The 204,774-nt window shown below is 53.7% G+C and overlaps 2 protein-coding genes across 7 annotated transcripts; one reads left to right on the top strand and one right to left on the bottom strand.

The window, feature by feature from the left end:
• Window positions 1-3,519: 3,519 nt before the first annotated feature.
• Window positions 3,520-137,035, bottom strand: SBF1 (SET binding factor 1). Of its 6 annotated transcripts, none has more exons than XM_067531405.1 (43): window positions 136,794-137,035; window positions 67,834-67,919; window positions 55,776-55,913; window positions 55,401-55,520; window positions 50,708-50,818; window positions 47,088-47,193; window positions 46,280-46,412; window positions 44,614-44,722; window positions 43,503-43,616; window positions 42,309-42,386; window positions 41,599-41,712; window positions 34,376-34,504; window positions 33,969-34,067; window positions 33,032-33,236; window positions 31,838-31,950; window positions 31,085-31,234; window positions 30,694-30,762; window positions 29,576-29,734; window positions 29,077-29,327; window positions 28,648-28,820; window positions 28,344-28,417; window positions 27,822-28,017; window positions 27,119-27,246; window positions 22,280-22,455; window positions 21,562-21,639; window positions 18,776-18,915; window positions 18,059-18,305; window positions 17,588-17,784; window positions 17,340-17,477; window positions 16,208-16,300; window positions 15,800-15,877; window positions 14,909-15,093; window positions 14,332-14,508; window positions 10,909-11,010; window positions 10,610-10,795; window positions 10,301-10,427; window positions 10,081-10,211; window positions 7,675-7,908; window positions 6,760-6,870; window positions 6,305-6,519; window positions 6,003-6,090; window positions 5,668-5,799; window positions 3,520-5,394 (listed from the first exon to the last, which is right to left on the bottom strand). In XM_067531405.1, exons 1-43 carry the CDS (start codon window positions 136,846-136,848, stop codon window positions 5,296-5,298), a joined length of 5,844 nt encoding a protein of 1,947 aa, XP_067387506.1. In that variant the 5' UTR covers window positions 136,849-137,035; the 3' UTR covers window positions 3,520-5,295. The 6 variants fall into 6 exon arrangements, with proteins under 6 accessions (XP_067387506.1, XP_067387507.1, XP_067387510.1 ...); XM_067531406.1 differs by having other exon boundaries at window positions 18,098-18,305; XM_067531409.1 differs by lacking the exon at window positions 15,800-15,877.
• Window positions 137,036-169,381: 32,346 nt separating this feature from the next.
• Window positions 169,382-178,515, top strand: ADM2 (adrenomedullin 2). The gene is made up of 3 exons (XM_067531401.1): window positions 169,382-169,509; window positions 170,241-170,458; window positions 178,003-178,515. Exons 2-3 carry the CDS (start codon window positions 170,343-170,345, stop codon window positions 178,382-178,384), a joined length of 498 nt encoding a protein of 165 aa, XP_067387502.1. The 5' UTR covers window positions 169,382-169,509; window positions 170,241-170,342; the 3' UTR covers window positions 178,385-178,515.
• The last annotated feature ends 26,259 nt before the right edge of the window (window positions 178,516-204,774 follow it).

Below are 204,774 nucleotides of genomic sequence, written 5' to 3'. Positions count from 1 at the left end.
TCAGTCTCAGTTAACTTGAGTGACCCCTTATACTTCTGTTCACTCGGCTTTTTCCATTTAGGCCTTAAGCTCTCACTTCTTACTACAGTATGAAACATTGCCCCTGCACCGCATAACTTCAGTAGGAAAGGCTGCATCCAGTCCAGCATGAAACTTTGCCCTCCACAACTCAGGGTCATACATCCCAGCCTGGCTCATCTGTCGTCAAATTCTGTGCTTTACACAGGGGGTAAAGTTCCTAGCTGTCGCACTTTGTTCCAAGGTGGTTTTGTGCTGATATTTAATCATTAGCAGAAGGAAGGGGCAGAACCTGTGGTCTCACAAGTGAGCCAAGGAATTGAGCAAATCAAGTTAGAAGACTCAAAAAACTCAATTGCTTTAGCTTGGAAATCGGCAACCTATGGCACGATGATTTTGAGCAGCACTCACGCTGGGCCTCCATCACGGGAGAAAGGGTGGGGCAGGGAAGGAGGAATGAAAACTTGGCACACCGTTAACGAAAGGTTGTCGACCCCTGCTTTATCTTAAAGAGAAGGTTGACGTGATTAGTCTGTAAGTACTGATATAAGGAACAAATATTTGCTAGTGGGCTCTTCGATCTAGCAGAGAAAAGTCTAACGATGCAATAGCTGGAAGCTAAAATGTACATTTGGAATAGTGAGTTAACCAACCACTGGAACAACCTACCAGGGGCCCTGGTGGAGTCTCCATCACTGGCAATTCTAAAATCAGGATTGGATGTTTTTCTGAAAGATCTGTACTAGGAATTCTTTTGGGGATGTTCTCTGGCCTGGGTGATACAGGGGGGCAGACTGATGATCACAAGGGTCCTTCTGACCTCGGAATCTGCAAATTACAGACAGGCCAGGCTCTACTTGATCGATCTTTGCACGTACTCGCATATTGACATCGGTGGGAGTGAGGGGAGCAAAGTCCTAAACTGAAACCGTGGCCCTGAGACCAGACAAAAATAAAATTCAGCTCTCTCGCCTGTATGACACTGGCAAGAAGCTTGGTTGCTGAGTGCCCAGCAGAAAGATGCCAAAGAGATTTAATCTCCAAAATTAGAGGGAGAAAAATAGCAGGGGTCTGGTGGAGGGACCAGCAGAGCTCCCTCAGGCATTGTTCTGATTTCATCTTAATGTATTTCTCAACTTCTGGGAGAGGGGGAAATGCAGGCAGGGGCCTTTCCCGCCTTCAGAAAGCATGCGTCCAATTTTGCATGTGGTTCCTTTACTACCCTGAAGCAAAACCTCACCAAGCTGGACTTGGGCCAAACCAAGTACCTCTGTGGTTGCCCTTTTCTTGTTCAGTTTCCTCCCCACAGGAAAGTGACACAGGCATGAGGTTTACCTGGCATCCAGTTCTCTACTCCTGCTAATGAATTCCTGCCAGCCAATTCAAATAAAACATGGCCGTGGGGCTCTGATTCTGGAGCGAGCACGCTCTGCTGAATGGAAGGAAACCTCCATTACATAGCTCAGACCTCCGGCCCATTTAGGCAGAGCATTACTACTTTGGATTTCAAAATTAATGAGCCCTTAGCAGCCAGTCGTCGAAGTGGAATATTTGCCCATTTGGGGAATATCTCGACCCCATGAATGGAGCATCTCGTACTAGAAACGGTCACTTTCCATTCTGAATATTCCTGTAAAGATGCAAAAATAGGCATCTGAGGCCTGGTCTACACTGCTGGCAGATTTCGGTGGCAGTCGATGGGAGATACGCAAGCCATCTAGAGTGGCTTGCACATCTCCCGTGGACTTCCTAACCTCTACTTACCACAGAGTCCCCACTGCCCTGCGCCGAAGGGAAATGCCCTCCGGTTGACGCAGCATTACTCTGCTTGCGGGGATGGATTAACAGCGTTGATGTCCGGAATCGATTGAGCGAGTCTCCACTGCCGTGGAATCTATCCTGCACCATCAGCGGAGCTTGAGAGCTGCAACCCAGAGCAATTATGTTTCCTGAGTATCTCCCACATTCCTAAGAGCAATGGTATATTATGGTCAGGGTGCCCTTAGACCTCAGCCGCTTCTTCGGGTTGAGAAAGTACCATGAATAAAATCCAATGAATTGCCCTGAAACTCAAGAATCCACCATTATCGCTCTTTGACTAGAAGAACACCCTCTGGTAGTCTTAAAGGGAGGATCGTGATACGATACTGGGTGTATAATCCACAACCCATGTGGATGCAAAGCCCGAGAGAGAAACTCTTCTTTCCCTCAAGAGACGCGTTAGCAGAAGGTATTGTAGCTGAGCTGCGACCATTCTGCATGAATTGCAGAAGAGCCTCTGAGCACCCCACGTAGCAGACGCAATCAGAAGGCGTTAGAGCAGATCTGGAGCAGACACCAAGAGTAGAATCAAAAAGCTGGACCTGGCGGAAAACCTTCCTGGGGAGCGCGCCAACATTTCTGTAAGCAAATAGGGTTTAGTTACCTCCAGAGACCTGGATGGAAGAAACTGAGCAGTCCCGAGTCATTCTGCACTGAAATATTATGACCATGAATCTAACTGGATGATAAAAAGTTCTTGGGACTCCCGAGATGAATCCAGAGGCCATGGTAACCGATCAAGATCTGTGGTGATGCTATGGTCCAGCGCTTGAACATGGCTTACTGGGGTCAAATACCTCAAAATACTTCCTTCAACTGCCTCCTCTTCAGGATGGAGAACAGAAGCGGGGCTTGGGGGACAGACCTGACACTGATGGAGCCAGGAGATGTTTAGATGCCATGGCCAGCTGCAAAGATTGCAGCTTTTGGGTGCTGACAGCGCAGCCCCTTCTCAAGCCCGTGGAGGAGGCAGCACACATACTAGAGAGCCTCTACTGCTGCACATGTCGTCCAAACCGAGCATGTTGCAAGACGCACACAAATCTTGACCTAAGGAATGCAGCAGAACTCCTGGACACACTGCACATTGTGAGGGAATGGATGCGGACTGGAGCTGCACTTCTGGACTGAACTGCATTGGAAGAGCTGGGGAAAATGGGGCTCCATCTGAGGGCCTCATGGCTGGGACGATTTTCTGGTCACTTGCTTTAGGTTCCTCATGGGACCAGTGTGGTTGGGAGGGCGACCTTTGCTGGCAGCTGAGGCAAAACGGAAATGAGTGTGGAGGGAGGAGACAGGGATGCCCCTTTCTACCCTGCCCCCCCCCCGTGCTGTGGCTGGATCCAGCTTAACACATGAACACCCTCAGGGCTGCTCCCTTCTGCAGCCGCACGGCTTGTGAGTCACGCGTGGGGCACAGACCGGTGAAATAGCAGGAGGGCGACGAGCCACGTGCGATCAGAGGCTGGCGAATCCTTGAACTGTGAAAACAAACAGAGCAGGAAAACACCAAGACACGCACAGAGCACCCAGCTCGCCCTCCGCCCTGGGTACGCCAGCGTGTCCAGTAAGATGACTAATGGGGCGGAGAGGGAGGCGCTTGTGGCAGCTCTGGGATGGCCCCTGCGCCCCAAGACGTTTGCAGCCAGTCGAGGAAAATGAGCCCCAAGAGCGGCTGCATCATATTAATTTTTTATTAAATTCAGTTAGTTTCTCTTTATATAACAACATTTCCCGCTAGGCACAATACAATACAAGGACTCTGTATGCTTGACACAATGTACAGAAACTTCAATAATCTACAACTGCTCCGGTACGTTATAAACACCTCCCGCTGCACCAGCCACCGCCATACAGTGAAAGGAAGAGGGACCCTGGGGGTTAAGACTGTACAAAGAGTTCTGCGCTGAAATAAAACATGGTACGCCTTTAAAAACAAGACCCGGAGAGCGGCCAGCCAGGGTGACTGTGTGAGTGGGGGAGGAAAGGGCAGGGCGCAGGCCCAGGCAGTGAGATACCATCTCAGACAGCTCCTGGGCGAGCCCCACGCAGGTAACATTGGGCCTTGGGGCAGGGCCGTGGCTCCGGCCAGGGTCTATGCTTGCCACAGTCCAGACCAGGTGGGGAAGGGCCACGTTTCTGTACCAGAGATTCCAGCACCTGTCTCATGATTCCACCTTGGCACTGACAATAAGTTACAGCAGGAAGCAGGGCAGCGGCGAAGCGCACACGGTCCCTGTGACACAGCTCCATGGGGGGAGGATGGATCCATTACTGGCCAGGGCTCTCAGGAAGGGGCAGAGCAAACCCCCGCCCCTGCAGCGATCCCCAGCTGCAGGCTCCACCTCTCCAGACACATCACTCCCTGGTGCTGCCCTGCACAGGACTGTCCTTGCGACAGCTGGGCCCTGGGATGCTCTGGGGGCCCAGCCAGAAGTGAGCCCCACAGGCCTTCCCCCAGGCCCTGCAGGGGGGCAGGACTCCACTGCCCACCCCCGCAAGGAGCTGATGGCACCTGCGCCCCACAGCCCGGATCGGCACCAGGTTCACAGGGGTGGAGGCGGCTGGACTAAGACAAGCAGCAGGTCCCAGCCCTCAGTCTCCTCCCACCGTGACAGGAGGCCAGGGGCTGACTCTGCAAAGCTCCAACACTGCTACCGAGACCCCTTCTCTGTGTCTCTCCCCTTCCCCCCCCACCAGGACAGGGAGGAGCCCCCTCCTTCACTCCAAGGCCGCTCATGGGGGGACAGCCAGCCCTCTGCAGGGACCCAGCTGCCCCCAGGGTGGGGATGTGGCCCCGTTGTTGGACATGGGGGGGCAGGATGGTCCCAGTGCCTGCTCCCCCCCCGGTTCTCCTGAGGTCTTGCTGGGCACAGGCTGACCCTGTGCCTGGATCCCAGCCTCGCCCCACGTCCCGGAGCTGGCAGCACTGGCTGGCGGCTGGGCTCTTACAGCTGGATGCGGAAGTGGACAGGCAGCGCTCAGGTACGGGGGGTACCCCTGGAAAGCTCCTGCCATGGCTGGCAGGTGGGTGGGGGGAGTGGTCAATGCAGGGCCCCTCCTGCAGCCGTCTCCCCGCAGAGGGCCACCACCACCCTCCTGCCATAGTCCCTAGCGAAGCAGAGCACGGCTCTGGGCCCCCCACAGGGACCCGAGGCGCCCGTGCTGCCTGGGGGGGAGGTGGCTCGGCCAGGCTGCGTGGGGCTGTGAGAACGGAGCCCCACTGCCACGAGCCTGACATTTCAACGCGAATCCTTCCTACCATAGTGTAACAGACTGATCCCGCCCGCGCCTGCAGGGCCCTTGGGCTTTACAGTACCACCTGCCCCCCGCAGCGGGGAGAGGGAGGCCGTCCTCCGTCACAGCCGGCCTCAGCGCAGGTGCCGAGCCCCGGGCATGGCCTCTGCCGCGCGCGCGCCGGGCCCTGCAGACTCCCTGCCTGGAACGGAGCCAGCCTCAGGCGTCCGACAGGCAGCTCTGGATGCGATCGATCCACTGCTGCGCCAGCGGCACGTCCTGGGCACAGAAATTGTAAACTCGTTTCGTCGTCTTCAGCTACAGGGAGAAAAGACCAGAGCTGAGTCAGGGAGTGCGGGGGGGACACAGGTCTGGCTGGGGGGGCGGAGGACAGCCCCCTCCCAGGGACACAACAGCTCCAGGCGGATGTGGCGAGTGCCTGACCCAGTCTGCGGAGACCAGAGGGCAATTTGGGAGGCCCAAGATCCCCAGGCCCCGCTGCCCAATGCCCAGCCCCCGTGGACACCACCACCACCATCCCGGGGCCCCCGGCCAGCCGGCCCCCAGCTTCTCCGGGGTGGGGAGACTCACGTCGAAGAAGGCCTTCTCCTCCACTGCCTTGGGGGCCCCCATGGTGGGGGTGCCAGGGGTGATGGACTCCACCTCCGCCAGGTCAATGACCCCTTTGCACTCCGTGTCCATCCGGTTGTCGTAGTACCGCAGCTGCAAGGAAGGGGAGCTGCACATCAGCGGTGCCCCTGCCCCGATGTCCTGACTCTGTGGGGCAGCCCCGATGCTCCGTGCTCTCTGTTCTAGGCGCCCGTTCCCCTCATCCCCCAGCCCGACCTTTCTCGCTTGCTGTCTGGTCGCCCTACAGCCGAGTGCAGGTCAGTACCAGGCCAGCTGGGCGACGCCCCTTCTCCTACCTGGTGTTTGGTTTTATCCAGCACGAACCAGCGGGGCTTCCAGGGCTTCATGAAGGCTCCTTTCTTGTAGAGCGACCCCTCGTAGGACCTGCGGGCAGCCGGGCGGCGGGTTAGCGTCTCGGGCATGAGACCGTGGTGGGGATGCACCAAAGTGCTCAGTCCCCAGCAGGCAGGGATTGAACCCACTGAGCTGCAGAGGGCTTGGCTCCATGGGGCCCATCCCAAGCAATAGGGCTCACCGCCACGCCCCACAGAACCCCCGCGGCCTGGCTTCTCCCCCCTGCCAGCCAGAACCCCCGCACCTGTTCTCGCTCTCCGACATCTGGAACTGGTTGTAGAGGTTGCTGGTACTCTTGCGGCCCCCCTGCTTCCCGCTGGACGGGGTGGTGGAGCTGCTGGTGTCGCTGTCCAGGCTGAGGTTGAGGGTGGAGCCCCCGCCGCTCTCCTGCAGGTACACGCCCAGCGAGCGCCGGTGGGGCAGCAGGCCGGAGGACATCAGCAGGGAACTGGACGCCGTCTGCGAAGCACAGAGCAGGGAAGTGACAGCGCGGGCCCCACCCACACCCACGGACACCCTCGTCGTCACAGGAGAGAGACAGCCTGGGAAGAGGCACTGTCAGCCCCTCCACGGCCACTCTGGCAGCTGGGGGCAAAGCCGGGAGCCCTGGGCCAAGCGTCACAGCAAGGGCAGCTCAGGCACCACGAGGCGCAGCTCCCAGCGCCCGGCACCTGTCGCACGGCCGGCCCGGAGACCTACCCTGCTGGCCTCCTGCCGGGCCTCTGTGCGCTGGGAGGCTTTGATCTTGTCCCACACGTCCTTCCAGCGCTCCGGCACCTGGTGCAGCTCCATCTCCAGGTTGTGCAGCTCCTGCGGGAGGGGGCCAGAGGTTATTCTGGAGAAGAGGGAAGAACCCCATCACCCCCGTGAGATCGGCCCAGCCCCAGGAATTCAGGAGCTGCCACCACACATGCTGCGCACAGATGGTCCCTGCCAGGAGTGCTCAGAGCCTGGGATGGGGAGGGGGTACGGGCAGTGTCTGAGAGCCAGAGGGCTCTGCAGGGGGAGCAGTGGCTGATCCACCTCCCACGTGGATGCTGCCTGCAGTTCTGGTCACCCCATCTGTGAAGTGTTAGATTTGGAACAGGTGCAGAGAAGAGCAACAAAAGCGAGGAGGATGGAACAGCGTCTGTGTGAGGAGAGAGTAAAGACCGAGGCTGCTCGGCTCAGAAACAGGACGACTACGGGGTCTCTGAAATCATGAGTGGGTGCAGAGACAGCGAGTGGGGATGTGTTATTTACCCCTTCACGTAACACGACCCAGGGGTCAGCCAGTGAGAGGAAGGGGCAGCAAGTTTCAGGCAAGGGTGAGGAAGTATTTCTGCGCATGGCGCGGTCAGCCTGTGGGACGCTGTGAAGGCCAAAAGCATAACTGGGTTTGGGATCAAAAAAGAACTGGCTCCGTTCCTGGAAGGCAGGGCAGGTCCACCAATGGCTATTAGCCACGCTGGTCAGGGACACGACCCCGTGCTCTGGGTGTCCCTAAACCGCCGACTGTCCTGTTCAGTTCATTCCCTCCGGGGCACCCGGTGCCGGCTGCTGTCTGCAGACAGGACCATTGCCCTGACCCAGACCGGCCGCTCTTATGTTCTCATTTGGGGCCGCCGCACTCACCTCCAGCAGCTTGGAGATGGCGTCGGGCTCCACGCGGCTGCGGTTGTCGTAGCACGGCCAGATGATTTTGCGCTTGGTCTGCGGGGCACTGGAGTCCTGCCGATCCGCCTCCTCCACGTGCTCCGGCTGCCCCTGCACCAGCTCCCAGTCGTAGGAGGGGCCCTCGGACAGGGTCTCCTGGGTGTAGTAGTCCCACACCTTCAGGTTGGAGATGTTGCTGTAGGGCCTCAGCACCTAAGGAACAGGTCAGGGACGTGGTCAGGCAAGGCCTGGCCCCTTCCCAAGCTCCCACCTGCCATTTGCTGCAATGGCCATAACAGCTGAGAACTGCGCTGCCCGGCCGGGGAACCAGCAGCAGGAGGCAGATTCCCCAGGGCAGGCGCCTTCGGGAAGCAAGTCGTCCCCATGTGGCTCTGCCAACCCTTGGAGAGCTGGGACGGGCTCCAGGCTGGAGAGCCGACATGTTAGGCTCTAGCACAGGCTGCAGCGTACCCCCCCAGCTCGCATTGCAGTGCACAGGGGAGACGCGGCTCTGAGCCTGGCTGGCCGTCTCTGGGCCCCTCTGCACTTCACCCAGCTGGGACGCGGAGTGCCCAGCGCACGGGTGTAGCGGCAGCCTGGCAGAGCACCCAGGGACTGCACTGACTAACTTCCCGCAGGCCACACCAAGTTAAAACCAGGGTGCACTTTGCGGCTGTATAACTGCAGGGTGGGGGACACGCACAGGGGCTTTCTGGCAGTCAAGCTGGCTTAAGAATCAGGTCCTTAGCAAAGGCAGGGGCTGAGAGGTGAGAAGCGGAGCCCTTCCCTCAGAAAACGCTGCTTAGACAGCATCGAATCCTTTCACTGGGACGAGTCGACTGTCGAGAAACCAAGCCAGCAGACTGGCCAGGCCAGGCTTAAACCCGCAGCTGCCTCCCGGGGCTGGCCGCTCACTGGCAGCTGCGTGGGGAGACGGTTCCCTGATTTTTCAGGAGCAAACTAAAAAATTCCATGTGGGTTGGTCAATTCCAAGCCAGAAGGGACCGTGTGGGTCAGTCTGACCCCATATAAGAGGCCAGAGACCTGCCCCACAACAATCCCTAGAGCAGAGTTTTCGAAAAACATCCATTTTGATGTAAAGACCCTCGGTGATCTGTTCCCACGGCTGATTACTCTCTGTTAAAATCGTTTACACCTTATTTCCAGCCTGAACATGTCTCGCTTCAACTTCCAGCCCCTGGATGGTGTCAGACCTTCGTCTGCACGACTGACGAGCTCGTTATTAAATAAATATTTGCTGGGTTTGGGTCTCCCAAAACGGAATTTTTCAGAACTTTTCCTCCCATGGAAAAAGTTGAGTTTTGATTTTTAGTCCTTAGTCCAGAGATTTCCCTCCCTCCTCCCCCCTCCGCCAATAAAAAAACTTCCCCGGCAAACTTGGTTTTCCGACCAAACCTCACAAGAAGCATGGGCTGCAGTGGTGCTACGGGCCAGCCGGTGGGGCTGCTGAGCCGCCCCGGCAAAGAGCTGCCATGACACACCAAGGCCAGAAACCCTGAGCAGCTCCAATGCTCTCAGCACAGAATCCAACCCCATATCCACAGAGCTCCCCTTCCTGCCCCTTGAGTCGGCTCCGTGCTGCTGGGGACAGCCAGGCCTGCAGGCCCCTCTTGCACCGGGGAACCTGCAGTGTGGCTACCTCACGCTGTTTTTAATCACAGGAATTATATTTGGTGTTCTCCTTAAAGCCCCAGCTCCTGGAGTCTGGTGAACATGGGAGAATCTCAGCTTTATTTTCTCTAGAAGTGCATTGCTAGCCCTCGAGAGGGGGAGATCGGACTGACCACCAGCGGGACCTCCACACCGACAGTGCTAAGCCAGAGAACCAACGTTACTGCTGCCATCTCCATTGCTGAGTGCTCAGGAGTGACCCTACCAACGCCCCCAGCCCCGCGGCAGCCACCCACCGCAGGGCAATCCTGCAATGCCAGCTGGTTAAACCTGCCCAGGTGGCTGCTGCCCACGTCCCCTGGCTGCAGACCCAGGAGGGTTTGATTTTCACTGCACTCTTGGGTGGCCCCTGGAGATTAACAGTCTGCCCCACGGCCACACCCTGAGATCGGAGGCCCTTCAGTGCAGCCCTGCAGCTGGAGCAGGCTGCGCCAGACGCCGGGATCCACAGTCTCGGTGTCACGGAGATCAAGGGCACAGCTATCGCCTCCAGTTCAGGCTGACCAGGAGCCTCCCTCCACACAGCCCCTTGGACAAGCGAGGTTTGGGCCCCTTCACTGCAGAGCACCAAGCTCACGCCCAGCGTCGGGCTGCCTCGGTCCCTCCACGCAGGGAGAGGTCTCCTTGGTTGTGGGAGGAGATAGTTACACTGGCCCTGACGCTCCGGCCGGCCCTGCGGCCCCGCAGACTCACCTCCCCATCCTCGGGGGCGTACATGTAGTTGAAGAAGACGGGGGTTTTCTTGTTCAGCCGCTCGATGTAATCCCAGACGGACTTGTAGGCCTGCTGGCCCTTCCGCTCGCCCTTCTCCTCATACAGGAGGCCTGCGGGGGAAGAGGAACGCAGGCCATTCAGCTCACAGCACACAGGGCAGCCCATCAGCGACAAAGGGCCCGGGGCGCAGAGCCCTTACCCAGCTCGATGCGCTCGTAGTCAGAGTCCAGCAGGAAGGTGCGGAAGCGATTGGAGACGTGGTGATAGCTGAGGAACTTCAGGTAGTACTGGGTGAACTCAAACTCCATGGGGAACTGAAGGTGGATCTGCAGAGAGACGAGCAGACAGCCACATGGACACCAGCCTCCGCCCCGCAGCTCCATGCAAGGGGCCGGCTGCTTCAATCCACGGATTGTACCCACAAGGTGAGCCGGCCGGCCAGACCCGCGGCCCAGGACGCAGGTAACCCCGTGGGGAGAGCCGGCAGCCCAGGCGACTCTGTGCTCACCTGATGCACGCAGTCCAGGAACTGCAGGAAGACAGGAGCGAAGCCGCTGCTCTGGCCGGCGAGGGTCTGGGCTCCGCGGTGGCTGAAGCGGTGCCCGAAGGACAGCCACTCCTTCTCCACCAGGAGCCGGAAGCCCTCCATCGTCCGGTAGTAGGGGTCCGACAGCAGCTGCACCAGACACACCACCTGCAGGGGGAGGCGGCCAGCGTCACTGCCCACCAGGGGCTGGGAGCTCAGGTCAGCGGCTGGGAGAGAGGCCAGCCTGTACCAGCCGGCTGCCGACGGGCTCCGACTCCTACCTGCGTGGTGAGATCCCAGCCATCCTCCAAACTGACCAGCACAGAGGAGCCCGTGTCCAGCAGCTCCACCACCAGCACCGAGATCTGCAGGATCTTGTGAATCTGCAGACACAGCCCAGAGGGTTAACGAGGCATCGCCAGGCGAGAACTCACCCACCGGCTGCGAGGCTGGCCCCGACTGGAGAACAGCCTCTCCCAGGCAACACACCCCACATCCCACCATGCAGCCCTCTACAACCCGCTCCCCTCCCCCACCTGCCGAGGCCCTCAAGGGCAAGATTCAGGCCATTTAGGAGCCCTTGTGGACACCCCCTGGGCCAGGCAGACGAGCGGGCGCTGAGTGGAGCTGGAGCTCCGGAGCGCTGGGGAAGGGGGAACAGCTCCAGACACCTGGGCTCCTGCCCACAGCCCGATACCAATCTTGCTAAGGACTTGGGCTGGCCTCTGGGGAGGCATGGGGCAGGTGGCACTTTTTTCAGGGCCCAGGCGAGTGGGTTACGCGGTCCCCACTGCCTGCGGCTGGAGCGTGCGCCTAGAACCAGGGATAGCGCCTAGCCTCGGTCCAGCCCCCAGCACGCAAAGGGCACCTGGGTCCCCCCCAGAGGCCTGCAAAGCGTTTAGCAGGGGTAGTTTGACCAGATCTGCGACACAGCCCGCTGGGAGCAGCCAATCCCCACAGCCTTGCTCGCGGGAGAGCTCCCAACACCAGGCTCCTTCCGGGCTTGGAGGGAAGGTTTCTGCCAGCCAGGAACCCCAGATGCACCAGCACAGGCTCACTGACTCAAGGGGTCACGATGAGAAGGGACCATTGGATCATCTAATCCGGGCTCCTCTCTAGCTCAGGCCATTAAATCTCCAGTGACCCTGGGCACTGAATCCAAGAACGTGTGTTTGTTAAAGCACCTTCCAGAAAGGCATCAAGAGATGGAGAATCCGGCACTTCCCGCAGTCGCTTGTGCCAGGGGCCAATCACCTGCACTCACTGTTCAAACAGTGCTTGTTTCTACTGGAGTCTGTCTGGCTTCAGCACGCAGCCACTACATGGGCACTGGGGAGGCCACGTTTGGAGTACTGTGTCCAGTTTTGGGCCCCCCACTACAGGAAGGATGTGGACAAACTGGAAAGAGTCCAGCGGAGGGCAACAAAAATGATGAGGGGGCTGGAGCACAAGACTTATGAGGAGAGGCTGAGGGAACTGGGCTTGTTTAGTCTGCAGAAGAGAAGAGTGAGGGGGGGGATTTGATCGCAGCCTTTAACTACCTGAAAGGGGGTTCCAGGGAGGATGGGGCTAGGCTGTTCTCAGTGGTGGCAGGTGACAGAACAAGGAGCAACGGTCTCGAGTTGCAGTAGGGGAGGTCTAGGTTGGACATTAGATAAAACTTTTTCCCTAGGCGGGTGGTGAAGCACTGGAATGGGTTACCTAGGGAGGTGGTGGAATCTTCATCCTTAGAGGTTTTTAAGGCCTGGCTTGACAAAGCCCTGGTTGGGATGGTTTAGTTGGGGTTGGTCCTGCTTTGAGCAGGGGGCAGGACTAGATACCTCCTGGGGTCCCTTCCAACTCTAATTCTACTTGTTCTGCCTTTCCCCGCTCGAGCTGAGACCCCGTTAGAACCTGGCGTCGCCTCCCCAGGAAGATTTGGATACACCGGAATCCTCTTGCCTCCTGTTCTTTGAGAAGCTGGACTGAGCTCCATAAGCCTCTCATGGTCAGGAATTTTCTCCAGCCCTTGAATCATTTTTGGGGCTCTTCTCTGCACCCTTTGCAATTTTCCAGCAACCTTTTCACAACGTGGGCCCCAGAACTGGACCTAGTATCGCAGGAGTGGTCTCACCCACGCCGTGTGCAGAGGTAAAATCACCTCCCTGCTCCGTGTGCACAGCCAGGCTCAGCACTGGCCCTTTTTGCTAGAGCGTCTCTGGGAGTTGATGTTGCATGCCGTATCCCTGCGGCCCCTAGCTCCTTTCCAGACACAGGCCCCGCTCCGTCCATGGGGCCTGCATTCCCTCTTTCTAGATGTCTCTCTCAGCAATTGGCTGTATTAAACCACATTTCGAACGGGCCCAGCTTACCAAACCGCTCACTAAGACTGCTGGTCCTCATTGTAACAGCACTGCACCACTCTGTCCCCCACCAATTCTACTCGTGGTGATTTTGTGTCTACTCCCAGATCATGGGGGAAGGTGTTGAACAGCGTCAGCTCAGGACCGATCCCTGCCAGGCTCATCGCATTCCACCGACAGCTACTGGCTGAGGTCTGTCAGCATTGCCAGGTGTCTCGGGAGCTGGCAATTCAGGCTCTCTCTCTGCCCCCAGGCCCTGACTTCTGTGCAGGTCTGTGCCCAGGGGACAGCTGTCCCCCCAGCCTGGCAGGCAGTGAGGGAAGAAGGGCTGGTGGGGATGGGGGTGCCTGACCAAACATCTGGGCGCTGTCGTGGGATCTCCACTCCCCTCCAGGGGACAGACTGCTCTCTGTAAACACTCCAGGGTAAGTCCCGGGAGCGAGAAGAGCTATTTAAGTTTAAGAACAATGTCGGCAAAGAACAAATGGCTATAGAATGATCAGGGACAAATTCAGGCTGGAAATGAGAAGATAGTTTCTAACCAGCCGAGGAGAGAGGCTCTGAACAGCCCTGGTTCGTTCTGAGACAGCAGGACAAATGTGACTGTGACTGTTCGCTGGGTTGCCATTTCCGACTGACGTCGCAGATCCCCGAAAGCCCAGGCTCCAGGCTGCCGCCGCCGCTGGCAGGGGACGAGAAGGGGTTCCCAACCACGCTTTCTGTGGTGTTTTGTTTTTGAATCTCCTTCCTCTGAAGTGTGGGGAACGGCCACGGCTGGAGATGGGAGGCGTGGCGGGAGGCCAGGGCTGAGGCAGCACCGAGCGCGCTCTCAGGCGCGTGGCTGGTTCTTGCTCACGTGCTCAGAGTAACTGATGGCCAGCGGTGGGCTTGGAAGCAATGTTTTCCTAGGTCAGACTGGCTGCGACTTTAGGGTCTTTCCTCCTGGCCCTGCAGTAGGGGGTGCAGGTCACATCGTCGGGGTGCGTCTCAGGTAACTCCCAGCCATAGCGGGGGCCTCGGATCCTCCTATCCTCTCTGCCCGGGGCACACCATAGTCTGGCCTCATGTCGGTTGCTGGGTTCGCTGTGCGGGGGCTGGTGCCCGGACAGACTGGAGGTCAGATGAGATGATTTGGTCCCTTCTGGCCCTACACCCTACGACTGGCTCAAAAGCCGGCACGACGCGCAGGTCCAGTCCCACAGTGACCGAGCAACCAACTCCACCCTCCCTGCCTTGGGATTCCTGTGACCGCCCAGCAACCCCAGTGCCCATCCGGCTGGAAGGATCCCAGGCGTGGTGGCAGATCCGGCCCTGGCTCTGCACCACAGCCTCCTGCGCCAACCCAAGCCCCGCTGCACTGACCTGGGACAGCCATTCGGACTCCTCCAGGGACCGCAGGTAGGCGAGGTTGGGGTCTGAGAAGGGGCAGCCGGGCACGCAGGCCTTCATCAGCTTCTTGAAGCTGGCCTTGACCTGCCGCACGTCGAACACCTCGATGGGCACCACCTCCCAGTGCTGCAGCGGGTCCGGCTTCACTCCCTGGGCAGCGGGGGAGAGCGGCAGCAGCCCCGGTCAACACATGCTGGGCAGCACCAGGCCCATCCCCGGCTGCCCCCCTCCCGTCACAGAGGGGTCCCCGCGCCACACCTGGGCTCTGCCTAGGAACAGCTGCAGCTGCACCGATCGTTGGGGGGGACGACAGTGTACAGGGAGCCTTGGCTGCCTTGCTGAGCCCAGAGCGGGTCTGTCTCCCCACACCAGTCCCGGTGGCAGCAGGGACGGCTCCCACGAAGCCACAACTCCTCCGTGACAGCCCCCAGCAGCCCTACACGCTGAGCACCTTCCCCATCCCTCTGGGACAGGGGGAGGGAGGCGCCTGCTGCTGACAGCTCCCGGCCCCTGGGCTGCCCCAGCCGCTGCCCGGGCGCTGGGCCGTTACCTTCAGCTGCGACTTGTCCCCGATGATGTAGAGGGAGGCGCGGTGCTGGCGCAGGAAGCTGCTCTCGGAGGGGGCCCCGTTGTGCTGCGTGCTCAGCAGCTCCTTCCCAGCCAGTCGGGACCCGATTTCCATGTTCATGACGTAGTTGCTCATGCGCCCGCTGGCCCGGATGCTGCCCCATTTGCCTGCAAGAGAGGGCAGAGTCACTGTGCCGCCTCCCAGGCCGCGTGGCCTTCGGCCTGCCTGTCGCCTCCTGACTGGGCGTGGACGTCCAGCTCCGGGGGTGAGCAGCTCTCCTCCTGGAGACGCTCTCGGTGAGCCGCTCCGGCCCCCGGCCCAGATCCCCTCCGTGCACTCGGGGGTCAGGTTTGCTTCTCACTCCTCCCACTCAGCAGCATGTGGATCTGGGCCGCTGGGCCCAGCCGGAGCTCGGACACGGAGCCTTTATCCTTCCCGCAGGCCCTGCTGAGATGGCCCCTCTGGGCACACCCCCTGCCCAGCGCCAGCCCGTGGCACTGTGGCTGCTTGGGCCCTTTGTGGCTGCTTCGGGGGATTGTCTCCGTGTCCCCATGAGCTGCACCCCCCTCCCATGGCCAAATAAGCCCTTCCCGGTATCCAGGCACTGGCAGACGTGTGAGGAGCCTGAAGCAAACCTGAGCACCCGCTCCAGGACCAGCCGGGCTCTGCACTTACCTGCTGTGCTGGGAGCTACAGCAAGCCATCCAGGGACAGTCGTTAGCACGCAGCAGCTCGTTAGTTCGCCCTGTGACAGCGGGGGCGTGACTGGGGCAGTGGGTTAGTCTCATGAAGGGGGGCATGGTGTTACGGGGGGCAGTCAGTCATGTGACGGGGTTAGCGCCCGGCGGGGTTAGGTGGACGGTGGTACAGTACCTCGGGGGCTTTCCCGGCCTTTCACCGATGCGACCTTGGGGGTGGACAGGGTGATGACCCTAGCTCTGGGACCTAGCGCTGAGGGGACAGGACAGAAAGGAGTCTCAGCGAGGGCGGCAGATCACACGCTCCCCACGCAGACAGCGCCTGCCCGACCGCGCTCCCTGGGGACGAGCTGTGGGGCTGGGTGGGGTGAGATGGCGCGACCAGCACGATGAATGGTACGAATGAGGTGGCTCCCGCCAGCTGTGCTCTGAGCTAGACATTGGGCTCCCCCGCCCCCAGCCGCCAGGACAGGCCCATCCCCGTGTGCTCGGCAATTCCTGGAGAAACAAAGGTGACGCAGCTACTCTACAGCCGGCGGCCCTGGCCCGGCCCGGCCTCTCTGCGCTCGCTCGGCATCCTCACCTCCTCGGCTAATAGTGCCTGGCCCTTCGTCCTTCCCTCCCATCACCTGCTTCATGAGCGATCCCAGCTTGGGCTGCCTCTTGTCGGAAGAATCTGTAGCACCAACAAAACAGCAGCTTTTGGCCTGGCTGTCCGTCCCCTCCTCCCCCCACCCCGCGTCTGCCCGGCCCCGGCCTGCCCTGCTGGAGGGTGGGGGAGAGAAAGCGCTGCCTGGGGCTGGAATCCACAGCCGGACCCGGGCAGGCCCTCGCAGCAGGGGCCACGCTGCAGCTCTGATCACCTGCTCCTCTGCCAGCCACTCCGCCCCCGTGTGCACCCCCCAGCTCTGCCCCAAAGCAGATACGCCCCCACCCCTGCCGCTAGAGCCTCAACCGCCGCAGGCTCTCCCCACGCTGCTCCCGGCCACTTGCCCAGCAGCTCGCCAGGGCGCGGGGGGGGGGAGCGGCGGCTGGAGGGGGCTCCCCGCTATGCCAGGGAGCCGTCCATCCGGAGAGGTCTGCAGCTGGCTTTCCCCCCCCCAAAGTGTATCCTGGCCAACGGGCCCTCGGCCCTCCCTGCCAGGCATGGGATGGTTCAGACAGACAATGGCTGGGAATGGAGCCTGGTGCAGGATGCGGGGTGCTGGCTCAGCCCTGCTCTCCCCGGGGGCTGGAGGAGGGAGATGGAGGCAGGACAAGGCACAGGGGCACACGACTCACCTGGACGTGCCGCTCCAAGTCCCAGCCGCTGGGTGCCCTCAGCCCTGCCCGTCAGGCCAGGAGATGCTTTGACATCTCCCTGCTCAGATAATCCATCCCTGCTGCTCCGCTCCCCGCCCGCGAGCCCCCAGGACGGGCCTGGCGCAGGGCCTAGAGTCCGACAGCACTTGCCAGGGAGCCCCAGGGCTGGCAGTGCCCGGGCTGCACAGCCCCGTGGGGAAAGGAGGGAGCAGGAGCTGAGCACTGCTACAAGCCCACAGTGGGGCGCTCGGGGCACTGCGGGGCAGGCAGAACCCAACCTCCCTCCGCAACAGCTGGGAGGATCCCAAAGCCGGAGGCCGGCTGAAAGCACCAGCCCAGGGAGGGGGCACGCCCAGCCGGCTCCTTCCTCTCCCTGCTGCTCCACGGCCGAGGTCTGACCCACGCCCCCTCACCTGCGCTGCTCATGTGTGCGGAGGTGAAGCCGCTGAGCGTATTGCGCCCGCTGGCGTCAGCGTAGTGCGGCATGGAGTTGATGACGGCCTGCAGGTACTTCTCCTGCTCCAGGCTGGTGGAGTCCGTCTGCGACGGGCCTGCACGAAAAGCCGAGGGCGTCACCGCCACGCACTGGAGACACACGCAGCCGGGGACCTGCCGGCCCATTGCTGCACGCCGCGCCCCCGACTGGTGGAGAGGGGAGTACCTGCAGAAGGGGCGTTCTGCGACTTGAAGAGGCCCGCGACACCCTTGCTGTGCAGCCCCCCCGATCTCAGCAGCACGGCCTTGGTGCGCGAGTTCCTCCAGCAGACGACAGGGAAGCGGTTCTGACGGTAGCAGCGCGAGATCCTCTGGATGGTGTTGTCCTGGATGCTCTGCGGGACGATCAGCAGCCCCGGGTAACTGCAGGAGAAGGTAGGGGCCGTATGATGCTGGGACACCACGCTTGGGGAATGGCCCGGCTGGGGGGCGGGGACGGCACAGCCAGGCTGCAGCCCAGCACCAGCCGCCGCCCACCTCAGGGACCTTCTTCCTGTGAATGCCCCCTGCATCAGGTACCCACCTGCAGATGCCCCCCTGCCCCACGCCAGGTACCCACCTCCGGCAGATGCCCCCCTGCCCCACGCCAGGTACCCACCTCCGGCAGATGCCCCCCTGCCCCACGCCAGGTACCCACCTCCGGCAGATGCCCCCCTGCCCCACGCCAGGTACCCACCTCCGGCAGATGGCGTACATGCGGTTCACCGTGGAGATGCGGAAGGGCTCGTTCTTGGAGCGGGTGAGGCTGTTACTGAGCGTGCCCAGGCCCATCCTCTGGTAGTCGCGGCAGCAGGCTCGCTCCACGAGGTGGCTCATGGTCATCTTGTCGGAAGGTTTGATGGTGGCGGACGGGGTCAGCGTGCTCCTGTCCATCTCTTCGGACACTGCAGCGGCAGAGGGAAGAGGTGGGGTCAGGCCACTCCAGAGGCCACAGCCCCAGCAGGGGGAGGGAACCTGGAGCCCCGGGTGGGGGCACAGTCTGTCCCAGCCCGGGCCTGGCAGTGACGGAGGGGGAGAGCGCAGAGTCACAGGACACCCAGGAACGGGCCACGGGCTGTGGGACTGGACCCAGGACCTTCTGGATCCAAAACACGAGCCTCCCCTGGTTGGGACCGCCCGGCCGGGTTCTCAGCTCCCAGGCCGCAGCAGCGCCGTGGCTGGGCACCAGAAGGGACAGAGCCAGGCTATGTCCATGCGAGTGACAGCAGCTGATCAAGCCAGGCTGCCCCCCAGCTCCTGGTCGCTCACGGAGTTAAGGAGACAGGCTGAGACCCCCCTGCTCACCCACGAAGTGCTGCCCCCCTCCCAGGCTGCCCACGCAGGAGGCCACCCCTTTGCCGGGGAAGCTCCCAACCTGAGATCTCATCCTCGTTGTCTTCCTGGAAGTGCTGGCTGCCGCGCTGCTCCCAGGTGGGCGGCGTGTACTTCTTGCGGGTCACGTACTGGCGGCCAATGGTCTTCTTGGCATTCTTCACCAGGTTCTTGGAGAGCGTCCTGCAACGAGAGGTGGGGGGCGTGAGGCCCACCTGGTACCGGCCCCAGGCCCGACATGGCCCCAAAGGCCCTGCCCCGGGGGGCTCCAGCAATCTCACCCAGCCCAGCAGCAGAGGGTCCAAGGGAGAGACCCCAACACAGCTAAACCAAGAGCAAAGCAGGGGCAGGAGCGTCAGTTGGTGCCACCCACACACACACGCTAACCCTGCCACTGAGGGGCAGGGGAATCTCTACCCTTCCCAGCTCCACCAGACTGGGGGCCATCAAGAAGAGGCTCCCCCCGGAAGAAAGGCATGTCCTCGGCCTGGCAGGATGGCCAGGTGAGTTATCATGGCCTTGTCAGAAATGGGAGAAAGAGACCAGCTAGCTCCCGCTAGGGACACCCACTCCTAAACTGCCGCTGGATGATGTGGGGAACCCAGAGGAAAAATCATGGAGCAGGGCCTCAAGGAATCCATTTTAAGGCACTTGGAAGAGAGGAAGGTGATCAGGAACAGTCAACATGGATTCACCAAGGGAAAGTCATGCCTGACCAACCTGATTGCCTTCTATGAAGAGGTGACTGGCTCTGGAGATGTGGGGAAGGCGGTGGATGTGATATACCTTGACTTTAGCAAAGCTTCTGATACAGTCTTCCACAGTATTCTTATCAGCAAGTTAAAGAAGTAGGGTTGGATGAATGGACTGTAAAATGGATAGAGAACTGGCTAGATCATCGGGCTCAACGGGTAGTGATCAATGGCTCCATGTCTAGCTGGCAGCCGGTAACAAGTGGAGTTCCCCAGGGGTCACTGCTGGGGCCGGTTTTGTTCAACATCTTTATTAATGATCTGGAGGATGGGGTGGATTACACCCTCAGCAAGTTCACAGATGACACTAAGCTGGGGGGAGTGGTAGATATGCTGGAGGGCAGCGATAGGAGACAGAATGACCTAGACATATTGGAGGATTGGGCCAAAAGAAATCTGATGAGGTTTGACAAGGACAAGTGCAGAGTCCTGCACTTAGGACGGAAGAATCCCATACACAGCTATAGACTGGGGACCGACGAGCTAGGCAGCAGTTCTGCAGAAAAGGACCTGGGGGTAACAGTGGATAAAAAGTTGGATGAGAGTCAGCAGTGTGCCCTGGGTGCCAACAAGGCTAATAGCATATTGGGCTGCATTAGGAGGAGCATTGCCAGCAGATGGAGGGAAGTGATTATTCCCCTCTATTCAGCATTGGTGAGGCCACATTTGGAGTATTGTGTCCAGTTTTGGGCCCCCCACTACAGGAAGGATGTGGACAAGTTGGAGACAGTCCAGCGAAGGGCAACAAAAATGATGAGGGGGCTGGAGCACAAGACTTATGAGGAGAGGCTGAGGGAACTGGGTTTGTTTAGTCTGCAGAAGAGAAGAGTGAGGGGGGATTTGATAGCGGCCTTTAACTACCTGAACGGGGGTTCCAGGGAGGATGGAGCTAGGCTGTTCTCGATGGTGGCAGATGACAGAACAAGGAGCAATGGTCTCAAGTTGCAGTGGGGGAGGTCTAGGTTGGATATTAGGAAAACGTTTTTCCCTAGGCGGGTGGTGAAGCACTGGAATGGGTTACCTAGGGAGGTGGTGAAATCTCCATCCTTAGAGGTTTTTAAGGCCTGGCTTGACAAAGCCCTGGCTGGGATGGTTTAGTTGGGTTGGTCCTGCTTTGAGCAGGGGGCAGGACTGGATACCTCTTGGGGTCCCTTCCAAACTTAATTTTCCAGGATTTTATGATTCCCCAAGGGCCAGACTGGGCAGGGAGTCGGTCAGAGCTGAATGTCACCAGCTGTCCCCCGGCCTCAGAGTCTCATGGAGTCTCAGCTCTGAAAGAAGAGAGTCAATGGGGCAGAGGACTGGCTGGGCTCTAGCTCTCTGGGGTGCTGGTCTGGCCCCCATCACTGTCCAATCTGAGCATCTCACATCGGACTGACTGTCCCCAAGCCCCGTGAGGCAGGGCACTGCTCTGGTTCCCACAAGGCAGAAGAGGAGGCAGAGGGACAGACTCACCCAAGTTCACACAGGACATTTGGGGCGACGCAAGGAACTGGACCCGGGTCTCCCACGTCCTAGGCTAGAGCCCCAGCCCATCCTCCCCCTTAGCACGGCTCTGAGCAGGCCCAGAGCGGCTCTCTGCACCGTAGAGAGGAGGCTGCTAGCTTCCCCCGGGCTAGCGGGACATTGGGAGGGCGCAGGACAGGTTCTGGGAGGGTCTGAGCTGCAGCACAGCTCGGGGAGCAAAAGAAGCAGCTGCAGACACTGAGGGTCCACAGAAAGGCCAGCGCTCCACCTGCCTGCCATGGCCACCAGCTCCGGCTGCCCTGGGGCTCAGAGACAAAGGAACACGCCTGACCTGCAGCACAGGGGATGGGGCAGATGCAGCCCCCCTGGAGGACATATGGGGCGCTCAACGCTTCAGCCAGCCTTATGGCCGCAGTGGGATTTGGGCTCTAACCCAGCCTCTGCTTCAATGGTGGGGAGAGGCACCAAGTTCGCCGAAGCCCTGGGAGAGGGGAGTCCCAAAGCCAGTAGCATGAAGAGTGGGTGAAAGGAGGAAACCTTGGGAGCAGTGAAGGCTACAGTCTGAGCCAGTGCCCCTTGCAAGCCCCTGCCCAGTGTGACGGTGTCTTACGTGGATGAATGGCCAAGGTGCCCGAGGGATATGACACCCACCGCCAGGCCCTGGAACATATCGGTCACCTGCTGGGAGCTGGGTCACAAACACACAGGAAAGGTCACACAGCACCCAGCCCATCAGCAGCTCCAGCACTTGCTAGCCACAGAGCGCGGGTGGCACAATACCGGGCCCTGGCATGCACAAGATCAGCTCATCATCTCCAGCACTGCCCACCCCCCGCAGGGCTGGGATTAGACCAGCAAGGGGGCCCACAGAGCCAACTGTGCGGGTTCACAGCTCTGAGAAGGGATGCCTAGACCCTGCCCGGCCCCCTTCCCTTCTGCTCAGGGCTGGACCCGTTGCCTCGGACAGCCCAGGCCAGGAGTCGAAGCACGTGACTGCAACCTGGTCTACCTCTCGCCCCTGGGCTGGGAAAGCCCGAGACACCCCAGGGAAGCTGTCCTGTAGAGAGACAAGCTCAGCCACCAAGAGAGGCGCTGCTTTGCCCCACAGCAAGCCCTCTGGCTAGTGGCGGAGGAGCAAGGTCAGGCGCTGAAGGGAGCCCGCTCAGCTGCTCTGTGCTGGGAGGGGGCAGAGGAGACACGGAGGGGTTTTACACAGGCAGCCGAAGAATGTCCCATGTCCCACGCTCGCTGGGGGCCCAGTCCCATTACAGCCTGGGGGGGCTCAGGTCCCCACTCCCCTAGTGAGGGGGCAGAGAACTCCCTGATACCTGAGCGAGGGGTTCTTCTCCTTTGCCTTGGGCTGCATAGCCTGCTTGGGTGACTGGCCCACCGTGAAGGCGAAGGTGCCGCGCACGTGCTGTGGGTAGCGCAACTTGTGCAGGTGCTTCCTGAAGACCTCGGCGCTCTCCGAAGCCACCTCCTCGTCGAAGGCGATCCGCAGCAACTGTGGGGACAGCACAGCGGGCTCAGATGGCCACTGGGAGGGGAGGAGGGGGCGGGTCTGTGCCCCACCCACCTCATGGCCAGGAGCCCAGGGGAAGCACATTTTGGTCACCCCCCACAGTAGCGCACAGCCTGGCGCAAAGCTCCGACTCCTGGCCAGCAGCAATGTGTCTGGGCCCAGCCCGCCGGGGCAGCTCTCCAACGCCCCAATGGCTCTGCAGACCCCACTGGATGGGTACTTGGTGCGCCTGTGCCGCCACCCCCACTCAGGGCACCAGCTGCCCAGCGCCATGTCCACACAGCAGTGCAGCCAGGTGGACGCTCTGTCCACAGGAACATGCCTCGCCCTGCCTTAAGCATAGAAACCAGACGTGTGCGTGCAGTCAGTCATTGCAAAGGGTTCCAGCAGCCCCACAGGCTGGGCGGCAGGGGGAACCACAGCATAGCCATGTTCCCTGCCCTGCGCCAAATGGCATCATGGGCTGATCCCCACTGCCAGGGAAAGCTGTTTTTCCACAGGCAGTCAGGGAGCAGACGTCAGCTAGCTCACCTCTGCCGCTCATCCACAGCACGCCCAGCCCTGACCCCAGGAACTCTCAGGAGAGGAGAGCTGCACGGACGCTAGAAACCTGACTACATCAGGTGAGCATCCCCCTGGCCTTGCTCGGGCATTCTGCCTCAAGCCAACCTCCTCCCCAATCCAGGGTCTCGGAGCCCCACGGCCACATGCAGACAGGATGGCTCTCGCACCAACAGCTCTCGTGAAACCCTGCAGGAATGGGAGTCTGGGGAGAAGGCCAACGGTCTGGGGTGATAGCCCAATCTGCCCACCAGCACCAACAGGACCACCCTGTTCCAGCCTCACTCCAGCCACATTGCTTCATTCTCACTCTAGCTATAAGACAAATGTGTTTAGGAATTCGATACACGGGCTCTCCCGTCCAAACCACACCACAGAAGGGCTTACAGACCTGTACAAAACCAACCCCCGCCAGCCACAGAACCAGCCTGTCTGCCAGGCCCTGCCCAACTTTGTCTAACATAATTTGAACCTGCTGATTTAAAAAATGGTTGTTAGAAAGCTGAATTTTGATGTTTAGACCCTCCAATTTGCAAACATGGCAGCCAAAATTCACCAGAAACATTTGATATACCAACACCGTGGGCATGAGCTTGTCAGCAAAATCAAACAACCAGTTTAGCACGATTCCTTTTCAGTCAGTTAAGAACAGAAAAGAGAAGACACCCATTGTACCCAAGTATTCAACTTTTTAAAGCATTAGTTATCCATATATCGTAACATTTGAAGTTTACTTCTGTGTAATGATTAACTACTTTTCCTTTCATACGTGAAATCATTTGCTTATTTTCTTGAAAACATAGTATTATTTTATAGTGTATAATGCTTTGTAGTTAGGAGTACAATTAACATGAAAGTCATGATTTTTTTTTTTTAATATAGACAGCTGCAGAGGTTAGATAAGGTGGTTTACAAGAACATAAGAATGACCATAAGGGTCAGACCAATATCCAGTATCCTGTTTTTTGACAGTGGCCAGTGCCAGAGGCTTCAGAGGGAATGAACAGACCAGAGCAATTATCGAGTGATCCACCCCCCATTATCCAGTCCCAGCTTCTGGCAGTCAGAGGTTTAGGACACCCAGAGCATGGGGCTGCTCCCTGATCATCTTGGCTAATAGCCATAGATGGACCTATCCTCCATGAACTTATCTAGTTCTTTTTTGGAACCCAGTTATACTTTTTTCGCCTTCACAACATCCCCGGGCAAAGAGTTCCACAGGCTGACTGTGTGTTGTGTGAAGAAATACTTCCATTTGTTTTAAACCTGCTGCTTAATAATTTCATTGGGTGACCCCCTGGTTCTTGTGTTATGAGAAGAAGTAAATAACACGTCCCTATTCACTTTCTCCACACCAATCATGATTTCATAGACCTCTGTCGTAAACCATCCCCCCCCAATCATCTTTTTTCCCAGTCTTTTCAGTCTTGCCTCGGATGGAAGCTGTTCCATACCTTTGGTCATTTTTGTTGCCCTTCTTTGCACCTTTTCCAATTCTAATACATCTTTTCTTGAGAAGTACACGCAGCATTCAAGATGTGAGTGTACCATGGATTTCTGTCTTCTTATCTATCCCTTTCTGAATAGTTCCTAACATTCGGTTAGCTTCTTCGACTGCTGCAACACACTGAGCAGATGTTTGCAGAGAACTATCCACGATAATTCCAAGATCTCCTTCTTGAGTGCTCTCAGCTAATTTAGGCCCCATCTTTTGTTATGTATAGTTGGGAATATTTTTTCCAATGTGCATTACTTTGCACTTAACACTGAATTTCATCTCCCATTTCATTTTCCACTCACCCAGTTTTGAGAGATCCCTTCGGAACTCTTCGCCGTCAGTTTTTAACTTAACTATCTTGAGTAATTTTGTATCAGCTGCAAACTTTGCTACCTCACTGTTTACCTATCTTGAACAATATTAACATACAGGTGAGCCGGTCTGGTTTCAAGCTATGAATCTGTCAGTGCTCAATTGATACCTACAACTTTGGCAGGAGCTGGCACTGGATTTACCAGCAACCCCGCCACACAAACAAGGCGGAGCGCCATCTGCATCAAAGTAATGCTCAAGGATTTCTGGGAAGGGAAAGCCATCGATAGCCAAAACATGTGGAGACTTCGCAGACACCTTTGTAAAAACCGTACTTCAGACTGGAGCCGACTTCCACAGAGTAGACGTTGTGCTTGACAGGTACCACAAGGATCTACTGAGTGGTGAAGGCAAAAACGCTCAAGAAGTACAAGACCCATCCAAAGACTGGTGGAAGGCAGATGTCTCTCTTCCAAGTAACTGGCTGAATTTCACTGGGCTTCCAGAAAATAGGGAGGACACTGCAGTATTTTTATCTCAGCAACTGATGATTTTATCATTGCATCGTCATTCTGGCTGGTGGCTTTCAGGATGAAGCTGAACTATGGCGCCTGATGGCCACAGTCAACGCCCATCAGCAGTGTGGTCATCAAGACGACAAATATGATTTTACACTGCATCCACAGCGATGCCAACAGCAGGGACGCTGCTACGCTCGTTCTTTGGCTGCTCACTACAGCGCAATGACATGTAGGCAGCTCTGGAAGAAAGCTGGCACAAAGGAACCCAAGTACTTTCCTAGTCTTGCCATGTGTGAGCAGCTGGAATATGGACCCGCTGTTCTGGAAAAACTGCTCCCATTTCATGCCTTGACTGGTTGTGATGTTACCTCTTCTATTGCTGGACACAGCAAGGACATTGCCTGGAAAGCATTTCAGGGACACTGTCAGCTTCTCACACACCTTGGATGGGGTGAGCTAGACTCAGAGAAGGTGAAAACCGCAGAAGAGTTTATTTCCAAGAAGTAGGGCTTGCCAGAGGTCCCCAGCAGATGCTGTTTTGTTCACACACTTGTAGTCATCAGAAGCTCTACCCCCACCACAACAAGCGATGCTTTTTATTTCCACACACACACACTGCTCATTACTAGGTAGGAGTTTGGAGAAAGGCCCAGGGCCCAAACCCAATAGTTCCTCCTGCAAATACAATGGACTAGCAACAGGATGACAGAGGTCCAGTGCCACAGCTCACGGCATTGCCAGTAGTACCAGCAGGCAATATCTGGTGGCTGCACAACAGAGGGCAGACGTCAGTGAGGCAGTGCAGAACGGCACAGCTTGTTTGTACAGGAGCAGGCAAAGGCAGTGACCCGGAACAAGGCTGACACTCATTTGAGAACACTGTCCTTACGCACTAAGTAGATGTGTCACAGTAACTGACCTAATCTGAAATCGATTCAAACAGAGTTCCTTGACATCAATAACACCTGTGCTTATCTTGTGTGCATTAAAATGTTTACTTAATGTTTAGTCAGGAAAATACTGTCACTGGTTTTAAAAATCACTGTGTGTTGCATTTCTGATCGCTCACTCAGCTCGTACACCAGCTCTTTCATGGCTGCATAATATTACAATATTTCTAGTGCCTCTTATAAATAAGGAACTGAAATTCAATGGCTCTATAAAAAGGCTGTGCATATTACTGGCTCTTTCTGTTACATCCCTACAGGAAGAGTCCCCTGGAGTAGATTAATCCTAAATGAAAAGGAAATAAAGATTTATTCCTCAGTGATTTCCGTGTGTTACTTGCTTCTCTTCCTGCACCGCGTACAGTTTGGTAACCACCATGCCTGGACGCAGCACACCCTCATTCTCCTACAGAGACTTGGCTCCCAACTTTGAATAAATGCCTCCTACAGTTAACTTCTCTGAAAAGCCTCTGGTCTCTGAGAGCCCCTCCCTCCACACCCAGACTGAGCCCTTTGAGGAAGGGATTCTGCCCGCCGGCCCTGCACGCCTGTAGTGGTACAAGTACAATAAGCGACAGAAAAGGAATCCATCGGGTGTATATGTACAGCAGAAGCCTCGCTCCATGGTCCCTGGCTGCAGGGCTGGCTCGTCTCATCCCAGCACCAGGCCTCACCCAGCCCACGGGGGAAGCAGCTTGCCGGGCCCCATCTCCCACCTGGGGCCCAACACAGCAGTTTAGGAGTGCAGGCCAGCTGTCTGCCTGGAGAACACGTCTCCGGCCGGAGTGCTGGAGGGCCCGTCTCACCTGGAATGTGCACGAGCGCAGCTGCAGCCCCTCCTGGATGAACTGATCCACCTGGGCCGGGACGTTGATCTTCTTCTCTTTGGTCAATGAGGCAATGGGGAAGGACCGGATCACCACCTGCTCCCCCACTGGGGCCATGGAGAGGAGGAGGGACACGTTAGCCACACACCGTAAGAACGGCCAGACTGGGTCAGCCCAATGGTCCATCTAACCCCGTAGCCTGGCTTCTGACAATGGCCAGTGCCAGGTGCAGGATAGGGTCTCATCCCGGCTCAAGGCCACAGAAGGGCTGGGACATGCTGCCCTCAGCTGCTCCCCAGTAGCTCTGGGCCTGCACTGGCAGCTCCAGGGAAGAATCAGCCTGTAGCCCAAAGCAGAGAGAGAGCTGGGACAGAAGCTTTGCAGCTATGTAAGGGGACCAGCAAGTAAGACTGGGACCAACGGGGCCCTGCTCGACAAACGCCATCCCACAGACGATGGGCAAACAGCCCCCACCCCTGCACAGGGTAATTCTCTCCTTTACAATATTCAGAGTAAGCGTCCACTCTGGCCCCAGGGCAGGGCCCCAGCCACCTCAGCCGGGAGGGATCCCCCCTACCCCAGCAGATCCTCTGCGCCCATGTCTGCTCAGCCAGGCGGGAGAAGCAGCGTGGGACCAGCCCGCCAGGGGATGCAGACTGCGGCGCCGAGGGAGGGTCCTCACCCAGCGGGTCCGTGGGGGTGCCCTTGAAAACGATGCGGTAAGAGGTGAGGAAGATGGCTCCTTCCGCGGGGAGCAGCGGGGGGCCCCCTATATTCCCTCCGGCAGCTTCTTCCCGTCCGTCAGGTATAAGGTACACACGGAGCCCTTCCATCACGCACTCCTCGCCCACCAGCAGGCTGGGACGCAGCAGCTTGGGCTGCAGGGACAAAGAGGAGGGGGGGCTGAAAGCAAGGGGAGACAGGACACCTCCCCGCACAGATGGCTGAGGGGCGGCTCACAGCCAGGCCCCACAATGCAGCTGCTTCAGCTCTTGCTGGAGATGCACCGGGCCCACACCCTGCCCAAGGCAGGCAGGGTTGTTCCCGACTCCGTGCAGAGCAGCCCAGCCCAGCAAGCTGCTCAGAAGGGAAGCTGGTGCCTGCCGAGGGGTCCCCGTCCCCCATGAGGCGTGGTGCAGGGAGGGGGAGCCTGGGGTCTGACTGGGAGGGAGGGGATGCCCGTGCGCAGCGAGATAGTACAGACCTTCTGGATAGGAGGGAGCCGCTTGCTCTCCCTGTGAACAGCATCCAGCGTCTCTATGTGCATCTGCACGATGTCTGGGGAGGGAAGGGAGACGCAGAGTTATCCCTGTGGGGCAGAAGCGCCCCATCCTGGCCACGCGCCCCAGACAACGGGAGACTAAGAACATGGGCCTGGTGCAGCCTCTCTGCCAGCCGCCAGTCGCCCACTTTCTCCAGGGGGAGCACACCCCACCCCAGCTCTGGAGGGGACCCGGACCCAGCCCCCTCCCCCGTAGGCTACCCCCTGCGCTGGACGAGCCGTTTACCAGGGATCATGGTGTGCAACCCTTTCAGGTGCTCGTTGGTGACGCCGCTCTCTGTGCACACCTTGTCCACGAAGCGGTTGATGAAGCGTACCACGTAGTTGGCCACGTCGGAGCTCTCGGCATCCTCAAAACCGCTTTCCGTGTCGTAGCTATCGGCCACGCTGCCGGCGATGCTAACGGGGGAGACGTGGACAGGTGTGAGCCCCAGACCACGCATCACGCCCCGGCTCTCGGCCACACCCCACACAGCCTTGCTCCCCGGGTACCCAGGCCATGAGTGAGCCCCACGGCCACACACGACAAATGTCGGCTCAACCCACGACCTGGCAGCCCTGCCTCCCCCGGGTCCTGGCAGCCCAGGACCCCGTGCTGCGTTCCAATGCCCAGGTCCCTGCTCCCGCCTCCCATCTCAGCCCAAGGCCCAGCTACCTGTTGGTGACAAAGCTGTTGCTGACGCTCTCCACATCGCCCAGCCCCGAGCTGCGCAGCAGCCGGTTCTTGCTGGTGTCCAGGGGCAGCAGGAGGTAGCTCATGCGGTTGGCGTAGTGGATGGCCTGGCTGAAGACCGTGCTCTCCTCCTTCTGGATCAGCTCCTGCTGCTTCTCCCGGCTCATGGTAGGCCACAGCCTCCGCTGCTCCGACGCAATCTCCAGGGCAGATTTCTCTTCCCCGGGCCTCTCCTGATGGAGCAGAGGGACAGATCAGCCCTTGGCCCAAGCAGAGAACCCGCGTGCCAGTTCCCACCCGCAGCGTCTGCAGCAAAGTGTCAACGCTCACCGGGGACTCCTACCCCTTTCCCCCCTGCCAGTGCACATCTCAGACCACGAGCCTTCAGGCCAGCTCTTGCATCCTCACTAGCCTGCGTGCAGGACTACAAGGGCGGCTGCCCCGGGACAGGCCAGGGCTGCCATTCCTGCCGCCCCATCACCTCCTCCACGTGGTTCTCCTCAGTGCTCTCCAGGTAAAGGGCTCGGATGTGGTTCTGCACGTCGCAGTAGAACATGGCTTCCCAGAACTGGATGTTGGTCCACACCACGTGCTCCTGCACACAGCTGTAGGCGAACTGCGTGATGCCCGGGCTCAGTTTCTGGGGGCGGGGCCAGAAAGAAGAGGGGGTCTCAGTGTGCCCAGCCCTGCCGCGCGCTGTAACTGGGAGAGGCACCGCGCAGAGCCAGCCAGAGGCACTACATACACTGAGGCCCCGCACTGACCCCGCCCTGCGCATGCCCAGTTAACATCCCAGAAAACCGCCTCTGCTCACAGGGAGGCAAGAACTGAGCTCGGCTCCTGCAAGAGTCAGCGCTGCCTGGTCTCAGGGGAGCAATGTCTGACTGCCCTGCAGCTGGGTGCCGCAGCCCTCCCCGGGATTGCGGGCCCAGGGCTGGGGACCGCCTGAGAGAGGCCTGGCCAGTGCGGCCACGGCTCCCAACATGACCCCGAGCAGGAAGCCCCTGCTGCTCCACGGGGTCTGTCTACACTACAATGAAAACCCCCGGCTGGTCCGTGCCTGCTGAGTTGGCCTGCGGGGCTGTTCGCTTACAGTGCAGACTTCTGGGCTCGAACTGCAGGCTGGGCTCTGGGGCCCTCCCACCCCGCTGCTCCTAGAGCCCGGCTCCAGCCCGAGCCTGGACGTCGGCACAGCCGTGAAGCAGCCCGAACCTGAGTCCCGTGAGGCCAGCCGGGGGTTTTTAATGTAAGCGGTGTAGGCAGACCCAGAGCGGCTACCCTGGCGGGGAGAAGCTAGGCCAGCAGGTGCAGCGCTGACACCTCGCCTGCCACCACCGCCCTCCATGGCAGTCAGAGCGCCAGGCCTCTCGGACCCGTGGGAGTCAAAAGGGTTTTGGGCCCAACACGGCTGAGGCAGGAGGCAGCATGGAGCCTCCACGTCTGTCTGAACTATGGCCCCCTCCTGGGGGCTGGGCGACCCTCCCAGTGACCTGCTGCCCAGAACAGCCCCGCACTGGTGCAGCTCTACGGCGCCCTCCGCAGTCGTGCCGGAGTTACAGCCAGGCAGGCAGGAAGCCCTTCTGCAGCCCATATACTTACTCGGCAGAAAGCAGTGAGTAGTGGCAAAAGTGCTGCTGCAATCCCATGCTCATCCATGGCAGTGCAGTCCTGGGGCGGGGAGAGAGGAGAGATTAACACCCAGCTCTGGAGACAGGGGCGTTCGTTGTGAGACCCCGACACTGCCCCCAGACCTCATCCCCCCAGCGCAGAAGAGAGCAAAGCTCTGGAGAGGGTTTAACTGGCGTTCACCCAGGATCTCCGCAGCTACAGACTTCCACCCACACAACTCCGCAAGCACTCTCCAGGACAGAGCCGCGCTGGCGTCTCCAGCATGCCAGAGATCCCCCGGAATAATCCAAGGGTGCGACGGCAGCTGCCTCGGTGAAACTCGTACCCCACGGCAGCCCCAGCCAGCCCCATCACGCCGTACCTGTAAACAGCAGTTCATCATGCGGACAATGAAGTCAAATTGTTGGTGGTCCAATACGGCCCTGTTCTGCTGCACGTGTAGGTTCAGCTCCTGGGTCAGGCAGTGCCTGGCTGCTCGGCCCTTCATAGCCCTGAGCACTGCAGGAAGCAGCTGCAGGAGGAATACAGAGGGTACAGCCATGGGACCAAGCGTCCAGCCCGGGCCCCGGTGAGAATGACAGGCTGGAGGCAGTTTGCAGCAATGGGAGATGGACGGAGGATACCAAAGGCCTGCTGTGAGTCCTTACGCTTTGGAAATCCGCAGACGGCCCACCCCGCCAGGGCGGACAGCGCAGCCCGCTGTGACGCACCCCGCCAGGGCGGACAGCGCAGCCCGCTGTGACGCACCGAGCGCCCCACTCCACAGCAACCCATGCTGCAAACCCCACGCCCTGGAGAGTAGAACGCGCACTGCCCACTGCTGGGCCAGGCTCCCAGGGACCCCAGCCCCTGGCTTAGCCCATTCCACAGGACAGTCCCCAGTGGGGACAGAGACAGATGGTGGCAACAGCATCCCAGATTTGCCAGCCCGCATGGGCTCCGTGGCATGACAAGCAAGAGCCACGCTGAAGAAGAGCATGTGAGGCAGTGGGAACAGCCTATGGAGGACAGGACACAGGCAGGAAGCTTGTGTGTGATGGGACGGCAAAGATGCAGAGCAGACGGCGGCTGGCTGGCTTGGCCCCTCGACAGCCCTTCACACCAGCTCCCTCACCTTTTTGGCTTCTAGCATCTTGTTCTCGAAGACGTAGGAGATGCAGTTCCTGACCACCTCCAGACGGCGGGCGCTGTTGGCCAGGGCACTGCCATTGCGCTCCATGATGGCAGCTGGGGAGAAGAGTGGCCAGTCAGTACCCTGCAGGAGGCGTAGGGGAGGCTGGGCTGGGCTGGGCTGTCCCCCCCTCTGGGAGGCGAGCGGCCTGGCTAGCCCATCTCACTACCCTGCTCTGGGAGGGCAGGGGCTGTGTTCCCCACACCCGCACGGCTCTCCCCTGCTCCCTCTCCAGCGGACAGCACAGGACATGGACTCGGCCGAGCGGTAAAGGGCAAGGGGGATGCAGGAAATGGAACGCTGCTTCTCCGGCGCCGTCCATCTCCGGAGCGCCCAGCGCTTCACCGCCAGCAGTTCAATACCCCCGGAGTGCTGGGCAGTAGCCCAATGTCACAGATGGGCAAACTGAGGCACAAAGAGGTACAGCGGCTTGCCACAGGGCAGGACAAGTCAGTGGCATGTCCAGGAATAGGACCCAGGAGTCCTGCCTCCCCCTCCTCCCCCAACACACTAAGCACATCGTTTCGGTTTTCTGCAGCGGCAAAGTGACCAGTAAGGCGGGACGCAGCGCAAGCCACTCGCCTCCCCAAGCGGTGCTGGCCCCCCACAGATCTAGGCTGGCCCCTTCAGCCATGACCCCTGACCGTGGGTGCCCCGTCTGAGGCACTTCAAGGTGGACTGTCAGAGGGGGCTGCCCCGGGGGCTGCGGGTGCCCTGCCGCTCAGCATCCCCACCTTGGCATGTAAAGGGAGCAAACACTCCCAAGTTTGGGCCTACTCCCCCGCCATCTCTCCTGAAACGCTCCCTGGGGACATGGGCAGCTCTGCCCCATAGTTAATCCCTCCAGTTCTCGGCTAAGCCGTGGCCTGGCCTCTTGCCTGACAATGGGGCCAGGCCCCAACCTCCACCTTCCCCCCCACCCAAGGCTCAAGGCTGCGGGGAATCCCAGCCACATGCAAGAGCCATCACTCCAGCCCTCCCCTAGCTGACAGACCTCTGCAGCCTTCTCTACCCCTGGTCCACAGGCCTACTGCAGGCTTTGAAACCCAGCCAAGCTGCCGCTGGAGAGGCCAGCGGTGTCCACACAGAGCTGTGAGCCTGGCACTGCCGAGGGAAAGCTCCTCCCGGGAGACATACCGATGGGGGGTCCCGATGGCACCATACACTTCTTCTCCGCCTTCACAGCCGGCGGGGCTGTCTGCAGCTTGGCAGTGGCCTGGTCGATGATCCATTGAACCGTCCCCTCGTCCAAGCGGGGAAAAGGCCTGAGGTGCAGGCGCAGGTGGCAGCCTTCGGTGGGTTTCTGCACCTTGTGCATGGTCACCGCAGGGTACGGGTTTTCCTGCGCCAGTGAGGGCTGCCGGTTACTCTCCAGGACAGACCTGTCACGCTGTGTCCGGGGGCAGGGGGTGCCAGGCTCCCAGGGGGCTGAGCGCTGCGCCAAGGCCTTCCCGCACGTTACAAACCCAGCAGCCCTCCAGCCCCAGGGCCCAGCTGCACCATGATCTCCCAGAGCCACAGAGACAGTCCACACCCAAGCGCATGTGGGGCCAGGAGAGCCCAGCTTAGCCTGGCAGAGCCCTCCCACAGAGACCCGCCAGCCACAAGAGCAATGCTGTCGTGCTCTAAAAGCCGTCTGGGCTCGGAGCCCTCGGTCTGAAGGGGGTGTGGGGTGGTTGGCCAGATACTCCAGACTAACTGGGACACGTGGGGGAGGAGCTGCTCGGAACACACCAGCCGCCTACACACGCAGGGCCCCGGGGATCCTCCGAACCAGAGAGAACCGGGCAGGCAATGGGTTGACAATTCAAGCCACCCCGCCACGTTCCAGCTGGGGCCAGCTCCAAGAACGGTCACCTATACCCCTCTAGGTCTCCAGCTGCCGCTGGCAGACGAGGGCTGAGACGTGGGCTGGGACGTACCCCACAGAGAAGAGGCTCCTGCATGGGCATGCAGCACCAGAGATGAAGGGAGAATGGCACCTCCTGCGGCGGGGGCCCCTGACCCTGCTCAGATGGAGGGCGTGCCCTGAGTGCCAGGCTCCCTCCCCCCACCTCGTTCCCGCCACACTTACATTTTTATAGAGCTGCTCGGCCAGCTCCTTGATGTGCCGCAGTGTTTTCTGCTTGCTCCCCTCCTCTGCCCGCATCCTCTTCACTTCATAGGCCACCAGCTGAGGGTGGAGGAGAGGCGTGAGGGGCAGCCTCTTGCACGGGTGCCGTGTTGGCTGTGCTCCTTCGTGCCAGGGCTGCCCCAGGTACCCCTGGGCCACGCAGAGCACTGCAGCCAGCAAGCCAAGGCTGGTTCCCTTGAGTCTCTTGCTCCCACCTCATACCTCGAAGGGGAAAGCAAGAGCCCACCGACATGCTCCGCGGCCCTTGGCTATTTACTGTCAGGGTGCCAGAGATGAAGCCGCCCAGGCCCAAACGGGCAGAGCTGCCAGCCAGGGAAGGGAGGAGCTGCCCCGGCATCACCTCTTACCTCATCGAACAGGTCAATTGCTCGGTATGGGGCGCCCCTCTCTGTCACAAAGCCAGCGAACGCCATGCCCTCCAGGACCTTGGTGAGGAAGTCATCTTCCACCAGCCCCCTCTGACCCAGGAAGGCTGCCTGCAATGAGGAACAGCACACGGACGTTAGCGGACTGAGCGGAGTCCCGGAGCCAGCTGCCACGGGCACTGCGCTATGACCATAAAGATGTGTGCGCTCAGGTCACGAGGGGGAAAGGGCGGGAGCTTGTGAATGCCGTGTAGTGGCCCAGCCCCCAACCTTCCAGCCAGCACCTGTCCCGGGGGCACTAACAGGATGCGGGCACAGCCAGGAGCCCTTCTTTCCCCAAACCCACTTTGTATATTTCAGACCAAGATCCTTGGGCAGAGACCAGCTTTATTTGCCTGAAAGTCCCAGATGGTGCCATATAAACGGATCCCTGAACCCTTCCCCCTCCTCACAACCCGGAGTAGACCAGAATTAGACACATTTACAGACAGCAAAGCAGAGAGAGAGATGTACGGACTAGAACTGTGCCGTGCATGTCAGAGTCAGGGGTAGAGCTCAGGAGTCCCTGGTCCCAAGACCCCCATCAACCCAACCGCACTCCTTAACCCAACAGATCTCCACGGTCTGTACAGCCAGCCGCGTACAGGCACCAGTTCAAATACGGCCACCTTTGGGATGGAACACCAGACAGCCGTGTGGTTTGAATCTGGAGGAACCCATTCATAAATAAGCTGGAAAAGGGGTTAGCAGTGAGGTGGCAAAATCTGCAGATACAAAACTTCTCAAGATAATGAAGTCCAAAGCAGACTGCGAAGAGTTACAAAGGGATCCCACAAAACTGGGTGAATGGGCAACAAAATGGTGATGAAATTCAGTGTGGATAAATGCAAAGTAATGCACATTGGAAAACATAATCCCAACTCTACATACAAATTGATAGGGTCTAAAAATTATCTGTTACCATTCAAGAGAGAGATCTTGGAGTCACTGTGGATAGTTCTCGGAAAACATCCACTCAATGTGCAGCGGCAGTCAAAAAAGCTAAGAATGTTGGGAATCATTAGGAAATGAATAGATAAGACGGCAGAAAATATCATATTGCCTCTTTATAAATCCATGGTACGCCCACATCTTGAATACTGCATGCAGGTCTGGTCACCCCCACTCAAAAAAAGATATATTGGAACTGGAAAAGGTACAGAAAAGGGCAACTAAAATGGTTAGGGGTATGGGACAGCTTCCATGAGGAGAGATTAATAAAAGGGGGACTTTTCAGCTTGCAAAAGAGACAAATAAGGGGGGATATGATAGAGGTCTATAAAATCATGAGTGGTGTGGAAAAAATAAGTGTTATTTACTCCTTATAGAACAAGAACTAGGGGAGGTTAACAAAACGAAATGAATAGGCAGCAGGTTTAAAACAAACAAAAGGAAGTATTTCTTCACACAACGCACAGTCAACTTGTGGAACTCCTTGCCAAGGGATGTTGTGAAGGCCAAAACTATAACGGGGTTCAAAAAAACTAGTTAAGTTCATGGAGGACAGGTCCATCAATGGCTATTAGCCAAGATGGGAAGGGATTGCTGTTTGCCAGAGGCTGGGAATGGCTGACAGGATGCATCACTTGATGATGACCTGTTCTATTCATTCCATCTGAAGCACCTGGCATTGGCCACTGTTGGAAGACAGGATTCTGGGCTAGATGGCCCATTGGCTGACCCCGTATGGCCGTTCTTATGTTATATAGGAACGCTGTATCCAGTGAACTCCAGAGGGAGTTTAGGGGACAGAATGGTATATGCTCAGGACACCAAGGCTTGAGTGGTCACTTTCACATCTCATGCACTAGACAGACTCTCGAACAGCCCCCATCCCTCCCTTGGTATTGCTCTGGGGAAAACACTGAGTTGGGGCTTCCCAGGGAGGTGTTTGCCGAATAATTAATTGGAAATAACTGCGTTCACACAGCCGGCTTTATCCAAATTCCTTAGGAATCAGAGCATTCACATGGCGCTGAGTTTTTTGTTTAGTTTTTTAAATAAGCATGCAACATTTTGGGCAAGTAGCTCATAATGCACTGCCATGCTGCCGGACTCTATGCAGTCTGGGATTTTTCTCACAGAGCACTGTAAAGCCACTAGAATCCTGGAACTTGGGGGCAAAGTAACAAATTCCACGATTCCTCTGTGAGGAGGACTAGGCCACACCCCATCCCAGAAGAGAAGTCCTCCAAGCAGTCTATAGTGGCTGCAGGGGAAGCAGCCAATCAGAGGGGCTGCTGGAGTGGCCAATCAGGGGCCAGGAGGTCTACATAAAAAAGAGAGGCAGAGACAGTCAGTCAGTTGCTGCCTAGAGCTGGAAGAGTGAGAACTGGGTTCCTGGCTGACTGGAAGAGCAGCAGGACCATGGACAGCTCAGTGTGGGCAGGGACTGGGGGAGCTAAGAAGGGGCTCCTGGCCTGCAGCTAGGACTGAGCATGGACTGAGCCCAGAGGGGGCTGCAGGAAGACAGCGTCTCCAGGTAGGAAGCCCAGGAAGTACGGTCCCATACAAGGGCTGGAAGAAGGCAAAGACCGTCTATCTTGGAAAGGATTTGTCCTACAGACAGTGGAAGACTCGGCCAGAGGGCTGTCACTAAAGACCCGTCGAAGAAATAATTGACCAGGGGAGGGGATGAGGCTTGCGAGAGGCGGAGGCCACCCTGTTCCATGAACTGAAAGGTTGCAGGCATGCGTTGAACCCGGAGGGGGGGGCTCACGAGAGGTGGGGGCCACTCCATTGCCACAAACAAACAAACTGCAGGCACATGCACTCAACCAGGGGGGGCGCTCGTGAGAGTTGGTTGCCGACCCCGCTAAAGCATCCCACCACTCATTTTGTCTTTTGTGAGCCAGCGCTGTTTTCAAACTGTTGTCAGCCGGCAGGGAGGGAACACGGCTGCCTGCAGCAATCCTGACAGTCGTTAACACACAGAGATTGCCCACTTGTATCTGCAGTCGCGCAGCTGGATGACTGTAGGAGTTGCCACCGTATTGCCAAGTTAACTTGGGTAGAGAAGGTGTTGGAGGATGGGAGGATGAAATCAAGCAGCTACTTGAGGATGACCGTTCCCTAGATCAGCTTCATTCAGAGCGCCATTTCTGTGCTTCGGAAACTAGCCCCGACTGGTGGGAAGGGGCAGTGATGTGGACCAGCAGTGGCAGCAGGATTTCAGGATGACAAAGGCCACTTTCCTAGAGATCTGTGCACAGCTCACCCTGGAGCCAGCGCACGGCGAACTGGAAAAGCATGTGACCATTTGCCATTTCAAAGTTCATCACCTCCACCTGCACGTCTGTAGCTAACCAGTACGGCGCTGGTAGATCAACTGTTGGGGCGATCGTCATGGATGGGTGCATTGCTGTAAAGAGGGCACTGATGCCTGGGGTCAAGTGCACAGGACAGTTGGGGTTCCCAAATTGTATAGGGGCCACTGGTGGGACCTGTGTGCCTATTCTTTGCCCCCTACATCAGACCTCAGAGTTCATCAACAGAAAGGGTTATTTCTCCAGAGTGATCCAAGGCTTGGCTGATGACAGTGCAAGGTTTACCAGTATTAATACGGGCTGGGCTGGAAAGGTCCATGACGCCAGGATCCTTAGAAACCCAGCCCTGTTTACTCAGCCCTGGAACCTTTGCTCCCAGGACCACTATAGACATTAATTGTGCTGTGACTCCCAACATCGTTCTGGGAAACAGCTGCAGAATGACAATGGAGCATGTGTTTGGAAAGCTAAGAGACTTTCCAGGAGATGAGCAACATCTACCTTCTGTGCTAGCTGCTTGCTGTATTTTGCACACTATCAGAGGGAAAGGAATGCACCACACTGATGGGTGGGAGGCAAAGGTGCAGAGATTTTCAGAAAATTACAAAGCGCCTGAGAGGCTGCTTCTGCAAACTGCAGCAAATCATCGGGAAGCAGGGGTGCCCAGTGCTCCTACTTCAAAGCTAGGAGCTAAGCTGTTGAAATGAATGTTTATAATGCACTGGGTACAGATTGTGTTCGTCCACCAGGATTTTCTGAAATGGAAGTTTATTCTGCTTTTTCATGCTGTGCACAACGGTTTATAAAAGGGCATTTTATTGTGTTGATGGCATATGCGAGATTCCAAACCACTGAACCTTCACCAGAAACAACCTTTACTGAACAGCCAACAGGGCAAACAAACCAGTATCGAACGTAACTGTGCACACTTGAAAGCAGTGGAACATAAATCACAACATAAACAACGCACGCTTTATGGAACGTAAGAGTGCAGAAGTAGCACATGTGTCTAAAGTGCAGAGCGCACACAGTTGTGCTGTTCTGGTCTCAAACACGCCCAGGTGCGGGGTTTCTGCCTGTTGTTCTCGCCTTGGGGTGCAGACTGGCAGGTAGTAGCAGGAGCGAAGGTGGGGTCCCAGCATTCACTGTTCTCTTTGTCTGGGGGTATGGAGGGAATTGCCTGTAGCTGGAGGATGGAGAAGGGTACTGCTGCTCTCAGCATCCGGGGCTCTCCACAGGCTACAGGAAACAGGCGGAACGACTGTACCAAATGTTCTCCAGCACGACTGTCTGCATGTGCATCAACGCAAGCAGCTGCTTCTGCACGTCCCCACCTTTCTCAGTATTGTCCCTTGTCAAGTCTCTGTCCTCTCTCCACAAGGAGACTTCCCTCCATCCTGTGTTCTCATCTCTCTTCTGGGATCAGACCAAGTCCCCAGACATTTCATCTCTCGTCTTCCTTTTCTTGACCCAGAGATTTGCCATGTGTCCTGAAGTCGGTAACGTCCTGCTGGGGGGAAGGGCTAGGTGGCTGCAGTGCATCAGGTGCCGGAGCTGGGACACAAGTCATTGTTGTACTGATTCCAGTCTCCAGAGCAACAGCGCATGCTGCTTTCCTCAATGCTGGACACCGTTTCTACAGCCTTGCAACCTGACCTGGACCCGACTGCAAGAGTCTGGTCAGATCTAAAGACAACCTGACCCCCTCGGTCACGTCAGCTCTGATCCTCTCACTCGGAAGGCAGTGGCAGGAGTGGGGCACACTGCTGTCATCTCACTGACAGATCGGGGCATGAGAAGCCCCTACCAGGCCGAGCCCCAAGGACGAGGCCTTGACAGCTGTGGCACAGAGTTGGGGGGAGAAGTGTCTGGTCTCAATCTGGTTGGTTCTGAAAATAACTCGACATTCTTGGATCGGGTTTGGGTCCAGGTTGGTCTTTAAAATGAGGCCTGAGCAGACCTCTCTACCATTCCTGTAGGACCCTCCCAGTCTGGGGAGAGCTTGGAGATGGCTAAGCGGTTTTCCACCCTACTTCCCCTGTGCGAAGGAACCTGGTACCGATCCTGGTTGGTGGAGGGCTGGGGGCAGCTGAGGACAGGTTATTAGTTGCACGTGCACCTCTGCAGTGTCCTCCTATGGAGGACGTCAACCTGAGGTGCATCATGAAGAGGCAGAGAAGGGTCTTGCTGGGAAAGGCGGAGCAGCAAGGTACGCAGCGATGGAATTCACCAGAAGGGTTCCCCCAGAGCTGCTGCAGAACTGGAAGGGCAGCACGACCAATACACGCGGTCCCACAAAGGCTGCACTGCCTTGCAATGTGTGTGTCAAAACAAAGCACTCTCTTTGCCTTAATGTATCTATTATCAGCCCTGCAGATCAGCACCAGGTGCGCTGCCAAGTAAATGCACTTCTGCAGGAATTGTTCTGAACCGAAGGGGTTAACTGCGCTGAGAGTCTGAGTCAAGGCAACTGAGTGCCTTATCTCTGTGCATCTTTGAATGTCTCACTTCGGGAATATGCCTCTCACTGAAAGCTCAGGGCATTGCTCTTGGGAAACAAAGTACTTTTTACACAGCCTTTTCTCCTCCTGTATCTGCTTTTTCAACAAATGTGCCTCGTTACAATGCGAGTTTTACCTGGCAGCACTGCTAGCCTGAGCCGGGGAGTGGTGGGTCAATCAGGAGGGACGGGAAACGTTGCATGAGGCGGGAAAGTGGCTGGGGTGCCAATGAGGCTGACGGCTGTGGGATATGAATGTTTCAGAAAAACAGAAGCTGCAGAGCTGAAATTCTCTGGTGTCGACAACATTTTGAACACAGCGGCGGGGGAGGGGGATAAAGTGTGTTAAAGTTCCTTACGCAATGTTGTAACATAGCACATGGCAGAGGTCTTTTCCCAGCACTGTCATGGTGGGTGCGCACCTGGGCGTTGGAAGACATCACTTCCTCAGGTCTTGTGCAGGAAAGAGATCCTGGGTTTCCTGGGAAATTTCCTCCGCACTGGAGTCCCGGTAGGAGTATGCACTCACGGGCGTCCATTGGTGCTGTCCACAACATACCGGAATTTGGTGGTGGCCTCCTTGGCAAAAAGGGGACAGGTGCCGGGAGCATTGCTGAAGGTCTCGCAGCTATCCTAGTGTTTTCTGTAACTCTACCGGAGGAGCGCCTGTCCTTGGTTCCAACACTGGACCTCGTCCCAGGAGCGACCCCGCTCCAGGATTTGCTTTGATATAGGCTCATAATCTTGACATTCTGGTAGCTGCTCTTAAGGTAGGACTGAACCGTCTCCTCTTCCCAGATCTCAGGGCAATCCGTGATCTCTGCGTGGGTCCACGCAGGAGAAGGATATGCAACTCCAGGAGTGTGTAACTGCAAATGGAGTGCACATGGCTGCACACCAGCATTTACATGGGGAGGTGACATCCAGTCAAGAACATGACAAGTACCCAGACAAGTAGAGAACGCACAGCCAAAGAGACAGGTCGATCCAGACGTAAAGCAATGCAGCGTGGGATAGCAGTGGGAGGACGGCCAAAGGCAGGAATGCTAATCTGAAATACTGCTGCATCCACATAAACCTTTTTCTGGATTAGCTCATCTCAAACTAAACGTAATCCACTTCCACACTGAATTACCCACGCTGCAAAAGGCCAGATAAATGGAAAAGAATTGCGCCTTATGGACACAAGGCATTTTAATCCGAAACCAAAAGGCAACATGAAATCCATCCCCCCGGCCCCGTAAAGACAAGCCCTCAGCGGTAAGAGTTTCCCAGACCACGTTATTCACACTGCCCCTGCAGTACCTGCTTAAGCCCAGTTATCCTGTGACCTGCTGTGCTACGGTTCCAAGAGTGTGTCTGAAATCCCCGGCAGCCCCCCGCAATACCAGCCGCCTTACCTTGTGGAAGCGGATGACTGGCTCTGGGTGGATGCGGATGATGTGCAGGCACCAGCGGTAGCCCTGCAGCAGCTGTGCAAACAAGCGCAGGAAGACAGCTCGGATCTCCTTGTCCTGCAGCAAGGGAAGGACAGAACGGTCAGGCCCGGAGAGGGCAGCAGAGGTGGCAGCCTAAGAGGATGGAGCCAGAAGCTCGGTAGCGGAGGTGTCTCCTCAGGAAGAGATGGGCTCTGAGCCAGCGGCCAGACCCAGCACCTGCCGGGCAGGAAACACGAAGGGAAGACTGGAGGAAAGCTGGGGGTGGGGTGGAATGGGGAGAAGGAAGGAAGCCGATGCCCTCTACCTCCTCACCGAGCAGAGGCAGAGAGAGGTCCTTACATTGCCTGCAGCGAAACGGGCCCTTCACAGCTCAGCGTGGCTGTAACGTTGCGGTGTCTGCTGCAGAAGCTGCCCCCAATGCCCCAGCTGGGAGCGATCTCCAGCCACTGCTGAGAGCTAGCACCGAGGCCAACAGGAACCCTCCTTTCTAGCCCTTTAAACACCACCTCCAGCCAAGCTATTTGCAATAGCACAGCTGGCTCCTTAACCAGCCCCAGCTTGCCCCTGGCCCTGGAAATGAGCAGCAGCACCTCCCAACCCCAGCAGGGACAGCAGCTCCTCTGCAATGCCCCCGCATGCCCAGGGAATGGGTACTGGGAAGGCCCACTCACCTGCATTTTGAGGGAGGAGGCAGAGATGGTTGACGGGGGGAATGCTATGTCTGCTACCTCCAGCTCAGGGTCCAAGACCTGCACAGAGAAGGGAGAGCATGCTCAGAGGGGGAGCTGGAGGCCCGGCCCTCGCCCCCTGGGAGTTCTACCACCACAGCTGGAAGAGGCCAGGATTTCCTCACTGGGCCACAGAGCAGACTGCACCGGGCCCTGCCCTGCAGTGAGCCCTGGGATGGGGCGCTCTCCAGAACAGCAGCAGGCCCAGAGAGACACGGACCTGCCAGCCTTGGGGACCAGACCTTAAGAGGCCTGCAGCCCACAGCGCCTGTGAGCTGGGGCGAGAATTGCAGGGCAGAATCCCTATGGCCTGTGGGCCAGCTCCCTGCAGCCTCACATGGCACTGCCGGGGGTTATGGGCCCTGCAGAAAACACCTCAGACGTCACTTAGCTTGGGTGAGGAAATGGGAGCTCCCGGAAGCCTCCATGACCCTGCCCACTTCCCTGCTCTGCTTGGGCTCCCAGCCCTCTTCCGTCAGTCGCCTGCCCATGACGGGAAGAGTCTCCGTGTCTGACCGACATCACTGAGCTGCTCTGCTCCCCCGTCGCCAGGTGCACCCAGCCTCAGAGCACCAGCTGCTGACCAGAGGCCTGGCTTCCCAGCGCAGACTCCTCTACCCTGACTGAACTGACAGACCCCAGACAACCAGCCTTTGGTTTCCTCCCTGGTGCACCAGTGCTTGGAAACTGCCAGCTTCCCTGAACCATGTTCTGCAGCCAGCATCGGCGACAGCAGCTAAGGGACATTGTTCTGGACACGCATGCCCAGGGTCAGAGTTTCTCTGGGACCAGCTAGCACCCGTGCAAGGAGCTCCAGGGCTGGAGCTGTTTCCTGCTCAGAGGGCGAGGACCATTCACAAGAGTCCCAGAAACCTGAAGCAATGGCAACGCCTGCCCCCAAGTACCCCCATGTGCCCTGCCGGGAAGAAGGAAACATGATTAGCCACAAGTGATATGGTCACCCGCTGCCGAGACGGGGGCTTTGCTCTCACAGGAAGACCCCCTGTTCAGACTGCTGCTGAGCTTAATCCCACTTCTCACACCTGCCCACAGGATCTTGGCCATATTCACCCCCTATATAAGCAACCTCCTGAGATGGGGACAGGAGCTGAGCCAGGCCTGGGGTCCCACGCTTACCATGGAGAGGGCTTCTCGTGTCTGGTGGAGCAGTGGCTCAGGCAGCAGGGAGATGTGAATGCACTCTGGGATGGTCACTGTCCCACCATCCAGATCTGCTATGATGACGTCCAGCTGAAAGCAGCGAGGCAGGTGTGAGGAGTCAGACAGGCCAGGCTTCCTGGAATGCTCTCCCAGTGCTGAGTGACACAGCACAGGGGCTTTTGTACTTAACAGCCTCCTCCCCCTCCCCCAGAGCACCTCACGATCTCTAGAGATTTTAACATGGTGCCCATCGCCACAGCATCCGAGCAAAATACACACGGGGAGTCATGTCACCCGCTGGGGTGAAGTGCAGCAGCTGTGTAACAGCCTGCAGCAATGCCACACACCAGGGCAGGACAGGAGGCAAACGCCACCATATTCGTCTGAACCTAAGAGCAGGGGAAATCGGGGAGGCAGAACAGAACTGCATCCGTCAGGGCACTGCCAGGACACCAGGTTCACATCTCCACTCTTCGAGGAAGTGCCAGGGGATCTTACCAGGGATCCGGACCTTGGCTTTCCATCTCACATAAAAGACAGCACCTCCCTGGACTGGGCACTGAGACATACCAATAGCACCAAATGACACACCAGTGCCAGTCTCTCAGCACACAAGGACCTGTCTACATACAAAGGTTGGCCAGTTTAGCAGATGTAATTTTAGACCTATTTATTTAAACCAGTTCAAAGGGCACTTTCGTTGCAGTTTAAATCAGGCTTATTTCAGCCTAGCTTAGAACTGACTTAACTAAACCCAGACAAGCCACTGGAACTGCAGTAAGAGCCCCCACAGCCTTCTGAACGGATAGACCTGATCGCGTCTTCAGTCACCCAGAGCAGCTGTCGTGTAGACAGGACCCAAGTCCCAGCGCAGCCCTGCTTGACATGCCTGGATCTCAGCCCAGGCTGGTCTGGCTGAATGAGTACAGCCTATTCCAGCTGGGATGTCCCATTCCTGTGCAGAGGCACGGCCCCACTGGCTCATGAGCCCCTAGCCCTCCCTCAAGAGCTCTGACCCAGAAGGCATGGAGCCGGGGGGAGGGGAAGGTGGAGTCACCGACATGGATGGGATTATGCAGCGCCTCACCAGTTCCTGCGTCTCTGACTGGAAGATGGAGCTGACTCCAATGATGAAGGGCGTAGGGGTGCTGAGCACCTCGAGGAGCTGTGCAGGTAAGATGGGCACGTACGTGAAACTGTAACCAAAGCAGATCGTCACTGCAGCCAATCAGGAGCTACACTCGGCTCAGCGTCTGGCTCCAAGACCCCGCGGCACTCTGGTCAAGCCAGGCTCCAGAGCCGGGACTGGGAGATGATGGCGGCTACGTCACACAAGTCACTTAAAACTGGACTGGTCAAAGTCCTGGGCAGAGACGACCCACACCAGCTGATAGTGGGGGGGCCGAGTGAGGGCAGATGTTACCGAGCATGCTCTGTCCGGATGGGCATGCTCCATACAAGTCAAGCAGCGACTCTGGGGGGCACGGGGCCCCGTGTGGCCTCTGGTTCTGGGGATGATAGCTAGTGTGGGGAACAACCCTGGAAGAAGATGGGACCAACGCTCAGAGCCAGTTCGCAGGCACGTGGCTAGTGGCGTCAGAGCTCTTCTGCCATGCTAGGCACGCTGAACTGTGTGTGCACCTCACAGCTATGGCGGCTTCTAAGTTCGCAAAGAGAGCTGCACTCACAGTACCTGGCTCCAATGTTACAGTCAGTCTCTGCCCAAGTCCAATCCTTCCAGTTTGAGGGATGGGAATGGGGGGTGTAAATGCCAAAGGAATATATTTATATTTCAAATATAAATATAAAAACCCCTTCCCCAGGGGCACTGGCAACCTGGCAGCAACAATGGCACGTCTGTTTTCACTGCCCGAGCTGGGAGGAGTGCAAACAGTGAGCAATGTTGGAGGTGGCTGGGAAGGACAGGACCCACTGTCTGAGCATCTCCCTCCCGGGTGGGCTGAGCAGGGCACCCACTCTCCTTCAGGAGCTTACCGCGAGGCTGGCCGTCTCCCTAACGAGTGCCCTTCTGGGGCGGTGGATGGGTATGCAGCTCTGGGGGCTCCTAAAACCCTGCTGATTTCCCGTACCCCGTTCAATCGGGTTTCAGGCCTGAGGGGCACAGGCACACTGGGGGGGTCGGCAATGCCTGCAGAGTGACTTAGGCATGGAGCGCATCCCAGGGGAACCCCTCTGGGCCCTGTCCTGTAAGTGCTGAGCACTTTCAGCCTCGACGGAGTTTCAGGAGAGCTGATCGCACCTTGCTGACCTGGGCCTGGCTACCTGAGATTTCCCTCTCTTGTCAGGAGGCAGCTGCAATCAGCTCATGCGAACAGCTCCTTGGGGTCGGAGGAAGCAGCTCTGAAACTCGCTCCGTCCGGATATTCTAGAGCTCAGTTTTGCTCAGGGGTGCGGAGCTGGGGTTAGTGACATTATTTTGCTGTTGGGGGAATTTCGTTTTTAGACGCCCGCCAGAGCCATGGACAGGAGCTTACAATGCAGCCAGAGAAAACGGCTCAAGGTATGGGAGTGATTTGATTTCCCCAGGCTATATCCCTGCAGTGCTTGGCCTACGGTAATCGGCCCACACTGAGCCCACGTCCTGGGACTTGGACCTGATTAGTGCATGGCGCCAGACGGAGGCAGGGCAAGCTGCAAAGCCAGGGGCGGGGGCTTTGCACTGGATGTCAAGCCCCTTTTCTGCTTTGCTCCAGCCGCAGTGTCGGACGGGGCGGTACTCAGCATGCCCTCACCTGTACTTGAGGGGGAACATGAGCGCGAGCAGGGCCCGGCAGGCGTCCGTGAGTCTCTGGTAACTGCTGGAGAGAAACAGGATCTTGTGTTCGGTGAGTGCGGCACAGAAGAGACACAGCACGTTGGTGATCCCTGGGGAGAGAAGGGGCAGAGCACACAGCGCTCGCAGGCGGGTTCTTCCCAATCCAACACCAGAGTCCTGTGAAATCCCCACGAGCTCCTGCTCTCACCCCACAGAACAGGCTGCCAAGAGTCTCCTCCACATCCCCACTGGCAAATGTTACCTCTTCCTCTGGCAGGATGGGGATGGGACTTCCTCTTCCGTTCACTGGGCAGCAAGAAACCTACCGCCACCTCGGGAGCAGTCCTAGCACCTGCTAATTCACGGACCGTTTCTGAGCTGAAAGCCAGCCAAACTGCTCCGAAAACCCCAGGGGGACTGCTGGTGCACATCCCTCGGGGTCTTTGGCAACTGATGCAGCAACAGCAATTGCGGCACTAATCCCTGCGCAGAAAGGCCTGCCGCTGCTCAGACCCAGCCCTGCCTTCTCCTGCTGCACCTGCACAGGTGCTCATCCCATGACCACTACCAGGGGATCTGAGTGGAGCCAGACTTTAGGGCCATAACTGGGGCACAGCTGCCTGTGAGGAGGAAGGCAGAGTGAGCTGGAGAGACTCAGTTGGCTGTGGGGCTGAAGGAGATGGAGCACGGCGTGGGGGGACGCACCAGGCATTCCCTGCAGAGGGGACTGCCCACCAGCACTGGCACTGTCCCTAGGAGAAGGTGAGGCCGGGGCGGAGTCTCACCGAGCTGCCGGAAGAGCAGTGCTACGCTGCAACAGCTGACTGGGAGAGAGTCGTTGATGGGCGTCTGGATCACCTGCCTGTCGCCTGCTCCTAGAGAGATCGTCCTCTGCAAGAAACACACACACACACCCCAGTCACTGGGATTCAGTCCGAGTAACAGATGAGCGGAGGCACCACAGGGAGTCACCTCTCACCTGCAGCACATTTCCCCACCTAGCACCTCGGAGCTGAAGCTCTCCCGGTGACAGACAGGACAGGACGCGACTTCAGGGCAGGAGTCCCCGTTTGGAGGCCAAGGGGCATCATCCAGATTGATGCCCTCTGGGGCGTGACTCCTCCCTACAAGGGGAAGGGCACACTGTGGCGTAATGCCTCGCTCAAGGCTGCCCCAGCGAGCGGCCCTGGCCAGCTGTAGAGGGGAACCACCCCAAGACAGCTACAGCAGTATGCAGCACTCAGCCTACTGGATGGAATTGGCTCCCCTGGGACGTCCTGGGCACCCCCAGAAGCAGGTGCAGTGCAGCGGTGAGTGGGGCAGCCAGCAGAGCCCCGACTGGCCCTGCCATCAGAAACACACAAGCAATTACTGCCAGTGCAGTGTCTTACGCAAGGAGGAGAGCACCAGCTGCCCCGGGCTGGTCTGAGCAATGCATGGATCAGCGTAGCCGCCCCCTTTCGCAACCATTTATTTTAAATGTGTATCGAGCTGTCCTCCTGCCCCATTTGCCACATCCCAAAGCCGGGACTCCAGCCCACCTGTGGCCTCCATTCAGAGCCTGGTCTCCTCAACCTGTACCATCACATTCCCCTAAACAAGTGGCTTTCCCATGAGACACCTCTCCATCTCCCTGCTTAGCTTTCTGCAGCAATGCTCACGCACTAGCACCACCACATTTACCTGGCAGACTCCCTCCTAGCCACCTTCCCACCTCAGGTGCCCCTTAAAACCTTCACTAGTGCACATGGCGGATGAAAGGGGGGGCCCCTGGCCTCAGAGGATGCAACAGGGCTTCTCCCAGAAAACACCTGGGATCTTGTGCAGTGAGGCAGTGAGAACACAGCACACCAACTCTGATGTCACCCAGCTGGGTGCCAGGACACGTAACCCCTTCTTCTGTGGCCAACGTGCATGATCACTGGCATCCCTAACACACAGACACTGCCCTGTGCACAACCAGAGATGCAATGCCTGGGACGGGGAGATGCACAGTGCCCAGGTCTCTCCTCCCATTCCCTGGGGGGGGACGCTGATCCAGCAACTGCAGGGGCCAGAGCATGTGCAGCTTTTGAACCCCCAAGGGGGGGGTTACAGAGGAGAGAGACCCGATGAAAGAAAAGGTGTGCATACCACTCCTTCGTCCTCCACGTCAGGCTGAGATAGAGACAGACAGAGATAGCACAGTCAGTTAGAAACACACAATGCTGCAGCACAGCCAGACAACCAGGAAAGACGCACACACATCACACCAAAGCTGACAGTGAACGTGGAGGGAATGTGCAGACAGACACAGCAAAAGCCACATCACAACATTTAGAAAGAGCTCTCCCAGATACAGGAGGGGAAAAAGCAAAGCACAAGAATGGTTGGTGCCACTTTCAAACTGCCCTAACGCCAGCACACCAGGGTCTGAGCGCGCCAGGATACGCCAGCTGCTAAAGCTACAAATGCACAGCCTACTCCCACAATCACCCTAGGCTGCACCAAGACATATCACTCACTGAGCCCAATGCGAGGAAATCCTTCCCCAGCTGCTTACGCAGATCACCCATAAGGGACTAGGCAGAGGCCTGCTACGTCCACAGAACAGCAGGAGGGCTGTCCCTCTTGCCCTGGACTGCCAGGAGCAGTCCTGGGCACCTGGCACACAGACTCCTCCTTGTGTGGCTACCAGACAGAACCTTCCCCCCTTTCTTCTTTTGGGGGCCCCAAGCGCTGCTGGAGTCCCCAGCCTCACCCCTCCATGCCTTGGGCGTGCTCCTTGGCTAACAAGAGGAGGAAGCCCCAAGACCAGGGACTTAGAAACTACAAAGCTGCCACTTCTGCATTGCAGGCATCCTGGGAATGCCTACGGACAGGTAAGGTCACACAGGCTGCACCCCCTTCCTCAAACAGTGCCCAAGATGGGGGCCGGATCTGGTGTTTCTAGACACCAAGGTCCCTTGGCTTGAGTGCCTCTGAGCAGATCAGAGAACCTGTAAGGACCAGGGCGCACTGCAAGTCAGGGATCCCTGTGGCCTCTGGGGGCTCCCTCATTTGCACTGGGGGTGCAGGTCAAGAGGGATCACGGGGAGGAGGCTTAGCCATTTCATGCTGAGGACACCACAGCCCAGAGCCTGTCAGAGTGAAGCGATGTGTCCAGGCTGAGCTGCCAAGAGTCCGCGCAGCGTGAGAGCCAGAGCCAAAGCTCCCCCGAGCCAATGGCTTTTCGAGCTGAGGCGTATCAGCGTCATCGCCAGCAGCACACACGGGAGCGATGTGCCCAGCATCACGTCCCACCACCCTTGACTGGCCTAACCCGACGGATCAGGTGCCTGTTTTGCAGCTGGGGAAACTGGAGGTGGCCTTTCAGTGTGAGAGACAGAGCCAGACTCAAACCCACGACATTCAGGATAGTGGTCAAGCACCTTAAACTACTCAGACACCCCACGTCCTGAGAGCCCGGGCCTTAAACTGCTGCCTCCTAACTCCCTGCCAGGATTTCAGATCCAACGGGGCTATTTCCAGTTCTCCGCTGAGACGCTCCGTAATCAGCCCTTGGGCGCCACTTCTGCTGCTGGCACTGGGCACACTGCAGTCCCGCTGGCTCTCCTGGAGCAGGAGGGCATTGCGAGAACATTTGCACAGGTCAGTGACTGGGCTGAGGAGCAGATATGACAGAGTGGGGCCTTTTTACAGCCCTATTTCTGAGCACAAGCCAGACTGCTCAGCAGAGTGCCCCAGAACAAGCATGAGACCAGATTCCCAAGTGCAATCGTCTGAGGAGGGGGTTCCAGGCCTTCCTTAGAGCCAACGTTAGCCCCACTCAGCCTGTCCAGCGCAGATGGGCGGCCCCAGCTCTTACAGATGGACTGTGGCTGCTAGGCTCTGAAGCAGCTCAGTACGACAGACAGGGCTCAGCGGAGGAAGAGCATCTCTGCTGGCTGCACGCACTCCCAGTCAGCACGGCAACGCTTCTCACAGACAGATCCGGCCGTGTGACAAGGAGGGAGCTGAGACGGGACTCTCCAACCATGGCCAAAGTAATTAGACACCCCAGCTAACCCATTAGCCAAGCTGCCCTAAGTCACTGGCAGGCAGCTCAAGGTGGTTTGCTGCTGTTCCATCTGTAGGTACATGGGAAGCCACTGTCTACACTAGCCACTTGACCACCCGCAGTATCCAGTGAAGCCAACTCCAGCCGCTCCTGAGTGCGCTGACCCCCATCCTACTTCAGAGTTGATCCCAGGAAACCTGCTTCCAGAGATGCTGCCCATGATTCCCATCCCACCCTGAAGCATAGCGGGGATGGAAACCTCCCCCCTCATGCTCCATATATCCAGCCCTGGATGAGCTGCTGCCATTTCACACGCTGGGCGGGGAAGGCAAGTGCAAGAGGGAACAGAAATGAGCAGGTACCAACCTGAGCTCCCCCTGTAATGGGGATGGTGCATGTCAAGAGGTTTCCAATGACGTTCTCCAGGGAAGCACTCAGCCCATCCACGTAGATGGTGTAGATCAAACCCAGGCTGTTCTGGAGGAGCAAACAGAGCAGAGGAAGGTGTCCACAGCAAGCAGCAGACACGCCACTTGAGCGTAGCATGGGAGGCCGCTCATCTGAAACACATGCACTTGCTGGGGCTCCAAGCTGATGACACTGAGCAAATCTTTGCCCCCCCGGGACTTGCGTGTCCAGGCTTGCAGCCTGACTGCTGCAAACACGGCAGAGTGACGTTCACAATCCTGGATTGTGTGTTTATGGCACATTCAGGTCCTTAAAAATCCATGGGACAGTCCCTGGCCATGGGGTGCAAGGTATGGCACAGACGGCAGGACAGACCTGAGCTTGCTGCTATTGGGTTCCTAATGGCACCAAGCTGATCCCACGCACCACCCACACTGCCCTTCAATCTGCAGCTTGGCTTCAGGCAGAGCTGGGGCAGAAGGAAGTCCAACAGTCAGGCAGACGGAGGAAAGTCCTAGCGCCAGGCTTCCAGAGACCCTGCGCCCAGTCTCACAAGTCTGCAGGTTTGCATCAAAAGTGTCATGGAAAGACAGTATCAACCAGTGGTTAGGGCTCTGGGGAGTTCTAACATTCAGGAGATGGTAGCTGTGGCCCAATGCACATCTGTCTTCAGCCAACACCTTTGGTTTAGTGCAAGAGCAGCCTGACCCCAGTCAAGACAGGAGCGAGACCCCAGCCCAGCACTACGTTAACTCACTGGGATGGACAGATCTAGACCCCACACTGGGATAAGACCTCGCAACTAATATCTAACAATGGGAGACTGAGCAAGGGCGGCACGAGGGAGAACAGGCTCCACAGGACACTTACACCATCCTAGGTACATCTGCTTGGTCTTCAGACCCTAACCAAACAGAGAAGCTGATGCAAGCCCCAGTCCCAACGTGGCAGGATTCAGGCGCTCTCGCTGATTATCTGCTCCCAGGAATTAATCAGCCAGAGAGCTCAAGTGACTGAGCAATGAAATGATGTAGCCAAACGAACAGCGTTTGCACGTTTGCTCATATTGCCAACAAAAACAATCCAGGGGCCTGGAGGGAAGCCCTGGCCAGACTGCAAGGCAGTCAGGTGTGCGGAGGCTGAGATATGCTGCAAGCTGCCTCCCTGCAGCTTCCAGGGGGTGGGAGGGAGACCAAGACACACAGCCCCCGGAACTCGCTCCACACACCAGAGAGGCAATGGCCCTGTACTTCAGCAACTGCTCTTCAGTTCCATTTGGGTAGTTACCACCCGAAGATGGGCACCACAGGACCTTTCCTCTGCCACCTGGGGCTGGGAGCTTCCTTTCCACAGCCCTTCCCATTCCCGCTGGGACAGGGGCGAACCTCAAACTCGGGTCTCCAGCCCAAGCTGCCCCCCAATCTCTGCCATATCACAGCAAGAGTAAGCTGGGTCTCCGTTCCATACTTCTACCAGCAGGTCTCGTGCACTGCAAGAGAATGACATTTCATGTCTCCTGAATTTTTTCAGGGCCCTTTGAAATCTTACTATAGGGATTCACCATGCCAAAATCTGATGGATCCCAGGAAACACTGTGCAAACCCTCAGAGTCCCCATCCCCGTGTCTCCACCAGCTGGTTAAAGGATTAAGTCCAGAGTCGCAGCTGGTCAAGTGAGTGGAGCCTACATCCTCAAATAGTTTCTTCTGGGTCCCTTCACACTCCAAGGAGGAGGTCTGACACACAACACCCCTAATAAGTCTGCCACCCAGTGTAAGGGGCCAGGGATTGGAAAAGATGCCGTCAGCAAGTTCCCTGCATAGGGGCATAGAGTCGAGGTACCAGCTCCTGCATGGATCTCTGCCCATCTTTTATGCTGGGTGTGACGCTGGCTGGATTGGAGGGATCATTTAGGATATTATGTAACATCAACGTGTCAAAATGACAATTCATATGAGATATGCCATGTCAGGTACTATTAGAAAGGTTATAATTTGCTAAGTAAGATGATATTGTTTATGTGTATGTGCCATATTTGTATTGAAAGTTATGGATATGTTTGAGGTATCTGTAGTTCAGCTTGTGCTGTGTTTCTGGGTGACACGCCAGTGGCTGCAGCATTAGCCTGCTTAATGGCCCATGAAGGAAACTCACAGGTACAATAGGCCCAGGGAGAGAAGCAAGAGCTACACCTGATGAGTCACGAGGACATGTAAGAAGAACATGCCCTATGCACATGGGACACACTGATCCTGAAGCTTTTCCATGCCATGTGCTAAGGGCTTGTGTTTGAAACAAGTCACATGGCAATCCACTATAAAAGGCAGCTGCACCACATCCATATTGTCTTCAGTCTTCACCTACCTCTGGATCAACGCATCTACAACTGAAGCTCTGAATCAAAGGACTGAGACCCATCCAGGTACTGCATGTACACCAGAGGGACTATACAACCCTGCAAACTCCACAATTCCACTGAAAACCTGATATATACGGACTTTCAAATCATTTGTATGTATCTGATTGCTTTAATCATTTAACATTTCTCCTATAGTTTGTTTCTTTCCTTTTATAAATAAACCTTTAGTTTTAGTTACAAATGGATTGGCTGGCAGGGTGGTATTTTGGGTAAGATCCAAACTTATATTGATCTGGTACTGTGGCTGACCCTTTGGGTATCAGGAGAACCTTTCTGGGAAAGAACAGAGTTTTAAATAACTGGTCTCTTTACTGTACCTAGTGGCTGATTGGGAGCCAGAGACTGAAATGCAGTAAAGGGGGCTGTATACATTTTGTTGCAGCTTCTTGATAACCAGTGTGGGGAACTAGAAGCACTGTTTGTGGCTGGCTGAGGAGTCTGACTTCAGTGTCACCCACCAGTGCTGGGAGAAGCTGCTCTCCTTCTGCAGCCTGCCCTGACCTTGGCATTTTCAGGTGGTCTACCCTAGGGACGGATGGGTCACACTGGGCTCACCATGTTACCGGATTGCCCAGATGTCTTGGTCACAGAAAGGTTACCATTGCATCAGGCCAGATCAGCGTCCCACCCCACAGCCGCCCAAAGAACTCTCCCAGCATGGCAAGCTCTTGTCCCGGGGATCAATATCTGCAGAGGGGCAGAGTCACTGTAGCCTGCCCTGGGGCTGCCTGACTGGCTAATGGTGATCTCAGCCTCCCATCTAGAGGACTCAGGAAAAAAAAAAAAAAAAAAAAAAAAAAAAAAAGAGCCCTGGAGAACTTCACACTTCAGAGAACATCTGCTCTGTAGAAGTCGAAAGACATTGCAGACCCTGTCTCTGCGGCTTCTTGCTCTGATGAGCCAGGGAAGACTGCCTATCACTGACACAGTGTCGCCTGGGACGTCCCGTCAGCCAGAGGGGCCCCGCCTAGCTCTCACCTTGGCAGCTTTTCAGACAGCTCTGCCAGCTAAGCACCCAAGGTGCTTCCCCCTTTGGACACGCAGCAGAGCACACCTTTCTTACTGTCCATAAAACCCCACACTGCTCTGCAGCTCAGGAACCCTGGACATGGCCAACGGAAGGCCTGATCAGTGCCCCAAAACAGGGAAAGCATTTCTTGACAGGTCCAGCACCAAGACAGCAGGTCAAAGGAAGGGCTAATGGGACCAACCCTAGAAATGTTATAACCTCCATAAAAAGCACAGTAGGTCTTACTGCCATTGGGAGGGACAGACCCACTGACCTGGGAAACAACACAGCTCAAACTGCAGCCAGTGTGCTAAGGCCATCACACCAGCATGACCACGGAGTGGCCCCGTTGGATGCAGGTCTCTGATCTGAGGAGACTATAGACCCCAGCATGCAACGCTCTACTTCCATCTAAGCCACATGGCTACACCAAGCACCAGGGCAGGCAGTCTCCACTAGATGCACCTTCCTACTGAAGATGAGAACAGTCAGCTAGTCTCTGCGCCATTCGCCAATATGTCGAGTGGGCATACGTGTGAGCCTATGCACAGCCAGCATGGACACCCACAGTCCCCACTCTAACAGTACAGGGCCAGGCTCCGGGGACTTCAACATGCACTTTGCATTTGGACCAAGAGCAGAAGCAGAGAATGGCAACAAGGGTCAGACAGTCCATCCAGCCTCAAGGATCACGTCTGCCTTGGCAAGCCAAAAGCTGCTGCTGCTTGCATCAGACCCATCCAAGCGGAGTTTTGCAAACAAGCCAGGCTGGAACCTGCACCTTTCCAAGCCTTTTACAACCTCATAACAGCACAAGCTTGAGGAATATCAAGATGGAAGATAAAGGCTCCACCAGGGAATGTTTTGTGCTCTGAATTTTACCCAGAGGCAGGGCAAGGCTGCCAGCTGCCCAGCCCAGCCAGGTCCTCGCCTCGCCACTCCACAGCCAGACAGCTCAGGGAAAGTTATCAGAATAAGCCACCACACCCGGCCCTGAGTAACTGCTGGACATGAGCACAGACAAGGTCAGAGCAGGCACCAGAGCAGCCAGGTACTCGGAGCGCTGCTGCCGGCTCTCTCTCTTACAAGCCCCAATTCTCAGAAGCAGAATAGTTGGCTGACAGTGGTTCCCAGGGCCAAGGATCCAAAGCAAGGGAAAGTCCCTCCCTCCCCAGAGAATCCAGACACCGCCCTCCCCTCCCCAAAGGCAGCACTGCCCCTTACCCGGAAAACCTCAGTATGGTCCAGTCGTGACACTAGCACCAAACTCTTAGGAGCAAAGAGCTGTGCCGGCTGGATGAGGGACGACGCCTCTTCCTCTTCATCCCCATTCCTTGAGTGGCTCTGAGACAGGGGGGAGAGAGACAGATCAGACATACTGCAGGGACTTGAGAGGGAATGCATGCCCCGCACCGCCCGAGGGGAGGCAAGTCCTACAGGTGCTGTGAATACAGGACCCCGCTGCCCCTGCTGTGACAAAGGAGTGCTGGCTACAACTGACTGGGCAACGGGCAGCCAGAATTCTCACAAGGGGCTTTCGCTCTCAGCCGCCTGCCCAGCAACAACCCCGACCTCCACTCTCCTTTCACAGTGCGTTACCTGGGCACTCTCCACAGCCTCCCAGAAGGTGAAGCAGGCGCAGTAATGGCGCTCGGAGTTGATGTCCGTCAGCACGGCAACGAAGAAGGTGGGGGGATTCCGCTCGGTGAAGAGCTGCCAACCGCTCGGCTGACAAAACTGCAAGAGGCGAAGGTGAGAACACAGCTGTCAGATGGAGCCAGTTTGTGCAGTCCACTTGGGTGCAGGTGGATGCAGGCTGACCCATTTCCTCTTCCCCCAGCCCCTCTCTGCCACACACACACACACCCCACTTGCACAGCAGGTGCTGAGAGCTCCCGGGGGCTGTACACGAAAGGCCAAAGCCACAGGGCTGTTGGCTCCTCAGGGCAGGGAGCTGGGTTTCTAACCTATCTAACGTGCCTAGTGCTCAGTGGGATTCAGACAGAGCGTTAGAGTCTTATGTGGTCATGCCCAGCCCACGCACCCACCAGTCCCACATCCATGACAGACCCTTTCTATATACAGAGCACATCGAGCAACATAACCAGCTTCCAACAGACTTGGAGACCACCCTAGAGAAGCCCTCAGTGCAGCTGTCAGAAGGAAGGCAAGAGAAGAGGATGCCCAGGATAGCAGGCTGAGCAGAAGCACCTGTTCCCATTCAGGCAGAGGGGCCTTCCCTCCTGTCTCAGAAGAAAGGCAAGATCTCACCTGGCCAGAGTGGCAGCAGAGAGCTGCACCGTGAGTGCAGATGCTAGGAAGCAGTGGATACCTAGGAGGCGAGGCGGAGTTGCCTTTCCCATGCATACAGGCCTGCTCTTAGCTGAACCTGGCTGTGGCGTCTAGAACTGCCTCTCTCCCATAACTATGAGATCAGCTGGATCCATTTAATCCATGCAGTGGGTGGCTGCGTGTGGCACGGCACGGCACGTGCAGCTGACAGGGGAAGAGACACACCAGGAAGCATCACTGCACTGTAAGTTGCTGGGGGGAGGGGGCCCTGTTACCCATTTAGCATTACACTGTGCAGTCTGTACTATACACGGATAAATAAGGGTAAGATTAGGTCACAGCGGTCACAGATTCTGTGACTTCCAGAGACCTCCGTGATATTTTCCCTTCTGCTGGGGGCAGGGCTGGAGCTGTCAGGGGCCTTGGAGCTCCCAGAGGTGGGCCCCACAGCTCTCAGCATGTGTGAGTGGTGGGGGGACCAGAGCGCCGAGCAGCAACGGGCAGGGGACTCCCTGGCAGCTCTGAGTGGCTGGGGCCGCACAGCCCCAGGCCCGGAGAGACCCTGGAGTTCCAAGCCACTGCAGGTGGCGAAGGCCTTTGCTGCTCCCACGGGGTCTCCCAAAGCTCCAAGCTGCAGCGTGCAGTAAGGGGGCCTGGCAGCTCGGAGCTGGGCCCCCGCAGCGCTGAGTTGCCGTGAGCAGCAGGGGGACCCAGCAGCTTCCCACTGCTCCAAGCAGTGGAGGGAGCTTGGAGCAGCGAGTGGCCTCATGCGCTCGGGGGACCCTGGAGGGAGAAGGGCACCCAGAGCTCCCAGCCACTGCAGGGGCAGGGGGTGCCTGGAACTTCTAGCCGGGCCCTGCATATCCCAGGCTGGGGGGCGCCTGCAGCTCTGAGCTGCCCTGGGGGGCAGGTGACCCAGACAGTGGAGCTCTGAGCCTCGAGGGCAGGCGTGCTCGACAACACCCGCTCTACTCCTCTCCCGCAGCAGGGCTTGGGCTCTCATCCCCCTCAGCCCCATTTTGTCATGGTTATTTTTAGTACAAGTCAGGGACAGGTCACGGTTCCGTGAATTTTGGTACTGCCCGTGACCTGTGCGTGACTTACTAAAAACAACCGGGCAGAACCTTATCCTTACTGATAAATGAGTAGAGGATCCAACAGAGGGACTCCTCCCTCTGCATCAGCACTCAACCGGCGTCCCAGCCTGGCGCTGCTTGAAATGCTGTATTTCAGATCAGGTCCTAAGCGCAAAGATCCCAGGGGGCTTGCCACCAGAGTTACCTCAGGAGTCCCAGCCCAACTCTAAGGGGGGGGGGGGGGGATTTCCAGCCTTCTGGCCAAGAATTCCCCATGCGGTTTTCACTGATGTAGGATTTTTCTTCACTTCCTACCCTAAACAATTGTGAAGTGTTGCCATGTGATGCCTGGAGCTACCACAGCTTCTGGGGACTTTTTAAAAACCATATTCCTCTGAACGGGGAACAGCTCAGAACCATGGACTTCTCCAGCCACCATCACCCCCCTTCCAATATTCTGATATCGAACCAATCGTGAAGCCAAAACAATCAGCAAGCCAGAGGCCGGGGAAAGGAACAGGCAGGCTCTCCGGACAGTGATCTGGATTTCTGTTCCACACCAAAGCCAGCTGACCTGGATCACTAGGGCTAGAGAGATGTGTTCAGCCCTGAAGCACTCTCCAAAGCTAACAGCCCTGTTTATCCACCTCTTCCCCGTAGGCATTTTTAAGGCACCCATCACTGTGGTATCTAAGTGCCGATCGCAATGGGAGTCTAACACATTTCCAGGTGTCCAGATGTTACAGTGATGAGGGCAAGAGGACAGAAATCCTGCAGGTTTCCCCCCCTCCCCGGGGCTGAGGTTGGAATCCCTTGCTTCTGCCAGGCCCCGCATTGCAGTCTGTTGTTTCCTCTATCCCAGCCTCCCTGCCACTGTCCCCAGATCATGCTGCCTCTGACCTGGATGCCCTGCCAGTTGGCAGCAGAGAGCTATGAGCCAGTGGAGTTATCAGGACAGTCATAAGATTCCTTTCCTTGTTGGACTTAGCTCTGAACCCTCCATGGGAGTTTATGGCGGGACTTTCCCCGCTGAGCGGCCTTGCCCAGAATTCTCCCACATGGTTCTGGGATCCTGATCGGTGGCAGCAAACAAGAGCAATGCCAGCCCAGGGGACTGCAGCACGCTCTATGCTCTGCCCAGGTGTCCTGGGGACGACTAGGAAGGCTCTGTGCAGCAGGAGGGGAGGACTCGCATCCTGCAATGGGAGCTGCCCCACCTCAGGAACGCTGAATGGCAGAGCAGTCCTGCAGCAGGTAAGAGGTGGCTGAGCTCGGAGATTCCACCTACTCCATGGAGTGCATTAAGCCCTCCCTCAATTCCCCGCAGCCAGCCTGTGCCGGAGCTGCACTTCAGGGCGAGGACATGGTACCTTCTGCGCAGTGCCTGGAGCACTGCCTGAGCCAGAGATACACATGCTGGCCAGAACTCACGGCCCCTTTGCTTTCCAGGCCCCAATCCCACAATCGCTCTCAGCAGCAGCAACGTGTTCCTCACTGGAGGAGGCTGTCCCCACGGCATAACGCCGCACCTCTCCCTGGGGCTCAATGCGCTCCACAAATACCACCTGAGAACCACGGAAACCCCCGAGAGACCACAACAGACACAGGCAGCTAGATCCCATTTCTCCCGTTATCAAGAGTTCCTCTGTGGGGTCCCAGCAGCTCCCAGCCTGTCAAAGGTGCTGAGATGAGGAGAGTCCCTCCAGCAGACAGCAGCTGATCATGACTCCCCGCCAAAGCGGACAGCTCCACGCTGAGAGGAGCTCCCTTCCCCCCAAAATCTGGAGCTGTGTGTGCTGTCTCAGTGGCCTGAGAAACTGATTCCCCTGAGACTGCCCCCTCTAGTGGGAATTTAAGCAAGGCCGTTACCAGAGACAGGCTCAGCTCAACACCTGCCCTCTGTGCCACGGAGTCTCTGACCGATTTCAGAGGCAAGCAGTACAGCCTGCAATGGCCTGCAGTGTGCAAACATCATTAAAATCCCTCTATATAAATACACCCCAGGTTATTGACATGGGGTTGAAGTCATGCTCAAGACAAGGCAAGGCAGCCAGGTTACAGTAAACCCAATTCCCCCTCCAGGAACTGGAGCCCAGCCGGTGCAATCAAGGGATAGGTGAACCTCAGAGCAGAGTGCCTTCAGACTTCACACCCAATGCACGAGACACACCAACACCACGACAGGCCCACTTCCAACCAGGAGCTCCTCCGGAAAGCCCGGCTCCGGCAGTGCTGGGAGGAGAGGAGCTAGACTCCTGGGAATAGCATGGAGGCAGTAACATCAAGACTCTCGCCTCTGCTAGTGCTCACCAGCTAAGCAGGGTCAGGCCAGGTCAGCACCTGGATGGGACGTGTCCAAAGAACGCTAGCTCTGCATGCTGCAAGTGGTGATTCAGTGGAGGGCCCTACCTACTAGGGGCCTTAAGAGTCAGGACGTCAACCTGAATGGGCACCAGAGTCCAGTGATGTTAGTGGGGCTGTATTTACAGTGAGACACCAAAGGAGGCCTTCACCACGTGGGGTTAGAACAGATCCTGGAAGAGCCAGGCATTAGGCCCAGTGCCCTAGCCAAATTCAAGCCAGGGTGGAATGACATGAATTCCCCGCTGTTCCACTAGATATGGCCTTCTCCGTATCCTGCCCTGAGGTGCTGTGTAAAGTTGCTGTGAGCTGTCAAATGCAGGTTGTCTCCTCCCCAGAGACAACTGAGCAGTGATTTTGTACAGGAATCTCCAGATCAGTTTGTTAGGTGAACTGGCATGGCTCTGCATGAAGAGTCGTTACCTTCCCTCCTTGTAACCCAACTCACAGTGCCAGCAGCCAAGGGAGGGGAAGGGCAAGAGATGAGTGAGCAGAAAATGAGCAAGGTCAGCTCTGGGGAAAGCCAGATAAGAGGAATGGACTTCCCTGTAGATAAGAGTCCTCTACACTGCCCTCATCCCTGGGTCTCCAGGCGCTGCCAAGACCCGAGCTGTGCACAGACTGCACCTCTCTGCAGCAGCCTCTCCTCCCAAAGTCACTTCCAGTACATCTAGGGAAAAAGAATTCTGGTTCCATATCCTGGGGGGCGGGAGGGGAAGGAGATAAGAGTGGGGCTGCATAGCCCATAGGACAAGCCTGCTTGCTTGCATGGATATCTTTTCTTATGAATTTAATTGTTATATTATAACAGATTCATATGTTTATATTAAAAGTATTTTGGCTGTAACGCAAGAAACCTCCAGAAAACATCCTGCATGACGAGCTAAGGTGAGTTAGCATACATATGTTCAGGACCTTCAGCTTAGATAAGTGACGATGGGCTAAAGCAGTGTTTCTCAACCTTTTTGATACCAGGAAGCTGCTTCCTATACTGTGTCAGGGAGATCTCAGGGACCGGTGCTGGTCTATGGACCGGTCACTGAGGAACACTGAGCTAAAGGATAAAGTATATATATGGTTGGAACCTTTACTCTAGGTAAGTCAGGAGGTGTTAAGATGGGAGGGGTCTGCTTCAGTGCATGCCCTCAGTAGACATAACATGCACACACCACAAGAACATGGTTAGGCCAGAAATAACAGAGGTGAGAATGAGAGAACTGTCTGGAAAGGATATGGAGTGTCATTAATACGCACAAACCTGCCAGCTATAGACTAAGTGTACCCTGATATTTTGTGGATGAGGAACGTAAGCATGGACATAGAAGGAGGGCATGCAGTGCTCATAAGAGGGGCCACGCACCATGTTAAGTGGATGGTCTTACACTTAGCATTATCTTAGTCCTAGTGTTATAGTCTTTCTATAGCTTTTAGCTCGAGCATTTCCTAAGCTCTCCACCTCCCACTCGAGAATTGAGTTAGCTGGACATCAGCATACGGGGGGAGGCTGGTCCTTTTCTCTCTTACTACCAGGTTATCAGGGAAGGCTGAGAGTATATTAATCTAAAGCTTGTAGTATACAATACCACATGTCTCTAAAACAATATTTTTGCCTTTGTAATTTTCATTGACTATTATCCATTTAATTATTATTCTATTGTATCTCAATAAAAATCAGAACCATAGAAGATTAGGGCTGGAACGGACCTCATAAGGTCATCTAGTCCAACCCCCTGCTCAAAGCAGGACCAACCCCAACTAAATCATCCCAGCCAGGACTTTGTCAAGCTGGGCCTTAAAAACCTCTAAGGATGGAGATTCCATCACTTCCCTTGGTAACCCATTGCAGTGCTCCACCACCCTCCTAGGGAAAAAGATTTTCCTAATATCCAACCAAGACCTCCCCCACTGCAGCTTGAGACCATTGCTCCTTATTCTGTCATCTGCCACCACTGAGAACAGCCTAGTTCCATCCCCCCCGGTGCCCCCTTCAGGTAGTTAAAGGCTGCTATCAAATCCCCCCTCATTCTTCTTTTCTGCAGACTAAACAAGCCCAGTTCCCTCAGCCTCTCCTAAGTCATGTGCTCCAGCCCCATAATATTTTTGTTGCCCTCTGCTGGACTTTCTCCAATTTGTCCACATCCTTCCTGTAGTGGGGGGCCCAAACCTGGACACAATACTCCAAATGCAGCCTCACCAGTGCCGAATAGAGGGGAATAATCACTTCCCTCCATCTGCTGGCAATGCTCCTACTAATGCACCCCAATATGCCGTTAGTCTTCTTGGCAACCAGGGCACACTGCTGACTCATATCCAGTTTCTTGTCCACTGTAACCCCCAGGTCCTTTTCTGCAGAACTGCTGTTTAGCCTGTCGGTCCCCAGGCTGTGGCAGTGCATGGGATTCTTCCGTCCTAGGTGCAGGACTTTAAGTGCAAGTCTTTAAAGCAATATTTTGGTTCTCAGTGTAAGTGTTCCTATCATACATCTTGAAAGTCTTTGAAAGCTCTGTGTAGCCTGATTCTAGGACAAGAACCTTATTATCTTCTGACAAGATTAACAGGCGAGCCTATTATTCACACAATGAGGTTATAATATTAAGAACCTAAAATCAGGCAACAGCTGCAAAGAGGCTGACTACAAGACCAGGAGGCAGCTTTCAGAGGTGACTTGATTACAATGTAGAAGCACCTTCATGGGGAGAAAATACTGGGTAGAAAGGCTCTCTGATCTAGAGGAGAAAGGCAGAACAAAAACCAATGGCTGGAAACTGAAGCCAGACAAATTCAGATTGGAAATAAGACCCCATTTTTTAACAGTGAGGGTTAACGACTGGAAAAAGCTACCAAGGGAAGTGGTGGATTGTCCATCTCTTGATGTCTTCAGATCCAGACTGGCTGCCTTTCTGGAAGATGCTTTAGGCAAACACAAGTGGTTGTGCTCAGTTGGGGATAACGGTGAAATGTAACAGCCTGTGACACAGGTGGTCAGACTAGATGATCCAAGGGTCCCTGCTGGCCTTAAACTCTACTAATCTATGAATTTATCAATCTCAATCTCACCAAAAATGGTACCGAGTTTGTCTGACAAATCCTGTTTTCTATAAAGCCATGTAGACAGACATTAATTATGCTCCTACCTTTAATTATTTCCTGTGTCAGCATCCCCATGAGTCTGCCCAGGGTTGATGTCACGCAACCCGGTCACCTGTTTACTGGGACACGAGCAAAGGAAGCTCTTCAAAGGCCTGCACTGAAATGCGGTGAAGACTGCTGCGCAGAAATGGCTGCTACACAGGGACAACGGCAGCCTGGAAAGCTCACCTCTAGCAAAACAGCCTACTCCACCCCTTATCAGAGCCAGGCTGCAGTGCCACCGTCCTGCATTAGCCAGCAGCTGCCCGCCCCAGTAAAACAACCAGCTAAGGGCTCTGTGGGCTTGTGCCCACATGTGAGTGCAACTGAGGCTAGCCAGTCTGGATCTGCTAATACACCAAGATTGTCCTCCAGAATGATTGAGCACTAGCAGCAGAGATGAACTAGAGGAAGAAATCTAAAGGCCAGGATTAAAGTCTCCTATGAGGCTGGACTCAGACAAGGAGAAGCTCTCTGGGAGATTGACAATGGAGATTTTACTGCAGCCGGGACACCCCATTATTGTCCCTTCTAAATCCATCAGCACACCTCAAGGTCTCCAGATCCCTGCATCCACTCCGTAAAACTCCCCTTGCCTTTGCCATGATTCAGGAAATGAACAGGCTCTGACACGGGGCCCCTTCTCTGAGTTCTGCTGCGGTTCAGGGAGCAATGGACAGAAAAGAATCCCGTTGGGCCCTTCAAGACTCAAGGAACTAATGATGCCCTGATGCTGCAGACAGGCAATTCACAGGCTCTTGGAAAGCAGATAAGGAGCCTATTCTTCTCCCTCTCTAGCAACGACAGAGAAGCCTAATACTCACATGTGCAGAGCAGCCAAGAGGAAATGATAGGGACGTATTAGAGAAACACACTGGCTAATGACTGTCTCAGTGACATGACATGCTGGGAAAGGTCAAGTTTATGGGGACTTGGAGGTGTTTCAGAGGAGGAGTTGTGGCATGTCTCAGAATATGAAAACAAGGGCTTAGCCCATGCAATGAAGGGCAGTAAATTAAGGAAGAGATAAAAGGGAATAATTAACACATTTTATACTGGGCCTGTGGGGCTCTCCGCTGCAGGAGGGCATCAAGGCAAATATCAGGGCTAGCGTTTTCATAGTTGTATAATATTAGTAGCCTGCATGAGGTAGAAGAGGGGTCAGCAGATATTCCATTTCAGGGCACGAGCCAGTGGGGTCAGGAAGGAATCCACACCCCCACAGGCATATGTGCAGCATTGCGCCACTGCCAGAGCATTAGAGGTTTGCAATCCTCTGAAGCAACAGGCATTGACCACTGCTGGAGACAGGGGTCCAGATGAGCTAGAGCAGTGATTTGCTCTGGGATGGTTAATCCTGGGTTCTTATGATCCATACGGAGGTGGGGATCCCAGCCCTGGGTTTGCCCGCCTCGCGACAGTAAGGGCTGTACACATCACCCAGGAGATGGTTAACAGAGGTGCAGACTGCCCTCCTCAAACACTGCCCAGAATAGCATAGGGTAAGAGCATGCAGGGGGGTGTCAAGCCTCCAATTCCAAAACAGGCTTCCCTCCAGGAGACAAGAGTCCTTCTGGTTGGCAGATGCCCTTAGTCAGGCACTGGATGCTGGCAGTTTCTGCTCCTCCCACCATGCAAAGGGACTGAGCTACTTCACAGAGGAGATGAGAGAGGAAAGAAAACCCTAATGCACTGGATGAAGAGCTATAAAAATCCTTAGGATGAAGCCTTTCTGATTTCAGCCAGGTCCTTCCACTCCGACACTATCTGCCCGTTAGCAATTATACACTCCAGTGACTGAGCCGTTTGTGCGAAGCATTAGTGTCATCATGCTCATTCCACAACAGGGAGAGAATGTGACTTTAAATTCCATGGATTTTTGCCTTGACCTCCAGGAAAGAACAGAGCTTCCATGATGCTTGGGACGGTTCCCAAGTCCGCTACTGATAATACGAAGACAACACGAGAACTAGGGCAGCAAGTTCCTTTAGCACCAAAAAATGCTTCTGCCTTTTCTAGAGAATGAAGGAACACGAGAATCCAAAACACCACATGGAAAATGTGGTCACCAGGAGAATGAAGGGAGAGATCCTGGGTGTGCGGCTGAGCCTGATGTACTCATTACATGTGCTGGTGGGTGCATACCACAGCTGGGAGATAGCATGCGACACCAGACTATGGCTGCGTATTAGAAGCAAGGCAAGAATTATCAGCCAAAGACGGGGGTTCTGAAAGCATGGGCAGCGGTTCCCTGATTTCACACTCACTCTGACAGCACACTGGCTGTCCAACAAGTAACAGATGCATGCCTCCACTGCAGGGAAAAGCACAGGGAGCAATAGCAGAGCCTGGAGATGGAGCTTCACCTTCAGCTCATGGGGAGTCCTGAGTAGTCTGTCTCCCATGCAGCTTTCAGCACCACTGCAGCTGGTCTGACCATGTTTTGTGGGTTCCCTGCCAGCGAAGCATCCCGGGATAAGAAACTGTGGCTGCCCTGGGAAGAGGCCAAGAGACAGAGCTCTGCGGCCTGAGCTCCCAACTGCAGAGGGGGCAGGTGGATATTGGGGTCCATTCAGCACTCTTGAACCTGGGACTATAGTGGGGGGGAAGTAGTCATCAGCTGTGAAAACAGAACCAGAGGGGGAGAAGCCCAGGAGAATCACTAACGTCCCCTTCCTCCAGTTAAGAATCCCAGTCCTACCAGCACTCTTCCTGGTCTGCATTCCTTCTGCAACACGACCCCATCAGTAGGGGCCTCATCTCCCTCATGCAGCTGCTTGAGTCCAGGCCGGGAATGCACAGGAGGAAAGGTCAGTGAGAGCTCCGGGACAAGTGGCTGCAGCTCTGCAGAGGAAATCTACCACGACCTTTCCTCCTGCCAGGGAAACAAGCGCCCAGAAGGCCACATCCTCCCACCACCCGCTGGAAACATCGTTGTGCACAACATGGCTGGACATTAACAACGAACACAAGGCACCTTACAGCAAAGACCCCTCAGCACACCCTCCTAAATCCCAGCTCTGGATCAGCTTTCCCCTTCAGGGCAACGGGCTGCAGAGGCTGAGGGTGGGTGAAGCAAGAGACTTCTTTCAGCAATGCATCTGGAAGGAGCTCTAGAGCACTGGAACAGAGCTGGCTATACCCATGCTCCCATGTTTCTGCATCAGGCACCCTGGGATCCACCAGGTGCTCTCCAGTGAGCACTGAAGAGAGCCCCATAGGTGGGGACCCTGCCAGGAAAGGGGATCTGCTCAGCCATGAAATGCGAGGCTGGGGCAGCAGGGGAGAATGTTAAAGCCAGCCCCTCTCTCACTCATTTACACCCCTTCTACAATATGCACCACCTGCTCCTCTTCGCCAGCCAGGGGAAGGCAAGGAGCTGTGGGCCAGCAGGTGTCACAGAAGAGCAACTCAAGGCTTCTGCAGAGCTCCTAGGCCCTGGCTCAGAGCAGCAGTGACCGTTCTCTTTCCAAACACAGTAAAATAAGTGGCTGCAGGTTGGTTCTGAAAAATCACCATCAGGAGGCATTCTAAATTGAAAGGGAAGCGAGTGACACAAGGCTGGCCAGTGAGCTCCAGCAGTACTTAGGATCCAACACACACTGCAAGTAGGGGAAGGCGATGGGTATTAGGGCAATGTTGGTTTTATGACGTTAGCAAGGCAGCAGCATGTGCCTTTAATGCATCAGGTGTCTACATTCTGTACTCTCTTCTCACTCCGGGCAGCTAAGAACAGGGAGGGGTCGCATGGAGAGACAGCACAGAAGGAAGAGAGACTCAAAGGAGCGCTTAGGGTGAAAGTCATTTGGAAAAACAAATTCCCCTCCCTGTGTTAAAAGGACATCAGATCAGTACGATGGGCTATCCCACCCCGATTTGCTTTGTTCTGCTGGTCACCACAATGGCTAGTGGCATTCGCTGTCCATCGCTCTTTCGGGTTCTCACACCATTCCAAAACGCAAACGCTGCCGGGGAAGGGTTCCAAGCAATTTCGACTTGATTTTTAGAAATTCATGAGAACAGTCGTGTTGTCCTTCAATTAGTTTAATTGGTTTGTACAAAACCTACATTTGGGGCCAAGCTGACCCAGCCATGTTGTCTGAAGGATCTGGTCCAGCAAAAGTCGCCTCCGAGGACTCCACATACTGCAGAACTACATGGCAAGAGACAAACGTGCACCCAGGAGGTTGGGGAAGGAGTCCGAGGCCCAGCAATCCTCGTAACAGAAAAGAGGCAAGCAGGACACACCAGGACTGGGGGCTGAGGTACAAGTTGGTATTACAAAGCTACCTCCCACAGGGGTTGTGAGACTGAGTGAGTGTGATGGGTTTTGACAACGCAAGACACCACAGAGCATGGCTGTTAGAGTCAGAGCTATTTATACAGACACTTCATGCAAATGGCTTGGAAAACAAGGCTGGTGGAGAAGCGTTCCAGCGCCCAGCACAGCTAAAACTGGGGAGGACACACATGGCAAACAGCCACCCTCAACTCAACAGACAGGCGTAGCCCAGGAAGAGTACAAGTTCCAGAATACTGGAGCACTGCATGCTGGGACCTGTGGTCTCCAGAGGCTGCGCTGTGTAAAGAGGAAAGGCTGCAATCCGCTCTGCTCTCCACACTTGGTTTTGGCCCAAAGACTCCCGGCCAAAGTCCTGCTGACATGCAAAGACGACGAATTCCTGCAGCCTGCATCCACAGGGCCACAGCACTCTCTGCTAACCCAGGGCTACAGCCTGCTTTGCATGTGCGCGCACACGATACTTGGGGGTCCCTGTCCCAACAGCCAAAATACTCACCAGTTCAATGCCCTGTGGGAAGGGGTTATCCTCCCAGTCCTTCTCTGGGAAGCGCTGGAGTATCTGCCCCTGGCCATCTCCGCTCCCTGCAAAAATAAATGGAAGGAGCTTGTTAGAGGAATGCAGGCAGCCTGGCTGCTGTGGCCAGCTGCCATTTCAACCGCCTGCCAGAGCCAGACAGCGAGCAACAATGGCAAACTCCAGCACTGCACACAAACAGCGCCCTGCGATAACCCTGTGTATGCACAGCGCAAACATGAACTAACCCTTGCACTCCCCCTGGGAGGAAAGAATTCTCTCTGTGTTACATACGGGCAACCAGATGGAGAGGAAGCTATTTTTTCTCCAGGTTAGACAGCAAATAAGTGGTAGAGCTACCGCAGAAGTCAGAACTTTGACTCCTAAGCCAACAACCCCCCTACACATGCCCCAGCTACATACAGCAAGGGCCTTACCCCAAAACAGAGCAGAGCAGCAATGGAGAGTGAATTCAAACTGAACCAATTAGCACCTTCCCAGAGCTCAAACAGATTAGGCTATAGAGAACCACGTGTCCTGAGCTACCAAACTACTAACAGATTCAGCGCTTCTTAAAGATGAACAAAAATGCAAGAAGGTGTGTAACAGATCACTGGTTAGGTTAATCTCAAATTTCTTTCCGTGTTACTAAAATAATACAGAAACGGAAGGATTTGAACAGTAATTCACTGTTCACCATCTACTTTGTATCTTGCATTTCACTCAGCTTGGACCATAGAAATACACAGGTCAGTTTCACAGTTTGGTTCCTAGGCACCAGGATACAGCTGCAAGGTTCAGGTTGCAAACTCTGCAAGGGAATTTATAAACCTAAATGAGTGACTAACACAGAGCTGTTCAGGTCTGTAGAACTTGCTAGCCTCCCCTTTTAGATGCCAAATCATTCACATAAAATCGCACGTGTATTCCAGCGGAGGAGACTTGCAGAGGGGAGTCAGGACTCCCGGATGGATTTCACTTCTACCATCAATTCAGCATGGTCATGGGCAAGTCTGGGGGTAACAGTGACCTCTCTCACAGGAGCGTTTTGGGGATTAAGGTTTGCACAGCACAATTCCAGTGCTCAATCTGTATAAACTTCAACACTTCAGCATTTAAAAGAGGAATCAAAAAGGTATTAACCAGCTGAGAAATACGTTCAGAGCCCTGTACTTCCACAAAAGATGATACCACCGCGAATCCTGAGACAAAAACCAGGGAGCAGCAGTTCATGGAAACACTAAGACATGTAAATAATGCTTGCTGCATCATGAACCTTTCCTGGGGAAGCACTAGGTGAATTTTAGTTGTTAAAATACCTTCTGGCTCTTCTTTTAGAGCAGGGTTAATCCCTAACCCAGCCCTCAGATACCCAAGTGTCTGTCCTAATCCTTCGTCCTGAATTTCCTTCATGGTCTCCTCTGCCAGCTCCAGGTGTACTACGATCTGTCAAAACAAGGTCTGCTGCCAATGGCCCTCAGCATTTACAGAACACAAATCCAGCTCAGCGGACACCAAGTTCCCCACCTCCTCAATCTCTCCAGCCTCTCTTGCAGACTGCTTTCTAGCCACAGGGGCCAGCTGCCCTTGGCATGCCTCCAGGCCATGTAACAGGAAGAGCCTCACTCCCAAATGCAAGGACCACTGCAGGATTATTTTGGGGAGTTAGACCAATTTATACCACTCCACTTACCACCAGCCACCCACAGCTGTATTTAGAAGCATAAGACAACAGAACACATGCCAATTATAGTCCAAGGACCAAAAAGGAAAGGTCAACGCCAAGTTATGTACAAAATAGTGTCCAGTGTCATGCTAGCATGTGCTCCTTTTCCCTGCCCTCAGACACTACCTCTCTCCACCCACCACTGTCTCAGATGACTCCCTCTCAGACAGCAACACATTTCAAGATGGGCTTGACCCAATAGCTTTGGCCTGACCCAACGGCTTTGACTAGGAGTTTAACACCTGCCCCCTCAGAGTTTAGCCAAAAAGAAACAAAGGCAGATTCAAGCAAAGCACTTGTGTCAAGTTGGGTGTAAATCCCGCTCAAAGCCCCCTGGATTTTGTAGCACTGCGGTGCTGTTTCTATGGCAAACTGGACATTTGACGCTGCTCCAAGTAAATTCAAACAGGGATTATCCAATCAATGCATTTCCATTAATTGCTTCACTTTTCATAGATTCCAATCCTAGAGCAAGAAGGGACCAATGCTGATCATCTAGCCTGATCTCCTGTATAACACAGGCCACAGGACTTCCCCAAATTAATGAACTAGGGCAGATCTTTGACTTACAAATTGCCAGTGAATCCACCACAGTGCTTGGTAAATCGTTCCCCTGGTTATTCGTCCTTGCTGTTAAAAATGTATGCTTTGTTTCCAGTCTGTCTGGTTTCAAAACCCAGCCACTGAATCTTTACAACTTTGTTCACTAGATTGAAGAGCCCTCTGTTATCAGATTTCTCTTCCTCAGGTAGCTATTTATAGACTGATCAAGTCACCCCTTAACTGTTTCTTTGTTAAGATGAGCAGATTGAGTTCCTTGAGTCTATCACTATAAAGTATGTTTTCTAATCCTTTAATCATTCTCATGGCTCTTCCCTGAACCCTCTCCAATTTATCAACATCCTTCTTGAATTGTGGGCATCAGAACTAGACTTAGTATTCCAGTAGCAATTGCACTAGTGCCAAATACAGAGGTAATTTAACACTAAATGGGTTAAAAACTGGCTAAGCGACAGGTCTCAAACTATGATCGTACACCCAGAATCAGCACTGAGCAGACGTGTTTCTAGCGGGGTCCTGAAGGGACCAGCTCCGGGTCCTACACTGTTTAACATTTTTATTAACAACCTAGAAGAAAATAAAATCATTGATAAAGCTTTTAGGTAACCCAAAAATAGGGGAAGTGGTAAATAATGAAGAGGCCAAGTCACTGATACAGCATGATCTGGAGATGTAAAGTCATATCTAAGAACAAAGAATATAGGCCATACTTTAAGGATGGGGAACTCCATCCTGAGAAGCAGTGAGACAAACATTTGGGGGTCATGGTGGATAATCAGACTGTGGGGGGCTCTGGCCAAAAGAACTAATACAGTCCTTGGATGTATAAACGGGGGACTCATGTAGGAGAAGAGCTGTATGCCATGTTAATTTTGTATCATTCTAGGTATTTCTTAAATCAAAATGTCATGCGGTGCCAAATCAAATGCCTTATAGTATATTACAGCAACATTTTTATCAACCAAACAAAAAATCCCGCCACACACCAAGTTGGTCTGAAAAGATAGAAACCCTTGACAAAAATGAGGCGACCCTCTATTTCCCCCAAACCTCACCACAATGTCAACCACTGCATCCAAAAAACAATGGATTACAAAGTACATTAGCAAGACATTTCTACTAAAACGACTGGAAGTGAAAGCTCACCGCGACACTGAAGTTGCCATTACGTTAGTATCTATATGGTGCCTACATCATAGTAGCAAAGGCAGTGGTCCCCTTCCCATTAACAGAATGTGTCGTGTTGCACCCCACCCAGGAGCCATGGCTGGGATCTGAGAGTGAGGGCTGGCAGCCAAGAGAGACAGCTGTGGCCAAGGGCTAGGGCAGGGCTGGAATAAAGCTGGGGACAGAGCAGGGCTGGGTGGCATCCCTCATGGGGGCTGACCCAGAACCTGCTGTGCCCCCCCAAATGTTCCTTCCTAGGTGGGCTCACCCCACAGTTAGGGAACTCCTGATACAAGGGCTGAAATGAAGGGAGTAGCTCATTACTTTGGATTGTTCCAAGGGTTTCTTTTTCAGATTTTATTACAAGAACATGGGATCCACTTACATTTGGCGGACTCAAGCCATAAAGACTAGAAATGTGATGTTTTATTTATTTTTTTTTTTTTTGGCAACGAAAGCTTGGGCTCTGCTATAAAATATTCACACTCATCTGACCCTCCGGCACTCCCTGGAGCAGCTACATAATGGTTCATCTCAGAGACGTATGGAATGTATATTTGCACCTGTAAATGATATGCTACATTTTTTTTTCCTTCCATGGTTTGTTCTAATGATTCTGACTTGAGGGAGAGATTCTCTATCCTGCATCTCATCTGCCAGTAATGATGCCTACTGCAAATTCCATCTTAATACGGACGTGCAGGCCACAGAAATGACATGTTCCAGAATGCAGCCACGCCACGCTGGATCAAGACACAAAGCTTTACACACTGGGACTTGTGACACTCAGATACCATGCTTAGCAAATATAAGGATGGCCCCATTGTACACGTCTATGGACTGCATCTGTCCTGCCCTTTAGCTACTTTTGTCTTTATTAAATCAGCCCTATTGTGTACCCATACTATCTAGAAAGCCCTGTTGCAAGACACTTTCCTGCTCCCCTTAGTTTCTTTTCAGTGGCCTAGCCCTGCCTTCTGCTTCACATTATGCAATGCAATCAACATTTAAAGGTCTCTTTTCCTGTCAAGGGTTCACACTGGCGAGCTCTTTCCTGCTCTTATGAGCTGGGCCAGGACAGCTGGTGTTGCCTCTGCTCTTTCTAACCTGCATGTCTAGGAACACACGTCTGTATGTTTGTGTTAAGGCAGCTGCTCTTGCTTTTTCCTTCCTGTGCTTTCCCAGCACTAGATTGCACAGAAGCCAGGAGGATTTAAGGTAACTCTTGGTTATCGCTGTCTGGATAGTTTAGTATTGGCTGCATTAACAATATGCCATATTTGGAGCTTTATGCTATTTTATCGTAATACTGAAATGTTTAGAAAAGGGTTTAAAAACGGATGCACCCAGCTGACTCAACAACCCCAAGCAAAGTAACTCTGAGCTAGTCAGGTCTGATTTACTACTAGCCATGGGGTTAAAGGATCTTCCCCTAGGAATGGCTGGCTGGCTCTCACGATAGCACAGACATGCAGCATAATGGATTACAAACAAGCAAGGGTCTGCAGCCAACTGGAGAGCTCAGTGGGACGAACTTTCCATGATTTATAAGGCCATGTCAAAATTACCTGGCAAACAGAGAAGAGCCGACTATACCACTGAACACTTTGGAAGGGAGCTAAACCAAAACGTCGACCTCTATCCCTGCATGCCGCCTATCTCCAGACACAAATCTGTTCAGGACACTTCTTGCCTAGACAGACAGACATGCATCATCCCATCCCAAGAGCCCACAATAAAGTGACTCCTCTTCAAAGTCTCTCTCTCAGCCACCGACACATCTGCACCTCCACTTCAGACCAACTCTCTCTTGCCCCACCTGCTACCCTGCTCACCCCCTACGCCCTTCCTCCCGTCCATGGTGGGTTGATCTATCCCTGCTGCACCGACTCGAGATCAGTGTCCCCCGCCTCCCCAATTCTCTAGCCCTTCTTGAAACCCATCTCAAAGCCACTGAGCTGTCAAGCACTTCTCCAGCCCTTCATACTTCTCCCAAGGCTTCCATACCACAGGTTCTCAGACTCACTGTAATATAGCCACCCTGGGAACTGCTGAGCTTCAATCATCTTTGACCATTTTGTGACACAGCTGCAGCTCTGTGCTTTTAAGTTTCAAGTTCTCAAACAGCCGGCCTGGAGACCTCATGGCTAGAGACGTGGATGTTCACTCAAGAGAGATGGGCTCGCATCACAGGTTGGAAAGGGCTGTGATGGACTAGAGTGGCTGCAGTACATTCTGGCCCCTAGGGGAACAGGGCCTTGTTCCACTCTGCCGCAGTCCCTCCAGCCAGCGTAAGAACAGCAACTAACTATCTGCTCCATAGAGAAAGTTGCTGCAACGTTAGGACACAAGAGGGGGTGAAAAGGAGGGAAATGAATTTACACAGGGACCTAAGATACAAGACCTTGTTTGGAGTAGGAGCAGAAAGGAAGTAGGTGTTCTCAAACAGGGAGTTGTGACCCCTGAAGGGGGTCGCGAGGTTATGGGGGGGTTGCGAGGTGTTAGCCCCCATGTATGCCAGTAAGGAGGGCATGGCATGCGGGCATGTCATCATTTTTGTGATGGGGGAGTCACAGCCTGAAATATTTTCAAAAGGGATCCCAGCAAAAAATGTTTGAGAACCCCTGAAACCCTTCTGCAATGGTGTAAGGTGCCTCCTCTTAGCTCTCTGCTCACCAAGCACTTTATTCCTTTAGTAATGTCACCAGGATCTTTCAAATGACAATCTGCACAGTGTGCAAAGTCTGTCCTGGCAATTAGTCTTCCCAGAAGCCACCATATGAGGCAGGAGATGGACTAGTTCCACCTGGGAGAGTAGGTGGCAGCACAGGACGCTTCACACAGGTACCGACAGAGTAAAACTGACAGCTCATTTTAAACTACAAGCCAAGAATTAATTCTATAGATCAAAACAAAGCCGGAGCTCAGTTCCAAGGACATCTCAGTGGAGAGGATTCCAGAAATTGCCCAAGCCTTTAAAACTGCAGCCATTTCTAAAAGTATAAAATCTTAAAACTTCAATAAACAGTTCACACTGCAGGAGAGTAAAATACACCCTTAGAATTGTACGAGGCTATCAGCATTGATGCACGAGCACACAAAGGCCACAGACATCAGCTTGCAATGAGGCCTGTTAGCTGTGAGTTGGAGCACTGCATCCTGGGAACTGTAGTCTTTGAGAGGTGTAGCCTTCAAAAATAAGAGGCGGCAATCTGCTCTCGTATATGCAAGTCAGGCATGGAAGTTAGCCAGTGCTGCCCTTGGATTAGAAAGTTTGGACATCCCTCTTCTATCGGAGAGCTACCATAAAATAGGGTGGGGCAGCTGCATCGAACTGATTCCAGGGGCAGAACAGTCTGTCAGGAAACTAACAACACCACAGCCCTTTGCAATGCTCAGTGCTGCCCCAGAGCAAAGCAGTGCCTCTTAGCACAATATATAGGCAGAAATGCAGCTGTCAAACACCCACCCATATGAACTGGAGCAGTTCCACGGTGCCCTGTAGAAAGTGCTAATTTTTAAAAAGGAACTGTGAGGGGATTCTGACTTCCTATCTAAAACTTGATCTCTGCCCTAAGCAGAGTCCAGCACCTGGCTAACCAGAACTGCTGGAAGGAAAAAATCCCAGTGCATGACACTGCTGTGGCAAACTGCCATGAGACTGGGTCAAGAGCGAGGTGAAGTGCAGTCGATATCCATTAGGTGCTGGCAAGTCCTGTGCTGCTCTCTATAGCTTTCCAGGATGACAGGAAATGTGCTTATGCTGCAGCCAATCAAGGCTGTGCCCAAAGCCATGCTACACCTCAGCACACGGCTGTGCGACTCACATGACCAAATAAAGAGTAGAGACAGGAAGCCCCCCAGTTCCTGCTTGCCTTGGGACATGAAATGTTTGCCAAGGGTGTGGAAAAAACAGCCCAAGGCTACACCCTATATCATAACTTTGACACGCACTATTAGCTCACCACAGGGACAATCACACTATGCACCAGAGGGCTGAATTGAAAGCGGAGCAGAGTGCATACCTCCCCGCAAAACCAGAGGAAAGTCACCAAATCCAAGGCCACTGTGCTCAGCCAGCTAACATCGCTGGCTTGGATTTGAGAAAGGGCCAATTCCTGGAATCAAGGAGGTGCCTGTGATCATTTGGTAGTTTGTCTGTTAAAAGGGTTACACTGAGCAGACTCCATGGGAGATCAGGGCTCTGTTTCCTGGAGATGGAAGGGCCACTTTCAGAAACAGGACATGAACTGAAAAGTGCAGGCTCCCCCAGGGTGCTCCTATAGCTATCAGTGCAACTGCTGCCACTTAAATTTCATTGCCACTAAATCACTGAGTCACCAGAGACTCTTCAAAGGCCATGGATAAGATCTGGGATAGCATGAACAAACTTGAGCACCGTTCCCTCGGTCTTCAGAAGATGTACTTGGCCTCCAGCGCAGCATCCTTCACTGGTCCTCTACATCCTAGCTTCTGCTCCACACAGCACCCGAGGCCCCCAGCAAAGTATTGCATGAGTGCCTGCTCCGCTCCTCAGGGCTGCAGCTATACTGCCCATAAGAACCTGGCAGGGAGGGTACAGCACAGTCCTTCCCCAGCTTCACTGTAACACTGGAGAAGACATCAGCAAGGGGGTTTCAGTGCCACAGCAGCACAAGATGACAAACAGAAGCAGAGGAGAAAACAAGAGCATCTATGGGAGAAAAACAGGACTGTGTGCAGAGCTGCTGAGAGCTGGAAGCAGCTTGCCCTCCACGCCATGACTGGAGACACTAGAGGGGTAGGTCTGCACTGCCATTAGACACTAGTGGCTGGCCCGTGCAAGCTGGCTTGGGCTTGCGGGGTTTGTGCTGCAGGGCTGTTTAACTGCAGTGTATTGTTACGGGTTCTAGGACCGTGCAAGGTGGGAGGAGGGAAGCGGCAGCACCTCACTTCCCACCTATGACTTGATGTCTGGGAACATTCAGCAATTTAGAACGGCTGGATTGATGGAAGAGGGGAATAGCTGGGGCTTCGATTATTTATTTGGCACGCATATATAAAAGTCGTGCCTGCTTGACCATGCTTTCCCCCCAACCCTTTGTATATCATTTTTCTTCGATTAGGAATTCTTCAAGAAAGGGACTGTCTTCCTGTGCGTGTAGTGCCCAGCAATCTGGGGCCCTTCAATTCCCTGGTAATATACATATTACATAACCCATCAGAATCAGAAGTCGGTCCAGTAAAAGATATTACTTCTGCCACCTTGTCCCACCAGAGTCAGTCTTTTCTAGGCGTCACATCTCGGTCTAATTCAATTCTGAAGATGAAATTCCCAGAAAGTCCCATGCCATAATCAAATATGACCCCTCACTTAGCCCTGCAACAAAATAGGTTGGACGTGGTCCAGTGGGGGCTGGCCTCTCGCCTCACACATGCGTATTTCAGACTCAAGTCCACAGATGCAGAACATGCAGCCTTGATATTCGATATCAAGTCTGCAAAAGACACATGGATGATGATGTGCAGTGACATGGGAGATCCTGCCAACCCCACCATCCATGCAGATACTGAACATTAAGGTCAATGTGGAGAAAAGGGAAGCCTTGGGAACATGATCCCACCCGCAACACTTCATTCAGTTCTGGGCACCTCAAACTGAAAGAAATTCAGTGAACTGGACTGGATGGCTGGAGGGTTTGATTTATGAGGAAAGGTTAGAAGGGCTAATGTGGACAGCTTGGGAAAACAATAACAAAGTGTGTGAAGGGTACAATCACCAAGGGAGATGAATTGTTCAGGATAGGGCAAGGAGATACAGCTGGGGCAAATGAACTGTTCATTTCATTCTAATCTGAGTATTAAGAAAACCTCTCAGCAGAAAGTTCAACTAGACTGTGGAATTTTTCGGGGGGAGAGGGCAGGGGCAGGCACTCGGGAACAGGAGGAGATTCCATTATCTGGGTCACTTACACCTAGACTAGACAAACCTTCAACAGTATTGTATGGAACAATCCTGCCCTGGGCCTAAGGGGACATATGGACTAGAAGGGACCAAGTCATGCTTTCCCATCTCCAGTATCTGATGCGGTGCTAATCCTCAGTCTACCGCACCAGGGCAATTCCATTCACAAGTCACAACACATGGAGAAACTAAACTTTATATGAGCCTCTGTCACAAGATTAAAGAGCTGCCTAGTAATGAGATTTTTATAGAGGAGCTAAAATTAAATGTCTGCACAGAACCGGAAGGTGTTCCTCTTCTTAAGAGACCTTTTTATAAGCCTGTGTCTATTTCCAAATCATCCCCTCTTTGGACTCCAGCTCTCACCTCAACACTGTCATTACCTTACACAAACCCACGCCTGCACTTTCAAATTAAGGTCTGGAGATGTCAGGAAGACATGCTAGCTCATTCTAGTCATATGGATATCAGCGCACCAGGCCTCTTGGAGGCTGGCAAGTTAGGATCCCTGCTGTTTTGTGCATTGCCACCCACCCAGATAGAGAAACAGCGCAGGAGTGGCTGCTGAAAGAAACTCAGCTGCTCCTGAGATGTCACGTGAAATAGGAACCTTGGACAGAGTTTGAGCTCCCTGTCACTACATCAGCTGGATCAGTCAATACAGCAAAGCCAGGGAGTCCCCAAATTCAAATTGTTCCAAAGTTATGGGCACCCCAATGGCCCTTAGTTGCTGCCTCCATCTGATGTAGTGGCATCTATTCCTTGCAAGGTTAGGGCAGGCTCCTGGAGCACAGAGTCATAGCCAGAAAAACCCTGCCTGGGCCAGAAGCTGCAATGAGTGATACCAAATTCAGGGCTGGCCATGGAGCCTATGAAAGCTTGCAGAAATTCACAGATTCCAAGGCAAGAAGGGACCACTGTGATATCTAGTCTGACCTCCTGGATAACAGGCCAGGGAACTTCCTCACAAGAATTCCTGTAGTGGATGTTTTACAAAAACATCCAAATTTGATTTAAACGTGGTCAGTGACGGAGTTCACCATAACCCTTGGTAAACTCTTCCAGTGGTTAATTACTCCCACCATTAAAAACGTTCGCCTCATTTCCAGTCTGAATGCTAAGCTGCTTCCCTCCCCACTTCTCCTTTTGGAAAGACTCCAATACATCAAAAAAAGGGGGGGATGGGGGCCTCAGTGCTGTTCCAAATGGGCCAGTGCTTCCTCACAAGAGCTATCCTCCCGTCAGTCCAGAGAGGCAAAGGACTGACCTCCCTCCACCCCCTCTCCAAGCCAGGTACCGTACAAATCACTAGCACCACTCCCTCACCCACTCTCTCTCTCTCTAAGAATGCCTCGAACCCAACATGGACTAATCCTGCACAGACAGGGGGTTGGGGAAAGGACACAACAATCCGACACAGCTTTACTAAGAACCACTGAAAAAAAGCAGGGCCATAGAGTCATGAACAGGACACACGCGTGCTGACATGAAGCCCAACGCCGAGGAGCAGCCCCGTATCTTGACCACTTACCAAGAGGAAAGTTGTATTTATCTTTACAAACAGTAAAGCCCAAGAGGAAGTAATTTAAAAAAAAATATCCGCCTGTTTCCAAGAGAGTTTGTCCCAGAAAGTGCTGCTCCAGGCCTTGGAAGTTACTGGTAAAGGGGGAGATAAGCTTTTTACAGCTGCTGGCACTTGTTCACCCATATCTCTGTTTTAGAAATGCTGTCATTATATAGCAGGAAGTCCTTAACAAATACCTCAAGCTTAGCAGAATAATTAGCGAACCCTTCCTCCAAAGCAGTGAGCACCAACGCTAGTACACTGACGAGCAGCACAGAACAGCCCCGCGCACACCGCGCACCTTTCGGAAGTAGTCCTCCAATGGAAGCTGCCTCAGTAGCCCGTAAGTGCCTGGCTTTTAAGACGTTAACCAAGTGCCAAGGGAGCTCTCTCGGGGCAAGAGGGGAATTCATGCATCTGGAGAGGGGAGCCAGGCAAGCTACCACAGGAGGCATCACCCAGTGCTTATAGGGACATAAGAACTGGCACCAAGTGAACTCTGACCTCCTTTCCTTGGAGAGAAGGGGGAGAAGTCTGAATTAGACTGAATTCCCCCCTGCTCCACCGGTGTACTTCCCCCCAAAAGGCAGAGAACTGACAGCCCTAAGCATGGTGAGGGGTGGACTAGGTGAGTGACGGATTAAGGATTTTCCCATCTCTAGCATGGAGGCTGAGAGAAGGAGCATCCTCTGCTGCAGTGAGGGTGCAGTCACCCTTTAGTTTCTCCAACTTTAGTTTCAGAGGTTTAGGTTTTGCAGAACTTGACATTCTGGAAGGGCACAAGATGTCACTAGGCAATCTTAGCTCTGCATTAATGAAGATTTGTGGCCATAAATTTGGAATTCAAGCGCAGCCCCCAGCAACTACAGGTCCTTGCATGCAATTCTTCATCTTGAGCTCTGCAGCCAGGCCACACTGCAGGCTGTGACTTATAGTCTTCATAGGCCACATCTCCATATTCAGAAAAAGGGAACCCTGAATCACATGCTAAAATGCCTGGACAATGAGCCCCAAGGACCCAAATCGAAAGGCCAGCATAGACTCAAGTGTGAAAAAACCCTGTCTGGCTCACGTAGCCTGATGAGATTGGAGGAGAGAGGTCTTGGAGCTACTTTCCACTTTGATTTGCGGTGAAGAGGTAATGGGTCTTGGTTTGCTGAGCAGAGTGAGAGCAGAATGAAAAGCAAATGCCTCCCAAATCAAACACTTCTTAAACTGGCAAAGGGAACAATAGTTCCCAAGCTGCACAAGAAGAATAACCTGCCCTACATAGGTGACTCTGCTCCTCAGTGCTTCCGGAGACTTCAAAACACCAGCTGCTAAGCCAAATGGAGAGACAGGCAAAGCTGCCAGTTCCAATAGCCCTGCTCAAGGGCAACATTAACCATGGCTTCAGGTCCCCGAGACAGCCACAGGACTGCTGCAGCAATGAGCAGGCATAACATCTGCCTCCTAACTCTACTCCAAACTGATCAATTATACTGCTCGGAGCCTGTGCACAGTGGAAAAATTCTACTCTTAGAAGCCTCCCACCCAAACAGACAGCTCTTGTAGACTAACTCCGGGCCTTCTCTCCCCAAGGGACACCGTGCTGCCCTCGGTTTCCGTTCGCCCACTAAGTTCACAAGCCAAGGGAGGAGACTGGTCTGTCGCTGAATGTCTGGATGAAAGGTTTTGGATTATGCCCCGCTCTGGGAACAGAACTCATGAGCAATCTGAAAGCACTTCATGCTACCAACTGGAGGGATTATTCCTCCCTCTCCCCATCCTACCCATGCCCAAGCCCAGGCCTACTCTTTCCCAGCTCTGTGTAGATGGAAACTCAAGGCAGCAGAATGCTCTTTTATGTGGCCTAGGAGCCCTTAAAATGAATTGCTACTGCTGCATATGGGACCAAGAAAGGATATTGCTGAGAAGCCCCTCCCTGGGGCTCCGTATACTACAGCCACTAGTAACGTGCCAGTCAACCAGGAGGGGGCTAGTCAGTGACTACCACAAACTTCAAGACCTCAGGGCTCAGCAATGGACTCCAGGGTTTGCTCAGGACCAGTCTTTCTTCCCCTCTGCCAGTCAAATCCATCCTTGAGTCTCCCACCCAATCAACCCCAGCCACAACACACTGGGGAGCCCTTTCAAGCAGTACCACAGGAATCTGGACACAAAATACTGTACACAAACCGAAGAGCGCTGCCTACGCAAGGCTCCACAGGCACTGGGGCCTGGGGGAGCTACTAAAAGCATTTGGGGAAGGAAGTTGCTCTATTTTTACCCAGTGTCAATGCCAGCTGTCTACCAGGGGAGCTATTAGCCAGCTCCCAGTGCCATTCTCTGCCAATAATTACAGAGCCAGCCCCGCTGACATTTACCCAAGCACTAAAAACAGCACCTGCTGCACTACCATTCCCTCCTCGCTATGTGAGACACAGGGCAGACAACATGAGCACCAGCTACAGAGGACCCACAGAGGCGGTCTGCAAACCAGCGGTCCATGCTTTCTCACATCACAGCCTATGGACATGCAGGTAAAAGCACGGGGTTTGCCTGGACAGACAAGTGCAGCAAAATAGCTGCTGGCATACTCTGCCAGCTCTTCCTGCCACATCCCTCTAGCACTAACCTTCAGTGCTCTCAAACCTGCTGACAAAAGTCACATTAGACTCAGAAGTAGATTTTCTGTCAAAAATACTTTTGATGGAAAATGCAGTTTCTGCAAAATCAAAAATTTTCCTGTGAAAATTGAAATTTTTCATCAGGAAAATCTATATGAAGTATTTCATTGCAGGCTGGTTCCACATTTGATTGCATCTGCTGTAGCATCTCATGGGAGTTGTAGTTCAGGTGCCTTATCTCCCCCCTCTCTCTTACAGGCAGAGTTCCTTGGTCAGACTACATCCCCTCTCTGACGGAGTCTTGTGGTGCATCATGGGATATATAGTCTGGCCACAGGGCCCAGCCCCTAAGGAAAAACAAGGGCACGAAGCACCTGAACTTCAACTCCCCTGAGGCACTGTTCAATGAAAAATATCTGTTTCAACTTTTCATTCGAATGTGGGACAAAAACGAACACTGAAACGTCAGAATTTCCTGTGGAACACAAAGTCCAGTTTACAATCAGCTCTACTATTCGAGGCCTTCCCAACTCCACATATCACTTGCTTCCCAGTCACTCTCCCACACTGCCCCACTCCCTTACACAGACTCACCACAGCAGCATCTTCTGAAACACCTTCAAAAAGGCAAGCTGCACTCTCCCCATCTGTACTCCCTGGAATGAGATAAACCTTCCCAGGCCAGCAGAGAGGCCCCAAAGATCTTGTTCTGACTCTTCACACCCACACCCCAACAGTGAGTAGGCAGGACATGCAGCAGAACAGCCACACTCGCTTGCAAAGCACAACATGAAACACCTGTAAAGAACGGTTCCAGACAGCGTGAGCACGTCCTGTCCAGGCCAGCACTGAGACAGCACAAAGCCCTAGCATGAGACAACACTTGGAGCAAGGAAGAAGTGAGAACAACATTCATACTGTGCTCGTGTAAGTGCTGCCCCCCCACCCACGCCCCTTGGGAGAGAAATCACCAGCAGCACACCACTGAATGTAAGAGGCTGAGGGGAAACAGCAATGGTAAGTAAGACATGCAGTCAGTACAAGGCTCTGTCAATCAAGATTAGGAAAGGATGGAACATTCTTAGGACCTCATCTGTGCACTGAAATCTTAACCGCAGGCCTGTCTCTATTAGCCTTGTGCCAGCGCCAGGCTTGTCAGAGCAAACGGCCAGGCTCTGGAGTGCTCCACAGCCAAAGCCGTGGCCTGGGTATCACAGGAGCAGGAGTCACCAGATGGTAGTGGACCATACGGCTGCACTTCCCCCAATGCCCTGAAGGATGAAAAGCCCACCAGGTGAAGCAGGCAGCTGCGTATCCTGCTACCATGAGTGAGCGTTTCTCCACTGACTGAAATCTTGAGGCAAGACAATTGTTACAAGCTAGTCTGCTCGCCCACCCGCCAGCAATGTCTCAAACAGAACCAAGCCATCAGGAAAGATTTCTCATCACCACTCAGATGGCCAGTGAGACTGGGACAGGTTTGGGGTTTGCTGGGGAGGAAATGAGTCATCTGTCCGCATCCCAGCACACCAGCAGCTCCGAGCGCTAGATCTGCTAATGACAGAGGAAAGAGAATCCGCTAATCCCACAAGAGCAGCAACGGCAGAGCAAATATTTACAGCTCTCCATTAGTTTGGCTTTTGCTAAACTGGTGCTTCCTGCCAGCACAGAGCAGGGCGAAACTTGATACAGCTGTCAATTAACTTCCACCCAGAGCCCGGCTACGCTCTGCCCAGCTCCATTTGGCATCTTCCACCATCCTTCCAGCGGAGGGAGCTCTGGAGGGCTGACAAAGACAAGCAGCTCCATCAAGATTTCCTGGTCAAATTATCCACGCCATGGTGTCAGACACTATAGCAGCAGTGTGCTGCAACTCAACTCCCGGCACCGCCGTCTCTAGGAGGGGGCAGAACCCAGGAGCTCACCGCAGCCCCCACCCATGGGCCAGTGGGCTTTTGAGTGGTGTTGGTATCTGTCCAGCTACGGGGGCAAGGGGAACTGGGTGTTGTCTCCTTCCTGACTGCACCCACATGAGCCCCCCACCTTCACTCTGCCCTCCCCCACACAGGCCCTTCCCCCCCCCCCCCCCCCCGCCATAGCTTGGGAACAGACTTCCATAAAGGATCTGGGGATGGCTTGGAACTGGCGCTGCCTAGCGGGGAAAGGCCCTGTGTCCCATTCCCTGCCCCCTAAGCCAGCCAGCCCCCCACCATGGGTCCGGATCGGAACCGGTGCCCCCTAGAGAGAAAAGTCCCTGTGCCCCATTCCCTACCTCTCTGAGCCAGCCAGTCCCCCCTACCATGGGTCCGGATCGGAACAGTGTCGACCCGGTGTCCCGTTTCCTCCTCCCCCACCCCCCGAGCCAGCCAGCCCCCCACCCTGGGTCCAGATCAGAACCAGCACCCCTTAGGGATCAGATATAGAGCTTTTTAGACTAATTCCCCTCTCAATTTGCAGAGGCAGGACTCCTCCCTCATCAGTACAGAGAGCCCCCTTCTCAGCCCCCATGCCCTTAAAAGTAGCCGCTTGCTCTTTTTGGTAGGACCTACAAAAACCCAACCGCCCCCACCGCTGACAGCTCTCCCAGATCTGGGCGTTGTCCCCTGGTTCCTATAAACTACAGTATGTGCCTTGCTCAGCAGAGAAAAAAAAATAGAAAACTCCTGCCCCAGCTGAGGAGACACTCCTGTGCCATTTCTGCAGCTTACAGACTCTCACAATTACAGACATCTTGGTGCCATTCTTACTGGAGAAAAGTCAGTAAGAAGTAAACATAGACCCTCTTCTGAGAGAGCCAAGTACACGTGCACAGAACGGAGAGTACAAACACACACAGACAGAGGAAAGTAATTTGAAAGAATTGGCAGTATTTTAGGACCAGGTCTCATTTGACACACACCACTCTCCAGTGCAGGGGCTGGGTGACTCTGTATACTGTGTGCGCGCATGACACTACACAAGACAGAGTTAGAAGACACTCCGGCTGCCAATTCTGTTCTGCAGACCAAGCATGCAGCTGTAATGCTGTTTGAATTAGCTCAGCGCTCCCAGCCCAGTGAAATCTGCCACGTGATGCTGCCTTTGGTTCCCAGCAACTCTGTGCTACCAGAGTCAAGGCTGAGTATGGTACATGCCAGCCTCCTCGCACCATGAAAAGATCCCTAGGAAGATGAACTCTCAGAGCGAGGCAGCAGGGGAGCCGGAGTGTAAAGCTAATGAGAATGAAGGATGCTGAATCTCGGAAAATGAGCTCAGACCACAAGCTCTGCTAAATCATGCTGTGAAAACACAGCAGCATTCCCAAGGGCGATAACTGAGCAAGGGGGTGGGGAAGGGAAGGACAGATGACACTGCTCCCTCAGAACCCAGATTAGGGAAGTCTGCCAGATGAGATGTAAAATTAAATTCCTGACCACTCCTGTTCCTTACAATTCCTTCGGTATTCTGCATAAGAAGATGTTAAACTCCATGTCCTGGGCAGATTCTAACTTGGCTGATTTCCTCCTGCTTCTGTTAACTCCACCTGTAGTTTCCATGGGATACAAGATTCCCCTTTCTGTCTTACATTAGTTTGTAGCTCTCCTCTGTACTGTTAAGCAGCTGCCATGTTCCACAAAAGAGATGGCAGCATTTATTTGTGGCAGATGAAGCAACATACACAGGGCTTAAACATACCAGACCCCCAAGATAGAAATGTGCAGCTCGAAAGCTTGTCTCTTTCATGGAGAGAAGTTGGTCCAATAAAAGATATGACCGCCCCCACCTTGTCTCTCTCAGACAGGTAGGGTGCACTAAAATCATAGATTCATAGAATTAGAGAAACGTGGGGCTGGAAGGGACCTCGAGAAGTCAAGTCCAGCCCCCAGCGCTGTGGCAGGACCAAGTAAACCTAGACTATCCCTGACAGGTGTTTGTCCAACCTGTTCTTGAAAACTTCCAGTGACGGGATTCCACAACCTCCCTGGGAAGCCTGGTCCAGAGCTTAACTACCCTTAGAGTTAGGAAGTTTTTCCCAATATCTAACCTAAACCTCTCTTGCTATAGATTAAACCTATTACTTCTTGTCCTACCATCCGTGGACATGGAGAACAATTGATCCCCATCCTCTTTAGAACAGGTTTCAGACATGTTAAGGGCTGTTATCAGGTCCTCCCGCTCAGTCGTCTTTTCTCAAGACTAAACATGCCCAGTTTTCTTAACCTTTCCTGATAGGTCAAGTTTTCTGAACCTTGGTTGCTGTTCTTTGGACTCTCTCCATATCTTTCCTAAAGTGTGGCTCCCAGAACTGGTCACAGTACTCCAGCTGAGGCCTTACCAGTGCCGAACAGAGTGGGACAATCACCCGCATTTTACATATGACATTACTGTCTATACATCCCAGATTGGTATTAGCCTTTTTTGCAGCTGCATCACATTGTTAACTCATTCAATCTGTGATCTACTATAATCCCTAGACCCTTTTCAGCAGTGCTACCACGTTATTCCATATTTTGTACTTGTGCATTTGATTTTTTTCTTCCAAAGTATAGTACTTTGCATCTGTCTTTATTGAATTTCATCTTCTTGAATTCAGACCAATTCTCCAATTTCTCAAGGCCATTCTGAATTTTAATCCTGACAATTCCTCCCAGATTGGTGTCATCTGCAAAATGTTAAGGATACTCTCCACCCTATTATCCAAGTCATTAATGAAAATATTAAATAGTACAGAAGCCAGAACAGACCCCTGAGGGACTACTGAACCATTGAGAACCACTCTGAGTATGGTCTTTCAAGCAGTTACGCACCCACCTTTTAGTAATTTCATCTAGACCACATTTATCTAGTTTGCTTATGAGACTGCAACGTGGGGACTGTGTCTAAAGCCTTACTAAAAATCAAGATATGAAATTATGGCTTCCCCCTCTCCACTAGACCAGTAATCCTTTCAAAGAACGAAATTAGGTTGGTTTGGCATGATTTATTTTCGACAAATCCATGCTGGCTAGTCCTTATAATCTTCTTGTCCTCCAGGTGCTTGCAAATTGATCGTTTAGTCATTTATGCCAGTATCTTTCCAGATGTCAAAGTTAGGCTAACGGGTCTATAGTTCACTGCGGTCTCTTTGTTCCCCTTTTTAAAGACTGGCACTATGTTTGTCCTTCTCCAGTCTTCTAGGACCTCACCTATCCTCCAGGAGTTCTCAAAGATAATTGTTAATGGTTCCAAGATTGCTTCAGAATGCAAGAGTTCAGGAATTCCGAAATCAGAGTTCTTAAGCAGCCTCCTGGCGAGATTGTTGGTTTGTCTACATGTGACATTACTCACAGCAAGCCAGGGTTGGAATCCACAGTGCACACTAAGTTTGCCACACAGTGACATCCCATGTGGATCCTGCTTCATCAGTGAAAAGGTTCTAGTGCACCGTGACGTACCCTGTTTCAAAGGGCAGTACACGTCACAGAACAGGACGGAACTTTCACTGCACTATAGCAATGGCCACACAGGACACTACTGTTCGGCAAGTTAGAGTGCTGCAGATACACACACTGGCTTGCCACACACTAACCTGCCACGCAGACAAGCCCTAAAGTAGAAGCACTGTCCACCCGTCACTTGTGGATAGTTGGAAGGTCGCCACCAAGTTACTAACCCGAGATCCTGATCGAGATCTGTTTTTTCATATCGATCTCAGCTTTTAAAATGTGATCTATGTGGCGCTGCCAATCTCACTTCCCATGGTTGCTCAAAGGGAAGAGTCAGTTCCTCCTCCTCCTCCATCTCCCCAGCAGTCTGGGTGAGGGAGTGTTGGTTGACTGGCAAAAAGGGAGAAGGAGAGAACAGTAGCTTACATTACTCCTCTTCCCTGCCCCCTTTTGCACAGCCAGCCCCCACCGAAAGCTAAGGACTAATTCCTGAAGGGTACCTTTCTCCAGTTTTGTTTATTCCATTTCGCTAGGCACAGACTCCTGTTTAGCAGAAAGGCTTTCCCTGGATTTCATCCCTCATCTCTTCATTTTAGGGGTGGCTAATGCAGACAAGTGCTTCGAGTGGGGGATCGCAGAATGATGAGCACCCACAGAAATCCACACATTCCATATGGCTGAGAAGTTACAGACCTCTGCACGGACTACAGAACCTGGGAGCAAAGCAGAATGGAACTCGCCCCGCTCCAGCCGATTAAAGATGTTTCCATTTTCCCTACACCAAAAATCCCACATAAGAAAAACCACAAAGATTGTCTGAAGTGAAACACCATGCAATTCATCAAATCACACATTGACCAGAACAAAACAGCAGCAATTATGAACTTCTTGCCTTTCAGCTATTGTTGCATCATCTCCAACTGATCTCTGACATTTTGCAAGTGTGGAAGATGAGCCTAGTGTAGTGGAGCTGCTGGTAGACACTGAATGGGGGAGCATGTTATAGCTGTGCTTTGATACCAATGAAACGCTTCAGTTGTGTTCTGCTTTCTCACTTCAAAAGACAAAATTTCATTCAACGCCACATTTGACTGTGAAGAATCCAATTTTCCGCACTTGGAGACAAGCACAGACCCTCCCCCTTTCTACCTTGCTATGTAATTCCTGACAATTCACTATTTTATTCCATTCTGTCAATGCCTTCCTAACACTTCCTTCAGCTTTCGTCACATTGAATTAAAAATTGACACACAGCTAGTAGTGAGAACAACCACTAAATCACCTGTTTGCTGTACTGATTGGCAGCTTTTGCATTTACGGTAATCAGCACCACCTACTGAATTCAACACACTGAAGCCTGAAAAACAAGAAATTTGCCAGGTTTATAAAGAATGACATCTGATGCCCTGTCCGCCTTCCAGGAGTTTCTAGATCCCAGAAACTGAGGGCTTGTCTACACTTACCTTGGAGATTCGACAGCAGTTGACTGGTGTTACGCAAACTACGCAAAAAAAACTTGCGTAACTCCCGTCGACTTCTGTGCTTCTGTTCTGCGCTCCGTCCTCAATGCACTGCACCAATGGGAACCACGTTCCCATTGACCCAGCACTACGCCACTTGAGGAGGTGGTATTAATACGCCAATTTCTGGATCAACTGAGCGGGTCTTCACTGACTGCTCAGTTGATCCAGATAAGTCGATCTAACGGCAGCAAATTTGCCGCTGTCAGTGTAGACATAGCCTCAGTCTCCCCGAAGACTGTACCTCAACTCACTCCCTGCTTTTCTGTATCAATGACAGGTGCTGCCACGCACTAGTAACTGCCCGTTCTACAAACACTAGTGACTCTACCCATTTCCTTTCCCCTCCAGGCTTCTAGACAGTTCAATAGTTTCCTTATTGTTTTATAATAGGTATATGAAGTACTTGGATAGTCTCGTCACTTTCCTTTTTAAACATTAGAATAAAGGCTTCGTTCACAAATTGAGATCAGAGCCAGTTTCTATCAACATATTTGAAGGATTATCTTTGTGTAAACGCTTCAGAGAGATAAAAGTTCACAAAATTATAAAACTCACAAAAAAATCTCAATTGTTTTTTATCCCTTGGAAAAACCTGGTTTTTTCATAACCCTGATGGGCAATCATCAAGGCTTTGTATTTAGAGAATAAATAAAGTCAGAATGCATGGAAAAATCCCAGCCCAAGTTCAACTAGCTCCATGTCAGCAGGTGGGCAAATCTCAGCATGTTCCCAAGGACAGAGTACAGAAACAGATTGAAAGGGACAAGAAAGGCCAAAAGGCCATAAAACAGACAAAAGAACAAGAAACCAAGCGGAGAAAGGTCAAGGTACTGTTTTAAAGCTCTGATCTAAGCACTGAAGTGCAGGGAGCCCAGCTGCAAATCTGAGCTGGGATGGAAATTGAAAGCACAGGGCTGCAATGCAGAGGGAAGGAACACGTCAGACATGGAACTGGAAGCAATAAGGCCACGTGAGGAAAGCAAGTATTTTGTCCCCCCCTTTCTTTTTTAAAAGCACCTCCTTTCATGTAAGGAGACTAGTGCTTGTTACAAACCCTCCCATGCTTGTTTCATCCCCATTTTGCAGATAAGGAAACTGAGGCTCAGCAGAAAGTGAAACACCCACAGCCACAGTAAGCAGACCCTCAAATCTTCATGCAATGCTCTACCCATGAGACAACACTGCTCCCCGAACGGCACCTGTGCAGTCTTGCTGCTGGAAGCAAAGCACTTCAGAATTTCCATTTACTCGTCCCTAGAATTGCTGGATACTAGCTACGTGGAAGCAAGGGACTTTGGAGGAGCAGAGGACAGCTGAGGTCTCACAGCAGAGAGTGGGACCTGGGTAAAGTCTCATGATGGAGTGGCTAACACCAACATCCCTCCACCATTTCCAGTCCCGCCACCCACACCCCACCAGGCAGTACTCTGTGCAAACATACAAGGACAGAAAGGAAAGGGAGAGAGAAGCCTGCATCTGTGGTTCACAAGCAAGGCAGGAGAAGAACTTCAGAGTCCCTCCCCTTCTGAGCCAGAGCAGAGGAGTGATCTAAGCACTAGCTCAACTTGTCTTCATCCTCCTGGGAACCATTTATGTTACAGGATTGGCCAGGGTCAGTCTCTCTAACGATCACAGATGGAGCTTTTATTCCCGCAGCGAGAGGCAAAGGAATCAGACTGTTTTGTCAGATTGGAGCGTTTGCTGCCCAGAAAAGGTAAATGCTGAGTATGTCAGGAAAGTTTAATTTGGAATATCAAGACTTGCCCTGACATCAGGGATGGGGACCCCAGAAAAATTGCCCTAAAAGAGCTGATGAGCTGCAGGGGGGACAGTGCTGATACTAACCAGGCTGTTTGTTTTAAGCAGCGACCAGGGAGGAAGTCTCGTAAGTATGTTTCCATTAACGCTGTTGGAAGGCATCAACATTAGTGCACTAACCTTAGTAAGTGGCGGCCCTGTCAGAAGGTCTTGGCACACAGCACAAATGAGTGACAAAATCAGTGTCGCCAAGTCTCATGATTTTGTCATGAGTCTTGTGATCATTGTTTTCCTTAAAGTCCCAGCTCCTGGAGTCAAGTGGATGTGTGATGATTTCTGCCTTCATTCTTAAAGAAAAAATAAGTTTCTAGCCCTCGTGGCTGTAGAGAAAGCTTGACAATGTGACCCAGTGCACCCTAAAGGCTCAGAAAGAAGGCAAAAAAAAATGTATTATTTTTACATGCTCTCATGATTTTAAAGCCAATCATGATTTTTGAGCATCCGGGGCTTGCAATACTGCAAACTGCAATGTGTACGGGGCCTTGTCAGACATCACCATCCATCGCTTTTTTTTGGCCCAGTGGCAAGGAAAATAACCTGCAGTCTGGAAAGGAGTCTTGAATACACGGTAGGAGACAGAACTCCAGGCCCCCAGGATTCAGCTCCGTAGGTCAGATGCACAGGTCTATGTCAGGAAGAATCTTTCACACATGCCAATGATTGGGCAGCATCTTATTTACACAGCCAAGAAATCCTTGCAAATAGTTAGGAGACGTGTGGTTGTGAAGTTCCTCCAGGGGCTGCTTTGGCCCTGGCTGCTCTGAGGTTTGAAAGCACGGTTGTACTTCCTTGTTCCAACTAGGCTCTTAATGGAGAGGGCCTACCAGAGCTGCAAGATTCCATGTATACAGGACACTTGCAGAGCAGAGACACCACGCTGCTAGCAGGGATTCATGTCCCAAGGCCTGTGGAGACAGGAAACTCTGCAGACAACATGCTCAGCCCCAAAGTTGGTGAGGAGGCTCAGGAATGATGGACGTCCACTAGCTCTAAGCCTGAGAGAAGTTCCCTGCCCAGCAGCGTCTGTCAGGGTGCAGAGAGGCTCAGAGTGAGACCCAGAGAACACCCCCATCTCAACTGATTGTCAGCTGCTCAAGCTCTGGCAGGCAACAAGAAGATGCTCTGCACAGTAAATCACGGTCACTTTTCAAACTGATCCTATCCCTCCCATCACTACTTTGTCCCCTCTCATGCACACTGAACCTAGCCAGGTGACAGGAACTCCATCTTTCTCACAAACTCAAAGAGTTGAAAACCAGCTGGTATATCTGGCAAATAGAAATGGGAGGAAGCTAAAGCTGAATCACACTGACAAACACCATGTTATCCGCAAAGCAAGATGCCAGAGCTGCTCCAGTTATTATAATACCTAGATCTTAGATAGACCGTTGCATCAGTTTTACTATTCAGAGTGGGGGAACTAGGGAGCCATCCTGACCTACGACACTAATTTACAAGGAGGCAGCAATAACCTGCCTCAAAGCACCTTCTCTGGGCCAGAAGCCAATAAGTACATTTCACCCAAGTACTTTACAGACTAATTGTAATAACTCCCAATGGTGTGGGGGCGAGGTGAGGAGAGCGCACATGCAAGTGCAATGGCAGGAAATGAGACAGAGAAGTTAAACGATTCGTCTGAGGCCACACAGGGAAGCAGTGTCAGAGCCGCAGTCCCACTTCCAGTATGACAGCCTCTCTGCTGTCGGAGGGAGAAAGTCTCAGGACAGGAGAACATCAAGCTGGAGCAGAGAGAAATGATCATCTGGGACCCTCCTTCCAGATGATGTCATGGTATCTTTTTGCACGGAGGATACTTCTCCAGGGAAGGGGACCACTGTAATTAGGAAGCTGTTAATAGTGAAGGGGGATTCAGTCATTAGAAATGTAGATCTTTGGGTTTGTGATGACTGGGAGACCCACATGGTGAACTGCCTGCCGGGTACAAAGGCTGCAGGCCGCTCAAGATATCTAGACAGGCTTATGGGCAGTTGGGGACAGTGGGAAGGAGCTGGTGGTTGTGGTAGCAATAACATAGGGAAGGATAGGTGAGAGGTCCTAGAGGCCAAAATTAGGCTGTTTTCTCTTTGTCTTTTGATGTTTCACAATGGCTCATTTGGTTTCAATCTTTTGTGCAGGACCACTAATTAACTAATCAATGCTTCTTTCCTGTTTGGTGTGTGACACAATTACAGAGATTTACAATGCAAACACTCAGGGTTTGTCTATACTAGAGACTTTTGTCGACCAAAGCCAGCTTTCGCTCCCACTCCTCAGCCAACCCAACTCCCCTGACTTTGTGACATAATAAAACCACCTGACAAGAGGCACAGAGCTTTTTCCTCCACACTTTTAGCAACAAAGCATCATGTAGACCAGCGGTTCTCAACCTTTTTTTTTTTTTTTTTAAAACAGAGTACCACTCGGGTCAGGTACAGTCAGGTCAAGTACCGCTTCACCTGAGTGTACCTGGCCCGAGTAGGACTCGGTAAAATGGCGGGGTTGCGTACAGGGATCGATGCCCTCCGCCGAAGCCCTGCCGCCGTTTCCCAGTTTTCGGCGGCAGAGAGGATGGGACTTTTGGCAGCGGCGCGGTTTCTCTGCGGCGGCAAATGGCTTTCGCAGCAGGGGGGGTTGAATTCGGCAGCAGAGAGCTTTCTCGGCGGCGGCGGGGGGGAGGGATTCGGCGGCGGCAGGGTTTCTCGGCGGCGGCAGGGAGGGGCAGCGGCAGGGTTTCTCGGTGGCAGAAGGGGGGATTCGGCAGCAGAAGGGGGGGATTCGGCGGCGGCGAGCTTTCTCGGCAGCGGCGGCAGCAGGGTTTATCGGCGGCGGCAGGGAGGGGGATTCGGCGGCGGTGGGAGGGGGATTCGGCGGCGAGTTTTCCCTCGCGTACCACCAAGCCGTCTTCCGCGTACCACTGGTGGTACGCATACCACCGGTTGAGAACCCCTGATGTAGACACTGCACTTGGTTATATCCCAGTAAGTGGCCTCCAGCAGGTGTCCCACAATGCCCATCCTGATCACTCTGGCCATCAGTTTGAACTCTGCTGCCCTGCAGCCAACGCCCCTCTCCCTTTAAAGTCACGGGAATTTTTGAAATTCCACTTCCTGCTTGGTCAGCATGGAGCGTTCACATCGCATCCTCCCAGATGACCATGGTAGCTCCATGCACCAAACACTCTCCATTTGGAGCACACTGGAGCCTATGGGATCTGATCAGCATTTGGGAAGAGGAGGCTGTGCAGTCCCAGCTGTGCTTCAGCTGAAGGCACTTTGATACCTACGGTCAGATTTCTCATGGCTATGAACGGAACATGCTGTAGTGCGGTGTGAAAATCAAGGAGCTGCAGCAGGGATACCAAAAGGTCAGGGAGTCAAACCGTCGCTCTGATGCAGAGTCAAAGACCTGCTGCTTCTATAAAGAGCTGGAAGCCATCCTCCATTGCCAAGAGACCCATGGATACCTCTGCAGGCCCGGAGACAGCAGACACCAGATTCAACCCCAACGAAGAAGTCGTGGACAAGGAGGTCAAGTTGGAGGAAAATGCTGAGCATGGGACCGGGTTGTTTGCTGACATGGGGAGCCAGGACCTCTTCTCAATCCCGGAGGGTTGTTTGAGCCAGTCCCAGCCCTCCAGCTCCGGGATGCAGGATGCTGAGGAGGGGAGTCAAGTAAGTGATTTTTTTGAGCTGATGCTGCTCGGTTACATAAGGTGCAGCTGTCGTTTGCTTTGCTGCATTATAGAGCTGGTTGAAGGGATAGAGATAGTGGGCACACAGGAAATTGGAGCCACTGAAAAATGCTACAAAACCCAGTTGGAAACCCATGGAATGACGCGACGGAAATCACTGCATCATGGGACATTGAGCCTGCACCCATGATGCACTGCGATCCTCTCCACCTTCCCACAACTCGTAGCGGCACAAGGGGGCGAGTTGCACAGTGGGATAGCTGCCCACGGTGCCCTGCTCTCACTGTCGATGCCAGAGCACCAACTGTGGCAACACGAGTGCTGTGTGAACAGGCACAAGCGTTGTAATGATAGCGCTTTTTGATCATTGCTGCAACTTGCGTCAACAACACTCTAGTGTAGACAAGGCCTGAACATAACTTTTATACCATGCTAAGATAGATCAATCCATGCAGCATCCTACAAGCATTTCACCAAGTCTAAAAACTAAACACATTCTCAGCAATTTAATCTCTATTTTAACAACGTTCACTCACACGTGAGACACAGTGGTTTCAGCTATGCATTCATCAGTGTTCAGTGAGGCCTAGAGGCGTCGGCACGAGCTGGTACTTGCTCTGCTAGCATCAAAGCCCCATACAGTATGAACGTTAAGTACCTAACAAAATCCAGATACAGCAAATGATCCCAAAGCTGAAGTTTGACAATCTCTAAGGCCCTAAAAGTTTTAAGACCCTAGCAATACCAGTTTACCAGCACACTACTCTAATTTAGACAGTGGCTCAGCAGTGTCAAACAAGGAATAAGGCACAAAGTTTTACAAGTGAGAGTAAATAAACTACTGGAACAACTTCCCAAGGGAGGTGGTGGCTTCTCCATCACTTGAAGTCTTGAAATGGATATGTTCTGGCTCAACCACAAGTCAGGCTTGATGCAGAAGTGACTGGGTGACATTCTATGGCCTACGTTACACAGGTCAGAGTAGTTCACGACAGTTCCTTCTGGCCTTTAAAAAAGGTCATCTGATACCTCTGTAGCGTAGACCAGGCCACAGTAAGTGCTCTATAAGCATCTATCCTAAAATGTAGTTCCCACCAATGTAGCTTGCCCACTACACCGTCTAAGGGCATGTCTACATTATAAATTAGAGCCAATGCAGTAATTACAACATGTCCACACTGCCCTTCTTCTGTTGGTGGTGCGCTTCCTCCCCAGGACTGCTTCCACCGACTTAAGAGGGGCAGTATGGGGAGGCTGAGAGCCCACTCCAGCGGAGAACCGGGAGCCCGGGGTACAGCCCGGCTCTAGCTGAAGCCCCCCACCTGCCCCGGCTTCCTTGTCAATTTCACGGCTCCAGGACAGAGCTGTGAAATTGATAAGAATGACAGCCAAGAGCCCATGTAAGTAACAAGCAGTGACTCCATGGACACTGCTTCGCCCTAACTACATCGACATAAGCACTACGCCGCTCATGGAGGTGGATGGAGTTATTATATCTGTGTAGTAGGGCACTTACACTGGCGGGACCAAGGCTGTAGTATATACACTGACATAATTAGGTCAACATAAGCTGCCTTATGTCAACCTAACTCTGTACTGTAGACCAAGTCTTAACAACTCCACCTCCGTGAAAGGCATAGCGCTTAAGTCTATGTAGTTAAGTCAGGTCAACACCGTATCAGTGCAGACACTGCGTTCCTTATATCGACTGTTGTTGCCTTTCAGAAGCCATCCCAATATGCCCCACACTGGCAGTTAAATCTGTGCAAGCGCTCTTGGTGAGGACGCACAGTGCCGAGACAAGAAGCACAGTGTGGATGTGTAGAACGGATTCAATTACCACAGTGGCTGTACATCGACATAACTTATGTCGGCTTAATTTTGTAGTGTAGACTTGCCCGGTGTCTCTACTAATGGGGCTTTCCTGTGTAGGCCTCTAAGGCATTAAGAACATACCTTCCTAAACTCCCATCCTGGGGGCTCCTCTGCCTCCTCTATCTATGAACGAGCCATGGGCACTGCTGCAACTCACTGAAGGGATGCAGGTTAGCAGAGCACAGAAATGGAAGTCCCATGTCAGAGCTTTATTCCCAGCTCTGCCACTGATTCACTGAACAGCATGGGGCAAGTCACTTCATTTCTTAGTTTCCCTTCTGAAATGAGGATGATACAGACCACTGCCCAGGAGGACTGAGAATCAGTGTTTGTACAAGGCTTAGATGGTGGGGGCTAGAGCAAATGAAAGTACTACTTAGACCAGCTCTTATCCTAGGTGGCTCTAAGCAAGGAACTCCCTCTTATGCAGCAGCCGACCAAGTCAATGTAAGTAGGTGAACTTTCTCCAGGTGGTCACGCTCGAGAGGCCTGGGTTTACTTGCCCACGCAGAAATACCACCCCAGTGAAGCCTTCTGGCAAGTTGTAGCCATCCTTCTATTTGAGCATGCTGCTCCAGCCCTCCCAGCTGAGTGACTTCTCACCCAGTGGTGAGAGACGGCCACAGGGTGCAAAGGATGAGAATGAACTTTTGCCTTGAACTGCCGCTGCGGACCTTTCTGCTGTGCCCTCTACGTGCAACACGGCAGGGCAAGGGCCAGGTCAGAGCAGCAGGCAGCTCTCCACTGTTCATCCCTTTGTAATTAGCAGACCGAGCCCTTGTAAGTGCACAGACTGCCACTCCAGCAACAAGTTACTGAAAAACATCTTAGCGCACCAGCTGGCACAGAACTCCCACCAGGGAGATTAGCAGGATTACATTGTTTCCAGCAGCCTCAGCCACTTCTGGCTATGGATGCCACCAATTTGGCTGATCCAGGCTCCTCCTAAAACCTACTAATATCCAAACCACAGGCAAAAACAGAACACGCACATTACCTAGAGGGTCTCTATGAGCGGTGCGTGTCACTCCAGTCACTGAAACCTAGTGGAAGGACACAGCGCACCACACGGAAAGCTAGACACACAATGCACTCTGCACCACCAACCTGAGCTAAGCACCAAGGCAGTGTACGGCTCTGCAAACTCCACTCAGTTCCGCCTAAGAACCATGCCCAAATTTCTACCCCCACCTAGTATGAAACACCTCATGTTTGGTGCCTGGCTGCCGTAGGAATATGGACTGGATACAGAATCTTAACTATATGCCACTAGAGACCGACCGTCTTTAGCAAGTGATGGCTGTTCAATGACTTCTGTGAAACTAGTTGGTGGGTCTCTTTTCTTAAAGGACAGAAAAGCACATCACAAAACTGTCATCATTAACAGCCTCCTTTCTTGGCAGGCTCACTGTGGGGTAGAAGACAACGACCACTAAGAAAACTTCGTTCTCAGCCCTGGAACAGGTGAGGGCATAGTCACACCACTGGGGCCCAGTTCACAGGAACTGTTTCATCACCCAGGTTATATCTCCATTAGGGTGACCAGATGACAAGTGTGAAAAATTGGGACAGGGACGGGGTGTAATTGGCGCCTATATAAAGACAAAGCCTCAAATATCGTGACTGTCCCTATAAAATCGGGACATCCAGTCACCCTAATCTCCATTTATGTCAATATGGTATCTTTTGCCAATTGGAAAATCCAAACGAAAATGTGAATTGTCACACCTGAGTCCCTTGGGAGATGACAAAGAAGATTTTGTCTTTGTTTGCTGCCTGTGTCTGCCCCAGACACTCTTTGAGAAGCCAGGCCCTGCCCTGTAAGAGTGTACTCCTCAGAGGTGAGGTTATCCTGGAAGCCAAGACAGACCCTTTAGGTTCACATGGCTTGAACAAAAAGCTCTCCCCACTGACAAGCAGAAACCTCTTTGTCTTCTGAAAGGGTCCAAATGAGACTAAGAGGCATACAACAGATTCCGAGAGCAAGGAAATTAAGAATATAACTTAGTGGGGGACAAAGAGGGTTTTACCAGTAAACACTACCTCTTGAGCAGCTGAAATCACATAACTTAAAAATCTAGGGTACAATCACAGGATCAAATCATCATGAAGAGAGCAGTGTGCACACAAATCCATTGGTCAGAACAAGGTAAAATAAATACAGGAAATTTGTATTTGCATCATCCACAGTGCCTTTGTAGATCATTCAAAGCTGCAGTATTTCTTCTCTCACTGAACAGCAACATTAACTTCAGTAGGATAACCTGGTCTTTTCCAAGAGAAATCCCAGCAGCTGACAATGCCAGAAGTTCCTGGCACAGACAACCATAACCCACACACAAAGGCTGGCTGGTGGGGGGCTTGGTTACCATCCAGTTCTATACTTCCAAGTTTTCAGCAGCAGAGCTGACCACGTGACAGAGCTTGTGTGGTGCTGAGGAAGGGATGCCAGCTGCGGACTAGTTACACCTCAGACAAAAGAGTGCTGGGAAAGCTCAGGAAACAGAAGCCTGGGATCCGTTCTAGGGCCAGCTGCAGGAGAAGCCTAGGTCTGTAAGGGGTGGGCATGAATTAATGCAACTCAAATACAAGGGCCAGAAGCTACATTTTCAAGCAGGATACAGATGGGAACTAGTTTCTTGTCAGTTTAAGGACAGAGGAAGGAAAATATTGCTCTAAATGTCTACAAATAGTGAGGGACTGAGAAATCTTTAGATCCTCCAAGCCCCTGCATGAAACTCAACAAAGTCAGAGGAAGAATTCAGATGACAGGCATCCAAAATAAGAAAAGAACAAGTGCTCAGCTTATGTGTTCAAACCATAAAGAGTCTGAACTCTGCTCACAAGCAAAGAGCACTGATTCCAGCCTGCAATTAATACCTGATACCAGTGCTTAATTTGTAACAAAAGAGGTGCTGGGGCTCAAGCAATTTTTTAACTCTCGTAAGTGACATGGTAAGCCCAGAAGTGCTGGGCTATGAACTGCCAAGCTTAGAGGTATCCAGGCTAAGTCTTGGCACAAATTAAGCACTGCTGATAACTACTCAGACTTAAGAGGAAACAGAATTTGCCATGCAAAGTAATACTAGCAGTGAGGTTAGGCCTGAAACCTTCCTCCTACCCACAGCAGATCTCAGACACATCTCAAAGATCCCACACAGCCTTTCACTTCCATCTTTGCTGGGGGACAAAATGTAAGTGCCAATTTGCCACATGATGCATTGTAGACAGTGTGTGCACATGGCTCTGCAATAGTCAAACATGTGCGTCACTTTAGCTGCTAGCAAACAGCGTACATTGTTTCGGGACTCGTTTTATTTTATTTCACATTTCAGATTTAGTTGGGGATGGTCCTGCTTTGAGCAGGGGGTTGACCTGCTCGATGATCTCCTGAGGTCCCTTCCAACCCTAATCTTCTATGATTGCAGCAAAGATTAGTCTGAAATGGAATGCAGGGCTTTCTCAAAAATCTTCATTCTGAGCAAGAACTGCAATTTGCATCTTGAGACTTAAGGTACCATCTACAATCAAGTATTACTAATGTTAGCTCTGAATATGAGCGTCAGAACCTAGACAGGTTATACAGCTGGACAGTAGACACTGCTGAGCTCAAAAGTTCCATTTGGGCACAGATCAATCTGTACGTTTATTTTTTAAACATCCTCACCTTCAAAGCCTATGAGCCCCCTCGCAGCCTACATCTCTGATCTCATCATTCCATCCCACAGATGCCAGTCTTGATGTCTTATTTATTATCTCCCCATGCTCTAGCCTGAGTGTCTATCCATGCCACCCCCTACCATGGAATGACCTCCCACCCCTCTTCACTCCACCCACAATTCAAGTTACTCTTAACGACTGTTTCCACAAAGCCCACAAAAAGTGAACCAAACCAAGAGTTCTCCTTCCTCTCTGGGCTCCCCAGTACACCATCTTCAGAAAGCATTTTTCTTAGCATGTGAACTCTTCAGGACAGGAAGTGACTTCATCCTGCGTCTTGTACAGCACCAAGTACATTGACGTCTTATTACTATTAATAAAGTAGATTCTAGTTAAGGATTTTTAAAATTCCATTTATCGTTCCCAGAGTTTTGCAGGTTGAAGTTACATTTGAAAAGAAAGGTAATCAAACTCTGCACCGGAGACAAGATCATCACAGCCGTGTGAGCTGTGTTCTACATCTCATTTGGAAGATGAAATCAAAGTGACTGATTAAGTGTGATTGTTAAACTCTCATGGCATTTTTCCCCAATAATAGGGTTGTTAGATTAAGCATCCAAGCCAGATTTAACATCCTAGACAAATGTTACCAAGTAAATGCTTCTGCATTTCTAAATTCCCCCTGCAATTTCAATTTGACTCAACATTTTTTAAGTCTTGTCCTAAGCTTGTGTAGTGTTGCAGTGTGTTACACAGCTGTCTTATTCTACTCCAAAGGTGGAGATGGCTGAAATTCAGTTGTGAAAGAAGGGATTCCTCTGTATTTACAGCCCAAAATACTTTTTGTAAGGTTGAACATGAACATACTAAAATTTCTGTAGCTGTGGGAATCCAATTTGAATTTGTTACACTCAAATTACTCCTTTGCTCTGGCTTTCTATAGGTTCACTGATGTAGTACCCCAACATGCTTAGCCTTTACATTTCCCAAATGCTTTAGCACTGTATGTGAAGATGATACACTGACTTCTTACATACAAAAAGAAAAAAGCTTTCCTCCGAACAATTAGCATGTAAAGCTGGCACCTTCTTACTAAGCAAAATTGCACTGTGTGTGTATCAGGGACTGATCTACGTCCTTCACGAAAAAAATTGCTAGTGCTTTTGACCATGCGCCCTACACAAGCAATCCAACTCTGGCAGAGCAAATGGGATTCTTTTCTGACTCATGCATCAATAAAATTCAGTTTCATTTGCAGAGCCACCTGTGCAATCAGTCTTCAAACTGTCCACCACTTGGCCTGTAGAAATTTTACTGCTGATTCATGAGTTAGATAGAAACCAGCTTGGATTTCAAATCCCACATTCAGTTTGTAGGGCTCATGGGAAGGGGAAAAAAAGACAAGCAAATCTGATAAAGAATCAGACCTAATGCAGAGCACTACAGAGCCATTTTCGACAGTGCTTTGTCAGAGCAGACCTGAACTTTAATGGACACTCAGGTAAAGACTCTTTAAAAATAAAAATCTCTTCCCCATCTAGCTAAACACCTCAGATTATTTAGAACTAGAAGAATTTAGAAACGGAATGCACCGTATATTCAAGCTTGAGCTGTTTGCACTTCACTAGGCATACATTGTGTATTTCCATTTGTCTGCTTTACTTCACTAGCACAGTGTTGCAATATCTGGGTTGCATGTAGTCCAGGGAACATCTAAATCCAAACTGAAGTTATTTAAAATGTTTATGGAAGACATTTCCTTTAATAGGTTTTTATAAATAAAGCGGATTTCATGCACAGAGACTAAATTACAAATCCATGTGCCTTCTACTAGTGCTACAATGCTAATTAGTTTCGCCCTTGATCCCTCACATCAGCCAACAGTGGCTTTCAGCCACTACTTCACTGCGGCTACTGTTATTCCTGCTGACAGGTGGAGGTCCTGAAAAGCTTCCAGGAAGCTGTTCTGTACTGATTCCCTCCACTTCCAGCAATGCCTTGCCATCTACAACCCAGTACTATCATAGACACCAACTAGTGCAGACTCAGGATCACCCAGCAATGCCTGAGGGCCAGAGAGTCCAAAGGCTGCTACACCTATTTTGCATAAAATGAAGCAGATGGCAGCCACCATCCCCTTCGGTGCAGATGTTATGCTCTCTGGAGGCTAGAGATCCCAACATGCAATGCTCTATTTTGATCCAAGTGGCCTGCCAGGTTTTTTTTTTTTTTTTTTTTTTTAAACTGACCCATCATCTCTGTATCTGCACAAAGAGTATCTTAGGTGTAAAAGTGCAGCTACAATGAATCACCATCTCAGATCTCAATCAATATTTCTGACTGTTAGTGGCTAGAGCACTGGTACAAAGCTGCAATGTTCTGGCAAGGTAATTCATGTTCCCATGCCTTTTGTAGCCTATGAGAGGCTGGACTAGAAGTCAGGAAATTATGAGTTCTCAACACAACTTTAATGCTGACTTGTTGAGAGGCCTTGGTCAAGGCACTTCAGGCATGTCTTGTTTTCCCCACCCGTGAAGCAGAGAACCATTTACCTGCACTCCCACAGCGGCTGAGGGAGTTCATGTATCTACAGCAACTTGAAGATCTAAAGTACTACTTTATTGCTAAATTCTATTGCACTGTCATATCAAGAGTTAGTCTGAGTCCCATCCCACCAAATAAACCTTTGAGACAAATGAGGCACTTACTAGTGCCCAAGACATTACACAGATTAAAGGAAACAGATTAATCTGTGTATAGGGGAAAATCTCAAACATGGATAACACTTTCCTAAATTTTATCACAGCTAGAGGAATGAACTGAGGAAAGTTTAACTGGCAGAAGCTTGGTTCCAGAGAACCGGGATACAAGCAGCACTGCTGGGTTATTGCCCACGGCAGCACGAGAGGATGCAGCTAGACTGCAGTCGTCCTGCTGCACAGGTGAATGTTGCTTACCCTTTTATATTGTTGAAATCTTATCCTTTTTCCCCCTCTAAACCACCATGTAACTGAGCTCCTCCTCCTGTCAGAGGAGTGGAGAATGCATCATTTGGGACACCAGTGCGCACATAAGGGACATGTAGGGTCATTAGCAGCAAGAAAACGGTTTGGTGCAGGAAACACCAGCAACAGCAACGGAGCAATAAACTTAGAATCCGAGATGTGTTCACAAGCACTGAGCCAATGACTAGGAGCTGTACAGCTCTTCCTCACAAATATTGCTCCCCTAAATCAGATTTCACAAAAGATTTATCCTGGGAGAAAATTTCCCTCTGGTGTGACTTTAGTGAAGTCAATGAGGTTACACCAGGGATGGGTTTGGCCAGCAGTGAGTGAGAAAGGATGTCCAAATGCCTAAACAAAATACTTTTTTCACACGGAAAATATGGTCACCCTCACAAAGTGGCCAAGTCTGAGAGGGCAAATTGCACACCTACTAGACAGGATAGTCCAAGAGATTGTTTCTGGAGCAGAAGCCTAAAACCCTTAGTTTCAGAGAAGCTGGGGACACTGTCATTGTCTCCCAGGGCAGGGGTAATCTCCAAAACAACCCAAACTACTTCCTGTTCGACTTTACCTACCAACTGGTACAGATCCAATTCACAGGTCAACGTTCACAAGCACAACTATAGTATTAGTGAGCAAACCAGACTGGAACAACTGGAAATACACTGCATTTGTCCCTTGCCAGCAGGCTTCGGCCCCATGGGTACACCGCAATCAGCCCACTTACTCAGACCCCTTCTCTCCCCCCAACATTTACAGAGCAGGGCTCGATACCCAGCTGCAGGGGTCAGAAGGCTTCACTAGCCGCCATACTGTCTAGCTCATTCCATTTCACACCATTCTGTGTCACCTAAAATCAACTAAGTGTGTAACACTGGCTACGGACTGGCCCGGCTAGGAAAGTATTTTACACAGATGGCATGGAACTCACTTTGCTTGTGTTGTAAGCTTAGAATGCAAGCGTCTGGGGGCAAGTATCGCATCTTCATTTATGTTTTTTCAGTGTCTAGTGCAGTTTGCTGCTGCTGTTACTATAACTGCAGCACATGTGGGATAGCTGCAGATCCATCTCGCCTCTGTAAGACATATCCACAGCGTGGAACATCAGTCTGCACAACCTTGTTATTTCCCCCACACACACACCCTTCATACCCACAGGGAGGAATCCACATTTTCTGACTAGTATTTCTGGAAAGTGAGCCAAGACAAGTTATCAATCTTTCCACTCACCCCCATCACACAAGCCCCCCACACTCCCAACTCCTCCTTCCTGATGCCAGAGACTAGGCTCGGTGCCAAGGTCAGGAGCTCGACTTTGTTGACGGGAGGTGGTGTAGGTTGGGAGTTCTGATCTTAGTGACTTTCTTGCTTCACTCCCATAGTTACAAGCTAGAATTTGCTTCAGAGGAAGCTATCATACTGCTCTAAGCCACCCCAGCACTTGGAAAATTCCACTAACCCCAAAGCTCTAAGGGGCTGAAATGAAGCAGCAGAGCCAAAGGAAATAACTTGCAAATGATTTTTAAAAACAGAAAAACAAACAGAAGACAATGGTGGAAACATCTCCCTTGGCCCTGCCACTGGGGGGAGGGAGGGAGAAAACAGCATGCCCTCCTGGGGAAAAAAAGCCACCTTACAGCCACACCAATAAGTAATGCAGAGGCTGACAGCACCTGCCCAGGCCAGAAGGAAGGAGATGGGGGTTGGGGAGGAAAGGCCAGGTAATCGCAGGAAGCAGTTCTCACAGTAACATGAAGTTGCAGAGGTCTCCCCATATCTCTGAGCGCACACTTTCCATGGTGGTGTTTGAATTGCTCAGTCATAGAAACCTCGAAGTCTGAGGGACCAGATCTAATTGGGCCTCACTTAGTCCATCCTCCACGGATCACATTCTTCCCCATAGTCTATTCTCAGCTGCTCTGACAAGTATTGGGGCTTCCATCCCTTCAGCTGGGAGATAATTCCATAGTGTCACAGACCTCTCGGAGATCTCCCCAGATGGGTGCATTACTAAAGGGCTCACTGTTAGGAATCTGGCCCGCTGTTTCACTGTAATTGAGCAATGAATGAGAGGGACAAGCAAGCAGCTATGGTCAGCCAAACCTCAGAGGCAGAGCAGCAGGGAATGAAGAACCCATTCCATGCCTATCCCAGTCAAGCACAGGCTCTGGGGTGCAGACTCCCAGAATAAAGAAGCTGTTCTGGGCTCAGGCTGGAGCTGAGCTCTCAGACACTCCCACTTCACAGAGTCCTAGAGCCCAGGCTCCAGCCTGAGCCAGGAAATCTACACAGCAATGAAACAGCCCGAGCCTGAGTTGGGCTGGCATGGGCCAGCCACAGGTTTTCTTTGCTGTGTAGGCATACCCATAGAGACCTACTGAATAGGGTGACAAGCACAGCATGCCCTCCTACCCCTGCAATGCAACCTATGAGCTTGTCTTCCCTGCACCAGTTAGCATGAGTTAGTACACCCGAGTTCATTGATCCCAAGGCCAGCAGGGAGCACTCTAATCATCCTGTCCAACTTCCTCCAGAGAACGTCCCCTAAATAATTCCTACAGCAGATCTCTTACAGAAACACCCAATCTGGATTTAAAAACTATCAGTGATGGAGACTCCACCATGGCCTTTGGTACTTGGTGTGACCTGTCCATGCCTAGGGTAGCCCACCTGAAAATGCCAAGGTGAGAGCAGGTGCAGAAGGAGAGCAGATTCTCCCAAACCTGTGGCTAACACTGCTGTTGGATTCACCAACCAGTCACAAACAGTGCATCTGATCCTCCACACTGGTTATCAAGAAGCTACAACAAGAAATACATAGCCTCCTTTACTGCATTTCAGTCTCTGGCTCCCAATTAGCAACTCCGTCCAGTAGAGAGATAAGTTATTAAAACTCTATTCCCTTTACCAGAAATGTTCTCCTAATCCCCAAAGGGTCAGCCACATCACCAAATCAATATTAGTTTGGATCTTACCCAAAATACCACACTGCCAGTCAGTCCTTTAGTAACTAAAACTAAAGGTTTATTATAAAAGAAAAGAAACACATGAGAAGATATGTTAAATGGTCAAAACAATCAGATACATACAAATGATGTAAAGTCCACAGGTATCAGATTCTCAGTAGAATTGTGGGATTTGCAGGCTTGTACAGTTCCTCTGGCATACATCCAGTACCTTGATGGGTCTCAGTCCTTTGTTTCACAGCTTCAGTTGTAGATGAGTTGATCCAGAGGTAAGAAGCAAGAATGAAGACAAGATGGGGATGGTTCAGCTGCCTTTTATGTCCCGTTGTCATGTGGCTCGTCCCAAACACAGCCACACAGCGCATGGCATGGAAAAGCCTCAGAGTCCTCTGTCCCTGGGCATGTTTTCACATGCCCTGGTAACTCGTAAGGTGTAGCCCCTGGGTTCTTTCACTAGATTCATTGTACCTTTGAGTTCCCTTGAGCCATTAAGCAGGGTTAGTGCTGTTGCCATCCTGCCTGGGGCATAACCCAGAAACACGGCACGAGTTGACATACAAATATGCCATACATATTTAGAACTTAAAATTGATACATACCTATAAACGTGCTTCTCTATTTTAGCAAGTTATAACCTTTCCCATGGTACCTGACATGGCCTATCTTGTACAAACTATTGGAATTTTACAATATTGATATCAATAATATTACAAATGGTCACCCCTAATCCAGACAGCGTCACACTTGGCAGTAACTCTATTGAGCCTAGCTCGAATGACAATGACCACACTGTGAAAGAACACTGGGGCTATGGAGCCACTGGATTAGCAGCTGAAAGAGCTGTAATTCAAACCGCTGCATTAGTAGCTCGAGCATCAGTAGCACACCAACTCTCACCCCCACAGGCCAACTAATTCAAGCCTAAAGCACCACATAACTCAAACTAGAGATCTGTGTGTGGACAGGATTCAGGTTAGGGGCAAACTTGAGCTCCAGCTAACACAGTGAAGACTAGTCTATTCCAAGAATTGGTATCACCTCCCCACCCCATCCCCAAAACACAGCCTATTCCCACTGCTCCTTCCACTTCAAACTTCTGCATTGAGAAAATAACGCTTCCCTGCCTGCAACACTGATGGCATTAATTCCTCTGTGCACCAGTCCAAACATGTCAGTCTTCCACCACTTTTACCCACTTTTGATTAAATCATTCCCAAAGCTAGGCACCCTCCTGCCAACATCAGTGATGTGGGTGCAGAGAAGAAACAAAGCCAAATGCAACCAGACTGGCTCCTACAGCTTTAGTAACAGGAAGACAGGAATGAGGACAAGTTATTTTCCAGCAAACAGAATGTGACTAACCGTGAAACAAATGCTATGAAAACGATAAAGTTATAACTGGCCCTTCAAAAAGAAGGCTCATGGAGAGCCCTGCAAGTGCGGAAGATGGAAACACATAAGCAACTCTGCGGAAATTAGGGAACATGGCATAAGCCAGACACTGGTGGGAAGCAGGGCAACATTCTCATCAATACTGTACATCAGTACTAGACCCAAAAGGCATTACTATTTGTTTAAGCCCTCATCAACCCACCTCCCACACACAGCAGGCTTAGCAGAGAGCTGAAGCCAGCAAGGTTAGCAAGTCCACAGCTGTCTATTTCCATTCCAGAGGGACAAATTCCTGATTCCATGCTGAGATTCAGAGGGCTGGAATGCAGGAAGCAGAAGGCAACACAACTTGCTCCAGAATCACATTGCCTTATCCTTGTCCTCCAGCAGGCAAAAGAGGCACAAGACCTACTTCCTCCCATTCCTTCCAACAACTCTTAATAGCAATTATTTAATTGCTGCCAGAGGAAGCAGTTTCATCCAAGGCAAAAGAGGGAAAACACACTGATGGGGTCCCATAAAGTTGTGTTTTTGGAACACAAAGGATTTTCTCCAGCCACTAAAGCTACGGAAGTTGACCTCTTGGCAGATTTAAGATCAATGATTTGACAAGAATTGCAATGTGCAGAGGGCCAAGAGCCCAGGGAGAGCAGGAAGTGACAGAGAGCACTGAGGGAAGAGCCCCACTTGGCACATGCAGCAGCACAAGTCACGGGAACGTCAGTCACCCATCCTTGGCAGCACTTCTTTTTCAGGAGGGTACAGTACTGGCTGGCACTTCTCTCCCTCTGCTCTGTGCAGCAACAGAAGCAAACCCAAGCTGCAGGATGGGCAAGCAGGAGGCTTCTGTGTATGGCACAGCTGTTCAGCTTATAGGCCCTGCTGCCCCACAAACATTTGCAGAGTCAATGAGGGAAACTCCTGTTAGCTGAGAAATGGGAAGCAGAAGTAGATTATCAAAGAGTAATCTCCTGAACAATAACATTTTCAATGGCCAAAAGGGGAAAGATGCGCATTTCTGTTAGCAAGTGAAGTAAATAACCTTGTCACATGGCCTCACCACACAGGTTACCCACCCTCCCCATCACAAACAAACTGCTGAATGGAGAGCTCAGAGGAAGCAATGCAGCTCCCTCACCTCCACACTATTACAATCCACTCCACCAACTTCCATAGGAGATACAGGAAGCAAGGGATATTCATAAACTACTTTCCAATAGGGAGGTGATTCAGATGGAACAGCCTGGGGTCCTTTCCGCCCCAGCACTGTCCTCTCCAAAATGCTGGCACAATAATCCTGTCCAAAAGGGCCTGGATGCAGCTCCCTCTTGTGTGTGTAAATGTTCTTTCAAGATGGTCATCAACGGTTGCTTGCAGCAGTTCCTCTCTTCCAGGGCTCAACATGGCCATCCCCGACCAGGTAAGGAGCAACGGATCAAGTGAAGGATCTGAGATCCCCCAACACAGCAGCACTTTATCTCACTGCTAAGCCCACAGACAGCCTGGAGATTCTCCAGCACGTAACAACCCATTCCTAAAAACAACAGATGCAGTAATTGTACTTCAACCCCAAACACCCCATGTGAACAGGAGCCATGGTCTGGAAAAATACCATGTAAGGATGGTCACAACCAGTGACAAAACACCAAACAACAAAACCAGGACTACAAATTCCTTATACAGCCAACATCATTACTGTGCCCGGGGAAATTGGGAAGCAGAAAGGCAAGAAAGTTAGATAGAAAAGTTCTCAGGGCCCTTCTGGCCAATCATTTCAGGCCATATAAGATTGTTCTCTATAGTAATTTTCTACCTTTTCCCACTCTGGTTTTAAGTGGCTCAAGCAAGGAGACTTTCGCCACTGCCCCAATCTTACATCTCATTGTCAGAAAACTCACCCTCATATTCAGCCCAGTTCTCCTGTGCTGAATTTCATCCTATAACACTGAAATCCTTCTCAGCCTTGGCATTTACATTCACATGGCTTTGGGCAAGCGCCTTCTCTATGCCTCAGATTACCTATAAACCGAGGCTATGGTACTGACCTACCTCCTTGGACGTTTGAGAGGTTTAATGTTTGAGGACCTCTGATAAAGGGATTGGAGAAATGAAAAGTATGGTTAAATCTCCAGGTCTGCTCTGAGGTGGATTCAGCTATAACCACTGATCATTACACCTGGGTAATCAATCTTCTGTTCCAACAGGAGTCATTTATTGCTTCAGACAAAAAAAGTAAACTAAAAACGCTGGCAGAATTACTGGATCAGGGCAAGAGACTTAAGGGGAATTCACCACAGACTCAAGCTGTTCTCTCATCCCTCTCCACTGACTGAACACAATCCCTTGCAAACCACACTAATCTCACCCCCATCAGGTAGATAAAAATGCTGTGTCTATATAAGGGAAAGACAACTGACATACTGTGCAGTCTCTGAAAACCTCAACTTCCTGCTCTGTCTCCTACCCTCAAGAGTGCTTTTCAGAAGGGGACAATGTAACGATATGAACAGCAGTGAGCTTTGTTAGCAATATGCAGCCATATGCTCAACACAGGATGGGGTGCTCTGAGAGGGTGCAGGCAGCAAAGACTAGGCTCTTCAAAGGCAATATGCAGCCTACCATTTCACATGAAGTGCTAGGCAGAGATGTCTAATTTCCTAAATGCCTCCATTAAGTGATCACCATTTATTTCGCAGTAACCTGAAGCATGCTAAGTGCCCTCATAAAAATGATAGGACAAAATGGTCCCTAACCTGAAGCACTTTCGCTCTAAGTTTTCAGACTTGATACAACAAAAGCAGTAACAAACTAGTAAGAAATAGGTGGTGGAAGAGTTACAGCAGTAAGATTACACTGACACTCAAAAAAGGCTGATGTACAGCATGGTGGAACAAAACTTTACATATGAAGATTAATATATCTCTAAGTAGGAAATGTAAGAGGAAGCAATGATTGCCTGGTTTTTCTGAAATGCAGCACTTCATAACACAGGCTGAACCAGCCTTCCTCTGAGCACCCATCCTGAGGACAGATCCTGTTCAAAAACAGTTTACAATGGACACAGCCCGAGAATCCAGGAACCTTTATTCCTGCAGTAGGCGCACAGCGTGTTCTACTGCAACCAGCAGAGAGGCACACTGGTATGCAAGTCCAAGTGACTTGGCTGGAACCCTATAACCCTTGTTCAGAAAGCTGAACACATCTGAAGTCAGGGGGACATCTACAAGGATGTGCTGAGCTAAAGGAGAGAAGTTCTTTCTGCACTATTAGTGACCATTGCCTGGGAATCAGGGCAGGGGGGTACAGCAAAATTGCTAGGAGGTATCCTATTCAATTTAGTTCTGCCCTCTCCCACAGAGCCCTATAGGATAGTCAAGAGCAACCGTGCTTGAGGGTGTGCACACCCTACTGACAACTCCATTTACACAAAGGAGTCCCAGGTGCTCACAGGGAACACGCATTCCCTTCACAACACTATGGAACAGCCCCCGACTAAACCAGACTTCAAGGACAAGCATTGTTTAATCCTCAGCAAGCACCTGTAACAGGTTCTCACTACACAATGAGAGGCAACATGACTCATCTAAACTAGCAGGGTTTCCATGGTAGCCAGTCAAGAGCCCTTTACTGGCAGATTGGGCAAAGGCTCTGGAGAGGAAGTCTCTTTGCAAAGCCCCCTGGATTTCCAGCACTCTCCTCAGTGTGGAACCCCCTTGCAAAAGTTGGGAGAACATTCCCCATCCCATGCAGTTGTCCCTGTCCTTCCCCTAGGGTAGTTTGTTTCCACACAAATTCAAAACTAACAGCTCCATTTTAGTTATCCTGCACTAGTAATGCCAGCCTAGCTGTGGAAATGGGTTTTGTTAGCTCACAGCTGTTACACAAAACAGTGGATCCAATTTGAGTAGGATCTATTTTTAAGTTTTCAGAGGGAATTTCTAGTAAGGCCCTACCAGACTCTTACAACTCTACAGATCAAATGTTGGGGCCTAGCCCATGTGACAGCGTCCCCTTAAAACTCTTCCCGAAAGGCCACATTCCTGAAGCTAAGGACCACTGCTCTGCTGGTAATTTCCAGCATACAATGGCATAGAGCATATGTTCATGTCCCCTCCCACGCAGCCTGTGCTGTAAATACACATCCATCCAGCACATTTAGTTTCAGCTGGCAAGTGGAACAGCCCAGCCCTGAACTATGCTTCACTGTTAGAAAATACTTAAACCCTATATTTACAGTAACCCCTTAGTTGTCTCTCCATATGAAACAAAAGAAGTGTGAAACCCAACAAATAAGTGTTGTCTTTCGGAGCTTTCCCTCCCCTCCCTAGTCTACAGTCTGCACAGGCAGCCTCCAAACTCCTCAGCAGGTGTTTCTCAGCTGACCACGAACTCCAGCGTGACAAGAGAGGTCGGACACACCAGGTAGGGATCTTCAGCTATTGCTAATGCAACTGACCAGGAAAGGCAACATAGCCAAGAGGATTAAGCTCTCCAATTTTATTCCTGGCCATGCCAACAGAGCTGCAGTCCAGCCTAGAGTAACAATTTAACCTCTGTCTCAGGCTCCCCCTTCTGTGAAATATTTTCCTCCTAAGGGTATTGAGAAGAGCCGTTAATCTGTACAGTACCAAGCATTATGGAATGTGAGTGATGACACTGGATACTCCCTGTACATAGGTGTCACAGCAAGAATTGACAATTCTGTTGGACTAGGGCTACTCCAACATCCTCTGTGTAAAGCCAAAGGCAGCAGTCCCAGCTTCATTTTCCTTCCCATGCTAACAAGGGTATTTCCCATGTCACTAATTCTCATGCCAAGTGAATGCTGATCTGCACTGAGCTTCATAAAGGAATGGGACCCATGCAGCACAACTGACTTTGCAGGACCCAGCACCTGATCAATAACAGAGTGGAACGGAGATCTGCAGCAATCATTAGCAGCCCGTGCGCCTCCAACACTTCCACATTATTGGGGTGGAACAACAGGCAATAAGCACTTTTTGGAAAGAAATCCAGAGTCCATTTCCTGCCCTCAGCCTCTCAGAGTGCCCTGCTCCCTCACCCCGAGGCCTTTCAATTCACCATGTCAACAACCGCCTTCTCTCAACGGAGAATCCACAGCCCATTGTTCATTCAGAGTTCTGTGGTCCAGCTCCCGCTCTCTGAACTGAAAAGGCTGAAAGGCTGCAGGCAAGACAATCAGCTCTACAAGGTGAAGGCTTGCAAGAAGCGAGGATTTTTAACTCTGGTTTAAATGAGCATGCTGAAAACGTTGATTCACATCAGTGATTTTAGTCTTGTTTTGCATTTCTACTTTCGCTATCTTCCTGAAAAAGCTTCATTCTCTCTCTCTCCTCCCATTGGCTGGTATAAACAGTAAAATATGTTCATTGGCAACTAAATAGCCTTTACACTAAATTTGATCTTTCTTTTTGCTAACAAGGAGGATACAGTGTATTATATCATTTACCAACACTTGATTATTTTAGGAAATGGTGGAGGATGCATTTATTTACTAGATGATAGGTATTTTTATTCTGGATTCATGTCAAGAGGCATTTGCATGGAAATTGGAATTCAATAAAAATTCACAAAACAGCAACATTTTACAAAACAAAAATAATTTTTTCATTAGTTAATTGATTAAAAGTTACCTTAATATGTTGGATACAAACAAAAACATTTACCAAAACATGTTTTGCAAATGAAACTGTTTGATTAAGCAAATGAAGTGTTAATTATATAGTAAGTAAAGTGACAAATTGCTTCTGGTCACCACAGGCCAGATTTCCAAAGACATTCGGCTACCAAAAAATGCAGTTAGGTAGCTACCGGGATTTTCAAGTGGCTAGTGATCTTCCTGTCCTCAGGGAGGCTGGGCTTATTTGTGTCTCCTCCCCCACATGGGCCCCTTCTGAGTGTCAAGAAAAGCAGGGCCTCATACTGGTTACGAGCTCACAGATGGGCTCCCCAGAAACTCTATGCCTGGGATCCACGTGGGCCAGGTGGGACTGTTTCCCCAGGAGATCTCACCCTGGGATATGGGCTGGTGTCCTCCCAGGGGAGGGGCAGTTAGAGGTGGCAGCAGTGAGAGGGAGCTGGGCCTGAAGGTGCCTTACTATATTCTCTGGCATAAGCAGTGTCTGTGCTGTGCCCGGTGCCCTCCATCTGCAACCGGGAGGGAACTGGAACGGGAGGAGGCAGATGAGCTCTGCAGTCTGAGGCATGGTTGCTGATGTGGGCCATAGGGATTCCAGCATGATCTTTTCCATCTGGCACACTGCCCTGGCTTCACTCCCCTCATGCAGATGGGAGAGGGAGGCCGCTTGTCCCGGAGCCAGTTCTCTTCCAACCAGCCCTGCCTGCCTCCTTTCCTGCAGAGAGGAAGGGAAGAGATGCAATGCTGCCCAGTCTGCATCTTGCCCAAAATGGGCTTCTCCAATCCAAACCTGGCTCCTTTCCTGCCTATGGAAGGGGGCCTGAGGCAACCCCATTAGACTGGGCTAGGAGGAGAAATTGAATCCTGCCTACACAGCTGGCTGAGCTCCCCAACAAGACACCTCAAAAGGGGGGAGCAGGATACAGACCCTTCCTTTTTCCTCTGGCTTTTCTTGGTCAAGCTTGATCCCCCCTTGGGTGCTGGCTGCAGAGAAAAACCTCAGGAGGGGAAGTGGTGCTGAAGAGACGATCTCCCTGAAAGGCAAGGACCACGGCTGGGAGCCAGACAGACACACCGAGCCAAACTATTAGTCTTAACATATGAGAGAAAGTTTAGAATTTCCCTTAGCAAAGCTCAGCAGCAAGGAGAGCCAGGGGAGTCATGGGGCACTGGAAGGCAAAGAAAACTGCAGGAACTCCAAGACACAGAGCTTCCCCCTGCTGCAGTGACCGTCAAGTCTGGTTCTGCCCCGGTGCTGACACAGGCCAAAGTACCCAGATCTATGGATCTTAGCAGAGAAGTAAGCATAATTCACTTCACTGAACAGTGACATGTACTAATTAGAGAAAGAGATTCTTCTCCAGGAACTGTGGCCTGGAAGATGGTGGTTGCAATGCTAGGCCTCAAGGTGATGGAAAGAGGAGGAAAGAGAAAACAGGTTCCTCGTGGCTTTGCGAATGATAGAGTATCCCACTGGGGAACCACAGACAGATGACAGTATATTGTTTTCTACAGATAATACAGCTATCATGCTGAAGGATCCCCAAATGCTTGAAGAATAGCATCTAGGCCAGGGAGCGCTCACTACTTGAAAACAGTTGCCTCTGAAGTGGGAGAGTGGGAAACAGTGGGAAATAAGATAACACTCCCTAAAATGCTGCCCAGAAACCCACAAGATAACAGAGTCTAATAAAACAATAATGATGGGTGACTTCAATGACCTGCACTTGAGCTGGGCAAATATCACAATGGGACAGAGTTTAAAGAACCCATTTCTTGACACCTGACAGAACTGCTTCCTGAAACAGCTAGTTCTAAAGTATAACAGATCCTATCCTCATCTTAATTCTAAATAACACACAAGTCAGTTCAAGTAGCAAGTGGGGTCACTCCATAAGTGACACAATATAACTGAAATCATAGTGAAAGTACCAAGAACAAGCATGTGGCACCAAATATTACAAAGGGGAATTACACAAAATTAGGAAACTCATCAGAAAGAACCTCAAATCAAAAGTGAGGAAATCAATATCCTTACACTCAGCATAGAAGTTATTTAATACTTGTAACAGAATCACAGAATTCCCCTAAACAGAAAGAAAATCAAGATGGCAAGAAAAAACAGTATGGTTAAAAGGCAAGGTTCTAGAGGTTTTCTGAGCCAAAGTAGTATCCTTCAGAATATGGACAGCTCAACAAGGGCGGTAGCTATATCAGCACAGGAGCAACTAACAAACAAACAAACAAACAAAAATGCACACTTATTAAAATCTCTCCATTCCTCAAAACAACTTTTGTTGCCTGTCTGTAGACCCCTTCTGTTTGTCTTTTTTGAGATGAGGGACCAGAACTGAAGACACTATTCCAGGTGATGTATATAATGAAGTTATAGTCTCCTCTTAATGAGCCACACAGGACAATTCTATGTAATAGAGACATGGATATACAAGGCAGTACCCTCAATGTGTTCATGCTATTTTTGTTAAGACAAAAACGGCTCCCACCAAATCCCTAGGAGCCTTCTCCTGTCCTTGGGAAAGGGCTGCTCTTGGGACTTGATTTTACACTCATTAAGTCAATGGCAAAGCTCCCACTGACTTTAATGGCACAAGATCTGGGCCTAGATGAGGCATTGACTCAGATCACCCCTAAAATACAGCTCTCATGCACGTCTATACATATGTAAGCAGGCAGCACATACTGACAGACAGGGCCTGTCCAAATTACTTGACATGTCTGAACATCTTTCAGGAAAATCTTTTTGACATCGATTCATTTTGTGAACGATCAGCAGCAGCCTGCTGCACTCATGGCAGGAGACTAGTCCCCTGCGCAAGCGCGTGTGTGCACACGCAGAATCCCCAACTGGGACCTGACCTGGAACAAGGGCCTGAGACATTGGGGGGGGAGGTGGGAAGAAGGGAGAGAGATGTGGAGAAAACTGCACAGCACTATGGGAAAATTCCAAGAACAGACTTCCAGGTTCGCTCAGCAACACAAACTTTGTGGCAGTGACCATCTTTCTCTTACATGTGAGGCCTGGAGAGAAGCCTGTACAATGGGACTAGCACTTAACAGCTGGATACAAAAGACCCAGCGTGAGGCAGTTTTATTCAGGTCCAGGATGCACTCCAATAAAAAGTGGTTACCTTACCTGTATTGTAACTGTTGTTCTTCGAGATGAGATACAGACGAGTATTCCATACAGGTGTGTGCATGCCCAGCATACTGGAGCTGGAGAATTTTGCTAGCAGTACCTAGAGGGGTGGCAGTTGCACTTTGTGGCTGTAGGCCTCATCCCCTTTGGTTATGAGAGTGCTACCCCGACCCCCACCTCAGTTTCCTTCACATCGAGCATTAGGAGCATAGACTCCAAAGCAGAAGGGATGCAGGGTGCATTGTGGAATACGTCTACACCACATCTCGAAGAACAGTTACAACACAAAGTAACAGTTTTTAATTCTTTGAGTAGATGCAGCTGTGTATTCCATGTAGGTGACTCACAAGTGGTACACACAGAAGGTGGGACTCGGAGTCTATTTAAACAAGGATTGCAGGACTGCCTTCCCAAAGTTTGCATCTGCTCTGGATGACATGATAATGGTGAAATGGCTCATAAACATATGTTCAGATGACCAAGTGGCAGGCTAGACGTTATGACAGGTACATAAACAGGAAGCAGAGGATAGACAAAAGGGAGTATGGTGTATTGATAATGACAGCTCACCATGACAAACCAGAGGAATTGCCATGTGGAAATAAGCGTCCTGAAGTTCCAGAGCAATAAACCAGTGGTTGTGCTTTAACACGGGGAGGATATAGTGACCATCTGGAACCTCACGTACCTGCTATATTTGTTGAGGTTGCAGACATCAAGCATAGATCTCACTTCCCTGGGATTTGGGCATGAGAAATTACTGGGAAGAAAACTCCCCACCCTGTTGCTGCAGAAGAACCTCCTCTACCACTCCCAAAATCAACAGACTGGACCTGCTCCAGGCACAGTGTCTCGTTAGAGAGGTCCCTGAAGACAGATGGGAAAAGGTGTGGGGAGGAGGGATCAAAAGGACCTGAATGGCATAACCTGATCTGACAGTGCTTAGAACCCAGCTGTCTGTGGTAATCAAGCCCCAAACATTGTAAAAGAGCCAGCCAGTCCCCAAACGTAGAAACCATGACTGGATCACTGCCTCAGAAACAAGTCAAAGTGGGCACTTACTAGATGCCAGATGGGGAGGGAGGGATGATAAATCTATTGGATGAAACCAGAACCAAAAGGCCTTTGATTTTGGAATCTATGACTCTTCCAGGAGTAGTCTTGCTGCCCTGCAGGAAAGAACTGCCCAGTGAGGTTCTGTGAGTGGTGCTGCTGCTGATCGCCATAATGGTGCATCTGTACTGCAGCAGTGTATACCCCTAAAAACACAACTTGGCTCACAAACCTTAGAGTGCATGGTCTCAGCATTCTTGTCCGGGAATAGTACTCACCCATCGAAGGGCAGGTCCTCAATAGTTTGTGGCACATCAGAAGCAATGCTAAATTTTTCAGCCATGATACCCACTTTACTGTCACAGCTGAAGCCATAATTCTGCCCCATGTATGCGTAGTGTCCAACACTCTCTGCAGAAAAATCTTGGCCACCAAACACTCTTCAGCCACAAAAACCCTAAACTCTTCTCTGGAGGCTTGCAGACAAGTTGCCAGAAATGTAGGCATGGCCTTCCAATTAACAAAGTCGTATTTAGATAGCAACGCATGTTGGTTTGCAATACATATTTGCAGGGAAGAGGAGGTATAAAGTCTTCTTCCCATCAAGTGCATCTTCTTGGATTCCTTTTCCTTGGAAGTAGATTATACCTACCCTGCCGAGCCACATCATTCACTGCAATCACAACAAGAGAGTTAGGGACCAGCTGAGACTAGAAATCCACAAAACCCTGCACAGCGACGAAACAGTGCTTCTCCAATCATTTCGCCATTGATGGCACTGAAACCAGAGTGCTTCAGACAGCCTTTGCAAGTTCCAAGAGAGCATAATTAACAGGGAGGGCTATGCTCCAGGGAGCACATGGTTGGAGAATGTCAAGCAACTTGTGTGTATTCTCCCGTAAAAATTTTACCTGGATGCCCAAGGAAGCAGCCATGTGCTGCAAAAGGTCCTGGTACACCTTGAAATCCTCGGGCACCGAGGAAGAAGAGGAACCTGGTACCATTGAATCGTCAGGAGTTGATGAAGAAGCAAGTCAAGTACGCCAGGCATGGAACCTGCTCCTGAACTGTCAGACCCAGACAAGACATGACTGGAGGCCTTGAAGGAGAAGGCTCAACAGCTACCAGATTGTAGTTGATCACCAACAGTAGCCACCAATAGGACCGGTGATTTTGCTCTGGAGCGGGATGAAGAATGTTAACTCTGGGATCAAAGAACATCCCAAGGATTCCAGGAAGGCCACTAGGGGTATGGATAAAGCACTGGTGGCCAGTAGGCACTGGGCCAAGTGCCCTGTCCCAACCACACAGATAGTATCAATCTCAATGCCTATCTGGCTCTGAGAACGGTCCCTGGTGCCAACTGGGTGATGAAGAATGGGAGGAAGACCCTGACCTGGATCCAAGGAGTCTTGGTTTTCTGGTAACAACAGTGGAGCTAGCCCTGAGGAGCAAGCAGACTGCTAGAAAACGTTGGTGCCGAATGCACCAGTGCCAAAGAGGTCCTCAGAGCCAGGACTGCCACCAGCCTCACCTCTATAGTCCATGGTGCAGAAAGTGCAGGCTGCTATGCCAAGAGTGTGTCTCTGCAAAATGACCAAATGGGGCCAACGAGGCAGTGGCCCTGACAAAGTCCCAGACCAGTAGAGAGTCCGGAACAGATAAGCAGAGTAAATCTGCTATCACCTGGTATGCCACCAACATTGAGATGAAGGGAAATTCTCAGAAAACAGAGAGACAACGTGAAGTCATAACCACAGAGAGCTCCGATTCCAGCCACGGGTGGTTAGAAGGAACTGGGGGGACGGCTCTGCCTCACATAACCAGGGGAGAGGCTATTGCCGCAAGCACTGCCTTGACGGGTACTACTAAGCAAAAATCTCCACACACATCTACGTGGAATACACAGCTGCATCTACTCAAAGAACTCTCTTTGCTGGTTCTCTTGTTTGCAGAAGAGACCTTTTTGCCATGGGCATGTCCCAAGGAGGACTAGAACAGGAAGGCAAAGATGTTCTCAAATGCCCCCACTGCCCCTGAAGTGTGCCCCCAAGCAATGGCACAAGCCTACTGCACACTCTCTCTACAATCCTCTGCATTCCAGTTTAACATTCATTCCCTGCCTTCGGGCCAACTGCTCCAACTTGCTGCCATGTTTGTGAACTGAACAAGATGCCAAGATAATGGTATCAGAAGTAAAGAAATGGAAGAATCCTATTGCCATAGTTCCTGTCCAGTCCATCTCCCCTTGGCCAAGACAGACTTCTTTCTTACAGCATGTTTCAAAAGGCTCAAGCAATGGATCTTCCAACTCTTCTATGGAGACTATTCCACAGCCCCATACATCCCCCAGTCAATTCTTCCTCTCATACAGCCTAAGGTTTTCTAATTTGATCCCAACACTCTTTGCTGAACTCTAAATTACACTAAATTCCATTCCCTCAGTGTTTTAACTATTCAGATATTTGCAGATTTATGTCCTCTTCTCCCAAGTCATTGCTTAGCCAAGCTACACACATTTAGTTCTTTTAACCTTCCCTCATAAATCAAGACCTCCAGCTGTCTGATCATTTTGTTGCTACCCTCTGAACTCCATCTGATTGATAAATAATTTTCTGGAAATGAGGGGCTTGGAGCTGAACGCAATGCTCCAGGTGTGGTCACATCACAGCATCAAAAAGAGAGTCTTGCTTCCCTGCTCATGAGTCCTGTGTACACAACCCAAGACTACAATAGCCTCTCTTGTTTGTAATACAAGAAAACTTGACTCTAAATTGCTGCCTATTCACCACCGGTCTCTCTCAGGCTTTGCTGCTTCCCAGGTTTCTCCCTCCCATTGAGTTTTGGATTATTTTCCCCTATGGACTAGCTGCATTTTCCTCCCTGAAACTTTATTTTGTTATGTTCAGCCCATGTTTCAATTCTCTCTAAGTCTCTTGGGATTATTTCTGTACTCGCTGACATTTGCAACTCCTCCCTCTTAATTTAGTATCAAATACAAATTTTTGAATAACCTATTTACCTCCTCTTCCAACTAATTAATCAAGACTATAATTAAAATCTGTTCTAAAACAGATCTCTGCTGAACCCTACTAGACAACTCCTTCCAACACATATGGTTTATCATTACTCATTGTTTACAGTCCTTCAGTTAGTTTTCAATCCACGTTAATGTCACATCCTATCGCGTTAGAACTCTTTTTCCACGTATGACTGTGTGACAGCAAAATCCTTTACTAAATCCAGATGTTCTATCTCCTTTCCCTACATCCAATTTTGTACTACTACTAAAAACCACCAAGTTTCTCTGCCAAGATCTGTTTTTCATCATAACCCTTAAAGCTGCAGGTTGTCCATGGTTCTATTACCCTCTAGATGTTCAGCACCTCTCGCTAGCAGTCATTGTATCATTGCTTTACTGGGAATACAAATTAGACTTATTGCCATAATCACTCCTCTTACCTTTAGCGAAATTCAGAACCACTTTCCTTTCCACAGGTCACAAGCATCTGACTGAATCACAGTCACAATCACTGCGGCCCAAGCAATTCTGTGATCTTGATTGGAGCCCTCTATTCTCATGACCAGCACAATTCCCTCAGGACCCAAATTTTCCTCAGCCAACCAAGTGCATCTAAAAGGTTTATAAAAACAGGAACTGCCACACTGGTTAAGACTAGTTGTCCATCCAATATCTTGTCTGATAATGACCAGAAGCAGAAGCAATTATGAAACTACCTATTAAAGAAAGTTTTTTCCTAACTTCTGTTAGTTAGTGGTTGACTTACAACCTAAACCTGAAGATTTAGATCCCTTATTTTTAAAGAAGTTATCCTGTCGTCACTGTAGATGTTCTAGTTATCCACATAAACATCTAGGGAATGCTATACTAAACTCTTTGACTCAATGATAAACTGTGGGATGCTCCGCCACAGGATACACAGGAATGGATGGAGGAGAAGTTGGCAGAGTGCAGGGGATGCAGGGACACATGGATACATGGGCAGATGTGCCTAGGCGGGGCTAAGGGTCAGTCAGGGTCTGCATGTGGGAGGCTCCCCAACTCCCTAACAATCCCTCCTCCCCCCCACCCCACCCCCAAAAAACCTGTTCCATACTTTTCCACCCACACTCAACAATCCTCCAGGTTCATGCCCAGGCTCCTTCCCAGCAATTACTTTCCTGTCCCTCAGCTCCTCCATCACCACCGACTCCACAAGCCTTTGCACTGCTTCTGAGTGGTGCAGGAAATACGTTTCTGTACTGTAGTTTAAATGAATTATCACTCAAAGTCCTGTATTAATATACCTAATAACAAATCTATTTGTTAAAAGTATTTCCTGAATCTGTTTTGTTGTCTGCATTGTTATAGACATACTTGCTGACAGGTACTGTGAAACAAATTACCTTAAATAATTGAAACTGACATGATTATGTTATGTTATTTTGACAAATAAAATATGCAGAATTTTAAAGTATTGTGTGCAGAATTTTTAATTTTTTGACACAGAATTCTCACAGGAGTAACAGTTCTAATCTTTTCCGATTTGCCTCATATGGCAGTCACTCTAGGCCTCTAATCATTTTCATCACTCTTACTTGAATCTTTTCTATACCAGCCTTTGAGTTCTCTCAGGCTGGATAAGCCCAGAGCTCCCCCCAGAACAGATGCTACTTCCTCTCCATCTAATAATGATCTTAGTGTGTTTCACGAGTGATCATCCGAGAACCCATGAAACCAGTAGCACTCATTTCTAAATAAAGCCCATGACAGCATCCCCTTGCTGCTTCTACCACCACCACCAATACAGAACAGACACAGATCTGAAGTGAGTAATTGTCCTCTCTGCTTCTCTCTAATGCAGAGAACTGAACAAAGCTGTTGTGTCTGGAGAGGAGGGAAAGACAATGCACTCACTTTCTGATCTCCACAACCAGAGCACTGACATGCAGCTGCACAAACCAACCCTCCCTTCTTTTTACTACTTCAGCCTGTCCGAAGCAATCACTTACACCCGCAGCGATGCAGGGCTGATCAGCACTGGGTAGTACCCCAACAGATACGCTGGGCATGTGGAAGCAGCAGGACAAGGCGTGTGCGCATTTATACAGAGGAGGGAGGAAAGGGAAAACCCTTCTTTAGGCAGTTTTATTTTTCCAGTCCTTCTAGGGTAATTTTGTGGTAAGCCCTGCAACTACTGTTCATGAGGAAAGGCCTTTCCATCTATTTCGCTTTCTGGAACACTACAGCTGAAGAGAAGACTGACTGATCAAGAGCAAGATAAGTGCATTACTAAATTTATTAAGGACACAAGCAGTTTCTTCAAAAACTGAGGCTTTGTGTACACTGAGATCAGAACCATGCTACATACAGCCAAGCAGTTAGCTCACTCCTGATACCAGTGTGCACAGGATTTAAGGTCTTGTCTTTACTGCAAAAATGCACTGGTCTTAAAAACTGATCTAGTTAAATTGGTACAAATGTCTAATGTATATGCACTTGAGCTTAAATCAGTTTTGCTGCCTCAATAAGTTATTGACATGCTAAATTAATATAAGAAATGGTTAAACTGGTTTAAGTGAGTCTACATTAGGGGATTGAATTGGTTTAACTAGATCAATTTTTAAACAATGTATAGTTAAACCAAAGCACATTTTAGTATACACAAGGCCCAACTCGTGTTTGATTTCTCAGGAGCTCCCATGTTCTCACTATTCATCAAGGCTGTGTTCCCCTAATTTTCCACTGCTGCTACCTCTGCTTCAGCTCTACCAAAAGTAGTAACAAGCATCAGTACAAACAGGGCACTGGATGCACAGTGTTTTAACCACTGTCATCCGACCTGACTCAGAGCAGATCTGCATTAAAAAGTCAGCCATTTGTGGAGCTGCACTGGTAAGATGTTAAGAAAAAATGTCTAGCCTGGTCCTACAGATCCCCAGACAAAGGAGATTAGCAGAGGAGGAGATGTTGCCCTAAATTTAGGATGTTCTTGCTTATGGGAACCATTTTGTGTAATTGACACGTAGTCATTTACTTTGCTTTTTCAAGATTAAAAATGAAGAAATCTCTTATAAGCAGATTTCAGAACGTAACTGGGATGTAGAGGATCCACTACATTTACAGATGAGAAACAAAAATGTCTTGTCTGCAGTGCTCTCTGTAGCTCCCGTGGGACTTTTTATAGAGTAGCCTGTGTCCTGGCAACTTTCTAAGTTGGTTATCTATGTCCTGCTTCCCTAAATTCCCCTGCTGTTTCAATTGTTACAGCTTCTTCATCACCTGTCTTGAACTACTGTGTAGTGTTGCTTTCTACATGCATATTTATATTGCTCTAATCACTGGGGTATGTAGGCACCAGGAAGCTGCACTGGTCAACACCTGCCTTGCCCCATCCCAGTGGCTAGTGAAGCAATTCTTTATCAAGTTTTTAGAGTCAGGACACAAGGCTCTTTGGGATTGCCTGGGAGTAAAGCACTATATATGTAATTTACTATGGAACTTTTCAGAAACCAAGGGATACATTTAAAGAACCTCAGAGAGTTTAGTACGATAGCTGATACTACATCAAACAAAATAACCTCTTTGAATATTTGGGGATTACAAATGTCATGTATATTACGGGAACAATGTCCCAGAAGTACCTAAAACAGACAAAGGATCAAAGGCTCTTAACCACTTTAAAGAGCAATGGCCACAACACATCCTTGCAAGTTCTCAGTGCACAAAGCCCATTGAGCACCAGCAGCACAATCAGCAAAGTGAGATCCTGAAAAGGAAGCCACTCCTCTCCCTGGGACTGAGGTGTAAAGTGCAAGTTGCGATCTGAGACCGATTGATGGGTTTTAGTTATAAATCCCTTGAATTAGAAGCTGGTAGAGCCTGAGGCAGAATGAGTAGCACCACTATAAAAGCAGCAACCCATTTCACTCTGTTCCCGGAAAGGCACGACTCAGCCAGACTGCACAGCAAACAGGTTTCAGAGATCTACGGCCTCTAGAGCAAAAGAGGAATAGGATGCCCACAGCAGAGGTGAAGTGGCGTGGCTGGGACTCTGCTCAGCTTCCTGCAGCTACCCCAATGTAAAAAGCCAGCTTCCAGCGAGTAAAAGGGATACCCAAGCAGTTTGTTTTCTCTGAACACTAAGAGCTGTATAGATTTTATTAGAAAAATTCATTCAGAAAAAAACATTGTCCAAACCTCAGGCTACGGCTACACTGACGGTGGCAAAGTCATTGCCATCAGATCAATTTCTCTGGATCGACTGAGCGGTCAGTGCAGACCCGCTCAGTTGATCCAGAAATCGACATACTAAGACCACCTTCGAAAGTGGCATAGCGGTTCCCGTCGGCGCAGTGCAGTGAAGACGGCGTGCAGAAGAGGAGCCCAGAAGTTGACGGGACTCGCGCATGTTTTTTGCATAGCTTGCATAACTCCCGTCGACTGCCGCCGAATCCCGGAGGTAAGCATAGACAGGGTCTCAGGTACAGAGCAGCTGCCAAATACGCAGGCTGCTCCCCACAAACTAACGCATGGCTGCTTTGGGGCCATATTGTAAATAAAAACCTGATTTTTATCAGTGCAATACTACTACCCCCTGGCTCTTATTGCTCTGCAACCCCATCTAGTCATAATGGACATGGGATAGGAGTCTGAGCACAAGTTTGGAAGCTAGGGACTTCCAAGTTCTAAATTATTGTAATTTGTTGTAACAAGGTTATTTACAGTGTCCAAAAGAGACAGCCACTAGTGAGAAAGTTCAAGGACATAATCCCTGTGTCAAAGAGCCTCATCTTCTATAGAATGCAAAGAGTTACAATAAGGGAAGATGGGATGGAGCAGCTCAAAGGTTAGAATAACACTTCCACATTGTTACTCTGCTAAGGTACAAGCACGTTTGGTGGCTCTATCCAAGTGTTTTATGGTTAACTAACATGTCACAAATGGAGTTAAATGAGGAGGCTTACTGAACTGAGACTGGAAGGCATGTGAGGCCATTTAAATTTGGACCAAAGTTTAAGTGTGATGAAAAACTTTTACAAAACTAAGATCTTCCATAGTCTAATAAATGCTTTCCTTGAATTTTTAAGCAAATAAATCTCTCCTAGCTGAATTTCAAAATCAAACATTGCTGCACTAAGAACCTGGAAACAGAAAGTGGTTAAGTTCATGGATTTTCATTGTCCAAACAGAGAAATACAAAAGTAAACAAAAAGCATCAGAGAGTTATAAATTATATTTGCAAAATTCTCACTGGCAATAACTTAAGATGTTACTAGCAATACAGGTCAAGAATTTTGTTTACAATGAACATTTTAAGTTGACAGCTCCTCAATGTTCATACAGTGCTCTGAAACCAACCATACATGGAACACAACTGTATAAATACCAGTTATTTGTTCCTAATCGTACTGTTGCGCTGAGAGGAATATTTTGCAACGAACTCCATGGGAAATCCTCCCTCTCATGAAAGGGGAGAAAGGAGTGATCTGGGCCATTAAGCCAGCCAAGCAAAGTTACCTTGTAAACGTGTTAGCCTAGGCTCAAACACTACTCATCTTTACCAGAATGATAAAAAATATATTTTTATTTTCCCTGTCAAAAAACATTGCTTACCCAGGATGAGGGGGTGAAGAGAATTTTCTGGTACGGCATTAAACCCATCAGATACGGGAACTTTGGGATTTCTGATGTATAACTGTTATAAAAGTGGTCTCATTCACCATATCAGGAATACGGATTTTCAAAGAGCAAGGCCTGTTTGTTCTCTGTTTGTACAGCACCTAGCACAGTGGTGTCATAGATGAGGACAGGGGCTCATAGAAACTTCAAGCAGCAAGATAATAGACAAGTGAAATGCTGCCGGATCAGTGGCAGATGCAGACTACAACCTCCTTTACTGAGGTCACATTATCTCTGCAGGTACCTATTATCACACCACCACCCACATATTAAAAGTACCAACTAAATTTCCTCCTCTCACATTTGTCAAAGTAAACATGAATGGTTTAAATTTGCATAAGTGTGTGTAGAACCAGCTGCAGGACAGCTAAATCTCACTGCTAAGTTCAGAGCACTGAGACACTTGTTGTTTCTCATATGTCGTGGCAATGAGTTTCACTGTCTAGACCAGTGGTCTCCAAGCTTTTTACATCATACCCCCCTTACCCCTGCCTTTGCCCCCGCCCCCCGCTGGGGCTGGGAGCAGGGTGCAGATGGGCTGAGGCTGGGCGTGGGGGCCAGCCGCAGCGGCCAGGGGAGCCCCGGTGGCCAGGTTGCTGGGGAGCCCACAGGCTGGGCGCCAGGGCCAGGCCAAGCACCAAGGTCGGTGCCTTGGCTTGGGGGAGGGGAGGGAATTGGGGCCAGGAGCCAAAGAGCCAAGGCCAGGGAAGGGTCGGGGGGGGGTGGGGGGGTGGTGCGACTGGGGGCCCAGGGTCTGTGCACCAGGAACTGAGGCTGGGAGCTGAGGCTAAGGCTACAGCTGGGGGAGTGGGACCGGAGCAGAGCTCCCAGCAGAGTGGGGCTGAGTGGCACTTCCTCCCCACCCCCGGGGGGGCTGGCCCGGGTCCCACTGCGCCCCTCCCAGGTGTTCCTCCATGCCTCCTTAGGTTTAATCTGCCATGCTCATGAGTCTCTCCCCACTAATAAAGTTTATTTCCAGTGGAATGTAAGTCCTTCAAAGTCATGGCCAGAGAGGAAGTGATGAATTTTCAGATATTCAAAGCCCTCCATAGGACTATCAAGTCAGAGACCTTGAACTGGACTCTGTATTCAGTGAAGAGCCAGTGCAGAGTGGAGTACCGGGGCGATGTGTTCATAGCAAGCTGTGGTGCTAAGTGAATAAATAGCTGCCAATTGCACTTGTATGAGGTTTCTTTTGGGATGTGTGGTTTCATCCCTAGATATGAGCTACAATAACCAAGGCTGTTGCTCAAACACATGGGTCATCTTAGCCAGGTCTGTGTTCCACAAAATGAAGCAAACCTTGTGGCCACTCACAGATGAAGTGAATGTTTTTCACAGCCATGGTCATTTGGACATCGAGTGGGAGAGTCCAACAGGACCCCAAGACTGCAAATCAACTTCACATGTAGATGGTCTCAACAGAGGGTGAAACTATGGAGAAGGCAAATCGTAAGTGCTTCCCTCACCCTATCAGATTCAACTCAGTCTTGCCTGGGACCAGCTTTAACCAATTGTTCTTTATCCAGGTGTTGGCTTTGGCCAGGCACAGAGTTCAAAGATGGCGCTGTTTACATCTCACATACAGGAGATGCAGAACCGGGTATTGCTAGCACCTCTACCCTGTTGCCTCATCAGCCCCTCCAGTGGCTTCCCTGAATAAGAGAGAGGACAGGATTGAGCCTTGTTGTGGGGCATCTTCTCTCCCAGCAAAAGCAGATGCTCTGGCATTTGCCCATAGCTCCCCCAGAGCCTCAGAAGGGAAGGAGGGATGCAGAAGTTAAAGATATGCTCCCTCCTAAGCGCTTCAGCCCAACACCAGTCTTTAGTAATGCAGGCTCCTCTAACAGCAACTGGAGAGGACCAAGAAGTTCTCTTATTCTGCTACTGGATGTTAAGGAGTCCAGACCAGACATCAGCATTTGAACAGCCCCTACGTTGAAGGAATTGATTTCAAACATTATGTAAAGTGCCTGGAGTGAAACGACAATTCATGTCCAGCAGGTCAATGCAGTCAGAATTACAGAGAGGAGCCCTGGAGCACACCGCTTAAAGAGTCAGTGCAACTCTTACTTACAGTCCCATGTAGGCCACTGATACAACACTCCTGCCAGCACTGGCTGCCTGGAAAGCTCTTAGACCATTACTGAGAGGTGTTTCAGTGTGTACCAACCACAGATTATCTCAGGTGATAAATTTTTCTCACCAAGCAACTGACCCAAGACTTAAATGCAGATCCCCCACTGAAGCTCTCTGTAAAATCAAATGATCTCAGAGAAAAGGCTTCAGGTCCTGGTCACCTTTGCCTGAGGTCTGACTGGTTCCAGGCTATTTTCCCCCCAGCTGCCAGTTCCTCATTTTATTTTACTCTGAAAAGTCGGCGGTGAACGGATTTCATTGAATCTGAAACGTAGTGAGTTTTAGTGTTCGTGAAAGTGAGGAACAGAGAGCACTGACTGAAGTAGGTATATGGTGTGCAAGCTTCTCTGACGCAGCTCTCGGTCTGATGTGCTGTACCCCTGAGCTTCCAGCCCTAGGCTCCACATACAGCTATATTGATACCTTCAATCCCAGTCCACATACCCTTCGCAGTTCCAGTCCCGAGCTCTCCTTACCAAACCTTGCCATTCCACCTCAATCTTGATCTGCAGCAGCACTTCCTATTCTTTGCGTTCTAGGTTTCCCTCATATACACAACTTTGCTGCTGCCCTGCAATCCCAAACTGCTTCTAATCCTAAATGTTCCCTGCACAAAGACTGCTAATTGTGCTGTGTAGTGGTTTTTGTGAACAGGAACAAGGCAAGACCAAGTATTTCACACCTGAGCAAAAACGGATATGAATCCAGACAATTTAAAGGGCAATCCGCAAAGTTTGTGAAAATATTTTAAGAGTATGGTTAAGGCAAACCAGTAAGAGAATAGATGCTTACATGACATTAAAATTAAAGTTAGAACCACCCCTTTGAAAAGGCTAATCATCTGTCATTCAACTGCCAAGCCCCAGGTTCAGGATTCTGCATCCCCACTGAAACAGCGGATGACCTCACTAACAATTAAACCAAGGGCAGGAAGCTGACAGAAAATGCTGGGTTTAAGGGTTAGTAAGGATACAAGGGTTCATGAGGAAATTGCAAATGGGGTACAGGGCTAGGAGGAGAAGCAGACTTCTCAGTGGTTTATTCAGAAACGTATCTTAGATTGTGAACTCCTTGGGGCAGGCGGCCACGTCTTTCTCGGTGTTTTGTACATTCAAGCACACTGTGCTCTCAGCTAATGTTACACAAGTATTTGGAATCAAGCGGCACCTATTCCTTTAAAGATCTGGCTCTCAGACAGACTGTCAGACACACAGAGCAGCTTTGCAGTTTGCTTTCCTTGAAGCCCTGCAGCTGAAACTTTAAGAGTCCAAGGCTTTGCCAGTGTGGTAATTTGTCAACATCAGCAGAACCACTCGAAGCGCAAACAGTTTAAGAGATTTGAAAACATCCTTTTACTGAGAATGACATGAACAACAATGGCACATACACTCATATGATGAGACCAGTTTCCTTCTGTTGAGATATTCTTGCTCTTAAGAGAGTACTTTTATCTGGAGGCTCTGCAACACACAACCCTCTCCCCAGATAAAACATCTAAAGATTTGCACAGCACACCAATACAGAGATGCGCAGGCATTGGCTCAGCATATAAACAGGCTGTGGCAAGGCCCTGTAATCACAAGGTGCAAGTGATTGGACAGAGATTAGAAGAGAGCGTCATGCAGCTACAGTCTGCAGGGGGATTTCTGATTTGCTGTAAAGCTTCAGTATTCTGCTTCACTGAACACAATCCCCCACCTGACAAAGGAGCAGGAATCCAGTGCCTGGGCACATTAATATTAATAGTGCAAAATGCAGAAGCAAAGATTTCACTGACCAGGAGGAAAAGCAATTAAGTCTTTGCCTGCTGGCCTAGGGCATCATTGCATTGTCTGATTTCAGAGCACCCCGTGTTGGTTTCTGACCACTTCATGGTACAATTCCTCAGTAAGACAACATGTTTCCATGCAAAAGTCATTGCTCATTTTATCTCATGCCCAAAAGATGAGGCCACTGTCACAGCGAAGAGTTCCTGCAAAGATCAGCATGGTTCTGCATCATAAGGGAAAGTGGTAAGTACAGGACCGGGCTCCCCCAGAAAGCTGATGTTGTCCACCAACTATAAACCTAAACAAACATTCTGAATGTGCTAGATTCCACATTCCATCAAGCAGTACCCAACCTCTCTAATGAGCCTAGTGCCGCAGCTGCCCAACCCCATTTCCTGTCTCTCTGAAGTATTCTGAACTACTTTTATCTTTAACTTTCATTTCTGCTCAGATGAAGCTGTAGCGGCAGAGCTGGAGAGAGACAGAGACTTGATGGAGATTTTGCTGAACTACTCCAGCTTCCATCCTTCTAAATATATTTCTCGTGGATTTGGCAAGTTTTCCTTTCTCTGTCCCCTGTCACAGTCCCTTCTTTCCTTGGATGTTAACCCATCAGTTCACTACATTTCTAGACAGACTCCAATGAAAATGGGGTACCAGCAGCATTTGAGAAACCCACCTGGTACCCACAAGTCTCTGGAGAGCTAGAATAGTCAACCTACACCCACAAATTTTCCTTTGGGATATTCTATGGATCGGAAAGGTCAAGAGCAGCAAAATAAGATCTAAGGCTTTAATTTCACAAAGACAAGTATATTTGGAATCCATCCAAAATAACAGAACCCTTTTCCCTCCTCCTGAAAGATCCTCCATCTAGTTTCTCGGCAGCTCTCCTCAAATCCCCAAGGGTCTGCATGCGTCCACAGCAGCCAATGCAGCCTCTCTCCAAGCTGCACCACATACAAACTTTATCTGTAAGCAGGGTGGTGGCTGCATCCTCCATGGTAGCAGCCAGTCACACAGGTTACAGCTGTGTCAGGACTAATCCAACCAGTAAGGCAGTTAGTCACTTTCTGATGATGAAATGAATATTTTCCAAGTTCAGCCACCATCCGAAGTCCTTCAGGGCTGGACAAGAGTGAAAACGGGAGTCCTGACATGGGAAGTAGACATCAATGCCAAACTCACACAAAAATATTAATAGCCTGTTGCCTGGAAGTCAAACACCTTTTGTACCATGAGATGGTTGGTTCCTAAAGGCTTCTCACAGAGGTGGAATATTTTGTCCAAAACAAGGAAATGTCACTTCAGCCCTCCAGATTACTCTGCACACAGCCTGTAAAAAAGCATCTGTAACCACTTGACGACTGATGAGAGGGGAAGCTTTCTGGCCAGTGCTAGACAGCAAGGAGATTAGGGCAAGACTGAATTTTACAAGGAACCAGCCAGTACAGTTTTGTTCATAGTTTTCTGAGGAGGTGGTGCAACTGACCAGATTTTTGTAAGCTTCCCTCTACCTACTGAGTCATCTCTCTCCCTCAGAGTGATCCCCCAGCAATAGAAAACCAAGTCCCTGCCTGTGGCTGTTTCTCATAGCATATGGTATGAACCCCCTTTGGGTCTCACTAGCAGTGCTGTGTTTGAGACTAGAAACGCTGCTGAAGTCTAATGCTAAAAAAGCTTGGAGAGAAGACGACGTGAATAGTTCAAGGTAGAGGTGCCCAAACTTCACTCAGTTGCTGCACTGAGAACTTACCAGAAGCTGGAGGCAAACTATACCTTACTGGCAGCATGAAACTGCAGCCACTCTTATCTTTAATAGATGTGCATCCCTCAAAGAGTACAGTGTCTTGGCACACAGTGTGACCTGTGAAGACGTCAAGTCCCAACACATAATGCCCCGTCTTGAGTTGAGCAGTTTTCATTAGTTGATTAATTTACTGGACAGTGGCAGGAGCAGTAAGGGAGGGGATAAACTACCAAGGCCTCGGGCACTTAATTTAAATGTCATCCCTATATTTCACCATTAGTGCTGTGCCATTAGAGCAAATTTGTGCAAGAAGATCCCTGCACCTCCAAGCCACATGACTACAAACCCTTTCCTTCCCATTGCACTATCCAAAACTACCTACTTCACACCATAGCATTGTCTATAGTTCAGCTTCCCAGAACACAAGCCACATCAAAGGTCACTACAAATCTGCATGACATTTACACACCCTTTTCCCTCCCTTCCCAAACCCAGCTTTCCAAACCACAAGACAAGGAAAATATTATCAAATTGCAGTTTTGTCTGTGCACTTACACGGCCCCCAACACCACAGTATCCTATCACCATAGCAGCTATCACAGAAACATCTCCACTCAGTGTCAGCTTCATATTTATCAGAACCAGCTACAGCACCTCAATTGCCACTGCACAGCTCTACAGCAGTTACAAAGAATTCAGGGGAAACATTTGGAAGCCCAGTGAACAAGTGCCCTGAAGTCAAACATCCAGCAGCTTGTCAATAACAGCAGAATCACATCTTCCATTTCCTTCACTTTTTATTAACCTCCAAAGAGGCAACCTTGTACTGTGATCCTGTTTGATCTGAAGTTAAGCAGGGATGGACTGGCTCGGTGCTAGTGGACGGGAGACTGCCATCCCAGGAACACCAACGTGCTGCCTAAAGTTGTTTTGGGGATCAAGCTGGTGGAGATCTTCCTTCTGTGTCAGTACTGACCTGGAGCCTGGCACTACAGGATGCTGTGCTACTAGATGTGCGTATTTCAATAAGATACAAAAATGACAATTACGTGTAATCATTAAAGATTTCATGGTACCTTTTAGAACAGCCAAGACTGCTATCCACACCAAATTCCAAATCAAGTAGTTATATTCTGCCTCCCTAAATTACCCCCTGCAGTTTCATCTGGAACTGGGATTCTACTTTACTTTTTTCCCCTCTAGACTGCTGTGTAGTGTCACTTTATGTTAGTCAACAGCTGCCACCTTCCTCACCAGAAGTGATTGCATTTCAAGTGACCCCCCCCACCACCACCTGCTGTTTACCTCTGGAACAAAAGGTTCTAAAAACCCAAGATCAATAACCAAGGTTCAAGTATAATCAGTGCAATGAGATTCAACAACATGGAAGATGTTAAGCAGACTTACAGGTTTTTTTACATGAGATGCTGCTGTTGCACCACTGTGTACATCACAGTACCACTGCTCAGAGTCAATTGTGGTGCCCATGCAATGCTGCTTATTACAGGAAAATACACTCTCCAACAGAGGTCAAATGCAATCTTAAGGCTCTTATTCCTTATCTTCGAATTCTAGTCTACAGACCTGGGGGGGGGAGGGGAGATATACACAGGAATTGCCACACTTGATCAGAGCTAAGGTCTGCCTAATGCAGTATCCTGTCTCCAACAGTGACCAGCCCCAGATGCTTCAGAAGGTGTAAGACCCCCATAGTAGGTAGATGTGGGATAACCTAACCCCAGACTGTGTCTCATGCTGCTCTCTACTATTTACAGATTAGATTACTAATTCCTGAATCATGAGGATTAATATCACTTCCAAAATTTTCTTAGCTCTCAGCCTCAACAACTTTCTGTGACAATGAGCTCCACAGTCTAAATCTGCATTGTGTGAAAAAGTATTTCCTTTTATCAGTTCTGAATTTGCCACCTGCCACGATTTCACTGAACATCCCCTTGTTTTTTATAAAACAGGGAGAACAGAAGCTGTTAACCTACCTTCTCAACACCATTCATTATCTGACATACTTTTATCATATCCCCACTTATTCATTTCCTTTCTATGGAAAATAAAGCTCATTCCACCTGGAACAATTAAATTCAGGAGAGCAGGTGAAAGCAGCATGTGAAGACAGCTCCATAAGGCATAACTAGAGATGGTAACATACATAGGTCCAGAACAAACCCACTGCAAAGCAACCCCATGGGAGAAGCACAGAATCCTTGGGAAACATTACATACATTTAGTGGCTCACCTACTAGGAAGTCATTTAGACAAAAATTAAAATAATTTGGCAAGAATTAAATAAAAACAATGCTCCAGTGCCGCTCACTTTTTCACTTGCTGAGATTCAGCCATGGGGAATTTGGACTTTGTAATAACTGTTCCTCAACTCAGTTTGATGGATCCATCTGAAGTCAATCCCACCTTGTTATCTCTCGATGACAAAGCTCATCATCTTGTCCCCACACTTCACATAGCATGCAGTGTTATGACCTGCTTTTTTCTAAACAGTGGCAGCCATAGGAGGGATGGGAGAACTCAGTGAAGTCCCTAACTTAATCCCTTCACACCTGCTCCAATTCCAGAATTTGCGCAGTTTTTCCAGCCATGAGGTTTCTTAACATTTTCTCCACAAGCCCCTTACAAGCACATGTTGATTCCCTTTTGGGAATCTCACAAAACATTTCCCATACATATCTAGGTTCTGGATTTTCCTTCCCATTTTCTATTAGAGAAACGTGCACAAAAATAGAATCTTGGTCCGTTTGCGCTTGTCAGCTCCATCTCTTTAGTTCCACATGAAGGCATCTACCTGTGATCTCATTATCTTTTCTTTAGTGATGTCACAAAAGACTCCGCATAATTAAATCCTATTATCCCTGACACTGCTTGGAAGAGCCAATGCAAGCTTGAAGGCCTGTTAAACTGCAGACTGAGCTAGAAAGGAATACAATGCAGGTTTTCAATGACTGCTTAAACTGTCTCTGTAATTGAACAGAGGCCACTTTCTCCCTGTGGTGGAGCATTTGACATGTGAATGTATTAGGCCTACAATGGTCATGGATTTCAGATTCTCCCTTCCACCCCAGGCCAGACTCTTCCTCTCTGGCTGCTGTTATTTAGCTGGTGACACTGCATTTTCCTACTAGTTGTAGGGGTGAGGAGAGGAATTCTGTCATGAAGCGAATTAGGCAAGATTAACAGCAACTGCTGCAGCCTAAGGGAGAACAGAATGCATCATTACAACCCCTCAGCTGAGGACCTGGGCACTCAGCAGAAGCAGAGTAAATACAGATTCCCACCTGAACTAGTTAACACTGAAAATCCCATCTGTTTTCAAAAAGAGGCTACTGCAGGAATTGTAGGATTGCATCCAAACTAGTCAGCACTAACAGGTCCTCATGAGCACGTATAAAGCTAGTTGCCGCTGATTACCTGCTGGTTTATTCTCCTGCCACCTCCCACCCACACCCAACCCTTGTTTATCTGATGAAAGAGAACCTCGCCCTACCCCCAAACAGCCTACACCTACTTAAAAAAAGAATAGAAGCCAAGATCACAATTTCAGAATGAGTTATAAAACTCATTTTCCAAACATGTAAGCCACAAAACTGGCACCAGTGAGAGCATATCACTGATATCACAATGAGTAACGGAGACATAGCCAATCATCAGGCCTGCAGAGCAGGTAACAATACAGGACTACAATACAATCAAGCATCCAGAGTGATACTAAGAACCAAGTCTACCCATATTTAGAGGCCAGATGATGCAGGCCTTCAAGTCATGGATAAACCCTGCTCAGATGCAAATCTGCATACCACTACTTGAATTGCTATAACCCTTTTGACAGGAGTCCACTTTCTGAACATGCTATCTGTTAGCCAATTTATAATAGTGACATACAAGCCAATTCTTAAGAAGCCCTCTCCCATGGCCAGGGACAGTGCCAAATGAAGCATGTCTTTTGAAAAACTGCTCCTGGTTCCCCTCCTCACAGAAAAAAATGGGCTCAATGAGCTAGTCTGAGAAGTAAATTCAGTGACCAGGTGAAAGGCAAACAAAGCTGTCAATAGCACAAGCTGCCATGACAATTTTCTGCTCTGAACACCAGAAATGGCCAGACAGGGATATACTATGAATCTCAAAGATGAAACTAAATATATTGCCAGATTTATAGATACACTTCACTTCCTCCAGAATGGAGTCATCTGGCCCTGCCTACTGCCCACTTCCCTCCAGTCAAAAAAAAATAAGACGTGCAGTAACTAGACAAAGGAAAAGTCAGAAGAGCAAATAACGAGAAAAACTGGGTGCAGATTAGTACTGGACAAGCAGACATTGAAAGTCAGTTTACACTAAGAGCCACCAAACTCCCATCACACCAAATTTAACGCAATCCATCTCCTGCTGAGATGCCCCAGATATAAATATTCTGTCAGCCTCCAGGAGGATGTTGGCATTTCAGAACGGAAACCAATCCCAAGCACTGTCAGGATTCACTGTACAGCAGCCCTCCTCAGAGTTTATGGTCTCTTGCCAGCCTTCTACCCTAAACAGGGCAAGGGCTCTCCCTTACTCCAGGCAGAATTCACAGGAACTTCCCCATGCACTCAGATGAAAGGCTTTTCCTACAGGGGTCCTGACCAGGCCCCAGAGACACAAGGGCCTGTGCGAAGACCCTTATGTGTATCTGCACAAAGAGAAATCAACGAGTTAACCAGAGTGAAGTCATGCAATTGTGTAAACTGCCACACAGAACATGGCCCCCATGACCTCTCCAGCAACCCTAACCTGTTCCTTTTACTAGCTGATCCAGTCCACCCATAGGGACAAGTGGGGGCAGATGGTAGCAAGGGCATCGCCTCCCTTCCAGCACTCCAGTGGAAGAACCTCCATGCAATGGACCATTTTGATTTCTCCCTCCTTTCTCCCCACCCAACCATCCTTCTCTCTCCAGCCCTCTCGCCCCCAACCCTCTGCTGCAATTTCCCATTCCTCTGCATTTGTTCAAAACTCACTCGGTTCCCTCTGCCCCCGTCTAGCCCTGCGCTGGTTTTACCACCATTGCCGCCTGCTTCCTTGCCTGCAATGCCAAAGCTAGGGCCTGCTCCTTCCCACCAGCCCCCACTCACCCACCAGCTGAGCCTCTTCCCCACCCTCCCCGCCCCCGACAGCCAGGGCCCACGGGCATTCACTGCCCCACTGCAAGGAGCCTGCCCCCGCACCCCACAGCCCTCTCTACCCCAGCCTACCCCACCCCTACCACAGCTCCGGCACCTCCCAGCCCCCCCACCCCTACCCCGACACCCCCAGTTCCTCCCACCCACCCACCCCAGCCTGCCCCACCCCCCAGTTCCCCCGGCCCGCCCACCCCAGCCTGCCCCACCCCCACCCCTGCCCCGACACCCCCCAGTTCCCCCCACCCACCCCAGCCTGCCTCACCCCGGCACCCCCCAGTTCCCCCAGCCTGCCCCCCCCCACCCCCGACACCCCCCAGTTCCCCCTGCCCGCCCACCCCAGCCTGCCCCACCCCAGCACCGGCACCCCCCCAGTTCCCCCAGCCTGCCCCACCCCCACCCCAGCCCCGGAACCCCCCAGTCCCCCCCACCCCAGCCCCGGCACCCCCCAGCGCTGGCAGGGCGCCACCCCCATCCAGCCCGGCCCGGCCCGACCAACACCCCCACACGCACCCCCCCACGGCCGGCCCGGCCCCCGCCCTCACCCAGGCCGGCTCTCCGAGCCCCACCTCACCGGGCCCGCCGGCTCCCGCCGCTGTCACCCCGCGCCCCCCCCCGGCCCGGCCCCGCCCCCACTCACCCCGCTTGTCCAGCTCGTAGCCCACCAGCACGAAGTAATCCGCCAGCCGGGCCATGGCGAGGCCGGGCCGAGCCGAGCCGGGAGCAGCGAGAGAGACGCGGGCGCCGGGGCGGGGCCGAGCGGCTCATGGCCCGGCCACACCGGCCGCCCCCACGTCCGACTCCCGCCGGCGGCGCCGAGCCCCAGCCGCCGCCATCTTCCCTCAGCCAGAGCCGGCCGCGGCCGTCGCGAGGCGGCGCCAGGCGCAGGCGCGCGGCCGGCAGGCCCCGGGCGGGAAGGGGGGCGGGGCTCCGAGGGGACACCATCGCCGTTGGCCGCCGGAGGGCGGGGCCTGCAGGGAGGGGCGGGGCCAGAGGGGGAGCCGCGCGGGCCGCCCACAGGCTGAGGCAGGGGGAGGGGCGCTATTGCCCCACCCCCCCCCATCCCGGCTGTGCTATGGGGAGGGGAGGGGGTGTTACCCCATAGATCACCCCCAGCTTGGCTATGCCACAGGGGGTGTTACCCCATAGATCCCCCTAGCCTGGCTGTGCCATGGGGAGGGGGTGTCACCCCACAGATCCCCCCAGCCTGGCTATGCCATGGGGGGGGGGGTGTCACCCCACAGATCCCCCCCAGCCTGGCTGTGCCATGGGGAAGGGAGGGGGTGTTACCCCATAGATCCCCCCCAGCCTGGCTATGCCACAGGGGGTGTCACCCCACAGATCCCCCCCATCCCGGCTGTGCCATGGGGAGGGGGTGTTACCCCACAGATCCCGCATAGCCCGGCTGATTGTGGCCTAGGATGCCCTCCCCACCCCCACCCCCACACAGCGCTCCACAGCCGAGCAATGCCATGGGGAAGGGGTTATTTCCACCACAGCCAGGCAGACAGTGCTCCGTACCTGCCCTGGTAGAGCCCCACCCCTACAACCAAACTGAGGAGGGGGGTGTCAGCCCCCTAGCCAGGCAGGCTGTGTTCTGGGGAGAGTGTTATTGCTCCTGCCCCAATAGATACCCATCCCGGGAGCTACACTGTGTCCTGCGGAGGGGGGATGTCACCATAGTTCCCCCTTAACTAGCCAGGCAGTGCTCCGGACACAGGGTTGTTACCCGCACCCCCATTCTCCCCACTCCCCAGACTGACTGATTCACCTCCCTAGGGCTGCAGTAGAAATTCTTCCGCTGTGTAAGAGACCATGTGCAAATCCCCATCCCCACGGACTGATTCTCCCAGCCGCAGAAATCTCCAGGGACCGGGGAGGGCAGGAGGAATGAAAATCTTCAAGAGAACGGGAGGGATGAGAGCGGATACTCCTTCCCCAAGGTCTCAGGGGAGCAGCAGCAGGTTCAGAGTGTGCCTCAGAGGAAACATCGCTCCTGGAGAAAGCTCTGCTCTCAAGTTGTATACATGAATCGCTTCACCACTGAAATGCAGCTGTGTCTGGGGTGGAGCGTGACAGCTGTTTAACAGGACACAGCAACGCAGTATAGCGTGTAAAACAGGAAGGGAATCCTCTACCCAAATAAACTGCAAGGAAAGAAGGAAGGTCAGTGCGGCTCCCTAAGAAATCTCAGATTTAATTCTTGGCCTTTCCTCTCGTTTTCTGCTCGCCTGGAGGGGACTAGACCTGCCCCCACTGGCGTGGGTGAGGAGGTGAAAGCCAGGGGAGGCTCAGGAGCAGCCCGCAAAGGAGCCTCTCATCAAGTGGTGGTTGATATGAAGGAACCGTAGCCCCAGCGTTGCGGATTGTGGCTGGGATTCAGCTGCGGCATCCCAAAGCCCTATAGCTCCCTTCATGGGGCATATCCTGCAGGTCTGGAGTGTGCCTGGATTTCACTCAGCGCTTGGTGTGACCTTCCCGCCTCCAGCCCCAGAGAAGCCCAGGAAAAGAGCAGGCATTTCTGTCCTGAAAACCCTGCCTGCCTGCTCTCCCGGGGGCTAGCCTCGCTCCATAGAGAAGAGACAGGACTTGCCCAAGATCACACACAGAAACGCTGGGAGGGCTCCAGGCTCCCACTCCTGTGTTTATCCCGATCAAACCAAATCCCTGCCCCTCATCAAACACAATAGGCTTTTGCCCTCAGCCTCCCGTGGGTACTAGAGGGCTAGGTGGGGAGCAGTCTTCAGCTTTCCGCACATCCTTTTCTCTGGCCTGGGCCCCCCTACAGCTAGGCAGCAGCGTGGGAAAGAGCGGTTCCCCGTGGGAAAGCAGAGAGGCACTGTGCATCCAGTGCATGGTCAGAGGTTTGCCCGCCCGGCTCGCTGTCAGGTTGCTGTTACGCTGACGGTTAAAAGTGGAGAGGGCAGGCGCATGTGCCCTGCCAGGCTCAGCCCCACCCATCCAGTCTGGCAGCTTCTGCTCTGGATTCAGTTGCTGCCCAAGGTCGACAAGCCCAGGGCCACGCCGCCTCCCCAGGAGGCAGCCTGGTTTCTGAGGGGGGGAAGTCATTTCAGTCCCCGGGGCTGGTTCTCCACAGACATCCCCTCTTTGGGGTGGCCCTCTGGGTAGAGAGAGACGCCCCCTTTTCCTCGTGCTCCTTCGGTAGAGAGGCCAGCAGGGCCGGGGTGCCCACAGCCATGCACTTGGTGGCACGGGGTCACGTCCCACTGTCATTCCAGGGCAGTAGGGTCCATAGGGCCCTGCGCTGCCCCCTCCAGAGGGGCTCTCCAGGTGGCCCACGTCCCCAGCAGAGCTTCGAGGGATTGGTTTGTTTCCATTCACAGGCTGCAGGCCGCGCCTCGACGCGCTGATGTCAGCCGGGGTGACTCACAGGAGGAGGCAGGCGGAAGGGACTCGGAAGGACTCAGAGCCCCGATGAGATGGGGACCCAGCCCCAGGAGCTCCTCCTCCTCGTTGTGCTGATGGAGCAGAGCTGGCTATACGCAGCCCATGAGGCTATACGCAGCCCAGGATCAGGGCTCCGCCGCGCTGGGTGTGGTACAAACCCACGGGAAGACAAAGAAGACGCCGGGGACTGACGGGCTGCCTTTGACGGCAGCTGTATACAGACAACGGTGCCTCCTGCCCCCAGCGGTTGCTGCTGCCGGAGAGCTCAGCTTTGGGCCTTCGGGCGTTTGCAGGAGCCCTCAGTTTCCCCAGGGCTGGGAACGGCAGAGGGAGCTGTCACCTCAAGGTTGTGCACCTCAGTACAGCCAAGGCTTAGTCATTCCCCGCTGACATCTCCTCAGTGTGTCCTGGGTGAAATGAGTTAGGAACATTCCAGATCAAACCCAGGTGCTGTCTAGCCCGCTGTCCCATCTCCAGCCGGGGCTTGGATCACGTGCTGCAGAGGAAGGTGCACAAAACCCTGCAGCAGGTAGTTACGTAATAACCTTCCTGTCCCCTGCAGGAACAGCTATGCCCAAGTTTGAGCCCTGAAGCAGGCAGGTTTATAGCCCTTCCAAAACACCTCGAAGGCCTATTGTAATTCTGGCTCTTCTCCGGATGCGTATAGAGTCCCCCCCTTTTCTGAATGGGTGCTTTCCAGTGCGAAGCCTAATGGACCCAGGTCCTGAAAAAACACAATCAAAAGTGCCCCCAATTGTCCCCCTGGCTGGCAGTCCCGGCAGAGAGACCACGGACAGAATGGGGTCACTGGAGACACTGGACTTCCATGCACCCACCCACTACAGACAGGACCGAGGTGCACGTGAGCAAGCTAGATACAAGAGTGCCTAATAAATCCCCAATCACTAATAAATCCCTTGGGTCTGCTCGACGTGGAGCGCTTGTATTGTGTAACAGTGTGAGCGAGGGGTGCGGGTTTTGTTTACTGATATCGTTATTCCAGTACAAGCTCTAGCGTGGATGTGGTTATCTCAGTATCGAGATGCCGTGGGCTGCACAGTTTATTCCCCTGGCCCTACAGGAACACACACCAGTATAAACCACGCTTATACTGACGTAACTGCATCCACACTAGGGGCCGTTGTGCCGCCTTCGCCGGACGAGTCGAGTTAGCGTCCTACAACGTTTTCCTTCCGACCAGGCCTCAGTGGAGCGGCAGGTTTAACCTGTTCTGCCCAGCAGAGGGCAGCGGTGCTCAGGACAGGGACCCCTCTGCCTGGCTCCTCACGTGGCCCCGGTGCCAGAATGACTCTCCTGGACGGACGGACGGACGGACGCTCGTGTGCAGAAACGTTAGCACTAGTGACGGTGTCCTTTGGAGCAGAGCTCTGAGTCAGTGTGGAAAAAGCCGCCCCTCTCGTGCACAGCCTGGGCGCGGGGAGCGTGCTGTCGAAGTGGCCTGGCCTCTCTCCATTCTCACAGCATCGCCTGCTCTGCACGCAGCTCTCTGTTGCTTGCTCTCACGCAAGCCCATCAACCCCAGCGGTGGCACGGCCAGGGTCACCCTGAAAGCTCACCCGGCCATACCATGCTGCTCCCCGGAGCTGCAGGCCACCCCTGGTTTCACCTCAGCCTGAATCCTCGGGGGACTGAGTACAGGAAGGAAAGGCCGGATCCCCCCAGAGGCTTTGTTTTGCCTGCGGAGGGCAGTTCCCCTGCTCAGCTCCCTGCTCTCAAAGCCCCAGGGTGCAATGGCGAAGGGGAGCCCTGCTGAGATGATTCCGATTCTGTTCTCCGTGGGTGCTCAGACCCCGCTGATCGCTAGCATCTGGGCACCGTCCCGTCATGCACGAAGCAGCATGACTAACATCTGTCCTGTGTTTGTTCTCTCATCCTCTCCCCCAGCCCAGGGAAGACGTGTGTGCAGCAGAGGTTTCTGTTCTGGCTTTAAAAAAACTCTACAACAACACACACACAGAACAATGTATTAGAGAAGGAAGGGTATGTCCTGCAGGATGGAGCCATCAATGGCTATTAGCCAAGATGATCAGGGATGCAACCCCATGCCCTGGGTGTCCCTCGCCTCTGATTGCCAGAAGCTGGGCGTGGATGACAGGGGATGCATCACTTGATGATGACCTGTTCCATTCTTTCCCTCTGAAGCACCTGGCATTGGCCACTGTCTGAAGACAGGATACTGGGCTCGATGGACCATCAGTCTGACCCAGTATAGCTGTTCTTAGCAAAGGTCAAAGAAATGCCCCTGCGCTTAGAGCAGACGGTGGTAAGGTGTGGGATGGTCTTTAGTTCCTGGGAAAGTCCATTCCGCAGTCTTGGACTAGCTCCCACTAACCCACACCTGCACTAACAAGCTTTACTCTTATTGTAGAGGCCCGTTGGGCCAGATGAGCAGAGTTGCTCTTCATCCCAGAGCATTAGCCAATCGTTTAGCTATGCTGGACCCAGGCCATTGAGCACCTTGAAGGTAAGGACCGAGACCCTGGCCTTGCTTTGATATTCTCTGGAGAGCCGGTGTAAGAGTTTGGATGTGCTCATGGTAGCCTGCGTGGCTGAGAAGACACGCCGCTGCATTCTGTGCTGGTTGGGGTTTCCCAGGAGCCAAAGGCGTCATCTGCAGGTATGTCACGGTGATGCAGCCCAGCCAAACGTGATGACTAGCCAAAGGCAGGTCATTGTCCACCAGGGTGGGACGGCGTCTCTGAGCCATCCAGAGATGACAGAAAGCATTACTTACAGACGCTGCTATATGAGAGCTCAGCAACAGTGAGAAACCCGGGAGCTTCAGAAACGATGGACTGAATTGACCAATTGTGGCTTTGTGCCTTCAACCAAAGGAGACGGCACCATGGCTGCAAACTTTTCATAGTCCTTCACCCCCAGCATCACCTCTGTCTTGCCCAGGTTCAGCGTTAGCCAGCTGTTCTTCATCCAAGAGCAGATCTCATCCAAGCGCTGGCTGTGGTCCCATGTAGCGAAGGACAGGTAGTGCTGGATGGCATCTGTATTTTGCTGGCACTTGACGCTACATCATCTAATCAGTTCACCTCATGGCTGCATGTAGATGTCGAACATGTCACGGTCAGGCCGTGGGAGGCCAGACCTAGAAGTCAGAGTCTGAGTCCACAGTCCCGAGACAGGAGCCAAGAGTCGGCTGGTTGGGGGTACCAGCAGGTCAGATGCAGGAGACAAACAAGAGATCACAGAGTCAGGCCAGGTCAAGATACCAGGGGGTCAGAGGCAGGAGACAAACTGGAGGTGGGGAAACACAACTCAGACGCCAGGAGTCACACAGGTTCGGGATGCCAGGACGCCAAGCCAGGGCAGCAGGGGCAGAAAGCACAAGGCGCACCGTGGAACCTAGTTATTGGGACAGCTTCCTGTTCCTGCTCCTGGCTCCAGGGCCAGCAGCCGATCAGCTGCTCTGGGACTCTGCCAGTCAGACCTCAGGGCGGAGCCAGACGCTGGGGCTGGGCTCCCTGGGTCCCAGGTAAACTACTGCCAGCAGGCTGCTGGGCGGAGGGTGGGAATGCGGCTGCTCCCAAGCACCCACGTTTGAGACCTCTGGGTCATGACACCATCCTCTTCCCTAGGGCACCCTCCTGGTGACGTGGGTCGAGGTTTCTCAGGGTGGCTGCTATGGAAGGCCCAAGCCAGCGCAGTAGCAGGAACGTTTTCGGCTGGCTTCCAAATGCATTCCTCTGGCCGTAACCTTCCCAGTCAGTCAGGTGCCATAATGTGCCCCGCTTGACCTTAGAGGCAAGCACTTCATGAACAGTTTATGCCTCCGGAGCCTGACCGCGTGGCGGTGATGGGGCACTATGGGGAAATGTGTTCTGGGTGTATGGTTTTAGCACGGAGACACGGAACGTGGGGTGAACAAGGGGTCGAGGGAACGGGAGCTTGAGGGCCACCAGCTTGATTTGTCGCCAAATCTGGCTCGGGCCAAGGAATCGATAATCTAGTTTCTGGGAGGGTCTGTCCGTGCAGAGGTGTTCTGTTGAAAGCCATGTTGAGAGAACAAGGAGCAACGGTCTCAAGTTGCAGTGGGGGAGACCTAGGATGGAATTTAGGAAAAAATCTTTTTCCCTAGGAGAGTGATGAAGCACTGGAATGGGTTACCTGGGTGGGGGTGGTGGAATCTCCATCCTTAGAGGATTTTAAGGCCTGGCTTGACAAAGCCCTGGCTGGGATGGTTTAGTTGGGGTTGGTCCTGCTTTGAGCAGGGGGTTGGACTAGATACCTCCTGAGGTCCCTTCCAACCCTGATCTTCTAGGATTCTATGAATGTAAGTAACAGGGGAACAGACCATAATTAACCAGGTTGGAATTTGGCCAGGACACTGGGTTAACATCTGTGCCCGGGCGGAAGTGCCAGGGAATACTGACTGACCACAACGGGCCAGGAACCTGCAAAACGGCACTTGCAGAAGTACACTTGCTCCTGGTTTAATGCTGAGTGCTGCCTACTGAATCACTGGTGCCTCTAACTCCAGCACTCAGCCCCCTCTTATGTGGGTGCTAATCTGACCCAGCCCTGCTTAGCCTACGAGATCAGACAGGATCCAGCACAGGTCGGGGAGGTGTGGCTGCAGGCCTGCGGGGCGAGTGATTTCCCAATGAGTTGCACACATTTCTTCCCACAGAAGCATTTTATGACCCATTTTTGTCTATAGCAATGAGAAAGCTTTGAGCTGCACCAGTCACCTGAACAATCAACCGATCTCATTAGACTGGGAGCAAATCTTCCGCCGAGGTATGCAGTACCCTTCCCGGCGTGTGTCAGCTGCAAGAAACGGCTGAGGAACAGCAAATCAACCAGACACAGAGGTGAGACCTCCCTGCTCAGCAGGGAACAGCTGAGAGCACATTGCACATGCGTGCGTGCAGCTCAGAGCTACAGAAAGGTCACCTCAGGAAAATGCCTGGTGACTCATCAATTCCTCTGCTGGTGAAGTGCTTCTGTCAGGGCCCTGATTGTTGTTTGGGCTTGGTCCGGTCCTGATAGACATTCGTTTTTGTTTCCTCGGGCTCCACACCTTCACCCCCACGCTGGTCCTGAAGGATTCCTACACTGCTGCCAAGGGAATCCCACCCTTCAAACTTCCACACCAAGATCCCCGGGGACTGGCCACTCCCCAATTCATGGGAAGGTTCCTCTCCTCATCTAATCTCTTCTGCCTGGGTTCTCAGGCCAAGCCCATCACTGGGGCCTCTGAGCACCGCTCAAAATGTAAATTTAAGTGCAGGGCCTGCACAGAGGCCAAGTTGTGCCCTTTCTCTCCCCCTGTCCGTGGGCAGGTGGGATTCGTTACAGCTTCTCTCTCCTCTCCCCTATTTTGGGAGCAGACAGGTTAGTGGGTTCGTGTGAGTGTCAGTGGACAGTGAATGTGGCACTGAGCATGGGTGTACCTCGTTTGGTAGGGCCTGTTGCCCTGATGGTGGCAAAAGGAAGAGGGACAGAGATGACCCGTTGTATGACACAGGGCCAGGGTGGATGGGCAGCTGGGGTACCAGTAAGGGAAGGAAGGGCGGGACAACAAGCAGGAGGAGAGAATGATCACCAAATTCCTCACGCGTGACCAGAGGAAGAGGGACCAGGACTGGCTCTTTGAGCAGCTGCTCACTCAGATGAACTCCTGGCCAGCACCAGCAGTGGCTGACTCTCCTCCATTCTAGCACCTCCTGCAGCCAGCGCAGCCCTGGAAAACTCGGGGGCGAGGAGGCTACGAACGAATTGGACTGGGCAGACGTACCCAGTGCACTCCACCTCCGTGCAATCCCGTCAGCCAGGGGGAAGGAGACCTGGCCAGCCCGTGCCATGCCCAGTGAGACTGCGGAGCTTGCAGTTTAGCTCAGGGCGCTGCTTTGCGCTTTGCAGACTGGCAGCAGCGACGCTTATAACCAAACGTCTGGTGAGTGTAACACGGCTGGTTTTGCGAATGCGTTGATTTAAAGGCCCAAAATGCGGGCGGGCGAATGCTCGGAAAAGAAGGAAGAGTCAGGAAGTTGGAGCCAAAGCTTCTAATAAAGTGGCGGACTCTCTTAAATCACATAAAACCAAGAGCAAGTCAGCACACCCCAAGTGCACTGAGGTGTATAACAACAGTACACAGCATCTTCGTCCCTCCTCACAGACTCATAGTCCCTCATCCAGAGCAAGGCAAGGGGGTGGGTGCGCCAGGCATCCCTTATGTTCCTTCCTCTCCTGGTCTCAGCCCCAGTGACAACAGCTGCACTGTCTGGCTGCCTGTACCAGGCCAATAAACCAGCAGTGTCTTGAGCCTGCTGCTGGCTAAAATCCTCATCACAGCCACAGTATGTCATGCTGGCACCCTGCACAAACACAGACAGCACCGGACGCGTGGGCATCCTAACGGGTCTGGGTTAGTGGGACATGTAGCGTTTCCTGCAATAACAGCGGGCACAGAAACCGTGTGGATCCTGCTGGTCCATACGGGAAGGTGTCAGATCTCCGCAGCACCTGGCCGGCAGCATTCGCCTTCCCATTATGTCCTACGCCGGAGTCCATGAAACTGCTCTGTGGTGCACCAAGGCCTGAAGAACAAGTAACCCCCTTGCAGTTGACATACTCACTTGCTTCTTGTGGAGGGCAAATACGGGCACACGAGGGCCATCGACGGCCCCACCAGTCTCGGAGCCCATTCTCTGCAAGGCAGCTGTGGTTTCTGGCACACCAGTTATGCTCACCGCCTGTGGGTAAGTCACAGTGTCAATTGGCTCATTCATCTCCACCGCCACCGTACCAACAGCTGCTTTGCCAACACTGAGCTGATTGGCCACAGACCTGCAGCCGGCAGGATTAGCCAGTCTCCACGTGGCGTTCCAAACCCGCTTCTGAACTGGTCTGGCCTGTCTCCTGTGGGCGTCCTGATGCTGAAGGGTCAGGACAAGTGCCTCACAGCTTCACAAGGGCCTGCTTCCTCATGGACACGCTTTGGAGCCACTCTGGGTCATCCCAGGTCTGCGTGCCAACGTGATCCACCATCCTGCCTCGGACATGCCGGTCTGTGTCAGAGCAATCTGCAGCGACCACAGCAAGGGACTGGTGTCCCCAGTCTGCCACGAGTGGACTCCCCTTCCCTGGCTCACGAACATCCAGCTAGCAGAATGTCTGTCCCGCTGCAACCACGGTTCCGCCACACGCAGGAACAGCTCGTTCAGCGGTGCTGGATCTCCGGCTGGAGTGGAAAGAAGTGTGGCGTACGCAGAGTGGGAAGAGCCTCAGCTGAGTGTGTTGGCGGGCTAAGGCTATTGCTGCAGGGGGGGCCGGGAAGGGCAGACGAGTTCTGCCAAAAACACCGTGAATCATTTGTGGGAGCTGCTCTGGTTAGCGAGGCACTAAGAACCCTGGGGTTTGCCCCCCGAAAGCCTCACACCACGCCTATGTAACCGCAGTGTCCTCTGCCAGTGTGGATGTAGGTACACAAGTGTGGGCTGGGTGCGGACGCTAGGAGGTCGGCATGCACGTGGGCAGGACACAGGTGCACCCGGCAGTGGATACTTACCCTCCGTCTTCTACATCCTGACCATGTAGCTGGGTATCAGTTTCTCTAAGGCTTGGCCCAGATCATTCTGTCTAGCCTTCTTGTCACGCGAAAGGAAGGGCACAGGTAACTACGTGCAGCAGGCAACGGTCTGAACATGACACAGGCATTATTCTTGCATTGTCAGCATCAATGTCCGTACTGCAGATATGTACGTATAAGTGACTCACAGCATGGCTGGAACCTGTGATTTCCTGGGGGAAAACCCTAGCTGACAGAGACGTGAGGCCTCTGCCCGGTGGCTTAGAGAATCAATGGTGCGGCTGCTGCAGTCTCCAAAAACAATTAACCTTGGGGACCCCCCATCGTGTCTCCGTGTTTGAGATCCACAAACACCTTTGAGTTGGCCAGGCCCCTAGATTTGGTCTTCCGCAAGTTCAAGCATGCCTTAGCCAATAGGTTCCTCTGGATAAGTTCGTCTGGAGAGTTTCTGGGCCTTGTGTGATTCCAAACTCGTAAAGGGGTTTTAACTGCTAATCTGGGTATATCAAGTCTTTCCTGATGAGTTTTGTCCATTTGTAGCCACCCCGTGGTTTGCAGGGTGTCCCCCTGCAGAGCTGCCCAACCCACCTGGGACTTTCCTTTATACACATCAGCGGCAGCAACCCCGTCTCCACCCATTGTGGGTCTAGCAATGTGACGCTAGATCCTCATGTGCACACTTAGATCCCCCTCTATTCTGGAGTTGTGCGGCCCAACTAACTGGCCTGCGTGCTCCTCTCCTGTCCCTGTGTTTCCCTCCCTCCCCCTGATGTTTTTCAAGTAAACAATCTCCAGCCAAGAATCCAGACTGAGAACAGAAGATCCTTTCTGAGGGTTTTTTTTAATAAAAACATGTTTTCTTTGCTGCAACATTGCGCTGTTGGACAATCCGGAGGACACAACCCCGGGAAAGCATGAGAGAGACTCAGGGGCTGGATGACTCAAGCAATGCTCTTGCGTTTGCCTCAATTCCTCATTAATAATGGAACAAGTCAGAGGAGAAAATGTCTGCAAACATCCAGAGGAAAATGGAAACATGAGCCGGGAGGAACGCTGGGGTAGCTCAGCAGAGCAGGCAGCATTTGATAAAGCATCTCACAAAATCTTCCATGAAAATGTAATTCAGTTAAGCTTGGATGTGACATGGCACGGCGCACCGACGGACCAAAAGCTGTAAGCAAAGCGTAATGAGAAATGGCACCTCCTAACTCAGGGAGGGAGGTCTCGATGGATAGCAGCAGAGGGTAACACAGATTGTACAGCACCTAGCGCAGCGGGATCCTGAGTGCTATTACAATTCATTAATACCGAGCTCTCGTATGGAGCTGGGAGAGGGAACAGGAGCCACAGTCATGAGATTTGCGATGGGGCCAAGGCCTTGTCCGCCCTGGTGTAACTGCACTGCTGTAAATCCCTCGAGGAAATGTGCTGCATGGTGAAAACCCTGACTTGCCGCACTGCATCGTGTCACGGGGTAATTTTCACCGACACCCCATATCTGCACTAGGCTTCGTAATGGTGCTGTGCTAACAACCCACAGGGCAGACCAGGCCGTCCCTGGGTGGAGCTGCAACCACTACTCAGGACAGGGAAATAGTATAAAGGGGCTGCGAATGGGTGGGTCCCTCTGTCACGCCCCCTCTAAAACACACACAGCAGGGGGGGTGTTGGCCAGAGTTCTGCTGGCTGGGGTTGGCCATTGGTCTTCACTTCAGTAACAAAGCCCTAAGTCAGGACTGGACTTACCCATGTATCGCATTAGACTGAGCTCCTTCTTCAGCTGGCTGGAGGTCTAGGGCTTCTCCCGTGGTTCCAGATGACCTCTTCTCCCCCTGAGTTGGAGCTAAAGACCCATCTGGTCTGGCTGTTAGGGGGAGTCAGCAGAACGGCTCGGCACCTGCCTTGACACACAGGCACAGGGGCAGACAAAGGGCAGCAACATGAGCAGCAAATAACAAAATGAGATGAGTTTGGAACAACCCAGTTAATCCACTGTCACGCTGGCTGGATTGAGGGGGGGCATTTATTATATTATTTAACGTCAGTGTGTCAAAATCATAGTAATTCACGTGAGATATGCCGTGTCAGGCACTGTTAGAAAGGCTGTAATGTGCTACGTAAGATGATGATGTTTATGTTCATGTGTTATGTGTGTAATGGGAGTTATGGATATGTTTGGTATATCTGTATTTCAAATTGCGCTGTGTCTGGGCGACACCCCAGACAGGATGGCTGCAGCACTAACCTGCTTAATGGCCCATTAAGAAATTTACAGGTACAAGGGGCTGGGGGGGAGAAGCCAGGGATATACTTGGTGAGTCACCAGGACTTACTCATGTGACCCTGGACTCCATTTTGTTCCTGTAAAATTCCACAAGCAGCATGGCCAAGGCCAAAGGACATAAAAGGCAGCTGCACGACATCCATTTTGTCTTCAGTCTTCAGCCTACCTCTGGATCAACTCATCTACAACTGGACTGAAGCTGTGAAACAAAGGACTGAGACCCATCCAGGTACGGGATGTACACCAGAGGGACTGTACAAGCCTGCAACTCCACAATTCTACTAGAAACCTGATATATACGGACTTTCAAATCATTTGTCTGTGTCTGATTGCTTTGATCCTTTAACATTTCTCTTATAGTTTGTTTCTTTCTTTTTACAATAAACCTTTAGTTTTAGTTACTAAAGGATTGGCTGGCAGCGTGGTATTTTGGGTAAGATCCAAACTTATATTGATCTGGTGCTGTGGCTGACCCTTTGGGGTCAGGAGAAACCTTTTTGGTAAAGATCATAGAGTTTTAAATAACTGGTCTCTTTACTGGACCTAGTGGCTGATTGGGAGCCAGAGGCTGAAATGCAGTAAAGGGGGCTGTGTGTGTTTTTATTTTGGCTTCTTGATAACCAGTGTGGGGAATCAGAAGCACTGTTTGTGGCTGGTTGGGAAGCCTGACTTCAGTGTCACCCACCAGTGCTGGGAGAATCTGCTCTCCGTTTGCAGCCTGCCCTGACCTTGGCATTTTCAGGTGGCTTCCCTAGGCATGGACGGGTCACATCCACCTCGGGGAAAAACACCCTGAAAGCCAAATAACTCAGTGGGAGAGGAACCTGGGAAGCAACGCTGGCTGAAAGATACCCAGGGGGAGGCCGGGCAGCAAATCGGACAGGAGTTGGCAGCATACCATTGCAGTGAAAATAGGCCAGAGCAACTTGGGAGAGGACTCCCATCGTGGAGCCGGGAGGGGACGTGTGGTCGGGATCTGACTGCTCCGCCGGGACTGTCCTCACATCCAGAAAGATATTGACAAACTGGAGGGGGCTCGGCGAAGAGCAACAAAAATGATCAGGGGTCTGGCGGAAAGATGAAAAGAACAAAATGTTATTGGGATGGCACCATTCATCCCCCTGGTTCTGTACAGCGGCCTAACGTGCGGATAATAAATCTGCTTAGCCTGACTAACCGATGATTAAGTGGGAGAAGATGTAATAACACCCTGCCGATATTTCAAGGGTTAAAACCTGCAGCAAGGGAAGAACTGTATAGTGTGAGCCACGGGGGAGTGAGCAGAAGCAATAGCAGGAAAATAAAAAGGGGAAAAAGTCTGGTTGAGTATCTGGAATAACCTGACAGTGAGATACATGAGGCCATGGAATCATCTGCCCAGGGGACAGGATGGAAAAAGCTCATGGCCACGTAAGCAGGAATCTTTGTGTGTGTGCACGCGCTGGTTCATTAACCACTGGGACAATCCCGCCTTTACTAACGGAGTGAGCACTGGTATCAAATGCAGTGATGTGCAAATCACCCTGCGACTAGGAATTACAACCGTGCGGATGAACACGCTGCCGACAAAACACCGGTAACCCCTGCTTGCTCGGAGAGGCGCTCTGTGCCCCCAGCCCTGCCCCCCTCTGATGAGCCTACTACAGCCTTCGTTAACCGACATGTGTCTTTAACTCCAGATGTGCTAGGTTTGACCCCTGCTGCCGATGCCCACGGGTGGGTGTCACTCACAGAAGCAGTCCGGACCCTGGCCAGGGAACCAGTCCAGGAGGGGTCCTGCTCTGCAAAGGATTTGTACTGCATCTGTTGGCTTCTCCTAGCTAGCTCCTTGTGTGCCTGCCAAGGCTTTCGGCTGGATGCTGATACCCCGGCGCCCTGAGCCAACTCTCAGCTGCTCAGTGCCCTGCAGTGAACTTCCTTTTTATGATCACCGCTGGAGCGCTGTGCACTCGGATCCGTACAAACACAGGGTGAAAATCATCCCTCTGCGGCGCACCAAGACCAACTTAGCCCACTTAGCCAATAGGTGATCACACAGGCCCCGTTCTGCCCCCGGCACAGGGCTGAGTTTCAGCCATAGCGGGGAGAAGGTCCCTGTCTGCTCCCAGAAGCTTAGTGTTCCCATCAGGCACCGCCCATTGTGACACAAAGCACGGCAGAGGGCAGTGGAGGGGTGAAGTGAAAGGACAGCATTACAGCAGCTCTGCCTAGCGCACGCTTGCAGCGTGTTAGTAGTACTTATTCATATTCCCGTAGCCGCTCGGAGCCCAGGCACGGATCACAGTCCCATTGTGCTAGGTGCTGTACAAACACAGGACAAAAAGACGGTCCAGGAGTGACGTCCTCTGGGATCCTTCAGGTTGAAAGTTGCCCTGCCAGTGAATCGCTCGGGTTTTCCCTCACTGTTCTGCTGTGACTTTTTCACATTTGTCGCCACCGCTCGGTCAGCTGACTGACCCTGCCGTGCAGCTGCTCTCTGTCGTCGTCTTGCTTTGTTCAACCGGCCCTCGCCCTGTGCACGCCAAGGTCCTTGTGCCAGCGGAGTCCAAGCCCTTGGCGATCTCGGCAGCTGGAGAAGCGGGCACAAGCCCGGATTGACGCAGGAGAGTTTCCCGGGATTATTGGCCGGGGCAGCTGTTTGGTCGGTTAACCGCAGGAGGACGACGTCTGAGGTTGCATCTCAGCACAATCCTCTTTCAGTTTTCATCCCATTTTGGCGGAGGGCAGGGCCTGCTGCTGGGGTTCCCCCTGGCCACCTTACAACGCACTCACGCATCCTGTCACGGGGGGTCCAAGGGTGGTTTGCCACCCGTCACACAGTCTGCGCAGTGGTGCAGTAACTCTCCGGCTAAGGCAGGCTTGGGTCCCACCCCTCCGGGGTATTAAAGCCCCAACATAAAGGAATGCGACAAACTCAAAACAGGGCTGCCCCGTGAGTCTTTGGCAGGACCCCGCACATCTGCTCAGAGCGCGTCTTCCGGCAGCCCGTCCTTTTCTCGGGGACCCGTTCATCCCACCCACCAGGAGACTTCTCCAGGCAGCAAGCGGTCTCGGACTCTTGGCTGAGCGCCGGCTTCCCTCACCGAGGGGGAAGCAGGGTTCTGCTTTCCTTCCAAACTGAGCTGGGTCTTCTCCTTTTAACGGCCCACTCCGCACCTGCCATTCGCGGCAGATATAGCGGAGCGTGGCATTGAGTCCACAGGCTCTTGCCAGCTCCTCTCCTTGCCAGAGTGGGGCCCATATACTGTATGGAACCAGGCCCCGGTAAAGTGTATCCTCCCTCCCCCATATGGGAGCCCTGTATGGAAGAGGGAGTTGATGACCCCAAATTCCCATAATCCCCTGAGAAGGAGAGCAGGTATCTACACAGGGAAAATTTCTCCTAAGGTAGTAGGTCTGAAGATGGCCCAGAGGACGCTGGAACGCTGCCCCACCAGCAGAGAGCCAGCTGTGAATATACTCCACCAAAAGGGCTTGCGCGATGTCTCAACAAGCCATACCAGAGCCTGGACAAAGCTCGCTTCAATTCAGTAGGTCCCTGGGGTGCATCGAGTGCTGCAGTCACACCGTCGGCGTTTCCACAGGGGCTGGGTCCTGCGTGGCATATTCAGCAGATCTGCCTGTGAAAGGGGCAGCAAAGGGGATGTGATTCAGTTTCAACCCTGGACGTCCGTAGACGCAGGCCGCTGATTGCACATTCAGGCCGGGCCTGGAGAAAGGGAGAGTCGTTAGTTACTGCGAGGCTAGCGCCACCAACAGACTGCAGAGAACCCCTGGCCCCTTCTGTCAGGGTCCCCTAGATGAGGCCTGAAAGTCCCCCCTAGTGCCTCTCGGGAATGTGTTGACTGTGTAACTCACCTCTTAGGAACAATGTAAATACCTCCTATAGCTATAACCTCCTTTGGCTGCTCGCTCCTGAAGGCACAAGGCGGGACTGTATCCACTATGGGCAAACCTGTTAGTCCTCCTTTATCTACCGGTCTGTCGGCCTTGGTTTTGTTTTAAGGTGCCCATCACCATGGAACGAAACACCTGTCACCGTGGTTGTCTAAGCTCCTATCATCCTGGTATCTAAGCGTCTGTCGCCATGGTTCTTTCTAGGCTTGGGCAAACGGGCAGCTTTGCTCTCGGTTACAGCCATGCAATGCCAGAGGAACGTCGCTGATTTCAGTAGAATTGCTGCAGATTTATTCTGGGGTAACCGAGGGGAGTATCTGGTTCACAGAGTTTAAATTCCAGCCCTGGCATCTAAGAGTCCGGGGAGGCTGCGCTGCTGTGGTATAGACCAGACACACATTAAAGGACGCAGGCTGCACCCTAACAGTGCCTAGGTCCTACAGAGATCTGTGCCTTACAAATACCGTCAGCAGATAGAGAGAGAAGGAAGCTTGGAACAGCTGGAGTTCTTGGGGTGACAGGATAGGGCCTGACACCTCTGTCTGCCAGAACCTCTCTTAAGTACAGTTTCTGCAAGGCAGGGCTCTGATGCGGTCCCGGCCGAAAAGAGGGTGAAATGCACAGGCCTGGTCCAGACTTAAAAATTAGATCAACCCACTGACGTTGCTCAGGGCTGTGAAAACGTCCGTGCCCTGTGCAGGGTGGCGAGGTTGACCTAACTTCTGGTGTAGCCGTGACTAATGGGACAAGAATTCTACCATCTCTCGGAGAGGCGGGTTACCTGCATCAATGGGAAACCCCCTTCCGTCGCCGCGGGGGCCTGTACTGTACGCCTGGGGTCTGTACTGTACATCTGTCCACACACTGGACTGACCTCCTCAGTGATGCATCTGGGCCTGGGGCAGACATGGCACCTGCCGTCTCTCCCAAGATCTCATGCAACCCTGTGTAATTTGTGCCAGGGCTGAGCCCCGCCACCTCTGGGCTGGCCGCGTCAGTTGTGAATGTAAAAAACATTGCTCGCGCCCCGGCCCCTCTTTCATTACAAATTAAGCCCTGCCATGCAATATGGGGCCCTTCTGACGCTGCCACTCAATCCCTTGGGCACCAAGAGTGTCCCATGCTGTCGGTTCCTCAGTTAACTCCCTGGGTAGGAAGGGCTAATGCAGTCACCCTCTCCTCAAGGCTACAGGGGCATTTCTGGCTGCAGGGACAGCAGGCTCAGCTGCTCCGCTTATTCTGTGCATTGCTGAGGGGAATTCCGGGCAGCAGAGCGGCTGTGAGTTTCCTCTGCAGCTGCCTGGTATTTCCATGATTTTCTCCAGCACGGGAATTGCCGTTCCAAGGGAAGAAGAGAGGGTTTGGGTATGCCGGCGTGTGTGCAGACAGAGGGCATGCAGCAGAGGGTCGCAGAGGTCGGAATTCCCCTAGGCATCGCAACAGGGCCTTAGCTCTGAGAAACCCATTCGTGACACATAGAATCATAGAATCATAGAATATTAGAGTTGGAAGGGACCTCAGGAGGTCATCTAGTCCAACCCCCTGCTCAAAGCAGGACTAACCTCTGCTATATCATCCCAACCAGGGCTTTGTCAAGCCGGCTTAAAAACCTCTAAGGATGGAGATTCCACCACCTCCCTAGGTAACCCATTCCAGTGCTTCACCACCCTCCTAGTAAAAAACTTTTTCCTAATGTCCAACCTAGACCTCCCTCCCTGCAACTTGAGACCGTTGCTCCTTGTTCTGTCATCTGCCACCACTGAGAACAGCCTAGCCCCATCCTCCCTAGAACCCCCTTTCAGGTAGTTAAAGGCCGCTATCAAATCCCCCTCACTCTTCTCTTTTGCAGACTAAACAAGCCCAGTTCCCTCAGCCTCTCCTCATAAGTCCTGTGCTCCAGCCCCCTAATCATTTTTGTTGCCCTCCGCTGGACTCTCTCCAACTTGTCCACATCCTTTTTGTATTGGGGGGCCCAAAACTGGACACAATATTCTAAATGCGGCCTCACCAATGCCGAATAGAGGGGAATAATCACTTCCCGTGACCTGCTAGCAATGCCCCTCCTAATGCAGCCCAATATGCCATTGGCCTTCTTGACAACCAGGGCACACTGCTGACTCATATCCAGCTTTTTATCCACTGTTACCCCCAGGTCCTTTTCTGCAGAGCTGCTGCCCAGCTCGTCGGTCCCCAGTCTATAGCTGTGCATGGGATTCTTCCTTCCTAGGTGCAGGACTCTGCACTTGTCCTTGTGAACCTCATTAGATTTCTTTTGGCCCAATCCTCCAGTTTGTTTAGGTCACTCTGTATCCTATCCCTACCTTGCAGGGTATCTACCACTCCCCCCAGCTTAGTGTCGTCCGCAAACTTGCTGAGGGTGCAATCTACCCCATCCTCCAGATCATTAATAAAGATGTTGAACAAAACCGGCCCCAGGACCGACCCCTGGGGAACTCCGCTTGTGACCGGTTGCCAGCTAGACATGGAGCCATCACTACTCGTTGAGCCCTATGCTCTAGCCAGTTCACTATCCATTTTATAGTCCATTCATCCAACCCATACTTCTTTAACTTGCTGATAAGAATACTGTGAGAGACCGTATCAAAAGCTTTGCTAAAGTCAAGGTATATCACATCCACCGCCTTCCCCACATGTCCGCACTCGAAAACCGGCACCGTTCCGCAGCCCTTGAAAGCTGTGCCAGGTCACCCAGCTGGTGCAAGCCAAGGACAGCTGGAACGCGAGTGAGAGAACTGTTCCCCTGGCTGACGTTCACTGCAGACCCCTACCCCTTGCCTTGGGGTGGTGAATCCTCCAGCAGCCTTTGGGGAGGCAGGAATTCACTTTGCAATCACCCCAGTACCTTTACCAGGCACAAAACACACTAACAACCTGCCACCATCACCTGGGTCAGCAAACACACAGCCACCCGGTGCCCTCCAGCCTCCACCCCTCAGTCACTGATACGGGGTGTAACAGGGTCCACTGCCTTCTGAGCACCTTCTCATGGCCAGGGGCCTCCATTGCCTCCATTTCCCGGCCGCAGGGCCCTTAAGAACCCATCACAGTCTTTCCCGGGGTGACTCCAGCTTTGCCTGGGGCTGGTTCAAATGCAACCCCCAAGGTCCCAAAATAACGTCCATCACTACAGCACGAAAGATCAGACTCAGCGCTGGCATCTTAAGACTAGACACCTCCTGGGGTCCCTTCCAACTCTCCTCTTCCAGGATTCTCTGATTCTCCCAGGCAGGGCCTCTGGCCAGACAGACACTCCTGCCCCTGCATCTCTCCTCTGCCACAGCTTCCTCCCTGTTGCCTGTTCCCCTCTGGCTCTTGATGTAAACACCTGCCCTCCAGCAGTCCTCATCAAGGCTGCTCATGACCCACACGTGGGCTGGAGCCGTTCCTTTTTAAAGGTCCCCATCCACCCTGTGCCAACGGGTTTCCTTGCTTGTGGGCAGTGGCTGGGTCTGAGTGTGGTGCAGGCTCATGGAGACTGCACACCCTGGCTGCCCCCTGGGCTTCTCCCGCAGCTCGGAGCTCAGACTTTCAGCCTGCTGCATACGCCCTCTCTGGCTGCCCACCCAGCCCTGTCTCCAGCCCGAGGAGAGCGGCAGCAGGAAGGAGGGGTGAGATTTCCTACCAGCTCTCTGGCTAAGCAGAAGTCTGCGAAGGAGCCATGGGCCTGTTTGCTCACTCCCTGGCAGACTGGACTCCAGGGGGCCTGTCTGGCCTCCAGAGCCCTGCTGCTGATCCGTGGAGTGCGGCCCCATGCCCTCGTCAAGTCGTCGAATGCCAGGATAGCCAGGAATGGGGCGGCCACACCTGGAATGGTGGGTTCTGTCCTGGCCGTCCCCCCCTCTCAAAAAGGACATTGCAGAACCGGCGGGGATTCAGACAGGCAGCGAGTCTGATCGCAGGCCTGGAAATGCTCTCCTGGGAAGAGAGATGGAAAACGATGGGGACTGGTTACCTTAGAGAGGAGCTGGACGAGGGGGACTCGAGAAAAGGACGTAAAACGCTGCATGGGCTAGAGAAGTCTTGTAATCCAAGCACGAGGGGCATTCAATTAAATTAGAAGGTGGCATATTTACATGAGGGGAAAGGAAATTCCTTTTCCACATTAATTAGCCTGTGGAACTCATCACCCCTTTATATCACCGAGGATGAGGACGTAGCAGGATTCTAGAAAGGATTCGACATTTGTGTGGCTCACAAGGATATCCACAGTTCAACTAGTGAGGGTTAAAACAACAAAGAGCTTCGGACAGCATATAAACCCGCCTGCTGCAGACCTTAACACAACTTCCGATGAACGGAATTTGGAAAACACTTCCCCCAGGGGCAGTTGATGCTCTAACGGCCTTCTCCCAGGCTTCCTGCACCAGGCGGAGCTGGTGCCAGCCACCATCAGAGGGAGGATACCGGGCTAGGTGGCCCACGAGCGATCTAGCAATTCTTCCATGCCTCTGTACACAACTGAGCTGGAATGGCAGCGCTGTCAACCTTTCACCGCTGATCATCTCAGCCGAAACATTCAGCTCCCGGGCTTTGTTTCTGCAGCATGGGTGGCTCAGTGCGGCAGGCTGTTTCAGGGGGATGAGGATGTACATCATATAGATGCAACCGAGGGGCTGCCCGGTGGAATACGGAATGATCTCTGCTATCTCGGTGGAATGAGGGGCACTGGATCAATCTGGCTAACTGGGGTTTCAATTAATCCAGAGCATTTTCAGTGCAACTCTCAGACATCCCCGTACCAGCGGGCAGCATGTTTCGGATAACTGAGCCTCGGATCATCATGGGTGGGCCCTGTCTGATTTTTTTCTGGCAAAAAGGGGCTGGGAGTCTGGGCGAGAAAGGAAGGGGAGACCGTTCTAGGCTGGGGACTGGAAGATTTCCAGAGGGGGAAGAAGGGACGATCTCAGCCGGGGGGGGAGGGAAGATGAGCCTTCTCAGGGATGTGAGGAGTCCTGGAAAATATAAGCAGAGCAGGGAGGGTGAAATCAGAAAGACCATTTTGTTTACAGTGACTCAACCTTCAGATCAGTTGTGGAAGAGTTTATCACCAGTCGCTGCACTGGTTGGAGGGATGCTCTTTAACATTCTTCACAGATTTATTTTCCTGGAGAATGTCTAAAGATTTCTCAGAATTGGGACGTTGCCGCAGAACTGGGCATGTGGTCCTCGGCAGATTCCTCCCGGGGCCTCCCGGCCACTTTCCCAACCCCTTACAACACGGCCGCATATTTCTTCACTCCCGCCGGGATGTTCTGAGGCAGGAGCAGGGTTCAGAAAACAACCACGCGCTCCTCTCTCTGACCCTGGCATGGATCAGCAGCAACTCAGCGGCAGTCCATGGCGATACAGCGTTGTAAGGGCAGTGTGAGCGAATCAGCCTGTGTGTGTCTGGGTTCAGGTTGGGCCCAGTGGGAGGTGATGTCTCCCTTGGAACTTTTCCCTGTCTCATATGCAGCCCCTGGACGTCGCGTCTCCCCATCAGGAAAACAGGGAGCCTGGTAGATGCTGTCACGGCCTCCCCAGTGGAGATCTCTTTCCCAGGATCTCCTTTCAGCCGCTAGGACCGCTCGGTAAGCAGCTAGCGTGCTACCCGGCATGGTGCCCCGCCCGCTCCTTACCCACAAGTCTCAGCGGCTGGGTGGAGCCAGTGGACCACCCTGAGAGCTATTGCTGGGTTCCTCCACGATTTGCTTTTGTCCGCACTGATTAGCAAAACGGTTGTCCTGACGCTGCACTCAAGGAAAGCGCCGGACAATGGCTACATGCGTGTTCCGGGTAGACTGTAAGCTTTCTGGGGCAGGGACTTTTTGTTACCAGTCTGTTCGGTGTCTGGCACAAGGGGGCCCCGACCCTCGACTGGAGGGCAAAGCTGTACCACCACGGTGCACGTGGATTCTCCGGCACTGGACGTTTTGAAATCAGGACTGATGTTTTTCGAAAAGCTCGGCTCCAGTTCAAAGCAGGATTGTTCTGTGGGAGTCATCCGGCCTGTATGATACAGGAGGTCAGGTGAGCTGATGGCAGTGGTTCCTTCTGACCTTGGAATCCATCAATCTAATCGATGACAGACAGACAGACAGATGTTCTGTGCTGCCGCCCCTCCCATTCACCCAGGCCAGTGTCTCTCGGCTCGCACTGGTTGTTCCTGTGTTCCTTTCCTTGGTCTCACTCTGGGTAACCTTTTGCTGGGTGCCTTGGCCATCCTCTGTCCTGAAAGTCTCCGTTGCCTCACCGGTGCCGTCCTGTGGGAGATCGGTATAGCCTCGTCCACAGCAAGAAAGCACAAACCGCAATTCAAGGCAGAGCATGAAGTGGAGTGGACGAGACCCGAGTCTCTCACTCAGACATGGTTCAGGGGATGAGCATCCACCCAACAGGGGTCCCTTTACCGGAGAAATGTTTTCATAGCACTTCATAAAATGAAAGAGACATCTATTCATAGATTGTAAGGCCTTAAGGGACTGTGATGATGATCTGGTCTAACCTCTTGTATAACACAGGCCAGAGTCTCACCCACACATTCTTGTACTAAGCCCATATCTTGTGGTTGAGCTATACTATGGGCTTGTTGGTGGGTCTCCTCAAACCGGCCCGGGTGCTGCGGCCCTTCCTCGGGCCCTGAGCCCAGAGGAGGCCACAGCGCCTTCCTGTAGGGAACAAGTCCGCTCTCCTGTAGTCTATCGCCCCGGCCCTGAGGCAGGGTGGGTGGGCAAGCAGTGGTTCTGTTCTGGCAGCAGTGGAGGTTGAGGCTCTCCCAGGGTGGCTAGGAGAAAGGGGGAGAAAAGGGGACACAGGCCCACCCATCTCCACTGCGTCCTAGCCCAGGGCCCTAACAGCGGCAAAGGCATTGCCACTGAGCCGGCGGGACTGCTGCCACAACACGCCGGCAGGGTTGCCCCAACTCAGCCAACATCTATGACTGCCCCTGGGCTACTTCCTCCCCATATCCCTCTGTACCTGCTTCTCCAGGGTCGCTGGAGTCCGCTGTCCTGGGTAGGCCCACCAGTCCCTCCTCGTCCGGTGGCGGCAATGCAGGGAGCTCCTCTTGGAGGGGCAGTTCCTCTAGGTCACTGGGTTCCGGGAAGGGTCCGGCCTCAGGCAGCTCGTCGAGGTCTGGTCCTGACTCTGGGGGGTCGGCGGCTGGCAGCTCCTCCAGGTCCCGTCCGGCCTCAGGGGGTGTTACCCAGCCAGGGTGCGCCAGGGGCTCGGTCCAGTCCCGGGGTTCAGGGGCCTGGGTCCAGCGCCGCGGTTCAGGGATCTCGGCCCAGTCTCTCTGGCCGGGTTGTACGGTCCAGCTACGCGACGGCCCTATCCAGTCCCTAGGCCCGGTTTGGTCCAGGGTAGGTCAGAGTCTCGGCTCCGGCCTAGGTCTTAGCCAGCAGGGCAGCACGTCTGCCTCCGGCGGCGGTCTGCTCCTGACTGGGCTCTGGGGTCTGTCTCTTATACTGCCCATGCCTTGAGAGGCTCCGCCCCTCTTGGGCCGATTGGGCAGCTCCGGCGGCCCTATCACGGCCCGGCTCCTGGGTTGCTGGGCAGACTGGCCTGCCGGCCCCTTCACAGTCCAGCCGTGTGGTTGCTGGCCAGGCTGCTCTGTGGGGCTAGGTCTTGCCCAGTCTAGTTGCTGCAGCCCTTCCTCGGGTCCTGAGCCCAGAGGAGGCCACAGCGCCTTCCTACAGGGCTTCTTTAGAAAGAGATAGCACAAAATCTTAGCAAAGACTAATGCAACCCATTCTGGCTAAGCCAGCCCCGGGGGGCTGAAGATGCTCAGCTACTGTGTAGCTGGGGACCACGTCAGTAGCTAATCAGATAAATGAGTCCCTCCCTGCCTTCTCATAGAATCAGAGAAATGTCCGGATGGAAGGGACCTCAAGAAATCATCCTGGTTTAAAGATTTCAATTTACAGAGAATTCACCGTTTACACTAGTTTAAACCTGCGAGTGACCCATGCCCCACACTGCAGAGAAAGGTGAAAAACCTCCAGGGTCTGTGCCAATCTAACTGGGGGGAGGGAATTCCTTCCTGACCCCAAATATGGTGATCAGTTAGACCCTGAGCATGTGGGCAAGACCCACCAGGCAGATACCTGGGAAAGAATTCTCTGTCGTAACTCTGAGCCCGTGTCCCATCTCCTGCTGCTGGGGATTTTTGCTACTGGCAGTTGTGGATGGGCTGCATGCCACCGTAGGCTGTCCCATCATACCATCTCCACTTATCAAGCTCAGTCTTGAAGCCAGTTATGATTTTTGCCCTCACTGCTCCCCTTGGGACGCTGTTCACTCCTCTGATGGTTAGAAACCTTCACCTAATTTCAAGCCTAAACTGTGATGGCCAATTTATATCCATTTGTTCTTGTGTCCACACTGGCCCTTAACTTAAATAACTCCTCACTTCCTGGTATTTATCCCTCTAATGTATTTATAGAGAGCAATCAGATCTCCGCTCTGCCTTTGTTTGGTCAGGCTAAACAAGCCAAACTCTTTGAATCTTCTTTCATAAGGCAGGTTTTCCATTCCGCAGATCATCCCAGTCGCCCTTCTCTGCACCTGTTCCAGTTTGAATTCATCTCTCTTAAACACGAGGAACCAGAACTGCACACAGTATCCCAGATGAGGTCTCACCAGCGCTTTGTACAATGGTTCTAACACTTTCCTATCTTTACTGGAAATACCTTGTCTGATGCATCCTAGGACCTTTTTCACGGCCACATCACATTGGCGGTTCATAGTCATCCTGTGATCAACCAGTAGCCCAGGTCCTTCTCCTCCTTTGTTGCTTCCAACTGATCAGTCCCCATTTTACAGAAAAAATTAATTCTTGTTAGTCTCTAAATGCATGACCTTGCATTTTCCACTATTAAATTTCATCCCATTTCTATTACGCAAAAGAGATCAGGTTGGTCTGGCCATGTTGTATTTTATCCCGATTACTGTTCACCTCTATGTCCTTAACTACTTTTGCTTTCAAAATTTGTTCCAAGACCTTGCATACAATTGAAGGCAAACTAAGAGGCATGTCGTTTCCTGGATCACATTTTCCCCCTTTTCTGAAAAATAGGAGCTATATTAGCAGTTCTCCAGTCATTGGGTTTGACCTCCAAGTTTACAGATTCATTAAAAATCCTTGCAATTTCATGTGCCAGTTCCTTTAATGCGAAGAGGCTTGGCCCCTTCTCGGTCAGGTGGAGGCCATGACTCCCCAGCACACCTTCTTGTCCTGCTTAAATGGAAAAAAAAACAAAAAACCCTGGCCCAGGGCCATGGAATCACGTATAAAACATTAATTTGCTTAATTACGTCATGAATTAGTGGAAGGAAACCAGTCCAGACACACCTGTATTTACCACACAATAGGCACAAAGCCTAAGTCAACAAGAAAACAGAGAGGATGGACCAATATAGACAGGAAAGAATGAATCCAGGACACAGACCAAGGCCTCTGCCCAACCCTGAGATGGCCTTGTAGGTGGAACAGAGATAGGCACGGGCAGGCAGGCCAGTTCTGTTCTTCCCTGAACTCAGTGGAGATGCCCCACGACACACACCGAGGAGTGTCCCTCAAGCATCACCCGACCTTCTGCGGCAGCTCCAGAGCCAGGGGCCATCCCAACATCCACAGGGCAAGCAAGGAAAATCGCCCTCGGGAGCAAACGCTGGGGATTGAGAGAGAGGCGCTAGTCAGGAAGGACCGGCTGTTCCCCAGGACCGGCTGCTCTCTGAGGGGCAAATCCTGCTCCGTCAGCAGCGTGGGAGGGTTGGCGGATGTGGCTGCAGCGCAGCCCGTGGGGCGCTGGAGCTGGGTTGCCCAGCCAGGCTGTGGCTTTCCTGCTTGTGCTGAGGACACTTCCATGAGGGCTCCCTGTGCTTACACAGACTGGGTAGGTTGCAGGGCCAGGATGGGGACGTGGCAGTCGTGTGGCTCCACCCGTAGTTTCTCATGCTCCTCCCGAGGGGACAGGGGTGCACCGAGACTGAGGGGAGAGCCCTGCGGGTAGGACAGCGCCAGTGCCGACTGGGGGGGAGGATTCCCCCTGCAGATCTCTTCAGTGCACGGCCCAGCCCCTCAGGCTCCATGCTGGGTCCAGGTTTGCACTCAGATAGACCCTAGAATCGTAGAATATTAGAGTTGGAAGGGACCCCAGGAGGTGTCTAGTCCAACCCCTGCTCAGAGCAGGACTAACCTCAGCTAAACCATCCCAGCCAGGGCTTGGTCAAGCTGGACCTTAAAAACCTCTAAGGATGGAGATTCCACCACCTCCCTAGATAACCCATTCCAGTGCTTCACCACCCTCCTCATTTTTGGACCAATCTGGGCCTCTCCTTAAATACTGCCTGAGATTCCTCATCAGGCCCCATCCCCTGAGCAGGCGGAATCCGCCTCGAATGCATTCTTTGAGACGTCATTAGACAGAGGGCTGCCTGTCTCATGGGCTCTGGGTAGCGTTCCCAGGTGGGTGGCTCCGTGGGGAAACCTCCCCAGCTGCGGCTGGGATCCACGAGCACAAAAGTGCCGTTTGCCCTTGGGAGTTGGCCTCCTCTGTGGCATGGCAGCTGCACAGGGAAAATCTTTCTTACCGTGGTACCCAAGTGCCCCTGCCCCAGCCTTATCACTGCCTGGCAATGAAACCGGCAAGGAATCTAGGGGGTGGCCGCCTCTGGCTCCGGAGAGAAGGGGTCTGGGAACGCGTGGTTTGTGTCTGTTTTCCCCTCCATGTAGATCAGTCTGGCTCCTTTGGTTCAGGGACAGTGGATGAGGTTGGTATTGCTTAGCGCACAAAAGGCTGCATTCCTCTTCCTCCGTACGTGCGCTAGATGTCACGGCAGATCTAACGGGCCAGTCTCTTGCAGCACGTTAGCCGGCAAAGCCCCGGGCTATGCTCTGCTGCATTTTCAGGGTGGGGACAGACAGCAGCAGCTTTGGGCTGGCTATGGGGACCGATGTCGCGGGAGCCACTCTGGCCTGTTCCTTGTTAAAGTCCCTTTGGGGGACTGTGCACGTGTGACAAGTGGCTGACCCCCCAGATTAAGCGGGGCAGTTCCAGGGCCAAGCTGAGAGCCCTGGACCGGGTGGGGATCATAACACACAGTGACTGGCGGGTTACACCTGCTCTTTATAAACACAAGAGCCCAGATTTCCGGCCTAATGTCAGGCTCCTAAACCCATACTTAGGCACGCAGATAAGTGACCTGATTTCCAAAGTGCTGCGTGGCCAGCCGTGCCCGCAGACTCCAGCGCGAGCGGCTGCGTGCCCAACCCATCGGAGAATCAGGTCACTTCTTTCGGTGTCCTGGGAAAGGTTCGGGAACTTGACTTTAAGCACATACTCTTGGAAATCTGGGCCAGGATTCCCAATGTATCTGAACTGCTCTTTGTTCCCTCCCCCCTCCGCCCCGCCCCAGGTTAGCCCAGAGGCAATTAAGCTAATTGAATCACAGCAAGTGATTCTCATGGCTTCAAGCCAGGCCTTTTCCCTCTTCAGCAGCACAAGGGTGGTCGGGAAGCAGATCTGCTGCAGATCTGGAGAAGCCCCGAACGGCCTCTGCATATGGCCAGCTGGTTAGCTGCATGTCCCCTGGACGTGGCTGGCCGCAGTGATGGAACTGGAGTGGAATGCAGCCGCCCTCTCCGCCAAACGTTATCTTCCTGCGCCGTTAACCCCAAGGTTATAAAACAATACAGGACCCATTGACTCCGGTCACTCTCTGAGTATTGAGGACACAATTGTGTTTAGTTAGGAAGGGTGTCACGTAGCGTAGCTTGGGGTGCGGTTTGGTCTGGTGACTGGAAGTCAGGACTCCTGGGTTCTCTTCCAGCTCTGGAAGGGGAGTGTGGTCTAGTGGTTAGAGCAAAGGGCGGGGAGGCAGGATTCCTGGGTTCTCTTACCAGTTCTGCTGTCAACTCACTGTGTGACCTTCGCAAGTTGCTGCCCTTATTTGTGCCTCAATTTCCCCATCTGTAAAATGGGGAAATTACTCAGCAATCGGACAGGTTCGTTGAGAGGCCTAATTCACAAGCATTTGTAAAGCACTTTGGGATCCTAGGGTGAGAGGGGCGAAGTATTGTTATAAGCCTGCCAGTCGGCCCAGCGCCCACCCTCTGTCTTTGAGCCCCTGGGGCAGCCCAGTGCTGTAGGGTGGAGAAAGGAGGGTCCTCTGCCCATTTAAGACGTGTCACCCCCCGTCTTTAATAGAACAACCTGAATTAGCCTAACATTAATTAACCAAAGCTCCATAATCCAGCCCAGGCACCTGTCCTCCCAGAGCATATTAATAACACTGATAATTCCCTGACGAGCTGGATTTATTCCCGGGATATGTGGGGAAACTGAGGCTGTCTCTCCTGGTTGGCTGGGAAATCTTACCACCTTCCGTCAGGGCGCTGGCTCAGGGTTCCTGGAGGCATATTTTCTCCGGGCTGGATGCAGGAGAGAGTCTGAGATGCGGCAGCTGCTGATCTCCCTCTGGCCCCACCTTCCCGCCCTGGGAGGCTGCTAATAGGACCCGTGTCCCCCAAAACCTGGCCCCTGTGCTGTTGGGAATGAAACATTTGCCAGGTCTGGATCAGCCTGGCTGGGTTTTAATCTGCCTTGGAGGGTGGCGTGTGGCCACTAGGTGGAGTTTGCAGAGCTGCTCAGGAGAGTTGGCGAGCCTGGGAAAGAAAGAGAAAGGCGTGAGAGCTGAGTCTGAGCCCCCCTCCTTATTCTGCCTGAGGCCTTGTCCACATGGGAGGGCTTGGCCCAGGAGCAGCCATTGGCGTACCTGCACGGTCACCGTCCCTAGTGTAAACGGGCAAAGCCGCTGCGTGCACTGGGGCAGCTTGCTCCCGATTCCTCTGCGTGCTGTGAGCGCTACCCCTGGCTGGCCCAGGATTGAGCTCATCCTACTCTCTGTGTTACCCCGTCTCTCCCAGCCCTGCCCTGACCCGCTTCTTTCACCCACCTGTTTTCTAGTCTGGAAGTGCTTCGGGGCAGGAACGTGCCCTTCTTTTGTACAGGGCCCAGCGCAGAGGGGCCCCACCTGACTAGCCTTCTGCTGCTGCAGCAAGACAAATGGCAAATAAGCGCTAATGATACCAAGAGACACTGTGAGGGGGGCCGGCCCGGAGAGGAGCCTCCCGGCTGGCCCAGCCAGGCAGATCATACCCCTTCCCTGCCCCTACTCAGTGCTGGGGTGCGGGGGGATATAAAAGTTCTTGCTTTATGGCTAAACCAGGAGTTGAATATGCACAGCCCAGGCCATTTGAAACGTGCTCACCTGATGCACCTCAGGAAAGTCTGAGACGCTGAAATCTGACGGGATTTGGAACACCCAGTGTACTCTGCCGCTGGGTCATTCAGCCTTTCGCTCGGTGTGGGAAACTAGAGAAACTAACCGGGCCATTCGCTCGCGCCAGTCAGCCTCTGCTTCTGGAGCAGCACCAGGCCTGGGAGGCCACAGCAGGGGTTTTGGGGTAGCAGAGAACGCAGGGCCGGGGCTGGCGTGGGCTGGAGGATAACAGAGAACGGGGCAGTGGCCTGCTGGCTGGGCAGGGTCCTTAGAGCTGGGGTACCGGAGCGCCTTTTCTCGAGTGCGTGCGTGTTTCTCAGAGTCCCGGTTTTTTTCTGCCTGTGTAAACGTCCCTGAGATAATCCAGCGACAAACAAACAAAAGAATCCGGCATACCACAAACATTCCACCCGCGGGAGACAATTCAGAGAGCGAGAAACCGTGGCGCTGGGCAAAGGCCCTGGGGGGGTAACAGAGACGGCGGCTCCGTTTCAGATAAGAACGAAAGCAAACCCACTGCGACCAGCGGACTCTGCGCCACACTCTGACCCGACGTCACTCTCACCTCCTTTCCCAGCAAAGATGCCGCACGCGTCACCCAGCAGCCTCCCCCCCCCGCCCCCGGGCAGCCACTTCAGAGCCTCTTTTCCCACTCGCCCTGTGCCCCAGGACCCCTCCCTGGCCGGTCCCAGGCACGGCCGCGGACGCACGATCAGGTGCTGCGCTAAATCCCCCGGCACGGAGAGGGGAAAGTGCTTGAAGCCTTTGTGTCTTCACAAAGCGGAAAAATCTGAGCGATTCCGAGCATGTGCAACCCCCTGGCGTCCCCGGGCAAGGGAGGCCTGAGAACGGAAAAGCACAGAGCAAGGGGGCCACTTGGGCAGGGGAGCTCTGGGGGGGATCAGGTACCCCGGACCCTGGGGAGCTCTGGGGGGGGGGGGGGCTCAGATACACCGAGCCGTGCGGAGCTCTGAGAGGGGATTCAGGTACCCGGGCCCTGGGGAGCTCTGGGGGGGGGGCTCAGATACACCGAGCCGTGGGGAGCTCTGAGGGGGGTTCAGTTACCCGGGCCCTGGGGAGCTCTGGGGGGGGGCTCAGGTACCCAGGCCCTGGAGAGTTCTCAGGAGAGGGCTCTGGTACCCCTCTCCCAGGCAGAAGTGGCCTCTGGGCGCCATGGGCAGTGGCTCTCAGGTTCCCATGTCTGCAGCTTCTGACATCGCCATCCTTAACTCAGAATTGTATTGCGCTTCGCACGCCAGCCCTGGGGAGTCCGTCCCCCGCCCCTCTTCTACCTCCCTGGGGCTGCCTGTCACCAGACCCACCTTCTCTGGCCCCCACGCTGCCAGCTGCGTCTCTCGCCAGCCCGTGGGGACGCTGGGCAGCACTCCGTCTCCCCCCCCATCTGTCGTAGGCTCCTCAGCATCTCCCCCGTTGTCCCCTTCCCCATCGGCTCCTTCCCCTCCCCAAACGCCCTGGTAGAGGGGTCCCTGGAGCACAAACAGGGAAGCCCCCCCCCCCCGTGGGTGAGGCTCAAGACGGGGAGCAGGTCTCAGCCCGCGTGGAGGCACCCTGGGGAGGGGGCCAGCTGCAACACGGCAGAGCGGCCCTTGCCTGGGCTGTGTGGGGTACTGCAACGCAGGCAGCCCGGGAAGATGAGAGAAGGGGTCGGTGAATGGAGCAGGGGGGGAACGGGTAGAGATGGATGGTCTCTGAGGAGGAAGGGACCAGTGTTTGGGGGAAGAGTATGGAAGAGAAGAATCTATCTCTCTATCCCTGTACACCCCCTCATCTGTCTGTCTGTGTCTGTCTGTCCCCATACACCCCCTCATCTATCTGTCTGTCTATCTGTCTATCTATCCCCATACACCCCCTCATCTGTCTGTCTGTCTATCCCCATACACCCCCTCATCTACCTGTCTGTCTGTCTATCTATCCCCATACACCCCATCATCTATCTATCTGTCTGTCTGTCCCCATACACCCCCTCATCTATCTGTCTGTCTGTCTCTCTATCCCCATACACCCCCTCATCTATCTGTCTGTCTGTCTGTCTGTCTGTCCCCATACACCCCCGTCTCTCTCTCCCTGGACACCCCGCAATGTCCCTGAGGAAGCTGGGGGAAGGCCGGGGGAGGAAGGCTGGGGGGTCTCTGAGCTGCTCTGGCTGTGGAGCAGATGGGGTGAGCCTGGGGCAGGGCGCCCCTGTGTGGGCCCGGGGCTTTGCAGGGCCGGTGCACGGTGGGTCCGGGGCAGGTGTTCTGGGCCGGGCCGGGCCAGGGGCTGAGCGGGAGGAATTCCTGGCAGGGGCCGGGCCGGGCTGTTGTCCCTCCCTCCCCCGGCGCAGAGGCTGGGACTGGAAGCCCAGCCCAGCCCAGCCCAGCCCCTCCCGGCTAACCGGACGCCAAGGGAATATTTAACCTGGGAGCCTGGGCGAGCGGGACAGACAGACTCCGATAGCCCGACCCAGACCGAGCCCAGCGGGACACGGATCCTGGGCCGCTCCCGCCAGCAGCACCCGCCCGCGGCGGTTCGGCCGGACTCCAGGTGCAGCACCGGGCCGGGAGTAGGACGGGCAATCCGGGGCGGATCGGAACCCCCTCCAGAGCAGGACCGCCAGCTTAACCCGGGACAGGACCAGCCCAGTACCAGGCACCAGATACGGGGGCAAATCCGAGAGCCCAGGGGCGGAACAGAGCCTCCCCCGGAACCGGGGCCGGGCACGAAATCAGAGCCAGAATCCGCGGGTAGAACCGAACCGAGACCAAGCACGGACTGGGGGACACGGCGAGCTCTTGCAGGAGCCGGACCCGGCACAGATCCCAGGGGCAGAACCGAGCGCGCCGCGGGCTCCGGAGCCAGGCACGGTGCAGAGTCCGGGAACAGGACTCCGGACCCGCGACCCGGCCCAGCACTCCGGTACGGAACCGCCTGCCCCCGGGCTCCCCAACCCGCCCCGGGCAGGGAACGGAAAGGCTTTGGGTCTCCGGGAGCTACGGAGAATCAGGGACCGGGCCCGCCGGGGCTCCAGAACCGGCAGCCCGGGGACACCAGCAGCCCCGTCTCTCTCCGGAGTTGGGGAAAGGGGCTCCGGGGCCAGGGCAGCCCGCAGCGCGCCGGGCGCAGAGGAATCTCTCCAGGGCCACGGGGAATCGGAGCGCTCCCAGGGCAGGGGCAATCCGGAGCGGTCCAGGGGCAGGGGGGCGCAGGGAACCCGGAGCGCTCCAGGAGCAGAGGAATCTCTCCAGGGACAAGGGGAATCGGAGCGCTCCCAGGGCAGGGGGAATCCGGAGCGGGACGGGATCTCTCAGGGCGAAGGGCAGTCCGGAGCGGTCCAGGGGCAGGGGGGCGCGGGGAACCCGCAGCGCGCCAGGCGCAGAGGAATCTCTCCAAGGCCACGGGGAATCGGAGCGCTCCCAGGGCAGGGGGAACCCGGAGCGGGACAGGGGCAGGAGCCCGGCTCGCTCCGGATCGAGCGAAGGGGAGTTCAGGGAGCCCGGCGTTCAGGGAACCCAGCGACCCCCCCTCCCCCGGGCCTCGCCCCCTCCCCAGGTGTTTGTGCCAACACCGCCGTGCGCCCGGGTCCCCGCCGCGCCCCTCCCCGGAGCTCCGGCACAGCGCGCTGAGTCTGCCTCCTCCTCCTTTTCCAGCCTGCGGAGCCGCTTCACCTGCTCTCCCCGGGGCACCCGGGCCGCCCCGCTGCCGGGACCCCCCCCCTCCGCCGGGGGCCTTCGCCTCCCGTCCGCCCCGTCATGAAGTCCCCGCTGCCGGTTGCGCTGGGTTGCATCAGCCTGCTGCTCTGTCTGCTGAAGCTGCCGGGCTGCCGGCCCCTGCCCGCGGGGCGCGCCCTGATGCTGCCTAAACACAGGTGAGCCCCGGCTGCGGCTGCTGCTTCCCGGGCCTAGCCACCCGCCCCGCCCGCCGCACCTGCAGAGCCGGCCAAATCCCGGCTGCTCTGGGGGGGGGGGCGGCTGGGCTGGCCCCCCTGCATGGGGGCGTTGGAGCAGACACCTCCCGAGGTCCCTCCCAGCTCTAATCTTCTATGGTCCCAGGACTATTTGCGTGCCCGGCTGGAGACCCCTTGGGCCTGGTTTCCAGCCTGTCTGTGCTGCAGCTGCCAGGGGGCCCGGCCTCCCCCCGGAGCTGCGGCTGTGAAAATCGGGGGGCCCGGCTGTCCCAAGCGGGCAGCCCAAAACTGGTGCCTCCTTTGCCCCCCCGAAAGTCCTGGCCTCTGCGGGGGGCTGGGATCCTGGCCTCGTCCCCGGTCTGGTTTGGATCTAGTCAGGCCAGCTCCAGATCCTCCTTCTTGTGGCTCCGACGCTCCATTAGCCAGGCCCGTGTCGGTGGGGCCGTGGGAGGGGGCGGAAGGAGCAGCACCCAACGGGCTGGGCCCAGGCCACGGCCATGCCCTCTCTCGCCCACTCACACGGCCCTGCACCGAAGCTGGTGGCTGGGCGCCGAGTGCTTCAGGCTTTTCACTGGGGCATCAGGGCTACCGAGCTGCCCGGAAGAAGTTACCCAGATGCCAAGCAGCTGAATCGGGGCATTCCGGGGCCGTTCCCTCCCTTCCTCCTCTTCTGGCTGCTCCCTGGAGATCTCCCTTTTGTGACACCTGCGCATTGCCCCGGGGGGTGGGGGGGATCCCGTTCAGAGCAGAGCCCTGGCTAGTTCAGGGAACCCGGCCGGAGGTTTCCGTGTTGTGCCAGGCAAGCCCAGGAAGTGCCCAGCAGCCTGCAGCCGGCTCCTCATAGAGTCAGAGCAGAGGAGGGTTGGCGGGACCCCAGGAGTGTCTAGTCCTGCTCCTTGCTCAAAGCAGGACCAACCCCGAATAAACCATCCCAGCCAGGGCTTGGTCAAGCCAGGCCTTAAAAACCTCTATGGATGGAGATTCCCCCACCTCCCTAGTAACCCATCCCAGTGCTTCACCACCCACCTAGGGAAAAAGTTTTATCTAATGTCCAACCTAGACCTCCCCCACTGCAACTTGAGACCGTTGCTCCTTGTTCTGTCATCTGCCACCACTGAGAACAGCCTAGCCCCATCCTCCCTGGAACCCCCTTTCAGGTAGTTCAAGGCTGCTATCAAATCCCCCCTCACTCTTCTCTTCTGCAGACTGAACAAGCCCAGTTCCCTCAGCCTCTCCTCGTCCTGACTGCCTGCGCGTTGCTGCATGGCCGGGCTGACAAGGGACTCCCCTCCCCTGGAACAAAAGGGGTTTTGTGTTTGCAGCAGGTTGGCTACTCAGCCTCCTGGCCCACGAGGCTTGGAGACACTGTAGCCTTGTCATGCGGCTCAGCTGCCGAGTCAGCTCTGGGGGAGGGGGTGTGCTTGTGTGTGCTGTGTGGCGGGGTTGTGGGCCCGTGTCCTGGACAAGCGGGTGTGGTTGTAGCTGTGTCGGACCCGGGATATTAGAGACAAGCTGGGCAGGGTGCAACCTCTCTTCTGGGGTCTCGCAGGTTCTCTTAGGTGGTTGTGTCTGCCCAGGGGAGGGAGGGCGGTGACTAGGTCAAGGGACCGGGCGCCAGGACTCCTGGGTTCTGCTCCCGACTCTGTCACTTGCTGGCTGCGTGACCTAAGCCAGTCGTTACACCTCCACCCTGCGGTTTCCCCAGGCCTGAAATAGGATACAGGCATGTAGCAAACTCCCACCGGCGTGGGGAGGTCAGCCTATGAATGCATGTCTTTGGCAGAGGCTGGGCGAACCCTCAGATAATGATCCCAATAGTCCCCAGCTCTCGCCGAGCGCTTTTCACCCCTCGAACTCAGAGCACTGGATGAGCAGAAGGTGCAGGTGGTGAGCAGCTCGGTGATCACACTGGGTGCGCCAGCCCGTGGGAGGCTCCGGGTGCAGGCTGGGTGTGTTGGGGGCTGAGGCCTGTCTGTGCCGGGGTCCCTTGCCATCTCTCCCGTCTGGCGGAGAAGGGGGCTGAGATTAAAAGCAGGGGCCGTGCTCTGGGCAGCTCCCTGAGCGGCGTGGGTCTGCCCCAGCTGCCAGGGCCACACGCAGATGGAGGCTTTGCTTTGCTCGCCTGCACCTGGGCTTTTCTAGTCATACTTTTACCTGCTCCAGTGAGGCAGGGCCTGGGGGGAGCCGCAGCCTGGGCTACATTTATCCCGCTGCCTTCGGGACGGGCATGGGGGAGGGGCCAGGGTCTCCCTGAGAGCAGCCTCCCACTTTGGGGCAGGAGCCAGGGGGTGGCCCCCCCCCACCCCAGCCCCTTGGATCCATGGGGAACGCACGGCGCGCATGCATGTGACTGGCCACAAGGTGGCGAGGTTGCTAGGCGCGTGTCCCAGCCCGTGTCTGCGCCATGAGGACCAGCCCGGACGGGACCAAGGGTCCGTCTAGCCGGTCTGACGGTGGCCGGCACCAGGCGCTTGGGGGGGGCAAGAAGAGGGTGACGATTGCGTGATCCGTCCCCCCGGGTGCAATACGTCTGTACAGACCCCCTTGGCCTCTGGGGCTCGCCCTACCGCTCACCCAGCCCAAAAACCCGCCCGCCGGCCCAACTCCCCCCGGCCCGGCTCCCCATGCGTGCAGGAAGCTGCTGCGGCCTTCCCACGCGCCCCCCGGCAGAGCGACCGCGCTCCCCGAGCACTCGCGCCCGTGCCCAGGGGCTCCTGCCCTGCAAACCCTCCTGCGGCTGCACCCCTGTGCCGGGGTCACACTGACACGCGGGGCTCGGGGGAGCTGCTGTGAGAGGGTGCGATGCTGCAGGGCGGAGGGTGCCCGGTGCGGGGGGAGTCCTTGGCCGGGACCCTTCTCTTGACCCGTCTTCAGCTGGCTCCAGGGGGCGCGTCTGTGGGGAAGGCGCGGGACAGAGCTCCTGTGAGGGGGCACCGGCTGAGCCAGCCCTGTGTGTCCTGCCGTGGGGCTGCTGGGCGTTAGGGCAGGTGACCCCTGGAAGGGGCCAGCGGGGGTCTCGTGCGAGCACAGGGGGGGCTAGGAGAGGCGCCGTGAGGAAGAGGATGGGGGCAGTGGCCAAGGGAGGAGGCGGTCACGGTGGGAATGTTTTGGGGCGCGGCCGTAAAACGCTCGCAGCAAACGCTGTGCAGGGGGGAGAGCGCGGCCGTGGCCCAGCGTCTCCGCCCACCAGCCTGTCCTGCCAGCGTGGCACTGACTCCGCCTGCCCCCCCCTCGTGCCCGGTGCTGCCGCTGCCTGGACACCTGCTGCCCAAAGGGGGCCTCCCCCCGGCGACAACATCTTCTGGTCCCAGGCAGCGTCACGCAGAGGCCGAGGGTGCGGCAGGCGTTCAGCGCCCCGAATCCCCAGCGGTTCCCGGCGGCCAGAAACCTGCTTTCCCAAGAGCAGAGAGATTCAGGGCCACGCAGCGCTGGCTCCCGGGCCCGTGAGTCTGCGGGAGCTAATCCGCCGGCTGGACGTTCCCAAAGGGCCGGGAGGTGGGGTGGGAGGGCAGGAGAGGAGCCGGGCGCTGGAAGGAAGGGGAACTCCACAGGCCGGCCGAGCCGTAGGGGAACCCAGCGGAGGCAGTTTGGGTGCTGTGCGGCGGGGGGCGCTGTGTCAGACCCCGCCGGCAGGCTGGGGACGGGGTCCAGGTGTCTGCCCATCAGTGGGGCGCCCGGCGCCGCAGCCCCAGCCCCGGCCCCGGCCAGAGTCCAGGCCAAATGCTGAGGACCTGGCCTGGGGGGTGACGTTCCTGTCTCCGGGGCTGTAGGAATTTGTCTGGCTGGTGCCTGCCCCCGGGGCCGGTCCTGGGGAAGGCATGTCTGACGCTCTAGTCTGCACACTGTCAGGCCTGGGCTCTGTCGGGGCGTTCCCGGGACTGGCATTCCAGGACTCTGCACCCCCCCCCCCCCCCCGCCTCATACCGCAGCCCATCCCTGGCTCAGCCACTGGGAGGAGACCCCCACCGCTCCCTGGCGCTCACTTCGGCTGCAGACTGAGCCTTCCCTCTGTGCAGTGGCAGGGGGCAGCTCCTGGGTGGGGGGGGGGTCCCCTCTGGCTGGCTCCGTCCCTGCTGCGTGCCCCATCCTGCCCCTCTGTGACGGAGCCGCGGCCGTGCCCTGCTCAGCTCCGCACCCGGCCTGAAGGGCTGTGCGAGTCGGCCCGGCCCCCCTTCTGACGGGCTCCTCCCCAGAAGCGCCGAGCGCCGCAGCCAGAGATGAGGCGTGCACGTGCCTAGAGAGGAGATGGGGCGGGGGGGGGGGGGGGGGGGGGTGGAGGCACACTTGGGGGAGGGGTGTGTGCACAGGCCAGGGTGTGCGCTCGCCACGGTGTGTGTCTGCACACATGGAGGTGGGGGGTGGGGTGGGCAGATGAGGCCTGGGCGGGTCGGCGTGTGGGCAGGTGACTGGGTGGGTGGGTAGATGCGTGCAGGCGGGGGGGGGGGGGGGGGGGGTGAGAGGGTGCAGGGGGTGCATGCACGTCGCTGTGTGGACGCACACGAGTACCCGAGACCATCCTGGAAAGGGCCGAGCTGTGGGAACGCCCCATGAGTCAGCACCTGCTGGGAGATTCCTCCGGGGCAGCGACCCAGAAACGCTGGCTGTGCACGCGGGGCAGGAGGCAGCGGGGCAGTGCCCGGGCGTCACTGCGGTTCAAGAACGCTTGGTGCCAAACAGCCAGGCTCTGTGTGCGGCTCTGCCACCCTCTCCCCTGCTTGACGTGAGCTTCCGGACCCTGCCTCCCGCCCCTCGGGGCTGGGATCTGGCTTTGGGGGCCGAGGGATTGAGGCCGGGGGAGACGCAGCTACCTGCAGGCTGGGCGCAGTTCTAATCGTGGCGGGGTCGGGTCACAGCTGGTCCCCAGGCCGTGGAGGGGCCCGCACCGACATGCACCGCAGCTGCTGGCCAGGGGTGTTTTCGTGGGCTGCTGCTCAGCTGCGGAAGGGGATTCGGGCGTGGGAGCGGGGCAGGCCCGGGCGTGGGGCCGAGAGGGGCCTGGGAAGCACAGCACGGTTCCCGGTGGGGGCGCTCAGGGCGGAAACCGTCTCAGGGCCCCAGGCGCCTCTGCCCGCTCGTCTGTCACCGTCTCTGCCCGCGGGGCTCTGCAGGGCGGACCCTCAATTCTCCGCGCCGTTCGCCCCTCGTGAGGGTGGACTCTGGCGGGTGGGGCCAGCACAAGGCTTGGGGGGGAGGAGGGGGGCCTATTCCCCAGAATTCCCAGGTCTGCCTGCTCAGTCCCGCGCTCACTGGGACCCGCCGGGCCGTAAAGGAGCAAGCGGCTGGCCGGGCAGTCGCCGGGGGAGGAGGGACCCCTCCGCTTTGGCACGCACCCTCTACCCCGTGGGGCAGGCTGCCCAGCTCAGGGCTGGTGAGGGCCAGGAAGTTTGGGCAAGGGTCTGGGTGTTGGGGCGGAGAGGTTAGGGTTTGCAGGGGCTGGGGGAGCCCATGGGGGCCCCTGGCGCGCAGAGGCTGGCTGAGGGCCCCATGCTACGACCTGCCGTTCTCAGGCGCTCTCGGAGCCCGGGCAAGGCGGACGCCTGGCAGTGGAGTTTCTCCACGTGTAAAGGCTGGAAGGAAGCGAAATGAACAAGCCCGGCTGGCACGTAGCACGGGGCACGTAGCACGGGGCGCCCAGGAGAGCAGGGACCCAGCGGGCAGGCCCGGGGCAGGGCGGCCCTGGCGGAGTCACGCCGCGTGAGTCGCCCGCCGTGGGCTGGTGTTGGCAGAGGGCGGCAGAGAGTGGGCGCCCTTTGCCCCAGGGGTTCCCGTGACGGCTCGGAGGTGAGGCGCTGGCTCGGCATGTTTGGAGGAGCCAGAATTGGCTTGTCTGTGGGATAAGGGCCTTTGATGCAGCGAGCGCGCCTCCCTGCCGGCCCGCCGGCCTGCAATGTGACTCGGGAGAGTACGTGTGCGGCAGCAGGTAGCTGCTCCTTGGCCCGGCTCCCGCACCGCCGCCGCAGCCCCACCTGCCAGCTGCTGCCGGGCCCGATCTCCCAACTCCCTCCTCGTCTGGGCTCTTTCCCTCCCTGCCAGTTCTCGTTTCACAGCCTGCCTTGCCTGGCTGCACTCCATCCCTCTCTCTCTTTCGCCTGGAATTCCGCCTCCGCCCCCCTCTCGGCCCCCGGAGGAGGTCCCCGCTGAGGCTGTGGCGCGCTGGAGGCCAGGGTGGCTCATCTGTGCCGTGGAAAGCTCGGGGCCGGCCCCAGCGGCCGTCAGCTGCTGCCCACTGCGGGATGTGTCTCAAAGGGCTCGCTGTGTCCCTGCCAGACCTCGCTCAGGCTCTGCCGAGGCGTCTGTGGTCTGGGCAAAGGTAGAACATTTCTCCGCGCGGCGGAGCAGGGGATTCGCCCTCTGGCCAGGCCTCGTGCCGCTGTCCGTGCCTCGGGGAGCCACTGCTAGACAGACCGAGCCCCCCGGGACACGTGCTGCGCGGCTGGGCCCAGCTGTGTCTCCAGCCACAGCTCAGCACGAGAGAAGCCAGGGAGGTCCCAGCCACTGCTCGGTCCCTCCCGTCTCCTCTGCAGGGTCCGGTCCAAACTGCGCCGAGCAATGGGGCATCCAGCCCTGCGGGGCTCAGGGTCAGGGAACTGGCCCCTCAGCCTCTGAACTCCACCCCGTGGCTCCACTCGTGGGCTCCCTGGGCCTCTCCGGCATTTCTGCCCGGGCCGTGTTTGCCGGCCGTTATCACCGGCCGGAATCCGGCTCCCCCCAGTGACGCCGCCCAGACATTCCCAGACTGATTCCGCCCTGGGAGGCGGGGAAGGCACGTTTCCCAGAGCTTCTTACGGCCAGCGCCGCCTGACGGGCCGGCCTGATTTACACGCTGGCTGAGTGCTGGTGGCGCCAGGCGCTGCTGGGAGCTCGGCCCCTCTGAAAACCAGGACGCTTGTTTAGGTGCCTAGATGTGGACGCAGAGGCCTAATTTTTAGGCACCCAGGTCTGACCGCTTGGGCTGAAGTGACTCCCCCAAGACCCTGGCGCCAGTCGGTGGCGCGGCTGAGATTTGAACTCGGGGCGCGCCCGGCGAGCAGGCCCGCGTTCAGGCCGCGCGGCCTCCCTCTCGGTTTATCCCTGGGTGCGTGAGCCTGACCGCCGGCCCAGCAAAGTCGTACGGGAAGGGCCGTTTCGCATGCACCTGCCGGCACACCTCAGCCACTTGGGGGTGCGGTCCTGCTCTGGGGGGTGCAGCTGCCCCCTGTGATCAGTGGGATGCAGCGAGAGAGGAGCTGGGCTGTGGGCAGGCCTGGCCCCTCAGAGCTCCAGGGCAAGGGCCATCAACTGTGGGCTGCCTCGGGAGAGACACCCCCAAAGCTGCCTGGCTCTCCTCTCTGCTGGAAGGGAGCAGGGCCCGCAGGAGCAATGCCAGGGTGAGGGCCGCTTGTCTGAGAGAGGCCCACGCCCCAGCTCCAGCCAGACATGCTCCCTCCAGGGCGGGGAAAAGCCGCAGGGGCGGTAGGTGAGCCACGCCAGGCCGTCACCCTGACCTTTGTGCTCTTCTGGTGCAGGGAGCCCCCGGACAGGAGACCCGCCGCGCCGCTGAGACGGAGGACGGAGACGCTGCCCTGGCTTGGCACGGCAAAAGCTCAGCTGGACTCGGAGCAGCCCGGGGGGGCCCTGCTGCAACGGCCCCTCGCCGGCCCCCACCGCAGCGCGCCGGCCCCTTGGCGGGGCAGTGGCCTGGCCGCGCAGCACAGACAGACTGGCCCCCAGCGTGCCAAGCGCCACGCGGCCCCGCGCCGCCACCGTGCCCAGCTGATGCGGGTGGGCTGCGTCCTGGGCACCTGCCAGGTGCAGAACCTCGGGCATCGCCTCTGGCAGCTGATGGGCCAGTCGGGCCGCCAGGACTCCTCGCCCATGAACCCCAGCAGCCCCCACAGCTATGGGTGACGGTGGGGGCAGCCATGGGGCGCACACACAGGGGACTGGATTGCTTCGGGCCGAGCCCTCGCCCCGGGTGCCGGCGGGGGGCGGCCGCGTGCATTGTGTAGGATCCTTTACTAAAATACTTCCAGAGCCAACCTCCCATTTGCTGTGTCTTCTGGCCCCGTGCGGCGCCGCCTGCGGCTGGGACCTGGGGCACCCAGGAGAAGGGGACAGCTGCGTCTCATGGGGGAGGTTCCCGACCTCCCCCCCCCCCCAGCTCGCCCCCCAGGGCTGCAGGGGGTGGCAGAGCCCAGTGCATAGACATGGGGAGGGGCAGTGGGTTTTCCAGCCTGCTGGACATGCTTCGAGGATGTCTAAGGCAGGGCATGGGGCTGTGGGCGGGATGCAGCCGGAGATGGCTCCCCTCTGCCCTGAAGCTGGGAAGAAGGCAGAGATGCAGGGTCTCAAGGGGAGAGGGGCGGCCGTGGAAGACAATGGGGGAGGAGCAGCTCCTCCCAAGTCTGCCGTGGGGATGTGGAGAAGGGGATGTGGATGTAGGGGGGAGGGACATTGGCTGTCTTGATCCAGCCACCTTCTCCCAAGTCTTCCCCAAACTGGGAGGCCGTGTGGGACAGGCAAAGCCCCATGGTGTTCATGGGGCTCAGGGTGTCCTGGACCAGCCACTCACTCCAGCAGCCAAGTGTTCCCCAAACTTGTGTAGATTGGATATGAGAGTCCCCCTTCACTGCCTGTCCTAGTCTCTGCTGGAGCAGTGCTGGACGCTGCCAGGCAGCTGCTGTGCTCTACCTCAGAGGTGGCTGCATGTCAGTGCTGGGTGGGGGGAAGCTCTGTGGTGCAACCGCTTGGAGTAACCAAGAGCCGGACTTAGCCTGTAAGTTCTGAAGTGCTTTGGGATCCCTCAGATCGGCATGCAGGAGAAAGCAGGCTGCAGGTCCCAGCTCTGCCTTGCCAGATGCCCTCCCCCCGCCCCTCCCCAGCATTAGGCGGAGAGGCCCCTGTCCTGCGGTGGTGCCACCTCTGGGATGCCCCAACCCTTTCTAAGAGCCAGGCGCCGTGGCGGGATTCCACCGTGGCCCATCGGTCACTCAGGGCCTGGCATAGACAGGACGTCAGCCCCCGGGGGGGCGTCGCTGCCGGGCTGGGTGGGGAGGACGTGTCCCTGGTGTCGCCTCCCCGGCAGGCCCGTGACCAGTTCTGCTGGGGTCTGCTCTCCCGAGCAGGGAGCTGGACGGCGACCCTGGGTCCAAGGGGCAGCCGGGCCGTGACTCAGCCCTGCTGACTGAAGCAGGCGCGGAGGCTTGTGCAAGTGCTCAGCGGAGCAGACAGCGCCAGCCCGAACCCCTGGCCGGGCTCAGCCCCTGAGTCAGCAGCTTCCCTGCGCAACAGGCAACGCCAAGGCAGCGGGTGCCAGGGTTCACGGGGCAGCCGGGTCCCCACTCCCCGGTGCCGCTGCCTCAGGGCCTGCAATGCCCCCTGCCCCATTCCCTGCTCCTACATATTACAGCTGCTGCTCCGGCCCCTACACAGGGACAGAGCCCCGGGGGGCATCTCCCCGGACCTCGCCATGCCCCAGAGGACACGGGGACCCCGGGGAGTGAGGCAGGCGGCTCTGAGCGGGACCGTGGGTGCTGCTGGCCGGCACGGGGGGTCTGAGCCCCACCTTCCCCGCATGCCCTGCGCTGTCTCCCTAAGCCGGCATCGCCACGGGCCGAGCTGAGCCGTGGGCCTCACAGTGGGGGGCTGTGTTTGAGGGAACGGTGGCGCTGAGTTGAGGAAAAGCCGACGCCCTCCAAGGCCACCAGCCCCGTTGCCTTTCCTGGGCGGGGTTGCTTTGCAAACGCGGGGGGCTGGGCCAAGGAACACGGCCCCCCCCCCCCCGGTCGCTGCGGCTTTGTTTGCTTTTCCTCTTGCTCCAGCTCTCCGCCTTTCACACCCGCGCCCACCCTGCCCTGTCTCCCTGCGCTTGGGCTATGGCTGGCACCGTCCCAGCCCTGCCGTGCTTCTGTGTCCTTCCCTGGGGTCACCCTTTGGAGGTGGCCCTGCCGCCCCACCTTGCCCTGGGGCCTGGCTGCTGGTGATCGGCGACAAATCCGGCTGAGACCCTGGCTGGGCTCCAGTACAGGCAGCCAGTCTGCCTGCTGGACGGGGAGGGACCCTTCCCCCAGGCTGAGCCCCTAGGAGCTGCCCCGAACTTGTCTGGAACCGGCACATCTCCTGGGTGAGCTGCTCAGAGCCCCGGCTCCTCAGTGCCCGGGAGAGGGGACTGTGGGAACGGACGGCTGGGCTGTCTATCCCCCTCCAGCCACGGCTGACACTGGCTGCTGCAGAGACAGGCAAACGCCCCCTGCAGACCCAAGAGCCCTGCTGGGTTCTGCAATCCCCGGGCACAAACAGGCTCCCTCTCTCACTGGATTGGTTGGGGGCCGGGGGCTGACAGACGCCCAGCCAGGACACATGTTCCCCCCCTCCGCTCAGTTTTCAGAGCCGCTGCATGGGGGTGAGGTTCTGGATCTCAGGGGGCCTCGCGGGTCAGTTCGCACCCGGCACCGATGCTAGGTTGAGTTCGAAGCCCTTTACGGGCGAGTTGCTTGTCCTCGCGGGGCCTGGGACAACGTACACTGTAGGGATGCCCCAGGAGACGGGGTGCGGCTCTCGTGTGCCCAAGGTGCCTCAGGCGGCCTTATGGGGCGGGCGCAATGCCACACAGAGCAGTGACAGCTCGAGAACTATCCGCCCCCCCCATGCCCTCCAGGGGGCAGGTTCAAGTGCCCCCCTACATTTACACAGGAGGACGCCCTCCCACCCGGAGCCTTCCCCTCAGGCCTCCTTCGCGCAGGGCTGGCAGCTCCCCGGTCCCCTCAGCCCTGGCCCCCGTCTGCTCCACAACCACTGGATTCCCCTCTCAGGCTGGTCTCCCCTCGCCTTGCCGGAGAGACCCCCCCCCCCCGCAATGCCACAGCCACTGGCTCTTCCCTAACCCTGGCTAACTCTCCGCCACTCTGTGCCTCAGTTTCCCCATCAGATGGAGGAGGAGGGTGACTGGGGGGGGGAGGGGGTGCCAGCCCTCAGACACCCAACGGCGACACCCTCGGGTAGCGGGCGGCTGACGGTGCAAACAGCCCCTGCAGAGAGAGTAGAAGCCGGGAGTGTTTGAGCAGGAGCGCTGGGAGAGCACCCGAGGAAGGGGCGCGTGTGGGGTGCGGCGTCACAGGCCGGAGCCGGGCGGGTGGGCGAGCAAACGTGGCGGGAATGAAGACATCGGGTGAGTAAAGTGCACCAGGAGAGCGCGGTGCAGGCGCCCCATGCATGAGGGGGTGCAACCGGGGAGAGAAACAGACGCAGCTCCTCTGCAAAGAATATGGTGAGGGAGACGAGGGGCCCCTGTCCCGTGGCTCGCTGCGGGACTGGTGAGTGGACGAGCTGAGGGCAGAAGAGACGCTCATGGCAGTGCCGCTGGGGCAGGGAGCAGAGAAGGGCCAGGAAAGAGGCAGGGCGAGCTGGTGCTGCACTTAGGGAGGAAGAAGGCGAATGAGGAGCACCCCCAGTGGGATGGGCACGTCTTCTTTGGTCGCTCAGAAATCCAAACCCCGCTTGAACGTCCCCGCCACTGCCCTGCGACCACTTAGACAGCCTCCTGCTGCTGCATGAAGGGGGCATCGCCATTACCTCCTAGCAGTCTAGGGCTCATGACACACGGAGGAGCCGCTCTGATTCCATCCAGCAGAGGGCAGTGGTGTCCAGACACCTGCCGGCCTGTACACGTGCCGGGAGCGAGCTGCCGTCCTGCTGAGGTGAGTTATTGAAGCGAGGGCGTGAGCTGGCTGCCTGCGGGGCTGCTTCGCAGGAGGAGAGCCAGCCAGCACTTCTCAGCTTCCCCCCAGCGAGACGCTCCCTTTGGGAAGCGTCATGCGAGGTGGAGGTGCGGCTCATCTGCACGCTCCCGGCCGCCCAGCATGGGCAATGCACGGCCGAGCGGGGGTCAGGCGAAATGCTGGAGACAAAGCAGCTCCAGCGATAAAGGAGCCGGCCTTCTTTTCAGAGGGGCAGGGCAGACAAAATGAGGGAGTAAAAAAAGATCTTTTGTGACCCAGCCCTGTTCTAGCCCGGCGTCCACCCCCTGCTCGGTATTTCGCCAAGGGGGGGGTCGTGTGGGGTCTCTGCCGAAGGCCGGGCGCCGTGGTTAGCACGAGCTGGCTGTACAGGCACCGACTGTCGAGCGAGGGCCCGTGGAGGGTTCGAAAACAGGCGGAAATGAGACGCGGCACCTGGGCTGGGGGAATCCCAGAGCTGACTCGGTCCATCCGGAGAACAGTGACCATCCGTGGGGCCAGCCCTGTCTGGATCAGCGGCAGGCTGGAGCCTTGACAAAGACAAAAGAGCCCCAGGAGGGAAGGGGACCCGCTTGGGGCTAAGGGCTGATCTACACAACAAAGCTAGGTCTGCACTGGGCTGTGAAAACCTCATGCCTGGTGGGGTACAATTAAGCCAACCTACGCCTGGGTGCAGATGCCCCTAGGTCCACGGAAGAATTATTTCGGCTGCCTGGCTGCTGCCTCTCGGCGAGACGGCTTACAGCGCTGGGACGCGCCTGCACCACCGAGCTACAGCCGAGAGGAGCGTGTCAATAAGCAGAGAGGGTGGTAGGGACTCACCCCGGGCACCCCAGGTAACCCCGAAACGTGTCACACCTTTCAGAGCCGCGTCTTGATAAGAAGCAGGCCCGGGAACCCTGACTACATCCAGATCAGCGGACAGGCAGCCTAGGGTGTAAAGGGAATTATTAGCTCAGACATTTTCTGGCTGTAAAAGGGTGGCTGCTTCCTGAACACCCCACCCCCCGTCACGGCCAGGGATGGCTCTGCAGCAGCCTTGCCTCGGTTTCCCTCTGGGCTTCCCAGAAATAATCCACGAAGGCTTTCTCCTGGCTAACAACATCCCTTCTTGGGGCTGGTTTAATAGCAGAAACAGTTCACAGCAGCCCTCGGCGTCCCCACGCAGAGTCTCCCACCGCAGCGAAAGCGTTTATACGCAGCTCCGGCATCCTCTGCTGGTCCTGAACATCGTCTTCCATCCCAGTCTGCTCTTCATCCAGCAGCAGCTTCCAGGCCTTCCTACCCGGGGTCCTTCCTTCCCCCCCAGGAGAGGATCCAAAACTCTACCTGGGTTGCCGTCTCTCTGGCTTAGAGACGCCCACAGGGAACCCCCTGGGCTGCTGTCCCGGCCCCGGCCTGGCATCTCAGGAGCTTCGCAGTCTTCACCAGGCCTTTGCTGAAATTCCTTTCCATCCGCCCAGCCCTCTCCCTTATTTATCTGAGGGGCCTGATTGAATCACCTGCCCCCTGCCCCCTTCCTTTTCCCCACCCGAGAAGGCGAGTTATTAATGCCACGGGGGAAGTGGAGACCCCTAAAGTGCCAGGCACTCTGTGTGGCAGTTAGCGACAAGAAATCCTGGAAGAAGGCACGTGTCAGACCCGTTGTCAGAAAGATACTTGGGGCCCAGCCCAGCGGCTGTGGCTCAATAAATCCAACGCCACTTCCTGGTGGTAAAAAAAACCCCGCAGCCAAGAGTCAGGGGAAACGTTTAACGGCGGAAGGACAAAGGCTCCGGGAGAAATACGGACCAGGGGTTTATGGCCTGGTGACGGTAGGAATGACACTCACCAGGGTGACGCCCCTTCTGCCAGGCGGCCGAGCGGTGCATCGGTAGTCGCAATCAATGAAACCTTTGAGAACAAGTCAAACCCGCAAGTCCCTCCAAGCAGAGGGAAGCACAGAGACTTCCCGAGGCCATTCGAGATGTTGCTGCTGCCTCGATTTTCCGTGGCGGGTGCGCGGGTGCTGCAGCGTTGGGCAGCAGCACAAAACCTGGATAAGAAAAAAACAAACCCAAAGCAAGTTATGCCTGGCAAACTCGAAGGGGGCGGCTTTGAAATCAAATGAGCAGCTCTGTGCACGGAGACGCTGGTAAGTGCAATAGGGCTTCAGCTGGAATAAAGTGGCATACATCCGTTTACACCAGCTGGGAATCTGGCCCTCTAGCTGGAATTTAAGGACGGGTTTGAGACCGTTTCTCCTGGGATATTTGTTTGGATGGTGGTAGCCCCAGTTCGCCCCAGCCGGAGGTCAGGAGCCCGCTGTGGTCGTTAGCACACGCAGGAAGCTCGCAATCTGGGTTAATGACAAGATGCAACAGGCGGGTGAGACTCAAATGAGTGGGAGAGTGTTGTAACCACAGCACCAGCCTGATGTCACGTCGACGGCTGGGTGTGCGGGACAGACAGCTCACCGCCGGTCCCCAGCCCATGCAAACTGGGGTGGAGTCCCGCCCCACCAGCTGGAAACCAGAGCGAGGGCCACAAGGTGATGATCAGGGCCGTGTACAGGACCAGAATCCTTGCTGCTGCTGGCTGTGATTGGAGCGCTGTGCCGTGCGAAACAGGCCGAGCGGAGAGCGGCGGGGGGTGGGTGTCTGCGCAGATCAGCAAAAGGGCCCAGTCCAGCTCAGAGCTGAGGATGCAGAGGCTGCCCAGCCCGGAGCAGGGAGAGGACAGCCCCTCATCGTCCAGTTCTGGGGAGGAGCGCCCCGCCATCCCAGGGCTCCTGCACTCAGCTCTGGGCCTCTCAGAAATATACGGACGAGCTGGGGGGGAATTGAGAGAAGAGGCCCTGCCCCGAATGCACCGGGGGATGGGCAGGGCTTGTTTAGGGGAAGGAATTGCAGCCTGCCGAGGAAGCCGGCGAGAACGGGGTCCCCGCGTCTGATCCAAAGCCCGGTGCAGTCGATGGGCTTTGGATCAGAGCCTTGGCTCATGGCAAACGAAACGAGACAAAGCCCCGAAGAACAGACCACGGGGGACACTTCCACCCCCACCCCCCAGAACGGGCCAGTGAGTCTTTTCTCGCTCGGATTCAGCCCTCGCCGAGCCAGGAGAGCAAAGGGGAGAAATGGAGGTTCCTGCCGTTCCCGGTCCTGGGGTTTCCTAGCAGCACGGTCCCCGGTGAGATAACAGCAGCTTCCCCACGGAGCCTGCGTCACCCAGGAGCAACTCCTCTCCCCAAACCCCCGTCTGCTCCCCCAGAACAGCAGCAGCAGATTTCAAGGTGTTTCTGCAATTTGTTTCTCTTAATTTCTGAAGACCCAGACAGCCCATCCTGCCGCTGAGTCACACGGGCAGGCAGGCACCTCCTCTGGAAATCTCCCTTAAAGCCGCCTCCTGGCAGGGTGGGGACCCCGGCGTCCTGGTCCCCCTGTCAGCTTCCGCTCTTCATCTGGCAGGAGGCAAGTTCCCGGAGCTAGGCCAGGGCTGGCTCTGTTCCACATGCACCCCTAGCACTTCGTTCGCTGCCTTCCCGCCGGCTGGAGACCGGCGCCTCAATCCCACCCCCCCGCAGCGAAGACGTCGAAACCGCCGAGATCTCCCAGTCGTGGCTCCAGACTGGAGGAGAGCCCTTTCCACTGAAGCCGGCGTGCTCTGAAATGGCCACTCACAGAGCAGGGGGCGGTAACCAGCCCCCCACTGCCCTCTCCCCCCGATGAATCGGACATGCTGAAAAGCCGCACGGAGCTACCGCAGGTTCTTTTTGTTATTCTCTTTCCTGCTCCAGGGTCCCTAACCAGAGACCACTCAGGGCGTGTCTACACTGCACACTAAGCCGAGGGTCTGACTCAGGTTTGAGCCCAAGCCTGCTTTCTGTCCACACACAAGTCGGATTTAGGTCAGCAAGCGCTCAGGACTCGGGTCCTAGTGCCCCGCTAGCCCTGCTGTGACTCGGGTCCAAGCCGCCTCGTTTTGCAGTGTGGACGCAGCTCACGCCGCAGCCCCAAGTCAGAAGCTCTGTGGAGTACAGCATGGAGGCGTTAGCACGGGGCCAGCAGTTGTAAGCCCAGGTTTAGAAGACAGTGTGGACGCTCCAGCACAGGCCTGGAAACCCAGGGTTCATCTACACAGCAATAAAAACCTGCAGTGCCCATTGGCAAAGCCTGGCTCAGCTGACCGGGGCCGGCCACGGCCGTGCTGCGGGTCTTTTAGCGCCGCGTAGACGCACCCACAGAGGCCGCAAGTCTGGGTTCCGCAGCAGGCAGTGTAGATGCAGCCTCCGCCACGTCTAGCCTCCCTTGACTGATTGGCGCTTCTGTCCCTGACATCCCCTCTGCTTGTGCCTGCGTTACGGCAGCACCCACCGAGGTGCCAGCAGAGATCCGCAAGCCATCGCCATCACCAGCGCCGTCGCTTTTACATGGACGGCGCCCAGATACTCCGGTGATGGGCAGCAGGCTGGAACCCTCACCTAGACAGCTGGTGCTCAGTGCTGGCCGTACGTTTAGGCTTTGTCTAGCCTAGGAAAAGCCGCTCAGTCCAGGCAGGGCTTAGCTAAAATGCGGTAGCTACTCCCAGGGCCGTCCCTAGACCACACGGCTCCCCGGGTGAGGAGCATCCTTGGTGCCCCCCCCCCCCATTTGTTAAGCTTTTGAATACTTTATGTTAAGTGCAGCTGTGGCCCATTTCATGACTGTGATGCACGATTTGCATGCGTGACTCATCCTTGTTACACAAGACGATACATTTGCGTGCTAGACTCTGCCAATCTGTGTTTATTTATGACACAGACCAGCAAATAAAAAACCATTCGTTTCCGCTACGCTTACGGAAACTTTTAAACGTTAAGAATAACTCAAACGTGCCAGCATCCAGAGACGGAGCTGGGCACCAACCGTGGGTGAACCAGTATTAACCAGTGTGGCAATAGGTGACAGCCTTCAACTATTTAACCCTCGTCCGTCCGTTCGAACGGTCTCTTTTCTGGCCATGAACTGAAGCGGAGCGTCACAGAGCCAACGACGGGCCAACGCCATTTGCAAGCGACAAAATGGCAAGCGATGTCCGTCTGTCTGGAGGTGCAAGTCTCAAGACACTGGGACACTCTGACACGCGCACAATCAAAGCAGGTTCACAGTGTCGTGGCTGGGCTCTCACTTGACTTCCCTTCGTTCTCCCGTCTCGCTGAGGGGCTGGCGGTGCCCCGCCCCGATACACCCGCGAGAGCCTGGCCGACAACGTCGTAGGAGGGTCGAGGAAAAGGTGGTTCTTAGAAAGCCTGGAAGGTTTCCACGGGATTCTGCAAAGGCCCAGAGCATTCGAGGAGGTTTGTGGAAAATGGATCCACGGCAGAATACCTGGAACATGTTACGTCAAACCTTTGATTTTCCCTTTCGCTGCTAACAACACAAACAGCCGTCCAGCCCAGATGGGTCACACCTTCACCTTCAGGCCAGCCCTCCCTGGCTGTATGCGGTTATATGCGGAAGCGAGGGATTCAGAGCCCACGCGCGAGTTGAGCTGTCTGGCTTCTCTGTCCTCTCCCCCCTGGATTCGTTGCTTGTCGCCCGGACTGTGTCACCCTGTCAGAGCGAGGGTCACCGTTTCTCCTCCCTTGAGGAGGCCACGAGGTCTCTGCATTTCCTTCCCAGCCCACTAGTGTCTGTCTTGCACTGTGGCCTCATTGCGCCAGGCTCAAGACACACACGCGTTGGGAGCCACCGTCCCTGCCCCACGTTCTTACAGTCGATGCAGGCCCAGGGAGAGGGGGAGGGGGAGACTAGCACAGAGACACACGGGGCTGTTTTAGAAGCAAGCCATTAAAGGACATTCACACGCCGAGCACAGGCGAGCGCTCAGACGTTCCGACCTACCAGAATTAAGGTCTCCCGTGCAACCTGCATTTGCCCTCCTGTGTGCACATGCGTTACGCAGTCATTCATTACATGCTCACATGCCATGTTCTCCACGGGACCTGTGCCTCAGCCCCAGCTTTCTCCCCCAGTCCTCCCACATGCATGCACCCTCAGCTCCTCATCCCAGTCCCTGTCGCCCCCCACTCAACTCAAGTCCCAGTCCCCCCAGCTCAGCTCGACATCCCAGTCCCCTACCTCGACAGCTCCCCCTAGTCCCTGCCTCCCCTGCACCCTGGCTTCTCATCCCAGCCCTCCTGCATTCCCATGGTCCCGTCTGTCCTCCAGAATGACCCCATCAGGTCCCTCCCCACTCCCCATTTCAGTCCGACTGTTCCCCCGCCTCGCCCCTCACAGAGGAGCACGTGAGACACTAGGCTCCCAGCTCTTGGTCCCTGACAGCCGGGAGGTGCAATTGCAGGGAAAGTCCTGCTCGGCCTCCGCATGGCTGAGACGGAACATGCTCCGTGTGGGTGCGGGTGAGAGCCGGGGCCGGGTCACGCTCACAGGGCAGAGGGAATCTCCAGAGAATTGAACTGCTAAACTCTGACAAGTCGCTACTGAGCGTGTGCGAACAGACGTTTTTCAGAGGCTCCGAACCTGGCCACATGTGGGCGGATTTTCCTGGGAATGGCAAAAGGCGTCCTCCTGAGACCAAAGTGACACCCCGGCCACATGTCACGTGCCCGCTCCAGGGCATGGAGACGCCAGAACTTCTCAACAAAGTGGTTGAGAGAATGTGGTGGTTTTTCTTAAACAAAACGGGGGATTGCCCCCCTCCCCCGGCCTGAGTCTCAAAACGGCTGAACCGTTTCACTGAAATGCCCAGCGAATGGCAAGCTGAGGCAGACACCCAGCGTGGGAAATCACGGCCTGAACGGCTTGAGTCTGGCAAAGTGATAAGCCGCTGTAAACCGGCTCTGATAATCAGACGTGGCAGGCAACTTTAACTGTAGGCATCGCCACCTATCAGAGAGTAAGTTCCAAGTATCCTTCTGTGCCCACCCCTCCGACCCAGCACCGTCCGCTGGCTGGATTTACCGCTGCGGTCTCAGAGATCAGGCTAATAACAACTGAAGCAAAGAGGACATGAAAGTGGGAAATGGATTATAGCCCGGCTCTCCCCCTGGATATTAATAACCCTTCCAAGACCAAGCCTATGGTATCTCAAGCAACACCTCTCTAGCACTTGTTTGGCTGGCAGCCAGGGTCTGCATGGCTAGAAGAGAATATTCCCAACCCCCGTCTGCTTTTTGTTCTGCTGAATAGCTCCCAGTCAACCGACTGTAGTGAAATTAGCTCAATCTCCTCCCGTCACCGCGGCTCCAGCGAGAACAAAGCGACAGCGCTGGTGGCTGGATTCCAAGAGAGCTGCACAGAAGCTGGCACTCCAGTGCTGAGCACTGGGTCCACACCTTCCCAGGGGCAGGGAAAGCCCAGAGCCCACATTTCCCGGCAGGAGGCGCTGCTGGGGAGCTAATGGCGTTCATTTTATTTTTTGCAATTTTTTGTTTTGGATGGAAAATGGTTTCTGGCCGAGATAACATTTTTGCAGAAACTTTTCACTTTTGTCGAAGTTTTCCAATTTTTTCCATTCAATTAAAAAAAAGAGAGAGAGAGAGAAACAAATATACGAGTAAAAATGTTTAGTTTTTGGTAAAACTGTTCAGGTTTTTTTGCGGTTTTCTACAGCCAACCTTTTTTTTTTTAAAAAAACCAAAGCCAGTGTTTGAAAACCCATTCATTCGTTTATTTAACCGAACGCGTTGGCAGGATTGTTTTTTTTTTTTAATTCCTACTAAAAAATTCCCATTTTCCAACCAGTAGCAGGATTTCTAGGGTGCCCTTCACAGGTACCTTTACCTAGGGACCAGTCCTCTAGCAGGAAACCCAGGTGATGGTTCTTGGGGCACCCAGGATTTTGAGTCATCTTGTTACCCCCGTGCCTCCAGCACGAGGGCGTCAGCTTCCTGACCTCCACCAGCCTTTCAGCCACGCACACACTCTCCTCTGGGTTATGCCAGTCCTGTCCTCGCCGTGCAGGTTAACAATGGGTGGACCACATTCCTTGAGCCCCTTTGAATTGTTCCACGGGGATCTCCAGCCCCGGACACTGACTCTTCATGGAAATTCCAGGTCCTCTGCCCCCAAGGGAGCAGGGCAACCCAGTTTGCCCATTTTGCCAGAACCCACCACTCCTGTGGCCCATGCCGCACTCGGAGGGTTATTGAAGGAAGTCTAACGATTGCGAGTCTGAACCTGGCTTTGCTCAGCCTGCGGCGTCCTGATGGGTCAAAGCCGCCATGATGAAGAACTGAATGGGCTCTGGAGATGGACCTGCCATCATCCTTATGGCGGGGGCATGCAGGAGAGGCATGCAGGCTGGGGGCAATGTTTAGGGAGACGCTGTGACAGCCTGTCAGGGTATGGAGGATGCGGGGCTGTCCACCAGGGCCTGGCGTGTTTCAGAAAGTCCAGGGCCATTAGATCATCGAGTCCGGCTGTCTCTGTAGCATCCACCCAAATCCCCCCACGCTGGGTCCCATGACGGCGGTGAAACTAAAGCTTTTCAGTCCTCAGGAAACTGAACTGTTCCGTGCCGCAGGCTGCGTTGGGATGATCATTATTTACGGCGGGTATTACCACGACATGACTTTAACCACACATTCCTTGATTGAATCCAAAGGCCAGAAGGGATTTATGCAATTGGGCTACACACGTCCAACAGTCTAAAATGAAGCCACCACTACACCCTATACGGTAACAACGCATTCACAAGCATGTGATCGGCAGATGTATGGATGACCGTCTCCTCCTGGCATGCCCCAGTGTGATCAGGTTGGGGCTGACAAAGAATCTGCACATTCCTGGCTTTCAGCTTTAGCAAAAAGCCAGTGTGAAGCAGTTCATCCTTGCTCCTTTCCTTCCTCCAGCGCCTTTCTTCTTTCCTCCCCACACCCACTTTGCTTACCAGTAGAACAGTGGGCAGCTTCATGCTTGTTTCATCTAAGATAGCTTTTTTCCTTTGTCTTCCAACTGCATTTTTCCCTTCGATCAGTTCCTTTTGACCATCTTTCCCACCCTTCAAGCAATATTACTGATTATTCGCATGACCTTCTTTTACATGCTGACTGGGGCCTTTTCCGTGCTAGCCACAAATCAGGTCTTCTTTTCTTAACCAAACCTAAGCTGACTTTAATTAATTATCCCGATTTTCCCACCTTAACACCCTACACACTCTGTGGCTTTATTACGTTCAATGTGTCAAACATACCTGAAAAAAAGTTTTGCAGCGTTTTGTACAACTAATAAACCAAACAATACAAAGTCAGAATTAAAATGGCCACAATCGCATTGATAACTGCCACCGCTTTGAATGATAACCTTCACCATGGATGTAGTACCACTTTGTACAGTGGTTCCCATCAGGAAGGGCTAGTTAACTACCGAATTCCCTGTTCCTATCTAGTAAGCTTTAAAGATCTAGGCTTAGGGGAGAAATAGGATGCCCAGACTTGGTACTGCTCTGAAAGCATCTTCCTGTAATTTGAATTCAGCCTGTAAGTCAGTTCCACTATGAAAAATGTGTACAGGATGTAAGGTCTTTCCATCCGTCACCGCAGTGAATTCTGGTGTGAAACGAAACATTGGCCAGTCAGAATAACAGTCATTGGATCCACACTGAAAGTGGTTACTTCCAGCCACCATCTGCCCTTGACCATTCCCAGAATAGGCGGTTTTCCCTTCCCCACGTCCCCAGCGTCTCAGCTGCCCTGGGCAGTTAGGAGATGGTTCCCTCCAGAGTGAGCTTGCCTGTCAGTGTCCTCCAGCTGTGAGCAACAGGACAAGCCTGGGGCTTCCTGGACCTAGTCATTATCTGGCAACAGTATTTGAGGAGCAAACACTCATTCAAAGTCTCAGAGACTCTAAGGTCAGAAGGGACCAAGATGCTCATCTCTGGTCATTCTTTTCAAACCTTATCGGCTGCGGTGTCTTCCAGTGCACCTATGGGCAGGGCGCTAACAGTGGTTTGAAGGACCGGGTGTTCTGCAATTGCTGGGACGGTGAGTGGGATAAGGAGTCCTGTGTCCTTTCTACAGTTAATCCCATGGCACTGGTCCCTTGGGAGGCGTGGTTGTTATTTTACACCAGTCAGCGTGATCTTTGCCACACCCCGTTTTCAATTTCTCCAAGGTGATAAAAGAGCATGCATGACAGTGTTCTAGCTCATGTTTCTCAATCTTTATGATGCCAGGGACCAGATTACTCCGGCTTACTGCCTTCCTAAATTGTGTCAGGGAGATCTCAGGGGCCGGCGCCGGTCTAGGGACTGGTTGTTGAGAAACACTGGCCTAGATCAGTGAGAGTGGCTTGGATTTTGTCTGGGGCATGCCCATCTTACACGGACCATGGCATGGCCCCTGCAATTGCCCCACTTTGATGAGCCTCATTGGTTTGGCTGATGATTTCATTCACTTTCTGCTGTGCTTCCTTAAACAAGTCACATTATGCACCGTCACGTTCCTGATTAACGAGGACTTCGCTTTGCTCATTCTTTGGGCGTAGGCCGTCTGTAGCTATCTTGTGTTGGGAAGTATAATCATGTCCCCCCACGCCCCAACGGCTCAATGTCCTCCTGGCTCCAGCTGGATGCTCCAGCTCCAAACCACCTGCATGGCTATTGACAAATCTTTCCAATAGTCCTTTATCGTTTTGCCATGCCACTGGCCAAGCTCTGGCAGACGTATTCCTTATGGCCAATGCAGTGAAGTCATATTGAATAACCCAGGCCCATGGGTAAATACAGCACTTCTGTCAGGGGCCTTAATACCAGCCCATTACCAGGTGCTGCTGCCACCCTGGGGCAGTCAGGGTTCTTTTTTTTTGCAATGTCCGGTCCTTGTGCCACCCTCCTTTCTGCCTTCGCTGATGCTCACCAGGGTACGCTGCGAGAAGCCCTTGTTTGATTGGATTGTACAGGAAACACAAAACCTGTATCATGCCCCCTGTATCACGCATGGGAAGTTCAAGGTACCATTCCCTAAACAGTGACTGATCCCGCGACGGTCAATTCTTTCGCAATCACCATGTTTCCGCTGGCCCTCAGGCCGCTTGCAGAACTGTACAGGACACCCAGTGGCCGTGTTGACTTTGCAGCCTAATTGAACGGGGCTCCGGCTGTCACTTCAGCGACGGAGGCTCCCTCGGATCCCCAGACCCAGATGGGTGTTTCTGTGTTTGACCGACTTGCCTTCCCCACGCACAATTGCCCCAGCCTCTCTGCGCTACCAAGCACCGGAAAACCAAACCACACATTTCCGGGGTTCCCTCCCTGGGAACGTCTGACCAGTTTTAACTGAGTAGCATGTCATCATTGAGCCTGGCTTTAGGTCCTGCTTCTGTCCGTACCAGATAAAGTGCAGGACTGCCTTTTCTGTACTATGTAGTAGGGGCCTCCCCACCTTGGTGCTGGAGACGGGGCTTGTTCTGGGGTTAACCACATGTTCTGGGAGTCTCATTTTTCTGCCTGTCATGGCAGTAAAAGGAAAGGTGCCGGTTGGTTTATTTTGGGGTCCTTTAAAGCCATAGGAATCACAGGCAATTTTTCATCCCAGTCTTTGCCTGATTCACACACCACACCTTCTTTAGCATCGTGCTGATTGTTCTGGTTCCAGTGAGCCAGAAGCCTGGGGCTGATAAGGTATGTGAAATTTTTCCTCTATTCTCAGCATGATGCAAGCATCTTTCATCACCTTCCCTGTGCAGGTTGCTCCCTGGTTCCTGCCTACAGTCTGGGGCATCCCTCCCTGCCCCAGAAAAGACCTGCTCCACTAAGCGTTTTGCTGTAACAGGAGCCCTGGCTTTGCCAGTAGGCAAAGCTTATTATATCCATTTAGTAAAGGACTTCAACAGTTACACGTAAATATCGGTTGCCTCGTCTTGTGCTGGGGAACTCCCCAACACAGTTAATTTGCAGTCTTTCCCACGGAGCCCGGCAGTGCAGTGCAGGGATAAATCCACGTTTTGTGTTCCCTGGTGGATTGCAAACCAGGCACCTGCTCACATGAATTGCTCCATCCTTTTTTAGTTAGGCTACCCGGCTGCCTTAATCAGTCACTGCTAAGTGGCATCCCGATGGTCCACCAGGCACGGATCTTACCATTTCCCTTCAAAGCGGGTCAGGTAAATGGCCCCCTTCTCTGAGCAACAAAGAGCATGGAACCGGTGTCACTCTTTTTGTTTAAGAGCAGATCCCTCTGCATCAGCGTCTTGTAATGTTGTTAAGTCAATGTTTTCTGCTGGTGCTCCAGTGGTAACCTCAAGGACTGGATGATCAGGGGGCAGGAGCCCCCAGGCGGGGACCCCCACCCCGGACATGCTAGCAGAAGCGTCTTTAGCAATTTCATCCACTCTGTTGGTTTTTTTCTTGCTTCCCCATGTCTGGAATAAACTTTTACCCTAACCACATGCTCCACGGAGTTACCCAACTGATTTGCTAGTTCCCACACGTACGACAAAAGGGCTTGAAAGCACCGAGGCTTGTATCCGCACTGCAAAATAAATCCATACTCCGCCAAGGGAGATAAGTTATCAAAGCATCACAGAGACTCCCTGAGAGTCTGAACGTATCACCCCCGCCGGCGCTTGCCTTTCATTACAGAGTGAGAATGCCTCTGCTACAGCTGCCAGTTCAGCGTCCTGGGCCGCGTGGACGACACCTGTATTGCACAGGTTTAGCCTGCCCTGAGGGAGCCCACAGCCCAGATCCTGTACTGGGGTCCGACAGGACGACCCTTCAATCAACATCTATCGTCAGCCCCTCAGGGTGCAGCCCTTTGGGATTTAAATGATGCATTGACATGGGATAAAAGGTTTAGGGGGCCCACTACCAGGACACTTGTGTGGAGAACCATTGTCCCATCCTTGGTCTCACTCAGTGAATGTTTTCAACACCATTCAACATCCGGAAGGCACAAGCGATAGGTTTTTCTCTGTCGCGCCAGTCCTGAGCGAACACAGCTGAAATGGCTGCGTCCCTGGTGGCTACAAACTGGTTCTATGATCTGGCCTGCTAAGAACTGGAGCTCGTGTTAAAGCCTCATTTATACACTGCTTGGGCGTGCGGGGGGCGGAGGGGTCCATTCCCACTCTGCCCTTTTCTGCAGGAGTTGGTAGAGAGGTGCAGCGCTTGCGTAGTCAGGGCTAAGACCGGGGCCAAAGCCTGTCACACCCAGAGGTGACAGCAGCACTGTTCCTGAACCAGGGAAGGACAGGCCCAAAATCGCTTCAACCTATTGTTTGTCTGCAGCTTGCTGGCCAGGAGGCAGGGTTAGTCCCAGGAAAGACACCTCCTGCAAACCCCGTTTCCAATACCTTTACAGGGTTTTCCCTGTCAGCAGAATATCATCTACATATTGCACCACATTTTCTTAATAGGTTTAACCCTAAGCCATGAGTCGGCTTTGTTTTCAATCTAGGGCATTTCAATCTATTAAACTGTCACTTAGTTTTAGTACAATTATACTTTTCCATTTACAAAACGCCACCATGCAGATTTTTTACTCACGCACAACATAGGAGGTTGGACTGGGTGACCTCCTAAGGTCCCTTCCAACCCTCAGCTGCTAGGATTCTATGATTTACTTTTCACCACAGTTAATCATAACTTTTGGATAAGTTTTCAATGGCTAAGCGCCATTTCTTACCTGCACTCATCTTTCTTGGTGCTGGGTTGGTTTCTGCTCCCAAAGCCCTCAGCCATCTGAAAAAGAAGACACAATCGATTATGGCTCGTCTTTGGAGTCCTTAGAGGGTTTGAATTAAGTAGCATGTTTTGTTTGCATTTCTTTTATCCCTTTTACAGTATACACTGCAAATTCCACGGGGAAATGCACATTCCTTCTAGGCTTTAACGTCCCTTTTTATTTGCTATAACAGTATATCAGCCATATCCATTTTCACATGCAGTGCAACTTTATTTTGTGCTTACAGAGTTCATGCATCCTTAGCAAAGTGACTGTCTGACTGAGCCACCTTAAAGTGCAGTGTTCCTAACATTGCTTTTCTTACGCACTTCCTCGCTGCTGTTGCTCCAGAGGTGCCGTGTCTTCAGACATTTTTCACTCTTCTTCTGCAGCTCTTTTAGCTGCTCTTTTTTTAGTTGCTGTTTTATTACTGAAAAAGGAGCCAGGGTCTCTCCTCGCTCTCCTGGTTCTAGCTACCCCGCCACAGCCATGACCATGTCCTCTGAACTTTATAAAAACAAAGGGTCGCATGCTCAATAACAAACCCAGATAACACTGGCGACCTGTAGTTGGCAAAAAGCGTCTGTCAGTTTTGCCACTTTGAATGAAAGATTTGGCTAGATTTTTAGTGGCCTTTTTTTTTAAAAGCCGGTTTATCTCGCACATACATTTGACGGTTTCTTTTTAATTAGGTGGGGTTCATTTTAATTAAATGCTGTGCTTCCCTGCTGGGCTGTAAACAGTTTATTATGAGAGACCAAATAAATACTTTAAACTTGCTCGGCTTTGCCTTGTCAGCTGAACCGCTGAGCCGTCTTTCCTAAAAATGGTTTGATGTGCCTAAAATTTCCCCTTTGAAAATTGCAAGCTGTGAGATGATGACAAATTGAAGTTGCTCACATCTCTAAACTTAGGGTAAACAAAGGTAAAATGGGCCACCGTGTGGAGCTAGCCCGAGCCCCCCGCTCCCCATGCGGGGCTGGCCCAAATTACTTGCCCAAGCCCCCTTCCCTGTGTGGGGCTGGCCTGAACGCCTCCACCCCAGCTTGGGGCTGGCCTGAGTCACTCGCGCAAGTCACCGCCCCCCGGCGCAGGGCTGGCATTACCCTTCATCCTCCCACCCTGCCTGTACCGCCGCACCCCACTTTTCTGGCAGAAGTGGGCATTTGTCCCATTCGCTCTTGCCAACCGATGAAGCTGACAGCAGAAAATGGGACAAACGCCCGCTTTTGACAAAGAAGCTGGGGCGGCAGGGAGAGGGCTTAGAAAAGGGACTGTCCCGGCCAACATGGGACGTAGGGTCACCCCGCCTAAATGCAACTTGATTTTTGTATGTAAGCTTCAAATAAGTTTTTCACAGACAAGAGAACTTTTTCGGCCTGGGTGCTGATAATTGCCGTGGCCTAGCAACGTTTGGTTTTCCTGCTGTTTTTGCTCCCATATTTTCCTTCTGCATCTCCGCTCTCAGAGACTTCAGTCAGCTGATTGTTACACTGAGATTTTTCTTTTCCTGACAGGCAGTAGTTGTTTTTTAAACTCACTGCCACCCCTCATGTAGGCAGTTCTCTGATGTGGGGGGGAGAGCTCTCTCTCACTGACGTTACGCTGGCCACGCAAGCGCTGGCATGTCGCTCAGGGGTGTGCTTTTCCACACCCTGGAGCGACAAAACATAAGTGCTGGTGGAGCCAAGGTCTGGGTGTTTTCCCCTTTTGCATACAGTCTGTTGCTTGAGCTGATCAACGCCGCTTGCGTTGCTCTTAATTCATTGTCTACACACCCGCACCCCGGTTACCTCCCCACGGGTACATTCGGAAGCCGTCCAGCCATACAGAAATCCCTATTTCCCTTTCAGGGATTTTGACTCCCTCCTCCATAGTCAAATGATAGCGCCTCTCGGCCTGCTGCAGCCGTCTGCAATTGAGTATTCCTGGACCATTTCTGTGGGAGATGGGCCCGTTTTCCTTCAGAACGGCTGTAAAGGCTCCGGGGGATGAAAGCAGCGCGGTGGTCACATCACCATCTAACCTCCCGTTTGCATGATTTGACTCCCAGGGTGCCACTGGGCGGGACTGTGCTGAGTTGTCCAGCCAGAACTGGCTTTCACTATTAAACCAAGTGTTTAAGACTTTAACACAGGGGCGCCGGAGCAAGCTTTATAGCGGGGTGTGCTGAGAGCCACTGAACCGAAGTGTAAATTCTGTACAGACTGGAAACCACTCCAAGTCAGCCCCCCAGCCCCCCTAGTTCCAGCCTTTTATCATTCTCATTAGTATTTCTGCTTCCATTTTTTAACACTTCCACAACCCGACTCTTCTGTTCCCGCTGAACTCGGTGGTGCTAATCGGTGCAAAAGCTACTTTGAACTCCTTGCACTTTCTTTAAATCACCTGCTTATCTCCCGAAGTGACACATTCATCAGCTGATTTCTCTCCATGGCCCCAAGCTTATTTTTGTGCTTTTTCCACTCCTCCAAGGTGGTGCACTTTGCCTGCAGAGACTTAGCCGCCAAGCACCATCCCTGTAACGCGGCTGGCTTAGACTGTGCTTTCCTTGCCGTGGGTTGTTTAAAGAAGCAGTGTTAATACATTTGTCTTCATGGTCACCTATGGATCAGATTCTTTAAAAGGTCAGTGGCAGTCAGCCGACCTCCACTGAGCTTTGCCAAGCAGCTTCCCACACAGGTATCCAAAGCCTCTTCCGTCTCCCTTTTGCTATTGATTTTCTCATTAGGAGAGAAATGATAGCGGCCTCAGAGGATAGCTCGCTGTGCCTTCGGTCTGGGGGTTTAGAGCAACTGAAATTAATGACAGCGGGAATCTTTTGTGGGTCGCCAGAGTGCTGGACGTAGGCCGGGTATTACCACCACACGCATTTAACCGCGGAGTCCTTGATTAAATCCAAAGGCCAGATGGTATTTATCTAATTACGCTAAATGTGTCTCGCCATCTAAAACCAAGCCGTGGCTGCACCCTGTGCAGGAACAGCGCAGTCATGAGCGTGTGATCAGTGTATTTACAAAGAGCCAGCACCAGGGATGAGCGTCTCATCCTGGCGTGCTCCAGCGTGATCAGGTTGGGGCTGACAAAGAGACTTCACGTTCACAGCTCTCTTTATGCCCTTCCACTCCCTGGCTAGCTGAGCAAAAACCCGGTGTGAAGCAGTTCATCCTTGCTCCTTTCCTTCCCCCAAGGCCTTCCTTTCTTATTTCCTCCCCCCTCCACCTCGCTTACCAGTGGGAAGTTTTATGCCTGGGGTTTTTTTTTTGAAGACAGTTTTCCTTTGCCTTATTACTGCAGCTTTTCCCTCCATCAGTTCCTTTTTGAACCATCCGTCTTTCCCACCCTACAAGCAATTTTACTGATTTTTCTCATGACCTTCTTTAATGTGCTGGCTGGGGCCTTTTCCGTACCAGCCACAAACCATAACGCAGATATTATTTTCTTAACCAAACTTAAGCTAACTTTAATTAACTATCCCTACAGGCAGAGACCAGAGGAGGCTGAAATGCCAGCAATGCTGAGGCCCCTGCGAAGGCAGGAATTGATTAGGTAAGACCTGCCCAAGTGATCCCCACAGGTGACCCATGCTGCGGAGGAAGGTGAAAACCCCCGAGGTCCCTGCCAATCTGACCTGGGAGAAATTCCTTCCTGACCCCAAATCTGGGCGTCAGTTAGACCCTGATTACATAAACGAGATCCACCAGCCAGGCACCAAAGACAGAGGATGCATGCACCACTGCATCCCAACCGGTTCCTTGTCTCTTTTTGTGGCCAATCTCTAATGCTTCAGAGGAAGGCAACCCATCCCCTGACCCTGATTACAACTGAGCATTGAAGGGGAAATTCCTTCCTGACCCCTGCAGGCAAACAGCTGGCACCTGAAGCATGAGATTAGATTACAGATATTGGCATCACATACAGCTGCAAGTGTTAAGAGCCCGCTGTGGGCAACCCGGACAATGCCGTTCTCCCCATGGCCTGTGAAGGAAGGAGATGAACTGGGCGATTCATAGATTCACAGATTCCAAGGCTGAACGGGGACTCCAGCTTTACCCACAACACACAGAATTTCTGCCAGAAGCTGGACTAAAGTGACTCTCTCCGGAAGGGCTCGAATCTCATTGCGAAGTCCCCAGGTGATGGTGCATCTACCACCGTCCCAGTGAACTGTTCCAACATGTAACCACCCTCGCGGCCAGCAAACGGCTGCACCTTACTTCAAGGTTGAGTTTGTCTAATTCCAGCTTCCAGCCACTGGCTCTTGTTCTGTCTTTGTCAGCAGGATTGAAAGCCTGCCCCATATCAGGTCTCCTTCCCATGTGTCAGGACAATCAAGTCACCTGGCAACACTTCTCTTTGATTAGCTGAATACGTTGAGCTCCTTTGACCTCACAATGTATGGCTTGTTTTCCAGTCCCTGAATCATCTCTGTGTCCCGCCCCCCTTTTATCTCTCTCCAGTATTTCCTTGAAGTGGGGGCTGCAGAACGTTTGAACAGAGAAGGAAAATGTCTTTATCCTTGTATTTGGCATCTCCTCCTACCTGAATTCAGCCTTTCAGTGAGTTTCAACCTGATCACACCAGTACTTCAGACATTTATACTGAGAAAATGAATGGATTGTTAAGAAACCGCCGATTCCTTCCTGGTGTAACCTCGTGGGGCTCTGGGCGTGATACCAGAGCCCTGCGTGTTTGGCTGGCTGATCATGGGGATGGTGTTTGCATCTTGTGAAGGTCTGAGGGCTGGGTCAGGTTTTTTGCAATTGACACTGCATTGCACAGGGCGCATTCCTAATGCCTTTGCTGTGTTGTCCCCGCTGAACGGGGCGATCCAACGGGAAGCAGGTCTGAGGTGGGCATGCACTGCACAGGAGGGTTATAGATCACGGGGTGTGTGGTGCCCAGCCTGCTCTAAATAACGGAGTATTTGTGGAAGAGCCAGGGCGGGAAGCCAGCTAGGATTACCCACGGGCGCTCAGCTGGGCAGAATCCGGGTCGGCCTGCAGAACTCTCCCTCACAAGGAAACACCGCCATTCCCAGTCGTGGGGAGAAGGGGGCCTTGTCGCCAAAGGGTCTGACTTTATAAAGGCGCAGGAAATAAATCTCCGCTCCTCCTGGACAGAGGTGCATGACCCAGCACATACCAGGAGGGGGCAGCACCAGAACCGAGGGCTTTTCCTCTCATGGTCATAGGATGTTAGGGCCCCTAGGGGCTACCCCATAAATAACCAGGTGCGGGAGGGGGATTAGTTCCCCAACCATGGAAATATTGTGGGGGATCCAGCCCCACGTAAACTCACGCAGGCAGAGGTAAGAGTGGGACCTGGTGGGGTCAGGCCACTGAGCAGGCAGGAACCACTGGGACCCCCTTTCCCCACCTGGATCTGGCCTCCTTCCCATCCCGCCCCACACGATGGTTCCCAGCAACCTTCTGCCCACTCGGAACAATAATCATCATCTCATCCGCGCCGCGCCACCACGGCACTGCTGGAGGGAGATCGCAGCCGTCTCTGGTCCTGTAGCTTTATACCTGGGTGGTTCCTGGCCGACCTCCCTGGAGAGACCTGGCAAGTGGGATCTCTCCCAGAGACGCAAGCCAGCAGCCGCCGCCAGCTCCGACTCGGCTGTGGTAGTGCAGAGAGAGAATCATCAAACCGCGATGGAAAGAACCCGGCTGGAGCCACATGGCAGGAGCCAGGCTTGTCTGGCACTAGGCTTAGCTACAGGATAAGGCACTTTGACCTACAGCGTCTTCCCCTCGGCCAGTTCAGAGCAGCTCAGCTGTGGTCCTACGTTCCAGCAAGGGTTCGTGCATAACCAGGGCTCTTTTCCTTCTCGTCCAGGCCGGCTCTGGGAATCCACACGTCCCACCTCAATTAGCCTCTGGGGATTAGCTAATCCCTTAATCCAGACTGGAGTGGTTGTTTCTTTGTGGAAAGGCCGCTCCTTAGCAGTGAAACAAAACACATGCCTTTTTTAACGCCAGTTTCAGCCCCTCCTGGCTCCTCCTATCCTCAGCCACGCACGGAGAGCTCTAGCTAATCGAACCCGCAGTCAGGGTTTATAGCGCCTGCTCGTGGCCAGCGGGTTTTCAGTGCCTTACAGACATGACAGGACGGCAATAAACAGTCGAAACCAGTGCTAAGAAGATCCTGCAACACAGTCTTTGCAGACATTTGCCTGCATTAAAACAATTTGTTCGGTCCCTTCGGTTGCCTCCTTTGATGCCCTTTTTACATTTGAAAGGGCTTGGCGGCTTTGGGAAACATTTCAGGAAGGAGCAGAAGCAATACCGTGTGACCTAGCTCGCCCAGCACAGCGTGAGTGACGCTGCTCTCACCGCAACCGCAAATACTTTTGCACCAACTGCTCCCTGGGCAATTGCATCGAAGGAGCCCAGCTGTCAGAATCAGAGCCTCTCTGCAGATTATCCACGAACAAAGTGCTACCGTCATCCACTGAATCGGTCCCGTGGCTAATCCAAACACAGCTGATGTTTGCTTTTCTCACTCGTTTCCATCTGCACACCTACGTAATGGCAGGGTAAATATTACCAGGTGTTTGCTCAGGAGGGTATCCCGTAGGCCACAGCTCTACACCCAAGACGTGGTTCCAGCCGGAGAGTCTAAGGCAACAAACCTGCTTACCAAGTTCAAAGCAGAACGCCACCACGACCAAGGCTGCAGCATTTCTCCAAGATCTATCTGCCGCTACGCTCAGTTATAAAGAACGTGGGACCCTATCTGCAGCAGCCCCGTCTGGCGACGCCTAGTCATATGCCAAGGATGGCTTGTCTCCCGTTCTGAATGCTGAGGAATAGTCCCGTTGGGTAGATACACATAATACTATCCAGACTAACAGTGCCACAAGCTCAGCCGCACGATCTGGGCCTGCCCCTCCTCTCCCTGACACCGAGTGCGGCCGGGTTGCTCTTGGCTTGCAGGCAGCGAGATCACAGGCAGGCCCCGCGGAGCTGGGGAACACGGGTGGCGTCGTGGTGCAACAGACGAGAGCTCAGGCGGGCCCTGAGCTGGGAGCCTCAGGAACAAACACGCCGTGGGGGTGACATAGCATGGGTGACCCGAGTGGGGGGGCCTGGGCGGGGAGCCCCAGGGCCGGAGACCATTGCAATAGGCAGCTTCTTCTTGGCTGCCATCCGGGTGCGGCTGGCTTGGGAAATGAAGGTTAGTCCCCTTTCTCCCCACACGGACGCTAGCCCCCCGACCTGCCTCCTGTTCGCCCCGTGTGGCTTCCTGGCTCGCGTTCCAGCCAGCCCGGCTGTGCCACAGGCCCCTGCCGCCGGGGGCGGAGCAGAACCCGCCCATGTCCCCTGCAGTGGCGTCCCGAGGGGGAGGGCGGGGGGGCCATGGCACCGGGTGCCAGCCTGGGTGGGGGGGGGGGCGCCGGCCCGGCCCTCAGAGCCCTCCTGACCTCCACGGCCCTATCGGAATTTGCGACCGTTCCAGACCGAGGTCCTGAAGTCTGGCAGGTCCCGATTACTGGGCTCCTCTGCGGCCCCTCCACCCCCGCGCCAGGTGCAATGAGGGAGTCGCGGGGACCAGAGCCCGTCACGCCCCCCCCCCCCACCCCCGGGGGGCTCCCAGCCGCACCCGCTGCCCCCACAGCGGGGGGGAGGGGGGGAATGGGGGAGAGCGGGAAATGGGCCCACACTTTCTGCACAGTGGCATATGGGGGGGGCCTCCTGTGACCTCCCCCCCCCCTGCATGTCATGAAGGGCCAGCCCAGCCCTCCCCAAGCCAGGGACTGAGGTTGCCCCCGTCCAAGCTGGCACCGGGCTGCGGGGCTAGAGCAGGAGAGGCGGGCGCCGCGTGGCGGGTAAGAGCGTGGCGGGGGGACGGCAGAGCCAAGCCTGCATTTGTGCCCCCCACCCTCACCCCCCCCCCCCCCCCCCCCCCCCCCCCCCCGATTCGCAGGTACAGATCCCCCTCTCTCCGGGGCAGCTGGGTGGTGGCGCACTGTCTACACTAGCCCTGCTCCCAGGCCCACACCAACTCCCGCTGGGCCCCGGGGGGCGAGGAGACGGCTCCGACTGAGGGCAGCGCGGGAGGGGCGGGAGACACCAGGGAAAACGGGGGAACCTAGCCACGGCTTCAAGCTGGTTTGGCTCCAGGTCCAGTGGAGGGAGGGTGGATGGGGGAGGGACAGACAGACAGAGGGGCAGAGACAGACGGAGGGGGAGACCAGTTTGGCACCAGCTTTTACCAACACTGAACTGAGAACAAGACACAAGAGGTCAGCAGAAGTTGACCGGGGGTGGACAGTAAATGACCGGGGGGGAAGGGGGGGCACATGTAGCGAGAGGTAACAGTGCAGGGCCGCTACGCCGGGCACTCTAGGTTACAGTGGGCCCCATGGCGAACCTTTCCCCCAGCTGGCCGCGCCACGCAGCCCTTTCCCTGAGGTCGCAGTGCCCTCTGCTGACAAGTTCAGTCCTTCTCACGCCTTCCCCGGGCTCAGTCTTGTTTCCCGTCTCCGGGAGCTGGGCTGGTCTCAGCCCCTGTGTCGAGCTTTACCTTCCCACTGCACTGTGCACGCCTTGACTCACACCCCAGCCCCACCCGGCCAGAGACCCTCCCGCTCGCCTTCTCGGCTGCCTGGGTCTCCCACTTGCAGGCCTGCGTCCTTGCCCGGCTCAGCGACTCCGGCTGAGTGAAAGCCAGCGCTGCTCTGCTTCCTGGACCTGCCTGACCCCTGCCAGACCTCCGGGCCTGACACCTGCTGCAGGGTGGGCCTGGCTGAGCCCACAGGCTCTCGTTAACCCCTGCCAGCCTGGCGTGGGGCTGGAACACCCCATCACCCTCCACTGCACGTACAGAACCCCCCTGGGGAGAGCAGGCGGTAGCCACGGCCCGAGTGGAAAGCGCTTTAGGCGGGGTAAAAACCTGGCCCAGAACAC

The sequence above is a fragment of the Emydura macquarii genome, unplaced genomic scaffold (assembly GCF_026122565.2).
Source record: "Emydura macquarii macquarii isolate MOO-44397 ecotype Brisbane River unplaced genomic scaffold, CSIRO-AGI_Emac_v2 contig_3219, whole genome shotgun sequence".
NCBI classification, from domain to species: domain Eukaryota; kingdom Metazoa; phylum Chordata; order Testudines; family Chelidae; genus Emydura; species Emydura macquarii.
This window is presented reverse-complemented; position numbering and strand designations above follow the sequence as displayed.

Excerpts from the sequence above, each read along its gene's own strand:
- SBF1 (XM_067531405.1), bottom strand. The coding sequence starts at position 136,848 with ATGGCCCGGCTGGCGGATTACTTCGTGCTGGTGGGCTACGAGCTGGAC. Across the intron at positions 44,723-46,279 it reads ATGTTCCCCCTCAAGTACAG|TTTCACGTACGTGCCCATCT; the intron begins GTGAGGGCATGC and ends CTTTGGTTACAG. Across the intron at positions 6,520-6,759 it reads CCCGGCAGGAGGCCAGCAGG|ACGGCGTCCAGTTCCCTGCT; the intron begins GTAGGTCTCCGG and ends TGTGCTTCGCAG.
- ADM2 (XM_067531401.1), top strand. The coding sequence starts at position 170,343 with ATGAAGTCCCCGCTGCCGGTTGCGCTGGGTTGCATCAGCCTGCTGCTC. Across the intron at positions 170,459-178,002 it reads CTGATGCTGCCTAAACACAG|GGAGCCCCCGGACAGGAGAC; the intron begins GTGAGCCCCGGC and ends CTTCTGGTGCAG.